The 288358-nt window shown below is 42.5% G+C and overlaps 2 protein-coding genes across 6 annotated transcripts; one reads left to right on the forward strand and one right to left on the reverse strand.

Moving 5' to 3' along the window:
- Nucleotides 1-1733: 1733 nt before the first annotated feature.
- On the forward strand, nucleotides 1734-88607 carry CFTR (CF transmembrane conductance regulator). Its single transcript, XM_033162377.1, has 27 exons — nucleotides 1734-2097; nucleotides 17712-17822; nucleotides 20561-20669; nucleotides 24457-24672; nucleotides 28203-28292; nucleotides 29764-29927; nucleotides 31780-31905; nucleotides 35193-35439; nucleotides 39513-39605; nucleotides 41318-41500; nucleotides 43800-43991; nucleotides 50066-50160; nucleotides 52624-52710; nucleotides 53567-54287; nucleotides 55635-55763; nucleotides 57001-57038; nucleotides 58117-58385; nucleotides 59932-60011; nucleotides 63041-63191; nucleotides 64533-64760; nucleotides 66477-66577; nucleotides 69427-69669; nucleotides 70959-71114; nucleotides 79949-80038; nucleotides 83845-84017; nucleotides 85436-85541; nucleotides 88382-88607. Exons 1-27 carry the CDS (start codon nucleotides 2045-2047, stop codon nucleotides 88586-88588), a joined length of 4458 nt encoding a protein of 1485 aa, XP_033018268.1. The 5' UTR covers nucleotides 1734-2044; the 3' UTR covers nucleotides 88589-88607.
- Nucleotides 88608-97282: 8675 nt separating this feature from the next.
- Nucleotides 97283-206923, reverse strand: CTTNBP2 (cortactin binding protein 2). 5 transcript variants are annotated; one of them, XM_033163394.1, is made up of 23 exons: nucleotides 206783-206923; nucleotides 191939-192046; nucleotides 167889-168113; nucleotides 161514-161922; nucleotides 147770-147973; nucleotides 144440-144539; nucleotides 138638-138788; nucleotides 133578-133832; nucleotides 131357-131474; nucleotides 126272-126547; nucleotides 123618-123713; nucleotides 122163-122242; nucleotides 120002-120088; nucleotides 119798-119897; nucleotides 117708-117860; nucleotides 117002-117189; nucleotides 110292-110470; nucleotides 108450-108655; nucleotides 107223-107408; nucleotides 106832-106892; nucleotides 104822-104954; nucleotides 102438-102542; nucleotides 97283-97793 (listed from the first exon to the last, which is right to left on the reverse strand). In XM_033163394.1, the coding sequence occupies exons 1-23, from the start codon at nucleotides 206843-206845 to the stop codon at nucleotides 97500-97502; spliced, it is 3777 nt and encodes a 1258-aa protein (XP_033019285.1). In that variant the 5' UTR covers nucleotides 206846-206923; the 3' UTR covers nucleotides 97283-97499. The 5 variants fall into 5 exon arrangements, with proteins under 5 accessions (XP_033019285.1, XP_033019282.1, XP_033019283.1 ...); XM_033163391.1 differs by having other exon boundaries at nucleotides 160278-161922; XM_033163392.1 differs by lacking the exon at nucleotides 147770-147973 and having other exon boundaries at nucleotides 160278-161922.
- Between the last annotated feature and the right edge of the window lie 81435 nt (nucleotides 206924-288358).

Here is a 288358-nt window from a genome sequence, read left to right on the forward strand (position 1 = left end):
CTCAGTTTGCAACATTATCCCAGACAAAACAAAGAAATGCAAACTCCCTGCACTCAGAAAACTAACATAGCAGGAAGAAGTGTTTTCCCTAATGTGCTACATGGAAGAGCATTGAAATCTAGGATCCCTGAAGTGATACCATCCCCCTTACCACTTCAGGATGCTATCAGGCCCAGGAGCGGGAGGAAAGATAGATGATCCCTCCATTTTTTGATACATACAGGCTAAAGTTAACTTCAGAAATTAATGTATTGGGGGGCTCAGGTATATGGTTCTATTAGTTAAATTAGCAGTTACCTGGCCAAAGGTATTTTTCTGCCCTAAGCAAGAACAAAATGATGCTGTCCTTGTCCCCCAGTCAAGATAGAGAAGGCAGCCTTGATGGCAGTATCTGGTAATTTGGCACCAATGTGTGCATGCCTATAGTTAAAGGAACACTTAGGCACATTTAATAAAGGTAAATGTAAAGGGACCCCTGACCATTAGGTCCAGTCGTGTCCGACTCTGGGGTTGTGGCGCTCATCTCGTGTTACTGGCAGAGGGAGCCAGCGTACATGTGGCCAGCATGACAAGCCGCTTCTGGTGAACCAGAGCAGTACATGGAAACGCCGTTTACCTTCCCGCCGGAGCAGTACCTATTTATCTACTTGCACTTTGGCGTGCTTTTGAACTGCTAGGTGGGCAAGGAGCTGGGACCGAGCAACGGGAGCTCACCCGGTTGTAGGGATTCGAACCGCTGACCTTCTGATCAGCAAGCCCTAGGCTCTGTGGTCTAACCCTAGGCACATTTAGGAGACAATTAATAAAACCTAGGTATAAGCTCGTGTTTTCCAATGTGGGCGGCAATTTGATTATTAAGGGGGGCAATTTAGAAGCTTGTTTAGACCAAGTTAATGGCCTTTTAGGCTTCCTCCATGTAAATAGGAGTTCACTTTTTGAATAATAAGAATTATATGTCATGGAGGGGGGCATCAGGATTTTAGAGATGCTTAGGGGGGCATGGCCAAAAAAAAGGTTGGGAACCACTGGTATAAGCCATGTTTAGTGGTGAAAGTTCCTTGATGCAGATAGCAGGTCTAAAGCCTTGATTCTTTCATATCACTTTCCTCACAGGGCATGGGGGGCAGCTGCCCCTCTAAATAAAGTCAATAAATAAAAAATACTTAACGTAAAATAGAAATATTTTGAAAGACTTTTCTGAGCACTTGAGGGTCAAAAGAAAGTAATTTAACTGTCGCTGAGACATTCCTTTCTGAATCTGCTAAACAGAGGATGGTGGCATGGGCGTCCTACCCCCCCCCAAAAAAAAACCCACCCCCATAAATAATGGCTACGCTCATGTCCGAGCTGCGACCTCTTTTTAATTGCTGGTTCTCGGGTTCAGCCCACACATTCAGATGGGAGCCGTAGGGCGCTGCCGCTTAATGGGAAGGAGCTGTGAGGAAGGAGCTCTTTGAAGGCGGCGGGAAGCCATAATCATTAGCAAGGCTCAGTCAGGGAGGCGAGGTTGTTATTTCAGGACCGTGGCGACCGCTAACCAGGTTGGCTCGGCAAAGGGAGCGAGGCTGGGCGGCGGAGGGGTGTGTGTGGCGGGAGCGACGACTTGCCTCAGAGGCTTCTTCCCCGGGACGCACGCTCGCTCTGCCCGGAGAGGCACCTGGCGCGGAGCGCTTCTTTTGGAGCACGCCAGTTTTTGTTAAAGAGCGATTCCTTTGGGAGGATGTTGCTCCGCGTGAGGTGGAGTACGGGGCGGGAAGGCGAGGGCAGGCTTATGAAGCCGAACGGGCGCGCAGAGGCGGGGAGAGGGGCAGGAGAAAGAGGGAGGCGGTGACCTGAGGGAGGATAAGGTGGGAGAGCGCAGGGCCAACAGCGAGGACGACTTCGCTTCTCTTTCCCCCTCCCCCTTTCCCAATTCGGAGGCAAGAGTATAAACGGCGCGGTTCCCCGAGAGGCGAACTCTCTCCCCCTCCCCTCACCGGCCCCGCCGCGCCCACCCTCTTCCTTTGGTGTCCGCTGCGCACAGCAGCCTGGACGGTGAAAGACCATGCAGAGGTCGCCTCTGGAGAAGGCGAACGTCTTCTCCAAACTTTTCTTCAGGTGAGTGGCCGCCGCTTGAGCGGGCACGTGCTGCTGGCGGGGTGGGCGAGAGCGAGGAAGGAAGGAGCTCGCTGGAGAAGCTGAGGGGACCAGATGGAGAGGCAGATTAGCGTTCGCGCGGGAAACCGGGGGGGGGGGGGGGCGCTCGCTGTATAGGGTCGCGCGCGCCCACCGGGTTGGGGGGGGGGTGAGGCGCGCTCGCGCTCGGGGGGGGGTGAAGTTTCCCCTTTCTAACCCGACCCTTTCCACACAACGACGAAACCTCGGGGACGACGGCGCGCTTCAGGGCAGCTGCTCGGTTTCCACACGGGGACAATTTACTGTTTGTCATTGCTCGCCTTCGTCCTGTCAAAGCCTGAAATGGTTAATGGCTGGCATGCCGAGCTATCTCTTATCTCCCCCGGCTTCAGCAGGCAGGGGAGCACAGCGAGCCTTTCGACTTGGCAAATACCATCGCGCTGCCTGAGATGCCAGTAATGAGTCTTGAAAACAGTTGGCAAAGGGAGAGGGAAATAAGGATTTGTTCCAGGAGGAGGAGGAGGACCCCCTTTCTCCGCCTTCGTCCTTTGTGCGCTGAGCTTTTCCTTTTGCCGAGTGAAGCGCCGGCAATCGCATCGCTTCCTAACAGCTCAGGCGCAAATGCTCCTAACTTTTGACCTGAAGAAGCCAGATATAGAACGGATCATCACCAGAGTAACTTTGGGCAGTTCGATGGCTTTTTGCTCGCCTGAGGGATCTGCTGGTTGCGCGTTCTGGGACTGGCCGACGTAATTCTGAGGACGAATCGGCCCGCAAGCAGGGATTTGCCTGGCAACAGGGGCCGGGCTGTCCTACCTATTGGGTGCTGCAAAGTGTTCCCAGCTCTCAGGTGCGAGGCTCCTAAAGGTGGACCTGAAATCCATACAGGCTGATGCTGTGCGTGCTCATTCAGAAACGGCTGGCGCCGAACTTACCCCGAAAAGTGACTGAACTTGCAGTCTGATCTCCAAACCATTACATTGTACAGTAATAATTAAGAGCACAATCCTAAACTAAATGTGTTATTTGTTTCATAGGAGCCAACTCGAGTCCTAAGGGCCAAGGTCCTTTCGCCCCCCCCAAATTTTTTTAGGGCCCCCCCCCAAAAAAAATTGATTGCCATTTCTCTCCCATCAGATGTCAAGGAAATAAACAACTAACTTGACTTTCAGAAGACATCTGGAAGGCAGCCCTGTACAGGGAAGTTTTTAATGTTTGGTGTCTTACTGTATTGTGTTTTAATTTGTTGGAAGCTGCCCAGAGTGGCTGGGGTATAGGTCAGGTGCGTGGCATATAAATAATAAATTATTATTATGATTAGTGTGTACACTATGACATGTGACCGATTATGTGGGGCAGGGCTTAAACTGGCCCACCAATATTTTATTCAAGTTGGCACCCCATATCTGTTGACACCCCATCAATCTTTTTCTCAATGAGATCATGACTCACATACATGAGGTTCCTGCCTGATCTGCCATCCCAGCACTGACCAGATCAAAATTTGCTTCAGCAAGATGGCTTCATCCTGTGCCTTCAGTTGGAGGATGAGTCTATCAATGGCTACTAAAGAGGCATTATTCTTCTGAATACCAGTTACCAGAAAGTGCAGGAGGACAAAGTGCTCCTGTGCTTAAGGTGCTGCTTGTGGGTTTTCTCGAGACATCTGCTTGGCCACTGTGAGAGCAGGATGCTGGACCAGGTGGGCCATTGGCCTGATCCAGCAGGACTCTTCATATGTTCAGATCATGGTCACAAATCTTATGTGATCCTTAGGGTGAGTTCCCTGATTCCATCCTACATATTTTTTTTGTTTGCTTTAAAGCCAAGACACACTGGGCAGACCACATCTGATGGTGAGGAGAAGCTACTTGACTCTTTTCCTTGCATTGTGTGAAAAATGAGATAAATACTAAGACTGTGGCCATCAAAGGAAATTGATTTACACTTGGTACAGAGCAGACAAAAGAGAGTAGGACTGTATGCAATTAATTTATGGAATTTGCTGCCGCAAGATTTGGTATTATATCACTCAATAGTAGTTCCTGGATAGCAACAGTGAATGGGGGGTTGTTTCTTCTGTGGAAAGCAGAATATTGGACTAGAATGGACTTATTGTTTGAAACAGCTGGATCTTTCTTGTGTTCTTACATTCCCCACTTGTTTTCCAGCTCAAAATCACCCTGCCCGGGCAGGTTTCCTTCCTCCCACTTGTGTGTTCATGGAGAGGAGATGGGGAAGAGAAGGAACATGGTCATTTGATTCATTTGAATCTGATGACATATTGAATGGTTGGTCTTTCTATATGATATGCCTGGTTAAAAGGTGGTGACCTTGGGTAGGAATCATGCCAAGGTACAGGATGTGACTTAAGGGCACATTTATATGATAACAATCCTTTATTAACTCAAAACAGCTATCATCCCCAGTTCTGTCCTTACACAATTAGAGATCAGAATATTCCCTACTCATAAACATGCATTGGAAGAAAGGGGGAAATGTCTACTGGTTTACCTCTGTTTAATGAATCACCATGATTTTGTGGACATGGGAGTGGCTACTGGAGTAATTGATATGTTTTATGAGAAGGGTAGGTAATGTAATGTCCTCCAGACATTGTTCCACTACAATTCCCATGGGCCTCAACCAACATACCCAATGGTCAGGGATGATAGCAGAGCACCACATTGGCTGGAGCTGAACTAGAAAGCATCATGTTGGCTACCCCCACTTTAGGATGTATTTCAAGACTGAATACTCTCTAACACTTCCCCATTCTTCCTGACATCATGAAAAGGCAGAAGGAGAGCAGCAGTGGTCCAGACTATGTAAGCCATGGATTCACAGTGACCAAGGGTAGAAATGTGATCATTTTATATAGGGCCGATGGTGCATTTTAATCTATGCATGTTAGGTGTTGTGTATGCATGAAAGGAATAATATGGAGAATCTGTATCTCCTACTGAAAGGTTCTCCCCGCCACCATCATAAAGGCAAACTCTACAAAGTTTCTGCTCCTTTGCTATGTCAAAAGATTTTATGCAAGGACTGCATTTGTTAGATTATGGACCTTTGGGGGCCAGTCGGTACAACTGGGATTTAAGAAAGTGCCGTGGGTACCAGTCACAAAATGGCTGCCGTGGGGTATGTGTGCGGCGTAACACAAAACGTCTCTCATATCTAAAACAGCAGAAAAAGAAACAGGATCACAAAATTGTGTGGGGATCCCCCTCATCAGCCTCCTCCATTGATGAAATAAGAATGTCCCTAGATCAGCCTCTGTGCTGTACTTGCTCACAGGGAGAAGTTATCCGAATCTCTTCTTAGTTTGGAACAGATGTAAGCGTGGGTGTTCAATCTCGGCATCCAGTAAAATGTGGACATGTTTAAGGTAATGGAGTGGTTCGATGTAGGAGAGGTCAAGCCAGTCTGTACAGGAACCGAGTAGAACAGTCTCTCATGCATTGTGGATTCTTGAGGGGATCTGTACTGGGACCTTTTACAGGTACCATAGGAGGTTCTGGTGGATTCACAGACACTTGTGGGAATGTGTTGATCCAAACCATTATTTTCCCCATATGCAACTGTATACAGATTCAGTGATTGATTGATTGACTGATTGCTTGATTGACAAAACTAATGATTTCCTGTCACTTGACAACTCTAGCTCATACATTACCATACCTGTCTTTAGAATTATAAGTTTAAGCACGTAATGCTATGGCATTTACATCTACGTAAACCACAGGGACAAATGCGCCTTGTTTTGATTATATATACCCACAGAAGTGGGCTTTCATCCCTTCATTTTCAAAAGCTGTAAGACAAACTATCAAATGTTATTTCCTTTTTTAAAAACAGCAACAGCAGTACCCTAACATGCAAGCCTTATTGTTGAAAGTCGGTTATCCAATATATGACGTAGATTAATTTTCTATTTTTATAGGCAGGCTGTACCTCCTCTTTTCTTGACTTTTTATTTTTAGCATGCCTACCAATGAACAGTAACATGCAAACATTAAAACAATACAAACAACGAATTTACATAACAAACATTACACTGTAAGGCATCAAAACTGCACTTGTGTGTGGCTAGATTGTTTTCATATATACACCTCTCCTTTTTCCATTCCAAAAATAGCAAAATGATGTAAAACATACTAAATGTTTTTGTTTTTAAAAAAGTCCCATCTCTTTAATTGTCCTTTGCCATTTCGATGATAGCATTGGCCGCAAGTACTATTTGAAGGCAAGTTTTCCACCTGGTTTCTTTGATTCAGAACTTGAGCATGTGAAGATTGGGTGAAAAAGTACTCTACCCAGACTTCCCAATCTCTCTTCAACCTTTTTTGTCTACATGAAACAAGTGGGTTTTTTTGTTTTTTTTGCCCATCACTGATGAGTTGTGAGTTTAGACTGGATACAACTAATCTGATGTATGAGGGGCCAAGTCTGTGTAAAGCTCTGGCTGTATAAGAGAGAACAGAGCTTTTTAATTAGAGTGTGTCCTTCTATACAGTTGTTGTTGTTCAGTCGTTCAGTCGTGTCCGACTCTTCGTGACCCCATGGACCAGAGCATGCCAGGTACTCCTATCTTTCACTGCCTCCCGCAGTTTGGCCAAACTCATGCTAGTCGCTTCGAGAACACTGTCCAACCATCAAAAATTATTTCCAGTAGCACCTTAGAGACCAACTGAGTTTGTTCTTGGTATGAGCTTTCGTGTGCATGCACACTTCTTCAGATACCCGGCTACCCACCTGTAACTGGAACTGTCCAACCATCTCATCCTCTATACAGTACTGTATTCCAAATCCCTGTATTGGGAATAGCTATATTTGTAACGGCAAAATAGCAGGTGAGCCCTTTGACTCCAAATTGCTATTTGCAGGAGCTTTCCCGAACTTCTTGTATAATTTGTACTCAAATTAAAAGTTAAAGAAAACAACTCATTTCAAAATGTATTAAGAGTCACTATTAGTAATTCACAGATTGGTAAGCATTCATTGTAAATTAATTTGCTCTTGTATTCAAAGCATCACATAGCATTGTAACATTACTAGTTCCACCTTTTCACTGCTTTTGATGCTCATACCCCAGCCCTGCCCTACTCTCATCAGTATTTTACTGATACCAAGACCTTTGACTGATACCAAGAAGTTTTTACTGGGGGGGGGGAATCTACTCTTTAATCAAATCCAGTGGGCTTCGTTTCTGGGAGAGTAATATTACAGTCATCTTAAATAAAACATGGATGATTAGTTTCCTGATATTCACAATTATTTAAATTACTGCAGTAGAACCCTAAGCTGGAATAAACATCCCAAGGTTTGGTATGCTGGATCAAAAGTATTAGTGAAAAGATAGTTTCTGCAATTAACATTACTATTAGGAACTTGGCAGTTTCGGAGGAACAGCAAACGAGGAAACTACAAAAAAATAAAAATACAACTCTTGCTCAAGATAGTTACCACATCCTAACACACCCTGAACTGGCTTTAGTCAGATAAAACAACAAAGGGGGATGAGACTGATGTTTTGCTTGGTGACAGTTACGTGCATTTGCCTGATGACTGGTAACACATATGTGAAACTTCAGGCTTCAATTGCAGTGGCTCGCCTTTTGAATAAAGTAGTGTGAAAGAAAATTCTATTAAAAAAAAAAAGCAATTACAGCAGTTCCTGCTCAGATGTTCCTCCTGTCCTATGACCATTGCAGACTTGTTTTAATTGTGAATAATTAGATTTGCAGAGTGCCAATCTCAATACAGTAAAACGTGATGAAGCTCATTGAGGGACTGCTTGAAATAATTGTGCCAAAATTTCTATGTAAGTTGCAAAGCTAAATATCTCTAGTAAGCAAGCAAGCAAGCAAGCAAGCAAGAAAGAAAGAAAGAAAGAAAGAAAGAAAGAAAGAATCCAGTGATAAACATATTCATCATTATTATGCTTTTCAGCTAGCTAATGGCAGTAAAATTCTTTGCTTACAGATCTGAAGACAGAATTCTTTGCTTATAAAGTACACAAGCATAAACATAGTTTTCACAAAAGCCAAATGAGTCCTCTGATGTTCAACCACAAACTCTATTGTCTATGACTATTTGCCATTATTGCTGAGTTTGATGGGGTTATAGTCCAACCACATCTGGACTAAGCCAATATAATATAGGCAGCAGCTCACCAAAGCCTCTGCTATCTGAAACCCTCTAACGGGAAATACCGGAGATTTTGAACCAGGACCAAAATACAGAGGCGGAGCTAGCTGCTCTGGCACCCGGAGCAGCGCACATACTATGCACCCGGGGTGGGGCTAGCGACCCGGGGGGGGGGCGTCCCAGGGGGTGCCACCCACAGCAGGCATCCCAGGGGAGTGGCACGGCAATGTGACCCACCCTCAGGGATGACACCCGGGGTGGGCCGCACCTACCAAACCCTCCTTCCTTCGCCAGTGCCAATATACTCGCAAAACATGTGTCCCAACACAGTTACAGATCCTCATTTTTGTAACCAACAATCAATATGAATTTTTAAATATACCTGCTTGAAAATGATCGAGGATGCAAGCAAAAGAAACAAAGCTACTTTTAAAGCTACTTTAGCTCTGAAATGTAGCTATGGATGTTAGAAATGTTTTATGTAGGTAGTTAGATAAGCAGAGGTGTGGCATTCTACCAGAAGTGTTGTGCCTTTCCTACAATGCTTTAAATAATGACAACTACTTGATGGTAAAAGTAGTTAAGTGCTGTGGAACTTTCATGTGTATGCCAGTTCTAATAAAGTTTATGGGCTGCCATTCCTCTATCTTGTTTAGCATATTTTATGCAACGAGATCAAGTAAATATTACAATATTTTGAAATATCCATTTCATTTACCAGTAGCTTATGAAATCAGGGGTTCTTTCACGTTGGGTTCCTCATTACTACTGAGAAATAAGCATTTGTCTAAAGAGACTGAAATGCTTACATAGCAATACATTTAGATTCTCTAGACACTAACCAAAATAAAAAGAACTATAAATCATGTCTAGTCTTTTCTGTTGAATGACTCTTATTAAGGTTAGGGTCCTTGTGTTTCAAAGTGAACACACTGAATATTGCTCCATGAAAACTCATAGTTATTTTTATTATTATAGCTAAAGATTTTCATTTTCAAATAACACTTGAGAGCTGGCACAACTTTGGAGAGAGAAAACACAGAGATAACAAATTATGCATATTTGCATTCATTCTAGCACCTTTTCACTGGTCTATTACTCAAAGGTTTTGCCTTACGAGCATTTTTGGCATTAAATTTAATTACCACTATAAAACACAACGTTGGTTTTGAGAATCTGAATGAAACTAGTGCTCATGAAAGAGTGAGGGTGCTGGCAGTCAGGATGCAGAGTAACAGCTTCTCTTCTCCTAAACAGAAACAGTTTTCTCGTGTATCCATTTCATAGAATCTTACAGCTGGAATCAACCAAAATGCCATCTAGTTCAATCCATCGCTGGCCATCCACCCACTATCCTCTCCCGGAACATCCTGTTCCAATCCGGCCCATAATGTGTCACAAGCAGAGCTTTCAGGAAGCACTCACAGACCATAGTCTGTGGGTGACTTATATAAATGAACAGCATTTTCCTTCATCCCTTGTCTGTGGCAGAGAAATATGGGATAACCACAATACGGTTTGTGAATAAGAAGCAGATTTCAACAAAACACAAGAAAGGCAACATTCCAATAGTAAGAGCTGTTCAGCAGTTGAACAAGCCACCTCAGGAGCTAGTGGCCTCTCCTTTTTCTGGAAGTTTAAGTAGAGGTTGGATGACCACCTTTCAGGGATACTGTTTGCAGTGAACTGGATGATTTTCATGACTGTCAAGGTCGCTGCCTAAAGTTATATGGTGGTATTCAACTAAATGCTTGTGCTAGTGCAATGATTAACACAAACACAACAGTATTTTACCCCATCTCCTCCCCCCACACCATCACTTCTCGCAGTGAGGGAGCCACCAGAAGGCCCTTGCAGCAGGACCTCTGTGTCCAGGCTGAACAATGGGGGCTCCTTCAGGTATACAGAGCCAAGGTCAGCACCAAAACTTTATACTGTGCTCGGAAATGTTCAGGGAGCAAGTGAAGATATTTTAGGACCGGTGTTATACGGTCCTGGGTTCACTCCCAGTCACCAGTCTAGATGCTGTATTCTGGATTGATTGTAGTTTCCGAGTCACCTTCAAAGGTAGCCCCATGTAGAGTGCACTGCAGTAGTCCAAGCAGGAGATAACCAGAGCATGTACCACTCTGGCGAGACAGTGTGCAGGCTCTGTGTGAGGTGTTTGTTGGCTCTCCTTACCTTGATAGGCAGGGAAGCATCCCCACAGTAGCTTGAGGAAGGGCCAGAACTAGTGCTGACTAGTTTCCTTGCAGACAGATGTTTAAAAAGGTAAGAAGGACAGAAAATGCTGTGCAAGGAAGTAGAAAACCTTTCTCTTTCTCCCTCCCCCACTTCCAGTTTAGAGCACAGATTGTAGTTTCCTCAAAAAGTCCAAAGGTTGTTGCAATTACTCAGCATATCTCTGAAATTACCAGTGACACTGCCTAGGAACACCTTGCAGCATTTGCCAAGGATCAAGTTCCATAATCAAGATGGGCCACAATAATGTTCTTGCCATGCCAATTTCTATAGCAGGCACCGTCATCTAACTGAAGAAGAGGGAAGCCGGAAGGCTGGCTATACTACCTGTTGGATGACTCATTATTCGTATGCTGGAATGGTTCTCTGGCAGCTATTTATGTCAAGTATGTGAAGTTTCTTAGTATTGATTACTGGAACACTGGGCATTTAAATGTGTGGAGAGGGATTGTCCCTGCTGTGATGGGAGACTTGCAAAAGCTGTGATTAAACCCTATAAGAGCAGGAAAGATCTGCACGTGAAATAAGTTTCCCTTTGCTCATGTAGAAGAATAATGCAGGAGGCTGAACAGACTTAAAACCAACAACTCCAAAGACAGTGGCAAAGAGAGGAAATGCTTTTAAAGGGAGAGAAAAAAAACACCCTTGTAGCTATTAAACAAATCAAAGTTAAGTTAAGACAATATCCCATGTACGTGAGAGCCTTGTATCATTCTTGTGAGGTGTATTTTGTTACCAGGCATTGAAAAGAAGAGGTGGAACTTGTTTTCCTTCTTTTACCTATATAACACCCTTGTTCCCTGCTGAGCTCTCTTGAGTATGTGCCTGTAATAACATCCGCCGTGACTGGCAAGACTATGACAGCTCTAAAGGCTCCTCCAGGAAAGGATTCCTTTAAATGTCAGTAACATAGAAGTATGTGCTAATTTAGTGCATTTTTTTTACTTGTTTAACAATTTGATTTTCCCATGGCACAGGAGCAGAGAGCATCTTGATATTTTATTTATTTATTGCATTTATATCCTCTCCATTCTTTACAAGGAGCCAAGGACTATCAAGTTATAAAAAAATTATAAAATGATATTGAGCTGGTTTTGATCTATCCCACCAGGGCTCATCATCAAATCTCCTCATTTAATTATGCTGCAAACTAGGTTTATAACTGACTTATACCATCACATTACAAAATGCTCAAGGATGCTGAACATCTGGATCACTGTGCCTGAGCCTGTCAGGAACCACTAGAGAAACTCCCATACCACCAAGCTCTAAAGGTCCAGAGCCAAGGTCCTCACCGGCATCTTCTCCTGAGGATCCAAATTCCTCTCACAGTATCTCACTGGTCACCAGGCAGCAGGCTATGGAATGGAGGAGTGCCCATCTTTCTTCAGGCAAGAGGGTTGGTCCTTTAAAAACCTCAAGTTCTTCAGAAGGGGGTGGATCCTACAAGAGGAAGTCTGAAGGAGTCTATAAGAGGTAGCCTGGAGACAGATATTGGAAAGGCCTCCTTCTGCTCTGAAAACTCTGTTGGAACAAGGTCTCATGGAGCTATCCATGGTCCTGCAACCCCTGACCTGCCTTGCTGCTGGGCTTTGTCACCAGACCAGCATACAACAAACTGAAAGGGGAGCAAAGTGTTACAACTTGCTTGTAATGCTTAATGTTTATATTGGGTGGTTAACCTATGGCCCTTCAAATGTTGTTGGATTCCAACTTCCATCAGTCTTGGACAGCTTGGCTGGTGGTCAGGGATGATGACCAGCAACATCTGCCATGGCACAGGCTGTCCACACCTGATTTATATGGTGTTTTTCTGCATGCTTGGAAGCACTTCATATTTGTTGTAGTATATCCCCAACCTCTGGAGAAGGAACGGATTAGTATGCCCAGGGTACTCGGAGGACAACCTTTTGCTTTGCTATCTTTCGTGAAATATCCCTTTGCTATGATGTGTATAGAGTGTCGCAGGCTCAACACCAGGACCTGGCCAGTAGATTGGAATCTATTGGTACATCTCTGGATGATTTGCAGTAGAACAGGCTTCCTCAAACTCAGCCCTCCAAATGTTTTAAGACTACAGTTCCCATCATCCCTGACCACTGGTCCTGCTAGCTAGGGATAATGGGAGTTGTAGGCCAAAAACATCTGAAGGGCCAAGTTTGAGGAAGCCTGCAGTAGATTAATAAGGGTTTCTGACTTCCAATTATGTAACATTAGTAACAATGAAATGACTCACCTGTTAAATTAGACTGCTGAAATTAAGAAAGCTTGAGGTAATCAGGAAAAGATGTGTGTGTTCAGCTCAATACTAGTTCTAAAAATATATATCCTGGTATTCAGCTGGTACTAGGGGCACCATGTTCTATAGTGGATGCCCTTTGCCGTTAGTGTCCTAAAAATTTAATAGATCCTATAAACTTAAAGTCTGCTCTCCTTTGCTATACAGTAAGTTGTTAGGGACTCAAGCTGACCAATTTCTTCCCACCAGATTTGGCTGGCAGCTTGAATATTCTGTGGTTCGATGGTCCTCATTCATAGACTTATTTGCTAGGCTCGTATTCCCCACCCCCCAGTGAAAGTTAGTGAATAGTGAGAAAATCCAAAGACCTGCAAAATGGCACCTGACCTGGACCAGAAGTATAGAATTGGAAACATCTGTGAAAGTAGCATTAACATCTAAAAGCTCAGCAGTGTTAGAAACTCAGATATATAAACTTGGTGCCAAATGGCTCCTTAAACTAGGGTTAGAGTCGCTAAAACAGAATGCCTAGCTGCCATTTTGGGGCCAGTCGTATTTTTCAAAATGACTTGTCGGTTCCTGAAATTCATTCTGATTGTGCAGATAAAATATAATGGATAGAATTTTACAGAATGTGTTGCTAGTCTGTGAAAACAGTTAAGATCCAGGGATCTCCAGGCATGCACCTCCAGATGGTGGAGATGTCAGGTGCCATCCTGGTGCCTGGGCATCTTCACTTGGTCACAAGTGACCGATAGCCAGGTGCAAATGTGCCTGGTGAATTTCGGATGCTGAAGCCCAGATAGAATCTGTAACCAAACTACAAGCTACCAAACAACATAAGCTTCAGGTGGCCCCTCAAAAGTCACTTCCATTGTGGAAGAAGGCATTTAGCCACAATTTGCAAGCATAAAATGTCATAAATATTCAGAAGTGGGAGACTGCTATCAGAAAACATAAGGCAGGTTCCTAAAAATGGGAAAACACAAGGTGATGAAAACACACACTATGCTGGGGAAAATAAGGAAGCTATGCTGATGATGAAGAAGAGGCAGAGAAGGCTATCTAAAAGGTGAATTATGAAATGGAAAAAGTGAACTCTTATGAGGAAACTGTACAGTTAAATTATCAACTTGTATACATAGAGATAATGGATTTGTGGGAAGTCAGTGGAGATTATCTGTACAGGGACTGTATACAGAAGCATTCCAAGTTGTTCAAATCCTCAGTTCCTGGCCCATTTTGATCCCAAGGTGGAAGAAGAATGAATCTTTTCCTGTATGGAACAGGAGTGGCTCAGTTTTTGTCCAATGTTATTTCAGCAACAAACGGCTTATTTTGCTAGCATGCAAATAACACAATTATGAGTTTTATATAGTAGCATGTTGCTGTACAAAAATAAAAATGGAAACCTGCTTCACTTTAATCAAAAAGAATTTGGTACAGAACACCACCAGCTAATCCTGCCCAAACCAGTTGGGCTATCTTAATGGGACAGTGCAGCGTGGGTGGATATTTTAATGCAAAGCCTGCAGGTTAGCTTGGCTTGCAGTTCTTCATCAGTCTGCATGTGCAAATGCAGCCTTGGGTGAAAGGGCCCTTTTGGGTTTAACACAGCACTTTCCCATCCTAGATTGAAGCAAGAGCCGCTCAGCACATCAGTCATTCTAATTTCTTCTTCAAACTGGCACAATGCCTAGTTACATTCTAATGAAAAGGAAAACAAAAGTACAGGCAGCAACAACTCGCCAGAGACTGTTTCCCCAAAATATACACAGTACAAAATAGGCAAACATGATTTATGACATTTCCAGCATGCTGTTGAAAGTTTATATGATTTTCAGTCACCAAACAATCAGGATCATGGAGGTCCATGTCTTTAATTCAAAAATGAAATATTTCTGCATATTGCACTATTTGCAGAAACCTTTAATGCTTTCTTTTTAATTTAGCCGTTTTGTAAATGCCAAATGCTGTGAATGTGGTTTTTGATGTGAAACAGGAAATTGTTTCCATTTATGGAGAAGGGTCACACCCACACCGCAATACTGTACATAATAAAATGTCAAACATCAATTTGCTTTAAAGATTAAAAAAATCCTTCCAGTAGCACCTTAGAGACCAACTACGTTTGTTCTTGTTATGAGCTTTCGTGTGCATGCACACTTGTTCAGATACACTGAAATAGAAGTCACCAGACCCTTATATATAGTGAGAGAGTGAGGAGGGGTATTATTCAGAAGGGTGGTGGGAATGGGTGATTGGCTGATGGGTGTGGAAAACCTGTTGATGAGGAACAAACTTACCAGTAGTTGGTCTCTAAGGTGCTACTGGAAGGATTTTTTATTTTATTTTTTATTTTGTTTTGACTATGGCAGACCAACACGGCTACCTACCTGTAACTGCTTTAAAGATGTTTGTTCTCATTAATTTATTCATTTATAACATTTCATACCTGTGGTGCATGGAATTGTAGTTCTGCGAGGGGTAAACTAAACTTCCTGGGATTCTTTTTTGGGGGGGAGTAAGGTGATTTATGGTGTGTACATTGAAAGCATACTTCTAGAAAAATAGATATAGGACTGTAGCCCGTATAACTGTAGCCTGACTCTAACCATTAACATATACATTTAAAAGAATAGAAAATGCACAGCAAACTTAAACTTAAACACAGAGAGAATATATAAGGGTCTGGTAAATTCTGTTTCAGTGTATCTGAAGAAGTGTGCATGCACACGAAAGCTCATACCAAGAACAAACTTAGTTGGTCTCTAAGGTGCTACTGGAAGGAATTTTTTTATTTTTTATTTTGTTTTGAGTATGGCAGACCAAGACTGCTACCTACCTGTAACTGAAACAGAGAGAATATGTGCATTGTGTAAGTACTGAAAGCTTTTTTCATAGAGGTGTTTAAGATGACTATTTGGTGTCAGGTACTCAAATACTGTATGAATGCGGGACACACACATGAATGAGCTGAAACTTACTTCATGTATTTCTTCTGGATTATTTTTGTTCAAAGATCTGTTAAAATTACTTATATTTACGGCGTGCTTTTGGATCAATCTAAAATGTGTTCAGTAGCTCTTGGGTGACCGTTTGAAAAGAGTGGTTAGTAAAATGGCATAAGTGGTGACATTGTACAAACTGCACTAATTCCCAGACTAAACATTTAAAACGCACCTGGCTTCCCCCAAACAATCCTTCGAACTGTAGTTTCCCCCTTAGGGTTGGCATCCATCTGTCTCAGGAGACAATGGAGGATTATGTCTTTTGGGGGGTGAAGTCAAACTTCTCTTTCTGTGTTGCCCTCTGAATTAAAACTGCCTTTTATCTAGAAAGCCACTAGTATAGAAAGTTTGTAGGCTGAGGTTTGGAAAAAAAAGACCATCGGGAAGAGACTTAAGTTTGCCAGGACAACTTGAAAAAGCTGCTTGAATTTGGTCAGAAAGAAATTTCTTAGATTCTTTGAAGCAGAGTATTTTTGCACCATCCACTTTGTTGCTTTTAATGCTGATGCAACTTTGAAGCTTGCAGTACCTGCAAGTGAGATGAACTTCAGCTCTCTCCTTCCTCAGTTGGGAGCTGGATGGGGTGAAGAGATCACCATTTTCCTCAGTTGGGTAGCACTTCAAAGGGACACCGCACTGCTTAGCTCCAGGCTCAGAAGGCTTGGGGCTGATCTACCAGTACATTATGTTGGATTTTGGGTTAATACCTGCAGCTCTTTACATTTTTGTTACTCTCTTAAAAAGTGAGGCTTCTTATCCTTGTCGTTCCATCCATGCATAAAATGTAGCAATGTCTGATCGTTACTGTCAGGAAACCCCCCTCCCCATGACATGTAGCATCCCAGGAGCGCTTGCAGTACAGGGAACCACCCCCTTTGTTCACCAGTTCATCATCCCCCTCCTCAGCAGGAAGCAACCATTCCTCCAGTGGGGAGGGGGAGTTAGAGGCAGGAAGTTGGCGCAGGGGCTGTGAGGAGATCGCAGAGCCTGAGCACCAAGGGGGAAGTGGGGAACAGGGGCAGTTTCCCGTGCCCCGAGTTTGCAGACAGGAAAGACGTGGAAGGGGGAGGCGGGGGTTCAGGATCCCGCGCCTCTTTTGCTGGACAAAGAACCGGAAGGGTTCATTCCTGGACTCTGTGGAGGGATGAGATGGACGTTCGTACTTTTGCTCCACTGTAAATATCTGCACAATAAAGAACTTAGTTTTTAGAAGTTCTGCGTTCGGCTGATTTCTCATGAGCAACCACTGAACATCCTTACAGTTACGATTAAAATCTGTCCCTTTACAGTCTGCATTAACGTAGATAAGTTTTAAAAGCTTTAGTTTTTAATTCTTACGAAAAAGAGTATGCCAGGTTAAGAAGACAACATAGTGTAGAACTTCTCTGGGTGTGCGAATGTACTTTGTGCCTTGTTTAATGGGAAATGGGCATAAACCCAAAGAACCATGCAACCATTTTGACTACGGGAGAAGCAAGAACTCTTGAGGTGTTAATGCTGCGAACCCCTCCATCATAGGTTCACGTTTTATATGTGTGTAAATAACCGCATATCATAGAGACACCACAGTCTCCACTGTCCCTCATTCCAAGGAAACAAAAACCTGAGTAAGCGCCTGGAACTTCTGGAATCTTTGGGGTGGCATGTAGCACTATCATATTATACATTATGCTTTATAATAAATTATGGTTTTTGAGCGGCCACAGCTTGTGCTTGGCTGTATCCAGTTAAACTTTTACTTTTCATTGGTTGAAGAATAAACCCCACCATACCATGTCAAATTCTGTTTTTGAATATCTCGGTTTCAAAAGTGGTTTGTCAAATGGCTTGAGAAAGCCTAAGGTCCCTTGGACACTTGGAACTAGGTGTTTGTGTGTGTGTGCTTTTTATTCCAGGTGTATGTGTTTTATATACCTCAATATTAATCTGAGAAAAACATTATTATTTATTAGGTGGACAAAACCGATTTTGAGAAAGGGTTACAGACAACGCCTGGAATTATCAGACATTTATCAAATCCCTGCCACAGATTCTGCAGATAACCTTTCTGAAAAATTGGAAAGGTATGTATTAACATTATTCTAATTTTTTATAAGGCAAACAATAGAATTTCATGTTTTATTCTTATGTTCTGATAAGTGAATGTTAAAAGTACTTTAGCAGAAGATGTGTAGTAATCTTCTTTATTTAGCTTCCTTTATCTAGGCTTTAGATTGTCAGTCTGTCTAGTAATCTATACTAATTATATTAGTCCTTACTAATCCAGATATTAGTTTATCATCCTATATATCATTGTGAAAAATTGCCTCATTGTTCTGTGCTAATTTCTCATGTTGTAGTAGAGTTCTTAAATGTTTAAGTGTTCAGTGTCTAGCTTGAAGATATTCATATCATGGAAGTGATTTCTATGCAATTTCTCAAAATGATCTTCACACAAGAAAAAAAAATTATTGTGTTGCACAAGATCTCGAAATCTAAACACAATAAGAACATATGAAGCTTCCTTATACTAAATCAGGCCTGACTGGCATGCAACCAATATATTAAAAAAAATTCAAAAGAAAAGTTACATCTGAAAGCTCTTTAATAACTTGTGCCAGTGGTGTTTTATCAAGAGTCCATCCATTCTAGTATTTATTCGCAGAAATTCATACCTGTTTGGGTATTAACTTTGGGCTCATTTGTTGTATCAACCCAAAGTAAAGCTTTGCAAGGTATTGGAAATAAAGCTTGTTCCAATTAAAAACAAAGAGCAACTTTCCTGAGAGGCTCACACTTTAAGCCAATAGATTTATGCGGCTTCATAATGCTATAATGAAGTATTACTGCACTATAGATAAAGTACAGTAATAGTATATGCAAGCCCCTCTTCAAAAAGGAGTTTCTGTGTAGCTGATAATTTCACACTATGGTGCTTTCCAGCCAGAGTAACTCAAATATTTTCTTCCACCACCACCCCCCCAATTCGTCCTAGCAGCTGCTCTGGGCTGGTGTTACAACAAACACATTATTGAATCCATAATCTAAAATCTCTCCCTACATTAAATGTTTCCAACACTCTAAATATAGTCATGGAAGATCATTCTGCCCAACTGAAAACTCTCACCGTCTCAAAATAATAGGACTTCTTTTGAAGTCTTCATAATCTTAGAATGATCTATAATATCATTTGCTTTTTGCATATTTCTTATTAGATTCCTACCCTTGATAGATTCAAATAGAACTGTTTATAATGTCTTTCAACAAAGATATGGAATGATAAGACTCAATTTCAGCATAATTAAAATGACCCTGGCTTCACTTGGAGATTTTGTTTTGTTTCCCACACGGTAATTAAACAATCTGGTACCAAAGAATGGTCCCAGGTCTTCATATATTTCAGCTATCTGACACTGGTACTTTTTTTTTCTTTTTAGGGATTTAATAGGATTTACTACATCCTGAGGAAAAATAGTCATTCTTCATTTAAACCTGTCTTCTAATGAAAGCTTAGGAACTTGTAAATTATTTAAATGATGTAATCATTTAAATAATGTAAATTAAATTATTTAAGAAAGGGGAAAGCTCTTAGATTGAAGATATACAACCTGAGCATAGGGTGGAAGGGCTGATACCACGAATACACCTACAGACCTTGTTTCCCATTTAGGTTTTTAGGAGAAGTTGGAGTCAAGTCTCTCTGTTCAGCTTCCATAATCAACAACAACAAAAAGCTCATACACAGAGATACTTGGCTTTTGTTCTCCATCCTAGGAGGAGTCAATGACAGCAGAAAGATGGCTGAGGGTAGTGACCAGTGGTGTCATGATAGAATAAAGGAAGGAAGTATGGTTTCATAGGCCCAAGCATGTCTGTGCAGGGTTTGCCTGAGGCCCAGTGTGGGAGTCTTGCTAGAGTAAAGTTATAAACTCAAACAAACAAACAAACAAACAAACAACAGCTGGTCCCTGGCAGGTCCCTCCTACCAGCTTAACCCCCTGAGGCCTAGGATGCAGCTGCCCTACCCTCTGCACAGGCCCGGGTCCAGGGTTGTCCATAGTAGTGGGGAGAAAGGGGAATTACTTGGATGGAGTTATGGGTACAGATCCAGCAAGTATGGGAATACTGGCACCTCAGGGCAGAGATAGATAGTTGAGTTGCAGCTGAGTTTTTGCATGATGATTGAAGTGGGAAATGGGTTGTTGGATCTCAAATGGATCCTTATACTGGACAAAACCTGGTACAGTTGTCCCATCCAAGGTTATTTATTTCAGTGAGATGATCTTCACTGTGCTCAAGTTTGCGGCCAAAGCTAAATCTTTTGGGGGCATTTCCTCTGACTACTGGATAGTTAAATTATACTATCAAAAAGTCTGTTCAGCAGTAACTGACATGCTTTATATTCAGCACATTGAAAAAGTCACAAAATAGAATACTTTAGAATAGTTTGTCTTTGTTTTTTTTACTTCTGGAGACTGGAGGGGATTCAGAGCCTTTATTTGCCTATTATTCGTGTATCGGTCTCGAGGAGCACAACAGGTTTCTTTAAAACATACAACGTGACCTTTTTAATGAATTAACTCCCTGCAGAATGATGTATAGCTAGGTATTTAGATCTGCCAAATATGTGGCTGAACTACACTTGAACTTTTATTGAGCTATCAAGTAATTGAGGATCAGATCTTTGGAGTCTTTGCAAAGCCTTCATTTCATCAGTCACCTAGCTAAATCTCCTTGGATATACTTGAGTGAGCTGAACTATGCTAGAGTCACAGTGCTGTGTATTTGGTCACACAACTTAATGTTGTTTTCTCCCCACCAGAGAATGGGACAGAGAGCTGGCTTCAAAGAAAAAACCCAGACTCATCAATGCTCTTAGAAGATGTTTTTTCTGGAAATTTATGTTCTATGGAATAATACTATATTTAGGGGTAAGAATTTACCTTATTCCAGTTTGCTTGTTGGGTTGCAATCCTACGTCATTTTATCCTGTGCCTTGGATGTTCTAAAGAGCAAGGAAATAATGCCTTCAGTTTCGTTTTTTAAAATCCTACAGGAATAATGGTTGATTGAATTGGAGCCAATTTAAATAAAACACTGGAACCTATATATTACCCTATTAAAACATATCGGTGCATGCATTTCCTAAGTAACACACATTCTAAATAACACAAAAACAGCAGGAATGGGAAACGACATTAATAATAAATTTATTTATTTCACTAAAGAGGCCAAATCAGAAAGTTCTTTTAAAAAAAATATGTAAGAAATATAAAGCCACATTTAACATTCCTAATCTAGTCAGATAATTTTTTTTAAAGTAAATAATGGTAATTAAGAGAGCTTTATAGCCACTTCAACTTTATCAACACCCAAGATTAGCACAATTGCACACCATGGCAAATGGGTGAGATCTAGAGATTCATCATTTTCACTGGTGTGTCCAGTTATGCTCCCGGTCTTTACTCAAGGAAGAATTATGCCATTCTCACCCCCAATGGAATGGAATATTAACACTAGTGCTGGATTATCCAAAAGCTGAGTAATGTTTTTTTTGGGGGGGAAAGACATTTGATATTTCAAAAAACATTGAAGTAGTCAGCATGGTAAAAATCTGAACTTTCCTAGACTTCCTTATGGACTCTTCTACTATTTTCCTGTTCCCTTTTTATTACTTATTCTCACCTAGACCAGGTAGCATTCTTCTAACATAAAATAATGTGAGGAAATCAGTTCTTGTCATGTGTTGCAATCAAATCTATGATTAATTACTGATGTATCCTTCTGAGCTATATGCACATATACACACAATAGTTTTGTCTCATTTTTAAAAAATGAAATTTTATTTTATGAGTTAGCATCATTTTTATTTTGAATTACATACGCGGGGCCTCTAAAGGTCTTAATACCCTACCCTGATCAACACTATCCCAGAACACGAATTACATTGTGCAATTACTTCTTATTGAAAACAGTGGGGTGCTATTCAATAGAATAGTTCTGCCAGTGCAAGAAGCTCTGGCTGCAGAATGGAGCTTTCCATACTGCTCCTCTCGCTAAGGACCCCACTAAATATTTTCTGGGGGTTCCCCAGTCCAAGGAACAGATTTGGGGAGGGGGCAGAGGACACATTTGGAATAGGAGAGGGACGGGAAGTTCCATTGCATAAGCAAAAATTATTGTACTAGTGGAAGTACTTTGTTGGATTTTAAATAGGAGTTATTGTCTTTGGTTTGCACCTGTTATTTGACTATAAAAACCATTTGTTTCAATGAAATTTTAGATAATAGTCTGTTTGGGGTCCTAAACGATCAGAATCAATACACCTTGTAGGAGGAGACAGAAGACATGATCTTTCTCCCCCATCACATATAGGGAGAAGGTAGAGATCTAGGGCTTTGTTTCTGGACTGATAAAGAAACAGAGGAACTAGATTTCACTTTATTTATGCTTATTTTCTGGAGTTACCTCTAGAGTAACAGCTTCTCTAATACTCCAGAGGCCTTTGAAACAGAGATTTGGAAAGGTTCCATATTTGAGAACATCACAGTTGTCAGTAGTTGCGTACGAAGATTTCATGTGTAAAATACTCTGCTATGAAATGTGATTTTAAATGGGGGAAAAAATCCTATGTTGGGGCCATAAAAAGGTGATTGCAGTCATTATGTGTTTACTTGCGACACTGCTATTTGCTTAAGAAATCATGGTATATCAAATAAAACAAGGTGCGTGAATCAGCGTTATGCAACATGATACTCCAATACTCTGCTGTGCTCATGACAAGCGTAAAAGAGGAAACCTAGTGCTGGAAACCACCAGTGTTTAATCCACCCCACACCCCTGTTTTGCTCTGCTGAAATATGTGGAAGTTCCCTGTCATTCACTTCAGAAAGCGCAGGAAAGAAATATTTGGCCTCCCCGCTCCTTTTAAAATGTTCTTGCACCCTTTCTTTGGTCTGTTCATTCTTGCTGTTTTCCCTATGCCTTCCTTGTAATTTTTCATGCTGCATGCAACAGCTTGGGTAAAACATTTTTCCTAATTTGCTGTGGTTTCATTTCATCAGTTTTCTTGTAAGGACATAACACATCAATGCCACTGTCTTCTGAATAGCACAATCTATTGCACCAATAATGGGGCTATGTTTAAATGAGAAATGGGGAATCTTTTTCAGCCTGGGGGGGGGGTCACATTCCCTTCTGGACCATCGGCCAAGGATCAGATGGCATTGGTGGGTGGAGCCAAAGGCAAAAGTGGGCTATAAAGACCTTTTCCATCTATGCAAGCAAAAAGCTGTATTGGATTTCAAGGACACATTCCAGCCGGGCTGGTGAGGGATATGGTTTAAATGAATGAAGAATACCAAGTATAACGGGTTTCAAAGGAGTGTGTGAAAACAGGCAATATACATTTTATGTACAGACTCTGTACCTTCACAAAGAACACCTAAATACACTGGGTTAGAAACTTGTAGCATCGTCCTCTAACTTGCCTGCCTGCTCACATTCCCACACTATGGAGATTCTTCTTGCCAAAATATAAGTTGAACAAGGAAGTTGTTGTACCCGTGATTCTATACTGAATCATTTCCATGACACCCACCCACCCTTTAGGGTCAGCAAGCAAAGTTATATATTACCAGTAGTCATTCCTTGTATATTCCCGTAAGTGCTATAAATCACTTTGGGACAATAATCTAAAAACGTATTTGCTATCTCTATATGGTATACTGTATACACAACAAACATTAGCAAATAGTAGCATTCCCACTGCTGCACAAATGGTCTGATTTGTAAATACCAGACCACGACAGAAGTTTCTTGGCTCTCAAGATATATGAAATACCACTGTGATATTCTTGCCCTTGAATCTTACATACACACATATAAAAACAGCTGTCATCATTATTTCTGGTGCTTGATCCTAGAATTATATGGACTCAAACACACCTGCCCAAGCCTCTTTTTAATTGTTCTTTTATAAATATTACTCTTTGTATACTAAAAACACTGCTGTGTTGGTCCAACACAAGTCTGTTGTGTATCTTTTTTTGTAAAATTATATGTGATCATGTAAAAGGATGTGAGTACTTAAAACATGAGCTATATAATTCAATGTGTAAGTTTTAGACCATTTCTATGAATAGCAGCTCTGCCAATTGATCTGTTTGGAGGTGATTACACAAAATAATGAGAAATCAATGCATACCACTGGCCTCAGGTCATTTAAAGGACAGAATACAAAAGGACACTTAAGATCTGATAGGTCTCAAGGAAACTCCAAGGTCTCAAGGCAAACTCTTAGCTTTAAGTTCAGAAGCCCTTCAGCCCTCCCTCCCAGCACCCACTACTTGAGGCAAGTCTATCCCAGAACCACCCACCCACCCACATAGGCAGCAAAGAAAGATGAACGAGAAAGAACCTCAAACCACAAGAAGATGAAAACCAACAACCGTATAACTGTGGTAGAATTAACTGACAAATTGTTGCCTTTGTTAAAAGATTTGGCAGGGTGCGATTTGGGGGCAAGGATTCATTTGCCAACCAGAAGCAAGGCTTTGCATACAGTGTTGAAACAAGATGTAATCCCAATGTACCAAGTACAAGCTATATTGGATGAGAACCTTAGTTTAATTATACAAATATTAACATTAAGACTGCCAGCGGGTTTTCAAGTTTTATTGACATTGACGTTTCGCTTCCCCCCACCCCTTTCCACAGGAAGTAACGAAATCTGTGCAGCCTCTTTTGCTGGGGAGAATTATTGCTTCCTATGATCCGTCCAATTCACACGAACGATCAATAGCTTACTATTTAGCCATAGGACTCTGCCTTCTTTTCGTTGCCCGGATGTTGCTGCTTCACCCAGCTATATTTGGCCTCCACCACATTGGGATGCAAATAAGGATAGCAATGTTTAGCTTAATCTACAAAAAGGTAGGACTTGTCTTTTATTTACATGAGCTGTAAGTACAATTAAATCCATGGAAGACTTGGATCCTAATAGTTGGCCTGCATTGCAATTGTGGAAACAGTCCAGTGGTACAAAGAAGCTCCTTTTCAGATGCTGTTTATAACATTTCTGGCTGCTGTGCAATGTGGATATAGTGTTTTTTATTATTTAATTTTTGTTTTTAATATGCTTCCTTGTTGTTTGTTTCTTGGTGTTATTTTTTTGTTTGTTATTTATTGCGCAGCAGTTTGTGGATGGACCTTGATTGGAAAAGAGATACACATGTTTAACTAACTAAATAAATGATACACTGAGTTCATACTAGATGTGATTATTTGATCTGGAAACCAACCCTATGTTAACAGAACATTCTTTTTTTTTGAATCTATTATACCAGATTTTAGTTTCAGACTAGTTTCCTATTTTATTGCATCTGTGATGAATTTCAGTGCGTTATAACCAGCAAAATTCTGCTGAATAGTTCACGCCACACTAGCAATGGTCTGGTCATCCATAGGTACACACATTCCCTGCTCTCCTTGGATGCGCCAATTTCCTCCTGGGCCAATTTCCCTTCCTTCAGCCAGGAGCCTTGCATAATACCTGGTGTTGGGGGAGGGATGGCTACTTCTGATGTTGCTTCCCAAATGCTACCTTTGATATGAGTGTTCTCTAGTTGCACTTTGACAGGGCTGGGAAGGGATTTTATCTGCAACCCTCCTTGGCTATTTGGATGATGAGAATTCTAGACAAACACTGGTTCCAACAAGGCCTAAGGTGAGAGGCAACCAAAGGAGCAGCCCGAGGTCCAGGTCAGCAGATGTTCAGGCAGGGGCTCAGGCAAAAGGCTGGTCAAGGGGCAGGCCAAATTTCAGGTCCAGGTATAAGACATTGTTTCAGCAGCATTCCAGCCTCCCATTGAGACTTTTTAGCCACCAGAACTCCACCCTGGACTCAGCCACTGTTGAATGAAGAGTAACGAAAATGCAGCTAGGAAGCTCAAATCATACATATGACTGACACCCTTTTTTGGAAATTAAACCAATGTGCAGACTTTAATATTAAAAAAACTTTAACACTGCAGAAACTTATTGACGAATTTATTGACATGATATTTACAGTCACACGTTTCTCCAAGCATGGGCTCACAGTCTCTTTTTCCAAACAACTATATTTTCCTCTCTTTCCAGAGCTCAGCACTTAGCCTTCTGTATCTCAATTAGGCTGTGCCTTGCAGCTGCTATGAGAGTCTTCCACTTCTACCTTCTTCTGCAGCTTTGCTCCAACACTCTATTGAACTTAGCAGTGTTCACAGTGGATTCTAAGTCATCTTGCTTCACATAAAATGGAGTCTCTCCTTCAGTATATACCTCAAATGTGACCAATGTCAGCCAATTACATGAAAACTACTTCTCTAGAATTCAGTTACCAACCAATCAAATATAAAAACATAGTAATGCATACAACCATTTACAATCTTGGTGACTTAAGTTACTATACTTAACAGCCACAACCACTTCTTAGTTGCAGGGATTCTTTGCTGGAGCTTCCCGCATGTAGGTCTAAGCCACCTACACACGGGATTCCAGTTGCCGGGGATCTGCGGCCAGCGTCCCATGTGCGTCCTTGCACGGGCGGCGGCCAGGCCTGCGAACGGAACGGCCAATAATTCCGGAGCTTAAACTCACACCGAGCCGTTGTCCGCCAGGCTAAATCTGAAGGTGCGTGAGTAGTTCGGATGAAAAATGCCTCGTGAAAGTACCTACAAACACTTGCGACCTCCTAAGTTATTAACTAAAGTTACATACCCAAGCAAATGATGGCCAAAGTTACGACCAAGCATAAAGGCTAAATAGACCCCCCAAAATTAAATTAAGACGAAATAAAGACAGACGACATTAGTTCTTTGAATGGCTTTGGCTGACCCGCATAGGCTTCTACGTTTCCTTATACCTATCACTAATCTAAGCTTTCCTAAGCTAACAGACCCTGCACCACCAAATCTTCTGCAATGCTAAGGCTAACTAAATCTTTACCGCCAAATCTTCCGCAATCTAAGCCTATGCTAACACTAAAGCTAGCTAAACCTTTACCGCCAAATCTTCCGCAAGCTAGACCTATCTACCTCCTGCACCCGCTTCCAACCCAACCAACCCAATCCCCAAAAACCCCGCTAACTAAACGACTGATGAATCCTGACTATCTGAACAACTGTTTGATCCTGTCTATCTGCCTAAAACGGGGAGCCGCAGCCTTTTATTGACAACCAAGTGCAACGTCATGATCGATATATTTACCAATAGGAACGCTGTTGCTGCCCCCAAAAAAGGCGGGAAGCAGAATAACCGATCATTAACAAATTCAAACCTCTGGAACTAAAAGTCTAGGTGGAGGGATCTCAGTGGCAAGATGCCTACTGAGCCCTGCTTTCGCTTTCGCTTTTGCATGGAAGAATACATAAAATAGTGCATACATAACATTAACTTAAACAAATAATCACGGGTTCAAAGGAACCCACGAAGTGTATTCCCACACTTAGTTTTTGCAGAGAGTACTCTTGATGAGAAGGGACTTACTCTTGAATGCCCTTAACTCACAAGGAGTCCTCTTCAGAATCTAAACATTCCTCCTGGCTGTGAGGATGTCCACCTGTCTTGAAGCACTGTTGCCTCCTGGGGGCTCGGGAGTAATTTTGCCTGTAATTCAAAAGCCAAGCTCCCTTTCTGCGTGGAGGGACCCGTGCCAGTCCTGGCTTCTCCTTGACTGTTGTTCTGAGCTGTTCCTGAGTGGCTCTAGATAATCTTCCACCAGATCCTCAGAAGTGGATTTATATTGTGGGGGCATAACAACCACTGAATTACAGCCCCTCCACAAATATACTTCCCAGTGGTTAAGCCAGAGGTACCAAGGCAGCAGGTGAGCTGCTATAGTGTTTGATTCCTTGTCACCAAATGTTTTTATCACATTGGAAACAGCAATGTAATTGCATGCCTTCCAAACCAGCATTGGAAACAATGGTTTGAAGTGGGTTTCCAATTTTGGGTGGAAAATGCTTAAGTGCCTAAGGCTCAGACCTGACAGCCGAAACAGGGTCTGGCTGTTGCACCTGAATCAGCTCAGTATGAGTGAATAATACAGTATCTTGCCTTATGTAAATGCAATTAGAAATAGCAGTAGATGCATTGGGGAAAAGGTCAGTAGTTGCATGGTGATCGTATCAGAATATATTAGAGTGTGATAGATAAAATAAGCTTAGACTGAAGTCATAAAACACTTAACAGTGCAGGAAACCACATTTCAATACTGTGTGACTTAGTTTTGAGTAAACAAGCCTAGGTTCACACATTAATGCTTTCCTGTGTAGGAAGTAATATTCCATTGGCATTTACTAACATCTAGTTGATAATAGCTGTGTAATATGGTATTTGTGCTGATTCATCTGAGTATTTGATGGTTGTTGTTGTTGTTGTTGTTGTTGTGTGTTTTTAAATCCTTTTTTGTTTTTCTTTTGCAGACCTTAAAATTATCAAGCAGAGTCCTTGACAATATAAGCACAGGACAACTTGTTAGCCTCCTTTCAAACAATCTGAACAAATTTGATGAAGTATGTTGGTGCTAATATAATCATGTTTACTGTATTGCATTTCTCTGCAAGAGGATGGGTATTTCTAGATTCCAGGCCATTCTAAAGTGCTTTGAATCACTGGAGCTGAAGTTAACAGGGTGTGGTGAATAGTTCTAGTGAATTGTGTGGCTTGAGCTAATTACAAAAAGAAGAAGAAGATAAATGCCCTCACATTAGGTATGCTAGCACAGAGATATTACTCACACACTGCTTGGTTTGCGTCTCAGCTCTTCTAGATCTTGGTGGTTCATTTATTTGTTTAAAATACTTATATTCCACCTCTCAACCCCTGCTATCTGATGTGTCTTATAAAACAAAATACAGAGAAATATATGTGATAGCCAATTCCCAGCCAGTTATCTTCTTTGGCATACTCTGTCATCAACATTCCTTCACACTCCAGTCTGACTAAGGGTGTGCCTGTCAGTGTACCGCTGATTTACTGCTCGAACAACCACTATATGTGCTTGCTTCACTGTAAATTTCGTACTTGACTAGGGGTGGATAATTACCGCTCAAGGCCATAACAGTTCTTCACTGCTATTCCCCTCAGGATGTTTGACAGACACAGTAAAAACTACTCAGGAGTGCAGTGTACCTAATTCTGCCCCCATGGGCAGAAATAATTGGATACAGGTCTAGCCCTATCATTAGACAAAGTGAGGTAAACTGCCTCGGGCAGCAAAACTATGTATGCTACACGGCACGTCCTGATCCAACTAAACGAGGCTGCTGCTTCAGGTGTGATGGAGAGCACTATTGCTGTATCAGTGTTTTATTAAGGTTTTATCGCCTGTCCAGCTGGTTTCTGTATATGGAACCAGGAGGTGCACACCATCTTATTTGCCTCAGGCAGCAAAATGCCTTAGGCCAGCCCTGACAGAATATGAGTTTGAATGGCAGAAGCCACCATTGTGCCTGGCTTATTGCACTGGGTTATGGGATGACTGCTGTTCTTTTCCATGCTAAGGGAAAACAGCAACAGCATGTTACTGTGGGTGGAGCGGCACTGTGTTTGCAAGGATAGGGTGGAGCATGGCAGTAGCGGGGTCAGGGCAACTCCAGCCAGAGCTCCCTAGAACACAAAATGTAATATGTGAATGAAATTGTGAATGTATTTGTTCGGAGAGAGCCAGGCCAAGATAGTGTGACTTGGGAATTGCGTGGGAAGGACTCCTTACCTCCTTCTCAAAGACTGGATATGTTCAGTACAGGGGAATAGAGAGTAGGCCCAGATTTGGAAAAAAATAAGCCTGGTCCAACCTCTTGTCCTGCCTCAGGGAATCAGCTCAGTGATGGACATGAGGTTGGAGAATGGGGATGAAGACTCAAGAGAATGTGGGGAGCAACTAGGAAAAAGCCTAGAACTCTCCACCCCTCTTGGCTATTTTCTTTCATGTGGCTGTCTTTGCATACTACCAGTGAGCAATGCTGTGATTTTCCTCCCCAGGGTTTAGCTTTAGCTCATTTTGTGTGGATTGCACCTTTACAAGTCTTGCTGCTGATGGGACTTCTCTGCGAGATGCTGGAGGCCTCGGCGTTTTGTGGACTTGGTTTCCTAATTCTTGTTGCCCTTTTCCAAGCCTGGCTAGGGCGAATGATGATGAAATACAGGTGACAAAGCAATTGCGGGTATTTCTTTCAAATATTAAGGGTTTTAAAAGCTTGCTAATGACAGATTCTGAATAAATCCTGCCAACAATTTGCTATTAGCAGGGCTCTCATATTGTACATGTTTATACCATATGTTGGATCTTACATTTCCATATATTGGATCTTACATTTGGAGGGAATATCTTTAATACTTGTAAACTGGGGAATAATCCAAAGCTAGGCATGAACATACGTCCAGTTCTTAGAGGAACCAAAGTTTTCATATGCATTAATGATTGTTAATTCACTCGGCTATTGATTTACACGTTTTCATATGATCCTTCTGTCAACGAAACCAATGTTGGTTTACAACATACAGTGATGTCTTAAGATATTTATTTGTTAGGTTTCTATATTGCCCTTAATCCAAAGGTCACAGGGCAGTTTACAATATAAAGACACAAAAATATTTGGCATAATAACAAATACAAATAACACCCCAATTTAAAGGGCCACAGATTTTTTTAATTAGGCAAAGGCCTGGAATTAGAGGAATGTCTGGGCTATGCTGTTGAAGTCATTCAAGTAGTATGCTGTTGAGTCATTAAGCTTGATCTGTTGAAACAAGCTTGAACACCAGTGTCTCTTCCCACAGTCTCCTGATAACTCCAGCAAGTTCTGCTGCCATAAAGCCTTCATCTGTTGATCCAGCTAGAACAAAGAGTTGTTAAGCATCATCAGCTCTGCCAAAATCCTCAAAATCTATCAAAAACAGCTCTCACTGAGGGCTGGATCACAGTACTGTATCAGGAATGGAGGGCAGATTTTGCACAAACCACAACTTTACCCATGATTATATTGCCTTACTTTTCTCCATAATGGCAATAATATCCTACTTATATATGGGGGAGAGGAACTACAGAGGTGCATAGATGGAATGTTGGGGGTTGCCTTTTATATGTACAGGACACACACACACACACACACACACACACACACACGACCAATAGCTACTACGAGCAGAAACAGGTGTGAATTATGATTTTCCAAAGAACAGATGTACTCTCAGTTCTTGCTGCGAATCAACCCAGGTCCTTGATCTGTGAGGTTGGGTTTATCTATATGCCAGAGAGAGTTTACTGACACAGGTAGCTATTCTAGGAAAAAAAGGAACAGGGAGAGAAGAGGAAAAGATGCAAATTCAAGGGCTATTATATAATGTTACATAATGAACTTGCACAATGACCAGGTGAAATGGCCATTGCAGAATGAGACATATGGGAGGTTGGTCCTGGTGAGGGAGGGGGTGCTATGAACCTCCCCCCCCCATGCAGTCAAACTATTGCTGATGGAGACAGTTATGGAGTGGAGAAGTCAAATGACCATCTGAGCTATAGAAGCTTAGAACACCTTTTGATTCAACCTGGTGGACTTTGAAAAGAAAGGAAATAGCATTGAATGTGAATCTGTTGAAGAATAAAAAATTGCTCTAAAGTTTGGAGAGGGCCTCCTTGTTCCTATGAAGCAATTCTAAGTTTTTTTGGATTTATCTCATTTCTAGAGGAAGCAAATGTGCCAAGTCTATCTTTTTACCTTAACTTGGAAGATTGTTATAATCTAGGTTTATTATTATGCACAAATTATAAAATCTGCAGGCCAGTAGCCATTTAATTGCCTGGTTAGTTCAAACTGGTGATGAATTGGGTCCTGTTGGCAATTATACCCCGCCAACTGATGTATTTTCTGAAAATAGCTTCTGAAAACAGAAAACTCAGAAAATAGCTTCATTTCCCCCCAGACTATGTCATGTTTCCAATGGTATCAAGAATATACAGATAGGTACTAAACACAACTGGGTTAATCTGTTTTACAGAGATCAGAGAGCAGGAAAGATCAATGAGAGACTTGTACTCACTGCAGAAATGATTGAGAATATACAATCAGTCAAAGCTTACTGTTGGGAGAATGCAATGGAAAACATGATTGAAAGTGTGCGCCAGTAAGTATCTGCCCCTCCAATATTGTCCGTGTAATCTTTATTCCTGTGGGTTTATTTGGCAGTGTCATTGAAAAGGACATTTTTGCTCTTCCCTAAAGTTTTAATCCCTTGCAAACGAGATAAATCATTTTAGCCCTATCCATCCTATAATGAAATGTACTGGGCCATTTTGAGTTACGCATTTAAGCTGCCGGTCCAGCTATTGTGTTGCGCATTTTACAAATTTAAATAGGAGAAATATGATTCTTTTGGATGGCTGTGTAGCAAAGGCTTTACCTCTAGAAGTTAGAGCTGAGTTTATAAGGTAAACGGGGGGGGGGGGGGATTAAAACAGCCATGATCTCAACCCCTATTTTTCTGCGGCTGTCAGGCTGTTTTGGAGGATTGAAACTAAAGCTCTAGAAAATATGTGATGGCCAAGGTTAATCTTTAAAATAAAAGTTTGCATTTTGGTATGCTTATCAGGGGTGGGCTAACTTGTAGCCCTCCAGATATTGTTGGACTCCAGCATCCATCCACTCCAGCCAGCATGGCCAAAGGTCAGGGATGAAAGGAGTTGGAGGACCACAGTTTTAGCCATCTCTGGCCTACATTATCTGACAGAACAGGAAAAATATTTCAAATTCCAAGAGGCTAGTCCTCCGCAGAAATGAATAATGCAGATTATTCAGCATTCTAGTTTCACATTCCAACCCCGCACAAAGCTAAAAAAAAAACCTATCAGTCCTCGATGCCAACATCAAATGTTTAAATACTGGATAATCAGGTAACTGCATTGTTTTGTAGCTCTTTCACCTTGGTCTATTGCATACGGAACTTAAGCAATTTGTTTCCTTAAATATTATATGGTTACTATGTGTTTTCCTTAAACCCCCCCCCCCACCCTTGTTTGATATACAGAACTGATTGTGGTACTGGGTGTGTCCCTTCTCTGTTTTAGGAAAAAAACAACCCCAGCCTGTAGGCTAAATGCCTGGCACGCTGTGTACGAGTGTTAAATATGAGTAGCAGCAGTATTCAGCATTGCAGCATTTCAGTTAGAATTAGCAGGGGCTCCAGATGTTTAGAAACCAGAAAGAATTGTACTATGTTAGAGCCAACTCAAAGAAAGAGGGTGAATAAAGTTCAGTGCAAGCCCAGGTGTTCCTTGAAATTAACATTTTCAGGTACAGAATGCAAGAATATGGTAGGAAAGGAGTAAGAAGAAACGGCACATTTGCTTTCATTCATCAATCAATCAATCAATCAATCATCAGTGTAACAATCCGTATTGGATGCTTACCTTCAAAAGATGTAATGAAAAAAAAAAGAGTAGCTGATTGATCTTCATCAATTTCAGATTTTGCTATAGATTTGGGACACCTTGCTTGTGAAAGTGTATCTTTTACCATTTAAAAATTATTTTCTGTTAATTCTCTGGCCTATTTCATTTTGTATTTTGAGAAACTGTTTGACTTTCCTTTTTTTTTCCTTCTCAAAATTATTCATCAACATATACTTCTGCTGTTTCACCCGCTAGTAGTTTCTTTCTGAGATTTCCACCTCAGCTTTCAGCATGCCTAGATGGAAGCACACCCCACTGATTTCAGGTGCTCCCAGACATGTGTGCCATTTCTGACTGGGAACTGTTCATTCTGACTCTAACCATTAACATATATATAGGCTGTAATCTGCATAGCATCTCCTCCTATTGAAATCCTATCAAAGTCATGATTTGAGCTGTAAACTGGAGGCAAAGAGTTGTCTCAAAGAGTTGAGAGCCAGTTTGGTGTAGTGGTTAAGAGCAGTAGGCTCATAATCTGGTGAACCAGGTTTGTTTCTCCACTCCTCCACATGCAGCTGCTGGGTGACATTGGGCTAGTCACACTTCTTTGAAGTCTCTCAGGTCCACTCATCTCACAGAGTGTTTGTTGTGGGGGAGGAAGGGAAAGGAGAATGTTAGCCGCTTTGAGACTCCTTCGGGTAGTGATAAAGCGGGATATCAAATCCAAACTCTTCTTCTTCTTCTTCTTTCCCCACCCCAGTATGCATTAGGTTCCAGCTGCCAAGACTCAGTTTGGTTTGCTATCTTATTGGCCATGCAATGAATTCTACATTTCACCAGTCTGGTTTAGTGTTGGATATATCTTCCATTCCCATGCCAAGCAATGTACAGGCCAGGGGCTCTCTGGGAACTGAATCCCAATGCAGCCCATATGATGTATGTGTTCACTGAATGATTAACCTCTTATTGCTACAGTGCTGCATTGGGGTAAAGGGTGCTCCAAAGCTCAACCCAAGGCTGTCATTTTATTGCACTATTGTACAATACAGAGATTTCTGTGAGTCTGGAGTATAATAAGCTGATAAAGAGCTTCATAATTTCCCAAAGTGCTGCAGATTTTGATGAAGCAGTTTATCCAGGCTGTTCCTTTTCCTTATTAACATCTGCACCGGGACTTTTTTTTTGCTTTTAAAAATTTCATTGTGAATGCAGTTTTCTCCTTTCCCCCACACTTTTATTCCAAATTGCATGATATTTGTGCTTCTTTGCTGACCTACCCTATAGAAGCAAACCAAGAAGATAGCTAATAAAAATGCTCAGCTTATTTGGACAATAGTTAGTCTGTCGTCTCTAGGTCTAGAATCTCTTCAAAACTGCATGGTTTTGCAGATGCAGTATAATCACTTGCAAGAAAAAGAAACAGAAGAACAGGGATATGAAGCCACTTTCATCCTAGTCACATTGTGTAAAGACATACCCGGATTTTTTTGCAGAAAACGCCACACTTGCCCTATCCACAAACTCTTTGGGCTATGATATTTTCTGAGATCCCTAGCAATTTGTTGGCAGGACACATGCAAATAACATTGCTGTCATAGTTTGCTATCACCCAGATGGTTGCTACTAGAAGCCCACTAGTTTTAGGGATTCCCCTTGTCTCCGAATGTGCAGCTCTGATTTAGCACACCTTTTCGTTGAAGTGTTGACCTGTGCAAAATGTGGTGTGAATGTTAAGAGTTTTGGATATAGGTTCAAATTCCTATCCAAATTCTTGGATGTAGGTTCAAATTCCTAAGCTCACTAGGCAATCTTGGGCCAGTCACTGTTTCACAGCTCAACCTACACCACGGGGGTACCTTATACCGAAGATTTGGTTGTTGCACTTTCGTGCCACCCTCATTCACATTCTGAGCTAAAGCTGTTTTCCGAGCATTTATTTGCAGCCCCAGCTGCTTCTGCTTTTAGGGTGGCGTACCTTTCCCCAGGTATAATGACTTCCACATTTTGCTTTTCTCTTTGACAGACCTGAACTGAAGCTGACCCAAAAAGCTGCTTATGTGAGATATTTCAATAGCTCAGCATTCTTCTTCTCTGGATTTTTTGTGGTGTTCTTGGCTGTGCTTCCGTACGCACTGATCTACGGAATTATCCTCAGGAAAATATTTACCACCATCTCATTTTGCATTGTTCTTCGAATGGCAGTCACTAGGCAGTTTCCTTGGGCTGTGCAGACATGGTATGATTCTCTTGGAGCAATAAACAAGATACAGGTACAATACATAAACCCAGTTCCCTACAGGAATAGAAGCTAATCCTTTGTAGTATATTATCTTGGTAATTTATCACTGAAAGTACATTGCAATATTTTATTGCACTTCATTAAATGCTATTCGTAGAAGCCGTTTTGATGTATTTCTCCACTGTTGTTATGAGGAAGATGTCAATTGACTGAGGTCATTGCTGACTTCAGCTGCAGTTCTCCAAATGTTTGCTCAGGCAGCCTGTTGAGAGTCAATGGGATTTACTTTTTTCCCACGTTTATAGAATATTGCAGCCTGTATCTGATGCATGTAAAGCACATTGAGTTCAATGAGGCTTACTTCCAGGTAAGTATGTATAGGACTGCAGCATGAGCCAGTTTGTTTGGGGGCAAGTCCTCATTATACAGTGCTACTCTGTAGGGAAAATCCCTTTCATCAAAGTGGAAAAACAGTCTACAGTGGTTTCAATCGGAAAGTCAAGTTAACTGCTAGACCTCTTTAGTCCTGTAGCCCCATCTCTTTAGATCAGAGGTTTTCAACCTTTCTGAGTCCACAGCTCCCTTGACCCACTACATTCTTTCCATGGCACCCCTGTGGGGCTCAGGAGCCCAGTTATGTCACCCCTTGTCTGCAGAGCTGGCAGCCTCTCACCCTTTTTTGAACATCTTCCTTTGTGGAGTGTTCCCTCAGCCTCCTCTCCCCCCTCCTTGGCAGTCTTGCTGCCGACCCTGCCCCAAAGAGAGGTGCCTCCCAGTGGCACTGTTCACCTGCAGAGCTTATAGCCAGGGCTTCTGCAATAAACAGCTGTTCAAGGCTTTGGGAGGCAGAGACACAAGAGAGCATCAGAGGAGGGAGAGAAGGAAAGAGAGACAGAGGCCAGTGTTGCCCACGGTACCCCTGACCATCATTCAAGGCACCCCCAGGGTGCTATGGCACTGTTTTAGGGGGTCAGGTGTATTACCGGTACTTTCATAGAGAAGCGAAATACACAATGGATGTTTCTAAGCCCTCATCCACTTAATTCTATTTGTGGCTACATTCCTACATCCACACAAGCTACCTCAACTCTTGACGTAGAAGCAGTATCTGTTAAAGGCTCTTCAATCGCTACCTCACAAGCAGTCTTAACTCCTGACCTTATAGTTACAGGGTCTTACAGGAAAGCATAGCTATATTGTACATAGCAGAAACCTGGTGAAGTGGAGAGTGCCATTGGGATGCTGTCATCTCTATAAGAAGGACAGGCAAGGTTGTATTGGAGATGGTGTCACTCTGTATGTCAAAAAGAGTCCAACAAGCTAGAAATCCCCAAAGGGTCAGACTCCTCAACAGAATAACTGAGTGGTGACACCAGATTTCCCATGGACATCTTACCAGCCACTGTGATAACCAGATGCTGAACTCGATGATCCAGCAGGGCTTTACTTATGTAAAGTAGGGACATGGGAGGCGCTGTGGTCCAAACCACTGAGCCTCTTGGGCTTCCAATTGGAAGATCAGTGGTTCGAATCCCCACAACGGAGTGAGCTCCCATTGCTCTGTACTAGCTCCTGCCAACCTAGCAATTCGAAAGCACGCCGGTGCAAGTAGATAAACAGGTACCGCTGCAACGGGAAGGTAAACGGCATTTCCATCACGGTGTCCCGTTGCACCAGAAGTGGTTTAGTCATGCTGGCCACATGACCCAGAAAGCTGTCTGTGGACAAATGCCAGCTCCCTTGGCTTGAAAGCGAGATGAGCGCCACATCCCCATAGTTGGCCTTTGACTGGACGCAACCATCCAGGGGTCCTTTACCTTACCTTTTACCTTTTACTTATGTTGACTATCTAGCCTCCAAGAACTTTCTTTTGCTTTTAAATATTCTCATCATGATATCTGACTAATTTCCTTTTTTGCAACTATGCATTATGACGTTTATGAAAGCACCTGTGGAATAAGTAAAATGTACCAAGCTGGGAAGGATAGCTCCATTTTTCTTCACTTCGACCAGCATCAAGCCTCTTTATCTCCCCTCCAGTAACCATTGTCTCCTGAGTACAGTGACAGCCTGTGTATGACTGAAACCTTTTCTCATCCCACCCCACCACATCCATCGACAGAAATATATGGCGTAACTGGTTCCTGTGCATATTTACACAGAAATAAATCCTACTGTGTTCAACAGATCTTATTCCAAAGTGTGTGCACATAAGATTATAACAAAAAAAAAACCTCCTAGCTCTCATAGACAAAAAAAAAAAAAGGAGGTGACAGATTAGAGAGAAACAAAAACACAGAAAGTCTGGGAGGTGAGCATGGGCCCATTCTACCCATTCATAGCATAAAGGCAGAGGGTGGGTTTGCTGCTGCCCTCCGGATGTTAGAACAAAAAATCCCAAGCAAACCAAAAAACAGTTTGCCAACCCTAATAAAATAAAAATAAATGAATGCTTGGAGTACATGCAATTTTGCATTTTAAACTCACTTAAGGCAATATGGTGCATTATGATGGTATTGCAAGCAGTGACACAAATGTTTAGAACCATTGGGCGGTGAGTTGTGTCCCCAATGAGGCTAATGGTGCCACTTGTTTAACTTTGGGCTGGCCTGTGTCCACAGTAAACTTTCCTGTCCTACGTAACCTTGGCTTGCCCTGTAACCCCTGGAAGTGACCATTTTCTTTGTGGTGTGTGACTTGCAGAATGAGAAGCCGCTGACTCATTTAACAATTATATGCTCCATCTCTGTTTTGGAAATGGTGCTTCAAAGCTAAAGTGTTTTTATTTCATTAAAGGAAAACATAATTGTCAAGATCGTTTTTCTTTAAATAGCCGTGCCCAAGGGCATCTGAGGACAGGCATGTGACAACCAGATATTAGAAGGTGGTGTCTAGATCCAGATTCAACATTTATTTCAGGATTAAACGAAGATAAAATGATGGGGAGAGTGTGGAATGTGGAATGGCGCCATCTCTGTGCACACGCTACATTCTAAGCAGTTACAGGCTGAAACACCTAGTTTGAAGATTTGGCTGTAAGACTTTAATACTGCAAATAAGTGTTGAATAGTTAATACCCAACTGCTGTTAACTGTGCTACACATATGCTCAAATATGCTGTCAAGAGGATACAAACATGAACCTTAAGGCTGATTACAAGCGTGCAGGGAGCCATGTGGGTACACCTTCATAGGTTTCAGAGTATATGTAAAGTGATTGCTTGTTTTATTTGATGTCAGCAAATAAACTGAAGCCTAATCCAAATAAGATTGAGACACTGTTAGGCTGGATGGATGGGCGGTTGCTTGCTGTCGATAGGGTTGCACTCCCTCTGAAGGTGTGGGTACTCAGCTTGGGAGAACTTCTGGATCCACTGCTGTTGCTCGAGGCTCAGGTAGCCTTGGTAACCTCTAGGTTAGATTACTGCAACTTGCTATACATGGGGCTGTCTCTGATGATGGTTTAGAAACTTCAGCTGGTGTAGAATTCAGTGGCCAGGTTGCTCACTGGGCCAAGACAGTTTGAGCATTGAACACCAATTAGTTTCTGGTCCCAATTCAACGTGCTTTTGTATTGCCTTTGTGTTGACCCTTTGCATGAGTAATACATGACTGGGCCTCTTTCTACATGCAGGACTCAGCAGAAAATTTTAAAGCGCGATTTTCCATAGAGATTTTTTTCTTTTGTTAAACGATCTAATTTCTGACTTATTTATAGTGGATTTTTCCTGTGTTTAGGTCTACCTGCAGTTATACTCAAGTGCAAAAGCTTAAGGTTAAATTCTTATTGGTGGCCTTTAAGTTGATAGGTGGAGAGTGGGAGATAACATTAAGGAACCAAAAACAAAGGGTGACATAGCTGGTTCATATGTGCAGTTATGATGATCTTGCCATCTCACTTGCATGTAATGTTGGGAGTCTCCATCTGAAGATGAATATTCACTGGCGTGGATGGACTTTGCCCATTAACAACCACCTTCTTTTTAATTAAAAGTAATTTGTGCCAGAACAAGAGAATTTTTTTTAAAGACATGTTCTATGGTCAGAATTTAGCATGCTGCAATATATGTATCTATGCTTGAAAAACTTTAAATTAAATTTACAGGATTTCTTGCAAAAAGAAGAATACAAAACTCTGGAATATAATTTAACAACCACAGGGCTTGAGCTGGATAAAGTAACAGCCTTCTGGGATGAGGTAAATCTGAAATTTTGATCAGTTCTTAGAGTTTCTTTTAAAAGGATTGCCCCTTATTAGATTAACTATTTAATGTGCCTTTAATAACTACAAGTCAAGCTGATGTTCAGCAGGTGAAGACTGCGCTGTTATTCCATCTCCATGCTGCGTAAAGATTCACCTGATGAATTTTTGCATCAGATACAGTTTTAGAAGGGACAAGCGCCCAGCCACAAACAACCATGGCAAACCCAATGCATTAATTAGTTCAATGTGAATGCATGAAAGCTTACTGAGGGGCGGGGGGAGGTTGCAAGAATTCCAGGATATAAGTTAGCTTGTGGTGTTCTGTGCAAAAACAACAACAACAAAAAATCCTTAAGATAATTTGGTGTCTTATTTAATTTTTGTCCCACCATTCTGCCAAGAAGCTCAAGGTGGCATATATGGTTCTCTCCCCCTTGAGATGCCATCCTTTATCCTCACAACAATCTTGGCAAGGAGGTTAGGTTGAGATATAGCTACTGGCCCAACTAAGACCACCCAGGGAGCTGAATTGCCATGTAAGGAACACTCTTAACACTACACCATACAACTGACATGGTATATAAATATTGACTGGTGTTGCAATATAGCTGCATCTTCTAATATATGCCATTGTTTCATTACATAGGCAGATGGTGGGGGGAAAGGGAAGAGTGGTTGCCTCCTCATCTCTCCCTTTATCCAAGCTTTCCAAGAAAAACGCCCATTTTTCCAGACTGCACCCTGATAACCCCAATAATGGACTAATAATGGTCTCCACCCCCATCGTTCTGCCCAGACACTGAGGTCCAGTGCCGAGGACCTTCTGGTGGTTCCCTCGCTACGAGAAGCCAAGTTACAGGGAACTAGGCAGAGGGCCTTCTCAGTAGTGGCACCCAACCTGTGAAACGCCCTCCCACCAGATGTCAAAGAGAAAAACAACTACCAGACTTTTAGAAGACATCTGAAGGCAGCCCTGTTTAGGGAAGCTTTTAATGTTTAATAGATTATTGTATTTTAATATAATGTTGGAAGCCGCCCAGAGTGGCTGGGGAAGCCCAGCCAGATGGGTAGGGTATAAATAAATAAATAAATAAATAAATAAATAAATACATTTTTTTAAAAAAAAGTTTGATTCACTTTTGCAGACCAATTTGAGAGATTGGGGCAGGTTTTGATATAGAGTATGAAATCACTTGATTAATATCAGAACATAAATCCGTCTAACTGTGGATTCAACACAGCTACACCAAGGTTAGCTGTTAACATCAAGTTAAGCCAGATTTTCTTCTAACTCAGAATCCATTTCCAGTTATGATTTCCAGATGATATGGGAAATCTGGTAAACCTTAACCATAGTTGGCAACCATGCTGCGATATTGCTTAAATGCAGGTGATGTGACAGGGTAAGAATTCAATGCAAAGAAGAAGAGGAGTCTTGGGGTGGCTGGCTGTGTTTGTACGAGGAGCACAAAGAAGCGGCTTGATGAATATACAACAAATATACTACAGTTTTTAAATTAGGGTCCATCTCCAAAATGCCAGCATTCAAAATAGCAAACATCAGAACATATGGAATTATTTTCAAGAAATAATAACGCAGACACATAATATGAACAGCGTTTTCTTTACAGACCTCATTTATGCATGCACAGAGACCTCATTGTTGCTGCGCTATAATTTTGAGCGTTCGCTTTTCCTCTTTGCAGGGATCTGGGGAGTTCTTTGCAAAAGCACAGCAGGAAAATGGCAACAGGAAAATATCCACTGCTAGTGATGGTCTCTTCTTCAGCAACTTCCAACTTCATTTTACTCCTGTCCTTAAGGACATCAACTTCAGAATTGAAAAGGGAGAGATGCTGGCTGTTGCGGGGTCTACTGGAGCAGGAAAGGTACTGATGGCAGACTGCTGAAATATTTGCGTGTCAAGGCCCCCAAGCCACCCACCAGGAGAATAAAGACACAAGGACACAGATTTTAGGTTAATGTTAATGGGCGAACTTTAGGCCACAACTTTATTGGTTACAGAATGTGAGCACTGGCAACAACAGACTATATCTGACTCCTGCCTGCCTTGCAGGAAGTCTGGTAAGGGTAAACCACCAGTAGGGGGAGCCCAGCCGATGTGGATCAATTTGAGCACCCTTGGGTTCCCGCTGGGGTTGCAGCATGGCCCTAGCCCTTCCCCAGGAGATCCACATCCCCGGATTCCTTTAATGGAATACACTTACCGTATTTTTCGCTCCATAGAACGCACCGGACCATAGGGCGCACCTCATTTTTAGAGGAGGAAACAAGGGGAAAAAATATTTTTCTGATTTTCCTCCTCTAAAAGCCCGTGTGTGTGTGTGTGTGTGTGTGTGTGTGTTTGAGGATCAGCTAAAAGTTTTGCAGCTTTTTTTGCAAAGGGAAAAGCCCTGGCTTTTTTGAGGATCAGCTAAAAGTTTTGCAGCTGTTTTTGCAAAGGCAAAAGGCTTTTTTTAGGATCAGCTAAAAGTTTTGCAGCTTTTTTTGCAAAGGGAAAAGCCCTGGGTTTTTTTTTTCGAGGATCAGCTAAAGGTTTTGCAGCTTTTTTTGCAAAGGGGGAAAAGCAAAGCTCCTTTTGCAAAGGGGGAAAAGCAAAGAGGGAAAGCCCCATTTTTATGAGGTTTAACTCACATTTCTGAAAAATCTTAAGGAAAGGGAGCCATTTCTACAGTTTCCAGACAGATAATCTAATCAGCCAGTCACATGTCCTGGGGAAACAAACAACCTCCCTCTGCAGCACATTCAACAATGGAGGGCGGGGCTGAAAGGGAGCCGGGACTCTTATCTCTCTCCCCATCTCTTGCTGATCAGCTGCTGAGCGGGGTCCTTTCAACACTCCCTTTTCCTTTGTAAAATAAAAAGCATGATCCTCTTTTGGCCCCTGGGCAATTCAGCTCCAGGGACCACCATTCGCTCCATAAGACGCACAGGCATTTCCCCTTACTTTTCAGGAGGAAAAAAGTGTGTCTTATGGAGCAAAAAATACGGTAATCATGGAGGGGCAGGTGATGGCTGCACCTCCCCTCCCCCACACATCGCGTCACCTGAAAAAAGGGTGGGAGGGCGGGTGATCCACGGTGTGAGGCTGAATGGGATGCCTCAGAGTCGCGCTGCAGCTTAAATCGGCCCCGGCCATGCCCCCAAGCGACCTGATTGGCTGCCTGGTAACCTGACATGGCTGGGGTCTCCCCCAGTGTGACAGGGGACACTGTCCTGCCCCTACGCTGAGGCGGGAGTCTAGGTGACCTGGAAGTGGAGCCAATTTTTTTTTTAAAAAAACAAAACACTGTAATTCAGCAAAACGTTGGTAAATTCTGAGATATTAAATGATGTGTTCTTTTTAGATAGGCTGGAAGTAGACACGATGGCACACACATGCTTGCTTCTGATTGCATCACACATGTCTCCTTCCTCTCCCTTTGTTGCTGTCTAGCATTACAAAACTCACGGCTTAACATCCAAGCATAGAGGCTAATTTCTGAAAGCGGCTTGCATTTAGAGTACCTTTGATAACAAGTACATTATATTTCCTCATATTTCTCACCACTTTGATGTTCACTAAGTGCCACAAGGTTACTATTAGCTACTAATTAACTCAGAAACCATGGCAAGTGTATTCTGAAGTTGCAATCAATAGCTTCCTGAAGGGCTTTCAAGCTAGAATGAATCACTAGCTGTGCTCTTGTCCTGTTTTACAGAGAAGTATTGCAGGAAATGTCACACACCAAGCCAAATCATGAATAGGCTCAATTAAAAAGTTACACGAATTAATTATGCTTTTTCAAGGTTGTGCAAATAGCCATATCTCTGGGTTTATGATTAATTTACCCCTAATGCCTTGCCTGGCTCATCAGAGATTCACAGGGGCACTGAGGTTTACCCTGTAAATGTGAAAGATGTCTATGATCGACAGGCTATTTTGTGAGCTGAATTTAGTTATTCAGCTTGCAAGGATGATTTTCACACTTTTCATCCTTTCACATTTTGAATTGTATTGGAATGGAATCTGTCAAACCATGCACACAATACCCCATCCTTTTATATTTATTGATATAAACATATTGTACGAAGTTGCAAACATAGAATAGTCATGGCTGCTAGATCTTGTTGTTCACACCTCTTTATTAAGGAATGAATGTTAATTATTATAAATCTCAATAACAGACTTCTCTCCTGATGATGATCATGGGAGAGCTGGAGCCTTTGGAAGGTAAAATTAAGCACAGTGGAAGGATTTCCTTTTGCCCTCAAGTATCATGGATCATGCCTGGAACAATTAAAGAAAACATAATCTTCGGGGTTTCCTATGATGAATTCCGATACAAGAGTGTCATCAAAGCCTGTCAGTTAGAACAGGTCAGTTTTTAATATTTTCTTCTTGGTTGTAGTAAATGATTGTGGTTAAAAGCTGCAGGGGTACATAAAGCTAATGGCAGCACTGTATAAGAAGTGCTGAATAAGATTTTTAAAATTCAAAGAAGCACTTACAATTTATTAGTATTCAGTATTTTCCTCATTCAGCACAAGGTTATACAAACCCTTCTGATTAGAAGATTTATTTCCCCTCTTCAAGGTACAGTCCTCTGCTGCTTAGATCTCATTGCACGGCCTGGTCTGGTGCTTGATTTAAAATGTGTCTGAACCACAAACCAACCTGTACAGCCATACCTAGGAAGTGGAACGCCTTGTGAGACGAACATTTTGGCTCCCAAACGCTGCAAACCCAGAAGTGATCGTTCCGGTTTGCAAATGTTCTTTGGAACCCAAATGTCCATTGCGGCTTCCGATTGGCTGCAGGAGCTTCCTTATTATCTATATTTATCAGATTGCTTTATTTTATTTTTTTTAAAGAAAATAGTTGTTGACACATCTAGTCAAAGCATGATAAAATAAATGAGAAATGGATAGCGAGACAATAATTTCCTGAGATGTGTTATACTTTTGTGGAACCAGTCATCAGCTGCAAGATTGATTTCAATTACATTGTAGAGAACCCTCTGAATTTTTTAAGTATAATAAGGTATAGCTGTCCCATAACTAGGATAGTAAATCTAAGAATCAAATACTGTATTATGCATTCTGTTAAGAGGAAGCAGCCATAATAATGTTATAGTGAAATTTATACTAGTGTATATGCAGGGCTGTTATCTCTTTGGCCGAATCTTGAAATTTTGAAATGGCTGTTGGAATTGTAGAAATCCAATTCTTGCTTGAGGTTGCTGTACTTCCAAAGTCTGTCTGTTCATTAAAGTCAGGATTTGCCAACAAAATAATTAAAGCAGAAATTTCCTGAAATTATGTTTTCGTGATGGATAGGTTGTGTTGCATAACCTGCAAATGGCTCAGCCAGGTCAGCTATATATCTTTTGCAGGTCTGAAAAGAAGGAAAAGAATAGGGATGAGACAGAAGATGTAGAGCTGGTGACAGTGCTTAAAATGGTTCCCCCCCCCCAGCAGTGTCTATTTGCTAGCATTTGCAAAACTGCATGCATCACATTACTATACTAAGCAAGTAATATGGAATGCTGAACAGCTTGCTCATCTTATAAGTCACAATTTACAGGTGAAACTCGAAAAATTAGAATATCGTAGAAAAGTCCATTTATGTAAGCAATTGTTTTCATTAGCTAAAGGTAAAAGTAAAGGGACCCCTGACCATTAGGTCCAGTCGTGTCCGACTCTGGGGTTGCGGCACTCATCTTGCGTTACTGGCTGAGGAAGCCGGCGTACAGCTTCCGGGTCATGTGGCCAGCATGACAAGCCGCTTCTGGCGAACCAGAACAGTGCACAGAAACGCCATTTACCTTCCTGCTGGAGTGGTTCCTATTTATCTACTTGCACTTTGACATGCTTTCGAACTGCTAGGTGGGCAGGAGCTGGGACCGAGCAACGGGAGCTCACCCTGTTGCAGGGATTCGAACTGCCGACCTTCTGATCAGCAAGCCCTAGGCTCTGTGGTTTAACACACAGCGCCACCTGGGTCCTTCTTTTCTTTAGCTACTGGAGTTTAATATATGAGATAGACTCATGACATGCAAAGCGAGATATGCCAGGCCTTTGCTTGTTATAATTGTGATGATTGAAATTGTTAATTTGGGGTTCTCATCAGCTGTACACCATAATCATCACAATTATAACAAATAAAGGCTTGACATATCTCATTTTGCATGTCATGAGTCTATCTCATATATTAGTTTCACCTTTTAAGTTGAATTACTGAAAGAAATGAACCTTTCCACGATATTCTAATTTTTCGAGTTTCACCTGTATATATTACCTTTCTCATGCATGTATATTTGAAGCAGCAAACTACCTGGTGCGGGTAAAGTGAAAGGTTCTGACTATCACTCCCTCATTCATGCCTCACTTAGTTTTCATGTCAAGACACCCAGTCATTAATAACCTCTATCTCCTTTGTGCAATCCATTCCAAAGAATGTACCATCAAATTTCACTTGAGGGATTGAAGGAGATGTGCGAGGTATCTTTATCAAACACAATTATGCATAGATGGAAGAGAAAGCAAATAGCTTGCATAACTTTCTGGGTTTTGAGATAGGAGGGGGGGGGAATCCTTTTAGGATACATTGAAGCACATTCTGCAGGGTGGAACATTTGCTGTATTCTGATTTAGTGTTTGCAGTGTTGAAAGACCTCATTAGTAGTACTTTTCTATCCAAAAATATTTGAGAGGGAACCAGAAATCCATCAAGGTTTGTGGCGTTGCCCTCAGAAAAGGATCTATATTTCTATTTTTTTAGAACAAATGCAGGATTTTACCAGGGGCGCTGAACACATTATGTCTGGCACGGAGTATAGTATTTAAGAACAGTCCTTGACGATCTTAAAAATGTACTCAAGGCTGGTGGGAAGGGAGCAACTAAAACCTTAAAGAAGCATGATTGGCTTCAGCTCCTAGGGAGAAGTAGACTCCAATGCAGTTTTCTCCCTCAGAACTATACAGTGGAGGTTGAGAAGGCCTCTATGAACTTTGATAAAGGTCTCAGAAAACCTGTTACAGATAAATCTGTAACCTGGCAAATACCTGGCAAATTATGATACTCTCAGACAAGTTAGGAAATATCTCAAGAAAATTGGTTCACAATTTTACTTCCCCCCTTAAGAACATAGGAAGAGAACAAGGTCTAAGGCCCATTTAGTTCGGTGATCTATTCTCAGAGTGGCCTGCCGGTCTCCTGCTTGCCTGCCAATCTAAACTTCCCCCTCATTTTTGTATGTTCCTTAATTAGCCTTAGACTGCATATAGATAAAGGTAAACGACCCCTGGATCATTAAGTCCAATCAAAGACTATGGGGTTGCGGCGCTCATCTCACTTTTAGGCTGAGGAAGCCTGCGTTTGTCCACAGACAGCTTTCTGGGTCATGCGGCCAGCATGACTATACCACTTCTGGCACAACGGGACACCATGACAGAAACCAGAACAGTGCACAGAAACACTGTTTACCTTCCCGCCACAGCAGTACCCAGGGGCGTCGCTAGGGGGGTGCGGTGGGGGCGGGACGCCCCCGGGCGACAGGGGCCACAAGCGGCGGGTGGGGGCGACAAGCGGCGGGTGGGGGCGACAAGCGGCGCCCCTCCCGCCACTCCCCAGGCAACGCCGGTCACCCCGGGAGCAGCAGCGCTGCACGGATGGGGTGCTCCCTCGGCCGTGCGCTGTTGCTCCCGGGGCGACCGGAGCGAGCGGCGGCGCATGGGGGTGACAAGCGGCAGCCCCTCCCGCCATTCCCAAGCGCTGCCGCTCCCTCCATCACCCCAGGAGCAACAGCGCACGGCCGAGGGAGCACCCCGTCCGTGCAGCGCTGCTGCTCCCGGGGTGACCGGCAGCGTGGGGAGTGGCAGGAGGGGCCGGCGCTTGTCAGCCCCACGCGCTGCCGCTGGCTCCGTCCCCCCGGGAGCAGCAGCGCACGGTGTGTGCGGTGCTGCTGCTCCTGGGGCAACGGAGCGAACGGCGGCACGTGGGGGTGGCAGGAGGCAGCCCCTCCCACCATTCCCACGCGCTGCCGCTCCCTCCGTCACCCTGGGAGCGGCAGCGCACGGCCCGACGACGGAGTGCGCCTGCACGCGCAGGCGCACTCTGTCATCGGATCGCCGCTTCCACAGCCTCCTTTTGAGCCGGAGAGCTTAAAAGCGAGCTCTTCGGCTTAAAAGAGGGCTGCAGAAGCGGCGCCGGCACCCCCGGAAACGCCCTGGGGGCGGAGCGTCATGACGTCACAATGTGATGTCACGACGCCCCGCCCCCGGGGCGTTTCCTTTGCCGCCCCGGGTACCGCGGAGCCTTACTCCGCCACTGGCAGTACCTATTTATCTACCTGCACTGGCATGCTTTTGAACTGCTAGGTTGGTAGGAGCTGGGACAGAGCAATGGGACCTCATCCTGTTGCGTGGATTGGAACCGCCAAACTTCTGATTGGCAAACCCAAGAGGCTCAGTGGTTTAGACCACAGAACCACCACATCCTTGTTAGACTGCATATATCCTGTCCCACCCAGTGAACATAAGAAGGCCGCCTTTCTTCTGACTGGGATTGGGATTCTGATTTGGATTCTCCTTTTGTATATGACTCTCACTGAGGACTTGCTTTTGTTCCTATGGGTATTTTATAGTTAAGTTTGTCAGATATGCAGGTCATCTTCAAAAGAGTCCTAGCAGCTTACAAAACAGACTAGACTACTGTCTCCAGCTTAAGTATCCACGGTCAAATTAATGCTGAAACTGTGGAGGGAAAAAACATTCAGAAAATAACCAAAGCAATGGTTTTCAGAAGCAGGAAAGAGAAAAGCTGAAAGAAGCCCAGGATTATTTTGTTTATTTACAAAGCAAACCAGAGTTTAAATTGCTGGTAGCATATTTGTCTTAGTAGCTGACCACCTAATGAAATCCAGAAGAGCATAATGAGCCCAAAGACTGAAAGATGAAGCTAAAACAAATGTAGGGCAGGAAAAGGGGATAAACGTCTTACAGAACAATTAGCCTTTAGAATGATCATGGGTAGGCAAACTAAGGCCCGGGGGCCGGATCCGGCCCAATCGCCTTCTAAATCTGGCCCGTAGACAGTCCGGGAATCAGTGTGTTTTTACATGAGTAGAATGTGTGCTTTTATTTAAAATGCATCTCTGGGTTATTTGTGGGGCATAGGAATTTGATCACCCCCCAAAAAAAATATAGTCCAGCCCCCCCCCAAGGTCTGAGGGACAGTGGACCAGCCCCCTGCTGAAAAAAGTTTGCTGACCCCTGCTTTAGATAATTCACTCAAAAGTGCAATGGATTTTTCCTACAGCAGAGGGAATTCTTAAAGGTACAAGGGTTGTCTCATGGTCTAGACCTGGTAAGAGTTGTAGAATTCTGCATGTGGTCTTCTCTGCCCTACTGCGGAGCTGCAGCCTCCCCCCCCAAAAAAATATAGTCCAGCCCCCCACAAGGTCTGAGGGACATGTTCCCAAAGCAACATGTGCTGTTATCTACCCCAGAGGAAACACAATATGGGTAGTGCTCGTTTGTCTGCTATTAGTCTGTGCATGATGATCTCTTATTACTCTGGTGCGAACATCACAGCCTATTTTACCCAAAAGTGGTGGTGAGTATTTAGGGAAGCTTTTAATGTTTGGTGAATTATTTTATTTTAATATTTTGTTGGAAGCCACCCAGAGTGGCTGGGGAAGCCCAGCCAGATGGGCAGGGTATAAATATATTATTATTATTATTATTATTATTATTATTATTATTATTATTATTATTATTAATTTTGGAAGTCTTATCCCAAATGAAGTACAGATCCTCACCCAAGAATATACATTAAAAATAATACCAGTCAAATAGAGATGGCAATAATTTTTTTCTAGGGCTTAATTAAAAGCAACCAGCCACCAAGATGGAAGCTGGTGAGTTCTTAAAGACCACCATGTGTGCTTGCTAAGAAACTCTGTCCCATGCCACTAAATGAATGATTGGGAAATTATTATTTTTGCATTAACTAAGCATAATGGGAGAAGAGTAATGCTCATCTAATGGATTAGTTGCTTGCCAAACAACAAGAAAGCATAGGCTAGAAACAATCAAGCAGTTATTGCAGTGAAGGGAGACTGGAGCCAATTGGCATCTGTATAAGTTATGGGTAGCTGGGGTGAGCTATAAAGTGGCCAAATTCTGTGTATGATTAGATTCGTCAGGATTATGAATAGCCCAATGGGTTGCAAACAGCTCTAAAGAGAGATCGTTCCCAACCAGATCTGGTTAAAATGCCCAATGTGGGTCAACTCAAGCATAAAGCGATGTGCATTGTAGCATACAAACAAGTTGTGTGAATTGCCCTCAGTTGCTCATTTTTATGATTTAGAATTGCTCCATATGATATAGATTGAGAAGCTGTGGTGTAATCTGGAAAAAAAACCTTTTATAAAATGTTTCAACAGGACATTTCGAAGTTTCCAGAAAAAGATGACACCGTTTTGGGAGAAGGTGGGATCACTCTCAGTGGTGGCCAGCGAGCTAGGATCTCTCTCGCCAGGTGAATTGAAATAATTGTATGATGTTTTTAATAAATACAGCCCATACTTGTTTTATTATCAGCATGCAATTTCTCATGATTAATGGAAGTCTCACATCCATATGCAAGGTAAGGATTTGGTTTTATAAATTCAGAACCTCGTTGCTTTCTTACAACTACGGTGATTGAAAAACTGTTGGTGCCTAAAATTGCTGCTAAATTTTTAATGTTTTCAAATACAGCTTTCTAGTTCATGGTATGAAATTTCAGCCTTTTCCAAAGTTCTGGCATTTAAACGGAAGCATCAGAAATAATCCTACACTCCACTTTCCTTTCCTGTTGTAACTAGCTGTTGCCACTCTGCAAGAACTAATGCATTCAGGTTCCCATTGTTATAATGTTTGAAATCATCCCTGCCTCTGAAAACGGGTGCAATGTCCGCCCAATTTTTTCAGCATTCCATTATTCACTAGTGCAACTGCTCCCATTGCAAGCTCAGTCAGGCATTTCCTCAGCACTTATGGGAAGCACACGGGAGGTAGTGGTTTTAGTACAGAGTTGTTGCTAGCAACACAGTCCTTATTTAAACTAGAATTGTTGGTGATGCTCCCATTTCAACTGAAGTAATACACTACAGGAATAGATGGCAGCTTTCAGATGAGGGTTATATGACTTAAACTAAGAGAACTGGAATAGAATACAGTGGTACCTCTGGTTGCCAATGGGATCCGTTCCGGAGGCCCGTTCGCAACATGAAAAGAACACAACCTGAAGCGCCGAATCTGCGCATGTGTGTGGCGTGATTTGGCGCACACACACGCAGATACGGCACTTCAGGTTGTGCTCTTTTCATGTTGCGAACGGGCCTCCAGAACGGATCCCGTTCGCAACCAGAGGTACCACTGTGATAGAATTGTAGAGTTGGAATAGTCAGATCCTTCCCCTGTATAACATGTAGATACCATTTATGATGAGACCTCTTTAATCACATAGATAGAAAATATGTCCACAGCACCTTCATGGGCTAATTTACTTCTTGTTTACAGTTTGAGCTTATTCTGGAGAAACATGATTGCCACCATGTCCATCAACAATGGCAAAATTCCGATTTAATCACTGAGGATTTAAGATCCAAGCAAAGCACCATGCTTTTGCGTGGACAGGCGGAGTCCCCCAAACCCTAGGTGACCCCCGAGCAGAATAATGACACAAGACAACGTGCTATGGGATTAAAATTGGCCACAACTTTATTAAGATTCAGATGTAGGAAGACCTTGGCTCAGGCATTGGGATTTTTCCTTCCCAGCCCCCAGCCGGGGATCTGGGAAACGTCAGGGTTATCCAGAATGTGTGGGGATTGGGCTAGCTCTGGAGAACATATGTTCAAGCAGAGATCCCGCCCCCTGTTTTGCCGCCACTAGTGGGGGAGAGCAATGACAACCTCTCGGTGTATGGAGAATGCCTCCCCCCAATACCCCTTTAACGGGGAACCCTGTTATCGCCACCACACTGGGGGCGTGAAGTCACCGCCCCATGCCCCCCCCCATTTAGGAAGATGACTAAAGGATTCCACCCAAGGCCTGAAACCACGAGAGTTGTGACGAATTGCTACGGGAAAGGCGAAACCTGCCAAGTGCAAGGAAATTCCTTTCCGGCCCTTCAACAGCGGCCTTGGCATAGCAGCGCCTGCGTGCCTGTGTGCCTGTGGAAAAAAAGTTAACCTGCAAAGTAAGCATTAATTGAGGGAGTGGAGGGTGGGAGCAGCTCTGGAGCCGGCTGCTGCTTCACACTCTATTGTGTGGGCTGGGTAGTCCCTCCCCTTACCTGGCCAATCCCTTGGCAACGCCTCCCCCAGACGGGATTGGACAGTTAACTGGGGTAGGTGGAGACCTCAAGTATCCCTTCTGGGGGAGGGCGCAGCCAGCCGAACTACCAGGTGTCGCCCAGGAATTCAGGGGGCTGCGCGTGACCACGCAAACGTCGCCCCCCCATTTTTTGTGGGGAGCGGTCATTATGTGGCCTATCAATGGATAAGTGCTTGGTATTGATTGTTGCTGGCATATGTCTGTCTTGGGAGACAACGGGAGAATGTGCCATTGGGGGTGAAATCAAATTGTTGGAAGGTTACAGTGCCTGCTGTGGCTGTAGAAACCAATATGGGAGAAACATATTTTGTTATCACCGGGGCAGATGAAGGCAGGTCCAGTGGTTCTTCAGCAGAGGCACCACGGCGTTCAAACATTCAGGCTTTTGTTTTGTTTTGTTCAGGCGTTCAAACATTCAGGCTGTAATTGTTTCCTGAAATTAAATGTTAATATGGCGGATTATAAAGCCTACATGATCACAATACTGGATTCCCTGGGTGGTGTTTATATTGCATATAATAATAGAAAAATATTCTGTTCAAAGATTCCAAATATAAATTAAATGTTAGCATTTACTTTTAATGGAAGCTAATTTCATTTTTTTATGTCCTTTATTTAGAGCAGTATATAAAGATGCTGATTTATATCTCTTGGATTCCCCTTTCGGTTATCTAGACATGTTAACAGAGAAGGAAATATTTGAAAGGTATAGTATATTTTGACATATTTGCTTATTTAATAAATAAATTTTATTAAATAATAATTTAATAAATAAATTTAATAAATACAATTTGCTTATTTAATAAATAAATACACAGGGTATTATGCCAACGTAATGCAAAAGAATTTGTGCAAACCCAAGAAACAGATTTTCTAATGTATAATTTGATCTTGTCCAAATGCTTAATGCTTTTAGGAGTAGGTTTAGGTAGGTTCAGAACATCATGAAATGCACATTATTCTATGGCTATTGCAACTAATTGGATTGCAATAAACCCTCATGATCATTCCAAACTTCTTAGTCTGAATTTCAGTAGTTCTGTAGATCATCCCAGGATGTGCTATTACCCTTTGTGTTGGTTTGCTGACCTCACCTTAGCTGTTACCAGCCATTTCATGACATTTAAAATAACACACTTCTCATCTATGTTTGTGTGTAAATAATAGTTGAACTGAGCCTTTACAAAAACAGGCAGGGGCTGGGGCACATGGAGGGTGCCTGGCAGTGGTAGAGGATGTTGGCCCCCTCAATATTGGGGGTGGGTGGGCCCCCTGATTCAAAATATTGAGGGGGCTAGAGCTCCCTGTGCCCCATATACCCAGTGCTGGTGGCTATGATATTCAGATACCTAGCTAGAGTCCTCAGTGCACAATTACTTGAGTGGCATACTTTCTGTTGCTCTTCAAATTGTATCTTGGCTAAATGAATCTGGGTTATTGCTTTTAAGTTGGAAAGTACTCAAAGAAGATCAGCAAAATTGGACAGAAAATGAGGTACAGAAAATGAGCAATGATTACCCTCCTTGAAATCTCTAATTGTTTCCCCCTCTCTTTTTGCGAAGCTGTGTTTGCAAACTTATTGTCAATAAAACTAGAATACTTGTTACATCGAAGCTGGAGCATTTGAAAATAGCAGACAAGATACTAATTTTACATGAAGGAAGCTGTTATTTCTATGGGACATTTTCTGAACTTCAGGGTCAGAGACCCAACTTTAGCTCTGAGCTGATGGGATTTGATGGTTTTGATCAGTTCAGCACAGATCGAAGGAACTCCATTCTGAGCGAAACGCTGAGGAGACTTTCTATTGGTAGCGACGGCATGGGCACACAAAATGAAATAAAGAGGACATCTTTTAAACAGACCTCAAACTTTGTGGAAAAAAGGAAGAACTCGGTCATGAATGCGCTGAATTCTAGCAGGAAGTTCTCTTTTATGCAAAAAACTCCACTGCAGGTCAATGGTATAGAAGAAGGCCTTGGGAAACCCGTAGAAAGGAGGTTTTCATTGGTACCGGACTCTGAACAAGGAGAGGCAATTCTGCCACGCAGCAATGTGATCAACGCGGGACCCACGTTTAGAGAACATAGAAGACAGTCTGTGCTTAACTTGATGACCCGAACATCAGTTCACCAACGTCAGAGTTTTTACAAAAAGGGCAACGTATCCATACGTAAAATGTCAGTAGCCCACCCATCTTGCGAGACAGATATCTATGCCAGGCGATTGTCTATGGACAGTGTGGCAGAAATAAGCGAGGAGCTTAATGAAGAGGATTTAAAGGTAAGTGGTTCAAATTAGTGTTGGTAGATGTGCATTTATATACCACCCACCTCATAAAATGTACTCCATGAAAGCTCATCCCATAATAACCCGCCTACTCTTTTACATTGCTGAAATACTTTTTTTTTTTGTCAGCAAACATACTAACATGGCTGCTCTTCTGGAAGATTGTTGTCAGATATGCTTCAGTTCCCAGTATCTACATAACATGGTCCTCTATGACTGAACACCCAGTAGAGCATTCTTGTATCACGTACCCCTTTGATTTCACATTTGAAAATGTAATTAATGATTCTCAGGGAGATTCTTCTCACGGTAATAGTCCTACTCAGGTGTTGGATTTACTCACATTCAAAGAATGCATGAAGGGGTGCAGTTCTATGTGTACTGCCCCCAACAACCCTGCCCCCTGGAAAAAAACCAGAATGGTGTGTGAAAGGTCATAGGAGCTGGGATGGTATGTGTGGCTCCACTCCCCACAACCATGCATTGTTTGAACGTGAGTAGACCCAACACTTGAGTAGTACTATTATTGAATCAAAGCACAAAGATTACATTTAGGCTGTGCTTCAGGGAGCACAGCAGTGCCTTGTTTATTGTGTACTATGCAATTACCGGCATAAACGATTACAACAAAGTATCCAGGTGGTGAACACAACACATCCATTAAACAGTATAAAAATACTTATCCAACATCTGTACCAGTGGTTGCCAGATATTGTCAAAATCTTCTCCTTCATTGCAGCTCCTAAATGGTGTTTGGTTTTTTTTAAAGGTAGAAGTATGAATGCAAAGTATGAAATAGACTGGGCAAATATTCTCAAGCATCTTATTGTATGAGCACCATATTGTAGGGTTGCCATATTTCAGAAAAGTTAAATTCCTGGCACACGCATAATTGTTGAGCTTTTTAGAAATTGTTCACCTTTGTGGGGGGGGGACCTTTGGAGCTGCTTTTTCCAGCACGTTGCCATACATCCAGGGTTTCCCTGAAAAAAAATCCCCCAGACGCCATTTTCACATCCAAAAACAATGAGATGGCAGGAATTTTCAAGTATATCATATTGTTTAGAAGACAGCTAGAAAATTAAAAAGTTTTATACACATCTCAACGATATAGACAGCTATCATTCCTTTGAATAAGGTGCCAGCGAAAGATACTGTTATTCAGATAGTTCTAATCAGTGCTTTTTTCAGGGGGTACCCAAGGGTACGGAGTCACGGCACTTCTTTTTGTTGTTAAAAAGTGTGGCGCTTACTGCAACAACTTCATGGTGAGTACAGGTACCTATTTTTCTAGAAAGAAAGCACTGGTTCTAATTGTGTTCTTGTCTATTATTTTTCCAGGAATATTTTTGTGAGGATTCAGAGACCATTAATGCTGTTACTACGTGGAATACATACTTCAGATATATTACTGTCCACAAAAAATTGATTATTGTGTTAATTATATGTGTAGTTATTTTTCTACTTGAGGTAAGAATATTAACTCTGTTTTAACTTTACTGTCTGCTTAAGCTATTATAAACCATAGCAGTGTTTGCTTAACTCTTTTCATAGTGATAGCAGCAGAAGGCAGCCACTGGCACTCCTAACTCACAGGGACACTGCACTCTTGGCTGACATTGATCAGTTACATTACCATGTCATTTCTAAGCATTTCCATCATATCAAGTACCTGCAAGAGGAGCAGGGAGCAGCGATGGCCACTAACTTGGATGGCTTTAGAAAAGGATTAGGCAAATTCATGCAGGAGGAGAGGACCACTGATGGCTTCTGGCCAGGTTGGCTCTGCTCTGCCTCCAGTTAGGGGCAGCAATGCTTAATCTGAGCACCTGTTGCCGAGAAACATTAGTCTATTTTATCTTCATATATATATATATATATATATATATATATATATATATATATATATATGTCTGTCTGTCTGTCTGTCTGTCTGTTTGTTATTAGGTATTTATATTCCACCTTTTTCTCCAAGGAGCTCCCTGGTCCTAGTCCTCATTTAATCCCCACAACAGTCCTGTGAGGCAGGCAGGCAGGCAGGCAGGCAGGCAGGGCTGAGAAAGGCAGGGACCCAAGGAGTCCCCGGACTCCAACTCTCCTTCCCGGAAATAAGGGAAATTTAAGGGATATCAACAATAAGGGATAGCAGCGGGAAACGGCTTGGAATAAGGGAGTTTCCCGCAAAAAAGGGAGACTTGACAGCTACGAGCATGGCTCATTAGAAAACAAAATAACCCACTTCAACCATTTAGGGGAAGATACCAATTAATTCTAAAATTTAAGGTGGAGGAGGGAAACCTTTTATATTCTAGATTAAATATGTTCTAGTCTGACCCATAGTTTATTTAAAAAAAAACCCAACCTGTTGGCGTGTGTGAAATTAACAGTGTGATCATACTAACAATTACCTTTCTGCATGCTCCATTTAACACAGTGTTTCTTCTAAGTAGACATTGGTAGCATTGCACTGTAAACTAAGGAAGAAAAGAGAGGGTAAAAATAAGATTGATAAAATATAAACTGGTAAACTTTAAAAGGGAAAAGAAAATTAACACATACACAAAGGAATTAGATAAAAATAGGAAGCTGCTTTCAACATGTGCTACCATTTTATTTAGATTCCTTTCATACCCAGTGTTTCCCAAAATTCCCTAGACAGATGGTTGTCCACTATATATACAATTATCTATGTGTTTCTTATTTGCAGGTGGCTGCTTCTCTTGCTGGAGTATTGATTATTAATACGTGAGTGTTTATTATATTATGTTATTTTAAGTTATTAGTTGGCTCGACAATCTGGGAAGGTAGCCCAACTAGGAGAAGGAAAACTCTGGTCCTAAACCTCTGCTGCCTTGCAGCTCTACTCATTTGTGAGAAAGGCTTTGGGAATAAACCCAGAGGGAAAAAACCAATTTGCCTGCCTTTCGGGACATCCTTGGAAGAAGGAGTAAACCCTACACTCTGGAGTGGAGCCCCTAAGACAGTCGGATAGTGTCTTGCACGCTTCCTTCTAGCAACTCCTGCAGCCAAGCTGGTGCCAAACATATCTCTCGGCTTTCCTTTGGACCTCAACTGCAAGGCCAAAAGGGCCTTGTGGTCTGGGCAGCCCAGGACCTCCATATATACTGCCCAGGCTTGCACACCAGAGAGGTTACTTCAGTGCTGCTAACACAGCAAAAACAATACGGGAGGCAGCAGTTACAAGTTACTGGCCTCTGCAGCCACAGCAATTGCTATGATTCTCCAGCAGCTTAATTTCACCCCCAGAGGTGCACTCCATTGTCTCTTGAGACAAATGGATGCCAACAACTATTTACTATAATTCTAACATTGATCAGCATTTTTTTATGTACTTGAATTTTTAGCAAATGCTTATCAATAAGCTAGTTTTCTGAAGCAGCAGTCATTTTCAATGCACACTTGACTTGTATGAAATTCATTATCATTCCCAATCTTTTTTTTTCCTGTGAAGATTTGTTGACCCATGGGAGTCACAGCAAATGACTGACAGAGCCAAAGGTGGGTGGGGCTTGCAACACTGCATACCTTTTTATTGATGCCCAATCCCTTCTCTGCCTTTCACACACAGAGACAAGTGAGAATGGATATACTTTGCCATAGCAAAAACTTAAAATACTTTCCTTTGAAATCGACATTCTCCTCACCACTATTGCAAATTACAGTTTTACCGAATGTTCGTTTTCCATTTTCTGTAGATCAGAAGTTACGATTTCTGCCCCCAACTTGACTTCTTTTTATTAGGACAAAGAATTAACTCAGACCTGTATTGATCATAGCCTATGCTTCATTTTGTTTTTAATAGGTTGACTGTTTCAGATAGCCCAAATTCAACACAGGCAAGAAATGCTTCCTCTCACGACGTGGACAGCTATGCAGTCATCATTACGGAGAGTAGCGGCTATTACATCTTCTACATTTATGTGGGAGTGGCTGATACCTTACTTGCCTTGGGCCTCTTTCGAGGCCTACCCCTGGTGCATACTCTCATCTCAGTTTCTAAAACCCTTCACCGCAAGATGCTGCATGCCATCCTTCAGGCACCCATGTCTTCCTTCAACACATTGAAAGCAGGTAGAGACCAGCTCACTCCCTTTGTGGCACATGCCACCTCACCCATCAGCTTCCTCTCAGTTACTCTAGAACAGGGGTCAGCAAACTTTTTCAGTAGGGGACCGGTCCATTGTCCCTCAGACCTTGTGGGGGACCGGACTATATTTTGGGGAAAAAATAATGAACAAATTCCTATGCCCCACAAATAATCCAAAGATGCATTTTAAATAAAAGCGCACATTCTACTCATGTAAAAACACACGGATTCCCGGAACATCTGCGGGATGGATTTAGAAGATGATTGGGTCAGATCCGGCCCCTGGGCCTTAGTTTGCCTATGCATGCTCTAGAACAGTGTTTCCCAACCTTGGGTTTCTAGCTGTTTTTGGACTACAACTCCCATCATCCCTTGTTAGCAAGACCAATGGTCAGGGATGGTGGGAATTGTAGTCCAACAACAGCTGGAGACCCAAGGTTGGGAAACACTGCTCTAGAATACAGTACTTGGGTTGAATGATATTTAGGTCAGCGTACATCTGAGAGGAAGCCTCGTTGAATGAAGTGTAACTTCTGACAGTTGTCCTAAACACACTGGAGTTTGAATTTAACTGTTGCTTGAGTCAAAAGAGATGACCTCTGTTTAGGATAGGCAGGGTACAACTCCAGAAAAAAAAACTAATTTAGGGGAGCAAAGGAGGGTCCATTGTTAGGGCAGCAACTTTTGAATTAGGGCAGCCAGGTAAAAAAAGAGGATAAGACTTTTAACACATGTACTGGGCAGAAGGACATCGCCACCTCATCCGAGCCCCCTCTAGCGTGGCAGACCTGGAATTTGGATTGTGCCTTACCAAACCAGTCACTTTTCTCTCCAGTTACTCCTTTTATACCGGGGTGGGGGAAACTATGGCCCATTCCCAAGTGCACAATAAGTACTGTGGTGCCTCAGGTTACAGACGCTTCAGGTTACAGACTCCACTAACCCAGAAATAGTACCTCGGGTTAAGAACTTTGCCTCAGGATGAGAACAGAAATCGGGCTGCAGCGGCTCAGTGGTACCTCAGGTTAAGAATAGTTTCAGGTTAAGAACGGACCTCTGGAACGAATTAAGTTCTTAACCAGAGGTACCACTGTACCATATTTTTCCGGGTATAAGACTAGGTTTTTTAACCAAAAAATTAGGTTTGGAATTGGGGCTCATCTTCTACACGGGCAGTGCTGAGGGATGTTTTCTTAATTTGGAGTCCCACAAGATACATGCCTCTTTACCAACATGTATATGATATAATGTGACATAGGCAGTCCTTTGTAAAAATTTATGTATAGATCATTCAGACCAGTCTCCTTGTGCCAAAGTTCTGCTGTCTATATGAAAACAAATGTCTTTTTATGGTAGGCATCAGTTCAGTGCTAAATTTTCTCCAAAACTTCACACAATTTTTTGTTAAGTACTCAGAAATTATTACTACTAAGAAAGGTTATATGTACAGTTAATAGATTAATAAACTTTGTTCATATTAGGAATAATAATCTCCTCCTCCTATATCATTTCATTTTCTTCAACCTGTAGGTGGGATACTTAACAGATTCTCAAAGGATATAGCGATATTGGATGACCTACTGCCACTTACAATATTTGACTTCATCCAGGTTTGTAAAAATAAATATACATTTTGCGGAGTGGCTGACCGTGCTTTGTTTTCTGGTTTTCTGGCCATCACTTATGAAGGTCAGAAAATAAAAAAGAGCCTAATAAATAATAAGAAGCAACAAGAATAAATTAGTGCTCATAATGTTTGTGTACATAAAGCTTATTTTCAGTGTTTTGCCACCCAATCTGTGCCTTTATGACTCTTCTTTTCTCCCATTTGTGTTTCTATGCTCTTTCCTTCTTGTGCATGAGGCTGTTAGCTCAGCTGCTTACTCCATCAGTCCTCCTGGCTTCCTTGCTGGCATCTCAAGAGACAATGGAGCGTGTCTCTGGGGGTGAAGTCAAACTGCAAAACCATTGTGACCTTCCTGGGGTGCAAGCCTGGGCAGTGGGTATGGAAGTATTGGACTGCCCAGATGACAATACTCCCCTCTTGGCCTCGCTGATGGGGTCTGAAGCAGAGCAGTACGTCTGCCTCCAGCTTGGCTGCAGGGGTTGCCAGAAGAAGGTGTACAAGGCCTTCTGATGATGCCAAGGTTGCAGGTCCGATCCCCGTATGGGACAGCTGATTATTCCTGGATTGCAGGGGGTTGGACTAGATGATCCTCAGGGTACCTTCCAAATGTATAACCCTACAATTCTGTGATATGAGTGTGCGCACACACACAGAGAGACTTGGGTTGAAAAATCCAATTAAATTGAGTGGTGGCAGATTCAGGATAGACCAAATAAAATCCTTATTTACATAATACGTAATCAGTGTGCAGGGATTATCTGACACGAGATGTGGCAATAACCAGTATATCAATCAGATGGCCTTAAAAGGGGAATTCTGTGATAGTTGTGATAGCTATATGCAATCTATGCCACTGAACAGCAGTTGTTGGGGCAACAGGAAGGGAGGACCTCACTGCACTTGTAGTGGGCTTTCTAGAAGCATCTGTTTGTACTCAGGATGGTAGAATAGATTGTTTGATTCAGTAGGGTTCTTCCCATGTTCATCAAGATGTGTATTTTAGCTGAATCAGACATTCCTTTCTTAAATTCTTAGTTAAAACTGTGATGACCATTCAACCCTGCATTATGATTTCCATACTCTTTCTCCTCCTTCTCCACTGCCTAGCCTAACACAGTGTGCAAAATAATAACCAGCCAGGAACACTTCACATGGCAATAATGGATATTGAGCTATCCAACATATGGATAGGGCATATATATTTTTTCCAGATTTTTGTTCCACAATGGCTTTCTTTTCATAAACTGAATGGGCCACCAGCCATCTAGAAAAAAACTGTTGTTAAACAAACAAAAAATGTATCTAATGAGCATTCATCTTGGATGAAATAAATTCATCTATTAATTTGGCATTTGCAAAAGTGATGCTAAGCCCTATGACTTTTGACAGGTGAGTCCATTTCCTTCCAAGGCATAAATTGCAAGTTCTATTTCCATGGCTTATCAAGCTTTTGGCCTCCAAATTGTGGCATTTCAGGAGATGCAAACGCATGGTCAAGGCTAATCCATTTCATAATGGAAGAGCTTTCAGTCACCCAAAGTTGGTGACCATGTTAAGATCTCCTAGTAAACCAACTTGGTGATATATAGTAGCGGATGGTGTGTTGGGTCTGAATCTGACCTCTGGCTGGCTAAGTCACTGCAGCTTACCAGGGCAGAGGGGTCCGGTGGTAGTGGTGAGGTTGGCATGGCGCAAACACAATGGCAGAGCCATTCTGGCATTCCTGCCGTCATGTTTGCACTACACCACACTGTCACGACATTCCTTCTTCTCTCTATCCTGCGGTGCTGCAGCGGCTGAACTGGATCGAGGTCAGGTGAGCAGTGCAGGCTGTTGGTGATAAAACTTGAAACTTTCAAGTAATCATTGAATTACTCACTGTGATGGATCCACAGTAAGTATCAACTCCTTACTTGGAGGCTTTTAAGTACAGGTTTGATAGCCATGTGTGATGGATGCTTTCGCTGGGATTCCTGCCAATTCAGGGGGTTGGACAATGACCCTTGGGGTCCCTTCCAATTCTACAGTCCTATGATTCCATGTTAGCTTTAGCTTTATTATAATCTTTCCTGCCTTTTCTGACCAAGTTGTAATAAGATATCAAGTCCTTGTTGATGAGCCTCGAGGCAGTTTTTCCCCTCTTTTCAATTATTACTATTATTATTATTAACAATGATTAATTTTCTATACTGCCCTTCATCTGAGGGTCACAGGACGATTTACAATATAAAAACACAGAAATACATACCATAGTAACAAACAATTGTTTAATTCGACAAAGGCCTAGGAGAAGAGGAGTGTTTTTGCCTGAAGATATGTAATGGCAGCGCCAGGCAAGTCTCCCTAATGAGAGTATTCTACAAGTGGGGAGCTATCTCAGAAAAGGCCTGTTCTCGTGTTGCCGCTCTCTGGACCTCTCATGGAGGAGGCACACAAAGAAGGGCCTCAGATGATTGTCTGTGATTACCCTGAGTAATGTTCTGATGCTATGTGTTCCTGCTAAAGACAAATATCCATGGGGTGACGCAGAATAAATAGTTCCACCAGAAAGCAAAATCCATGATTCATAAAGGACAAACAATCTAGAGCCTTGTTCATGATTATACTCTGCAAAAAGAGATGCGCATTTTGCATCGCCATAGAAGAATTTTCATATTTATATCCATGAATTGACAGTGTTCCATGAAAATTGTATGAAATTATCTGCATCTTATTTTGATAATTGTACAGGTGTGCATTTGAAAAACAATGTGATGTCTTCCAGACCACTGTTAAATGAGTACTTGATTTAGCAAAATCATGAAACCACTTATTAATTTCCAAGACCTTTAGCTCCAAATACTATCAGTTTCTTTTTGTTCTCAGATGCAAACCTTTGTTGGGAAGACACTGCTGGGATGTTTGAAATATATATGCTAATACCTCCTCTGGGGAAATTAAATCACCAATTTGGAATTTGTAAAGTAGGGGGGACGTTTACTGTGTCAATAGCATTTTTCTTTCATCCTGCAGTTAATGCTCATTGTGATTGGTGCTATAGCAGTAGTATCAGTCATACAACCCTACATCTTCCTGGCATCTGTGCCTGTGATAGGAGCCTTTGTTATGTTAAGAGCATACTTCCTGCACACTTCTCAGCAGCTGAAACAACTGGAATCTGAAGGTATGGCTGGCAAAAATTGGTAGATTCCTACAAAAAATAAACTGAATAGAGATTTACCATTTCACTTTTCCTCCAGCTCCCTCTAATTTCCCAATGCAAGATTCCAAAGTCTGAGAACAGAATGCACCCCTATAAAGACATTCAGCGAAAGCTCAGGAGCAGACAATAAAGTGTGCTCTGCTTTGCAGAGGGGGAAATGTTATGAGCATAACTGCAGCACAACATAGTGTTACGAGATTTGGCATATGGAGTGGATATTTATCGAGAGACAACTTGCTTTTTATTAGGGAGGCAAGCTGGTTAGGAAGATTCAACAGCCTTACCATTTTAGCAAATCCAAAATTCCTTAAATTTGTCCATTTAGTAGCTTTTGGATTTATTCATAATTTGTGCATTCATAATTTGTGCATTGTTACTGGTAGGGTTTTAGCTGCTCTTTACTATTGTGACCTAAGTCCAGTGCCTTTGAGACGTCCTATGCATCTCAAAAAACAGTGTGTAGTATCGAGATGGGAAGCTGTTGCTCTGCAGATGTTTCTGAGCTACCATTTCATAATCTTTTAAGTCTAACAACTTCTAGAGAACCATAGGTACCCCATTCTTGCCCTAGTAGGACAGATGTGCCTAGAGAGGCAGATTCTGAAGGGCAGAGGTTTTTCTTCAAGCCAGGGGGGCATATCCTGTGTATAAGAGGTTGTCCTGAGAAGGAGGCCTGCAGGAAAAAGAAGAGCCTGGCATTGTGTTGAGCAGTTGACAAATAAGGCACCTGTTGTTTCATAAAGGGGGTCACTTTATTTTATGGTAAATAAACTGTTGGAGAGGTTAACACTATCTTACTATTTTTTTTTCATAGAAGCAAACTTTAAATGACCTTGGAGATTCAAATGGATCAGTTGAGCTCCTTGAATTTGGTTTCAAGAAACTCACTTTTACTCACGGCAGCCAAAATCACATTTAAGCCCATTGATCCAAGCGAGCCTTTAAAGGTCACAGGGCTAGGTGAAAGATGGCAGATGGCATCAAGATACTAGGAACCCTCGAAGAATAAGCAAATTAGATGTGCAGATTTTTCTTTTGTTCGACATGCAACCACACAACTTGTCGCAGTTGCAGATATATACAGACTGATATCAAAGAATGGAGAGTAGATATTCGCAATCTGTGAAATGCTGTTCTGAATGTTCTTTGACATGATGTAGTGCTATAAAAGAAGGCAAGAATATGCCTAGTGGAAAAACGTATTTGTTATCTTTGTTGTTGTTGATTTTTTCATAGAAAAGATCCAGTTTGTTTCTGGAAAGTACTAAAGCTCTTATTGTTTTCAATTTGCATTGTTTATAGCAAGAAGTCCAATTTTCACACATCTTGTTACAAGCTTAAAGGGGCTTTGGACACTCAGAGCTTTCGGACGGCAACCTTATTTTGAGACGTTATTTCATAAAGCCCTGAACTTGCACACAGCAAACTGGTTCCTTTATCTGTCTACGTTACGTTGGTTCCAGATGAGGATAGAAATGATTTTTGTTGTCTTCTTCACCATTGTGACCTTCGTTTCTATTTTAACGACAGGTACGTAGCTTTGCTTTCTATACTAAAATGAGGTTTAAAAATATATATATAAGTTTCGCTGCATATTCAAACCTTAACTAGGTTGCATCCAGTACTTCTTCCAATCTCCATAATATTGCCCGCAAGTCCTAAAGGCCTTTTAACATCTGATGTGCCGGGGTCAAGAGACAGAAGTGGGCTTGACCAATGGATGCGATTTTCACCTTTGTACAGCAGGCCACATTCCAGCAGTGCGAAATTATTTTTCTACACCTCTCCATCTCCACCCATGCAAGCAGGAGGCGTTATCGCAGTTCAGGGTCACATTCGCAAAAGAATTAGAAAGTGGTGTGGAGAAGAACCAGTGAGTTGTGTGCCTTGGGAAGAGACAAAGCTTGGAAAGAGCCCTGAAGTCCAGACTGAACCTTAGGCTCCTGGGTCTGAGTTTCTACAGCCTTGGTCCAGTGCATTTCCCACAGGCAGCTTAAGCAGGTCGGCATCTGTGCTAGGGATGCTCAAGGAAACTGGGATGGTCTTCATTCCAAAGCGAACTCGCCAAATCTGTCATCCACCAATTAATGTGCAGGTCGGACGAGATTTACTTCGGGATTCAAACTCCATCTAAATTCCATAAGGTCATTCAAGGGCTGCCTTTTCTTTCATTTCCTTATACAGTGGTACCTTGGTAGTCGAACGGCTTGGCTCCCGAACACCGCAAAGCTGGAAATGTTTTTTTTGGAAGCCGAACATCCAATGCGGCTTCCGATTTAGTGCAGTAAGCTCCTGCAGCCAATTGTAAGCCGCACCTTGGTTTTCATCCCCCCCCCATTTTTATTGCACAATTTTATTTTACAAGAAAATTCAAATTAACAAACAACAAAAGCGTAACTTTGTTCCCCCATAAATTTCAAATCAACAACGTAGCAGATACATATCACCTGTACATGTATATCTTATTCATTGATCTACCAAACCAGCTCCTACTAATACAAAATTTTAATAAAATTAGATACAATACTTAATGCTTGTTTGTGTCATCTTTTCATCCTTCTGTACCTATTACCTTTTGCCACATCCTTTTATAATGGGGGGGGGGGACAAAAAAAGGTGAAAAAGAAAGAAAAAAAGAGTTTTCAAACCGTTTCGGGAGTTGAACGGACTCCAGGAATGGAGTAAGTTCGACAAGCAAGGTACCACTTTAAATTCCAACAGCTTGGAACTGCTGGAAAGCCAGATGCCCTGCAGACAGGCCTGTAACCCCCCCCCCCCAGAAGGTCTGGATGTGATGCTGCATAATACCCCCTGGCTTTATTTAAGGGAGGGGGGTGAAGGAAGCTTTCCGTATAAATTCCAAAGGAGGGACAGCATGCCATCATGTCATATCCTCCCAGGAGTTTTGCAGCTAATTTGTAATGCATGCCCCTTTCCAGAAGTCTTTCTTTTTTAAAAAAGTGCATACTTAAAAAAAAAAATGTCCTGAGATCTGGAACAGACTATCTATCTACTGGTCACATGTGCAGTTGTTGTGAACCAAATTTAGACTGGTTCATCCATCCCTTATCAGTGCCTCATACTGTACTATAGTGCATTTTGACTCAGCTTGTTCCTCCTTACAGTACTAATTTCTGTGCATTTTGGAAATTCCTTTTGGAATTTGGGCATGGATCTATTATTGCATCACTTATGTAATCCCCCCCTCTACATATAGGTTTTTAAAATGTGTCTTTGTAATTGCAGGCAACGGGGAAGGAACAGTTGGCATTATTCTTACACTAGCCATGAATATTATGGGAACCTTGCAGTGGGCCGTGAACTCAAGTATAGATGTAGACAGTCTGGTAAGAACCATGAGAATTAATTGAAAATGAAATTTCATTTTCATTTTCACATGCTCATAAAATGTATTACTTTGGCTGTAGAGTGTACCGTTATAAATATGCTTGCACTTGTAAATATTTGCTAATAATTCACCCATAATCCATTTATCATTGGGTATAGTTCTTCTAGAGGCCCAGTCTTGGGCTGTCAAGATCTTTCAATGGCTCTCCATTATTTTCTCTCTCTTTTTCTTATGGCAAACATTTACTTAACCCTTCTTTTTTATCAGTTTAGTACACACTTTCTATTGTTCAGCCCTTATAATTTTGGCTTCAGCCGACATTCTTGCTGTTTATTTATTTTATGTTTCCACTTATCTCCTTCAGAAATCTTTAGAACATTTCAGCTGTGTATTTTGCAGATCTGTATTGCATAATGATATGTTCTATTTCATAGCTTTGCCCCAATAATTCTGATGACAACATTTTTTCCCCACCATTACTCTCCTCCCTACCCACCACCCCTCTCCAAGCATCTGTTACATTAGCATTTTCTTCCTTTTCGTGTTTTTTCAAATTTGCCCCCCTAGCATTGCAATTGCTACTTGCTTCCGGCACTCCTAGATTGCATGCCAGCAGGGAGACTTCTCAAATTGCAGACTCGAATGGTGTTCAGAAAGAGGACTATCACATTGGCTAAAGGGTACTGAATATTAATATGGAACACTAAATATTAATTTCAGGAAAATTCTCCTAGAAGTGCATAATATGCTACAGCCTTTGTCGTCAAATTATCCCACTGTTTCTGTCTATCTCATTTAATGGTGTTGGCCATTCACAGATCTACATAGCTTCTGGGGAGGAAAAAAAGGAATTATTTTCCCCATGAACATTCTCATTTGGATTTTTGCTTTCAAATTCCATGAGCTCATGAGGAAGTATCTAAATGCCCTATAAAATCTTATGCATGACTTTTTTCCATAGGACATCCTCTGGGCCTCTGCAGTTGATTGCTCAAATGATATTTTCAGGTGTGATGATTAGTCCTTACAAAGAATTTGTTAAAAGTGCTGCATAATTTCAAGCAAGAATAAAGAAAGAATTGCATAAAATGTGGGCTATATTGGATTCCTCATCAATTACAAAATGTTATGCTGATGAACTGGAAATACAGCGTTGTAGTGAAAAACTGTTGATGAAAAACTTGTTGCAAATGATTTGGAGCTAGGCAGATGTTTCTATGCCACAGAGATATACATATGTTGTGTATATTGTATTTGTACTTTTAATGTTATAATTATTCCCTCAATTTTAAAAAAAACACCACTCATTCAGAGTTGCTACCCATTCCTCTTGCTTGGTCTCAGCTGAACTCTGCTAAATCATTGGCCTTTCTCCATCAGTTTTTAAGAGCAGTTTTGGTGTGCATACTTTTGCTTTGGGACATTGCTTTCCCCCTCTGCATCATCACAAGGAGTTGCAGATGCAGAGCACTAAACACTACTTCAGAGTATAGCACAAGAAATACAACACAGATGAGAAACTCCTGTCCCCCAAGGTACATATTGTTGTTGTTGTTGTCTTCTAGTCATTTAGTTGTGTCCAACTCTTTGTGACCCCATGGACCAGAGCATGCCAGGCACTCCTGTCTTCCACTGCCTCCCGCAGTTTGGTCAAACTCCTATTAGTAGCTTCGAGGACACTGTCTAACCATCTCGTCCTCTTTCGTCCCCTTCTCCTTGTGCTCTCAATGTTTCCCAGCATCAGGGTATTTTCCAGGGAGTCTTCTCTTCTCATGAGGTGGGCAAAGTATTGGCGCCTCAGTTTTAGGATCTGTCCTTCCAGTGAGCACTCAGGGCTGATTTCCTTCGGAATGGATAAGTTTGATCTTCTTGCAGTCCATGGGACTCTCAAGAGTCTCCTCCAGCACCATAATTCAAAAGCATCAATTCTTTGGCAATCAGCCTTCTTTATGGTCCAGCTCTCACTTCCATACATCACTACTGGGAAAACCATTGCTTTAACTATATGGACCTTTGTCGGCAAGGTGGTGTGTCTGCTTTTTAAGATGCTGTCTAGATTTGTCATCGCTTTTCTCCCAAGGTACATATACAAACTGGATTATCATTTCCCTTATAATTCTGTAAATGAGATAACTGACAGAAGCAAGCCATTCACAGCTCATTTATTTGAATGAGGTTTTTCTCTTTATCTTTTTGCTTGCAACAACTCAGTAGTAGTATGAGCAATCTATGGATAACTGGGTGGCCTTTCTTTGAACTTTCTGACCAAAGTAAACGAATCAAAAGTGCCAATCAGGACTTAGGAACAGTGTTTTCCAAAGTCTGACGGCATGACAGCCACACAAGCAGAAAAACAACCAGTTAACCACAAAGACTTGCAGTACTTTCCCACCATTAACGCACAAAGATTCTTTATCATGAAGTTTGCTTTCCCATGGCGAACAAGTCCCATTGTTGTCCTAAGAGCTGAAAGGTCAAGATAAACTAATAACTGTCTTTCAGAAACTCTTTTTAAGAATAGCCCTGCTAAAGAATTAACTGTGGCAGAAGCAGGCTACCTCTGCTCATCTTAACACTATCACATACAATTAATACACAATTAATAGGGGATATATATATATACACCATATATATATATATACACCATATATGTGTGTGTGTGTGTGTGTGTGTGTCAGAGAACCAAGTACTTTGTCCTCACAATTTATACACTACAAAGTAAAGATTGATTTGTTGACATCAAACTCAGTAGGGTGAAGTTTGTCTGCTTCTGTGCCAAGCTACGCGTTGGGGAAAAAAAAAGATGTTTTAAAAAATGACTTCAGTGGTTCTTGGTCTGGTTTTCAGATGCGGTCAGTGAGCCGAGTATTTAAGTTTATTGATATGCCAACAGAAGAATCCAAAACTGCACCGTCTTTGAAAAATGAAGAGCTTTCTCGCACCCTCATAATTGAGAATAGGCATGCAAAGGAAAAGACTGTCTGGCCATCTGGTGGGCAAATGACAGTGAAGAATCTCACGGCCAAGTACATAGACGGAGGACTGGCCGTACTCGAAAATATTTCCTTTTCAATAAGTCCAGGGCAAAGGGTAAGAATATTTTCAATTAAACTCATTTTAGTTAATCCGCTGTCAAGCAAGTGCCACCACTATTCCTAAAAGAAAAGCAATACTTGATTACTAACCTGAAGCATTTCACAATAAATATTCAAGTTATTTTAATATGCAGTAAATTATGTAGGAACATTTCACAATAATTATTCACATTGTTTTAATATGCAGTGAGTTGTGCAGGAACAGAAGGAAAGCCCATTTGCTCGGTATTTGGAAAAGGAAGCCACAATTTCCAGAAATGCTGGGCATAGATAGAGCACAGAGTTAATGAGAATTTGCCATAAAAGCATGGAGGATGGATGAAATATCCAGAAAAATAATTTTTATTTCCTATTTCTGTACATTTACCTGCTTTCGCTGTCTCTTTCTTTCGCTGCTTGTCTGGTGGGAAGCCTTGCCAATGAATATAGGTTTGTACGTGGAAAAGAAAAGAAAAATATAGGGTACTGTGCTAGTAACACAATATCAAATTTAAATTGAAAACATTGTGAGTGAGTGAGATACAACATCACACCTGCAGATGCAATGGGGTTATCTTGCCTGCCCTCCCTGCTGCTGTCCCTCAACCATCTGTGGCAGATTTGGGGGCAAACTGGGGACTGAAGGAGGAAGAAGAGACAGGGAAAGTCCTGTTTGTCTAAGCAGAAGGCTGAGTGGGACACCCCAACTGAATATTCTCCTATGACACTACGAATGATTTTATTGGAAATCAATAACTTATATAGAAACATTGTTTAGATAGATAAAGCTCCTGGCTGGCACTTTGGTGCAAGAATAACATACAATATTTGCAGAAATGAGTTTCCATTTTTGGTTGGAAGTGGGGGTCCCCCCCCAGCTGGAACTCACCAGAACTCAGTTCTGGCACCTCTCAGGTGGGCACCATTGCCATTATAAGAGAACAAGGGAGGTGTTCATGGTGAGTTCTGGCACTTCTTTCTCTAGAAAAATAGCACTGGTCTGAACTATGAACTATGAATGAACTGTGGTCCATATGACCGGACATTTGCCCAATTTTGATGCCAAGGGAAAAGTAGCAAAACGGGGGCAAATATATGTTCCTGTTAGAATGACAGATTCTACCATATCAACAAAATCTGTCTTTAGCTGTGCACATTCCTGCTGTTATATCAATATTTATGGTTTCAAGCCCATCTCAACACAAAACATTCTTCTCTGAACTGCTCTTCTGTTAATTTCTAGCACGCAAATGATTAATTTATGAGAGCGGTTTCTTCATTAATTTATGTTTATAAATATTGCAGGTTGGTCTTTTAGGAAGAACTGGCTCAGGGAAAAGTACGCTGCTCTTTGCGTTTTTAAGACTCTTGACTACAGAAGGAGATATTCAGATTGATGATGTCTCCTGGAACACCGTCTCTGTGCAGCAGTGGAGAAAAGCATTTGGAGTAATACCTCAGGTAAATTTACACTGGCCTGTAAAATAAGTTTTTACATAAATCAATCTGCCCAACATTGTACTTTGTTGATGCACAAAACTTCAAATCGATTCAAAGTTAGAAAAGTGGAAAAGAAATAAAACAAGACCAGATAGATATAAGACTTAAGAGTAGGACAGAACGTGTGTGCGTTCTTGTCATCCCTGTTTGCGGGGCCTTCTCTGTAGTGGCACCCTAGTGATTGAATTCCCTCCCCCTGGACACAAGGATAACCTTCACAATATTGGGCTTCTGTCATGAAGTAAAAATGTATCTGTTTACCCAAGACATCGGTGGAGTTATGTTAGAAGGTTAGCAATTTCATAGCTGAGTTTTGTAAGAGTGGATGCTATCTGGACCCAGCAATATGTTAGTTTTTAGCTTGTCAGGCAGGCCTACACCTTAATTTCCTATCACCGCTATTTACCTCAGTTCCTCATACGCCTTTCCTAAGAAAGTTAATCAGGTTCAAAGATCAACCCTACACCTTCTGCAATGAAGTTGTAATAAAGGATTAATTCAGCAATCACCTTTTCCCTCTTTAGCACATCTCCCTTGTCGTTCCAAGGTCTGTCTGCCTCCATGCCCTGTTTCCTGCTTCAAATGTATTTAAATAATGTTTAATTATTGTTCTTAATGCTTTTAGAAATTTTTTTGCATCCCTTATTGTCTGCTTGCATTCCTTTTGCCCAAGTTTGTGTTTCTTTGTGCTGTCCTTATATGGGCAGGTATTCCATTTTCTGAAGGAAGTCTTCTTGCTTCTGTTAGCTTCTTAATAGCTGGTACAGTATCTTCTTGACCTGGGTGGTACCTTTCCTGGTCTGCATTTCAGTGAAGCTGCTATTATTGTGTTTTTGAATGTTGTTATTGTTGTTGTTCAGTTGTGTCCGACTCTTCATGACCCCATGGACCAGAGCACGCCAGAGCATGGGTGTTTTTGAATACCCGCCCCCAAATCATTCAGGGGAGATTTCACCATCTTGACTTTCCTATTCAACTTCCTTTTTTTTTTAACCAATCCCTTCCTCTCCTTTTTTTTTTTTTTTTTACTCCTCTTTGGAAGCCAAGTGTGACTAATTGTCCACTTACTACTTACATATCTCTTGAATTTACTAGTGCTGAGGTCATTGTTTGTAAATGGTTCAAGAACACCACAGGTCTCAGGGGCCACTTAAGTCCAGAGTCTGGTCATTTCCATGACAAACTTTTTGTGTGGAACACTGCGTTTGAACCCACTCTTCGATAAAAATACTGGAGTGTTTGCTCTGTGCTCAGGCTAACATACCTGTTCATTTCTTACTAATGGTAACTGGCTTAAGATAGTCACATTCAACACTTGCCAAGAAATTTAAAGTAATTCCTCCAAGGTTCTCAATTACTGATAAATTGGTGTGTCTACTACCTCCCTTGCTGCACTTTCAAAAGTAAGCAACAGAACAAAGAAAGCCTTTTGTGTTGCAGCTTCCAACCAGATTTTAATATTTGTTTGCTCTTTCCCCGTTCCACGGAAGAGATGCAAATTTATTTTTTAAAACTCTGGAGGTTACGTTCAAATGTAACATCCTGTCCCCCAGTTCATTATTTCATTTTTTGAAATAATCGGTTTTTCCTTGCTTACCCTCAGTGGTTTCTTTCCTTCAAGGAACTTTCTTACCCTGGATCATGAAGGTGGTTGAATTCGTTAGGTGACCTGCCTCTAACTCCCGCTGTGAATTGCAGCGGTCAACCATTCAGGAAGGTTTTCAAGAAACCTCACTAGGCTCTCCCAGGAAATTACTTGCACATAACAGAAGTTTTTTTCCCTCAGTGGCAGGCATTAGTTCTCCAACACTTCAAGGCATTAGAGTTCAGTCAGTGTGTCTAAAAAAGAATTGGGAACTGACAATGTTGTGTGCCTCAGAATTATTCTGACTTTCCTGGAACCGCAGTCTACTCATATCACTTAATTGAACTTCATACCTGTCTACTTATAGACACCGCCATTCACTTTCGATACGTTAAAAAATGGAGTACAGTCGCAATTTAGTGGCCCTCTTGTGCTACTGCCTGCCATGTCGCTGTAAAAGACACAAAATCTTTGTCAGGAAGGGGAAAAAAGGAGTCTCATGGCAACACTAAGCATTGTTCTGTTCTCCCACTTCTGGTGGTCAATTTCCCTCCTATTAGTAAAAAATGTGAAATGGGGCAAGGGGAAGTAGCAAGACAATGCTTGCTCCATTTGGATACAATGCTAAGCAACAAAGAATACGGTTTAGGGTATGTGTGGCTTTCTAGCATTAGCAAGAAGTTGCACTCGCAGTACCTTCTGCTCTGCATTACTAAACCTGTTTTTAAAATGGGTTACTCAAGTTAATTTTTTATATTCCAGTTTTGCTAGCTGAGCAATCAGCCCATGTCCTTTTCCTTTTCCCTTTCCTTTTCATCATCATCATCATCATCATCATCATCATTATTTTATTTATTAAAAATTATACCGCCCTTCACCTGTAGATCTTAGGGCAGTTTACAGCAAAAAAACAAAACAAAACAAAACAAAATGAGAACATCAAAACAATAATTCCCCTTTCACATTTAAAAGGGTATAGGACGTTAATCAGCCAAAGGCCTGGCTGAAGAGGAAAACTTCTGCCTGGCACCTAAAGGAGTATAATGAAGTTGTCAGTTGAACCTCCCCAGGGAAGGCATTCCACAAATGAGGAGTCACTGCAGAAAAGGCCCATTCTCATGTTGTCAGATTATGACCGTAGTGTCTGGATTAGTTCATATGGAGTGAGGCGGTCCTTGAAGTATTGGGGTCCTGGGCCGTTTAAGGCTTTATAGGTTCAAACCAGCACTTTGATTTGGGTCCAGAAACAAATTGACATCCAGCGCAGTCGAGCCAAGATTGGTATTGTATGTGAGCAACCTGGCCATCTTGCCTATGACACTTGGGGTACCTGCTGCCTCTTCTTACTCTTCTCCCTCTCATTAGGTTGTAAAATTATGTATGCTAACATGGGGACTTAATGAGACCTACTTCTGCGTAAACATATGTAGGTTCAGGCCACATTCATGTCCAGTGGATGCTCGGGTCGCGAATGCGATCCGTGCGGGAGGCGCATTCACAACCCGCAGCGTTCACAACCTGCGCGACACAATTCGGCGCTTCTGCGCATGCGCAAAGCACGGTTTAGTGTTTCTGCGCATGCGTGAGCACTGAAACCTGGAAGTAACCCATTCTGGTGTGGTGTAGTGGTTAAGAGTGGTAGACTCGTTATCTGGGGAACCGGGTTTGTGTCTCCGCTCCTCCACATGCAGCTGCTGGGTGACCTTGGGCTAGTCACACTTCTTTGAAGTCTCTCAGCCCCACTCACCTCACAGAGTGTTTGTTGTGGGGGAGGAAGGGAAAGGAGAATGTTAGCCGCTTTGAGACTCCTTCGGGTAGTGAAAAGCGGGATATCAAATCCAAACTCTTCTTCTTCTTCTTCTTCTGGTACTTCCGTGTTCAGCACGTTCGTATTCCACAGCGAGCTTAACCCGCAGCGAATGCATCCTGAGGTATGACTGTATTAGTTTACAGAGGTCATAAGTAATGTTGAAATGAAGTAATGTATACTTTTAAATTTTTTTATTAAACAGGGTGGTTCACAAAGTAAAAACGCAAGATAAAAAACACAAAATACATAATAAAAACAAGAACAAAACCCGCCCGCAAACCAAGAGCCCCCTCCCTATAGACAGTTGCTGCTTTGAATTACAGTTGCATAGTATTCATATATCCTGTGACAAGAGCAGTTGCAATGTAGGAAATCCAGCAGGAAACAAGACAGCAGCAACAAAAAGTCAGCATTACAATGAGCTGAACCATCTGCTGACCTATACCTGTGAGCAGAACTCCTAGGGAGATCAATAACAACTCTAAATGTTGGGCAAGGGACCAGTATTTAGATTGCTTCCTGTAAGGCATCAATCCTGCAATATACTTCTTGGCTTATGCTTTCATCGATGCCCATAGGAGTCAGTGTGTCCAAGGGATGTTTGGTCTATGTTGAGAGCAAATCCCAAAAGACCCTCCGGGGACCTGTAAATTTCCAGTTATGTAGTGTTCCTGTTCTCTGTTCTCCATATTTGACAGCTAAATGACAGTGTCTGCTGATGACTCTGTGAAGCCAATGTATGTTGCATTCAGGAGGCTGCAACAACAACACTGAAAAGGGATGAGAGAAGTCATTTAGACTGCCAGATTCATCTAGAGATCTTTAAAAGCTCTGACCACAGGAAAAGCAGTAAACAAAGCACATTTGAGAGAGATTTAGCATCTCCCCCCCCCCCAATGCTACATAATTCCATGCAGAGAGCTTTTACCGGTACTTGTTTTATGCCTTTGCATGTGTGTGTACACCTATGCACACAGAGATTTGATTTCCACTCAAATGCTAGTATATTAAAATCAAATACCCTGTTCCCACAATGAATGTATACAATGGATGTTATGATAGGGGAGAGTTGCTCATGGTGTCTGAATAGGATGGAAGTGACAGCAGCTATATTAACCCGGCAGGAGTTGTATCCTGTTCCATATTTGCGGTTTCCTTATGCAATATATAGGGGGGGGAATAGGGAGATTTTGGGATTTCACAAGCTTTTGTCTGTTTGCATGTAAAGTTTTCAGTTTCCTCATTTCCCCCTTCCTTGTATCTCATTAATGGATTTATTATTATTATTATTAAAGATTTCCTTGATTTACAAAAGTGTGTGCAATGTCTATCTCGTATTTTTCCCAAGTAACATTTTTTACAAATCAGTTTTGGTTTCGTTGAGACATTAGGGAGAGAAGGGGGAAAGAGGTGGGTGGGATGGGAGGGGATGGGTGAGGTGGGGTGACGAAAATTACTTTACAAAGATAAGCAGCATTCCTAGGAAAGTCAGCTGAATTGGCATTTGAAAACCAGCATTCCTAGGAAAGTCAGCTGAATTGGCATTTGAATCACAGGTAATACTTCTAAACAAAATGTGGGCTGCATTTTGTTTAGAAGTATTACCTGTGACATGAAGGTACCTTTCTCTTCTGAAAACTGGTCTGTTCACTTCTGTTTTCTTTGCCACCACAGGAGTTCAAAATATTTAAATTCCTTATTTTAATATGCAGCAAACCAAGTGTAAACAGAGGTATGCCAGACATAGCTTCCTCTCTTGTCTTTGTGCCACCACACCCAGTAATCTTAAAGAAGCTAATCCCAAGTCAGATAGCACCTCCATCTTTAAGAAACCACTGCCCCACATAAGAAAACAAAAGCCGAAATGTACATTCCCTGCCTTAGGGAAGTTATTTTTCTCATCCCAGGGAAAAATATACCTGCTGAAAGACAGAGAAATAACCTGATATAGTTATTGCTAACTAAACAACACACAGTACCTTCTGTAGTTTCCAGATTTCTAAGCATGTTCTCCAGAATAGTTCTGGTGGAGTAAACTGGGACTTACTCCCAGGTAACTCCTGAATTGACAGCAGTTCTGGAACATTAGTATAAGGCTGCAATCCCATGCAGGCTTACTGGAGAATAAGGCCTTTCGAACTCTGTAAACATGCTTAGGGTTGAGTGATAAGTGTGTTACTGCAGACAGGCCCATATGTACTCGATATGTTTGATAATGACCATGAGACATGCCAAAAATGACACGTTTGGGTGTGGCAAGTACAGTTGTGAATCTGCCCTTAGTCAGATTCACAATTTAATTTTTTATATTTATGTATATGTTTATTTATACAGTGGTACCTCTGGTTACGGACTTAATTTGTTCTGGAGGTCCGTTCTTAAGCTGAAACCGTTCTAATCCTGAGGCGTGCTTTCGCTGATGAGGCCTCCCGTTGCACGTGTGCCTCTGGCGCGTAATTTCTGTTCGCATCCTGGGGCAAAGTTCGCAACCAGGAGCAGCTACATCCAGGTTAGCGGAGCTCGTAACCTGAAGCGTTCTTAACCAGAAGCATTCATAAACAGAGGTACCACTTTATGCTGCTTCTTGGGCCTAGAAAGGGCCCACAAAGCAACTTACAATAAAAAACAATACAAATACAATACAAATAGTTTAAATACAATAAAACAGTGATATTGAATAAAATCAAGAAAAGAGTATAACAGCTGCAGCTTAATCAACGGGGGAGAAAAAAGACTTCAAATAAAAATAAAAGCTAGATTGGAAAATATAGTGCTCTCAAACTCCATAAAGTTGAGAGATAGCGGAAACCAACTACCGTAAATCTATTTAGGGATGGAGTTTCACAACCTAGTGTCACAGAACAGAAGGCCCTGCCATGCTTCCCATCCACCAAGCCATGAAGGGTTATGGGATGCTAAGAATGCCTCATATATTTAGTCCAGTAGGTGGAAAGGATTATATCAAAGGACCTTTGGATATCCCAGTCCCAAACTATTGGTTTTCACAGGTACAAACAGAGCCAAGAATGTCATCGTAATGATCCCTGCACGAATTATCCGAAGGAGTCAGCTGTGCCGTCATTCACATGACCTAACTTCTTCCATTTCTACTCACATAGCCAAACTAATTGGATCATCATTTGGATTGTATGGAAATACAAAGCATAAGCAAGCTTTTACATTGCAGATAAGAAGTCACTCACTTTTTGGGGGGCTGTCAGCACATTTGCAAAGTGGAGAAACTTTTGTGGGCTCCACAAAACCCCACAACCCAGAACACTCTGCAGCCTCCTCTGTTGGTTACAATAAAATGCTGCTTCCAAGCCTAATTTCAGGTGGGATCCCGTGGGTGTCAAGGAATGCCTTTGTGGGCACATGTGTGTTTGAAGGCACCAGGTTGGTGACCCCTGTTCTAGGTGGTTGTAGCTGTTATGTCCAGGCCAGTTCCTATACGAACTGAAATAGTCTTTGTTACTTGATTTTTGTTTTGTTAGTAATGTAAAAGGGATGAGGAAGAAGGGAAATGATCACCTTTCAGGCTTTCCAATAGGCAGTGTTTATCCAGCGGGCACAATGGAGGGGAAGTCGCAGCGAAAGCCACTTTCTCTGAGAGAAAAATCTGCCAAGGGCCTTCTGTGACGCAGAAAGTGTCACATTTGCCTCACCTTCTCAGAGCAGTTGTGAAAGAGTTACTGTCATCTGAAGCGGAATAAATCATTCCTGTCAAGAGTGATACAAAGTCTCTCACACTGTTTGAATGCTTAAAGAGATTAAGCAAATATTGAATTTGGACTGTGTCGTTCTCCGCCCCCCCAAGACACAGTTTCCTGTGTGTGACTAAGAGGTGTCCATTTCTCACCATGGGAGAAGCGGGGGGGCTGGCTTCAGTAGGAATTAGGAGCAGGATGTGAGAAGATCAAGCATAAAATTAGAATATAAAAATGCATCTCCTCTACTTCCTTACCTACTGTGACAGGAAACAGAAAGGAGCAAACAGACAAAATGCACACCATAACTTCAGTTGTGCCAAGCACCTGCACTAATGGATTATTGTTACCACTTTCCTCACAGAAAGCCTATTACGTTCTTGCTATTATATAGGTGCTGAATAAGTGTTTTGTTTCACTTATTTCACTTATTTCAGGGACAGGGACTCGTCACCTTTCAGATGTTGCCAAACTCCAGGTCCCATCATTACTGACCGTTGGCCTTCCTGGCTGGGACTGATGGGAGCTGAATTCCGACAATATCTGGAGCCACAGTTTCTGCTCCCTGTATTATGGAACAAGATAGTTTGGGGCAATTGTTGGCTGTGCTTGCTGTTTGGATGGGGTCCTGGCAAAGGCAAAAATATCGGGGAAAGTAAATAGAGCCAAGGATACGATTTGGTGTGATGAAGTGGATCCCTCATTGCGAGAAGTGAGGTTACAGGGAACCAGGCAGAGGGCCTTTTTGGTAGTGGCGCCTGTCCTGTGGAACGCCCTCCCAGCAGATGTCAAACAGATAAACAGGTGTCTGAATTTTAAAAGACAGCTGAAGGCAGCCCTCTTCAGGGAAGCTTTTAGTGTTTGATGTGTTTTTTACTATATTTTACTATATTTTGTTGGGAGCTACCCAACAACCCAGTCAGATGAGTGGTATAATAGGGACACGGGCGGCACTGTTGTCCAAACCACTGAGCTTCTTGGGTTTGCCGATCGGAAGGTTGGTGGTTCGAATCCCCATGACAGAGTGAGCTCCCATTGCTCTGTCCCAGTTCCTACCAACCTAGCAGTTTAAAAGCATGCCAGTGCAAGTAGATAAATAGGTACCGCTGTGGTGGGAAGGTAAATGGCATTTCTGTGTGCTCTGGCTTCCATCACGGTGTTCTGTTGTGCCAGAAGCAGTTTAGTCATGCTGGCCACATGATCCAGAAAGCTGTCTGTGGACAAACACTGGCTTCCTCGGCCTGAAAGTGAGAGGAGCGCAATGACCCCATAGTCACCTTCGACTGGACTCAGCCATCCAGGGGTCCTTAAAATAATAATGATGATTATGATGATTATGATGATGATTATGATGTCAAGCAGTGTAAGTAGAGCTCCTGACGAAAAAGAAAATGTTGTTTATTTATGTTTGCTTGTTTATTAAATTTGGATGCCACCCTTCATCTGTAGATCTCAGGGCAGCTCACAACATAAAAATACAAGATTAAAAAAGTACATATCAAAAACAAAGCAAACCAATACCCATCCCACACTTGATCCCACAAACACATTTAAAAGGGAATAGGATGTTAATCAGCAACAGTCATGTTTGAAGAGTTACAGAAAATGGCTGTTTTATCAGCCATTGCCTTAGCTCTTCCACATAAATTCTGCTAACAGTTTTTTTTTAATTTGTTTTGTTCTACTTCCACAGAAAGTGTTCATATTTTCTGGATCTTTTCGAAAGAACTTGGATCCTTATGGACAGTGGACTGATGAAGAACTATGGAAAGTTGCTGAGGAGGTAGGAATGCCCATCTTTGTTAGTTATGTTTTCAGGGAGAGCAATATAATTCCCAAGTGGTCAAGGCATGACAAGGGACTCAGCTACATTGGCAAAGAAGAAGCGCTTTATATGTGTTGTATATGCATTATAACACTGTGACACCAGATGGCGCTGTGGAGTTCCATTTTTGCCAACCCGATTTCTCATACAAAGTTTACAACGCATTTAACTAAAACACTTCTTTGATGTGTCTAGATCCAGCCAAGATGGTCCAATAACTTTGTTACTCCCCTCTGATAAGATGTTGCGGATCAGACTTTTTCCTTCTCCTAGATAAATTGCAGTTTCATTAAGGAAAGTGTGGTGTGGACAACTCCAAATATTTGTTGCTCCTTTTCATTTAGTATGTCTGCCTTGTGCATTTAAAAAACTACTTAAAACTTTGTAATCATATGTAATTGCATTCATTTGCTGATTGGGTAATGAATCAGAAATATATGTATTTACTTACTTACTTACTTACTTACTTACTTACTTACATACATACTTACTATATTTATATAGCTACCCCATAACAGAAGTTGTCTGGCCAACTCACAAGACAATGAAATAAAATAGCACAACATTAAAATACAATCATAAAAAACCATCATAAAAACAGTAAAAATTTGTTTTTTTTAAAAAACTGAAACAGTATAAAACTCAGTTTAAAACTAACATAAATTATGAAACAAAATAATGGGTGAATAAGAATTGTATTCAACTGGTACTGAAAAGATCATAAAAATGGAGCCAAGTAAACCTTTCCAATAAGTCTATTCCATAACCAGGGTGCCGCTCCCCCAAATGCCTAGTGGCTATCCAATTTATTTCATTCGGCTGGGTCCTAGTATGTCAGTAGGTTGTAATTACAAACAGGACTGAGACTTAGATTAGAGAATGGCCAGTGATCCTCCCATTCATCCCAAAATGGGTCTAGCATCTGCTTGAAAGCAGGTTCAAGGCTGTGCCTTCCTCAGTTCTGTCCAAACGTTTTTTCCAAGGCCACTTGCATTTGCCACTCCTACCTAGTGGGAGCTTGCTTGGAGTTGCCTCCACGGGGAGCTGACCAGGGTCCTGATTTTCTGTACCAGGCCACTTCCTTGCAAAGTCTCACTAACACTCCTATGGGATCCTACCGCATACAGGGTAAGCAGCAGGAGGAGATTGCGGAGTAGATTTTCCCAACTGGGACACAGAATATGCCCCAGAATCCCTTTGACATAAGGCCATTTCTCTCTCAGTAGAAGGGAAATAGAGAATGCCAACTACAGGGTTGGCATACTCTTCTCTGTGGTTTGGAGATGCGTTGGCAAACTGGGAAGGCTATGGATCATCTGGATCCATTCCTTCCCCTAGTCTGGCACTTGGCTCAATCCTTTTCAGCGCTCAGATATTGGGAAAGCAAATTCTCTGGGAGTTTCCAGGATGGCGGTTGGACCTTTCACTCTGTCTTTAGAGAGGGAGACCCAATGCTTCATTGAACCACCTCTCAGGGATCACAGATCGCAGAGCCCATTGTTTAAAGAGGATGATTGAACTATTTAAAAAAATAAGTTATTTCACAATAAATTTTGATTTGAGTTAGATCGGGTCATGTCTTCCAACATTGTTTTGCCCCCTCTTATATTTTTGTGTGTGTTTTACTTCCATAACTGTTCATATCACAACTTCTTAGTATTACTTCATAGCCTTCATTTCACAACATTTTTTCTTTGCCTTTTCAAGCTCATTCAACATTTGCAAAAACACTTCTTTTTTGCCAAAGCATCTAGTTGGATGCCTGCTGTTAAGATGTTGTAGCACGGCACTGCTTTTAAATATGTTTTAATATATGATTGAAAATGTGGGTCACCACTCATAAATAAAGTGAGGCAAACATCAAAAGAAGAAAGAAAATCTATTTATTGAAGCACTTCTGAAGATATGCTACACACACACACACACACAAACACACACACACACACACACACACACACGGAGAGAGAGGGAGAGAAGCAGCTGAATTCTTTCCCTCAGAAATATATAAATCAGATAGTGAATCATTGTATTTAAAATATTAACATTCTTTTTAATTAAAAAAACATAATTCCTATCATCTTAAGGAGTGCAAAGGAATATACAGGGTGAGTCTTTTAAAAGATGCCCCCTGGAACATGTGTACTCTGTATCCATGGGGCCTCTTTTAAAAGACTCACCCTGTACAATAAATCTAACCTACAAACCGTTAAGGATTTGTCTTGATTGGTTGGTTTATTTTTGAAATTTGGGCTTCTTTTCTGTCAACCATTTACAGGGGTGTCCTGGGCAGGGGAAGTTTTGGTGGAGGAGGAGAGTAATTTAGTAACACAGAGATCAGGTATACCTACTGGAAGAGAAGAGCGTAGCACTATTTATTTAGAGTGCAGCGCTATTAATAAATGGCACTATCCCAATCTTTGTACCTGTTTTGAAAATAGATTACAAGCATGGAGGAATAATCCCTGTAAGTATAGCTGCCACTGAGACAGAGCGCATGATGTAGTGCAAATACTACAAGCTAAGTATCTTAGGAAGAGCAGCGGATAACATGAAAAATTGTCAGTGTGGACACCTTAGATTAAATCCAATTAAAAGGCCCCTATTATCCAACTTTGAATTTGGCTGTCAGATATGCTAATAGGTGCAATCTACTCAAGGTGTCTGTTTCTACTAATTTTATTTATAAAATGCTTAGTAAAATAAATCTCCCCTTTGTGTACCTGAAATAATTATCCATAATTCACAGATAACATCAGAAAATATTAAAAGCAACTATACATAGCTAAATTATGTGTCTGGATAGACTTGCCGAAACAAAGATTTTAGCAGGTGCCAGAAACAGTATAAGCGAGAGTGCTGCTGAATGTTAATGTTGGGTCTTTTTTTAAAAAAAAAGAAGCTTGGCTATTAATTGAAGCTCATAAAATTTGTGTCCCCATAGTACGTCAAAAGATACTTTTTACTAACCTATAAATTTGTGGTGCTCTCTGTTACGTGGTGTAACTCCCTTTGTGTCTAATTGAAATTCTGGTAAGGCCCACTGACCACAGTAGACATTTAAAAATGGCGACCATTTGTTGCAGATGACCAGTTATGGTAAATGGATGACACACACATTTAGAGGTTTTATCTAGTGCAAGTGTGGTTAATTGGCTGAATCAAATGCCGTGCTATGCCCACCTCGACAGTTAAAGCAGGTTTCAAATTATAGTCAGTGTTTCCTATTAAGAAGGAACAATCGTTGTGATGGTATAAATTATGTGATGGTGTAAATATCATTACTATTACTCACAGATTAAATAGATTTCAACATAAGCTCACCGCTTCTGATGGATCTCTAGGCCTTAAGTATATATTGCTGTTTATTCTGAACTGAACCTATTAAACTATCAAAGGGAAGAGTGCGGGGTACTCCTTTGTTTTCTGAGCATTCCTGAGATGGCATCTCTGTGTTCTATTTCTGTGGCTATAATCTGTAGCATTTGTAACCTAGAAGTCATTGTTTAGGAGATGTCCCTAAGCCATACAACCTGGCTAACACACCAGACTTTTAAAAGTCCATTTCCAAGATCATCTTATCGTATGACGCGGGAGGATGTTATTTGAGAATGAAATTGTCTGCACCTTTCATCATGTGGGTCTAGATACCTAGTGCTGTGGATTAAGGCCAAATGGTCATAACTTTTGCAAGAAAGAAAACCAATTTGTGTGAAACAGAATGCTTATCTCTCCCCGCCTCCCAACCCTATTCTTATCTCCTTCAGGTTGGACTGAAATCTGTAATAGAGCAATTTCCAGGCAAGCTAGATTTTGTCCTTTTGGATGGTGGCTGTGTCCTCAGCCATGGACATAAACAATTAATGTGTCTTGCCAGATCAATTCTCAGCAAAGCTAAAATTCTTCTTCTGGATGAACCAAGTGCTCATCTTGATGCTAAGTAAGTACGAGACAAATATTTTGTCCAGTTGTTTTCATACTCGAATAGAAGAATACATTATCCTGTTAATAATAATAATAATTCTCCTTGCTTTATATTTGCCATCTGACCTCTGCTGAAATACTTCCAGTGAAAGTGAACTCAGCACCTTCTGAGGCAGTCTGACCCAGGTGGCGCTGTGGTATAAACCACAGAGTGTAGGGCTTGCTGATCAGAAGGTCAGCGGTTCGAATCCCTGCGATGGGATGAGCTCCTGTTGCTCGGTCCCAGCTCCTGCCCACGTAGCAGTTTGAAAGCACGTCAAAGTGCAAGTAGATAAATATAGGTACTGCTCTGGCGGGAAGGTAAACGGTGTTTCCGTGCACTGCTCTGGTTTGCCAGAAGCGGCTTTGTCATGCTAGCCACATGACCCGGAAGCTGTCTGCGGACAAACGCTGGCTCTCTCGGACTATAGAGCGAGATGAGCGCCGCAATCCCAGAGTCGGACACGACTGGACCTAATGATCAGGGGTCCCTTTACCTTTACCTTTACCTTTATTCCACTTTTAAATGACCTGTTCCATTGGGTAGATTCTCCTAACATTTAGCCGAAATCTGTTTCCCAGGCATTTACACCTATTGGTTCTAGTCCTGCCCTTTAGACCAACAGAGAAAGCTCCACTCCTATTTTTTGTGTTAATAATAATAATAATAATAATAATAATAATAATAATAATAATATTTATAGCCTGCTCATCTGACTGGCTTATCACAGCCACTCTGGAAGCTTCCAACAAATATAAAAGCATAATAGCACACCAACTATTTAAACAATTTCCCTATACAGGGCTGCCTTCAGATGTCTTCTACAAGTTGTATCGTTATTTATCTCCTTGGCATTTGATGGGAGGGCATTCCACAGGGCAGGTGCCACTACCAAGAAGGCCCTCTGCCTGGTTCCCTGTCATTTCACTTATTGCAGTGAGGAAAGTGTTGCAGTTCTCTGAAGACAGCAATCATGTTTCTTCTCCAGAATAAACACCCCTACCTCTTTTAACCAACCCTCACCATCCAACACTGGTCATTCTTGGGGTTGCCTTGGGAGAGGAAATCACTATCAAGGTGGTTTAACTCAGCATACCCCTTCTGGTTTCCTACAGCAGATATAGACCTTTTCCCAACCTTGTCTGGTCAAGGCAAGAAGCGAATGAAAACAGTTACTTCAGAACAAAATACTGAGCAACTACTTCATTAGTCACATTGCAAGAGTAGTCACTGTAACAACAGGTTGTAGTTGTCATGCTGACATTTCATCTGAATTGAAACTTCCCTATTGCAGTGCTGTAAAAAGCCTAGCAAATACTGTAAAAGTGTCAACTGCATGTAACCAAAAGTTTATATTGCATTCTTCTGCATATTAAAACTCGTTTACCTTTCAGGACGTTCCAAGTCATTAAAAAGACTCTCAAGCAGGCTTTTGCAAACTGTACAGTAATACTCTCAGAACACAGGCTAGAAGCACTACTGGAATGCCAGCGATATTTGGTGAGTGCTTTTCAAGAATTAGGCACTATGTCCGAGGTAGATCCAAATAGCTACTTTTAGGCATGAGTAAGGGCTTGGAGCATGTCCAGTGGTGTTCTGGACTTCTTTCATTTGAACAGCAGGCCCTGCAATATCACAAGCTATGTTTGGATGTTCCGGCCCAAAGACATAACGGACATGTGCGATCTATGTATCCCGGCCAACATGATGTTCTAACAGGTGTAAATTATATGTGCTTAATTAATTATTATTTTTTGCATGAAATGGCTGTTTATAAAGCATATGCTAGTCACACTGCTAGTCACACCTCCTAACTTTGGAGGCACAAGTCTAGTTTTTGAGCTTAATCCAGAAATACACATTTTTCATTTGATGGCACAATGTTTGCATTCTGTGCTATCCCATAACACTTACTTATGGAAATGCACAATGTACTGTAGGTATCCCCCCCCCCAACCAAATAATCAATACAATCACACCAAAGGGCGAATAGTTAAAGAGTATTTCAAACAAGGTGCTTATTGATACTTGAGTTGCTGTTACTAGTTTTGTTGCTCGTAATTGTTTTATTGCCTGTTTTAAATTGTGTTTTGGGATTTTCATTTATATTGTTTTGATTGCTTTATGTAAACTGCTTTAGGTCATCTTGTGGCAGGAGGTGGCATATAAAAGCATTAAATAAATATAGACAATAGCTGGAGAGCAAAGTACGCTATGCTAAGTAAAGCGGCCAGTAAAGCGAGATGAGCGCCGCAACCCCAGAGTCGTCCGTGACTGGACCTAACAGTCGGGGGTCCCTTTTGTTGCTGTTCAGCCGTTCAGTTGTGTCTGACTCTTCGTGACCCCATGGACCAGAGCACGCCAGGCACGCCTATCCTCCACATGAGAGCCAGTTTGGTGTAGTGGCACATGAGAGCCAGTTTGGTGTAGTGGTTAAGAGCGGCAGACTCGTTATCTGGGGAACCGGGTTCGCGTCTCCACTCCTCCACATGCAGCTGCTGGGTGACCTTGGGCTAGTCACACTTCTCTGAAGTCTCTCAGCCCCACTCACCTCACAGAGTGTTTGTTGTGGGGGAGGAAGGGAAAGGAGAATGTTAGCCGCTTTGAGACTCCTTCGGGTAGTGAAAAGCGGGATATCAAATCCAAACTCTTCTTCTTCTTCTTCTCCACTGCCTCCCGCAGTCTGGCCAAACTCATGCCAGTCGCTTCGAGAACACTGTCCAACCATCTCATCCTCTGTCGTTCCCTTCTCCTTGTGCCCTCCATCTTTCCCAACATCAGGGTCTTTTCTAGGGAGTCTTCTCTTCTCATGAGGTGGCCAAAGTACTGGAGCAGAGGATAATTTTTAAAGAACCTAGCAAGTTATGTTAGGAACTGTGATTCTGGAGTCTCAGAAGGAAACTGATCACCACTTTGAATGCCGATAGTAATGCTCATCTTCCAAATTCTTTCACTTCTACAAAAGGGAGATATGAAGAAGGAAATGCCAAGTTCTGTATCAAAGTACTAACTGTCCTAGACACAACTGTCTAATACATAATTTACAGTTATACTTCTCGATTCTGATAGCGAGAACACATAAGTCAACAACAGTACAGACTGTTTCATGCAACATTTTTTCACAGCAGCATTTTATTTCTCTTACTCATGCACATAAAAGAGCTTCCCAGGTAGACATATTTTTAAAATGGTAAACGTTTTCCAAGTTCCAATGTTATTTCCCCATATTTCTTGCGCACACATACGTGAACTTTTTGGGGGAGGGAGGAAGGAAGGAAGGGTGCAAAAATTACTCTTTTCATATTATAATATGAGCAGTGCACAAGGCAGTCTACCTAGTGAAATGCAAATAAATGAAATGCCTTATATATCATGCAATGGATCTGTTAATGAACAGAGCTGAACAATATAAATACTGGGCGTTATCCAACGCATTGCTTGTGCATTGGAATTCTCCCTCCCCGCATGTGCTCTGTGCCCATCCCAAATGTGCTCTGGAGGAATGTGGAAACTCCTGGAACAGAGAGGGACAGGGGAGAGGAGAGGAGGAGGACATTTTATCGTGCTTACCCCTTCCACTGGGTGGGTGGTTGCTGCGGATCTGTGCTCTCGGTCACCATCCCCAGGCATTGAGGGAATTCCCCTTGGCCGCCTGGGTAGCTGGCTCAAGTTCCTGCCAGCTGCTGCAATTCAAATTGGCTGAAAAGGCATTGGCTGCACGTATATATGGGCAGCCAGCGAGGTATAATAGCTGGCAGCGTCTTAAGAGGTGGTGCAACTCACCATGAACTGCTTGTTCTCTTAGAATGGCAATGGTGCCCACCTGAGAAGTGCCGGAACTGAGTTCCTATGAGGTCTCCCTGAAAAAAACAACAACCCCTGACTATGACTGTATCTACTCTCACCTATTAAAAATATTGTTCTTAAACATCAAGACAGAAAAAGTCCCATTTGGTTTCTTCTCTTCCTTTCCACAAGGTCTACCTTGTGTCTGGAAGGGGGTTGCTCTGCAACACCCTCTGGTGACACATTTTAATGACGCATTATTAACGTTGAAAAAAGAACATATGGCAATACGGTTATCAGAACCATTCCCTTTTAGCGTTAAAATCCATGAGTGTTGATCTGTCCTATATCTGAAGTTAAGATGATTTGGCTCTGGGCAATGTCTAAATGCAAGATTTCTTGGGAACACAAAGGGTGGAATGTAAATGGAGTAGATAATTCAATTACTAACCATAATTCAGTCCTGTAATTATGTTATTGGATTCAAAATAACCATTCACAAGCCAAGCGTTGCTCTTTTGTAACTGTATTGTACCCATCCTCTTCTTAACCAGGTGATAGAAGAGAATAAAGTCACACAATACGAATCCATCCAGAAGCTGCTCAGCGAAAAGAATTCTTTCCGTCAAGCCATCAGCCATTCAGATCGTGTCAGACTCTTCCCGGTGCATCCCAGGAACTCAAGCAAACGGATGTCCAGGCCTAAAATAAGTGCCTTGCAAGAAGAAACCGAAGAAGAAGTGCAAGAAACCCGGTTGTGAAAATTTATCGAGGTGCAATCTCATTAACAGGAAGCATTCTGGGAAAATGTCAAAACAGGGCATTGTTGCCACTAAAAGAAGTGCAAAAGCAAGCACAGATTAAGAATTTAAGATACTCTATGAATATGTATATATCTGTGCAAAAAAACTTCATTCCAAGGGTCAATTTGGTGATGAAGGATTGGTTCATTAGGCAGTATCTCTCCCCCCCCAGATGCTGCCCCCATCTCTTCTGCTTCTTGTACACATAGGAAGATCTTTTATCAAGATGGATAATCAAAATATCCAAACATTTCAGCCGCATTGGCTGCCTCTTTAAAAATAATGTGAATGTCATAACAAGCACATCAAAGTCTACACTCATCTTTTAAAACTGAATCCATAGCTCACTACGAAACACGGTGAAAAAGCCTGCTTTTTCTGTGTTAAAAACAACAACAATCCAGGGTTTTAAAAAATGCATTCTGAGGTGGTTTGAGGTCAAGAGTTACAAATTCAGGTCATGGATTATATTTATTATTACACAAATTATAAATATTTAGGCTGTCAACTAAACAGCAGAGACATTTATTTTCCGTGTCAGGAAGAACACAGCAATTACCATGCCTTTGTTCTTGAAAGTGCTGGGCGTTTCAAGTCAGTGACGGTGGGTGTGCAAAACTGCTATACTTGTGGGAGAATGAGGGCACCAAACAGGAAGAATTTCACAGTTTCATCCTAAACTCTGTAGTGGAAAAGACATGGAAACATGGCCAGATGTTTGGGTTCATTCTTTTACACAGTGCAGAGGTTCTATTTAGTTGCAAACAAGTTACTTCTTATAAAACATCCATGCTTGTTCAGAACATACATGAATTAGAAAGTTGAATCAAAATCAGTTACTTAAGTTGTATTGATTTGAATCAAGCCACTCTGGTGAAAATCAGTGGGGATTTTTGTCAGTTGCATTAAACAGAATTATAATATTGCCCTAGACTATGGGCAAACGTAGACACCTTTAGACCAAGTATATTTCAGTAGATTTTCAAGCATTTATGAACCTGGCATTGCATGTAGGTAGGTGAGGGGATTATGCGTTTTTTAAAAGGAAAAAAAAGAATCTCATTTATATTAGACTCACTATATGCAATAAGCAGTTGACTCCTTTAGACCTGAAGTCAACGGAAGCGAAGCACATGAACTGTAGGTTCAAGTGTAGACAATGGTCTGCCCTTATGCTGAGCACTTTCTGAAATACAAAGTCAAGGAAAAGCAATATTCTACAGAATTGTTGCATTTCGGTGAGTGAGAAAAGGGGAAAGCCGCAGTTTAGAATATGCAGATCATGATGAACACAATGTCTAGGTAAAGATGACAATGGGAATTTTTACACTTTAAATGAAATCTTCCAAACTTATTCTAGCAATCTTATTGAGGTTGGTGGGGGGGGAGACATTTTTTCAACTAGTATTTTTTTAAAATGAAAAGAGCTTTTCTTCTGCAAGGATGAAAGAGAAATTGACTTTTGTGATGATCTTCTTTTATACAGTTCCATTTTGCAGTTGACTGGACCTTCCTTGGAATATTTATTTAATATGTTTATTCAGATATGGGAGAGATTCTCTTATTAAGAAAAGCATTTTAAGAGGAATTGTGTACCACGAAGACTATATTTGTATACAAATAATTGTTATATATTTGAACAACAAAAAAAATATTTTTTAGCTTGAATTTACTATGTGTTTTAGAAAACAAAACAAAACTGGAGTATGGGCAGTATCCCCACAAATGTATCAAATGCTGCTTTGCTTTCTTGTTGTTCTCTTAATTTTAATATACAATGTGAACATTGTATTGAAGAGAATGTGAAGGTCTAACCTTGTCAGAGCTTTTTTCTCCTATGGTCGGTTTAGACCCAGTCCCGATGCAGTAGGTGGAACATTGGGCATATGTAATGAAGGAGATGTGGAGCTTTTCTTTCATAGCAGATCAGACCTAGTTCCAGGTCTTGAGGGACCCTGGATAAGCCACTCTCACCGAGTCCTGAAAGAAGCAGGCGGACCTAGGTGCCAACCTGCATATGCCAGCTGCTGGCATTGCCCCTCTTGTACGGCGAAAACCCTGCTTGTTTCAAAACCAAGTAGATTTGAACTGTGTTGCTACAGAAGGCTAACGTGTTCTGTTTAATTAAAATAGTTTTTTTAAAGAATTAGTAACATGATCCTTACATGGCAGGGCTTAGGCAGGGGAATAGTTTTGCATTACTCTTTATTTTGTTGTATCTTCTCTTGACGTTGACACTAGTCAATGGGCATTTCCAGTTGCTGTACATACATCTTTCTTATAGGAGGAGAAATCCATTTCCCAGGTATAGCTTGAATGCAGATCGAAGACATACTATAGTGCGATAGGAAAAAAAAGTGTGTGCATGCCAGGGAACGATGGTGCTATTTTACACTGCCAACCGTACAGAAATTATGTCCATGCACGGCTTCAGTTGTGTGGAAGCCCTATGGAAGGCAATGCATTATCCATTTTAGTTCCATTTATTTCAGTGGTACTTAGAGCAAATCTGCACGTCAGGGCTGTATGCGTGAACTAGGTGTGTCCCCCTACACAGAAAGCGCGACATAGATGCAAGTGTGAATTGTGAGACTAAAGGAAGTACTTCTTTACGCAATGCAATTAATCTGTGGAACTCACCGATGCAAGGCATGGTGGCTTTCCAAGGGGATGGGACAAATTCACAGAGGAGGCTATGGGATTATATTAGTCATTATAGCTATATGGAACCTCTAGGTCCATTGCCAGTCTGCTATTGAATGCCAGTGGACAATCAGTAGTGGAAGAGGGTAATTTCCTTCATGTCTTGCTTATGGACTTCACAAAGCCCAGTGTTGGAAACAGGACATTGGACTCATATCATACTTTACATTCTGTGTGCTATGCATTTGTGTGTGTGTGTGGACACAGGTACAAGTGACTCACTTGCCAAACTCAAGTGTGGGTAAATCATATATACAGGGGCCTGTGTGCAAAGCAGTCCATAGCTGTGATTAGCATTTGATGGATTGTTGCCATTGTATGTATTTGTATAACTAGAAAACTTAACCCACACTTTGTATGTAACAAACTACAACACCTGCCATTCAGGTTGCCATCAGGTAATACAAAAAGGTACTAAGCAGCCAGGTCTGGAAAAATTAAATAGAAAGTGAATTTAATTGCAAGCAAGTTTCATGATGCTATTGTGTGCAATATGTCAATAAAACAACTATGTTGTGTACTGTCTCTCTGGCATATGATAACACAAATTATATCCAAGGATATTTGGGTGAACAAGCCAAATGCATATTCTGTTGGACCATTGAAGCAAACAGAATTGATCCTGTCTCTGTTCGGCACACAAATATCCAATATATCAACAGCTCTGAATCCCCGTGTATTCTGAAGAAATATTCTTCACAAAGTGTTTGCTTAGAACTTTTTTTGCTTTCTTGTCACTAGATGGTGCTGCAGAATGGATACACTTTTCTCCTGCTGTGTTGCCTCCAGAGGGAGAAACACAGAATCAATACAGCTGCAAAAATGCAATGCCTTTTTATTGGATCAATTTTTGTAGGCAAATATAGATGCAGGTTATTTTAGGCTGCACAAAATTCAGTTTCATTCAGTAGCCTCACTAAAAATAAGCTACTTTCCCACTTGGCAAAGCAGATAAGTCTGTGCAACTCAGATTGCTTACATACATTCGCTAAACACCTGGTGCAATGAAGAGTGTCACTTTAAACATCCTGGAATAAATTGCAACGATATATGTCTATTTGCAAAGTTTCCAAGAACAGAAAACAGGAAAGAAGACACCTGAAGCAATTTTTTATTTTTGCGCATTTTGAAAGGGGAAAGAAAGCATTCACAGGGTCAGTCGGCTGATGACACAATGGAGTTACCAAAAAGTGCTGCTATTGAGTCTGATCAGGGCCGTTTTAAGCATATCCAGCGCCGTGGTGCAAAGATCCCTCTGGTGCCCACCCCCCAAATTCCCAGAATTGTCAACCTTTTTTAGGCGGGGGGGGGACCCCCAAAGTTGTTGACCATTTTTAGGAAAGGTTCCCCACGGGGGTGCATAGCGTGCAACATGCATGTCCAAATGGCAAGAAGGGGTGTGGGGGGGGGGGAGAAGAAGAACAAAAAGAAGAGTTTCAATTTGATATCCCGCTTTATCACTACCCGAAGGAGTCTCAAAGCGGCTAACATTCTCCTTTCCCCTCCTCCCCCACAACAAACACTCTGTGAGGTGAGTGGGGCTGAGAGACTTCAAAGAAGTGTGACTAGCCCAAGGTCACCCAGCAGCTGCATGTGGAGGAGCGGAGACGCGAACCCGGTTCACCAGATTACAAGTCTACTGCTCTTAACCACTACACAGGAATACTTCTGGAGCCGTTCCTCTCCTGGCCTCCCCACAACTCTCTCGCAGAACCCTCCAAGCTCCTCCCCGCCTCGCCTGTTGCTTCGCAGTTGTGGTGGCGGTCACGCAAAGGCGGAGCGGGGAGATGGATTCCCCCCCCCTCCCCTGGTTGCTGGCCAAAGGCTCAGCCTGACTGCCCGGCCACAGTGCCTGGCTGGGGGAGGGCAAGGAGGGAGGGAGGCTGCCAAGGCAGCCAGCGACGGAGGCGCTACTATCGCTCGCTCTCTGCAGCCAGCCAACCAGTTGAGCCCATTGCGCAAGTGCAAGGGAGGCACAGCAGAGCATGCAATTGGGATCCCAGAAGGTTATGGATTTCCCGGGTCCTGCACCTCCTCATATGCATAGCCAAGATCCTGGTTGCACACTTTGCTGCACCTCGTGTTTGCGCGCCGGGTTTGGCTGGCTGGCTGCATGGGGGCGTGGCGTGCGTCCCAGGAGGACGCAGGGCACGCTGGGGAGGGGGCAGCTGCAATGGCACGCTTTCCCAAAAGGAGGCTCCTGGCGCAGTGTGGCATGGCAGAGGCAGAAGAGGGTGGCGAGCCGATGCTGGGGAGGCACACCCTCCAGAACGTGGCACTGTGGTTCCCCGCACCACTAGCCTCTATGGCCAAGACAGCCCTGATTCTGATGGTGTCTGACGACTCCAAAATTCTGAGATTTTTTTTCCCCCCAGAAGGGAGAAGGAAATTAGCGCCCTCATTTCAGTAAACAACTTCCTACAATACAACCACTGGATCATCAACAGCTGAGTTGGGTATGTGCAGCTGTGCTTGGATGAATCCCACATGAAAACTTGGCAAAGTTTTCCCTAGAAACTGATTTTTACTCCAAACATTTCCCATGCAACCCCTAGCTACTGAGCAAGTTGTGTAACCTAGAAGCGAGAGAAGGCAGGGAAGTCAAAGCAAAGTCAGGATCATATTTAAAGGAGGGAACATTTTAATGAATCAAACGTAAGATTAGACAAATTGCACCCGAAAGGGGATGGGCAGGAATCAATAACACAGCTGACTTAATAGCGTGAAGCTCCTCATGAAGGCATTTGGTAAAAATTTGCCTTGTTGTGACTCGTATTTGAAACAAACAAAATATATGTGTGTATTTTTTTAGAAAACAAGGATATCATTTGGTACAGAACTATCAGGAAGGGAAAATATGTGAATAAGTGTCTAATAATTACATTATGCTGCTTTCAGGTGTTTGGATTTCTAAAGTTTGGGGGTCTCCCTACAAGTGTGTGTTTCAGGACTTGAAGCATCTACAGATTCTGCTCTCAGTTAGTTCCTTTAAATGTATTGTTTGGAACAACCCTTGGCTGCTGGCTATCACAACCAAACCACATGGGTACCAGAGCTTATTGGAATTAAAATATGCATTCAAAACCTGGCAATGCACATAGGGTCAGTCTACACTACAGACTGGAGACCATGTCAGTGTCGTGTTTAGTTGCTGATGAATAGAGTACTGTGGAGCAATTCTTAGCTGGAAAGTACTGCTAACCTACAGGAATTTAATGGGCACTTGCTCTTCCGTCAATAGCACTGCTGAGGACAAGATAAGAACATGCGAAAACTTCCATTATTCTATCCAATAACTGAAACAAATAGAATTGCAGAGTTGGAAGGGACCCTGACGTGCTTCTCTTAAAACACTGCTGGTTAGCATTCAGCCTTGCACACACACAAAAGCAGCTCATTTACTCCAGAGTCTGAAGTTTGTGTATGTTGAATTTTTATTGGGATGAGGATGTAAGGTTGAGACTTTTGCTTTTGGCTGAATGACACCAAGGAGTTTCAACAAACACGGCGATTTCATTAGATTTAATTTAGGTATCAATTAAATTTAGCTGTATTTACATCTTGTTTTCCTGTTTTTACACTTTGTTTTCCTGTTGTAATTATGCATTACTCTGTTACTGAACTGCTCAAACACAAGTTGCACCCAGTCATTCTGGTCCTTAATTTGATATCATTATCGGTTCATTCATATATGCTCAAGCAAAATGTGACTTCTTTCAAAATGTCATATTCTATCCAGAGACGAAATAGCTGTGTTTCGAAATAGCCACAGATAAATTTCTACTTTCCTCATTGAAGGAAGGTAAAGGTAAAGGGACCCCTGACAGGTCCAGTCGCGGACGACTCTGGGGTTGCGGCGCTCATCTCACTTTACAGGCTGAGGGAACCAGCGTAACGCTTCTGGGTCATGTGGTCGGCATGACTAAGCCGCTTCTGGCGAACCAGAGCAGCGCACGGAAACGCCGTTTACCTTCCCGTTGGAGCGGTACCTATTTATCTATGGGGAGGCAATGGGAACATAGATATAGTCTGCGGGAAATAGAATGGGAATTCCATTGGGAATGTTGGCTAAGACCTGGGTCCTGGTTATCTTAAAGATGTGATGTAAAACATGGAAGAAGAAGAGTTTGGATTTGATATCCCGCTTTTCACTACCCAAAGGAGTCTCAAAGTGGCTAACATCATTCTCCTTTCCCTTTCTCCTCCACAACAAACACTCTGTGAGGTGAGTGGGGCTGAGAGACTTCAGAGAAGTGTGACTAGCCCAAGGTCACCCAGCAGCTGCATGTGGAGGAGCGGAGACACGAACCCAGTTCACCAGATTACGAGTCTACCGCTCTTAACCACTACACCAGGTAGGAAACGAAGTTTCAGGTTCCAGTTTTTGCAGCACATGCACACAGATAATACACATAAAACTACACACACACACACACACACACACACACACGTAAGACAGAAACAAACATATTTGCAGAAACTGCAGTACAAAAGGGTTTTATTGGCATGACAGATGAAATTCCAGGAGAACATTTAACGTAACTGCTGACTTTACTTTTACAAACTCTCTTGCAGAGATATGTTGGATTGCACATCTTCGCAGCACTGTCAAAGCAAGTGCCTAGCAATTCACCAGCTGGCTATGTAGCCTTTTTTCTTAAGTAATCTGTACCGATTCATTTACTGAAAGTGTCATGTCAAGACCAGGGTCTTGGAACTGTGCCCAGTGTGAATACTGAAAGGGTACAGTCTTCTGTGAGTGAAAAGGATGTAGGATGGAAGAATACCAGTTAAAACATTATTTTAAGACAAGGATACACAAATGGGTCACGTCGCCCAATTTATTGCTGTTCCTTTTTCTCCTGATGACTACTGCGTGCTAATCAGTTGCTGTCCTTTTAAGAAAAAATGATCTTTGAATGCCCTAACATTTTTAGCATGTGTCAAAAATGAGAAAAGTGGTGGTGGTGGGAGTTTTTATAGCATAGCATATATATAATAATAATTTACGTAATTAAATGTTTTCTTTTTTTAGTGATAAAAAGCAGCATGAGACAAATGACAACAGATTGCTTATTATGATGGCTTTGGAGTTCTTGTTTTGAACAGAAAAAACGAAGTCTGCATGAATCATCAGTCATACAGGAGCTGGAATGCAAAATAGAAGCAACAAAGGAGTTTGAAACAAGAAATAAACCAAACTACCCAATAATATGGGAAATTGAAATATTTAATGCAGTTTATAACTGAAAGTAACTGGGGAGTATTCCCAATTCTTCCCATTATTGCCACATTCCATTCACTTTTCAGAAAGTGAACATTATTTTTTTTTTGCCTTGAAAACACATGTATATTATTAGCTTTAAGCCAGTACTGTACAGAATTGTGCAACCCAATGTATGAAATATAACACAGGAAACTTCAGTATATATAACTATATATAAAGGTTATCATCCATAGCCAATGATCCTGTTCTACAGGCAGTAGGGATTTACACACAGAATAGCATTTTAAGGTAACACCCTGTAGGATCCCGGTATACACAGGAAACAAAAGCAGATCCACTGCTTAGTTTTTCACATAGGATCCTGTCGCATGGGAATCCCACTGCATACTAGCAGAGTGGACCTCCAGGAGAGTCTCTGATTGCAAGTGATTAGTAGATAGCAAATGCCACACTGACTGCTGTACAGATAGCCAGTCCTTCTAAATTGGCTACCTGCATATTAATGCAATGGAGAACACATCTCTCCACCAAAACATCACATGTGGTACTAGCTCTTTTGTACACAGATATCTCTGGTTCGTGTGTGTGTGTGTGTATTTTGTGTGTGTGTGTGTGTGTGTGTGTGTCTATGCATGTATTATTTACACTCTCTGTAGTGATACCCCTGAATATAATTAAACAATAAAACATTTTCAGATTAGAAAATCATCTGTGAAGCTCTCTCACTTTCTAAAGTTCAATTTAATATAATCTAATATTTTTTTTCATTATAAACAGCTTATTTACACAGAAATTAAACTGTGGTCCCATAGATAACAACCGAGAAAACATATTTAAAAATTATTTACACCGTAAATAAATTTGTTCTCCAAAGGTAACTAAGATTACGCAAAGGCCGAAGGGGGTGGGGTGGGGGGAATGAATGGCAGACTGGTATATTTATTCGCATTTCTCAAGTTGTATTTTTTTGTGCATGTTCCAAATTTCTTCTTTTGAGTCACTGACTGCCTCTATTTGCCTTGTATTGCTGCTGCTGCTGCTGCTGCTGCTGCTGCTGCTGCTACTGCTGCTTCGTGTAGCGTTCTGAGAAGAATGGCTGACTTTATTTCTGGGCACAGGAAGAAAAGACTTCACTCTGGAAACACCAGTCTTGGAAGATTCGGTTTTTGATTTCGTGTTGCTGCATTGCACAGTTTGACCGCTGCTGAGAGGACACATCCCAGAATTCCCATCCTGCCGACAGAACAGCATTATATATCATGAATGATTTCACTCCTGACCGAAGCAGAAAGAAGAAAACTTGTGGTATGCAATCCATGTGTTTGCATTCCAGCACTGGCCTTCCTCTGTTATTGTGCAGGGCGACCCTAGGCCTTTTTACTTCGAAGCGAGGCCCTGTGTGTTCCATGGGGCTGGCTTCCTGACAAGCACAGTCGTACCTTGGAAGTCAAACGGGATCCGTTCCGGAAGTCCGTTCGACTTCCAAAACGGTTCGGAAACGAAGGCACGGCTTTCGATTGGTTGCAGGAAGCTCCTGCAGCCAATCGGGAGCTGCGGCGGACGTTCAGGTTCCAAAGAACGTTCACAAACCGGAACAATCACTTCCGGGTTTGCGCCGTTCGGCACCCAAAACGTTCGACTCGCAAGTCGTTCGAGAGCCAAGGTACGGCTGTATGTTCAGAATTTAAGAGGAGTCCTCCTGATCGGTCCATTTAGTCCACCATATTGTTTTCCCATAAACCTCTCCTGTTGCTGCTCCATAGCAGCGGCATACTGGCTCTGAACCAGAGGTTTCACCTAGCCATCAGAGAGAGAAAGGAGGGCCGTTCTCAGTTTAACCTGCCCGGGTTACATCGCTATGAGGCTAGTGTGACATGCTTGACATGGGCCTGGCATAAGAAACAGTTTGGAAACATCAGCTGCTGTGTAACACCTATACTTTACCAGTTGTGTTGTTACCAATTTGTTCCCGGGCTTAATTCGAAGTGCTAGTCTTGATCTAAATGGTTTGGAACCACAGCATTTCAAGGACAGGGTCAGTCCAAGACATTCTGGCACCTGAGATGAACCACAGAATGCTCCCCTCCCCTCCCTGCTGCTGTGATGCGAAACGGGGAGGTACAGGGAAGCTTCAAGGCATGAGACAAGTTGGGCTGCCTATGATGCGCTGAGTTACAGCTCGCCGAGTCAGAAATGGTACCACTTTTACAGCGTTACTTGAGTTTATTTAGCTAGTCGGAATAATCATTTGCTCCGGCGCTAATTTTGCACAACCAAAAGTGTGTCGGAACTGCATGAAATCGTGCTCGATTTGTAAATAAAATTGACAATGAAATATTTCTCCTTCACGATGAATCACTACGTACACAAAACTCGATCCACCTCCTTTGTGTCCCCACTTTCCCTTCTCAAAAAAATGTACCAGCTCCTACCACTTTATGTATGAAAACACCCCAGAAATTTCCACCGTCCAACTGTTGAGAAAGCAAACGTTTTGCATATTAAATAGTTTCCTGTGTAGAGGCTTATACTAGATTATTTTCCTCAGGCCTCAAAACGGTATGGCTGGTGGCATTTGCAGTGTATTTTTGGATGAAAAGAAGAGAGCCTGTGATTACAGAATGCAGCTGCCTACATGCCTTTTAAGACTAAATAGATTCTATTTCCACAACCATATCTGGACGTTTTTCTATTTCTACAATATCCCTGTTTCTATTTTTAAATGCATGTCTTGTCTTCTCCTATTTTCTGCTTCCCCCCCCCCTGCTTGCCCCCACCGCATCTTACGATTCCAGAAACTACACCGAGCAGCAAGAAGGAAGAGCCTTAGGCATATCTGGATACAGCCACCTGCTAACTGCAAGCCTGATGGGTTCTAATCTGGATAACATAAAACACACTGATAAATGCATGACCTCTGCAGAGGAGACTGAAACCCTCTAAATACTGCAGAGATTTCAATGCACACTTCTGGACAAAGTAAAATCTATCTTCCATTTCCCCCCCCCCCCCAAATGGGGAAAAACAATGCCAAGTGTATGGATACAGGGAAGGCAGGGCACAACATCTCACCCCATTTCATACAATTGTAGAGTTGGAAGGGAACCTAAGGATCATCTAGTCCAACCCCCTGCAATGCAGGAATATGTAGCTGTCCCATACAGGGATCGAACCTGCAACCTTGGCATGATCATCAACACGCTCTGACCAACTGTTCTTTTCACTTCAGTACTATCTTTTATCTAAATCAGTAAAAATCTCTACTGCAGTAGTTGTATATTTGTCACAAACCATATTATAATGAGACTATTTAACAAATGTAAGTTGGAAGGCTGTTCTGTACACACAACACCACACCCTGTTTGTTCCCCACTACACTGTTGTTTCTCATAACCAGCATCTGCTGGCAACTATACCACAAAGATGGGACCGATCAAGCCACACTGCATTCATTTGATGCCGTTTTTCACTCATGAATTCATCAAAATATACTTGCCACTGGAAATAAGCCCCCCTCCCTCAAATTGAGTTTCATAGGAAAGAAATAAAAAATGTTGTCTTTTTCTGACTTAATCAAGGTCTATATATATATAGCAAGCTTCAACTTTCCAAGCACCTAAATGTTCGTTTGTTTTTTATATTCCCCATCAGTGACTGACTGAATCAGTAGGGTCCAATAAAACTCACGTTGATCTAAAGGCACATATATGCACAGACCTGTGTATTATTATTATTATTATTATTATTATTATTATTATTTTTAAACTGAATTGCAAACACTGTTTTGAACACACATATAGAGCTAGTTGGAAGGGCCTTTGGAGACCATCCACCCCACGCTCTTGCTCAGTGCAGGATCTGCAGTGCAGATGCAGCTACAGCTTTGTGGACAGATCATAATGTTGGAAGGGGCTGCGAGGGTCATCTAGTCCACCCCCAATGCAGGAATCTTTCGCCCAATGTGGGGTGGGAAGCCATGACCCTGAGGTGTAGAGTCTCATGCTCTACTGCCATTCGGTCTGCTTAAATATCTACCCCCCCCTTCCAGGTAGCTGCTACTTTCCTGCTGGGAGAAAGCATACAGGCTGCTATACAAACTCATCACAAGTGATGCTCCCACACAGGCCTCCATGTGATTATCTTTGTATGCATTCTGAGATGCTTTGCAGACCTTCTTCCCTCTTTCCTATTTCACATGCTAAGAAGGCAACGGCTTCTTACAACTCAGAGGAAAGGGGGGGGGGAATCCTTTTAACCAACTGAACATTTCTAATTGTCACTTCCAAGCAACTCTCCCCCCCGGGTACCATTTTAGTCAGCCACTACCTCTGTGTTTTTGAGTTTCCATAGTAACGGCAACCATCTGGAGGGTTCGTGGTCTCTGGACCTGCTCATGAATGGCTGAAGCCACATGCTCTCTCATCATAGTGCTGGCTAGTCTGAGTTTCTCAATTATTTTTCCCCTCGAGACTCGTGTGAAATAATATTCATAAATTAGGAAAATAAAACAACTAAATATGCTCTTTCAATGCCCCCAACCTGGTTGCCAGACGTTTAAGGAACTTTGCCCCTCACCCATGGTACTGAGCATCAACGGCCTGTGAAGCCACAAAGATTTTCAAATTGTGTAGCAGGGGAGTAAGCAACAATATTTTGGGGTTTTTCCACTGTGTGTCTTTGACAGCTTACATCTTCTGTTTGTGCACTGTAGGAGAACAACAGTATGAACCTGTACACAGACGAAAGCCCAATTGACTTCAACGGTTCTTACTTCTAAATAAGCACACATGGGATTGCAACCTAAAATGCTTAATTGGAGACGGCACGTCCCACTGGGGCAAGGATCTATTCTCACTGGGTCCTTTGGGCGACACATCCCATTTGCAGGTCTCAATTTATAATTTTTCTCCTTACTTCGTAGGATGTTTATATGAATAAAGCAAGAGAATTTGAAATTCTGTGCACACTGGAAGTTCTTCATAAGTGATAAATAGCCACAGCAAAAGGTTGTATAATTCTATCAAGCTGCACAGCAGACAGAGAGAGAGAGAGAGAGAGAGAGAGAGAGGGAGGGAGGGAGGTGAAGCAAGGCTGTTGCCTCTGTTGAGATGCCAGCTGCCTTTGGTTCTCCCTACCAGCAGCCATTTCATTAGGCTTCTGGAACTATTTTCATCCCACACAGTCATTATAATAACTGTCTGAGCTTGCCATTCTCCTCCTCCTCCCTCCCCATCCTCTTTTCCTTTTGTGTGGTGTTTTTAGATTATCATCCTGAAGGCAAGGGATATCTTCTCTCTGATCTTATAAGCTGCTCTGGGAGCCTTTTTGGCTAAAGAACAGGTTAAAAATGCTTTAAATAAATGCATAAACATGTATTCACTATTTCTGTAAAAAAATAACTAGGTAGCTCAGCAAAAACAAAACTCTGATGCAAAAGCAAAATAAAATTTCTGCACAATAGAGTTGTCAAACACAACACATCTTCTGATTTTTGTTCTTAAAAATCTAAAATATTTTAACATATTTCCATGGCAACCAGTGGTCCATAGCATAACATCTAGCCTGCATATCTGCTTCTGCTTCTGCTTCTGCTTCTGCTTCTCTCTCTCTCTCTCTCTCTCTCTCTCTCTCTCTCTCTCTCCACCTTTGTGCTCATATTTCATGCACATCAGTCTCTCCTGCCCATCTTGTGCCTGTCTCTGTCATTCTCTGCCTTCTCTCATGGTGAACTTCCACAAGGACAACACAATATAGAGAGTCTTGGCAATCATGCAGTGATTGTGCTCAGTATGCCCTGAATCTAACAAACAACTCTAGGCTTAGGTTATGGACATGCAAAGACACCCTTATGCCACGTTACCACAACTTGTCACAAACCTGCTGTGATGCTGAAGTTTTGGCCTTAATGATGTTTGCTGAAAATACAGGATCCTTCTGAGAAGTATTAATCATCATCACCAGCTCATCCTTTGAATCTACTATCTGTATAAGGTTTGGTGAGGAAGGAGGGATGGAAAAAGCCAAGTGTTAGAATCCAAAACAGGGATATGCCTATACCCCTTGTTAAGTCTACAAAGCATATTACACTAGCTTCCCATGATCAATAGACTGATAGTGACAACAGAGATAAGATTATCAAGTCAGAGGGAAATCTCACTTGCACTGAGGTCCAGTGCCGAGCGCCTTCTGGTGGTTCCCTTGCTGCAAGAAGTGAGGTTACAGGGAACCAGGCAGAGGGCCTTCTCGGTAGTGGCACCTGCCCTGTGGAACACCCTCCCAGCAGATGTCAAGGCAATAAGCAACTATTTTACTTTAAATACAGCTGAAGGCGGCCCTGTTTAGGGAAATTTTAAATGTTTGATGCTGTATTGCTTTTAATATTCTGTTGGGTGCCACCCAGAGTGGCTGGGGAAACGCAGCCAGATGGGCGGGGCATAAACAAATAAATAAATAAATATTATATATTTTTATTAAAGATTTTCTTGATTTACAAAGGTATGTGTAATGTCTCTCTCATATTTTTTCCATGTAACATTTTTACAAATCAGTTACGTTTGTTGAAACATTAGGAAGAAAAGGGGGGAGAGTACAAAAAACCACCCTCTGTGAATTTCCTAATGGATGATGCAACTAAAAAACTGATTGTTATTTTTAAAGTAATGCTCCATGTATCATTGCTAATCTGCTTTGGTAAACCTCTTAAACCTTGATTTTCAGAGTTGAAAAGAGTGTTGCCAAGCTGCAGTCTATATACTATGTCTTCTGTGATTAAATATAACTTTCGCAGCACCATGGTACATCCAATAATGTCTACAGGACACCAACTGTACATTATTGGAGGCTTCAAGGGAATTTTCCATATGATGATGGAACTTCTACATAGTGAGTTACTCCACTATGAAATAGCGGTCTATAAATATTTGTATAAATAAACAAGGGCATGCACCAAAGACTTCATGGAAAACGTGAGTTTCAATGAGATTGTTAATGGAAGAGAAAGAACATGTAGGCACTTTCGAAAACAAGTTTCAGACATAAGGGACAGTGCGAGAAAGGGAAAGTGCAGGAGATGTTCAGACAGATAATGGAATTGAACACCAGCAGGAATATTAGGATGTAAAGGATGCCAGGATAAGAAGATGCAAAGCCACAGGGAACTTTGAAAGAGCCGGTGAGGATTTTGTGATGGATCCCAGGCTGAAAGACGGTGCAGGAATTAAGGACAGCTGTCAGGTGGACTGAGCAATAAAACAGATGACCTGTTTGGTGGCAAAGCATTGCTATAGGGTGGGTTGTAGGAAGAGGAGAGAGAAGGTTGCAGCTTTCAGAATGGGAGACGACAAGACCACAAATCAGAATATTTGCTGACAAAGCAGAAAAGAAAGGCTGTATTTTTACGTTAAAACAGGTGAAAACGAAGTGACTTGGTGGCAGTGTGGAACCAGTCTATCCAATGAGGTACGTGGTTATATTCTCAATGGATACAGAGATGCCAAACTATAATACAGAGTATATGAAGAAAGGAAACATAGGAATGAGTTTGAGAAGGTGATGGAACATATAAGCAGCAATGTCAGAGAAGTACTTTAAGAACTGGGCAATGCATGGAGGGGGATCTTGGTCTGGGACAGGGAGACAAAATTGGGTACCAGCATATACAGTAGGCAATATGAAAACAATGGGATCTGATGAAATAACCTAGGACTGGGAACAACAATATATCACTGAGACAGATTCTAATGGAAACAGGGAACAGAGAAATGAGATTGGCCAGGTAGGAAGAGATCCAATTGAGACAGAAACTAGGGCAAGAAGGGAATCTGGCAAGATGAGGATAGAGACCTTTGAATTTGGCCGTAAGGAAATCATCTGCTGAGGGCACTTTAAATAGAGAGCAGGAGAGGAGATAGAGGAGAAAGAAGTGAAAGAAGTGAGAATAAGGCATTTTGCAGAAATTTTGAAATTGTAATTCTGCAGGTGTTCTATTTAAATCCACTTATTTTTTCATTTATGTAATTATAAGCATTTTAAAATTTTGAAATGGAATAGATAAATGAAAAGTGGAAGTAAGCAGTCAATTGAAGGAGTTTGGAGACAACACCAGGTAGAAACAGAAAAGGGAGGCACTTAGAGAGATGGGTGAGTCACGAATGTTTTCCTGAGAATGGGAGAAAACTGTGATGTGTTGGAATGAAGCATGGATGGAACCAGAGGAAATGGACAGGCCGATTAAATTGTGAAGAGATGTAGACTGCAGTTACCTTGCTTATGTCAGATTCTGATTTGCTTAAACATATGCTCTGAAGCTCCTGCACAAGGTCTACTTCATCATCAGAACCAACTGATAGCCTCTGCTCCAGGTTTAACACACTTAGTGGGTCATCTTCTAGATGTCTAGGGAAACAAAACAAAAGCCAATTTAATTTATTCTACAAGTTCATTAAAAAAATCATTCTTGACACTGTTGCCTAGGAAAGGTGAGATTTTAAAATTGAGAGTTTTAAAATCTGGGTTGAATATTAATTCTATGAGTGGTTTAATTAACCTTTCCTGCTACACGGGCATTTCCTTACTAATCTACAAGGTAGAAATGGTCTTTTCTAGTATAATGTGCGACCGAGTTCACACATGCAACATTAAACGATGGCAACCATTAAACACTGCAGACAGACCTTTCATATCATCAAACATAAATGCAAGCACAATATTTTTTTTAACAGAGGCATTTCAAACATTTACGTAGGAGTGAGTCACAATCTGTTGAAACAACAGATAATGTATACATGTAAAGTGTTCTCCCAAAGCTGCAAATCCTCTGGAGAAGTAAAACTAAACTTGACTTGAGTCTCATTCAGTTAATCTGTGCCTTTGACCATTTGCTCAACAGTATATACAGGTGAAACTCAAAAAATTAGAATATTGTGGAAAAGTCCATTTACTGTATATTGTGGCATATAAAACTACTTTTTAATCCAGGAAAATCTTCTCAAAAGTCAGGGGTCGTCATATACGCCGGGTGGAGAATCTGCGGTTGAGTGTATCTCAAACTCTATATTTTAACTGGAAAAGCTGGGGGTTGTCTTATATGCCCAGTTGTCTTATACGCCGGAAAATACAGTATGTAAGCAATTGTTTTCATTAGCTACTGGAGTTTAAAATATGAGATAGACTCATGACATGCAAAGCGAGATATGTCAAGCCTTTGTTTGTTATAATTGTAATGATTATGGTGTACAGCTGATGAAAACCCCAAAGTTGAAATTGTTAATTTGGGGTTCTCATCAGCTGTACGCGATAATCATCACAGTTATAACAAATAAAGGCTTGACATATCTCGCTTTGCATGTCATGAGTCTATCTCATATATTAGTTTCACCTTTTAAGTTGAATTACTGAAAGAAATGAACCTCTCCACAATATTCTAATTTTTCGAGTTTCACCTGTAGAACAGACAACAGAATTTTTAGAAACTATCACGCTGGCTTAAGGACTGCCATTCTGCAAACTAAAACAGATGGGAATTCATTCCTGTGAACTATTCAAAAGGAAGTGGGTAGGCTGTTCTGTTTCGTATAAGCCAGGAAAAGTTATAGAATGTTCCTGAAGACCAGGCACGTGTCCAATAGCACTCACACGCACATTGCCAGGACCAGCTCAATACATTTTGACACCTGAGGCACCTCCCTCCCATTCAGGAAAAATGGGGTGATGGATGATCGGGAACATCAGGAATGAGGAGCGGGAGGGAGAAAGATCGACATTGGGATCTGCTGCCCTGGTGGATCTTTGCCACCTGAAGCGGTTGCCTCACCTTGCTTCATGAGTGCACCAACCCTGCACATTGCTCTCAACCACTTTTATCTTTTTAACAAAACATGTTGAGGCTATGGCAACTGGCAGCAAAGAACCCACAGTTATTCAGCACTTGTGCTTTCCAACCTTTGTGGCATTTTGGCAGGTTGTGAATTGACAGCTTTGTGTTTGCAAGCTGCACGTGGTTTGATATTTTGGCTACGGCATCCAGCCAGAGTAATTTAAGGTGAATATTATTGTCTACCTATTTTCCCATTTCCTATGTAGTTGGGGGAGGGGAGGGCAATGATGCTCACCTCATCACACGACCCCAGGCTTACTGACCCCAGGGCAAACAATTATCGAAAATTTCATAGAAAACGGACCGGGACAAAGAATGCACAGATTATTACAGAATTCGGTCATTTAATTTTATCATTGCCTAATAATTTTCCAATCCCCCTCCGCAAGCAACTTACTTTTTTGTTAGAGAAGCCATCTTGTTCCCATTTTCCTGCAATATGTTCTTTGACTTGACACCTACACAAGATGAAGGATGAGAAGCATTGACACACACATACAGTCGGTGGGAGTAATCCATGAAGCACCAATGGTGCCAATCCTGTATCTGTTTTAGCAGGGTTAAAGAGAAGTTGCACTTCAGCAGTGGTGAGTGGATTATGCATATCGTTGGTAAACAACAACAACAACAACAACAACAACAACAACAACAACAACTCAGAAATGAAAGAGCCTTGACTGAACGGTTAAAGGACAGAACATTCACATTAAACAGAATTTCCTGGCCCATCTCTGCAGTCCCTATGAGGTCTATTATCTCCAGGGCCTTTCATTCCCATTAGCCATTACCTTCTGCATTCTCCTCCTTCCTACTCCAGGACTGGGCTGACAAGTGGCCTGATTTCTTACGAGGACTGGTGCTCACTTTTCTCCAAGCAATGTTCTCCCCTCTTTTCTTGGGGCAATTCTTGTAGTTTGACACCATAGAGAGGGGGAAGTTTCCTCCTTTGAAATCAGCAATGTACTGATCCAGCTCTGAAACGTTGAGAACAAAATAAGCCGTGGAGATAATTCAAGACCTGAAATATTATAATGTGATGCCAAATGCTTTTGCCTAAAAAATAAAATAAAAAATCAACTGAGCTTTTTTTTTTTAAAAAAAAAAAAAACCCACCATGGTTTTATGGAACTGGAAGATTTGCTGTGGTTGCAAGGATAAATAAAGAGATTGAACAATGAATTATTATAGGTTTTTGAGACTTAATTGATTGGCTTTGTGGGCTCAGCAGTAAGCACTAGATCTGTTACAATCGTGGGCTACCTAATTGCTCAACCAGAAATAAATCATGGGCCCCAATGTAAAAATGAACTACCTTTGGTTTCACAAAGAAACACACAAGCAAATGACATAGGAAGCACCAGGGACAGAATGAGAGAGAAAGAGAAGAGATGAATACAAAAATAGAGATTCAGGCCTTCGTAGCCAGAAAGGAGATTGCTGCAGTTCCTGGACCAATAAAGAGAGCTATGAGCAATATACTCAAACACTTGGCCACAACAAAAATAAGAAAAAATAGAGAATTTATCTACATCTGTGAACATGTCAGACTCCTTGCAAAATAAAAAATATCTAGTGCTCAAACTCCATGAGAAAGACCCATGCAATTGACCACACCTATGTGGTTGTAGCACATAACAACAACAACAACAACAACAACAACAACAACAACACTCTTCATCTGTAGATCTCAGGACAGTTCACAACATAACAGTGCCGAGAGATGAACTCATGGAGAAATGTCTCCCTCAATTCTAGTTTAACATTACGTGATAAGTGATCTTCATAGTTTTGTGGTCAAGAATGAATTTCTCCCAGATCAGACAGGCAAACAACACCAGTTTGTTTCTGACTTGCTTAAGATATTCTGATCTCTCCAAAACACGTTTCTTGAAACCATGCCTGAGATGCGGTAGTTAGTGAGTGATATCAATGTCTTCTAGGGTTGCTGGGTTATAGCCTTCAGCTTCCTTCCTTGACTTCTGAGTCCAGCAATCAAATCATTTACTATTTCCCACCTGCTCTGGGAAGAGGACATCCATGCAGAACAGCTTTATTTAAGAGGATGCTGAGCGCAGCTTTCACCACAGCCTGTTGCCCTTGGCTCGGACTTTTCTTGACTGCCATCTGTCCCAGTGTGGACGGTCTTTTCAGAGAAGCTCTGGAGAGAATTGCTTCTTGAACTCGGGGAGCAATGACAGAATTCCATAACTTGGACATCCACCTTTGAGCACAGAGGGAAAAGAAATAGCACTAAGGCATGAACATTGTAGCTACAGATTTTTTTTCATCCGTGCATGAGAAGCTGTTGAAATTCCCTCTTCTGGTATGGGGCAAAAGCTTAGAGGCAGAGTGCATGCTTTGAGTTCAGAAGATCCTATATTCAGACCCTTGCATGTTGGTAAAAAAATAATAATCAGGTGATATAAAATATCTCTCCCTGAGACCACAGAGAGCTTCTACAAATCCTGAGAAAGACACCTGGACAGCAAACCATTGCTGTCTTGTACAGTTGTACATTGGTTGTCAAACTTAATCTGTTCTGGGAGTCCGTTCGACTCCCAAAATGGTTCGAAAACCAAGGCGCAGCTTCCAATTGGCTGCAGGAACTTCCTGCACTCAATTGGAAGCCACATATGGGACATAACATAATGTTGGAAGATTGGGTGAGGTTGTGGAGGGAAGGTATCAAGTTTACTGCATGCAATGTATTAAGAGAAAATATTATGAAAATGATATATAGATGGTATTTAACACCAGTGAAATTAGCTAAGATGTATCATGGTTTGAGTAATGAATGTTGGAAATGTAAACAAGTAGAAGGTACCTTCTATCACATGTGGTGGACGTGCCCAAAGGTAAAGGTCTTCTGGGGAAAAATTTATAATGAACTTTAAAAAGTGCTGAAAAGCACTTTTACCAAGAAACCAGAGGCCTTTCTCCTGGGCATGACCAATCATGAGATTCCCAACAAAGATAGAACTTTTTTCATGTATGCCACAATTGGAAGCCACATAAGCTGCGTCGAATGTCTGGCTTCTGAAAAACATTTGCAAACTGGAACACTCACTTCTGGGTTTGCGGCATTCAGGAGCCAAAACGTCCGAGTGCCAAAGCGTTTGAGAACCAAGGTACAATTGTACAGCTTGAACCTCCCTTTCTATGCGCCAGGTGTGTCATGTAATCATAATCAAAGACATAAAGTGTAATTTTAGCCCCTGGATTTAATAGTCTAATGGAGGCCCAGTGTGTATTACTGCAGTTGTGAAGCACACAATTACTTTCCCCCACAAGTGCCATTGCTTGCTTTGCAACTCCTTATACATCCCTGATACGTTAGATCGAAAAACTAACTAACCAAAGAGTTTGCCAGCTCTAATAAAAACAGAGAAAATACGCCTGAGCATTTTAGAAATTCACTTAAATCCTAGCATCATCATGATTGTCGGAATGAAATAAAAAGTAAAAGGATAATAAATTCAGCATCTGTAACCAAGTAAAATGTCTACACAGTGGTGCTGCAACTAATTTTTTTTTTTTAAAGAAAAAAGTTATGCTGCTGTGTGTTGTACATGATTGTAATTAAGCAGTATATCAGGGCTTGCCAACCTTTTTGAAGCAGCAGGTACATTTTGAATTTTGAGAAAGAGCTGTGGGTGCCAGTCGCAAAATGGCTGCCAAGAAGGCACAGTGTAACTCAAAATTAGAGAGAATACAGCCATGGGAGAAAGATTGGGAAACTCTATAAATCTGAATTAGTGGTGCTAGAATAGATTACAGAGATGTACTGGAGAAGTAAGTATTTTAAGGATGTCACTGCTGCACTGTATCATTAATGAAGATTAAACGACAAGACTTACTTCACTGTTGTGTGGCTGTGACCAGGCACCACCGGACACGACAGGAAATGCTTCGGTCCAACAAGTGCTTCAGGTGCGCCAAGCCGCGATAAACACGAATTGAGTTGGTACCAGACTGCGAGAATCCACTCAATGATCTTGCACACTGGATCACACGGAGGAGGCATGTTTCCTTTGAACTGGAGAGAGAACAGATGATTGGTTTCGGACCTCTTCGAAGAAGGAAAGCAACTTCACAGTGCAACACACTGTACAGAAGCAGTAAGGTAAAGGAACCCCTGACCATTAGGCCATCTCGCTTTACTGGCCAAGGGAGCCGGCGTACAGCTTCCTGGTCATGTGGTCAGCATGACTAAGCCACTTCTGGGGAACCAGAGCAGCACACGGAAACGTTGTTTACCTTCCCGGCAGAGCAGTACCTATTTATCTACTTGCACTTTGATGTGCTTTTGAACTGCTAGGTTGGCAGAAGCAGGGACCGAGCAACGGGAGCTCACCCCACCGCAGGGATTCGAACCACTGACCTTCTGATCGGCAAGCCCTAGGCTCTGTGGTTTAACCCACAGTGCCACCCGCGTCCCTTGGTGCAGTAGGTTTCACTAAAATGAACACCTGCATGCTCATTCCTTGATAACCGCAGCATCAAGCAGTCACCGCTCATGTGAAAAACCCACCATGGATCAAATATCACCAAGACACCTGTCCTTCTCATCACCATAAACACAAGTGCTTTTCAGTAGAGCTTTCGTGGCTGAAAGTCACTGTGCTGAGTGACCAAGCAATAAGATTACAAATGGTGAATTATTTCCAAACACAGAAATATGAGTTCTTTTGAAGCAACACAAGCAGTGGCATGAAACTCCAAAGCACACCTAAATTTAAACAATTCTAAGAAGGTGCAAAGTCAGTCGCATGCTCCAGCTTCTAATACGAACCAAAATTTTAATATTTGAAACTATGGAGGGTTTTATTTTGCCCTTCCAGTGGTAGTAACATCAACTGATTTCTTGAACAAGCCCTATAATAATGGACAAGGGTTGTACTCTTGTACATTTAACGGGGCTTTAAAAAAAAAGAAAACATCCCAATAGATGAATAAAGCCTAATTCTATACGAAGCATTCACACTTAAGTCCAGGTAGAAGCGTTACAGAGATATTTGCTATGCAGTCTGCCTTCAACTGGTATATCACCACCACCACTTCAAGAGGGAACAAGGTATAACATTACATATACAGTAGCAAGAAACAACAGTGTCACCAGCAGTGTGCAGGTGCTCTTGCTTAAGCCATCTTGCCAGGACAAGCTTGGGGAATATGACTGCTGCACAACTAATGTTACAAAGGAACAAATGAAGCCTTGGGGACTGTAACTTTCCTCCCAATTAACATTTAATGCTACCAGGGCACAAGTTCCGACCATCATATTGGTGGTGAAAAGTCTCGATCTGGGAAGGCGAAAATGCAACAGTCCTGTCAGCAATGCTTTAAATCTATTCATCATTTCAATTTCCCACAATGCCATAGTGGTCGCATTGCTAAGGAGCCCTAGATGCAGACAGTGGGTACTACTTAACCCCCCCCCCAAAAGCCCACTAGGGTCTACTGATGGAGAACTCACTCACTGGATCATCACCTTGTCATGGTGAGTGGGCTTGCACGTTCCTATGACCCTTGTGAGCAAAGCCGTCAGGAGTGTCGTACTCCCAGCAGGGTCATCCAAGGCGGTAAGGTCTAAAGGGAGGAGCTAGACAAAGGATGATCCCAAAAGTCCTCAGCGGCAGAACAGGCGGACGATAAGCGGTATGTTACAACGGCTGTGAAGGCGGATGAAGGCTGCAGCAGATAAGAATCTACCGGTCGTTGTGATACTCATGCCATCGGAATAGAGCCTTACTGGGAAGACTGTGCGTTGGTCAGCGTGCACTGATCTACACACGTAAAACCGATTCACGCAAAGGCGTCTTCCAAAACCACTGTTAAAGCCGTGTTTATGGAAGACAATCTTACTCGGCTACAAGTGATCGCCAAAGAAGACAGATGGAGAAGTATCCACTTTCATCCCTGAGCCAACTCCTGCCAACTACTTGCATGATTAGTGTCAAGTGTCTGAAAAGAAGGCATTCAGCAGTGCCAACACCAGTCCTACTAATCAATGCTAATCAATGCAGGTTACCAGTAGAAGAAGAAGAGGAAGAGTTTGGATTTGATATCCCGCTTTTTACTACCCGAAGGAGTCTCAAAGCGGCTAACATTCTCCTTTCCCTTCCTCCCCCACAACAAACACTCTGTGAGGTGAGTGGGGCTGAGAGACTTCAGAGAAGTGTGACTAGCCCAAGGTCACCCAGCAGCTGCATGTGGAGGAGTGGAGACGCAAACCCGGTTCACCAGATTACGAGTCTGCCGCTCTTAACCACTACACCAAACTGGCTCTACCAATGGAGAGTCAAGCTTTGGTACCATGTCCCTTCTGCAGACAGACAAGATAATGATTGGTCATTAAGAGGAAACCCCAGTCCATGATTCAATTAACTTGCACCCAAAGTTTTGTTTCGCTTCAGTGTAAATAATCTTGCACCTCTCACAAAAAAGAGGGCTCTCTTTTTTTAGAACAACTGTAAAAAGAAAGGGCTAAATACTAAGGCTCTCCTGCACAGTAGAGGCCTGCTGCTATTAATGACTTCACATTTCAAATTATTCCTTCAGTTCTCATTGTGCTGGTTTGCTCATTTGCTGAAGCTATTTCGGCGCATTTATGCCCTTGCTTCCATTTTGCTCGTTTTCAATTAAAAAACACTTGTAGACAACGGAGAGCACTCCAGGCATTTAATGTAGATAGAGGCAGAGATCGGGAAATGACAGAAGAACCATACACAAGTATTCAGTTAAGGGGTAATGCCTTGCTTTGAGGCAAGAGCTAAAAAGGAAATCCTTTCATAAGAAATAACTCATGTTCTTCCTAATCTCATTAGAAGCAGGGCTTTCTGGCGTGCAGTCAGACCAGCTGTGGAAAGATACTGTTGTGTGTTTGTGTGGTTTTTTTTTTTTTTTTTAACAGCGCTGCTTTCATAGTCCTGTTGTGGACATTTAACTGAAATTAATTTTAAAAGGGAGTATCACGATGAGGGTTGTGTATATATTAACATAAAATGCATAAACCTCTGCACCAATGTAACCCATTTTCACCACCCTGTATGCATTATTGGCTCATTTTGCATAATGTAGACTGCAATCCTATGCAAACTTATCCGGGAATCCCATCAAACTCAATGAGACTTGCTTCTTCGTAGACATATAGGATTCCACTATACTTTGCTGTTTCAGTTCATATGTGGAGCGGCAGCTATTACTGGTGATGAGTGCTCTCTGGAAGTTCATCACGGAAAGCACTCCTTTCATGAGCTTTCTCCAAAATCCCCAAGATAAAACTTGGCTCCTATATGAACCTTTTCTAGGAATGCACTAAAAGCCCCAGAACTCCCCCTCCCTCCCTCCCTGTTTAGTTTAGTTTTTTTTTAACATGGTTGCTGCTGCTTCATAAGCACCAAGTGAGGGGGAGGAATTTCATAGCGTTTTGTTGTTGTTCAGTCGTTCAGTCGTGTCCGACTCTTCGTGACCCCATGGACCAGAGCACGCCAGGCACGCCTATCCTTCACTGCCTCTCGCAATTTGGCCAAACTCATGTTAGTAGCTTCAAGAACACTGTCCAACCATCTCATCCTCTGTCGTCCCCTTCTCCTTGTGCCCTCCATCTTTCCCAACATCAGGGTCTTTTCCAGGGAGTCTTCTCTTCTCATGAGGTGGCCAAAGTACTGAAGCCTCAATTTCAGGATCTGTCCTTCTAGTGAGCACTCAGGGCTGATTTCTTTAAGGATGGATAGGTTTGATCTTCTTGCAGTCCATGGGACTTTCAAGAGTCTCCTCCAGCACCATAATTCAAAAGCATCAATTCTTCGGCGATCAGCCTTCATAGCGTTTACCTGGTACCTTATGAATTATTCCAGCTGTCTCCCGCTGGAACAGCAGGAGCAGGTAGTTCAGTGGGGAGGAAGGAAAGGGAAGAGGAGGCTGGAAGAGCACTGGGTTGATGTGTGGGGTGGAAGAAGCTGAGATTTTTTTTTTAGCTCAAATAAAAATCCAAGCCCAAGAAGAATTATAACACTGCAACGTTCATCTTGTATTGAGTCCTGGGTGCTTGTATAGTCGTACCTTGGATCCCGAATGCCCTGAAACTCAGGACGTTTTGGCTCCCGAAGGCCGCAAACCTGGAAGTGACTTTTCTGGTTTGCGAACGTTCTTTGGGAACCTGAACGTTCGACGGGGCTTCCGATTGGCTGCAGGAGCTTCCTGCAGCCAATCAGAAGCTGCGATTTGGTTTTTGAACGTTTTGGAAGTTGAACGGATTTCCGGAATGGATTCCGTTCAACTTCCAAGGTACGGCTGTATTTTTGAGAGTGGAAATACAAAATTTCAGTGACATCACTAACTACTGTGCAACTATAGCTCTATAGACTATACTATACCTTACACAAACTTTTTAATGATTGTGATGGTGTATGTGGTGTGCCTTGAACGTGGAAAGAACACAACAAACCCAACATATCTAAATATCAAAGCAGCAATGTATAGCTAGCTTTCATTTACAATGGGCTCACATCCTTGAGGTTTCAATCTCTGAATCCATGTTGGCTTCAGGGTTGCCTAATCATTGTGCGGCAAAGAACTGTCTCTCAGGTGCTGCTTGCGGAAGAAGTCACACCTGCTAAATTTCTCTCTGCCACACATTCTTGAGATCATCTCTCTGTCACCGCAGGCTCAAGAAAATCACTTAAAGCTAGTTCCTGACAAACACTCCAGTTCCACTAAGCAGCAATGATTTATGACTTCATTTCAAAGGGAGTAGGATGATAAACCATCCATTGCTAACTAGATTCTAGGATTTGAAGCTCTCCATGCTGCCAGGAGACCTATAATTAGCAAAATTTTTTTTTAAAAAAATCATCCAGTGGTTGCATACATGAAAAGGGGACTCAGATTTTTCTTTATTTCAGTGGGCATTATTCCTAACACGAAGGCTTCAGGTTTTTTGGGAATGAAAATTTAAGAATCTTCTTAATTTCATTATATATGATATCCCAAAATTCTCTTATTCTTTTACACTCCAACCACAGTGGTTAGGATTCTAATAGCTAAGAATTGGAAAAGTGACAACACCCTCACCAAAACGGACTGGCAAGTGAAAATGATTGAATATCTACAACTCGCAAAAATGAAAGGAAGACTAAGAAGAAACTCAATACAAAAAGTTAATAAAGATTGGATAATTTTTAAATAATGTATTAGAAATTACTGTGATAATGCTAACCTCCGGGCAGACATAGAATGAATCATGAAATATAAAGAAAGCATATAATAAAACCAATTGGAAGAAATGGGAATTAAAATAATAATAATGAAATGTGTATAGATTAACAAATGTTGTTGTTGTTCAGTCGTTCAGTTGTGTCCAACTCTTCATGACCCCATGGACCAGAGCATGCCAGGCAACCCTATCCTCCACTGCCTCCCGCAGTTTGGCCAAACTTTGTCCATGGAGTTTTCTTGGCAGGGATACTGGAGTGGCTTGCCAGTTCCTTCTCCAGGTGGATCACATTTAGTCTAAACTCTCCGCTATGACCTGTCCATCTTGGGTGGCCCTGCATGGCATAGCTCATAGCTTCCCTGAGTTATTAAAGCCCGTTTGCCACGACAAGGCAGTAATCCATGAAGGAACAAATGTAAAATAGCACAATGAAAAGAATGGGAAGTTAGTGTCAAGGGTGTGTTTGGTGTGTTTATGTTGTAATATGTGTAGTGTGTACAGGAGTCACTGCTTTTATAAAACGACCTGAAGTGGTTTCCATCCCTTATGTGTCTGTGACAAACCTGAAGTATGAGAGCTTATCACCAGGCAACAACTCAACATTGCTGCAGTGGATTTCTCTTTTTCTTTTATCTTTTTAAATAAACTTTATTATACATCAATTAAGATCAGTTTACATATTACTAATAACATTTAACTTAGACAGTACATGCAACAAATCCAATACACACTACACCTCTATTGAAGTCTTAAACGGTAGCAGTTACAGCAGACAGAAATTGCCTCCTTAACACGTATTGGTGATGTAATGGACTACCAATAAGCCAAGACCGCTCAAAAGCAATTCTGCAATTTGATTTAAGAAAGGCTGCTGCATGGGAGTTACTGGTTTGTTGCTGGTATGTGGGAATGATGATGAAGTTCCATCCATGTATTTAAAAATATATACAGTCGAATGGCTCCGTTTTCGAACGTTTCAGCTCCCAAACGCCGAAAACCTGGAAGTAAACGCTCCAGTTTTTGAACGTTTTTCGTAAGCCGAACGTCCAATGCAGCTTCTGCTTGAGTGCAGGAAACTCTTGCAACCAAATGGAAGCTGCGTCTTGGTTGTCGAACGTTTTGGAAGCTGAACGGACTTCCGGAATGGATTACATTTGACAACCGAGGTTTAACTGTATCTCAGTTCATAAACTAAATCACAGAAGCTTATTGAGCTGTATACAATGACTCACGTCTTTGTCCTGCACAGTGGAAGAGCTTTAGTTCTCTTATTAATTTATTTGGTTCTAGTAACACCGAACACCTTTTGTAGCGAACAGTGACCTGAAACTCAAGCAGGCATGCTCCTACCTTGCTTAAAACCTTCCTTCTTAAGAACCTTTGCAGGAGGCCATGGATCGGTTCTCCGTCCCATCTTAGCTGAACCCAGAGGAAATGTTGCTGAACCATCAGGTCAGAGCCTTGAAGCCGAGATTTTGCAATGGTCCCCATAAGAAAACAATTCTCGTGGAAATAATAAGCTTCAGATGCACCGTTGGCTAAACAAAAAGCAAAAACAAAAGAGAAGAAAAACTCAGAAAACAACAACAACAAAACACCCAGATGACAGAGCTAATAAAGAACCAGGATCAAAATGCAAGCTCATTTAAATGGATTACATCTCACTGTGGCCAAGTTCGTATGCCAAACCAAGGGCACTGAGCTCCTCCCCTGTCATTCTGTACTGAGCTAAGCCATGGCTTGGCTGAGTGTGCCATCAACAATGTTTAGCTCTCCCCGAACCATAGGATGAACCTTGCTTATAGCTTGTGGTTTGTCTGGAGAGAGCTAATCCATGAACCTGGGTTCAAGTGCCCTGCTAAGGCTATGGCTTAACTCAGTGCAATGCTGCTGCAGAGAGACCAGGGAGGAGACAGGTCCAGGCTAGCATGTTTGTGTGTTTGTGCTAAGCCTGTGTCAAGGGCAACTTCCAAACTTCCAAAGGAAACTTTGCTCTTTTAAAAGTGTGTTTTCCATAACAGCGAACCCCAGAGAAACAAAACAAACATTTCTGTACCTTTCTTTATAGTGTAGGGGTTCTCAGAGCCACGACTTTCAAGAGGCTGAAGAAACTCGCCCAGTAATTCCAATAATGTTGCTTTTTCCAAATTCTCTAAAATTACAATGGTTCTGTTGTTTACAGAAGGCTGTTTCACAGGGATCAGGCAACCTGCGAATACAAAGAGCTTATTGCGGCTGGCAGAGGGCGATCTCCCTCTTTCTATTTGCGACATGCATTTTTCATAATAAGAATGTATCTAGAGCATGTAGGAACTTTGATGGTGCTTTTGTCCACCCCCCCTTTGCCCCCCAAATATCTCATAGCAGGGGTGACTAACTTTCCTTGGCTCAAGGGCCACATTCACTCTTGGTTATCCCTCCAAGGGCCACATGCTAGCAGTGTGTGTGGGGGTCTAACCAAAAGTGAGAATAGCGCCCCCTCTCTCACACACACAGAAGCACACAGCCCCTCCCTCCGCAGATCAGCAGAGGGATGGTTATTGGTTTTTCTCTGCTTACCAAATGATTGTTCGGTTGACCGAGAAGGGGGCAACATGCATCTCCCATCAGGATACTGGGTTCTGCCCACCTCTGTTTCAGCAGAGGCAACAGGGCAATGGGAACTGATGCCTCTGTTAGACTCCTCTCAACTCTCTTAACTAAACAAATACATTTTCTGTCTCCAGCCTTTGTGTCCGCAGAAACAGATGCACACTTTTGACAACTTTGTTTATTGTCAGGGACTGTGCTGAGGAGGGCTACAATGAGGAGGCATGGTGGGTGCCACCTCCCCACCCCACCCTGAATCTCCCTGGGAGCAGGAGGACAGTATAGGTTTAGAACAGTGGTTTGCAGAGGGGCATAGTTCAGAAGGGAAAAGCTGGGAAATACTGGATGAAGAGCAGCTAGGAGGAGAAACACACTGGAAGAGAGAGGGTTAACAGATTCACATTCATTGGACAGCATCCCCCCCCCTGCCTCCGTTCTAAGAGAGCTGAGATAGTTGCCGAACAGAAAGCACAGTGACTTCAAGCTCAGGGTACCAGATGTGGGGGTGATGTGGACTGAGGGGGATAGGTGTAGCCTTAATTGGAAGCACCGCCATTCTTAAAGGGAGACATTCGTTATCCCTCGCTGTGATTATTAAAGTATTCTAACTGGTAAGAAGACTCCGTTCACTTTGTTCTGTTTATCTACTGCCAAGGGGGGTGGGGAGGAAGCCGATTCCTTGAAGCCTGACACTTATAAACCTAACTTTTAAACTGAAATGGCTAACTTAGTCATAATTACTTTGAAAAAGTTTCACTTGTTTGTTAAAGACAAGTTAGACCGTTAGACCAGCCCAATCAAAATAGTCAGGTATGAACTTGGTGGGGGGTCACATCATCATCATTTTTTCTTTATTTCATTTTGCTAGACCAGGCATAGGCAAACTCAGCCCTCCAGATGTTTTGGGACTACAACTCCCATCATCCCCAGCTAACAGGACCAGTGGTCAGGGATGATGGGAATTGTATTCTCAAAACATCTGGAGGGCCGAGTTTGCCTATGCCTGTGCTAGACAGACGTATAAGGTGCCTGTAAATCTCTTGGGAGTCTTATTCCTCCAATCATTGGTGAAGAATGATTTAGAGGTGGAAACACTCTGGGTGAATCCTGAGGGATGTAGACACACAAGGTTCAGTATGGGAATAAAATATCGAGAGAATTCTGCCTATCCCTTATAATACCCATAAGACAACTTTAATTTACCTTCATTTCATTTCATGCTATTCATATGAATTAAATCTTTCTAAATCATGTATAATAATTGTATTTTTTTTAAGGAAAAAAAAGCATTTTTAAATTCCAGACCTATCGTCACATCTGTCAGGAGAGATATAAAAGAAAACTACTCAAAGCTTGATATTAAATTTTGTCTTTAGTTCAGGCTCTGTCTCCTTTTCACACCATCAATTTTTGTCTCTGGAGTTTCTGAAAAGTTAGATTAAAAATATGTCATAGGGTGCACAAAGTGCTTTGGCGTATTTCCTTTGTAAACATCATTAAAAGTAAGCTGCCTTCTTTTTAATCCCAGCCTCCGCTGATTTATTAAAATCATCTTACCGCTGTTGATGAATAATTCTGCAAGTTGCTCCTTGGAGAAATCAGAATCTATCTTCACTTTGACAATTTCACAGCTGAATCCTGCAGCCAGTTGCTTGTGCTGTGTTACAAAGTTCACAAATTCAGCAAAGGTGAATAATAGGCTCTTTCTACCGCCCCCCTCCATGCCCCCTGCCAAAATGTTGTATAGTTTTATCTTCTTACCTTCATACAGAGGGCTATTTGGTATGCCACATAATCTTGCAAGCTTCCTTCCGGACCATGGAAGATAATATTGCGGTACTGTTCCACCTGTAGACAAACACAGTAATATTTATATGTACTTTCACGGGCCTGTTTTAAAATGAATGAAAAGAGGTGTTTATTGTTCTTTAGACATTGCTTATAGTGCAGCCACATAGATGTCCACTCAAAAGCAAGTCCCACTGAATTAAAAGGGACTTTACTCCCAAGAACCTACCATGTAGGACTGCAGCCTTACAGATTTTTAAAAATATAATTAGAACATGGGTGGCCACCTGATACCAATTTCAATGTGGGGGGAAAATGCTCACAGCCAGCAGCTTATAAAATGATAACAGTTAATTGATCTGTTTCTATTCAGGGTTCATAAAAGCATTAAGGACAATTCTACCATCCCTACATCACAAGTCTGGGCGTCCCTTTTGATTCTTAGAACTGTATAACTAGAGTGAATGTTAACAAAGACACCAGTCAGTTATTTCCCCTGAAACACAAAATCGAAATGCCATTTTATATCAAATGCCAGGATATAAAGTGCTACTTTGGGTGCACCCAAGGACTATGTCATTCCCAGTAGGGTTGTTGCATTGTACCCCCTTTAACCAGTAGATCCCTGTGACATTTCACCAAGTGTTAAAAGCAATGGGGCGCAGTCCTGCTATTTGAGAATCCCCTTGGCTGAGCAGAATGAACTGTGCAATTCTTTGGACTGTGAGCATGATTTGATTATTTTTTTAAAATATAAAATAAAATCAATGTATCTGGATAGAATAACTACTGAGGAGGGCTTTTCAAGTATTCAGCGTTTCCTGTGCTGCTATTCCCAGAACGAAATCTAACGCTCGTGTCTCAGTTTCCTAGCAACGTAACTACCTGTAAAGGGTTCTGAAGATAAGTTTACAAATTGAATTCCAAGAGGACTAAATTAGCTCTCTACCACTGTAATAGCCATGTCCTTTGAAGGCTAACTTGCCACTCCTGAGAATTGTGCTTCCTTGCTTTTAAGTGAAAACGGATAGTAAAAGGAACTTTATAGTAAGTGAACTCGGTGTACGAAACTTTAGTGAAGCTTTATAGCAGGGAAGGGTTAGCTGTTTGCAGGCTGAGGTCTGCATTCCCTCATGGACAACCTGTCAGCGGTAGGTGGGGAATTTGAGGTGAAAGTGGAGAGAGAGCGAGAGAGAGAGAGAGCGCAACAAATGCAACTCACAATGTTATAATGTTATAATGTGACTCGTTCCAGCCTGGCAAAAGCATGTGAAGGCAATAGCACGGTGCAGTCCAGGGGGCCAGACACTTAGCCCTGGGGTCTGAGAATTGGTTCCCCATCTTGCTCTTATATGACAGTTCTGTTGCCCTAATAGTTAAATGCAGCACCCATGTTCAGAGGCAGTGCTCCTCTGAATCACATTTGCTGGTATGGGAGGGCTGGTTGCCATCACCGCTCGTTTGTGGACTTTGCACCCGGGCAACTTTTTGGGAACAGGGTGCCGGATCAAAGTGGACCTTGGAACTGATCCAGCAAGGCTCTCTTTATAGCCTTAAGAAAGCAATAGCATTCTGGCACAGGTAGAGAAAACCAGCAAGATAATAAGAGTTAAGACTTGCATTCTTCAAAGACCGGGAGAAAATATTCTGTGCCAACACTGTTCTGTGCCTTCTTGAGTGGCTGCTTCCCTAATTCATTTTTTCAGAGCAGCAGAATGGAACCACTTGTCATAGTGGGGACATACCCATAAAATATTCCAGTTGCTCAAAAGCAACCAGGATCCAGTTAGCTTAAAGGATTTCAAGAGGAGGACTGAGGGTGCAGTCACACAAATATTTTACTCCCACTTCAACATGGGTTTTTTCCCTCCTCATGGCAAGATCCATGAGAAACTCGGTTATCTGAATCAGTCCATAAAATATTTGGCTCTTGACAGAGAAGACAAATGAGGAAAAAAATCTGTATGTTGCAGAGGCTAGAGCACTGGCTCCCTTCTAGAGAGTAGTAGAGTAGTGTAGCTCAGGAGACTGTCCCCCAAACAGTTAGAAAACACAAGAGGATTGTTAATTTTTACAAAATGATTGCGGTGGAGAGAGATTAACATTGCTAAGGCAGAACTAAGCCGATCCTTACCAGCCTGAGGTAATTCTGCAGCGTCTGAAGATGGATCATAGACGTATAAGTCACACTGTGCAGACAGCCTTCTTGAGGACCTTTAAAGGAAAGGATACAAATGAACACAACCCTAAGCTCTGTGGGGGTTTAAGCTGCGTGGAGCCAGAGCTGTGATAAATGAGCAAGTTGTTTGGACACCAGACTATAGGGATCCCTGCAGTCCTAAAGAGGTTCTGCTTCCCCCAGCTTGCCGTACTTTCATTCCCTGCTTCTGTCTCATTTCCTTGCCCTTGGAATCTCTGCAATTTGCCCTTTCTTTCTTTCATCCTACCAACCATGAAGAATCTTTCCTGTGGTTCTACTCCCCAGATCAGGTACTCCCTACAAGCTATTTTCTGCAAATACTGCCACACAATAAATGCAAGAGGGACGTTAAAAGTGAGTACTCCCAGCCTGGCCAGATGCAGATTGTGCAGACTTTACAAAGAGGCACAGACATTTAATTTTGCTGTGGTTTTTGCACATGTCTGCTCAGAAGTAAATATATTTGTGCTTAATGGAGCCTAGTCCCAGGTTAAGCGGCACACGACGCCAGCGGGAGCAATAAGGAAACAAAATGACTTTGTGCTATTTTCTTAACCCGTAAAGGTAAAAATGGTGAAATGCAAAGGCAAAACAAAAGGAACACCATTTTAAAAATGAAAGCCAATCACTCTGCTTTCCACAGTGGTTAGAGGCCTAAATTAGCTCCTTTTCGGAATTAATCCACTGCGCACACTAACCTGGGATTATTAAGCTCAATTGGGCAACTAAAATATGAAATATTCAGGCCACATTAAGAGTGGTTGAAGACTTGAAGCTATGCTAAATTGCATATTGGGGTGGGGAGGGGAAGGCACGGCCCCTTATAATACAAAGATGAATCAGTCTGGTTGAAAAACCCAAAATTTAATGCCTATGATACAAGTTTTAAGTCTCCTTTTGCAGCCATTTTATGCCTCTTTCTGTATCTTCACAGCAGCAAGAGTAACCAAAGTCAGGAAGTCAGCAAAAACAATGTGAAACTGCACATGCTCAGAGTATTTGCTTTTTGTTTATCCAGGCTGGCTAATAATAATAATAATAATAATAATAATAATAATAATAATAATAATAAATGTGTGCGTGTTTTGCTGAAAGCTGTGAAATTGCATATTGTGAAGGGCATTTTTAAAAATACGGATCACAAATACTATTCTAATATTTTCACTAGACCATACTAGTTTGTGGCTATAAACTTCCCTGCTTTCCTTGTTGTTCAGGTTTTCCCTTTTGAACGTATTGAAGGGAAGCTTCTTTATTCGCTGGACTTCAAAGCTTAAGAATGTAACATGTAATTACTCAAGAGGACAACTGTCAGCAAACCACTGGCTATCCATCACAATAAACATTTACGCAAATATGTGAAGCCAAAGCAGGAACAGACATACTTACCAAGCAAAAATATGATTATATGTTCCACCTGATTCCTTTTCAAAAATTCCCAAGGTGGTTGAGGAAATGCCTGACCTATTGACCACGAAACATTGCCTGTTAAGAAGAACATGAAACCGGTCATGCTTATATACACAAACACACAACAGTTCTATATTTGAAGACACTTTTACTATGACAGAGTATACAGGTGAAACTCAAAAAATTAGAATATTGTGGAAAAGTTCATTTCTTTCAGTAATTCAACATAAAAGGTGAAACTAATATATGAGGTAGGCTCATGACATGCAAAGCGGGATATGTCAAACCTTTATTTGTTATAATTGTGATGATTATAGCGTACAGCTGATGAGAACCCCAAATTAACAATTTCAACTTTGGGGTTTTCATCAGCTGTACGCCAAAATCATCACAATTATAACAAGCAAAGGCTTGACATATCTCGCTTTGCATGTCATGAGTCCATCTCATATATTAAACTCCAGTAGCTAATGAAAACAATTGCTTACATAAACGGACTCTTCCACAATATTCTAATTTTTCGAGTTTCACCTGTATATGCCATGTCACACGAATTTAAAGTTGGTTAGTTTTAACAAATATTTAATGGAAATATAAACCGTTAATGTTTTAAAAAGCTTTACATAGTGCCCCAGAGTGCTTTGGGCAACACAGTCAGATGGACGGGGTACAAAAATAATAAAGTTATCATCACTATTATTAAACAATAATGTAATGTATACTTTTCTCTTCTTCTAAAAAAAGGAATTTGCAATTGAAATGACATATCTCAAACTAAGGACCTGAGTTCCACCCCATTTCTGACTTTACCTGCCAAGGATGCATAATATGGCACCTTTCTTATTCTGTAATGTTTAAAAGCTACCATGACATAGGGGACTAAGAAAAATAAACTTATACTTAAAGTCTAGAGTTGTGTCAGGGATTTGCCTTCTCCTTGCGAGGAGAGCCCGGGTGGAGGTCCTACTCGTGAGGAGAGCCAGGGCAGGAGTACTCCTCATGAGGAGAGAGGGGAAAGAGATCCTCCGAGGGGGGAGGATCGGGACAGGGAACTTCCTCGAGAGAAGGTCTTGCTTAGGTACAGGGATCTCCAGCCACTGCTGTCATCTGACTCATCTCAAAGCCCATCTCCAGAGCTCTCTCCCACGGAAGAGGAGGAGGAGCAGATGGTCAGGGATGCAAGGGAGAGACCCAGCACCGCCAGCCAGAGGCAATCGGAGGGACAGTTGCCGCTTCCGGCACAGGCACAGCGTCGGGGGGCTAGGAGACCCAGAAGACATCGTTTCAGGGTGCCGAGGCTTTGGTGCTGGGCGGGAAACCGGAGAGGAGCACTTCCGGATTCTGCAAGTGACTGAGCAGTCATGTTTTTAGCTAGCTCTGCACTGTAAATAAGTATGCACAATAAAGTTGTCTTTAGAGTAAGAGGACTCTGTTGTTACTTGTGAGCAACCCCCTGGGGTATCCTGACAAGTTGGCTCCAGAGTGTGGCCAATTTGCCAGGGATGAACATCAACAGAAGGTCCCCTGCCCTTTTCTAAGTTGCGCAGAGTATCCAAATAGATCAGATGCACCCTAAAGGAATTCTCGGTTTACATGCCCCTCTTGTTTCTTTATTTAAAGCATTTATACTCTGTCATCACGGGGGTGATGAGGAATTGTGCTGGATGCAGAAGGGAATGGGATGGGATTACGGCCATCGTGTGGTCTGTATGACAGGAGAGGTACACTATGTTGGCAGTGGGAGTTTGGACTGAGGTGCAAACCCAGCCAAAGAGAGGTATTTTATACAATGAAGTTTTACAGAAGGCAACAAAGAAGGCTTCCAGAATTGTCAGCTACCCTCATACCATTCCAAAAGATTTATTAAACACTTCCCTACTCACTCAGTCCCCAGCACACCACATAAAAAGGTATGCTAAGTGCTGTAACTGAAATTGTGAGTCACCCTGGGAGCACTTTGTCCTGAAAAGTGGCATACTAATATTTATAATGAAACATCTGGAGGGCACAAAGTTAATGTATTGGCATTTACTTGTTTAATCACGGTTCGATTCTGGCCTTTGGGTAAGTATATATACAGAAGAAATGTGCTTCTTCATATTCCATCAGTCAGTTGCATAAGGTAAAAAAAAGGTAAAGGATCCCTGGACGGTTAAGTCCAGTCAAAGGCAACTATGGAGTGCGGCGCTCAACTTGCTTTCAGGCCAAGGGAGCCAGTGTTTGTCCACAGACAGCTGTCTGGGTCATGTGACCAGCATGACTAAACCACTCCTGGCACAACGGAAATACCATGGTGGAAACTAGAGTGCACAGAAATGCTGTTTAACTTCCCGCCACAGTGGTACCTATTTATCTACTTGCACTGGTGTGCTTTCAAACTGCTAGGTAGGCAGGAGCTGGGACAGAGCAAGGGGAGCTCACCCTGTCGAGGGGATTCGAACCACCAACCTTCTGATCGGCAAGCTGAAGAGAATCAGTGGTTTAGACCACAGCGCCACCCACATCCCCTCAATTGCACCAGGAGTTCAGTACAATGCTCTTAGCCAAGATACTTGTCGCATACCATGTAACCCAAAACATAGAGGAAACTTTTCTCTTTCTTTTTTTACCAAGCTAAGAGTGCTAATAGATACCAAGTTTGATGGATAATATACTGCTTGCAGTGAGGCCGATGGTGGATTCTGTGGTGTTATTAAGTGTCAAGTCTTCTAGGCTCTTCCATCCATCAGAAGTGATTGCTTGGAAATGGTTTGCCACTGCCTGGCTCACTGCTTTTGAAAAATCATCCCATGCTGTCTGCTTGCGGATGTTTAACACGCATATGGTGTTTTCCATTTCAAGATCATCTGTAGCACAATGGGCTGGCTCTACCTGGCTAAGTGCAATCCATAAAGGTATCTTCAGAGCATCTGTTTAAATAGAATGGGAGAACTTGAATGTAGCAAAATCTAGAGGCAATGACACAGTTACAATAAATAAAAGAAGAAGATGAGTATTCATCCATACATCTCAAAAGCAACATGCAAACCCTGGGTACAGCTGGTAGCTCCACCAGAGAGAAGAGAATATAAATCCAAGTTTGTTTCCTGTATAGTCAATTTTTTTTAAATCACTTGATCTAGCTGTAGGAAAAACTCCAAAAATGTCCGAGAGCCACTTCAAATGTGATAGAATCAATACATCACACACAGAAAAGGCTTCGATGTACAAAAGTTTGCGGCTTGCATAATGACCATCATGTGTAACAACAGAACAATTGTGCCCACCTTTTGATTTCCATGAGGTCTGAACTACTCCAAAGTACTCATAGGGGAGTATTTTAGCCTTTCCCACAGCACTTCAGAATGCCTGTTATTGAGTGTATTTCACGCTGCTCTCATTTTAAATTTGATTGATGGTGCTGGTTGATTTAGATTTACGTTTGATATGGTGTTATGACTGCCAATGAATGGACCTGCGTTTGAACTGCTGGTAACAGGCTCCCTTCCTGCACACATGGTTTTTCCAATTCAGAAAGATGATGCAGTCCACAACGTTGCTGTTAGCATGGTTGTCATGGAGACAGGTGGCATTTAAATAACTATTTCTGCACCACCTGTGGAAATGCCAACCACTTATAAAGGGACCATCTGGGCATGACTGCTCTAACTGCCAGTTCAAACACATCATACCCCAATACCTAAATAATTCTGAACAACATTCGGGAAGAGAAATGCCTCAGTTAAAAAAAAAACTTGAATGATTCCACAATCACTTATTCAACGGCTGAAACTGCTAGGACTGTTTTGCTAACATTTAATTAAAAAAACTGTCTGCTGAATTCCACTCGTTCTTGGCCTTGCTTCCGTATGTGGGAAGAAAGATCCCCACTTCTGACACCCTGTTACGCATTTTAAGAGCCGTTAACATGTCCAGCCCTGCTTCCATGTTTTGCCAGTTCGTTACCAATTCTTTCTACCTTCCTTCATATTCTCTGTATCCTGGGCATTCATCATCTTTGCAACAGGGAAAGCAAGGAGGCAGTCTCTCCTCTGTGCTGTGCTTTAGCCCACACGCAACTAGAGCTGAGCTGAAATTTCTCATAAGTCATTGCTGGAGGAAAATGCTAAGATTTTTCTTTTTCTCACCCTTCTACAAAAAAAAAAAACCATTTTGAAAAATGTTCTTGGAAGGTTTTCTACCATTTTACACACACACACACACACACACACACACACACACACACACAAAATCACCATCAAAACTGGATGCTTTCATTTGCCTCACCTGCAATAAAATGTACAGTATCTCTCCCATAGTGGCCTCTACAGCCACAGCAGGTGCTGTAACCCTCCAACAGTTTGACTTTACCCCTCTTCCATCGCCTTACAAGATGCGGAAAATAAGAAATATATAAGGAAAAGCTGTGCTAACGAGCCCCAAACCTCAATAAACTGTTTGGATGTTTCTCCCTCTCTCTGGAGAGATTTGCTGAAAAGCTCTTCTCAGTTTCTTTGCCCACAAATAGGGTGGACAATTTTGAGAAGCCATTTGCGGGTGGCTCTAGCTTATAATTATGTCATACTCTGGCCAAATCGCAGGTTCAACATTCTGAATGGCTTGATTATAATGCCAAATTTGCCTAAGTACTAGTTATACACGAAGTAAGGTAGAAATATGATGTGTCCCTTTGTTCTGTTCTGATCGCAGTGCTATAGTTATTATGAAGTATAAAAAGGCATCCGGTATACACAACAAAATAGTATTAAAATATACTGCTGGTTCGCATTTTATCTTCTGTGATTCCAAGAGTAGGGTTTTGCACGCTACTGAACTTTGTGTTCTCCAAACACTGCTGAAATCTCTTTTCCATACTGAAATCTGAAGGGTCTCCTGTGAACTGTACTCAAGAAATCGAAGTGCAGATGTTTAAAAAAATGTCTTGTTTTCAGTTTGGGACCACACAGGAAGAAGTACGTTTTCATGGTTGCTACAGAATAACTAATGGTATACTATAAGTTGCATAACAATAGCAAAAGTTATTTTACATGGAACCAGAAGGCAAACTTTAAACTTTGTTGCCTTCATTTCAGAGTTATTATGTCAAATAAAATAATGGCCTTTTTTTGGTTACTTCTTACTAAGCTGGCCAGGAAACTATAACTAATCCAGAATGCGGCAGCTAGACTGGTGACTGGGAGTGGCTGCCGAGACCGCATAACACCGGTCTTGAAAGACCTACATTGGCTCCAAGTACGTTTCCGAGCACAATTCAAAGTGTTGGTGCTGACCTTTAAAGCCCTAAACAGCCTCGGCCCAGTATACCTGAAAGAGCGTCTCCACCCCCATCATTCAACTGAGGTCCAGCGCTGAGGGCCTTCTGGTGGTTCCCTCACTGTGAGAAGCGAAGTTACAGGGAACCAGGCAGAGGGCCTTCTCGGTAGTGGCGCCCGCCCTGTGGAACGCCCTCCCATCAGATGTCAAGGAAATAAACAACAATCTGGCTTTTAGAAGATATCTGAAGGCAGCCCTGTTTAGGGAAGTCTTTAATGATTTATGTTTTAATGTATTTTTAACCTTTTGTTGGAAGCCGCCCAGAGTGGGTGGGGAAACCCAGCCACAAATGGGTGAGGTATAAATTAATAATAATAATAATAATAATAATAATAATAATAATAATAATGGCAAAAGCCAATACAAAAGTGGCAGAAACAAAAACAAAGGAACAAAAGGGGAAATTGATTCCCACCTCTAATGGCAATACAGTATTGGCATTTTGTTTTCCAAATTTTGCTGTGCTATGAAGTGGGATGGGATTCCAAATGCCTACGGTTTGGGGCAGGAAGATGGAAAGCATATCAGAGAGAAAGCTCTCTTAAGCGGTCTTCTCCAGCACAGACCCCTGTGTTGCAAAATCCACTCTTCCTGCTTCAATGGCGGAAAACAATCTACTTCCAAGCTCCTCAATTGATGTTAAACAACTCTATTAACACTTCCATTTAAAGTTCCATGTGTGATCCAGCCCTGGGGACACATCCATGTAGGTGCTAATTTAGGGCTCCAGATAAGCTGCCTCAGCATATCCAATCTCCATGGCAGAAATTCTCTCTGGTGCACTGCCAAACCACACAGCTGACAGGGAGCAAAGCAGGACTACGATATACATAATGGGCTTTCACTTTCAACATAAGGGAGCCCCCTGGTGGAGGGAGAAGTGCCTGCCTTTTCCAGAGAGATGTCACTTTAAGTGCTAGCATGAAAAAAAAAATGAATGAAAAAAAAGAGAGAACATTCTTACATGCTACAACAGCAGCAAGAATATAAATTGCCAGAAATTGGAAAGGAGAATTAGTACCAACGAAAGAGGAATGTCAGGATAAATTATCCGAATTTCTCGAACTGGCAAAAATGACAGAGACAATTAGGAGACAGCCACACCAAAAGTTCAAAAAGGAGTGGGAAATTTATAAAGAATCTTTAAAAACAAACAAACAAACAAACAAACAAACCAGTGCCCTCAAGTTAAAACCTGAAAATGCTTTGATCAATTTTCGCAAACCACAATATGGATTATAAGTATAGTATTCAGATAACAGAAGAAATGGTGAAATGATTAAAGAAGCAGTTTATAAAACAGATAATAAGACTTTGAGGAAGATGGAAGTCTAATGGGGAAGATAAGGAATTGGGAATTAAGAACATGATGGCATAGGTTCTTTTGTAAGAACTTATGGATTTATGGGTGTATGTATGGTTTTTTGTTACTGTTTTATCATTTTTGTTGATTTCTTGTGTGTGTTTGCTAAGTAAGAAAACTAATAAAAAGCGTATTTTAAAAAGGGTTAAGTGTTAGCATTACACACTGAATGGAAGACACCAGGCAGAATTGCCCTAGCAATCCAGTTCAGTGGATAACACTGGAAAAGTTTACTTTGGATTCCAGCTTCAGTGTGATCTCAGTGGGAGGCCTTGGGCAAAGGACTATGAGCTGCTGTTAACTCTGTGCTGCAGAATCCCATTGGGTCATTTTAGCAATGAAATAAGGCATGGCAGGTGGCTTGGCTCTGTCGGCGCATTCCACCAAACCAACATCCCTACCACCTTTGCACTTCCCCCAAAGGTGGTGTAGTCAGTGGTTCAGTTCCCCCTGGTGAGCTGTTCTGGATGAAATAAAAAGGGTGTTTTATGCGACCACACACTCTCAAGCCAATGGGATTTAATGGTGACACAAGATTTAATGGACATAACAGCGGCATGCTGTACCAAATGTAGAGAATGGTACCAAATGTAGAGAATGCAATAACAGCAACAATAAAAAATGTCCTTAAAAAATGTCCTAAAAATGTCCTAAAAGTGATGCAAAGGTAATGCTGTCAAACTTTGACAAGGCAGATTCCTTCTGGATGATGCGGGACCCAATCGAAAGAGCCGTGTGGTGATTGGCAAAACATGCAGCAGGGAATTTTAGCTCCCATTTACAAAAGCAGACTGCATTTTGCCTGCCTGTTTAGGAGCAGTCTCCAATTCAGATGTAGTCTCCATGGCAGTAAAATGATATTCTGCCAAGGTTACATCTCTCTGTCACACACATACCTCAGTATACCCGAGAATCAGCAACATACAACTACACAACAACATGCAATTCACAGCAATGGGCTTTTTGGCAATGCTTGGCCGCGGCACAGAATCTGTCGCTTTCCCAGAAATTTCCGCGTATTCATGAGTTAGCTGTTACTCACTCAGATTCTCTAGAAGCTGCTTGCAGTCATCGGTGGCAACATCGTGCAGGGTTTGGTTGCATTTATCTTCCCTCTCAGCCTCTAGTTCCCCGTGGCTACACAAAAGTTCTAGGCAACTCTGGGAAGATAAGAGCAGGAGGGTTTCAAGGAATTAGCTTGAGCTGAAACTAAGTTATTACCTGGATCCACCTTTTATAGTGTCCTCATTTCAGCCCTTAAAATACATGCTTCCAAACACTGAGAAATTATCTATTAAGAGGTTCGGTTTTCTGACAGGGAAAACTTTGACCACAAGATCCCCTCATTTAATGTTTTCCTAGTCTGAATATGTAAATCTGTATTGGGAGTGGCTGCGCAAACTCTGGACCAGTGGTGGGCTGGATGAGCGCCGATAAACTGAGTTTAAACGCTGACAGGACAGAGCTCTGTGGTTTAACCTACAGCGCCACCCGCGTCCCTGATGCTAGCTGTAGTGGACAGCTAAAAACAATGCTAAATCAGCTAAATCATATCCAAAGGTCAAGATAATCTAGAGTTTTGTTTCCAACAGCGTTCACCTAAGAACGTTCTCCTGATAGGCCTGTGAAGTTAAGCAGCAAGGCATGGCGGTGGTAATAATCCCATTATTTAATCCCAGCATCTGAGACCCAGGCATACACTAGTTCTGTGTGTTTGCGTGTGTCACATTTTTACTTCTTACGGTTAAGAGCTATCAATAGCCATTGATATACCTTCCATAAAGTTGTTGTTATCTTCCTTGGCTTTGTGTAAACCTTTCCAAAATCACCCAAGGTCCAATCCATATGTTACCTTCACAGTGTAGGTTTCACAATCTGTGATGGCCACTGCCCACACCACTGCCACCGGGGCCTCTTTTTTTAGTGGGAACTCACTGGGACTCAGTTCCGGCACCTCTCAGGTAGGCACCATGATCATTCTAAGATAATGAGGGAGGCGCTCATGGTGAGTTCCGGCACGTCTTGTCTAGAAAAATAGCACTGACTGCCATCAACCCTAATGGAGGAGACATCTTGACATGAAGGTTCTCACATGATGTAGACTATCTGTACCGATCAGTGCCGGATTACCAAATAAACAGAGGAGGCACTGGTATATGGACCCCACAGATTTTAGGGGGTCCGATGTCAGGGGCTAGACTGAGGAGGAATGGTGGAGACTGCCCTCCTTCTTCTGAACCTTCCCAAGAACAGGAGGACAGTATAGATTTAGAACAGTGGTTTGCAGAAGGGCATAGTTCAGAGACTGCAGAGAGCAGAAGCTGGGAAATACTGGAAGAGGAACAGCAAGAAGAAGCACCAGGGGAGAGACAGACTCAGCATTCCTGACCCCTGCTTCCCAAGACCAGGTGTGCACTGAGGGTATTAGAACAGAAAGCTCAGATTAGCTGACGCAGGGGTGACGTAGAATAGGGGAGACGTAGGGGGAGGTGGGACTTTACTTGGAGCAACACCATTATCTAGGGAAGGCTGCATTCCTTGTCACTCTCTGTGAATTATTGAATAAATTGCTTGGTAAGAACTTTGATCATTTCTCTGATTCTTGGCTGCCACCATGGGAGGGATCAGATTCCCCCAAAGCCTGACACCCTGCAGCAACGGATCTAAATAATATTGATCTGATCTTGAAAGAAATTTACAAAAACATATTGGAGGTAATTTGCCACCCCCACCCCCCAAGATTTCAACTGCCTAGGGGCCTCCACAGGGTTTAATCTGGCACTGGTACCAATGCATCAAACGGAGCCAACCATGACAGTGTAGTTTTACAACGGCAATACAATGGCCTCAATGAGAACATCTGGTCTGGGTCAATTCTAGTGGGCCATAACCATCTCCTGTGACAATCACTTTCATATGTTAATGATGTACTGTAAGAAAAAAAGAACCTCTATGTGCTTGTCCTGAAACTTTTGGCAAGCAATCTAATGGAATGATCTCAACTGCTTTCAGTTTATTGTCTTTTAATATTTCCAGTGCTCGTATTCTAGGAACATCTATCTTATCTTCCTCACCTGCTATGCAGTCTATTAAAAAAAGAAGAAGACTTAATCAGCCTTTTCCTCATTGTTTTATAAACTCCTTGACGAATGTGAAAAACACAGTCTTGACTGTATCAGTCGCACACACACACAGCCAGTGGAACAGTGACTTAATCATGATACCACGTCGTACTTAACAATCTATTAGGCAGACTGACTGACCTTAAAGCCTTTCGACGCTGCTATGTGGGCTGCAGTCCAGCCGTCTTTGTCAGCGTGGTTGATGAGATCTGCAGAAACAATGGGCTTTGCTTTACGGTTACAGCTGTCAACCCCACACTCCAAGTCAAAGAGGCATGAATTAACATCTGCTCCGTTCACAAAGTTTCCGTCTTCCATCTTTCCGTAGTACATAAGAAATCTTAGGCAGTCAACATTATCAGCATCGACAGCAGCATGAAAGGGTGTCCAGCCATCCTGCAAAATAAAAAAAGGGGGGGGGAGGGGGAGCTCAGAAACAACTTCAGCCTGCCGAATGGATATTTACGAAATTTATGTGTTTTGTAAAACCTGCTGTCTGCTAACTATCTGAAGCAGTCAATAGTGTCTGGCTGTAAATGTTTTGACAAAGGCAGCCCATCTGTTATATCCTCAGACAACTGTGTGTACTGGTACATAATGAAAAAGGGGGTGTAAAAGTACTTCAGTTCTTCCTCTGAACAGTGCTGGAGGATGTTACTGCTTCTAGACCGAGAGGGTTCACAAATGGGGGGGGGGGGTGAGCGAAATGAGTGGGGTCAATCCTTTCCAAAAGATGCTTTTAGCAGTATGATGCCAAAACATAAAAAAGACCCTGGCACAGAAGGCTGATGTAACTGTTACTGGAGTTTTCTCAGACGTCTTACCCCTTTCTTAGCAAATCTGTACAGTTTTATATAAGCACACCTCTTCAGCTCTGTGCGGTATTAAGTCTTTCCTGCATTAGCATAACAAAGCGAGCACAGCTGCTCCGCAAAAGCATTTTCAGGCCTTAATTTCTTTTGATGTATTTATTTGGAATCACCAACATCCAAACTTGTATCTTTTTCTTATTATTATTTCCCCCTCTAAATTATCATTACATTTGAGCCCACTATACACTGCCCCTCTCCCCAGCTTCATTTAACTGCAAAACAAATTATAAGCATGTGCCTTACTTCCAATATTCCTTATTTTGAAAGAAAACATATATAGTACTAGTTCTTTCCCCAGCCCCTACTTAGGTCAATGAGAATATTATTTTGCTAATGCATTTCCTTTGCTTTTGGGGAACCCAATTCTAAACACAGAAGAAAGTAGTAAAAAATAATAATCATATCTATATCTATACCTATACCCTTTCAGACCAACTCCTTCTGGCCTTGTGGGTCTTGGTTTCAAACAAAAGTAAGTAGTAATTGTTTATCATAATGGGTTCAATTATTCACTGCCCCATTTGACCAAACTTTAATGAAAGGAAAACACATCACTCTCATTCCTCTCTGCCATCCTTTACAACAAGGCTAGCCCAAGAAATTTTACAGGGGACCAAATGATGCAGACACACTGTTCGAAACTGAGATATGAAAGCTAGGAGCTAAATGGCATCTTAAACCTAGGTTATGAGCGCAACAACAGGAATATCTAGTGCGCTTTTTAAAAATAAAAAATAATACAAAGCTGAAAATGAATGAGCTGCAGCTAAAATATTGTGTACATTTTCCACATGGCCTAGTCCTTCCCCTGCCTACTCCCCTAATATTCTTCAGACTGTCTCTTCTCCGGTCTTCAGAGGGTGGCTGGAAGTGGGGAGGCAGAAAAAGGTCCCCCTTTCCTTCCACTCTGCAGCACTGCACCCAGAGCTCAGAAACTGCTCGCACTAATGAAATTCCCTGTTACAAAATGCACCTAGAACAATGAGGGTTTCAAACACTGTGCAGACACCTCACTCCCCACCAAACCATGGTGCATAGTACTTAAGGCTTGTCAATGTATTTTGGCATCTGTGGGAGAGAACTCTGCAATATAGGCTACAGCATAACAAAGTTAAGTGAAGAGAGGATAAAAGAAGTGGAGATGTGGAATTTGATGTTTTATTTGATAAGAATAAGATTTAGGATTTAAGATATGTGGATTATAATTGTAAGATTAAGATTAGATATAAGGAAGTAGATTTTACAATGTTACAAAGTTGCTAAAGAAGATTAGAAATGAACGCAAAAGAGAGGATGTGAGGAAGTCCCAAGTTTAGGATTATAAAGAGGATAAGGATGAGTAATTAAGTGTTTTGTTTGTGTGCATTTTATGTGGTTTTTGTAGTTTTGTGTATTTGTGTTATTAAAATCCAATAAATTCTTTGGGGGGGGGGAGAGAACTCTGCAAAAGCCTCTCCCACCCTCTGGCAATAAAAAAAAAACAATAATAATAAATTAAATAACGAGCAGTATGCTGTCCTTACATGACAGCCAGAATCAACTGCCTGAGGCGGAAGCTTCCCTCTTTCTAATGGCAGGAGTGGCCCTGGCATATGGCCATGAAATCCTGCCTGTGGAAATTGGTCTGCATTCTTGCAAGACGTATATTTTGTGTAAATAAGTGTTGCATCACAGGCGATTTCACATAAAGCAAAGCAAGGATCTGACAGGGGGTTGTGAGCAGGGGCCACGCACCAGTTAAGAAATCAGCAGTCTGCAAGAGAAGAGTGGAACAGGACTATTTAGAGAGAGGGCAGTAGCAAAACCTTTTACGGATTCAGCTGGGTTGTTATCAAATGCATTTCACCTGCTTGGATCAGAGATTTCTGAGAGGTCTTTCTGAGGCATTGCTTCTAAATAGCTCGCCTTCCAAGGCCTGCAGCTTAGAACTTATTGATCAATGGTTCAAGAAATGAACTACCAACCCACCATCAATTTAACTTGGACACAGATTGAAATTATGACATTAATTTAACATGGATGAATTAACCCCTGTAACATACGCGTCAATCTAATTCCCTAGACAGCAAACTCAAGAGTATAATCCCGCGCATGCTTACTCAGAAGTATTCCTACCAGTTGTTCAACTGAAACAAACACGAACAGGGAAAAAAGGCACAGGACTGCAGTGTCAGAGTGCTGCAAAGATCCTCATGCGTATAAAATGAAACATAATTCTTCAGGCTTAGTAGAACCCCTCTATAATATTAGTTACAGATAGGTAGCCGTGTTGGTCTGCCATAGACAAAACAAAATTTAAAAATTCCTTCCAGTAGCACCTTAGAGACCAACTAAGTTTGTTATTGGTATGAGCTTTTGTTATTTGCAAATAACCAATAACATACCAATAACAAACTCAGTTGGCCTCTGAGGTGCTACTGGAAGGAATTTTTTATTTTATTTTGTTCCCTCTATAATATTTTCAACACCCAGTTTTATCCCAGCTCTCCAGAACACAGCACTGCTGCTTACCCAGTGCATAAAAAGACCAACTTTTGTAGCTCACCTAGGATTGCACAGATGTAGGAATGGACATAGAGGACATCAGAGATTATTGCATTAGTTTTCCTGGTTATAATGCTAGCGCATCTCTCCCAGTATCTAATGTTCCTTTTGCACTGTATTACCTGCTGTGCTATGGAACTGGGCCTTTCTGATAGATCTACTACCAGGTTGAGCTAAAATTTATTGACACCAGAGGACACCATTGGATTTGTCACCCTGAAACCACAACCCCCGCCACCTTATGCACATGTGCACTTCTCTTCCCCATGAAAACAACAGGAAAGAACTATGCTGGGGTACTGCCCCAAATTTCATCATGTGAGCCGCAGTGGTGAGATCCATGAATACTGTGGAAATGCAAAACTTCTGTGATTTTCTAGATTACTGGGATTGCAAACAGATTTTTCTCTGGAAGCAATTAACATAGAAATGAGAGCTAAACGTCCGCGAGATTCCACTAGTTTTCCAGAAGTGGCTGTTACGACATGTGAAAGATCACATAAAGCCTAAAAATATCAGGTGAGGAAACAGAATAACGTGCTCTCTGAAGGCAGGCATGTATAAACATCTTTGAACCACCTGTTCCACAGATCATTTCCAAACCAACCAAATCTATCTTGTTAAGCAAGGCATGTCTAGGGACCTTTGCTTATGAAATGGCACAATGAGTGATAGATACATTTCTGAACCATTTCGTTCACAAAATTAACTGGTGTAAGGACTCTGGTAAAAGCTGCATTTACAAACTGGAGATCTTCAGCATTATGCAAATGAATCAGAAGCCACGATGGCTTTAATACAGAACCTGCTCTACTTCTGTTCCATTTCTCATTTCTATTTCTCTCTCTTATTTCTGCTGTGATCTTCTACCACGTCTTTGAGTGAAAACAAATGCTTCACTCAATATATGAAGATACTTATAGTAACAGAGCGACAATCCATCTGACCTAACACTGGACAGTTCAGTCAGTACTGAGAGACACATTGGAAATATTAGCCCAAATTTTACGTATAATATGAATATAGTATGTTCCATTGAATGTAATGGGCATTAATAATAACAATAACAATAATAATCAATCAATCAATCAATCAATCAATTTATTTATTGCATTAGCCCTATGGCCATAGCACATAGTAAAAGACCAGGCAGTGGCCTGACACGATTATGCAGTTTCTTTATATTCATTTGTTGTATGTTAATTTCAAAGACAGAATAAGAATCTTTCTTATTTATTCTGATCTATTACTCTCTCAGAAGTTCCTTTTTTAAAAAACCCAAAAGAATCCTCAATCTTTTTACCATCCCTTTGTAGACTGTTTCCTCTGCAGGAAGAACAAAAGCAATCTTCTACTAAGCAAGGTGTCCAAGCTTTTGAATCAGAGACAAGAAAAGTCTCTATTGAAGTTGACATCATGGAAAACAAGAGCTTATAGGAGCAGGATGTGAGTAACAACTGCTTCAAATCTCAAGTCTGTGAGGCAGGATGACAGGAAAGATAATTATTTCAGAAATCATATGGGGAAATAAATAATTGAATGCAGTTGGAAGGCATTTTACAATGGCACACAACCATATAAATGTGAAATCTTCCATTAATTCCAAAGGATTTAATGCACTACAGCAGTTAAGATTATGAACAAATGCCTCAACAGAAGCCATTTTGACACAGCAACGCAGCCGTTAGGGTTATTAATATATGCCTCGACCGAAACCATTCTGAAGCAGCTCACTCCCGCTCTTCTTGAAACGTTGACTTTGAAAAATGAGCTTTTAAGACTTACGCAGGTTTTTGCACTTCTGTCTGCTCCAGCTTCCAACAGGAGTTTGACACATTCATTATTTCCATTTCTACAGGCCAAGTAGAGAGGTGTCTCTCCCTTTTCAGCAGCGTGATTAATGTCAGCATGATACATGATTAATAATTCTGCACATCTAGGGACACAGAAGCATTAGACATGTTAGAAGAATACCTGACCTGGAAAAGACATGACCTTTAAAATGCCATTCAGCTACAATATCTTCTCCAAACATATATTCAATTATACTGCATCAACAAAGGTAATTGGCTTAAAAGCATTATGACCAGGGACACATGTTAAATCCAAAATTGGTGCCTGGATACTGAAAATAGGCAAATTCTCTCATCCAGTTACTTGTGGAGACATAAGCTAATGAAGTTTGAGGAATATGTTGCAGAGTATTTGAATTATAACAAACAAACTGGTCAATTTGTGTTCGCACATGTCTCCTTAGCTTATTGATATGGCATCATTTATTTGTTTTATTTATTTAAATAGATTTCACAAATTCCTGCCATTCTAGGGTGTTCACTCTTCCAAGCAATTAGCACGTGTTATGATTACAAGCAATGAAAACAATGAAAACAGGAAACAACAACATTAAATTGGCAGCAGTAGAATGGACCACAGTGCTGTAAAACCAGGCTGCATTTTTTGTTAATAAAAAATAAGATAAGGTCTCTTCTAAAAGCCAACAGAGAGGAATCTATGCATATTTCTCTGCGAAGGGAATTCCACAGATACCAGTAAGTGACCACTATACCTGACACTAGTATTCATTCATCTAATAGCTCTCTGAGTAGATCAGGGAGCAAGCCACTGGATGCCAATTGTAAATCTTGGGCAGCTGCATATGGGCAAGGCAGTCACTCGTACCAATGCAAGGAAAATTCAAGGGCAGGAACCAGGGGTGCCAATAAAATATTGTGGGGGAGCAGGTAAGCTCCGCCCCGCATAATCAATCATATGATGCAGTGCGCACACACCATTTGAATGGGAATGCACATAACTTTGTGGGGGCCTGGCCCCTTCAAATATTTTATTGAGGAGGGGAGAAGCCCCTAAGGCCCCTACGAGTTGTCTCCTATGACGGGAAGCATGCTCCTAGTCCCAGCAAGTACATAGCTGTCAACCCTTCCTGCTGTTTCCCAATGCTATAATATTTTTATTAAAGATTTTCAAAGGTAGTACAATGTCTCTCAAGCTTTTCCATATAACATTTTTATAAGTCAGTGTTGGTGAGACATTAGAAAAGAAAGGGGGGAAGGGGGGAAGAAGTGGGTGGGACAGGGGAGGTAGGTGGGGTGGGGTGACTGTGTTTCTTTTTTACTTGATATGAGTAGGGTTTGGTGTCAGCATTGTTTATGTAGGTTCTCTGTTGTTTGCTTGTGCTCGTTTGGCGGTGAGAGAGGTCGGAGTTGGCTTGGGATGTGGTTGTTCGTTTGTGGTTGGCTGTGGTGATCTTTGGTTTCCTGTGTGAGTGGGGTTGGTGGGTATTTTGGGTCAGGTTAGCCATATTGATTTGTCTACTGTCGGTAGATTTTTGTCATTGTCTTGTTGGGCTGTGTATGCGATGAAGGGGAACCATACCGGGGTGAAGGTGTCTTCTTCAGTTTGTCCCCGTGTCAGTTTCAGTTTACTGGTTAGTTTTTCTAGTAGGGCTGTTTCCCATACTGCTTGGTACCATTGGTCCATGTTTACTCCTGACAGGTCCTTCCAGTGTCTTTCCCAATGCTATAATAAGGGAATTTCCCTCCAAAAAAGGGAAAGGTTGACAGCTATGAGCAAGTAACCGAAGCACAAACTCCAGATATCAAATTGAGAACTGGATTTCCAAAGAGATGCAACGAGGCCTCCTAAACAGGAAGGCCTTTGAGATAGTGGCCATGTGTGTTCAAGAGTCTGTGAAGTATGCAAGTCCGCGTGTGACAGGGTTCAACATGGCAGCTTCTTCCATGAACACTGTATAGTCGGGATGTGCGGAATGTTAAAAGCTTTTGGTGCAAGCATCTGATGATCAAAGCAATAAAGGCACGGGTTACAGGGTCAGAATCATGTTTTCCCAATGGAAATTCCACTCACACTAGCCAACACCTGGTTTTGGTTGCAACAACTGCCTCATCTTCTGACCCTGAACTGGTCACAACCGGATAGAATTCAGATTGCCTATATAATAAATGCATCCATTCCTGCCTTTGCTCCTTCTGGATTCTAGGAAAAGATTTTACTGAATTTTATACTTCAGGTAATTAGATACCTTTGTTTAAGAACAGCATATTTAGCACTATTCATTCTGGTAACCAGCGATCTCCTTAAATCTAAACGGCTTCACTGCAATATAATAGACAGTACAGGTAATTCACAGGCGTTATGTTCTGGAGACTGCATGCAATCTGAAGCTGGTGTGCGAGCAGGACTTGGCTTCACAAAGCAGAGAGCTTAAGCACTCTTTCTGCAGCAGGAAAACCTGGTGCAGAAAGAGCTTTTAGGCTCCCCGCCTTGTGTGTGTTTAGTTTGTGTGATTTCAGCTGGCTAGTAGGTAAAGCACTTAAAGCTGAAATTGCGTGTTAAAAGTACATATGTTGTGAGTTACCTGTATATGTAGAATGCATCTTTTAAGACCTCATTTTTTGATAGAGACTGAGAGCAGGGGGAAGAACTAGGCGTTTGCAAAACTGGGGTGTCAGGACAAGCAGAACAGATATGCAACAAGAGAGGTATGGTAAGAAAAGATTTAGGCAAGGAGAGGAGGAAAACAAGAGGCAAAGTGTTAGAAAAATTAAGAGGGACTGATTAATAGGAGGAAAAATGAGAAGCATAAAAACATGTAAAGAACAGAAGCAAAAGAATCCTTCAGACTGTGGGAGGGAAAGCAGGAGGAAATAAGGACAGGGCTGTCCGAGATTAAAAGGAAATGAAGATAAAAGCAAAAGCTGCAGAAAGAATTAAAATGTATGTATTGAGCAGGGGTTATAGGTACAAGTTATGGTCACAAGAGAGCACATTGCTCTCCAAATGGCAGGAAGTTGAGATCGATCCAAGTCTCCTCTCAACTGAGTGCTGAACTCTGGGGCAAAATCTGACAAGCCACCAGACGAGATGGCAGAAGTGACACTTTCCACTGAAAGGATGTTATCTGTAACTGGAATAACAGGGTTGCCTCAGGTCAGGAATCAGTCTGATTGACAGCCCCACAGGAAAACCTGCACCACACCTGTCTGAACTATGTGGAGTTCTAACCAATATAAATAGCTCCTCAGTCATTTAAATGCCAGATTTATAGAGCGGCAACAGTATCGGCTAGGGTGGCAAGGAAAAATAGGGCTGCCATATGTCTGAATCTGAAAGGTGGAACTGACGTCCAGGGGGAATTTACGAAATGCGGCACTTTGTCCTAGATCTTAGGCAAGCCAATCGCAAAATTGTGTTTTTGTAAAACAAAAGCTCGACAACTTTCGGGGTACCCAGGTTTTTACTTTTTGGCAACCCTAGGAAAACGGAACAGCAAAATTTGCTGGAGATACCATCCATAAGGATGAATACACTCATAGACACAATCAAATCATCAGTAAAATATGGATCACTGCAGTACTATTAGAATTAATCCTATTCAAGTCCCGAGAAGATGGATGGGTACAAGATTACGTGAAAAGAGCTGATATCAGCTCTGTTTTTCTACAATCTTTCATAGAGTAGTGAAAGAGTTTCATTTAGCAAGAAATGTAAAGTATTCAGCAGCTATGAAAGGCGTATCTTGAAAGTCACATGCTGCTCTCACAACAACATGAATACTTGTCCCATTATAGGTAAAGGTAAAGGTACCCCTGACCGTTAGGTCCGGTCGCGGATGACTCTGGGGTTGCGTGCTCATCTCGCTCTATAGGCCAAGGGAGCCGGCATTTGTCCACAGACAGCTTCCGGGTCATGTGGCCAGCATGACTAAGCCACTTCTGGCGAACCAGAGCAGCGCAGGGAAACGCCGTTTATCTTCCCGCCGGAGCAGTAACTATTTATCTACTTGCACTCTAATGTGCTTTCGAACTGCTAGGTTGGCAGGAGTAGGGACCAAACAACGGGAGCTCACCCCGTTGTGGGGATTTGAACCGCCGACCTTCTGATCAACAAGCCCTAGGCTCTGTGGTCTAGACCACAGCGCCACCCGCGTCCCCTTGTCCCATTATACCATCCCACATTCTTACTGCTCAGAGCCTTCAAAATGAAAAGGGATATATACATAAAACAATTGAATTATCGCTGCAAAGGCTCCGGTAAAACAAACGGAACAAATACAAATTAGTATCAGCTTATTTGTATTTGTTGTTTAGTTGTGTCCGACTCTTCGTGAACCCATGGACCAGAGCACGCCAGGTCCATGCTTATTCGCATGCGACGATGCAATCAACAAACCACAAGCCTCCTCAACATTCTCTTATCACAAAAATTGTAATGTGGGAAGGATACTCATGCCGAGACATGCCCAATAATGACTACAGGATTTGGCATCCACATTATCTTTCTTGTAGGCCAAAGTAACCCACCCAATGCACACAAACTATGTTTTTATATAGAGGGGGGTCTTGAATGTAAGCTCTCAGCATAGGAAACCCAGAATAAAATTTTAGCATGTTTTCTTAGAGCTAACTAATGAGACTTACTTTCAAGTAAGAGTAGTACGGCTCTAAATTTTATTTTTTATTTTTTGGGTGAGGGGAGGATTTGCAAAGAAGAAGAAGCATGAATTCAGCAAATCTCTTTAAGCAGACTATTAGAGGAAGTTCTGTTACACCTTTTTCAATTATAAGCGTGAAAGCTCTGAGATAGGCTCACATTAGAGAATCTAGCTCACAATACTCATACCTCTCCTCTCTGGGGCTATTTAAATAGTTTCTCACACCTTGATAACAGTGAGGAATTGACAATTTTTAAATCTGATTTGCGGATAACTTCGGCTTCCTCACCTTACCAGCCAATCCCAACCACCACCACCCCCCTCATATCCTACCATGGTTAAATATAGAACACAAATATTTCTCACAAGAAAGCAGTCAGCTTTTCAAAATTGTAATGTATTGCTTCAGTCAGTTACCATCAAAGTCCTACAAAAGTGTGCCTTTATTCCGTTTCCTCAGGCACTGCGTTAAACGAAACATCCTTGCTCTTTGACATATTATACCCCAACTGAGGGGGCTTTTTCTGTAGGCACACCACTTTTTGAAGGATCAAAGGCAAAATATCAATGGATGTAATTTCCCCATCAGCTGCCAGCACATGCTTTTCATTTAATTTTTGCGCTCAAGGAAATGGCTGATAAGGCTTTCAGTGGAAGCTTGACCATAAATCCGCCCAGAGCTCCGGTTAAGAGATGTGTTTTTAGAAGGAAAGACCCATTTTTCCCATTTGAAAGAACACTATTATTTATTAAATTTATAGACTGCCCTTCATCTGAAGACCACAGGAAGCTTTACAACATTAAAATACAAATATATAACTTAAAATGCTTGCAGCATGTGCTTGCACACAAGCATGAAAGCGAAATCTTTTTTGGAGCATGGCTTTATTGTAATAAAATCACAGAAACTCGAGAGCTTTTTTTTAAAAAAAAAATCCCCAAACATCTCTACTTCTAACAGAAAATCTCATAATAATATTACAACTGAGGATTATAGGCAGGAATAAGTCTTTAATTGAGCACGTTTTTTTCTCTCGCAGCTTGCGCACCCCAATACTTAAAAGATTACAAGGAGTTCTGTGTCTGGAGAAACACATAATTGCCACGTTACTTACTTGCAATGTCCCTGAGCAACTGCTGAACACAAGGGTGTAAAGCCATTTTTATCAACAGGATCAACTTGAGCTTCTGAAGTCAGCAGCAATCTTACACAATCTAGGAGTTGGAAAACACAAAGGCATATTGATATATAAGAGGGAGAGATAAGGGTCTGAAAACCAGAGAGCATTCCTCAGAAACCGTGCATCTACAGTATGTAACCATAAAAGTTCCTTTGGATATCTGGTTGTCCACTGTTGAAACAGAGTGCTGGAGTAGATGGGTCTTTGGCCTGATCCAGCAGGCTCTTTGTATGTTCTTGTCTACCGAAGGCAATATTCTGTACTGTGATGCCAGCTTACTAGGACACCTGGGCAAGGCAAACTTACCTCTCATATATATATATAGAGAGAGAGCAAATTAACAACGTCTTCCCATTCACCAAGTTCTTTTTTATTTTTATTTTATTTATTAGATTTATATAACACCCTTCCTCATAAGATCTCAGGGCGGTTCACAGAATAAAATACAGGATAAAAGCAAGTAGAAAAATTAAAACCAAACAGCAAAACAATAACCCCCCTCTTCCCACAGACACATTTAAAAGGCCACAGAATATTATTCAGCCCAAGGCTTGGTTGAAAAGAAATGTTTTCACCTAAAAATACTGTATTTTCCGGCGTATAAGACGACTGGGTGTATAAAACGACCCCCAACTTTTCCAGTTAAAATATAGAGTTTGAGATATACTCGGCCGCAGATTCTCCACCCGGCGTATAAGACGACCCCCAACTTTTGAGAAGATTTTCCTGGATTAAAAAGTAGTCTTATACGCCAGAATATACAGTACATAATGAAGGCACCAGGTGAACTTCCCTGGGGAGAACACTCCACAAACAGGGAGCCAATACAGAAAGAAAAACATTTCTGAGCCTTTTAATGCTTTAGAATACACTGGAAATTTTCCAGCTTTGGATTTTGCTGTCACAAGATTTGGTGATGGCTGCTAGCTTAAGATGACTTAGTAAATTGATAAGAAAAACCCACGGAGATGTCTATTGCTACAAGTCATGATGGCTACATTCACGCACTGGCGGAGGAAGAGGAGTGCCTGCAGGGGCATGGCACCCAGCGCGATCCCGGTGGGGTGCCATCGCGGCCGCCCCCCGCCTGCGCTGGGTGCCACGCCCCTGCAGGCAGGGTGCCACACTCCCAGGATACACGCCAGCCCCACCCCCACCTGCTCTCCGCTCCCGGAGCATGAAGCTCCGTCACTGCATTCACGCTCCCCATTCGGAGGCAGAATGTCGTTTGCCAAGAAGAAATGATGGGACAGGTCTACTACCTTCATGTGTAGCTTGTGGGAGAATTGTGATTGGCCACACCGGGAAGCTGGCAACTGAAATGTTGGTCTAATCCAAAAGGATTCTTCTTATGTTCCTCCAAGTTTCCCTTGCAACCACTGCCACCCCAACGGCTTTCTATGCTACCTCTGCTCAAATCTGATGAAGTGCGTATAGGATTCTGAGGCAGCAAGTGTCACTTCCTGACCCAAATGTAGACACAGCTTTGTCTACAGGGGAAGCAGACCATTGTAGAAGGGCTGCAATCAGACCCAAGAGCTTATATTAATGTCTCACACCAGCAGCTATTCTGAAAGCTGAAAGATCAAGTTGTTCAGGATCTGCACTGGTTCATGGTTTGACCCTGCCATTCCTCTCTGGAATACAGAGCAACAATTCAGCTTTCCCATAACTTTGCCAAGCAGAGAGACAACAGCTTGCCCAAGGTCACTCAGTGAACTTTAATGCCCAACCACAGAGAAGAACCTGGATTTCTCTGCAACCACTCCTCTCCGCTGTCATAAATAAAATATTGAACTTGGTACTGATATATTTCCTCATTCTGAAAACAAATCCAAATCGTTATCGTCGTGACAGCCCACTGAAAACCCCAAGCTTTTCTACCTCATTGTGTGTTTCTCCCTGTGATTGCTTTTATTATTTGTTAGGCAGAAGAAACACAGCTATCAAGTTTCCATCCAAATTGTACCTGTTTCTCAGTAGACTGTTGCCTTCCTTCCAACATATACAAGTCTTGAATATTTACCAGGAGTGATAAAAAAAAAATTTGACCAGAAAAGCTTTCCATTTGCTTAAACTGTTTTGAAATGTCTCAGCAATACTTTGATGTTAATACCATTTTCTCTATATAATTTCAGAATGGAAGATCAAGGGCATACCGCCAGGTGCCACATTAATAACAGTGCAATTCCAAATTCTCCAAGTGTCCCTATTTTCCAGGGACAGTCCTGGATCCACAGAAGCTGTCCTGGTTTCTGATTTGATCACAGAATGATCCTTACGACGGCCCTATTTTCAGTGGAGAAATGTTGGGAGGATGTGGAATTATGTGACCCCCCCCCAAGCCAAGGAGATACGTAACTATACAACATTTAAAAGACATCTAAAGGCAGCCCTGTATAGGGATTTTTTTTAATGTTATTGTGTTTTTATACATGTTGGAAGCTGCCCAGAGTTGCCGGGGTAACCTAGTCAGATGCTTGGGGTATAAATAATAAAATTATTATTATTTATTGTTATGGAAACGGATGTCCCTATTTTCATCAATGTTGGAGGGTATGGAATCCTATACATGTCTACTAAAAAGCCCGGCTCCCCGCAACAGTCCAGTGAGACAAACCCCTAGGTAAGTGTGCATAGGATGGGTGGGAAACTTTTGCCTTGCAATCCAAATTTGACCCTGTCTCCAGTTGGCCATTTCCCCCAAAGCAAATCCACCTGCTACACACCTGACATTATATGTGTGTGATACTGCTTTGAAACCCTGACAATCATCACCTGATGTCACGGTGGCATCAGGCAATTAACTGCCCACCTGTCCAAAATTTGGCCAAGAGGTAGGCCCACTGACCTGACCGGTTTCCTCACCCCTGGTGTCTAGTGCTGCAACCTTAGGCAACCCTGCCCTTGTTTGCATGGGAATAAACCCCACTGAAATCAATGGGACTTGCTTCTGCATAGCCATGTATATGATTTCACTGTTAAGTACATAGGGTGGGATTCAATTAATGTGTCCGATCTATGAGGACTTCTGGTTGTGCAATGGGGGCTTCCCCTTATCTTCCCACACTCCCAAAAATGGGCTCAGGGGGTTGTTAGGAGAAGCCTAGAGAAAGGAGAGTGGGGATTGTTCTCTCTGGGAAGCCAAAATGTTTGCCCTGGTGGAACAATCACCTTAGTGCACTGCGGAATTCCTCCCCTGCACTACAAAAACACATATAAACACAACAGATAGTAAAGTCAGGGCACGGACAAAATCCATACCTGTATGTCCATTCATAGCAGCAGAATACAAGGCAGAATAGCCATCTTCACAGGAGTCATTAATGTCCAGACCTTCTTCATTAAGCAGCATTGACAATAAAGTTACATTTCCCTGGGCAGCAGCTTGGTGAAGAAGGGTGGGCCTGCCACCCAGGGGGACAGGACCACCACTCATTAATAAAGGGGTTAGGGAGGGAGACCAGCCTGCGAGTTAAAAGCAACATCAATTAGAGAGAACACACATGAAGAAGTTAAAGCTGCACACTTTGAAAGCTATTTCAAAAGTTCTACAAACGAAAACAGATTCTGCCGTTTCAGCACATATAAAAAAATTAGCACAACTTTTAAAAAAAAAAATCCTGGATCCAAAGATAGCTTCAAATCACACACATGCTAACTGAAACAATTTATTATTTAGATAAGCTCAAGGAAACACTCCATCCACTTTTGGTACAGTGCCATTGCCTAGATTTCGTTTTTTGTTTTGTTTTGGGTTTTTTTTTTTTTTAAAAAAGATTATGTTTTAGTTGAAAAGCTAGCTCAAGTTATTTTGGTTTAAATTTAGCAAAAAAAATATTAAAAAGAGGATTGAGATAAAATTTGCATAGGTTTAAAGTTACATATGATTCTAAAGAGTCATTTTTATCAGTATTCTCTTAAGAAAATCTGCTTAAATCTGTGCAAAATATGACAGGCATTTTAGTTGAAAGTACATTTAAATCTCACACCGGTGCCTACTGTCTAAGCCTACTTGTTACTCAGCTGGCCTAAACACTGCATAAAATGATAAAGGTACAGAGTCATCTAAAATGTGGTAGCAGCACCGCAACTTCCTTTGTGTTTTACAGTAAGGACTAAAGAGCAGCAATTAATTAATTACATCAAAATGACTGGCAAAAGCTTCCACATTGTCCAGTAAGAAACGCAAGCGACAGAACAGAATTTTAGGACATTATAGGAGTTATCTTGGATAGACATTCCAGGTATCAGACGTTAGCAGCTTTAGAGGAGAGTTTATTAAGAGCATGAAGTCTGCTGTATAAGGTGCGGAAGACTTTGTGAACTCTTCCTTGATCAAAAGGCTGCAAAAGGAAATAGAAAAGGGGATTGAAAATAGATATTGCTTCTTGCAACTGTGGATTGACGATCGACAAAGGAGAAATTCCAAAGGGATTTCCAGCCTTTATTGAGGTTCGGGTTATAATCAGGTTGTAACAACTGTCCACACTATAAGCCAGGCATGAGGAATTTGGGGCTCTCCAAATATTGTTGAGAAAGAATTGTGGGCTGCCCCAGTGGGAGGGCGGCTTGTTTTGTTTGCTCCCCTTGGTGAGAGAAAGAGGAGTATGGAAAATGTAATCATGTATTGTAATTTGGTTTTAATTGGAAAATCTTATTAAATATTATTATTATTTTTAAAAAGATATCTGGAAGGTCACAGGTCCCCCATCCTTGCTATAAGTTGGAAGGATCATGAATTTAAAACACCAAGCTTGGTAATATTTGCGTTGTAAAATATAATATCTATGGCCTCCTTGATGTTGAAAGTATTGCTCGTGTTTTTCTCAACTTAACAGCCATTCATTAAGTTATCTATTTCCAACTATTGTAGGGCTTGGTTGTCTCCAAAGTTTTAAAAAGCTGCCATGTCTTTAGTGAAGTATAAGCAAACCCACTCATAAACGTTACACGTCTCAAGATGGTGTTTAAAGAGCAGAGCTTTTTCTCACAACAGAAAACAATCATTTTTTTATGCCATGGAAAGTAATCATAAATGTATTAACTGAACTTAAAAGAAAAATACAGAAAATGGGCCACAGTAGAATTGCAATGGGTCTCGTTGGTCTTGGACACTATATTAAGTGGGCAGCTACTGGGAAGGAACCAATGAGAGGGTTAATGGAAGGCACTGGGGGACAAAGCTAACTAATGGCAGAAGATGATGGACCAAAGGAAGGGAATCAGAGGATTGGATGAGCCCAAAGGATAAGTGCAGGCAATAGACAACAGAATAACAGCTCTGCTTATCTCCTTGGAGGTACTTACCTTGGTGTTATTCTGTTGCCACTAATAACAACATCAGTTTCCTCCCTCCTTGACCAATACCACTTTGCCGCTAAACAGTTCAGGGTGGACATCATGGAAGTAGGGAGAAAACTGCTCTCTAGGAAACTCCAATAGAGTTTCAAGGTGAGCCTCTCTTATTAGAGATGTCCCCACTATCACCTTGAGCCCAGCAGGCAAAAGGAGCCAAGCTTGGAATTCTTGGTAGCCCAGGGCAGTTGCTTAGTTGCTTGGAGTACCAATGATCAACTACAATGGATCCTTAACAGAAAGGTTGGCTTTGATTAAACATAAACACATTGTGTTGTTATATATTGTTGTTGCTTAGTCGTTCAGTTGTGTCCGACTCTTCATGACCTCATGGACCAGAGCACGGCATGTTATATATATGTTATATATGTTATATATAGAAAGGTGGGGGGGGGAGGACTCCATTTCATATTAGTTCCAACAAAATTTCATCAGGTTCATGCATGGCCGGCTTATTATAGGAAGTTGTGAATGTTCAATAAAGGAAAGGAAGAAATAGAAAAAAGAGAAGACTGAGAAAAAAGAAAAGAGTTTTTTTTATACAGTTTTAATGATTTCCTTTCTATTTAAAGAACTACAAGTCATCACAAAAAGTTGGGAATATCATCTAAACTTTGCCAAAGAAAGAAAGAAAGAAAGAAAGAAAGAAAGAAAGAAAGAAGGAAAGAAAGACCTAACAGAAAAAAATGGATAAAATCTAGATGAAAGAAACCTTTATATTTTAAGCTAGATTGCTTCCACATTTTCTGTTAGGTCTTCCTTTAGCATTGCTGTGGCTTTGCTTTCCCCCAATTAGCTGGAAGAATAAAAATGGGCATTCTAGACAAGCAAAAACAGCATAGGTTTCCAGCAATTTTAATTAAGTTTCTTCACTGGAGGCCAATCCATTGTATTCTTCCTTGATGGGCATGGGTGCAGGAATGGTGGTGAACAACCTCTTAATTGCCCCTTGAATTTCTCACAGCACAATCCTATGCATGTCTACTCAGAAGTAAAGTCCACTGAGTTCAAGGGGACTTGTTCTCAGCTAAACATGTATAGAACTGCAGCCTTAATGCCTTTTTCGGTTGCCATGGATGGGAGGAGGGTTAATTACTGCTTTTCTCTCAAACCAGAAAATAGTGTGTTCTCGCTATATAAAATATGAAAAGAAAAATAATTAGCATAAACCAGTAATTCTTTTTTTCTGGCCCATTTGCAAGATTAGAATGGATACTGGGACAATTAAAAAGAGGCTATTCATTGTGCATTTAAGAGGTTATTCACCACTAACTTAAAAGCCTCAATAGTGTTTTGCTTATTCACACTGGACATGCGCTGCTCTGGTTTCACCAGAAGCAGCTTTGTCATGCTGGCCACATGACCCGGAAGCTGTCTGCGGACAAATGTCGGCTCCCTCGGCCAGTAAAGCGAGATGAGCGCCGCAACCCTAGAATCGTTTGTGACTGGACTTAATTGTCAGGGGTCCTTTTCCTTTACCTTTATAATGTTAATCTAATGAGGTCTTGGGAGCTCTTGAGAGTCCCATGAACTGCAAGAAGATCAAACCTATCCATTCTTAAGGAAATCAGCCCTGAGTGCTCACCGGAAGGACAGATCCTGAAGCTGACACTCCAATACTTTGGCCACCTCATGAGAAGAGAAGACTCCCTGGAAAAGACCCTGGTGTTGGGAAAGATGGAGGGCACAAGGAGAAGGGGACGAAAGAGGACAAGATGGTTGGACAGTGGCCTCAAAGCTACTAACATGAGTTTGACCAAACTGCGGGAGGCAGTAGAAGACAGGAGTGCCTGGTGCGCTCTGGTCCATGGGGTCACGAAGAGTCGGACACGACTAAACGACTAAACAACAACAACAATCAGGTCCAGCAGCACTGGCAGGAAGTTGCACCCTGTCGCAGGCCTAATTCAAGGAGCCCTTTTACTGAATCTGTTAGACAATCATGGTTATCTGGTTTATTTTCCTTTGGGTGTCAGGCTGGTAGAGAGAGAGAGTGGAGGAACAAAATGGAGCTTCCAGCAATAAGTACTTGATTTAGCACTTATTTAGGAATGGTAGCAATCAAATGTTGGGATGCCATTTGTAACTGTTGTTCAGATGTGGGTAGAGAGGGAAGGTTAAAGAGATTTTTGGCCATGGCTACAAACAGAGACAAAAGCCATTAAAAAGCTTTTGAATTCCATCTTCGCTTTTTAAAAGAGTGCAATATCTTTTCAGTCTTATAGATATTAGACAAAGTAGGTTTACTGTGCACTATAGCAGATCTGGATATTATTAATATTGCATTCACCTTCCCAGGAGAGCTTAAATTTTATCTTCTTGGTGAACTGCTTTACAAATTAACAGGGTCCCAGCATAGAAAGCAATTCCAGGCAAGAGCCTGAAACAGACATGAAGATTACTGCATGCAGCAATCACACACACACACACACACACACACACACACTCCACTGCATGTATGAGTATTGGAAGAGGAGGTCCATGTAGGATTAACATATGAAGCAGGAGCATGAGAAAGCCTTCCAAAACATAGCATATACAAACTAAGCAATAATAACTGCATTGCATATTTCATATGCAAATCCCACTGTTAACGTAACATTGAATTGGCACCGATTTTTAAGAGTTCGCAAGGAAGAAGAACCACAGGTTTGTATTCATTCAGGAAAATGCATAACAAAATTAGGAGACATGAGTAAGCTTTGTGGTTTCATATGCAAGAAGTTAGCAAATATGAAGCATCTGGGAAAGCGTGCTGGACATGCAGTGATGGGAGAATGAAAGGAACAGGGGGGGGGAAAACAGCTTCTGGCATCAGCTTCAGATTGTGGAGATGATTAATTTCAGAGTCTATTACCAACCTCTCCTGCACCCCATTCACTTTATGAGCAAACCACATCACAAAAAGATGAATCAGATTTAATGAACCAAATAAAAACAATGCTGATTGAAAAGTGATTTAAAATAAATAAATAAATAAGAGCAAATCTAAAAAGAATGGATAATCCCAAGGGCATGGGAAATTCAATTGCTTAGAGCCATTTAAATATTTATGGTCACCCCCCCCCCCTTAGTCTAAATTGTAAGCTCAATTGATATTCATTGGCTGAATCATGAAGGCTATTCATTGGCATTAAGAGAGCTGAATCATGAAGACTACTTACAGAGGTTTTTCAAGTAAGAAAGTGGCCCACAGCTAATAGGGACTCAGTTGACATTTCATACTTGACAAAAGTATGAAGATGCACAAGAGACCTGCACTGACATACCGTATATGAATTTGGTAATGATAAGGTGGCCAGGCAGCAGATAAAACCAGTCTTGTTTAATGCCATGTATACTTTTTATGATATCTCTATGGTGGGAATCATGCTAAATGCAGCCAGTCATGTTCATAAGGCACAATGAGCAAGGGCAGCAACAGCCAGCTTGGTAGAGACCCTCAGTTCTGGTAGGCAACATCTGCTGCCATCTTGAATAGGATTGCACAGCCTCACTTAAAACACCTATGGAACAAGCTCGATTGTACGCAAGTGACAATTGGCAGGCTCCCTGAATGATCACAACTTGGGGGAGCTCATGGCTAGTATGTGGGGTGGATTGGATCTAGGAATCTTCAACATGGGACTCCAGACATTAGAAAAATCTTTGGATTGATTGCACAGCACTTTTCACGATGAATACACCTAAAACTCAGACCTGGCTGTACTGCACAAATCTGCTGCGTGACAGCGCCATGTTAAAACTTCCGTTTGAATTGCATGGTAAAAACACTCAGGCCTGTTTACACATGTGCAGTGTCGTAGCGTGGGGACAGGGCGCAAAATTGTTAGCAGCACAAAATTTCAATACCCAGTGCTACCTCAATATAGCTGTGTACTTCTGTCGCTGGGGTCCATTGAAAACATCTCCATGTGAAACCAGGAAGTAAAATTTCTAGACAATGGAACAACTCTTCTTTTCTTATCTCTGTGGCTATGCTCTCCTGGGTGACACAGGTGCCGTTAGGCAGCTGAATGCGCATGCATTCTCCATCCGTTTGCCTCCCACCCACCCCACCTGGGCGCTGGCAACCCAGGCTATGCCACTGCACATGTGCCAATGTTTTTGTATTCTTTCCTGATTACTGTCCTTGAGCTTGGTCCTGTCTATCTGTGACCATGTACAATTCTCACGTTAGCCAGAATTACATGAATACACAGCAATTGTGCTGATGTTGGCACATTTGTATCTTTTGGTAAGTCACAGGCTGCAACCCTCACTGTAATCCTTATTCACTGTAGCTCTGTCTTATCCCATAGCCATATATACTTGTGCTTCTACTTCACACAAGAGTATGGAAGGTGCCGTAGCTCAATTATAGACGGCCTCATGTTCAATCCCTGGCATATCGCGCTAAAATTATCCAGTAGCAGGTAACTTGGTAGACAGCTTCCAGAGTCCCAGCCAGGTGGTCAGAGCAGATGATATTTGGCTAGATGGACAAAAGGTATGACATGTTTTAAGGTAGCTTCCCATGGTCTTTGCTCATACCACAAGCACATGGGGAAAGGGATCATATGAAGGGGATTCTGTGTTGATGCTACTGCAAGGATGACATGCTTCTTAGAGGCAGCCAAGATGCAAGCTATGTTACTTTAATGTAGGTTGCCTACAGAAAAGTATCGTAGGGATTTATTGCCAACTGAATTACAGAAGCAACAGTAACATGTCTCCTAGAATGAAGAGAATAAAGGCTAAGAGTAATTTAAAAGCAAATGTGTTGCCAAGTTGATCCAATAGGATGTATGATAGGTGCTCCTTAAGCATTTTAATATATTTTTATTGCCATTATAATAATTAGTCTTTTGTGGAATGAGAATACATAATTACAGGAAAAGGTGGGATGTTACTAGGGCAATAAAACAATGCTACATCACAATACCAGATCCCTAGTTAATGGGTGAACCATTTTATTATTGATTGACAAAGAGGAACTGTTAGGTTACAGTCTCCGAGCTATATCGAACCAAAGCAAACTTAAAGCTGCCTTGAGTTAGATTGTATCATCGGAAAGCGGGAAGTAAATTCCCAAATAAATACCTTTTACATTCACTGTCTTGTTATGAAATCTGAAAAACCTACTGCAACCGGAATCCAAATCAATTTTTAAATGGCTTTCTAATACACCCGGTGGTTCTTTTCAACATGATTAACAAATGTATATTCAATCGACCAGCACTTGGCATTTAATTAAACGTTAAGAACTCCATGCTGAGTTCCAATGAACAATTTGGAATTGAATTGTCAAGTCTTGCCATTTCAGACTGAAATACTAATTGCACTTTGCTGAAGGTAAGCCTGCTATTATTTCTAATAACTGGCCCACTGGCCAGAATTTTTCAAACACCTGAATACTGTGACAGGTAGGTAGCCGTGTTGGTCTGCCATAGTTGGTCTCTAAGGTGCTACTGGAAGGAATTTTTTATTTTATTTTGTTCTGAATACTGTGGTGAGCAGTGCTTCCCCAGAATATAGTACACTTAACAAAAAGAGAGAGGAAGGAACAGGTATACAGTGAGCAAGGTGTTTAACTACATCCATTAGAACACTTCCCTGTGTACCCTAACTTCTGTTATAATAGCTTGTAAACCATAAATATCATTTTGATTTGGATTTTTTTTGGGTGAATATTGTCACTCAGGGACTCTTCATGCCACCTATCTCAATACCCAAAGGGCCAGGCAGTTCTAATAAGGCATGACATTACAGTGGTGCCTCGCAAGACGAAATTAATTCGTTCCACAAGTCTTTTCGTCTTGCGGAAATTTCGTCTTGCGAAGCACGGTTTCCCATAGGAATGCATTGAAACTTAATTAATGCGTTCCTATGGGAAAAAACCAGTCGGGGCCGGGTGTGGGGAAAGCGAGCGGGGAGAGCGGTTACTTACAGTACTGTAGTGAGCGGCGGTGGCGGGAGGAAGCCGGGTGTGGGGAGGGCGATGGGGAGCGCGGGGAAGGCGAGCAGGAGGATCCAGGCGTGGGGAGGGCGATGGGGAGCGCGGGGAAGGCGAGCAGGAGGAAGCCAGGTGTCGGGACTGCGATGGGGCAGCGCGTGGAGGGCGAGCAGGAGGATCCAGGCGTGGGGAGGGCGATGGGGAGCGCGGGGAAGGCGAGCAGGAGGAAGCCAGGTGTCGGGACTGCGATGGGGCAGCGCGTGGAGGGCGAGCAGGAGGATCCAGGCGTGGGGAGGGCGATGGGGAGCGCGGGGAAGGCGAGCAGGAGGAAGCCAGGTGTCGGGACTGCGATGGGGCAGCGCGTGGAGGGCGAGCAGGAGGAAGCCAGGTGTCGGGACTGCGATGGGGCAGCGCGCGGAGGGCGAGCAGGAGGAAGCCAGGTGTCGGGACTGCGATGGGGCAGCGCGTGGAGGGCGAGCAGGAGGATCCAGGCGTGGGGAGGGCGATGGGGAGCGCGGGGAAGGCGAGCAGGAGGAAGCCAGGTGTCGGGACTGCGATGGGGCAGCGCGCGGAGGGCGAGCAGGAGGAAGCCGCGTGTAGGGAGTTCGATCGGGGAGCGCGGGGAGGGCGATCGTTAGTGAGCGGCAAGCAGGGAGGGCCAGCGCAAGCGGGAGGGTTCTTCTTACAGTGGTACCGCGCAAGACGAATGCCTCGTCTTGCGAAGCACGACCATAGAGAAATTCGTCTTGCGGGTCAACCAAAAAATCGCAAAACCCTTTCGTCTTGCGAGTTTTTCGTTGTGCGAGGCATTCGTCTTGCGGGGTACCACTGTATTTATAGCCTGTTTCCTCCTTAAAGGAAATATATAAACAATACATAGGAAGTTGTCTTATGCTAAGTCAAGACCATTGGTTCATCTAGTTAAGCACTGTTTAACTAGTCTGGCAATAGCTCCCCAGGGTTTCAGACAGGAGTCTCCTCCAGTCCTACTTAGAGAAATTCAGGGATTGAATCTGGGATCTTCTACATGCAAGGCATGTGTTTGACTATTAGTCCTACAAAAATATAAAATATAAAAATAAACATATAAAATATTTTTTTAAAATCCCATGAATTTTGTTTAAAAAAACAAGCAAAACTGCTTACCAAATGCTGAAAAATAAAATCCTTCAACAGCTCGAATCCAATTTCCAAAATCCAGTCCACATAGAAATGTCTTACAATACTTCTAAAACGGTGGCAAGGTTTAATTACATGTGCTCCTGTGTGATTTTAGAGATTACAAGGCACCCTGGGTAGCTCAGTCAGTTTAAGTCAGACTCTTAATCTCAGGGTTGTGGGTTTGAGCCCCGTGTTGGGTGAAAGATCCCTGCATTGCGGGGGAGGGGGGTTGGACTAGATGATCCTCGTGGTCCCTTCTAACTCTATGTTTCTATGGACAAAGGCTTATCTTCTAAGCAGTGGTGGCACATGTGGTGTTATGAAGCTACGGAGTCAAGCTGGCAACCAAGTTGCTCCTGGATGGGGCTGGTGAGATTGAAGCACATGGGTGCACTGTCTGGACCACTGGATCAGCTGGTGGTTGCCCTGTTGCCACCCTACCCAGGCATGAAGCAGAAATACCAGTGTTGGGAGGGCCAGGGGCGTCGCTGGGGAGGGGCGGTAGGGGCGGTACGCCCCCAGTGACAGGGTGAGCAGCGGCGGGTGGGGGTGTCAAGCGGCGGCCCCTCCCGTCACTCCCACGCGCCGCCGCTCCCTCCGTCACCCCGGGAGCAGCAGCGAGCACCCCGTCCGTGCAGCGCTGCTCCTCCCGGGGTGACCGGTGGTGCGTGGGGAGTGGTGGGAGGGGCCGCCGCTTGACACCCCCACCCGCCGCTGCTCACCCTGCTCACCGCCGCTCGCTCCGTCGCCGTGGGAGCAGCAGCGCACAGTGTGTGCGGTGCTGCTGCTCCTGGGGCGACGGAACGAACGGCGGCAAAAGGGAAAGGGGGGAGCAAACGGGCACTTTTCTCCCCTTTTGGCTGCTTAAACGCGCCAGCTTTGCTTCTCCCCCCCCTTTCGGCCGCCCCTTTCAGCGCTGGCTGGGCTGCGGAGCCGAAAGGGGCGGCCGAAAGGGGGGGAGAAGCAAACAGGCGCGTTTAAGCAGCCGAAAGGGGAGAAAAGCGCCCGTTTGCTTCCCCCCCCCTTTTCATTTTCGGACGCTTCTTTCGGCGCTGGCTGGGCTGCGGCTCTGCAGCCCAGCCGGCACCGAAAGAAGCGACCGAAAGGGGAGAAAAGCGCCCGTTTGCTTTCCCCCCTTTTCATTTTCGGACGAAAGTGAAAAGGGGGGGAAAGCAAACGGGCGCTTTTCTCCCCTTTCGGACGCTTCTTTCAATGCTGGCTGGGCTGCAGAGCCGCAGCCCAGCCAGCACCGAAAGAAGCGTCCGAAAATGAAAAGGGGGGGGGAAGCAAACGGGCGCTTTTCTCCCCTTTCGGTCGCTTCTTTCGGTGCCGGCTGGGCTGCAGAGGCGCAGCCCAGCCAGCGCTGAAAGAAGCGTCCAAAAGGGAAAGGGGGGGAGCAAACGGCCGCTTAAACGCGCCTGTTTGCTTCTCCCCCCCCCTTTCGGCCGCCCCTTTGGGCGCCAAAAGGGAGAGAAAAGGAAGCAAAGCTGGCGCGTTCAAGCGCCCGCTTTGCTTTCCTTTTTTTCCCCTGCGGGGGCATCCCCAGGGGCGTGGCATCGCGCTGTGCACGTGCGTCATGACATCATGATGCATGCACATGCCGCAATGCCCCGCCCCAGGGGTGCCTCTTGGCTTGCCGCCCCTGGCAGCCAGGGGGCTAGAAACGCCCCTGGGGAGGGCAACTCCACAGTTCTGCCCCACAACACCCACCTCTATTGCCTTTAAGCATGTCTGAGACTCCAGGCACTCTTCCCCATATCCTTCATGGACCACTGTTCTCCCCAACCCCTAGAATCTTATCCTCAGACCTCAAAATCTCCTTGCTATTCTTAAGCGGAGAAAGTACATTTTGGATCCCTGAATGCTTATTGCTTTGGTACCCTAAATATCAGAAGATGCATGTGCAGTAAGTGAGGATAAACCTTGGAAGCTTTTTGTATATGATGCAATCCACTTGAACTAATATTTTCCCAATGCATCACCACACTATTGACATATATAAGAAAGGCCTACTTCCTTGATGTTTTAGGGCAAGTTGTTTTTCTGGGAACGTGCTGTCCTTTTCAGGATGAAGACCTACATTCACAGCTAAGATGGGCACAGTCAGCATTAAGAGAGACCCAAACCCAACTCTCTGTTCAAAGAGAAGGCAGGCTTTCTGGCATGGCCACTATCATTAAATAGGGAGGCACAGACTTCCATTAAGGCCTTGCCCAAAGTGTGAAGCAGAATTCAATGTAAAGCCCATTGGAAGGAAATTAAGACTTCAGGTGTCCTCAGTGTCTTTCAGGAATGCTTCAGGGCAGTAAGGACAACTGGGCTGAACATGAACTAAACCTTGGCACTTCTAGCGCAAAACCTTGTTGTTGACCTATACCCAACTGGGCCGTGGAGCACAAAAAACAAATCCAGTGGTGCTAGAGGGGCGGGGAGAAAACCTTCCACAAATAAAGCCAATAAAATATATCCACTCATATAAAAACTGGGCCAATCGTTTGTTTGTTTGTTTGTTTTTAATCAGCTCTAGTCCTTTGGTTTCACAAGAGAGGCATTGGGAAGTCACTCCTGGAGCGCTCTCTAAAGCTGAGTGGCCAAAACCCCCAAAGGAATGTAACACAGAAGCAGTTCTTAAATAGTTCACTGAGGTTTTCAAGGTAATTGAATATCCGCGTTCCTAGATGAGCTTGAGGCTGCAGCCTTTCACCCGTGGCTGTGCATGCAAAACTACACATCATGTCTAGTTCCAGAAGTCTTTTTCTCTGAAGGCTCTTTTATTATCAGGTAAAGCCTCTGATAAAAGATGGAACACTGGAACATGGGACTGGTGAGGGGAAGGGGCTGTTTAACTCTTTCTTTCCCAGACATTGATTTAAAAAGTACAGAGCCCTGTGCCTTTTATATCTTTGGGGAGAAAAGCAGTTTGGGGGAGAGCAACTTTGAGTGAACAAGCAGCTGGGAAGTAAATGGTTAAACAGACATGAACAGCCATTTTCTGCTTTACCTGATTTAAAAAAAGAGACGTAAGGGAAGGGAGAGGAGTCATGAAACTACATACAACATAAAGTTCACCCTTAAAATTTATTCTATACTTTAGGGTTTCCATCTTGCAAGGAAATACACAAATTCCTTGTGTGGGGAAAACTATGCTGTGGCCCCAAGAAATGGATTTCCCATACCCCTGAAATTTAAAAAGAAAATGCACAGCTTTAAAGAAGAAGCAAAAAAAGGGAAAGAACAGGCTTAGCGAAAAGGAAAGCTATGGGAAAAAAATATGGCAAAGTAGCAACAAGTTTAGGAGTATATTGACAATCCCTTTACCTGATGCTGTTACCAGTAGGCTGTCTGAATCACATGGTCTACAGGATGAAGCACTAACAGGGTTTATGGAGGAGCTACAGGCAATGGTGGTGGGAATGACAAAGGAACTTTCTGAACATGCAGGTTGGTTCAGTCCAGGGGATTGGGGAGGCCAGGCACCCACCTGAGACGTGGCCATGGCTGGTATGGCACAGCCTGCAGTTGCCACAGATATATCTAGTGTTGGTTTTGGTGGCAGCTGAGGTGAGGACTTAGAAATGACCTCCTCATTTATTACCCTGATTCCTTGAGGTGAACTGGAAGGAGGTGAGACTAGGGTTTTGCTGTCAGTTTTGGCACCTATATTAGGGGAGCGACCGCTATCCATAAGGACTTTAAGCTGTGGGTGCGGTGGAGATGGAGTCTGTGAAAGGCCTGGCTTTTTGGGAGGAATGGGCGGAGGGTTTCCTCTGTCAATCCTTGACACACTGGGAGTCTTTAAACCCATTCTACCGACTGGGGGAGGATACGTGCCAACGTCTATCGAATGTGACATTCCCGGTCGTCCAGGTGGAGCGCCCTGAGGACTTGTGAATCTTGACAGGACCTGGGTGACGGTATTCCGAGCTAGCTGCTTGGCAACTAGGTTGTCTCGACTGGTGGGCGACACATCTCTTGACGGAGGGCTTTGGGTAGTGTTTCCGTTTTGGTCTTGGTCGTTAGCATTGGTTTGAAATCTAAACCTAGCTGCCTGGACGCGTGGATTCAGGCCTTGATGCCCGGTACTCGCGGCGGATGGAGAATGCAGAGAGTGAATAGACGACGCTTGCAGGTAGCTCTGAGGTGCTATACTGGGTGCTGGAGAGGGTGCAATGTTATTTGGAAAGGGGGAAGGTAGATTGGTTAAGTCAGGCGTTGCATTTGGTCCGTTCTCCTCAATTCTGCTTTGGCCTTGAGTCAGAATGGGAGTTGAGGGGGACAGGAGCAGGTCATTACAAGAGGAATGCCTGTCCATGACTGGCTTCACAAAGGCTGCATTGGAGCATACATTCATCTTTGTGTGGCCAGAGAGCAAAGGGTTGACAGCTGAAGGCTTTACAGTTAAAGGCAACTTCCTAACACTTTCGGCTCCACCATCTAGTAACGCCGCGTCTGTCTGGCAGGCAAGCGTTCTCAAAGCCGGTCCCTCTGTTCCGACAGATACAGAAACGGAACCTCTATCTTTGTTCTTACGCGGGAGGGAAAGGCGCAACTTACTGTCGTTCTCCCTTTTCAGCTGCTCAATCATTTTTCTCATCCTCTCCCTCTCTTCTCGGAGGTCGCAGGTGTGCGCTTCCTCTCTGCCAAGCCTGGCATGCAATTGCTCCCTTTCTGTGTCGAAGTCAGAAAGCTGCTTTTCCATTTGGGCTTCCATCTGCGCACTCCGCCGCTTCTCAGTGGCAAGAGATTCCTCCAATTCGCCGGCTTTCTTCTTTTCTTCCTCGAATTTTGCCATGACATCTTCCAGCTTCTGGGCCTCTTCGACTATTCGGCTGGAGAGCTGTTTACATTCTTTCACTAGCATCAATACAACTTGTTTATTCTTGCCACGCTCCTCCTCAAGACGAGCACAGAGTTTCTTGTGTTCCATTTCGAGCTCCTGTAACTGCGATTTCTCCATTTCCAGCTACAAAGGAATGCAGAACAATATTCTCATTACCATAAGGGTTGGGGTTTCCTTTTTTTTTAGTCTCAAGCAATAGAAATCAGTTGTATTTTATGTTATTAAAATGATAAAAAATCCTATCTTTAATGGGACCTGAATTAGACATTTTCTGGGCTAAGTTATTTGAGCCCAAATGTTGCTATGTCTCTGTTTTCCACACAGGTTAAATGAAAACTACACTCACATTTTGTAGTCTTGATTTTACAGGAAAATACAAACTGCTCACTCTTTTTGTTTATTGTTAATGGGAACTACTTTGTTTCAGCAGATATCAAAACTATGCTTTACGCAACTGACACAGTGTCAATGGACTCAACTGCAGTATATACATCCAAAGCAGTACAGTGGTACCTGGGGTTAAGAACTTAATTCATTTTGGAGGTCCATTCTTAACCTGAAACTGTTCTTAACCTGAGGTACCACTTTAGCTAATGGGGCCTTCTGCTGCTGCCGCTGTACGATTTCTGTTCTCCTCCTGAAGCAAAGTTCTTAACCCGAGGTGCTATTTCTGGGTTAGTGGAGTCTGTAACCTGAAGCATCTGTAACCCAAGGTACCACTGTATTATGTAACTTCAAACAGTCATGGCTTCCCTCGAAGAATACTGAAAAGTCTAGTCTGTGCAGTAGTAATGGAGCTGATCCTATTTCCCCTCACAAAGCTACTATTCCCAGAGTTCCCTGGGAAAAGGGATTGACTATTAAACCTATATGTGTGGTTGGGGGGGGTTGCCAGTCATCAGGGTGTTGTTCATTTGAGTATTTTATTAAAGGGTACCATTATTTCAACAAAATCGTCTGTATAAGACATCCCACAAAAGAGGCATCAAATTAAAACTATTTTATGGTAATCAAGAACTTTCCCTATTTGCAATAATCAAAAGCATCAAGCACAGGTGGCTCAATGGGTTTGTGCATCTGGCTGTTAACCAAAAGGTTGGTGGTTCGATCCCACCTCAGGGACAGGATACCTGCATTGCAAGGGGTTGGATTACATGATGCTTGGGGTGCCGTCCAACTCAATAATTCTATGAGAAGTCATCTGTGAACAAAAAAATGAGGGCCAGTGTACAGTATGTGTATGGGGAGACGGCCAAGCCGAAAGGAATGAGTGGGACTAAAGAATGCTAGCTAATGTCTCATCAAGATGGCTATAGGGTGCCAAATAAAACATCACCAGCATGCTGAACACGGATCAGCAACTACGGTGTACCAGGAACTCTGATGCTCAGATACACTGATCAGCAAGCTTGGAATTCTGAAATAGGTAGGACATAATGTTCCTTATATTTCCATGCTCGTAGGGCCAAGATTTATTCCCTCTTAGAAGGAGAAAAATACCTATTTCCTGCCCGGTAGCTATTTCAGAACTGGATGTCCATGAAACTGAAAAGGCTCAAACTTTTGACTCTTGACTGAGGATCATTATACAATTCAAGAACATGTAAGGGGAAGGGCTTAGTTGCATGTAATGATCAGTGTAATGAAATGTGATCTTCATTCTGACCACAGGCATCCCCTCTCCCCCAACCCACCCCCCTTATAAAATAATTGCACACAGGGTTAGTCAGTAAGCTGATAAGAGAAAGCAGATAAAATGGTTGCAGTCCAGCATTTGTGATTACTACGGAGGCGGGGAGGGTTTTACATTCCTCTAGATGCTAAAATCATACTAATTTCAGAGTTGTAAGAAGATACTGTATGGTGAGTATATTTCATGTACGCTGTAATCTGGGGAACCAGATGGCCCAGAGGATTGGTAACAGGAGATGGAGCATTTCATCTCTAGGTCAGTGGTTCAATTTTGGCTTCGGTTGCTAGCGAAAGGAAAGTCATTACAAACTGGTGACTTCTGAGTGGCCTGCTGTTCACCAATAGGATTCTGTGTCCTCCCATCCAACACGAAGGAAAACTGATAGTCTGTTGGACAGCTCCTCCAAAGAATTTTGTTGTTATTTGCGTACACTCCCTTTTTCTAATAAGACAGCTTCTGCTTTGTTTCTTCGAAAACTTTATAAACAAGGAATTAACAGCAGCTTTGCTGTCCTCCCCACCCACTCTGAATAATAAGTCTTTTATGCTTAGCATAAGTAAAACAGGAACCACTCTGAAAGTGAAGCAGCAAGGGAATAATATTGCATATCGGGGGGAAAGCTAACTCTACAGACTGCCTGCTCCTTGGATGTGCTTGAAAAACGAGAAAATATTTGCTAAAATCCCAGGGCTTTATACTTTCAAGTCAATAAAAGCTAGCTATCATGGTGGTAATGTTGGATCTGCAATCTTAAAACTCTTCATTTAATTTCTAAGACTTGGGAGGAGAATGGTATGGCAGGATGAATATTGGAAGAGGGTACGGTATTTCTGCATTATATCCAGCAACACACATCCCTCAGAGTCACTGAATTACAGCATCGACCACTAAATTGTCTTGAATTAGCGACTGGAAATAGCTAATAGCAAAATACTTTGGATAACGAAGGACAAGCGAGCATGTGAAGAACCATCGTGGTGGTTATCTCAAGCATACGTTCTTGACTAGGCCTCAAAATATGAGCCAAGTAATTGATTCAGATGTGACATAATATAATAAGAAATGAGATGTGGTTCAACCCATGTGGATTATCTGCCTTAACAAACAAGGGGTGCTTTTCAGGAAAAGAACTCTGAATAGCTGGAACTGCTCCGCACATCCATGACAGTGGCCAAGTACCAGTCCAAGGTTATGCGTTCATTTGTTGTATTTCTACTCCCACATTCCTCAGGGTGGTTTCCCAAAACGAACAATTCTAATTGCAATCCAAATCACAGCAGCAGCAGCAGCAGCAACAACAATGAACTCCTCCATGCAAATTGGAAAGCATTCTCACTGTCAGGGTATCTTCCAGAACTGTAGAAGAACCCAGCCTTCTTTTAAACATTAATTAAGTATAATGCTGGGTGATGGAAAAAAACACTTGCCCCTTCTCCATGAGTGGCAAAAATAAAATAAAAAATGTTTCTAATCCATGTTAAGCATATACAATTTTCACGTTATAATTCCTTCCACAGATTGTCAAGTTGACAAAGTAGTGACTGGGAAGGAAGCAGGGATTATAAAAATAGAGCAGGTAGCCTTTTTATTTTTAGTGTTATTTTGATTTGTTTACAAAATAAAGTTAAGATAGGTAAAAGTGGCAGAGAGGCCTTTGCAGTGGTGGGCTAGATAGACAGCATGATTTTATCTTGTCTATATCTTTAACTGACTTTTTCAGCTGCCTTTTTATTGTATTGTTACTTAAGATTTTATTTTATTTTATTTTATTTTTTTAAAAATATGGATTGGTGGCATTTTTATACTGGTTTTGTCAGTTCCCCTAAGGATAAGCTCTTCTTTTTTATTGGAGAGGGAAAGTAGGCTAAATGTTTGAAAGATAAATAAAACAGATAATGTACGTGGAACTGTTTGGTTTTATGATGCATTTCTTTCCCTTTATTGTCCCGTTTTCTGTGCACTGCTTATATGCACACCACTCAGAAATCCAAATAATTAAATAAATAAAACTAGCTAAATGGTTCGTTATTTCCCTTCAAATCCTCCCTACTGTGAATATATTCAAATTCAAAATGATTCCTGATGTGCACATCTCAGATTATGCCATCCGCCCCTTATAGCAGGTTCTGCTAAAGGAAGCAGGATGGGCCGTTCCCTCACGTTGCATATGTGCTTTATAAGGCGTTTGTTTTCTAGATGAATCAACCTGACTAAGCTACCTGCCTTTCCACTTCTTTGCCCCCAATACTCTTACGGAACCTGCTCCCAATTTGTTCCTTCGTGTCCCAGATTTTCATGTCCATCTAGGCCGCTAGATCCCGTCTTGCCTACACATACTTTCTGATTTTCTTGTAGTGCCTATTCATGCTTCCTGTCAACACTGAATCCTATCCCAACATCAAACCCAGCCTTAGTTGTCTTAAGCTAGCCTCTCATGGTCAACTGAGCTGCCCTCAGCTCCTGCAAAACTAGACAAAAACTATATGAGTATCCTCTCTCTGATCAGAAGAAACTCATCAGAGCATGGGTACCCAGCATAATATCCTCTGGATGTTGTTGGACTACAGCTCCCATCATCTGCTAACCATTAACCATGCTTGCTGGGTCTTAATAGGAGTGCAAAAACATCCAAACGGCACCATGTTTGGCTACCCCTGTATCAGAGGGTTAAAAAAGAAGTCAAGCCACTTGACCTCCTAGTAATACCGTAATACATCTGTCTCCAAGAGTATGAATCACTGTACGAAGCATGTTTATCTTTAATTACTTGGCAAAATGTATGTAAATAAAGTCCAAAGGAGGGTTTGGTTTCAGGTGTCATGCAGTTGATCCAATTACGTCGAGTTGTCAGCCAGCAGCAGCTATATTGGAGATATTGAGCTATTGTTAGTTCTTAGCTTATAGTAAAGGTATACTCTCAGCCACGTTTGGGGGAACTAGCAACTTTGCCCCACATTCAGATCTTGTTCTGTTGGGTTGCCATCTGATCAAAGAAATTGGAACTGAGTAATCTTTTGAGTGTTTAGTCAGTTCATCTATCTGTTGGGCAAAAATATTATTTCTGCAGTAAAAATAAAAGCTTTATTTGGTTTAGATTTAGACATGCACACATACGTCAAAATCAGACATAATCTTAACACAGTCACTCCCTACTGGGTGAAAGTGGAGGGAGAACGTCTCTTTTAATGATGGCACTTGCCCTTTGCCCTTTGATTTAAAGAAACGTTTTTAACACCTGCTACCCAATTAACTGGGCGCACCATTTGAGTTGATTAAATATACCTAATTGCCAAGCGGCCTGCAAGCAACTCCCACGGCCGGTTGCCAGGAACGTACAAAGACAAGGAAAAGTTTCTTACCATCCACTTTTTATTCAATATTTAAGGAGAGAGGCTTTGGAACACAGCCTCTTGGATAATGACATCCCACTTCTCCACCCCCCCCCTTCTCTCCCACTTCCTTATTTGTCATCTTCATCACCTCCTGTACAGGTGACGCTAAGTGCCCTCTGTCTTTGAGCTCTTTGCTCTCCTATTTTTAAGGTTTGCTGGGTTCTGGGAGATGGTGGGTCTGGAATGCTTTCTAGTGACAACGTGTCAGCCAGCTGCTGCTCCGGCTCTGCCTCTTGCCCCTCTCCCATTATTTCCCAACTTTCCCCCTCATCTGCCTCTGAGCTGTGACCTCCCTCAAACCCCTGTTGTAATTCTGAACTGCCTTCCTCTTCTCTGGATGGGTCAGGCTGGGGAGCCGGTCTCTACCATTCCTCCTCTGCCCAGTCTCTGACACTAATCAATTGAACTAAAACAGGGGTACCTTACATGGTGCCCTCCAAATATTTGTTGGATTACAGCTCCCCTTCTTCCTGATCATTGGCCATGTAGGCTAGGGTTGATGTGAGCTGTAGTCCACCCAACATCGGGAGGGCACCACATCTGCTACCCATGATCTAACCAATGAATCAATTAAATGTTGCAGCCCTAGCTGAAGGTTTGATTTTCTTCAGAATGGCCATTCTTTAGCCTCAGGACTGTATCCAGTTGTCATGCTTGGCACCTGGGTGATGAGGACCTGGTTCTCCTGATATCCAAAGACACAGGTAAGCTGACAGAGCCCATGACATCCCTGGTGTTCTGGGAAGGACGTTCCAAAACATACAAGGGATGCTCTTATTATTATGTAAGGAGGAATATATAATTGAAAACTATCAACCAAAAATGTGACACTAATGATAAAATACAAATAATACAGCCACTCTAGAATCACAAAAAAGGAAATTTGATTATTTTTTAAGTCATAAAAATGAGAGGGAATACATTATCTTGGAGATGTGGTGAGCATTTTTTTTTTTAAAGGAAAGAGCAAGTCAAAAGGGGGGGGGAGAGAGTTGATGTGGTACCTTCTTTTGTCTGTTTTCAGCAGCGACCAACTGAGCTGCCATTCTCTCTTGCATTTTTCTGCAGTGAGCCATAACAGCTTCTAAGATGGAGAGTGGGTTGGTACAAATGGACTTCTTGTCTTTATCACCAGCACCTGACTCATAGTCTCGCTGCAGAGCCAGAAATGGGTCACTAAGATTAAATCTCCCATACCGCTCCTGGATAAAGACCTCCTTCCTCCGTGCCTAAACAGGGAGATAAAACAAAATGAATCACTAGAGAATGGTTAAATGAAACACACAACAGCGCTATACGTAGAACATCTGGGAAATAAAACAGCCACACGTTCAGCAGATTACTTCAGTATTTTTAACAATACGTAAGCCAATGCATTTTGAGAATAGCCATGTTTTATGCCAGCAATCTAAATTAAATCTTATTTCCAAGTAACACCGCAAAATAAACAAATTATATATATATATATGACCTTTATATATGCCTGAGAGAAATAAATTATTTAACATTTAGGTTTATTAAGTGCAGTTAATAAGATGTGGCCATTTTAGCTTTCTTCCCATCTCCCAGAGCTCTCTCTTTGCTGCTACACACAACTATAAAGGTTTCGTAGATGTTTTGTTGCTTGTTACCAATCCTATCATCAGAAACATGGGAAAAGGACATCATTTGAGAAAGTCAACACGAACAGTTATAATAAGACTGTTACGTTCAAAAATAAACTGGAAGAAAACCTTGCTAGGGAACTTAAGGAAATATTTGAGGAACAAAATATAGTGACTATGCAACTCCAAGAAGATGGAAAATCCTGTTGGTGTGAGAGACCCAGGGTTGAAAGACAATTTATATCTGATTTCTGGGGTGAGAGCCTAGAAATGAAGGGAAAACGACTTTTGAAATTTCAATTTGAAGATGACTGGAACTTTGGAATGGAGATGCTGGAAGGTGATGCTTTGTGTTCCCTGGAGTTCTCTGCAAGGATGTTTATGGACTGCAGTCTGACTTTTGGCTATAAAGAAGAAGAGGACATTCTGGACAATGATGTTGGAGGGAGGTGGAGAGATGTCTGGTGGGTGATCCCGAGATGGCGAAGGAAAATGGTTAGAAGGGGGATAGGGTGAAAATACTTAAAATAGAATTAGGACGGCTCATCATGGTACCCTGAAGTCAGTGTGTTAAGAATTTATGATTTTGAACTAGTGAAGAGATATGTGAATTGATTTATTAGCAGCAGTCTAAGTAAAATAAGATGTAGGATTTGATTTAAGAAGTAATATGTTGTATTATGAAGTAAAAATAAATATTAAGAAGTTATATCTGGATATTTTGATGGTGATAGATTTAAATTTCAGAGATGAGAAGTTATTAAAGTAAATTAGAATTGGAAGCAAAGGAGAGAAAACGGGGGAAGTCCCCCAAGTAGATTCGAAACAAGATTTTTTTATTAGTAAAAGGAATGTTGGTATTCCAGTCTAGGTTTGTATCTTTGTTTATTTTTGTTTTAGCTGTTGTATTTGTTAATGTTGTATTTGTTTTACTGTTTTGTTTTTTGTCTTTGTGGAAAACCAATAAAATCTTTGTAAAAAATAAAAATAAAAATAAAGGATGCTGTGTTTTGTTCTTTTACTCCCCTTCCATTTGAGTAGTTGCAAACCCCCTCAAAGTGCTGCAAGTTATGCTTGTAAAAAGCCTGATTGCTTTGGAGGGAAATGGTCACCTGCCACTATGTACACATCATTTAGGGCTGGGACAAGATATTGCACTGCTGAAACCCCCTTTTTGCATCTCCCTTGCCTCTGTTGTGCTTCTTCTCTTCATTGTGGTGGTGCTTTAGCAACAGCAGTAGGAGCGAAGCCCCGCCTCCACCTCCCTGTCTTACTCTAGAAAGGACCTGGGGAGGGGTCCTTCTCGAGTGAGGCACTCTGGGTGGGGAAGTCATGGAAGCACCAGTAGTTTCCTGCGGCAGCTAATAATCCCCAATATTGGGGGCAGGTGAACGTTACAGTAACTTTAAAACCCTCCCCCTAGAGTTGGGCGGCATCTAACCAAAGAATGAATCATGGCTCAAAAATAGAAATGCAACTTTAAAAAGAAGCCAAATGCTATCATAAATAGCCTCACAATCTGAAGGTAAGAGTGATGATTAAGCGTGAAATCCAAAAGATATTATGGGAAGCGGAAAACAGCCTTAATTATTTTTGTCTTCTCTCAAGATACCAAGGCCTGAAAAGCAGGTGGATTCAAAAACAGGCCAAATGATGAGAAGGCACTCATTGTTTTAGAAATATCAGCATGAAGGAAAGGCAGTGCTAAGCGGAAGCAGGCCATTCCATAGTTAATTGAGTTCTATTCAGGCATTATCCGACATCAACAACAAGGGTTCCAACAGTGGCTTCCAACCATTGTCCCCATCCCTACCATCATGCCTCTGTCAAACATCTGTAGAACACATCTATAGAGAGAAGCAAAATCTACGGTTGTAGGTTCCTCTGCTATTTTGAACCCCGTTGGAGCTATGAGACTCCACACCAGAGCTCCACTTCTTCAAATTTCTTGTAACTTCTCTTGAGAGACGCAGCTCTGGTAAAGATCCATTGATCTACTTCAGGATATCAGAACTCAAAGTGAAATTCCATGCACACTTGCATGGAAATAAATCCAATGGAAGACCATGGGACTCTTTTGCGATAATTATATTTTATATCCTTTATTGGAAAATAAAAAATTACAAGTGCACAAAAGAAACATAAACCGATGGAAGGCACTATATTGGGGACACAAAAAAGAAGAAACAAGAAGTAGCAACCATGTAGCGAGGGGGGGAGGAGATGTTGTGTACATTACAAAAAAGGTACTGGTATTAACTGCTGAGTAAATATGCATAGGATTATGTTTGGGACTTTGTAAGATAAATTCTTGCTAGCCCTGAGAATTATCCCAGAGCTTGTGGTATCCAGTATTCACTAGGACTTACTAGCATCCAAGACCTACAGTCTTTTGCTAGTCATCCTATTCTACAGACTGCTTCCCACCAGATCTTACCTAGAACCCTACAGGCTATTATTAGCAGGACAGGATCACATGGGTGACAAGAAAAAATGGGGGTTGTACACCCTATAGCAACTTTTGGAGTAACCTGGGCAAAAAAGATATGCATCTTTCCTGAAAAGCATCTCACATTCACAGCTGGGTACTACAGAGATAAACCAGAAGCGCAGGAAGTTCTCAATGACCTTAAAGAGAAAATAAAGCACTGCTGGCATCTGCGTATAGAAACGAAACCAACACGTTTTTTACAGTACTCTGCAGATTTCATCACTTAACATATGGTAAAGAGTGTAACATTTCCTTGATTCTTTTTTAAAGTCACAAGCAGAAAGAACGTTACATTTTTTTAAAAAAAAAAATATTAACAGAGCTTTTGCATGGAGAGAGAAAAGTGCATTCTCCTTTTATAACGACTCAAACATTCCTCTCTTTTTTTTGACGCCAAGATCCAGACACAGTATTTCCCTTTGAGGCCAACGGACAAGTTTAGAAGTCAGTGGAAGTTTCCTTAAACGTCACCACTACAAATAGCCAAAGGAACATTTTCTAGTGAAAACATGTTGATTTTGTCTTTTTATAGCAATGATACCTTTGGCTGGGCTCTAGAGAAAGCCAGTTTTATATGACTCACAGACACCTGGCGTTTTTAAAATCCAAAACTTTCCTCACCACCCAAGCATGCCAATCCGATCCCCAACATACTTGCCAAGGGTACTGTATGGGAGTGTGACCAGCAGCAGTACAGTATGTCAAAAGGTCATGACATTTATAAATGCACATGTGCATATTTAGTCTGTATGGACAAACACACACGACACTGGGCAATTGAGAAGTATTTCAGTCATGGGCTAAAATACGTATGATTTGGCAACATAAAAGAGAAACATAGATCAGCCAAACATAGCACATTTCTCTTGATTATGTTCCTTGACTCAAGGTGTAAACTTGTCACTTCACTCATAATCATAACTGTTTCCTGACCAAGAAGGACTGGCCTAAGGCATATTGCTCCCTGAGATGGAGGACAAGTGGAACCGCCTAGTCCACAAGCAGACTGGAGACTGAACACACTCAGCGGTGTGTGGTCAGTGGATTTGTGGAACTAGGCTAGTGCCCTAAATGTTCCCCTGGCACCTCCTTCCCAAAGTCCAGGAAGCTTCTGCCCAGCTTACGGATAGAGTTGCGATGCTCACACGTGCAACATTGGAACGTCCCCTTCTCCCACTCCCCCTTGCCTCTTGCCCTAACTGTTCCCTTATGAAAAATTTCACCATGTGCCACTGGACACACTGGTCATGGGACAGTATTCTCTACTGGACCTGGGGGCAGCAGAACAGCTTAGAGAGAATGGGGAATGTTGCCAGCCCCCTGACTCAAGGCATTTGCTACATGATGCAGCTGCCTTTCTCTGCCTGATATGGGGCAAGCCCTTCAGACTATGGCAAGGAGTAAGGTAAGATGTCTTAATTCCCTCAGAAGCTGTCTGTTTAATTGCAGACTTCCCCAATATAGTGCCTTCCATCGGTTTGGGACAATTCCCACCTTCCACATACAGCACCACCAATGAACAGGGTTGATAGGAATTATAGTGTGGCAACTTCTGGTGGGTACCAGGTTCAGGAGTTGGGCATGTCTCCTCTTCCCTCAGTCCAACACATTCAAAGTGCTCAGCTCTGAAGATCAGAAATGCCTCTGTTGCTGGTTTTTTGTTTGTTTTTAACTAAGTTCCCTCCTCACTCCCACATCTTAAAGTCTGCTCGTATAAATAAAAGTTATATGAGTTGAGCAGAGTCTTTGCATATTAAACTGATAATGCAGACATCCATCTGAAAAACATTATGTCAGAATAGAACATCGCTTTTGCCATAAGGATTTACAAGCTGGAGATGGGAATCCTTCCTGTTCACAGATCTTTCCAATAAAATTTGTGCAGATTTTGCATTCCTATCCGGAGTTTTGATTCATAGAAGTTGAAACGTTCCCCAAATACATTGGCCAAAAAGATCTCAATACAGGAAAGCGCATCCAGAGCCCAGGGTTTTAGGGAATCTGGAAGAAGCTGTGGCAAGCTTCAAGCTCTCGTATTTCATCTCTCCTCACCCAATTCTTTTGTGCATGAGGAGAGTAAATTTTTCTTATTTCACTTTAAAACAAAAGAGAGCTCCACTTTATGTCCAAAGCTAGAGAACGGTGGCTTGCTTCAATTAAATTTAGTTGAAGCCAATAAGGAACAATAAGGGAGAGTGCATGAGCAACTTGCCCACAATTTCTCCTTAATCACCTAAATCCATAGTTTAGTTTTAAGTCGAAATAAAAAAAATTAAAAAATTGTACTGCATGCACACGAAAGAAGTGTATCTGAAGAAGTGTGCATGCACCCAGAAGCTTATACCCAGAACAAACTTGGTTGGTCTCTAAGATGCTACTGGACAATTTTTTAATTTATTTGAACTAGGCCTTGTACTGTTATATCAAAACATTTGCTCCAGATGAGGCTAAGTCAACAAACTATTACAGATGAAGCAGTGGGATGAAGCTGGCTTTTTTGTTGTTGAAGAAAATATATCTCTAAGATAGCCAACCAAAGATTTCAATTAGGTTGCAATTGAAACACTGACTCAATTGATTAATATATTTTATTTTAAAATGTATGTTTCTTCAGGGAATAACTTTTTCTTCTTCAAATTTTCAAGATGAAAATATTGAAAACTTTAAGTTCCTCTATCAGGATACACAAATGAATGCTTTAACAAACTGATTTCCATAGCAACAAGCTGTTGCTACAAACAGGCGATTACGACAACTGGCGAATTAGTTATAATTGAGGTTGCCAAAGAAAAACATTCTGTTACAACATTTGTTGTTGTTGTTGTTGTTGTTGTTTAAGTAGAAGAATTAATAATAATAATCAGACATTTGCTTTTGTTTTGTTTTTCTGTAAGATCTTTTGTAACATAATAATTATTAAGTTATTATCATTAAGTAATGTAATACTTTTGCCTTCTGTGGTAGGCTTAAACTCACTGGTCCAATGACCTCATAGGCTCACGGCATGTTAGACTTCAGTCACCATCCAAAATCCTGCCAGGTCCTGACAAATTGTAGATTGCAGCTGTGGAGTTCTGGGTAAACAGGAGCTGCCTCATTGATTCCAACAACAGATTGCTCTGTGTGCATAATCTGAATGCAACACTCTCTAATACTGAAATGAGAGAAGAACCCAAACTCTGCATGTGCAGTGGAGCATCTCAACTAGCCAAAGTCCCATATTCTAGGTAAGTATTAATATAACCCGGCATAGATACAAAGACTGAAAAATATGTTTGTTGTTGTTGTTTAGTCGTTTAGTCGTGTCTGACTCTTCGTGACCCCATGGACCAGAGCATGCCAGGCACTCCTGTCTTCTACTGCCTCCCGCAGTTTGGTCAAACTCATGTTAGTAGCTTCGAGAACACTGTCCAACCATCTCGTCCTCTGTCGTCCCCTTCTCCTTGTGCCCTCAATCTTTCCCAACATCAGGGTCTTTTCCAGGGAGTCTTCTCTTCTCATGAAGTGGCCAAAGTATCGGAGCCTCAGCTTCAGGATCGGTCCTTCCAGTGAGCACTCAGGGCTGATTTCCTTCAGAATGGATAGGTTTGATCTTCTTGCAGTCCATGGGACTCTCAAGAGTCTCCTCCAGCACCACAATTCAAAAGCATCAATTCTTTGGCGATCAGCCTTCTTTATGGTCCAGCTCTCACTTCCATACATCACTACTGGGAAAACCATAGCTTTAACTATACAGGCCTTTGTCGGCAAGGTGGTGTCTCTGCTTTTCTAAAAGATGTTAAACTCTTTCTAACAAAGAGTCGCAAACCGAAAGCATTCTAAAGCACCACACACACACACACACACACTCCAGTTTGGTTGGCCACAGGCAAGCAGCATTATTTAAATTACATATGGGAGATTGTATGCAAATAGCTCCCTAGTCCTTCAGGGTAAAGATGCAACATAGATCAGTCTGAGCTGTGCTGAGGGAAGCATTGAGGGAAGACACTGGAGTATGATGTAATAAATAAGAATTTTTTTAAAAAAATCACAGGTATAAGTTATTTAGTGGGATTCCAGATGGTGAGCAAGAACACAGGGGAGTGAAAAACTGATTTTCTCAACCACTAATTACTAAACAGAAGGTAGTCCTTCCATTGAGAGTCATGAAGAGCTAATTCAGTGAATAATGCCACATAAAAAGATTACACTGTCACATTCTAATGAATCCATAATGATCGCTACTTCCTTGGTTTAAATTGACAATTGCTAATGCAAGGCTCAGATCATCAGCTTCTTATAGCAAAATTCCAGCTTAAACTGAAGAAAGTAGGAAAAACCACTGGGCCAGTAAGATACAATCTAAATCAAATTCCTTATGAATACACAGTTGAAGTGATGAACAGGTTTAAGGATTTAGATTTGGTGGATAGAGTGCCTGAAGAACTGTGGATGGAGGCTCGTAACATTATACAGGAGACAGCAACAAAAACCATCCCAATGAAAAAGAAATGCAAGAAAGCACAGTGGCTGTCCAAGGAGGCCTTACAAATAGCGGGGGAGAGAAGGCAAGCAAAATGTGAGGGAGATCGTGAAAGATACAGGAAATTGAATGCAGATTTCCAAAGAATAGCAAGGAGAGACAAGAGGGCCTTTCTAAACGAGCAATGCAAAGAAATAGAGGAAAATAACAGAATGGGAAAAACCAGAGATTTGTTCAAGAAAATTGGAGATATGAAAGGAACATTTCGTACAAAGATTACCACAATTAAGGACAAAAGTGGAAAGGACCTAACAGAAGCAGAAGACATCAAGAAGAGGTGGCAAGAATACACAGAAGAATTATACCAGAAAGATATGGAGGTCTCATACACCCCAGGTAATGTGGTTGCTGACCTTGAGCCAGACATCCTGGAGAGTGAAGTCAAATGGGCCTTAGAAAGCCTCGCTAACAACAAGGCCAGTGGAAGTGATGATATTCCAGCTGAACTATTTAAAATTTTAAAAGATGATGCTGTTAAGGTGCTACACTCAATATGCCAGCAAGTTTGGAAAACTCAGCAGTGGCCAGAGGATTGGAGAAGATCAGTCTACATCCCAATCCCAAAGAAGGGCAGTGCCAAAGAATGCTCCAACTACCGCACAATTGCACTCATTTCACACGCTAGCAAGGTTATGCTTAAAATTCTACAAGGCAGGCTTAAGCAGTATGTGGACCGAGAACTCCCAGAAGTGCAAGCTGGATTTCGAAGGGGCAGAGGAACCAGAGACCAAATTGCAAACATGCGCTGGATTATGGAGAAAGCCAGAGAGTTCCAGAAAAACGTCTACTTCTGCTTCATTGACTATGCAAAAGCATTTGACTGTGTCGACCACAGCAAACTATGGCAAGTTCTTAAAGAAATGGGAGTGCCGGATCACCTCATTTGTCTCCTGAGAAATCTCTATGTGGGACAAGAAGCTACAGTTAGAACTGGATATGGAACAACTGATTGGTTCAAAATTGGGAAAGGAGTACGACAAGGCTGTATATTGTCCCCCTGCTTATTTAACTTATATGCAGAATTCATCATGCGAAAGGCTGGACTGGATGAATCCCCAACTGGAATTAAGATTGCCGGAAAAAATATCAACAACCTCAGATATGCTGATGATACTACCTTGATGGCAGAAAGTGAGGAAGAATTAAAGAACCTTTTAATGAGGGTGAAAGAAGAGAGCGCAAAATATGGTCTGAAGCTCAACATCAAAAAAACTAAGATCATGGCCACTGGTTCCATCACCTCCTGGCAAATAGAAGGGGAAGAAATGGAGGCAGTGAGAGATTTCACTTTCTTGGGTTCCACGATCACTGCAGATGGTGACAGCAGTCACGAAATTAGAAGACGCCTGCTTCTTGGGAGAAAAGCAATGACAAACCTAGACAGCATCTTAAAAAGCAAAGACATCACCTTGCCGACAAAGGTCCGTATAGTTAAAGCTATGGTCTTCCCAGTAGTAATGTACGGAAGTGAGAGCTGGACCATCAAGAAGGCTGATCGCCGAAGAATTGATGCTTTTGAATTATGGTGCTGGAGGAGACTCTTGAGAGTCCCATGGACTGCAAGAAGATCAAACCTATCCATTCTCAAAGAAATCAGCCCTGAATGCTCACTAGAAGGACAGATCCTGAAGTTGAGGCTCCAGTACTTTGGCCACCTCATGAGAAGAGAAGACTCCATAGAAAAGACCCTGATGTTGGGAAAGATGGAGGGCACAAGGAGAAGGGGACGACAGAGGATGAGATGGTTGGACAGTGTTCTCGAAGCTACTAACATGAGTTTGGCCAAACTGCAAGAGGCCGTGAAGGATAGGCGTGCCTGGCGTGCTCTGGTCCATGGGGTCACGAAGAGTCGGACACGACTGAACGACTGAACAACAAAATGCAAGTTTAAAACCAGCTAATCACCTGGTCATCTAAGGTATGAATGGCTTCCTGGGTGAACAGAGATTAATTTTTTTGCAGAAGTTGGGTGTCTTCTTTATTTTAGGCAGTGTTGGTGAATATGGGTAAGCGAGCTAACAAATATCATGGGAAATATTTGCAAGGCTGTGCATCTCCAACAGAAAGAAATGACCTCCCGCTGTCTTTAATAGCAAAATCGGGAGATGAGTGCCAAGAGAAATGAAGGCAAAATGAGGCCATGGAGAAGGAAATGAAAGCACCAGCATACTCAGGGGAACACCAAGATTTGCAGAAATACAAAGAAAATCTGGAAAAGGCAAACCATTGATGAAAATAAAAACGGAAAAGGGGGTAGTGATTTGGGTATGGAATGGCTTGCTGAAGGAGGGCGTGGATGGCTGGAACCCTGAACAAGAATACTCCAATATAAGGAGGTGGAAATAATACATCACAACATTTTGTTGCAGGTCTCATTTGCCTTTACTTATCAGCAGGATCTCGACCATGATGCAGGCATTCATTATGGCAAGGATTTTATGGATTGGAAGTTGATGCTAATTTGAAAAAGCTAATGTATAATAAGTGACTATGGTCATGGCCCCACTGTTCAAGTCAAAACAGGGGCTTGACTTTGCGGTTTTAGGCAATCCATCTTTGTTCAGATAAAAGAAATGCCAAGAGAATGAAGCCATTATAAAGAGGCAACTTCATTTGGTTCATTTGCTTGGATTACAAAAAAAAAACTCTCTTTAAAAAAGACAAACTTTATTGCATTGCTCTGTACATTAAAAGGTTTTTGCAAAGTGATTTGAAACAGGGAAATAAAAATATGCCCTTGATTTTTGTTGTAACCCTAATTTCCGCCCCCCCCTTCTCCTCGTTCTCCTAAAGCGGGGGTCAGCAACCTGCGGCTCCGGAGCCGCATGCGGCTCTTTTACACGGCTGCCGCGGCTCCGAGGCGGATACGCCCGCCCACTTCTCCAGCTGGCAGCGACCGCCCTCCAGCTGGCCGGCGGCCCGCCCTCCGGAGGCTGAGGGCGCTGCTCAGGGGCGTACCCAGGATCACCTGGCTTTGAACAGCGGGGCAGCGGGGCTCGGAGGCGGTGGGGATGCAGTAGAGGTGGCGCAGCTCAGCTGAGGGCTTTGGCGGGGAGCGCGCCTGAGGCGCGCACGCTCCTTAGAGAAGAGATGGAGCTGGGCGAGCGGGAGGGGGAACTTTGAAGACCCCCTCCGCCTCCGAAGCAGGCGCCCATGGGAGAGGCCGCCCCCCAAGCCTGCCTGGCGGGACCAACCCTGCCCAGCTCCGGGAGTCTTCCTAGCGTGGGAGGCGGCCTTGGGGCGGACAGGGGAGCTCCAGGGTCGGCGGGTATGTGGGACCCCGCGGCATCCAGAGGCAGCTGGGAGGCGGGACGGGATGGGGGCAGGAAGGGGGCCTTCAGACGCGTCCCCGCACGGGCACTGGAGGCCAGGACTTCTCGGCTGGGTCGTGGGACCGCGGGGGAGGGCTGGCAGCGGTTCCTCTCGGAAGGCTGCTGGCTGCTGAGTCGAGGCGACGACGAGGTAGGCAGCTGCGGGCTGGGCCAGGGGCCGCGGGCGAGGGGGGAAGCCCTCTTTTTTAAAATGCCGCTGCCTCCTTCACTCCTGGTTCCGCTCGCAGCCTCAGACCGCGCTCTCGCGGGCGCGTGTCTCTCTCCGCCCCGGAGCAAGGCCGGGACGTTTTGCAGTTTTTCCTCTGTCCTGAGTGTGTGTTAGGGGAGCCTTGACAAAGCACCTGTTGGCGTGGAAGAGAGGAGTCCTAACTTGGATCTGTGTTCATGTGCAAAATCTATCGCCATTGTCATTAAGGGGGCAGGGAACTCCCCTAAAAAGGTTTGAACACTACGAACTACTACAGCCACCTGTATGCAAGTCAGCACAAACATCACAGGCTTCTGTGGTGCAATTCTGTGCTTTATTTAGCAAGAGAGGAGGTTGGAAGAGGTGAACATAGCCTCTGGTCTGGAATATTAAGGGTAAAAGACACTAAGATTATTGTAAAAGCCAGCAGTCTTCAATAAGACATGGGACAAACATTTAACACAAGTGTGCAGTTGAGGACTCATTTTTTTAAAAAAAAACAACAACAAATCAAATATTTGTATGCTGTTGCAACCCACCTTGGATCAGGCTGTGACCTGGTAGTGGTCCCCAGGGTGGATAAAAATGAATGATTTTTTTAAAAAAAAAATATGGATTTTTTTTATTTAAATCGGATTTTTAAAAATAAAATGCAGTGTTATATTTGTTTTAAATGTCGCAATGTTTTTGCGGCTCCCAGTTTTTTTTTCCCCTTCGGAAACGGGTCCAAGTGGCTCTTTTGGTCTTAAAGGTTGCAGACCCCTGTCCTAAAGGGATGGAATGATCAACAGTTGAAACAGGGACTGGAATAAGTGGAAGGAGAAATACGCACTGGCAAGAGAGCCTTGTTAACCACACGACTTGGCAAGGACTTGCAAAGGCTTGGCAGCAGAGCCTACTGCAACCCCTGAAGGTCAATTAAAAGTGAACCTACTTATTGTCTGCAACCTGAATAGAATTTAAAGCCATCAAGTCTTGCCCCGGGGGAGCCAAGTACTTGTGACCGCCGCTATACTCAACTCTACTGTTATAACAGAGACTGCAGGCAGTAGAGCAAGAAGTTTAACTAAGGTGATATTATGAGGCCACCTGCTACCTAAATAGTTACTGTGAAAAGCTATGTCCACGGAGAACGGCGTGAGCTTCTACCGTATCTCCCCCCCCCCTTTGCAGGGTAAGTTATTGCAGTAGGGAATCTGCTTCTGACATTATGTTTCCTCGCCTTGTTTGCATTACAAGAACGCAGCTGGCAAACCAGCCTGAAAATGGCTGCAGACACTCATGTTTCCTGATCTGCCCCGAGACTCCCAAAAGCAAATATCTGGAGGCATATTGTTCTCTTACCCTCTGAATAAAGCATGACTTAAGACTGAAGCGGCTGCCATGGAGTTACTGACACCGGTCTCCAAACAGCAAATCTCCTTTATTTATTTATTTAAAAAATGATGCATGAAGATGATAAGCTAACAGCCAACTCTTGACAACCAAGCTATGCCTGCTTGGGCTTTGCTCTTTTGCAACTGGGGGGGGGGGGGCTGCACCTCCTGGAAGTCTGTATTTTGCTCTGAACACCTTCCCCTTTACCAGTTTTTCTACTCGCTTGCTCTGCCTATCCTGACATCCTAAACCTGATTCTCCAAAGACAGTCCAACACTTCTCAGCAGACTGCTGTATATCCTAATCTTAAATTATCTCCACATTATCTCTGCTATGTAAGGAAGACTTGGCAAAGGTGATCCAATGAGCTTCACAAATATTGTCCAGATTAACTCTAAGCCAAGCATAGGCAAACTCGGCCCTCCAGATGTTTTGGGACTACAATTCCCATCATCCCTGACCACTGGTCCTGTTACCTAAGGATCATGGGAGTTGTAGGCCAAAAACATATGGAGGGCCGAGTTTGCCTATGCCTGCTCTAGGCAATTCCAACCTTAGCTACTAGGGTTGCAACCCCTCTCCCCAACCAATAGGCCTTCTGTTTCCCCATCACTGCTTCTCCATGCCAGGAAAAGCTGCACCTGCTGAATATCTACTTGACAAAATGGTACTAAGAGCACGAGTAAGAAAACTAAAGCAGTGGTGATCTGCTATTCACCACACCACATTAGCTACCTAGCTTAAAATCTCAGCAGTTCCATTTTTATTGTTATTTAGAGCACTTATGAGTCTGGCACTCAACAGTGAGGTGCATTCAGACCCTGAAATTACATTGTTCTTCCTGAGATAGCAAACCTTAAAGCAATACTTTGAGTTGCTCTCCTGATATCATGTTTTCTTGGGAAGCAATTTCGACCTGCACTGCAGAGAGCTCTGAAGATAAACACTGACTAATTTATGTGTATTCATCTGAAGTGAAAAGGTTTACATGTGTGCCTGACATTTCAGGAGAATTGCCAACGTTCTCTCAACCCACTGTCTCTGCATCAATAAAGTGTACATATAAAACCTCATGACACCAAACTGAGCATATGTTACTTACTGCCTTAGGTTGGTTGCTGTGGCAAACTACACAGTCTGCTTGATATCCAGAGGGGGGAGATACAACAGGAAAGACATAAAACACCAATCCTGGTACAACTGTACTGGCTGCTGATTAGTTTCCAGACCCACTTCAAAGTGCTGGTGTTGGCCTAGACAGCTTCACGTGGCTCAGGACCTCAATACCTTAAGGATCGCCTCTCCTCAAACGAAATGCCCCAGACCCGGCTCTTGTCATTTGAGGCCCTTCTCTATGTTCCCCATCCCAGAGAGGTTCAGAGGCTGGAAACAAGAGAGCAGGCTCCCCGACTGTGGAATGCTCTCCTCAGAGAGGCTCGCCTGGCACCATCATTGCATGTCTTTAGGCTCCAGACAAAAACATTCCTCTTTACCCAGGCCTACGGTTATTAAATAATAACCTGTGAAAGTGTGGGAGAGAGGACTGTTATTATGATGACTATTTTATTATTAGGCTGCCTGTCAGTATGTTTTTTTATTATGTTTTTATCATTGATATGTTTTTGATGTTGCACACCAGCCTGGGATCTTTCGATAAAGGATAGTATATAAATTGTAATAATAATAATAATGATGATAATAATGATAATAATAATGCAATAGTTCAGTATTCTTTTAATGGTGAGAGAGTTATCATTCCCACAAGCAGATGTTGAAAAGCAGTAGTACCTACTCTTTGTCCCAGACACATTGGGAAGGCTGCAATTGTCCAGCTGGAACACATTGGGAGTTCATATAAGACAGGGGTAAGAAACACAGCATACTCCAGATGTTGTTGGATTCTACCACTCATCATGTGCAGTCAACATGGCCAACCATCAGAATTTATGGGAGCTGGAGTCCAATAACATCAGGAGGGACCACATTGGTTACCTATGACTTAGTCCAACAACCGGGTCAGCCAGAGGCTTCTGAGAAGCAGAGCATGAAGGCAACAGTGCTCCCTTGCTAACTGACCACCCAGAAACTGGAATTCATAAGTCTACTGTCTCTGAACCTGCAAGTTCCACCCAGCTGTCATGGCTAGAAGCCAGCGGTAGACCTGAGCTCCACAATTCCACCCCCTCTCCAGCAGCTAAGTCACTATCAACACATCTTGTTGCAGAAAATTCCACCAATCAAACGTGCTTTGTGTAAGGAAGTGCATAAAAAGTACAAACCTTTGAACTTCTACCGATCAATTTTAGTGGACGACCCTAAGTTCTGGCATTGTAACAGAAAAATGTCTATTTACATCATGCCGTTTTATAAACCTAAATTATATTCCCATACTTTTATTCGAAGTTAAATAGCCACAGATATTTTCACTCAGAGAAAAGACATTCGTGTCCATTTTGGTTTCTCTTCCCTGCACCTTTCCAAGGTCTACAAATTCCAAGGTCTACAAATTTGGCAGCAGCCAAAACTATATACTATATAGCCCCACTTAGTTCCGTGGTACATACTCCCATGTATAGGATTGCAACCTGTTTTCGCTTAGCCATCATGGCCTGAAGGTCTCTTCCCCAGTAAGTCGCCACCAGTTTAGGGATAATGCTACAAACTATAGGTTGGATCTAGACTTACAGCACAAGCCTAACCATATCTATTCAGAAATACATCCTATTGAATTCGATAGGAATTACTCCCAGCTAAGTGTGCATGCACACAAAAGCTCATACCAAGAACAAACTTAGTTGGTCTCTAAGGTGCTACTGGAAGGAATGTATTTATTTATTTGTTTTTTTTTTGTTTCTGCTATAGAAAGTATGGCTTTATAGAATATGTACTTGGGACATAGCATGTAGACGGTTTTCATGAAAGCTTTGTAAGACATACGGGCACATTTCCTTGCCTAAAAAACCGCTCAGATTAGTTAAATGAAACTATGCCACTATAAATGGCAAGTGTGGAAAGACTTGAAATCCTCCCACCATTCTTTGTTCCAGGAAAAAAAAAACCTTGCTCCTGTAAGACTTTCATCCAAGGAAATAAAGTTGAGCCTTTTTAGACTCACCAGTTTTAAGTGCTTCTCCATGCAAACAAGGTTAAACATCCACATCTGAGACATGAACATAAATGCGTAGCAGAGGGCATCCTCTGGGTGCATAAGGCCTAGGTTCAACCTCCTGTGTCTCTAGACAGGGCTGCAAAAGACTGTCAGTACAGACCAGAGGTGGGGAACCTGTGGCCTTTCCTGTCGTTGTTTGCCTCCAACTCCCATCAATCTCTGCCAACATGGGCTATGGTAAGAGATTATACTTCAGCAACATCTGAATGGCTCTTACTTAACTGCCTTAGGTAGACAACAGTGGCTGAGACAGCTTTTAAAGTCGGTGATGCTGAGCCAGGAAATGACGCTTCCTTTCTCTGACAGCTGTCTCAGTCTCTCCACAACAGACTGGCCAAGACAAAGGGGAAAAAACCTGTTCGAAAATCTAGGTGACCTTGAGATGTTCTTCTGTGCTTGAGGAGTTTTTTCATAAAAGCAATTACCGTACCAACTGCAGTGAAAGTAGTTGCTTTCATATATTCATGGAGCCTGCAGCTATCCTATCAGAGAAGTTACCGGTACAAATGCCCACCGCACGAGTTCCTAGGAAAGGGAGAAAGTTTCCAAGATACAATGGTCCACACAATAATATCTATTGATTGATTGATTGTTACATTTACAACCCTCCTTTCCTCCCAGAACCTCAAGGTGGGGTACATAGTTATCCCCCACATAATTTTATCCTCACAACAACCCTGTGTGTCTGGCAGATGGTGACTGGTTTAAAGTTCCCGAATAAGCTTAATGGCTGAGTGGAGAAATGAACTCTAGTATCCCACATCCTAGTCCAACAATCTAACCACTACATCATACTGACTCTCCTTTGAGAGCTCCTATAGCTCGCAGAGGCAATGACTTGCTTGGTGCCATTCTACAGAACTACATTAGAATTCATGCACAGGTTTTCTTTGCAAATCTCTCTGTTTTCAAACAAGCCTATCTGCATGGGGAGCCATCAGATGTTCTCTTTATTGCTGGTTCGATTTCTAGCTACTAAATAAGCTGAACCAAGGTCAATGTACTCAAATGCACAGGCAACAGGACGCTTCTCAGGTGAGAGCTTTCAATTTTAGAAATCGAACAAAAAAATTGCCAAGTAATTTCCCTTGGTGGTTGCTGTAACCTTTTTAGAACTCAATTCTACCTTTGAGCTGTTTCCTGAGAGATTGCTTTTCAGTTTGAGTTTTGGCAGAAATCTGTTCTGTGCACACGCCATGCATTTTAACAACTTCGGCCTCGTTCAAAAAACAACCGAAGCAGGCATAATTGCAATTAACAACAAATTCACCTACTGTGGGAAAACGTAAATATAAATGCAATGAAAAAGTTCTTTCCAGCTAAGGGGAGACTTGTTTCTGTGACTGCATTCTGATTCACAAACTATGGTTTGTAGGAAACCTGCATTATCAGTACTGGATAAACTTCTGGATATAATTATGGTGTTAAAAATTAAAATGTATGTCTTTACCCTTCCAATGAAGAATCTGTAGGACTGTATCTGTGGATCATTTTCATGCATGCACCCTAAACTGCAATGATGTGGTCAATATCATTTCAGGACTACCCAGAGATTCTGCAGCAGTGCTAACCTAGAAGCTTCTTAGTTCTGATAAAGCGTTATCTCTGTTTATGATATTAGATTCTGCATTGTTATGCAAGGCAAACCCTGTGGATGAACCTAGATACCAATATTATGGACAGAAGGCATATGATGAAGAACTAACCTAAACAAAGATAACATGAAAACTTAATTCAATATTCCCATTATTTGTACCACTACAGACATAAAACGTTTTTTTTTTTTCTTGCCGAATCTCTTTCTACCAGTTCTATCAACAATTTTCTAGTTCATATGGCACTTAAGACTAAACATAATGCAAGCTAGTTGTAAAACACAGAGCATACCATATACAGAGAGAGCATATTGTATACACACAATGTCTTATGTATACAGTCTGTTTTTCACTTACAGATCCCTAGTTCGCTCTGAAAGTTATACACATGTCACATCGGAGAAACATAGCCAAATATGGAGCACACTGCATTTGTTTAAGACCATCTTTATACATCTGTACAAAGCTGAATCAGCACTGTAACAGTCCAGATTAATTTTTAACAGTTGCTTGTCTTTTTAAAGGCTATATTCGCAGGAAGAGATCCTCCTGCCGACTTTTATAGCCTCTAAACCTGCAATTCTGATTGGGATCCTTAAACAGTCAAAAGGCTTGGTTTTAATATCTGCTCAGTTACTTCAGATCTGATCTTCAGAAGTCTTTATTTCCCAGTATCGAAATAAAATACCGGTAGAAAATTCTTTCCAGTAGCACCTTAGAGACCAACTGAGTTTGTTCTTGGTATGAGCTTTCGTGTGCATGCACACGAAATCTCATACCAAGAACAAACTCAGTTGGTCTCTAAGGTGCTACTGGAAAGAATTTTCTGTTTTGTTTCGAATATGGCAGACCAACACGGCTACCCACCTGTTTCCCAGTATCTTAACCCATAGCTTCCTTTCATTTTTTTTCTTAAAGTATTATCATTCACGTCCAGTTATGTTGAATAGTTTCCAGTCTGTTCTAATTCAAGACAGTAAATGTTATTAGAGAATCTAGTGTAAGTCGGTTGGGGAAATCCAGGGTCCAAAAAAGGAGATTCTTGACACACACACACACGATGCCATAATTCAGATGGCAAGCTGGAAGCACAACTGTGAATAGAACATGGATTAAGCTGTGGATTTGCGTACAAATCTACAAATGCATTTGAATCCTCACTTGGGCTCCACTAGATTGGCTGGATACACTTTTTGATGCAAATATGAAAGTACAACCCCATCGGGAACCACAAGCTATTGAGCGTGACTAACACTGAATTGGAGCCATGAAGATTTAAGCTTCTTTGTCTTTCTTGTTTATGAACAGCGTTATTATTTTTCTCCTCAGCGCTATTACCTTCTAAAAATCAGTTTCTCGTTTCCAAAAGGCAATAGACACCGAAGTCTGCTTTTAAACACTCCCCTGGTGTTAACTTTGCAATAAATATCAAATCAGGTGACTTCCTAGAACTTGAAATGAATTATTCTAAGCTCAAGTGCTTCCATATATTAAAAAGGTATCCAGAGCAATCTTTCTCCTCTATTTCTAATTATCTGCATGGCAGAGCATGAGGTGAAATCTAAATTTATTTTTGTAGGCAAATACTCGTTTACCACCTGCAGTGTTTTAAAAAGGGGAAAGAGAAATTGGAAATGAAACAGCAACAACCTAAACAAACAGTCCGAGCTAAAATGGATATTAAAAACTTGAGCAGCCAATGACTTAGATAAATATCAAAACAAAGGGCTTGATCTAGTCCAGGGGTAGGCAACCTAAGGCCCGTGGGCCGGATGTGGCCCAATTGCATAGCTGTCAACTTTTCCCTTTTTTTAAGGGAAATTCCCTTATTCCGAATATGATTCCTCGTAAGAAAAGGGAAAAGTTGACAGCTATGCCCAATTGCCTTCTCAATCCAGCCCACGGGCGGTCCAGGAATCAACATGTTTTTACATGAGTAGAATGTGTGCTTTTATTTAAAATGCATCTCTTGGTTATTTGTGGGGCATAGAAATTCGTTCATTTTTTCCCCCTTCAAAATATAGTCCCGTCCACCACATGGTCTGAGGGATGGTGGACCAGCCCACGGCTGAAAAAGGTTGCTGACCCCTGATCTAGTCCCACAAGCAAATAGCACTTGTATGCGGAGGGATCCCATAGAGGACAGCAGAGTCCAGGATATACAAATCATGCTCACATGCAGTCATGAGCACTCATGGGTATGCATGCCTTCCCTCCAGCTCTACTAACTGTACTAAGTAATGGAATGAAAGGAATATAGCAGGCACGTCCAACAGGTAGATCGTGATCTACCAGTAGATCACTGGACATCTGTGGTAGATCACTGGTACATCAATGGCTTCCCCCAAAGAAGCTCAACAACCTTGCCCCCCTAAAAAAGCTCAACATTGTTGCCCTGCACCCCCCAAAAATGGGGGTTTCCTCCTCTTAACAACTTTGACCTGAACCCCAAAAAACAGGGCTTTCTTTCTTAAAAAAAAATTAACAACTTTGACCGGAACCCCCCAAAAGGGGGTAGATCACTGCCAGTTTTTAACTCTGTGAGTAGATCACAGTCTCTTGGGAGTTGGCCACACCTGGAATATAGGAAGGAGCCTTATACTTAGATGGGCAGTTGCTTTGGGTGGAGATATGGAAGGCACAAACACCAGTCTGGCGTGCTGAGTGGCCATTTAAGCTAGGGCTGCCATACATTTTGGGGTCTTCCTAAAAATCTAGGTGGCTTCCCAGCCTATTGATACTCAGTACCATGGGAGGGTGGGATTGGGTTCTGTAATACACTACTGCAGGGGTGTGCCCCCAGATATTGTTGGGACTACAACCCCCATTATCCCTCTGGATTTACCATGATGGCTGGAGCTTGTAGGAGTCGCAGGCCAACATCTGGACTGCCTATCTCTACAGGGATTATCCTGTGAACAACTGCTGAGCCCACAGTGAACTTGATCAAGCTCTCAAAATGTTACTGCATATGAACATCTACCAGTATGAAAGATGTATGTTTAAATCTTCACATAGACAGAACGTGGAAGCTAATGAATTAAATGTGAGGGCAACAAGTTCTCCAAACATCTCTGAATCTTTGGACTGATGGAGGACTGTGCAGGGACTGATGGACCACTCTGTAATGTTAATACCCAACCCAGGACTTGGCATTGTTAGAAACGGGTCCTGAACTAATCACAGCTGGTTAATAATATAGTTGAACGTTTAAGAACATCTAAATTGCAACATTGTTTATAAGCGTTTGAATAAACAACAATGCATTCGTTCGTATTGCTATAAAAGGTGGGATAAAAGAATTAATCACAATAAAATATGTAACAAGTATACTGTGCACTACTGCTGCCAATAAAAACCACATTTAGCATGTTTTCAAATGTGATTCAGAAAAATGTCTTATTGGTGTGCGCATCTTTCCCCACCGAAATAAACTCCACACAGTAGTTCCTACAAAATTTGATGCTTGTACTTTTTGAATTATTTTTTTAAAAAAACTTTAGATTTAAAGTTCACAGAATACAGGAGAGGGCTCCTGATATGTACAGGCGTTTGTTAGGAGTTGTACAAGCAGCTTTCTTCCCCCATTACACTCACAGTGGATATGATCCATGTAAGAGGGAGAGAGAGAGAGAGAGAGAGAGAGAGAGAGAGAGAGAGAGAGAGAGAAAAGAGAGAGAGAGAAAAGAGAACAATACACAACACAATGGGCAAAAAGGAATTGAAGGGCTGGGAAAATCTAGCGTACTGTATTATTTTTACTACCTAATTCTGTTTTCATCTCACCTTTCCTCACAGGCACTTAAGGTTGCATCCATGGCTCTTCTCCCACCCATTTGATCCTCAAAACACCTGGTGAGGTAGATTAAGCTGAGCTATACAGGTATCTGGCCCATGGTGATCTAGCAAACTTTATGGGCTGAGTGGGGATTTGAATTTGGGATCTGGTTTGACAATCTACCCTTGATAGCATATCACACTGGCTTCTGGTCGAGCTTTGCTTGACATAACCATGCTAGTAAATCCTCAAAGCTCATCAGTGTGCAAAAATATTTACTAGCCCAGCTGATCTAAACATACCTGCCTTAGTCACTTGTGGAACAATATTGATCCAAGGAAAAATAACAACCGCCCATCCCACAGTCCATTTCACCTGGTCGCATTTAGGCAACGTTTTACTTGTCATCTGCTACCATCAGAGAATTGCTACCATGAATAACAAACTGCGATGGATCAATATTTTAACGCTACTCAATTTGTACAAACTGCCAGGCTCAGTAGCTTTGGCTGGGTTGGTGCACTTAATTTTGAGTAAAAACAACTACAAGTCTTGTGGCGTCTTAAAAGACTAACAAATTTAGAATGACATTGCTGTCTGTCTTTGGAGTTCTTTAGCTCTAGGAGGGCCATTTTAAAGTAATTTGCAGTGTGTCCTAGATGGTTCTCACACTGGCTTTGGAATATTGCCATTTCTGATGTCAGATTGGTGTCTATTTATTCTTCTGCACAGAGACTAGCCTGCTTGTGCTATGTAGATATGCAGAAGGGCACTGCTGGCAGATGATGGCATATATCACATGGGAAGATGAATGAACTCCTGATACCATGAATGGCATTATTAGGTCTTCTAATATTTGTTGCCAGTGTACATATGTGGACAGAGCTGGCACCTAGATCTATCACAGGAGCTGCCCCTGTGTCCATAACTTTGTTATATGCCCTGCTGTTACTGGTGAGTAGTTGTTTAAGGTGTGAGATCTGTCGGTAAGGTAGTACAAGGCCTACTATTCAAGGCCTGTGACATGGAAATGCCATTGTTCAAAATGGACTATACAGCATAGATGATAAATTTGAGTAGTTTCCGCTGGGAACTGTAAGTGACAAGTGGTATCCTGTCATTTTATTCTTCTAGGTGTGTCCTGCAGCAGATTATTACAGTGGTACCTCTAGATGCGAATGGGATCCGTTCTGGAGCCCCATTTGCATCCGGAGCAGTCCGCAACACCAGCGTCGCTTCTGCGCACGCATGGGTCGCGATTTGGCGCATCTGCGCATGTGCGTGACATCACTGCGTGCGTCTGTGCATGCGCGACCCGCCGAACCCGGAAATAAGCCATTCCGTTACTTCCGGGTTCGGCGCATTCGCAACCCGCAGCGAACGCAACGCGAGGTATGACTGTACTGAGTACTAGTCTGACCTGGTCGATTTGTTTTTGTATCTGGCATGTAGACTATAGTGCACAAAAGTTTATGCAATAAAAATCTGTAAGTCTTTACGAGTGCCACTACCCTCTGTTATTTTTGCTGCAAAAGTCTAATATGGCTGGACTTTGGGGGAGTAATTCTGAGTAATTCCTTTCTTAGAATCAAAGCTTAGGGACACTGGATTTTTCATGCTTAGATGCTCTTTATCCACAGCATTCAGTACTACAAAAATCTGCCTAGTCTGCTTATGGCAAGTGTAACATTATATAGCTTGTAAAGGAGGATAGGCAAATCCCAGTGATGTACAGAAGAGAGAGAAAATGACTACGTGTCATATTGGGTAGTTTCCCCCTCCATTAAATTAACATGAAGTGTGTGGGAGGGAACTCTAACGGGATTTGCAACCTCTCAGACTTTCAAACCAGTAACAATGCAAAACATATAGGGACTTAAGGCCAAACATTTTACAGCCACAAAGTGCAATATTCCCCTAGAAAGTGACGTATTAGAAACACATCTCTTCTGGTATCTAAGAATTGATATTCTCTTTGAGAACATCCTTTTGTGAAAGAAAGTTCATGTGGCTTCATTGTGTGACTCCTCACATAAGTTTATTAAGCAAGAGCTGCTTGCAAATACCTTTATATCACTCCAGTTACAGAAAACTAACGGTAGTTTAAATATAGACCAGCCTAGTTGTGAAGTTGCAGCAATAAGCATGTTATCCAACTCCAGTTATCTACTACGATTATCTTAGTATTGGGTGAACTTCTTCACATTACTGTTTTTTCCACTATGTATGACTTTTAAAAGTTGGTACTAGCATGCTACTGATTTGTTTTATTTAAAAATGCATACCTTGTGTGTGTGTGTGTGTGTGTGTGTGTGTGTGTGAGAGAGAGAGAGAGAGAGAGAGAGAGAGAGAGAGAGAGAGAGAGAGAGAGAGAGAGAGAGAGAGAGATTTTCCTTCTGCCTTTTTGGAGAATCTCCTTTGAATGTTGCAAAAATAGCATATACAGTAGTACCTTGGAAGTCAAACTGAATCTTTTCCATAAGTCCATCCAACTTCCAAAACATTTGAAAACCAAAATATGGCTTCTGATTGGCTTCAGGAAGTTCCTGCAGCCAATCGGAAGCCACGGAAGCCCCATTGGACGTTCGGCTTCCAAAAATAGTTCACAAACCAGAACAGTCACTTCTGGGTTTGTGGTGTTCGGGAGCCAAAACGTTCGAGAACTAAGCTGTTTGGAAACCAAGGTATGACTGCAGTAACAAAACAAACACAATTTGGAATTGTCTCCCCAGGTGGCTTTGTTACATCTTTAGGCACCAGGCAAAAACATTCCTTTTTTCTCAGACCTTTGGCTAATTAAACCATTTATGGCCTTTAAACTGTGGGGTTTGTTTGTTACTATATTACGTATCCCTGGATGAAGAGCAGTATAGAAATAATAATAATACTGTAATAATAATAATAATAATAATAATAATAATAATAATAATAATAATAATAAATTTATTTTTCTTTATGAATGTAAAATTTCTCTATATTTAACAACAGGAACATACCCTTAAAGCTTCAATCACAAGATCTCGTGCTTCCAACTCCCCTTCTAGAACACTCAAGAGCATCCGCAGTTCTGATTTGCTGAGATTGTCCACATCGAACTCTCTTTTCTGCAAAATGAAGGAAAACCAATGATTAAAGCAATGTACACAAAGTCAGAAAGTCACCTAATGCAGCAGGATAGTAAAAAAAAAAAAAAATAAGTACCCGTAGTTCTTTAATTTTAGTTTAAAGGCTTGATGCTTCCCATGAGAATAGGAACAAATGTGTTTGCATCATGGCCAATAAACATCAACACCAGCAATCATGTGTTTGCCAGCATGGTGTGTGTTAGGGCTGGGTGATATATCATCCCAAACTGGTATGAAGTTCACATCGTGGTATCAGTTTCATAGCTTTTGACCTGGCAATATATCGCAAATCATTGATGTGTGTTTGTGTGCTATGCAAAAATCGCAGTGTGATGAAAACCATGAAGCCAGCCAATGCCTCTATATAATACATACCTCCATCCTTATTCCAGACATTATGATATCAGTATATTGCAATGTTAGCTGGTGCTATATCGCGATGTTGAAAACCAGAAAATGCAGTCGTACCTGGGAAGTCGAACATGTTGCGACTTGTTACAGGTAGGTAGCCGTGTTAGTCTGCCATAGTCAAAACAAAATTTTAAAAAATCCCTTCCAGTAGCACCTTAGAGACCAACTAATCTTGTTCTTGGTATGAGCTTACATGTGCATGCACACTTCTTCAGATACCTGAGGAAAGGTGCATGCACATGAAAGCTCATAACAAGAACAAGCTTAGTTGGTCTCTAAGGTGCTACTGGAAGGGATTTATTTTTTATTTTGTTTTGACATTGCGTCTTGAACGTCTTTGCTCCCAAACGCCGCAAACCCAGAAGTGAGTGTTCCAGTTTGCGAACGTTCTTTGGAACCTGAACATCTGACGTGGGTTCCGCGGCTTCTGATTGGCTGCAGGAATGTTTTGGAAGTCGAACGGACTTCCAGAACGGATTCCGTTCGACTTCCGAGGTACAACTGTATTGAAAACCCAGCCCTACCTGACAGTAAAAGCAAGCTTAATTAGCCGACAGTAACTTGCTTCAAACACATGGAAGGAAAATTGACAGACTAGTAAGTTAAGAGTGTTTTTAACGACTTTATTTGTGAAACATAAAAAATTCAGCAACATTTCAAATTTAACAATCAATCAATCCACCTACAACTTCCCCTCCCTCAATCTTTTTTTGATCTCTAATTTCTAAAAGTCAAACTTGCCATTTCTACATATTCTATCAATTTCAGCTGCCAATTTTCTTTGGTAGGCACTGTCTCACCATGCCATTTTTGTGCATATAATATTCATGTGGCTGTAAAGAAATAGATTTATCTGTGGGGGGGGGGGGGTTGGGGGGGAATATCTGCTCATTATCCCCAGTAAAAAGGCTTCCAGTCTTTTGGGAGAGCAACCTTAAATCTCTTTTTTATCTCATTGTAAATCATCTCCCAAAAGTCCTTAGCCACTCTGCATGTCCACCACATACGGTAAAAGAAGCCTTCTACTTCTTTACATTTCCAACACAAAATTGACGTCGATTTATACATCTTTGCTAATTGTAAGTTGAGAGGTTTTTAAACTGGGGTCGGGAAAGGGGGGGGGGAAACAAATCAGAGCAAATGAATGGCAAACAGAGCCTTTCACAAAAAGTTATTTGACTAAATAAATTATAGCTGCACAAGTGCCACTGATAGTCATTTTGCCTGAATAAATTAAGAGTTATCCTGTTTTAACAGCAAGGGGGAAATGCTCTCTGTAACCAACCCCCTTGGCAATTAGAACAATAGAACAAAATACTAAGACCCAGAAGAAAAACATATCTTTCTCTGCCTGCCATCATGTTGCTTACTAGTAACTCCCCCTCAGTCTGATGGGCAATAACAGACAGGTAAAGTATTTCTAGTTCAGCACCAAGCGTAGTACAGCTATTCCATTCTGCTGGGTTTTATGACCTACACACAAGGAAATGTTGCTCTAGGGTGACATTGGGCATGCAAAACTTAAACATGGGATATTTTATTCAAACTTTAAAGAGCCTGCTTTGTTGTTGCATGAGGGTAGACAGCAAAAGAATTCAAAATACAATTTCTCAGTTGACTTTTGTTCCTGCAGCTATCAAATTCGTGAGCTCGGTATAATTTAATACCCAGTTGCACATAAGTGGCAGTTGCTGTGTGTCATTGGAAAGTAAGGAAGCAGGAAATATTATTGCATTGAAACATCCTTGTTACTTGATTCAAAGAACCATGCACAAAAAATGCCATCTTAAAAATGTCTAGGACTCCTGCTACTGGAGAGAAGCCTGAAATCTTGTTTCAAAGTATCACGGTCTTCTTGTGCTAACAGTACTGTACAGAAATAGGAATTAGTATTGTTGTGCCAATTCCACCCTATAGTTTTCCCTGTATGGCGACGACACATCTCTTCACCCTGGCCTTCAACATCAAAATGTATATTTTTAGGAATCGTCCTGTTCTTCTGCTTGCAATTTGTTTTAAACCGTTTGAATGTGTTTTGAATTGTTGTGACCTCCCTTGGGATCTTAAAGTGAAGGGTGGCCAATAAATTAAAATACCAACAGTGACAACACTAACAGTCGCCCAGACAATAATGTTTCACTAACAATTTCACTAGCAACTGCCCAGACAGCAGTGCTTATTTGAGGAATGATGGTAACAAATTCGCCAAAAAAACTGAAGTCTGGGATGAATGTGATCAGAACTAGGGAATCTCTCACCAAAATGTTGGAGAAGATGCACCTCCACAGGGACATACCTCCACATGTGGCGGGAATGCCCTAAAATCCAACCCTTCTGGACAGCAGTCCTACAAGGGATATGCAAAATAACTAAACAGGTATTGGAACTCAGCCCAGCACTGGCCCTACTGAACATCTTCCAAGATCATAATGACCACTCACATTATACAGAGCTTGTAACCCACCCACTCTCAGCAGCCAGAAGCCTCATACCCAGACACTGGAGAGACCTGCCAGGAGTAAACATGGACCAATGGTATAAAATTGTTTGGGAAACAGCCTTACTAGAAAAGCTAACCAATAAACTGAAACTGACATGGGGACAAATAGAAGAGGACGCCCTCACCCTGGTATGGCTCCCCTTTATCACACACACAGCCCAACAAGACAACAACAAATATCCACCAACAGCATACGAATCAGTCTGGCTTACCTGATCCAACAAGCCCTTCCCCCCATCACAAATGCAAACAAACCCCACTGCAGACAACCACAGACAACCAACCACACACTGCCCCCCAATACCTCTCACTACCAAGGAAATGTAATAAACAAATAGAAAGATAACCTACGCAGCTGACGCTGACACAAAACCCCATACGTATGCTATACAAAAGAATATAAGCCTCATCACCCCACTCCTCCTCTCCCCACTCTTCTTCCCCAACCTTATACTGTACTCAGTGCTAATGTCTCACAACAGATGTAACTGATTTGTAAAAAAGACTATACAACCTGAAAAAAGAGAGAAGGCATGTACTTTTTTAAACCAGGGAAATATTTAATAAAAATTTTTTTTTTTTTTTTAAATATCTCTTTATTGTTTAAAATCATAACAAAACAACCATCATCAAACATTAACCAACATAGTTACATACACTCATAACATAATAGCATACATACATTACATTACATTCATACCTTCAACCATCATACTTATACACATTTATTCTTACCTATCTTGCCATACTTCATATCATGCAGTCTCTAAACTTCCAATTATCCTTTTTGTATTTTTTGTGCTTAATTTCTTTGACATATCATAACATACAGTTGTAATTCTCTTTCTTTACTCTTACAGTCTTCTCATGTTCTCCCATTGATTTCTTAAGGTTCAATCTAGATCTGCTTTTAGGATTTCGGTTAAACCACTCTCTATTAGATATTCTTTAAATACCCTCCATTCTCTCCAGACTTCTTGGTTCGTCTGTCCTCTTATTTTGCCCGTTGTTTTGGCTAACTGTAAGTATTCAATCATTAGGTTTTGCCAATCGGCTATAGATGGTATGACCTTACTTTTCCAATTTCTAGCCACTAGCATTCTCGCTGCTGTGGTGCCATACATACATAATATTCTTTTCTCTTTTTTAATCTCATCTGGCAAAATACTTATTAGGAACATTTCTGGTCTTTTTTTGAAATTGATTTTTGTCATTTTTTTAAGTTCTTCATAAATCTGATTCCAGTAATTGTTTATTGCTGTACATGACCACCACATGTGTTTATAAGACCCATTTTCATTTCCACACCTCCAACACAATGGGGATCCATTCCTATACATTTTAACTATTTTTTCTGGGGTGAGGTGCCACCTATACATCATTTTCAGTGTGTGTTCTTTTAGGTTGTAACAGGCGGTAAACTTTAAGTCCACCCGCCACAATCTTTCCCACTGTTCCATTAATATATTATACCCAAAGTCCTGCGCCCACCTCACCATCACAGATTTTACTTCCTCCTCTTTTAAATCCCATTCTAACAGTATGTTGTAAATCAGTGAGATATGTTTCCCCTTGCTTTGGAGTACCTCCTTCTCGAATCTAGATTTTTCTTTAGCCAGACCATTTTTTTTATCTATTATAAACCTTTGATAGATTTGGAAGTACTGCAACCAATCGTTTAAATGTTCCTTAATTTCTTCGTATTTTTTCAAATATAATTCATTCTCTTTTTCCTCTAATAACGTTCGATAGGTGGCTCTTCCTCCCTCCATATTCGTTTTTTTTATTGTTATAACCTCTATAGGTGATGTCCAAAGTGGAATTTTTGGTTCTAGAATTCCTTTGTATTTTGTCCAAATTAAATATAATGATTTCCGAATCAGATGATTCAGGAAGCCTTTGTGGACTTTCACCTTTTCGTATATCAGGTAGGAGTGCCAACCATATCTGTTTTCTACACCCTCCAAATCTAATAGTTCATAATCTTTTAAATTTATCCAATCCTTTATCCAATTTAATGCCGCAGCCGCATGGTATAGTTCTAAATTTGGCATGGCAAATCCTCCCCTTTCTTTCCTGTCGGTCAATAGCTCGAACTTAATCCTTGGTCTTTTTCCGTTCCAAATGAATCTCGCTAAATCCTTCTTCCATTCTTTAAAAACTCTCATACCCCCTAATATCGGTATTGCTTGGAATAGAAATAACATTTTTGGGAGGATGTTCATTTTGACCACCGATATTCTTCCCCATAGTGAAAGGTTTAGTTTGTTCCATACCTCCATGTTCATTTTTATTTCTCTCCATGCTTTTTTGTAATTGTCCTCAAAGAGATTGATACATTTAGGTGTTATATTTATTCCTAAATATTTGGCCTTGTTTTTGATTTCCAATCCCGTTAATTGGTGCAGTTCTTCTTTTTCCTTTTTATCCAAATTTTTAGTCATTAGGGTAGTTTTTTGGTAATTTATTTTTAGTCCCGCCACCTTGCCATATTCTTTAATAATATCTAATGCTATCGGTATATTCTCTTTTGGGTCTTGTGTCGTTATTATCAGATCATCGGCGAATGCCCTTACCTTATAGGTGTTCTTCCCCACTACAATTCCTTTTAGTTTTCTTTCCTTTCTGATATTATTCAGTAGAACCTCCAGAACCAATACGAAAAGCAAGGGTGAAAGAGGACACCCTTGCCTAGTTCCTTTTGTTATTTGGAAGCTATCTGTTACGTTCCCGTTTATTATTAGCCTCGCACTCTGTTGATTGTAAATTGCCTCTATAGCCCTCCTCATATTCTCTTTTAATCCAATTTTTTCTAATTGTCTTTTCATAAATTCCCAGGAGACATTGTCAAATGCCTTTTCGGCATCCAACAGCAGCAGCGCTGCCTTTTTGTCTATTTTGAACTCTAAATATTCCAACAAATCTATTATATTCCTTGTATTGTTTGAAATTTGTCTACCTGGTATGAATCCTGCTTGATTTGGGTGTATTATATCTTTAATCACATTTCTTAATCTATTTGCGATCACCCCTGCAAACAATTTATAATCACTGTTTAGAAGGGAGATCGGTCTATAGTTTTTCATTAAATCGAGGTCCGCATCTTGTTTGGGTAGGAGCGTAACATATGCCTCTTTCCAGGAGCCTGGTAGGCTTCCATTAATTAATATTTGATTCATTAGGTCCTTTAATGGGCTGATCACAATTTCTTCCAATCTTTTATAATATTCTGTTGGTAATCCGTCGGGCCCTGGTGATTTCCCGGGTTTACATTTTTTCATTACATTTCTTATCTCTTGTACTGTGATTGGGGTATCTATTTCTTTTGCTTTTTCCTCTATACTAATCTCTAATTTATGTTTCTCTAAGTAGTTATTTATTTCATTACTTATTTCATTTAAAAATTTGGAAACGAAATAAATTCGAATTTGCAAATAAACCAAGCAAATTTCTCGCCTGGCAATTGAAAAAAAGAAAAAATGAAAAAATGATAAATAGAATAAGGATTGGTGATAAATATATAAATAAACCACAGATGATAGTAGAAAATTTTTTGAAGTATTATGAAGAGCTATATAGGAAAAAGGAGGAAGACAGTAATGAAATAATAAAAATATTTTTTTAAAAAAAGAACTAGGGAATCTCCTGAACCCATTCTCTCCTCCACCCACTTCAACTGCAAACTCATCAAATTTCTACCCACTCCCCTCATGGACAGTTTCTGCTGTCTTCAACTTCCCTCTCCCATGTATCTTAATACTCCAAGCTTTTGCTCCCCACCCTCATCTAAACCGAAAGAGTTTGGGGTAGGGATGAGCAAATCAGTCTATTTATGGTCTATGCCACTTTTGCAGGTATGCACCCCTAAGTCCATTCAGGACCATAGCCATAGTCATCTGCGGCTATCAAAAGAATTTCCGCATGAAAAAGTTGCATTTAAACATGTCTTATAGAACACACTTCACACTTCTAAATGTGTTTTGCTAAGTTTTTTTTTTTAGTTGTACGGGAACATTTGTGTGACGCAAAAGCCATTGGATAACTAACTTCTAATCTGCACATTAGCCCAGGAGGTACAGATCAGAACAGAATTTGCAGAGATTGAATTTTGCAAGCAACTCTAGTTCCAGGGAGGCTTAAGTCAATATACTAGTTAAATCAGGCCTCCCCAGCCTCCAGATGTTTTGGACTACAATTCCCATCAACCCTGACCACTGGTCCTGTTAGCTAGGGATCATGGGAGTTGTAGGCCAAAACATCTGGAGGGCCGCAGGTTGGGGATGCCTGAGTTAAATGAAGAACTACATCAAACTTGTGTAACTGAATGTAATTTCATCAGCAAGCATCCTCGTGCCATGCTCTCTAAAGATGCCATAGCTAAATCCTACGAGGCGTAACAGGCTGTACTCTTGCATAAATAAAGTACTGTATATTCTGGCGTATAAGACTACTTTTTAATCCAGGAAAATCTTCTCAAAAGTTGGGGGTCGTCTTATACGCCGGGTGGAGAATCTACAGTCGAGTATATCTCAAACTCTATATTTTAACTGGAAAAGTTGGGAGTCGTCTTATACACCCAGTCGTCTTATACGCCGGAAAATACGGTATACTATTCACTGTATCATATTATAGATTGCAGCTACTACTATGCCATAAGATCCACTATCTTGTTACATCACATATGAACTTGTACAACTGATGAAGCCCAGGACGGCGAAACAAGGTCAGTATTCCAGAAATCCTTGTCTTAAACTCTGTGAAAGGATTCTATGGAACTGTAACAACCCTTCATGTGGATTGTTTGGACTTTATGAACAGACACAGGTGGAATAGACACTTGTACATGTATGGACCTTATGCATGAACTGATTAGAGAACGAACTGATCTACTGGGTCTTCTGCTTTTTCCGTTGAACTTTATGAGTTATTGCCATTGAAATCTATAATATGATACAGTGAATAGTATACTATTCCATGGGTTTGATGTTGTTTTGCAATAGCTAAATCCTACAGCACACACACAGCCACACACAAGCTGTTTCTTTTTAATACAACACACACACACACACACACACACACACACACACACCAATGTGGCAGTTAGGCTGGTCCATGCTCTGCAATTAATATGTCACTCAGAGTTGGAGAGGCAATAATTAACCCAATATATTCTGATAAGCTTTGAAAGTTGTCCAACAGTGCAGTTCTGTGCATCTTTACTCAGAAACAAATTCTATTGCATTCAGTCAACTTTACCTCAATGTAAGTGTGTGCAGCGGGCAGGTGGGGGGGTACTTGGTCCTCTAGAACATTGCTTCCCAAACTTGGGTCTCTAGCTGTTTTTGGACTAAAGTTCCCATCATCCCTGACCACTGGTCCTGCTTAGCTAGGGATGATGGGAGCCAGTGTGGTGTAGTGGTTAAGAGTGGTAGACTCGTAATCTGGGGAACCAGGTTCGCGTCTCCGCTCCTCCACATGCAGCTGCTGGGTGACCTTGGGCTAGTCACACTTCCTTGAAGTCTCTCAGCCCCACTCACCTCACAGAGTGTTTGTTGTGAGGGAGGAAGGGAAAGGAGAATGTTAGCCGCTTTGAGACTCCTTAGGGTAGTGATAAAGTGGGATATCAAATCCAAACTCTTCTTCTTCTCTTCTTTGTAGTCCAAAAACAGCTGGAGACCCAAGTTTGACGAATACTGCTCTAGAGGATGCTGGACTACAACTCCAATCATCGCTAGCTGGGTCTGATAGGAGTGGGAGTCCTGCAACATCTGGCTGGCCACGGGTTCCCCATTACCGGTGGGCAGGATTGCATTTCTCAACTTGTTCAAGCTTCCCCACCCCAAAAATGGATGTACCAATTACACATTGCAAGCACGGCTCATCCATTAATTAATTAATCCATTAATGAAACCATTAATAAATTACAAATTCAACCAAACTACAGTGACTTAAAATGTGCACTTTTGTGACAGCTGCAAATGCATATTTTTGTGGGAAACCTGCACATTTTTGTAAAAAACCTCTGGATCCTCCAGATGTTGCTGGACTCCAACTCCCATTATCCATAACCATTGGGCTTGCTGGTTGGGGCTGATGAGAGCTGGAGTCCAACAACAGCTGGAGGGACATGGACTTCCTATCTTTTAAAATCTCCAATGTAGGCTATATGTTGTCTACATAATTGCCAGAGTAGAACAGCAGGTATGTTCAGAAAAATCACATAGGACCCCATCAGGAAAATGAAAAGCAAAGCTAAGCAACCCCTTCTGGTTTCTAATTAGATATTTTTCACAGTTCTCAGAACTGTACAGTATCCTTCTAACCAAACATCTTGCATCAAGTGTCTTTGGCATTTTTTTCCTGGACAAACTATGAGGTTTCAAGGGGAGTGGGGTGGGGAGCTGCTTGCATGGTGCCAAAAATATGCATTAGCAAAAGTACTTGAAAAGGAAAGTAGATACATTTATAACAACTCTTAATTCCTATGGGAGTGTCTGTTCTCTGCTCTTGAATTGGCCCATTAAAAAGCTTGCTCTCTGATATTTCTTTTATACTTGATTTTTTTAAAATAAAAAATATATATGCTTGCAGCAAGTACTGGGAAGATATAACATAAGGACAACATCTGAGCCAGTAAGTAAGGCTGGCTAGCGAGACATGTTAAAATTCCTTTAGTAGAAGACCTAAGGAAGAAATCTGAGAACCATATATTCAGAGCAGGTAAGCCTCAGACAAAAAAGAAAACCAGATTGAAAGGTCCATTAAGAAATCTTTGTCTTTCAGCTAGTTCTACTTAACGCCATAAAAACAAAAGTCCTATCAGTAAGAATGCTGTTGAGATGGACACACAAGATCACTTAACACTAAGGTTTGGCCATTAACAAATCATTGCTACCCTGCTGTATTCACAATGAAGTGAGAAAAGAGGGCTTTCCCCATCTTTTAGAAATCTAGGCAACAGCATGCTGAGTCAACCAACAGATTAGTAGCACTTTTCTAGGACTTCAGATATGGGACATTTCCACCCCTACTGGAAGATGCTGGGGACTGAACCTGGGATCTTTTTTCATGCAATACCATTGCCCTACGACTGAGCAACAACAGTTCCCAAATGCATTTCAAGGCATGCTTACTGTGTATGGTGGATTCTAATCTGCTCTAATTACAACCAATTAATTAGGAAACAAGTTTTCACTGGTTTGATGTGGCATGTATGGATACAGTATAAGGATAAATATTGAATAAGTTTTATAAGAACACATTTGAGCAATGGTATAGTAGCACAAATGTCTTTCAACGAGCAACAAAATCAAATCACAGCACAATGCAATGTGTGCCTACTCAAATTAAATCAGGATGAGTTCAGTGGAACTTAATCCCAGATAAATTGTGTATAGATTAGTAGCCTGAACCTAGGATTTCAGGTACAGAATACATCGTTTTAAATGTTGTTGTTGTTGTTGTTGTTGTTGTTGTTGTTGTTGTTGTTGTTAATTACTTGTACCCTGCCCATCTGACTGGGTTGCCCCAGCCACTCTGGGATTCCACAGATGCTGTTTCTTTGTAAGTTTAGAAACCAAGTGTAAAAGTTCCTCTCCCTTCATTGGTTAAAGGAGATAGCAGAATCTACCTTCCGTAATGCAAAATGTTAACAGATACCAAGTCTGCTTCAGGCGGCTTTTGCATGAAATGTCTTTAAATAATTATTTTGTGTTATGCTGCCCATCTGTCAAGTCCACCTTTTGCAAAACTAAGACATGCGTCTTCAGCATATATCATGTAAAAATCCAAGTATATTTTGCCATTCAACACCATTCCATAACCAGTCCATTGGCACTGATGCAGGACTCAAAAACAAGATCACCACCCATTTCTTAATTGAAAAACACAAAAAACAAACAAGTTACTTTTCTTCTAAGTTCTTGATGCTCTTAACCCAGCTCAAGGTTGTCATCTGAACTAGGTACTGTAGTCAGTCCATCGTTTGAAAAATAAGACTTTGGAGCCATCTTGTCCCAAAATGGCGACTAGACCTTCCGTTTTGGCAACTGTTACCTTGGTTTAAGGAGCTATTTGGCGCCCAACTGATATATCTGACTTTCTAAACACTGGTGGGGAGCGAGCCCCAAATGTGATGCCCGCTCCTCCCAGCCTGCCTTCGTGCTGCCTTCCCAAAGCTGGCTAAGCAAGGCACTGGGCTTGGGGAAGGAGGCACTAGGTTGTGGCGGGCCCTAGATCCTGCCCAAAGCTGGAAAAGAGCAACCAGGCTTTGCGAAGGAGGAGGGATGGCTTGGATCACCCTGGTCTATACCGACTAGCTGCAGTCGCTTCCCAGAGTTTCAGACAGACATTCTCTCCCAGCCCTGTCTGGAGACGTCAGGGATCGAACCTGTGACTTTCTGCATGCTTGGCAGCTGCTCTGAGCCAGGCCTTTCTGCACCATGAAGGACGCCTTTCACACAGACTTCGGCTGGCTACGTGTTCTTCAGCTTCATGTAGGTGTGAGGGGTGAATCACACCAACTGCCTCCAAGTTTTCCCTCATCCCTATTACCATGGCAACAAAGCAGATACTCAGGTTTGCATCCCCCACATACCAACTGCTACGCTTAGTTCAGGAAAGCTGAGAATGGGAAGAATCTTGGCTTCCTTCCCAAATATGGCCATTAAAGAAGTCTCTTCTTTTTTCAGTCATAAATTTCTTGCTGACATTAAAAGGCAGGCTTATTTCCCCCCCCCCCATAGTATTCTGCACATTTTTTCTTCTTCCTGCAGAAGCCTGCCAGTATTAATGCTAAAAGTTACTGGGTCCCCCCCCCCACACTCCCCGCCTCCACTTTCATAAGATGTCCTGGAAACAGCAGCTAGCATGAAATACCTCAAGGCAGTTGTGCTTAAAATGGCAGCCTTATGCTGAAAGTTAAGTAACATTAGAACTCCGCTCTATAACCATTGTCGTTCCTTTTAAATTGTTTATTGGGCTATCTATACTTTGAGGGCTGGGAAAAACTAAGCTGCATGGCTTACATTCAACTGAAAGCACTCTGCTGGAAATCTTGCCGAACTTCCAAGTTACAAATTAATCTGGGCAAAAATCCAAAATCTATCTGTTAGTGAAGATACTAGCTTTATACAGACGAAAAACCAATAACGTTGTTTTAGTAGCCTAGTTACTTCAACACCATGTTCTCCTTGGCCTCAGTGGAATTTACTCCCTGGTAAGTGTACCCCACACTGCAACTCTAATGTAACCTTTTTCTAAAATGTCCTGACTTTTTGGAAAAAATAATCCCATCTCATTCCCTCTTTTAAGTTAAGTTAGGGAATAAATTCAGTATTTATGGGAGGGAAAACTAGGCAGCTTGAAAAGTCTGTCGTATCAACCTCAAAGTAACAACTTTTTAATAGGGTAGCTGCTTATAAATAGCCTTCTGACTCCCTATATAGAAATAAGTGACCTGATTTTCAAAAATACTAAGCATAAAACCAGTCACATAAGGCTTCCTGCATGTATGAATGACAGGTTCAATATCTCTTTGAGTTGTATTATCAATGGCTATAGCGATAAAATTTTAATTTACTCTTCAATTATTTGCGCGTTTACTTTAGGAATCTCTCATACCTAAACAATAAAAACCAACTGATTCAGCTGCTTGCCTTTTCAAGATCTTTAAGCAGATTAGTTCCAACCAGTCTTAATGGGAGTTTAATAAAGTGTTTGTACTATACAACTGAAAAAATCCATTAAGTTGCATAAAACGCTTAAATTCAGGACTCTAAATTGAGTAGCTCCAGGTATTGTTAAACATCAGGGCCATGGATGCTGATGTTTAACAACACGTGTATACATATTTATTACATTATGAGCTTGCTATAGGAAACACTGGCATAACCGTCACAATGTGTGGTGCTGCCTTAAGAACCAATCTGGACCCATTTCACAGAATTTCCTTTAGAACAGATTTCCTTCTGATATGCTAGGTTGTTGCCAGGAAGTGGTGTCCCTCCCCAAAGATCAAATTTTATGGCAGTTTCCTAAAAATTTGTTGTTGTTGTTGTTACTGAAAAAGGAAGTGTTTGGAACATACAAAAAAATGATGACACCACAGATCAGTCTGCATGGACTACAGCAGAGAGACAGGAAAATGTCTTATAGAATCAGACCATTGGTCAATCCAGCTCAATATTGGCAGTAGCTCTCCAGGGTTCCAGACAAGAGTCTTTCAGCTGAAAGTAGGACTTTCTGCATGTGCTCTGCTAAATAGGTTAGGGTCCTTCCCCTGGCCTCATTTTGGGCTAGCCCCCTCCCCAAAATACTTAGCAGGCAAAGCAGAGGAGGGGTGACATCTTGATCTTATGTGCAGACAACTGCATGCTGCTCAAGTGACAAGAGAATTTTGATTGGCAACTTTGGGGGCGGAGGGAATAATCAAAGCATGGATTTTTCCATGCCTTTCCACTTGCCACCCAATTAAATCAAAAAAGCGAGTGGCCTAGAAATTGACCTATGAATCAGAAAACAAAAGGGCACATCCGTGACAACTGTGGTTGGGCGGGAGGGGAGCCTAGCTAGGAAAGGCTGTCAAACAGCCTGTCAGGAGAAGTGGCAAACCCTAAAATTGGTCTGTACTTGGGGAAAATTTAAACAGCTCTTGTACTCGCGTGAGAGAAAGCCTCCAGCAACGATAGCAAAAAAAAACAGAGAACAAGATAGATCTTTCCTGCTCCACCACTTGGATGCAGAAGAGGGGGAAAGAACAACAGAGGATTAAAATAGGCTTATTGTTCTCAAAGGGGGGGACACCACCTGATCTCCAACGCCCACCCGCATCCCTAATATTTCCCAGTTTAAGTGACCCAGCTATGTTTCTAATATAAAGTCTTCAGCAGAGGTAGGAATCCAAACGCGACCATCAGCACCCTTCCCAAACCCCCGATAATGCTTCTGGCAATATCCCACGCTTGTTATTCGGGGGCTTGGCGGGTTGGGGGAGGCAGCGCATATGGAACGGGAGGGAATTAATTCCAGGGCGATGACCCCCCCCCCCCGCGCCTTGGAAATGGTTGCGGGTGATCTGTGGCTGTCAATGCTCTGTGACGCGCCGCCAGCCCACCAGGGCTGTTGTGGGGACCCTTGTGTTTCACCCGTCCCGCAAGCGAGGAGAAAAGCCCGCGTTCCTACAGCCCAATACATACACACACACGAAAACAAAAGGGAGCCGCCTCCTGGAAAAAGAAGGGGATCTTCTCCTCCCTCTACAAAGACCTCCTCGAAAGATCCCCCACTCCACGGATAGATCGAGGGGAGGGGCGTCGGAGGGGCTGCCAATGTCCACCCATCCCCGCCAAGGGCGCACGATCAGAGCGGCGGGGCCTCCCATGGTCGCCTCTCCACTCGTCTCCAGGGTCCGTCCGGCTTCCCCTCCCCGATATCTCTCTCCGTCAGGCTGCGATCGAGGCAGGAGAGACCCCTGGGGATTGCAGGTCTGCCTGTGCCCGAGCTCCGAGCCCTCCAGCCCCCATTTCTCCGGAGGCGCAGACACCAAGACACCCTCCTTCCTCTGCTTAAAGACCCATACCAAATGCGCGCTTTCCCCCCAACAACGCACGCCGGGCCCGCGCTCGCTCGCCCCGCTCCCTCGGCGCGCTCCGCTCTCCCAGCCTCGAGAGGTGCGCCTTCTCTCGCCTGGCGCAAAGCACCAGCCCGAGAGCTAGCGAGCGCGGAACTCAGCCCGGCGGCGGCGGCGAATAAAGGAGCCGCCTCCAGCCCCACGCAGCGCGCCGCAAGCCCCGCGCTTCGCCTACCGCTGCCTCCGGATCTCCTCGGTTTCCAGAGCCGGGCTCCCCGCTCGCTCCTTCCGTCGCCATCTTCCCACTGGCAGAGCGATCCCCGACTCTCAGCAGAACAGAGCCGAGCCGAGGCGAGCCGAGCGGCGGCCTCCGCACAACCCAGCTGCTTAACCCCCTCGGCGCTGGCAAGGATGGCCCTCCGAGCGACAGCTTCGCCCGCCCGCCCGCCTGCCCGCCTCCCTCCTTCCCAGAGCGGGGCGGGCGCGGCAACGCAGGCGGGGAGGTGGAGCCAGGGAACCTCAAGAGCCGCGCGCCTGCCATTCCGTTTGCCTGCAGTCGGCGCTTCCACGGGGAAGGCGATGTGGCCGGGTCTCCAAGAGCGAGGGATGCTCTGGTCTCGGCCCATGCGGCCATATGTTTTTTTTTAAATCTTCTTCTCCTCGGACAAGGGACTCTAGTTGCGCTCCCCAGATTTTTCTGGACCAGGTCTCCTCTGAAGCATCCTAGGATTCCTCTTTTACGCATCATGTGCGCGCATGCCAGAAGGGCCCAGAACAGAGCAGCTGGCATTAAACAATAATATATTCCCCTTTCCCTCCATTCACAGAATTGTAGAGTTGGAGGGACACTGAGGACCATCAATGCAGGAATATGCAGCTGTCCCTCATGGGGATCGAACCTGCAACCTTGGCATTATCAGCAACATGCTCCTTGGGTTTAAACTCTACAAACATGGTTTGACAGAGCACAAAACCACACTTTCCCACCTCAGAGCCACTATGACACCAGCAGAAAATACAGTAACTTATCCATGTTGCTCCTCTATGGACAGGAAAATCCGTATTTTATGTGCCGACAGTATCACCCATCCTTCCGTTTGGATATCTGAACTTATACTTTGTCCAGTCAGTTTCAATTTCACTTAACATGAAACAAAACCACAGTCACTTTATTGAAGAGCTGAGCTTTCCAAGCAAAACACTCTGCTACCACTCAGGCCTTTTACTAAGGGACAAGCTAGACATGGAGTTGAAGATACCTTGCATTTAAACATGCACACTTTTTGAAAAAGGAAATACAGTGGTACCTTGGGTTAAGAACTTAATTCGTTACAGAGGTCCTTTCTTAACCTGAAATGGTTCTTAACCTGAGGCGTGCTTTCGCTAATGGGGCCTCCTGCTGGCGTCGTGCTGCTGGCAAACGATTTCCGTTCTTATCCTGGGGCAAAGTTGTAGCATTTATGGGAGGTGATTGTTATAAGGCTTGCAGCAGATGGAGATAAGGAAAATAACCCTCTTTTTGCTCTGGACCTGAGAAAAATATCCCCTCTGATGCTTTGTCCGAAATCACCTATTAGCACAATGAAGATAGAACTGGCAGCAAATTCCCAAGCAGAGCGCAACCATTCTTCTCTCTCAACTGATATGACAGGTGTCCATACAGGCGAAATAAATGATGACTCATGCTGTCACAGTCTTGTCAATGTTCCCTTGCTTCAAGTGTGCTGTCCACTCTTAATACTTTAAAAGTGCCACATGAGCACTCCCTTTTCATTCATTCATTCATTTTCCACTTGATTGTTATTATTTTAGCTGGATCTTTCATATTTTAAAGAACATTGCTATTGTCATTGTAATCTGCTTATATGCGTATTAATTGCTCAGTTACCTGCATGATCCCAGGAATAATTGCTCTGTTGTGCCTCTCTTACAGTATTACAGTTCCTGCTCACCAAATAAATCAGGGGTCAGCAACCCTTTTCAGCCATGGCCTGGTCCACCGTCCCTCAGACCATGTGGTGGGCCGGACTATGTTTTTTTTGGGGGGGGGAGGGATGAACGAATTCCTATGCCCCACAAATAACCCAGAGATGCATTTAAAATAAAAGCACATATTCTACTCATGTAAAAACACCAGGCAGGCCCCACAAATAACCCAGAGACACATTCTACTCATGTAAAAACATGCTGATTCCCAGACCGTCCGCGGGCTGGATTGAGAAGGCGATTGGGCCGCAACCGGCCTATGGGCCTTAGGTTGCCTACCCATGAAATAAATTGTAGTTCAGAGAATGATATGGTAAGTCTTACTACGGCACCATCCTATATACCTACTTAGAAAGCCCATTGAATACAATGGTGCTTACTCCCCAGGTATGTGGGTAGTAATGTACGGAAGTGAGAGCTGGACCATAAAGAAGGCTGATCGCCGTAGAATTGATGCTTTTGAATTATGGTGCTGGAGGAGACTCTTGAGAGTCCCGTGGACTGCAAGAAGATCAAACCTATCCATTCTCAAAGAAATCAGCCCTGAGTACTCACTAGAAGGACAGATCCTGAAGTTGAGGCTCCAGTACTTTGGCCACCTCATGAGAAGAGAAGAATCCCTAGAAAAGACCCTGATGTTGGGAAAGATGGAGGGCACAAGGAGAAGGGGACGACAGAGGATGAGATGGTTGGACAGTGTTCTTGAAGCTACTAACATGAGTTTGGCCAAACTGCGAGAGGCAGTGAAGGATAGGCGTGCCTGGCGTACTCTGGTCCATGGGGTCACGAAGAGTCGGACACGACTGAACGACTGAACAACAACAACATGTGGGTATAGGATTGCACTCACAATTATGATTTACTGCATGACAATATCATAATCCAGAATGAATGTTGGATTAGCCTCCCTACTTACCAGTCAGCTTCTAAATATTCATTCCCTCTTCCAACCAAAAGGCAGATTTAGAAAGAATTTCTGTTAGGGAGGGAGGCACCTTTTTCAAATCTCCACTAAAATGGTATTAAAGAACTAGAAAAACCAGCAGGACTTTAGCTTCCCAGGGAACTTGCTTCTAATGCATCATTGAAATGCTGGAAGTAGTTTGTTATGTTGTTGTGACAGATATAATCAAAGGTGCTTTCATTCAGAAGTGGAGAAGATCAGCATTTTCATGCCAATACATTCGCTAGTATAGCTTTTCCTACTTTTTAATGGCGATCCTTCCTTAAAATCCTCTAGAGCAAGCTCCTCTGCCAGTCCACTTAGAAACAAGCCCCAAGAAGTTCAGTTAGCCTGCATAGGACTGTGGCTCCATCCACGAAAAAGGTCCAGGAAGGATGCTGAGGCAGTGATACAGTTTGCAAATTTTAGGCTCTGAAATTAATGGTCATATGAGCAGGACCCCTCTCTTTATATGGCAACGTGTAGCTTTTCACTTAACTTTAGAATATGTTAAGACAAACCTGCTGCATTTGGGGGCGGGGGTGTCCTCCTGCTCATTGTGTTGAATGGGGTTCTGGTCTTCTGCCCCAAAATTCCACTCTTGGCAGCACCACTGAGCAGAATAATGGAGCCAGGAAACCCCAAACTACAGGTGCTTTAGTTTGATTACATATTAACTTGGCAAATATATTTATCCATTTCTGATCTTCAGGCCATGAGTACCACACGATGTCAGAAAGGCACGCAAGGTATCAACAAGCTAGAGGAAAACCCAGGGTTTGCTGAAGCACAAATAATAACCATGGAAAAAAATCCTTACGTCAACCCACCCCCCACCCCCCGAAAAAAGCCTGATAAGCACCGAGCATGTGCTGTATTGGGAGGGTCGGAAACTATTGAGTAGGGGGAATGGAATGTCCTCACAGAATGCTAAGCTGGCATGTATGTGCTCAGTTATGGCAGGATACTAGATTAATGTAACTTACAGTTTATGGCATTTAGCTCTGTGTTAGAACAGCCAATTTCAGGGTATGGAGCGGCAGGGAGGAGGAAAACTCTATTGCACAAGCAATGTTTGTTCAGTGCATCCCACTCCTAGAATTGCCCATTTTTTTCCGACTTCACAGGGAACAGCCTGCTGTTTGATGGTCTGTCCAGTCCAAGTCTGCTTTAAAGATTTTTTTTAAAAAAAGAGAGAACAAGTTGCTCATCAACAGCATCTTGACATGATGAGATATGTTGTCGTTCAGTTTAAACTAAAGTAACTATTTCTAAATTTACATCTATACATATAAATCAGCGTACATAGATTTTATGCAAATCTGTGCCCTCTTTCGTCATCTCTATATTGGCGATGTGTAAGTGGCGACCCTATCTTCATTGTTACATTTCTTACTACAAAATTGAATAACTGACCTGCCCACCTACTAGCTTGAAACCATGGCATTAGTGAGTCAATATCCTTGCTGCCTAAGACAGCAAAGAACTGCCACCCATTTTTTCCTCAAGGCCCCCCCCCTTTTTTTTTTTTAAAAAAAGGATACTTTAAGGCAGGAAGTGAACCAATCACTGAAGTAATCAGAGAACCATTTTGTCATGCAATGGAGATGCATCTTCCTTATACAAAACTGTATTGCAGGGAAGTTAATTCCATTACCAAGAAAAATAACACATCCAGGGGAGTTAATCTATTTAACTGTCAAGAGAGCTCTTTAACAGTGAAGAGTTAACTCCCTCAGGTCCAGGTTTAAACCTCCCTGCTAGGGAGCTGGTGATGAAACACTATATAGAAATGCTTCACCAGGGAGAGGTTTACTTCCTAATGAAACTATTTTGCTAGGTTGTTAACTCCATCACAGAACCATGAGACAAGGGAATGGTCTTTTTCCCCCAGCACAGCATAGAATGGAAAGCAAAAGCCATCATGGATCAATTCAATTTTTGACATGAAGCACTGTACTGAATCTCTGAATGGTATGACCAGGTCCCAGCAAACATGAAACACAATTGCTTCTCTGTTGATGACAATATGCAACATATTTCCCTGCCTAGAGGGAAGCGTTTGTTTGTTTTGTTTTGTTATATTAATATCATGGCTTTGTTTCTCTAAATGAACATTTAAAATTTGTTTTATTTATTGCTTATATTCCAGTTTTCCTAACCAAAGGAAGCCCAATGTGGCTAACAGTAAAACAGAAAACATTTGACTCAATTAACACAAAGTATCAGAACGAAAGTCAATGTAACACAACATGGTAACAGATCAAAATATAAAACAAGTGAGAACGAAATGTGTGTGAAAACAGTTTCAGTGGTAGCCCTCCTAGGTTGTGGAATGCTGTCTTCTCCAAGAAGCCCTTTGTGCCAACATTGTACAACAACCTTTGCCAGCCTGGTGCCTCCCAGATGTTTTGAGCTAAATGGGATCATTGGGAGTCATAGTCCAAAACATCTGGTGGGTACTAGATAGATAAAGGCTGTTGTTTAGCTTTCAACAACAGGTCTGCTGTAATTTGTACTGTGATTTCAACTATTGCATTTTGTAGTTTTATCTTTTGATGTAACCTGCCCTGGAGTCTTTAGGTGAAGGGTAGGTAATAAATTTAATCAGTCAATGAACAATGCAATCTATCTATCTATCTATCTATCTATCTATCTATCTATCTATCTATCTATCTATCTATCTGTCGGATCTATAATAATTAATTCAACAACAAAGGTCCTCCTTCCTATTCCATGAGCTTATACTTGGCCTCTTTTGTACAATGGTGGTGTGATCTTACGAACCAAGAACAGCAAAGCACCAAACACCAAATAAAACGCAACTATATAACCATTACAGCCTTCATACCATGTGGTGTGGTAAAATGAGGTGTAGAGGCCATACTGGAATTCAATAGCAAGATAGCCTGCCATATTTCATTACCAAATTTCTGAGGCAATGACACAAATGGGTCATCCTAAATGGGTAATTGCTTGTTCTGACCTTCATGGCCTAATCAAATCATGATCAGAGCATTAACAAGGATCTTTTGCACCTAAGTATGTTAAAATTGTGTCAGAAGAGGAGGAGGAGGAGGAGGAGGAGGAGATATCTCGCCTTTTCACTCCCCTTAAGGAGTCTCAAAGCGGCTAACAATCTCCTTTCCCTTCATCCCCCACAACAAACACTCTGTGAGGTGAGGCTGAGAGACTTCAGAGAAGTGTGACTAGCCCAAGGTCACCCAGCAGCTGCATGTGGAGGAGCGGGGAAGCGAACCCGGTTCTCCAGATTACGAGTCCACCACTCTTAACCACTGCACCATGCTGGCTCTCTTTAATCTTTTGCATCTAACACTTTGAGCTCAGTACCTTTGAACATGTGAAGAAGGTCTCCCTTTCTACATTTCTATAGGTTTCAGGCTGACTACACACCACTGGCTTAGATTCTCTGTATATCTCTCTCCCTCTCCTTTTCTCTTGCCCACCCACCTCTACCTATAGATTTATTGTACAAAGAGAAGGAGTTGAAGACTGAAACAGCGACTTAAGGAAGGCTTAAAATTTTGCCTGGGGAAACAAAAACCCTGGTTCAGTCCTCCTCTTGACCATGATTTAGGGTCTGGCAATGTAAACCAGAGCATACGATATCCCAGTCCAGGGGCAGAAAGGACTGTAGGTCAGTGAGCCAGGAAGTCTGCCCATATAGTTGTTTTCTTGATCAAGTTCCAGAGCTCCATGGCTCTGGCACCAATAACTTTTTAAATAAACCTTTAAAATAAAATTGCATGTTCGTTTGTACCCAAATGATGAAACTGCAGTATCTCAATTGTTAGATTGTACAACAGAGCCCCGGAACAAGATTTTGAGTCAAGCAACATTTGAATGTTTATGGAGAAGTCAATCACACTGTGTGCATAAGAAGGCATACAGCCACAAAGAAGAAGAAGAAGAAGAAGAAGAAGAAGAAGAAGAAGAAGAAGAAGAAGAAGAAGAAGAAGAAGAATAGTAGTTTGGATTTGATATCTCACTTTATCACTACCCAAAGGAGTCTCAAAGTGGCTAACATTATCCTTTCCCTTCCTCCCCCACAACAAACACTCTGTGAGGTGAGTGGGGCTGAGAGACTTCAAAGAAACACAAGAAACAGTGGCTACAACCTAGGATCTATTTACTACAGAAGAATAGTAGAAACATAGAATTGTAGAGTTGGAAGGGACCCTATGTTTCAAAATAAATTAGTCTGATAATTTTGGTTTGTGCATTGGAACCTAACATACATCTCAGGGCCACAGAAATCAGAGGCAGGAATATGAACTCAGAAGGAGGTCTACATCACCAATCCATCATAAAGGTAAATGGACCCCTGACTGTTAGGTCCAGTCATGAATTACTATGGAGTTGTGGTGCTCATCTTGCTTTACTGGCCGAGGGAGCCGGAGTACAGCTTCTGGGTCATGTGGCCAGCATGACTAAGCCGCTTCTGGTGAACCAGAGCAGCGCACAGAAATGGCGTTTACCTTCCCGCTGGAGCGGTACCTATTTATCTACTTGCACTTTGTGCTTTCGAACTGCTATCATAGCAGCTTTAAAAACAGAAAATACATTCTATTATGTATGTGCATGGATATCTATACATCAGTTATATGTCCAGTATGCATCTAAACGTTTGTGAACCTCATTCACTCAGAAATAATAATTATTGGGGAACTCTTATCTGACTTATAATGCTGGACTTGCATATACACACACAAGGTGTGTTCAGGCATTCACCTGAACATGGAAATGGGGGGTGGGGGTGGGACATGCACACATCCTTGCACAGATCATATGCCTTTTTCATCAAACTTCTACCACTGGGTGGGACAGATCTGCTGGGGGCTTCTACTAGGGTTCTCTTGAATGAACACTTTGCACAATTTGGGGCTCTGCTTTATCGGGGTCCCCAGTCAACACAATGATGGTTGGGAACTGAACAGGCAGCGTGGCATTCATGGGATATTGGAGGCAGAGCTTGCATGAGTGCCACTGCTTCCAACTGCGTTGTTCACATGTCCAGATAAGAGCCTGAACTCACCTACAGTCGGAGAAAGAAAAATAAAGAGTATGAAGAACAAAATGGTTTTATGAGCTTGAAAAGGCCACATTTCGGGAATAATTGTACCCTTTCACATCCTCTGCCTTGCTTATTGCCATTAAACCACAACAAAAGAAATCAAGACACTTTTTATCACTTAAGTCCATGATCTCAACTCATGAGTTAAGATCAGTTCCAGCCTAGGGCAGAGAACCTCAATCCTATTTTAAAAAGGAAGGAAGCCTTAAAAAAAGAGAGAGAGACTGCAGTATTACAATAAGGTAACTACACTATCACTGGTGGATTTCTGGCCAAAGCTACATTTTGTAGAAGAAGAAGAAGATAGCCTTTTTGTTTAATTCAATTATAGGTTTTCAGGTTTCCCCACACTGTTTAATTTTCTTTTTCCATGCCACAAACCAGTGCTAGGGCTCCAGAGGGACCTCATATAGGGAAAAAGTTAGAAAACAAAAGGGGGAAGCTAGTTTGAGGGGCAGAGGGGAATGGTGCCTCACTCTTTCCTTTCTTTTATTAGTGCCTCTTTCTTTTATTGCACACTGGCAGGCCTGTGATGTGTCAGTTGCTATGCAACGACAGAAGCAGCAGCATTTAAACACCATTAGGTATTAATTATCATCATGGGTCCTTTTTTCTGTTGCAACTTCTGAAAATGCTGCCATTGAAGTCAGTCACCTTCTAAGATACAGCTTTAAGCACTTTGTTGAATCTTACGAATTGCCGCACATAGCAGCAGGGATGCTTCTGAAACCTCTATTTGTCTAGCATAATCTTGATATTTTTTATTATTTTCATTTGTTCGTTTCCGACAACCGGCTAGGAAAACCATTATGAATATATCAAAGTGTTTACAGAATTCAGGAGCAATGAAACATATTGTGCATATCAGCTATCTGATAAGAAGCTCAATGGGCTTTTTAAAGGAGATGCCCTGGGCTCTACTGATTCAGTGTAGCATATATTCTTACAGATAAAAAGCCTATGAGACATGGTTTTACGTTGTCTTCACGAGGGAAGAAACTATTTATCATTACTTGAGGTGGAAGGGCAGGCCTTTAGAGTTAGGAATGGATATAATTTTGGTCCTGTGATTAAATACCTCCGTTTCAATGAAACATAAGGTAAAACTATATGATTAGGACTCAGACCTCTGTGACGGTTACCAAGTGTGCAAGTAGGAATGGTAATAGAAGCCTTGGTTACAGTTGCTAAGGAAGGAAACGCCTTTTGAAGCTCACGGTACTGAAAGTGAATGTCTTGGATATTTATACTCTGTAGGAACATCTAACATACCTTCCAACATTTCTCCGATGAAAATAGGGACATCCTATTCAACAACAACAACAACATCCCTGCCCATCTGACTGGGTTGCTCCAGCCACTCTGGGCAGCTTCTAACATATATAAGAAACATCATTAAGTATTCAAAAACTTCCCTATAAAGGGTTGCCTTCAGATATCTTCTAAAGGTTGTATAGTTACTTATCTCCTTGGTTTGGGGGTCGCATAACTCCCTCCAACATTTCTCCGATGAAAATAGGGACATCCTAAGGAAGAACAGGACATTCCAGGATCAAATCAGAAACTGGGATGGCTTCTGTAAATCTGGGACTGTCTCTGGAAAATAGGGACACTTGGAAGGTCTGAGCCAATTGGCATTCCGAGGTTCAGTATAAAATAACTGGCAGGGATGCGGGTGGCGCTGTGGTCTAAATTACTGAGCCTCTTGGGCTTGCTGATTGGAAGGTCGGCGGTTCAAATCCCTGTGACGGAGTGAGCTCCCGTTGCTCTGTCCCAGCTCCTGTCAACCTACCGGTAGCAGTTCAAAAGCACACCAGTGCAAGTAGATAAATAGGTACCGCTGCAGCAGGAAGGTAAACGGCATATCCGTGTGCTCTGGCTTCCATTGCACCAGAAGCAGTTTAGTCATGCTGGCCACATGACCCGGAAAGCTGTCTGTAGACAAACGCCGGCTCCCTTGGCCTGAAAACAAGATGAGTGTCACAACCCCATAGTTGCCTTTGAATCGACTTAACCATCCAGAGGTCCTTTACATTTACCTATAGAATAACTCCAATGGGCCATTAGATAAGGATCGATAAAAGTACATCCTGGGAAGTGGCCACATTTTATTACCTGAAGCCATGGCTAATTAAAAAAAATTAAAGAATAGATCAAACAGTGGAGGGTTGGAATTAAGAGCTGAAAGGCATAGAAGTGCATGAGAAAGGTAGACAGAAAATTGAAGAAGAGGTAGAGCTGAAAGAGTTGAGGAGGAGTCCAAAAGGTGGCTGAGCCTCAGCAGAAGACTTGTGGCCTGAAGAAAGAAGGGAAAGGGGCACAAGATAACAGCAAGTGATCAGAGGATTCCAGAGGTGTTGTGCTTAGGAAAGCAGAGATGCTCCAGCAAGCGGACAACTGGGAACCTGAAGCCATAGTATTTAGGATGGTGGTCCTGACTAAAGCCCAAACTTCTTCAGAAAGACATTGTGGGGCCAAACACCCAACAGGCCAATGTGAAGCACTAGTGGCTGCGCCAGAGAAAACTTCATTCTAGAAACCATACCTGTTCTGTGGGTGCTGAGTGGGTTCAAAGAAGACAGAATAATTAGTTCCTACATTTAAACAGAGGGGTTATTAAGCAAATGACTGCCATATTCCTTAACGATACCAAGTTTATATAAGGCATAACATCTAAAGTTGTAGCATTTTATATTATGCCAATACATTATCCTGCAATCTCCCAATTAATAACATTTGTGCGTTTATGGATCCCTAAAATAAACATTATTTTTGTTCCTGTTTAAGTTTATTTCAGTTATGGGTCAATCTCACAGCTATACGATCTTAACTAGGCAACTATTTAAAAGTGTGAATTTAAGGAAGTGTTTATTTAAAATGCTTATTGTGGTAGTGGGAGTTAATTAGCAGACTTAAGTTTGTTTGTTTGTTTATTTATTTATTTAATTCACAGGCTATTAGTAAGTTACTGTAAGCTACAAGTTAGACTTGAACTTGGAGGTTCAAGTACATGTGAGGCAGATGGGCAGGCAGAACAGGGGCTTATTTTTGAGACTTCATCCCCCTCCACTGTAAAGTAAGCAAGCTACTGTTCACCTTTACATCTTGTACTATTTGAAAGATGAGCTCATTAATGCACAGATTCAGAAGCCGACAGAAATATTGAATTCCAGATCAGCTGCAAAGAGAGATATACATTCTGATGTTACAAAACGTACACTTTTCCAACATGGAAATTGGCCTCCTCATTAGGGAAAGAAATCTATGACGCTGCCATGATTTGATAGAGCTCTTGCTCTTCTTTTACAAGCTGTAGCACAAGTTAGCCAGTGGAAACAAAAAAGGACTATTTGATGCTGTAGGAAACAAGAGCCAAATCACTGCAGCAAATTTGCAATGGTAATACTGAATGCTAATAAACATTGAACCCAGAAAATTTCTCTCCTACTGCTTGAATTGAATTACAAGGAAATGATAGACAGCCTGTAGCGCTATGCCACTGAGAGCTAGTACATATCATAAAAGACCCCACTGATTTCTTGCCAATGCATATGGAATAATAGGAGTACAAACTGAAAGACTAACAGCACAATCCTATACATTGAACTGAATGAAACATCCACCCAGCTGAGTGAGTTCACACTGAAATTCTAAAGCCTAAGATCTTAGTAGGATATCTGATTAAACATACGCAGAGTTGCATTACAAGGCATTACTGGGAAAAGACTATTGGGTGATTGCTTTTCTACTTCTTCAATATATGTTGCATGGATACAATCCAAGCATGCTTAGCGGGGAGTAAGCCCCACTGAACTCAGTGGGACTTCTTCAGAGTAGGCATGCATAAGATTGGCTTTATGATTGCCTTGTAGTGCAGTCTTAGTATTTGACTATTGGATGACTGAAGGTAAGAAATGTCTCTCGATTGCTTGCTTTTGATTACACATATTGACTTACAAAATCTTTGCACTTACAGTATTTAAAACTGCAAAAACTAGCAACTTTAGAGTTACACATTACTAAATCAAAATGAGAGTTGTTTAATTCATTTCGCATATACAGTGGTACCTTGGGTTACATACGCTTCAGGTTACATACGCTTCAGGTTACAGACTCCGCTAACCCAGAAATAACGCTTCAGGTTAAGAACTTAGCTTCAGGGTAAGAACAGAAATTGTGCTCTGGTGGCGCAGCAGCAGTGGGAGGCCCCTTTAGCTAAAGTGGTGCTTCAGGTTAAGAACAGTTTCAGGTTAAGAACGGACCTCCGGAACGAATTAAGTACTTAACCAGAGGTACCACTGTACATATCAATATTAACAATCTCAGATATGCTGATGATACTACCTTGATGGCAGAAAGTGAGGAGGAATTAAAGAACCTTTTAATGAGGGTGAAAGAGGAGAGCGCAAAATATGGTCTGAAGCTCAACATCAAAAAAACTAAGATCATGGCCACTGGTCCCATCACCTCCTGGCAAATAGAAGGGGAAGAAATGGAGGCAGTGAGAGATTTCACTTTCTTGGGCTCCATGATCACTGCAGATGGTGACAGCAGTCACGAAATTAGAAGACGCCTGCTTCTTGGGAGAAAAGCAATGACAAACCTAGACAGCATCTTAAAAAGCAAAGACATCACCTTGCCGACAAAGGTCCGTATAGTTAAAGCTATGGTTTTCCCAGTAGTAATGTACGGAAGTGAGAGCTGGACCATCAAGAAGGCTGATCGCCGAAGAATTGATGCTTTTGAATTATGGTGCTGGAGGAGACTCTTGAGAGTCCCATGGACTGCAAGAAGATGAAACCTATCCATTCTTAAGGAAATCAGCCCTGAGTGTTCACTGGAAGGACAGATCCTGAAGTTGAGGCTCCAGTACTTTGGCCACCTCATGAGAAGAGAAGACTCCCTAGAAAAGACCCTGGTGTTGGGAAAGATGGAGGGCACAAGGAGAAGGGGACGACAGAGGATGAGATGGTTGGACAGTGTTCTCGAAGCTACTAACATGAGTTTGGCCAAACTGCGAGAGGCAGTGGAGGATAGGCGTGCCTGGCGTGCTCTGGTCCATGGGGTCACGAAGAGTCGGACACGACTGAACGACTGAACAACAACAACAACAACCACTGTACATAGACAGAAAATACATGAGAAGATTCATCAAATGTATTCTCCTCCTCCATACAAACCTTCCCCATAACCTGTATATGATGAAACCATAGAAGACTTCCACAGACTGGATTAGTTGATGCATTGCAGAAAATGTCTCCCCCTCTCTGTCAACTCTGCAATATCTTTCTGCCCGAGCAGCTTCAATGTTATTTGGCAGTGACAGCTGCTGAAAGTTAAGGGCAGTGAAAGGAACAATTCACACATTTCCTACAGCATAAAAGAAGTGGCAGCTCCTCTTGTCCATATACTTACAATTGCATGCAGAAAATGCGAAGCAGGCTGCACATGACAAGTAATTCCAATTGTTGTGGCAGCTTTGTGCTGCCACAAAAGCAGAAATTATTTCCAGCTGCATCTGTGCCCACACAGATTTACATTACCCATGTGATTACAGCAGCCTTCCCCATCTTGATGCTCTTTAGATGTTTTGGACTACAACTCCCATCAGTCTCGCTCAACGTGGCTGTGATGGCAGAGGCTGATGGGAGTTGTGGTCCAATACAGCAGGAGCACCAGACTTGGAGGAGGATGGATTACAGGAATGTGTGGGGCTGATATGACTGCCTGTAGGGGTAGGGGAGAGAAACATGCGACCCTTCAGAGTCGTTGGACTACATCACTACAACTTGAATTATCCCTGACTACTGAATATGCTGACTGGGACAAGAAAATCTGGAAAGCCACAGTTTCCCTCACTCCTGCTGTAGGGGAAACTTTGGGTGTTCTTTTTGCAAATTAAAAACAAAAACAAAAAACTTGTTAACCCTAAATCTACTACCTAAACAGGAAATGCTATGAAGCTAGAATCTAGATGTCTATTTCACTGGACTTTCTTGCAGTACAACACAAATTGTAGCTTGTTTTCTAATAATTGCACACCTCACACCTTTCCTCCTAAGAAATGCACATGCTAAAATGTGCCATTTCTACTGCAGATGAGTGAGAATGGAGCTGTTAATGAGCTATTTGTGTATGTGAGAAAGTTAAGTGAAAAAGATGGCTCATTTGGCCATATTTGGCAGTGCAGAATACGATTCCTCAGCTGACAAGATCACCTGGAAATGCTTGACTGTCTTATTAACACTTGAACTTTATAAAGAAGATAGATGGGACAATCCCCTTTGTTATTTGCAGAATCAACACACAAAGGCAGAACAAGCGATTCTTCCCATAACAAGTCAATGAAAAATTGAACAATTCTACTTTTACCATAACTCTGCACTGCAACACAAGGTAACAAAAGAATAGTCTGCGAAACACAAGAGCGTGTCAAACAACCATATAAAATATGGATGACTGAAAAGAAATATACCTACCATAACCGTGTCAAAATCCATGCAACTCATTTGTCCAGGACTTTGAAAAGGTATATGGCTTTATGTATACATTTGTGGACCTTGTTAAATATGATGCCACAAAATTCATACATGTTTTCAAGAACTTAATTCTGCACTTAACGTTTGCATTGAATGGTGCATTCAGTTAAATGATTCTTAGAGGACTCTATTGCTTTGCTTTTATTCTTGAACAAATGATAAAATTGTAATGAACCACAAGGGTTATCTACTCCAACCTCCTGCAAAGCAAGACTCTTTTTTCCCAACATGGGACTCGAACCCCCAACCTTGAGATTAAGAGTCTCATGCTCTACCAACTCTTCACTTACATTAATCCTCAATCAAGATTATAATCATTCTTACCAGCTCTTAAAAGGTGCAAAGCCTTCTGAGGCATCTGTTTCCAGCAAGTAATCCAAGTGTTACAAACTTCCATCCTTGTAATTCTGTAATTCATCAAGGAAATATGGTTAAAACATGCTAGGGGTTACTAATTATGTACCTGCATCACTGTCACACCTCTTTGGTGCAGTTAGTTGTTGCAATATCTCACATGTGATTTCTTGGACTTCTGTTCACAGATTCATTCCAGATTTGTATTGTTCTCTGTAGCTAGGCAACTTGTACTTTTGGTTTCCTGTTTCACAGAGGTGTTTCTCTAAGCCTGCTTTTTACACATGTAGCTGAAGAGGCTGTGTATGCAGGTGTGAAATTGCAACATAACACCCAGTGTTTGAGGGGCAGCCATTCACATGTGACACCTGGAAGAATATTGTTCTGCGCCCTTGAAGAACTGTCAGCAAAAAGTGTGTTACACAAATAACCATATAACACTTCATGCTGTACCACTCTGCCTACAAAGAAATGCTGGTCAATAGACTGAAAGTGGAGTGCTTATTCACATTTTATGGGACTAGGCGCAATATCACTTTGGAAATAGGTTACAATGTGAATCATTTACACTTACTTTTGCAGCTGGAAATGTAAAAAATCGCTAGCTTATTTTAGGTGTTGTTTTTCTCATATTAAGCATGTGAGAGTTTATAGCTAATGCATTGTCCTCTGCCTCTTTGCAAAGACTCTAGAGTTAACTCATTACTTACCAACTAAATACATACCAGCCTTTTGCTGAAAGTTAATTACAGAAAGCTAAACGTGTGTGCTAATCCTCCTTGGGGAGGAAGGGAGGGATATGAATTTAATAAATGAATAACATATTTCAAAATAATTTTTTTCCTGGCAGTGCTATCACACACATGTTTACGTTGAATTCCTATTGAGTTTAGTGGTGCTTACTCCCAGGTAAACATGAACAGGATTTCCAGCCTTAATCACTTTTGTTCTGAGATGGCAGTTGGCCAATGAGCAAAATTTCACTTGCCCAAAGACACCGTCTACTCTGGCAGCACTATTGCAGGACCTAATAATATTATCTACAACATCAAGGGTTCGTTTAATTGCTCATCTTCCAAAGAAGGTATCTGTCATCATCTGACAGTAATGCAGTTTGCATTCTACCTAGGACAAACAGGTCAACCTCTACGCAGAAAAATAAATCAACACAGATCTAAAATCAGAAATGGCAATATGAAACGTGGGGTGGGATGGGGTCTTGTAGGGGGAACTGTGGAGGAACATTTCAACCTTCCACTCTGTACCCGATCTTAAAGTGGCCTTTCTTGAACAAAGAAAGATACTACAATGTGAAGCAGTGGAATTACAAATTGCCAAGAGGTTCAGCTATACTACCTGCAGCTTGAATTGGGATGAAGGTCCTTTTTGATCCCATTACATTTGTTAAGTAGTGTATCAACGCCAGGGTGTCTATGTTATCACTGGCAACTGTTTTGTGTCAATGGCAACTGTAAATAACATAATGATCGGTGTTTGCAACAGTTTTGCATTTCATTTCCCTCCGACTTCACTGCTAACAATTCTTCCCACCAATGTTTATATAACTGCCATTGAGAATGATACTCCATGCACATGAATAACCAAAGTGCATACCCTCCAACGTTCCTCAGATGAAAATAGGGACATTTCTCACTCCCCTCAATCTGATCCTCCTCAAACCCCCCCATTTTGTCCTCACCCCCAAGCATTTCCTATCAAAAGAAGGGCAGGTTGGCACCACCGCACCAACGGGACACAGGACACACACACCAGCCACCATCCTGAGAAAACCCCTTAATCCTGATTTTATTATATGTTATCGCAGTGTTTTTCAACCTTTTTTGGGCAAAGGCACACTTGTTTCATGAAAAAAATCACGAGGCACACCACCATTAGAAAATGTTTAAAAAAAATAACTCTGTGCCTATATTGACTATATATAAAGTAATTCTCTTGAATTTTTCAATTTTTCCCACGGCACACCAGGCAACATCTCGCAGCACACTAGTGTGCCGCGGAACAGTGGTTGAAAAACACTGTGTTATCGTATTCTTTGGTAGATTGCCAAAACAAAAAGCACTGCTGGGGTTGCCATATTTTGGACAGCAGAAAAGAAGACACATTTGCCAACTCATATTTTTAACAATGGATCACTAAGATGACATGAAAAAGAGGACGTGTCCTGGAAAAAGAGGACATATGGCAACCCTATTATAGCAGGTCATATCTAGGTGCTCCAGCACTGAGCTATGATCCTTTTTCTGGAATTGATAATGGAATAACATCAGATGTTACATCTGGGCTCTGGGCATGCAGCTCAGCTGAGCCTTCCATAGCACTTTCCATAAAAGTATCAGTCCAAACCACATATATTATTATCCAGATTGAACACATGACACCATCCTTTTCTCAGTTCTTAGGGTGTAATTACCTCTACCATTCTGCTGTTTCTTGTGAGGTGCTTTCATTGTCTGCATTTAAGAGGCATCCTGATGCTTCTTAAATTCTACTTCGGCAAATCAGAATGTTCCCAGGTTGGAAATGTATTGTGTTAAGTAGCAGTATCAAGAAAGAAAGCAACTTCAGCAAAGCTGCAACAGCAAATGATATATTTTAGCATCAGTACTGAGAATCTTATAGTTTCTCTTGCTCTGCCACCATCCTTGCCTTGCCCCCAAACTCAGCTGCTTTTCAATTGTTGTAAAGCAGTGTAGACACCAGTAATCAAAATGACCACAAGACTCCAAAGTTTCAAATATTGCAAAATCTGTGAAGACGCCTCGCATTTGTGAATAATAGTAATAGCTACAGCTGAGCAAGAGTTCTTTTGATCTTTTCAAAAGTATTACCGGTACTCGCTTGTGGTAGGATTTTACCCAAAGTCTTGCTTCACGTAACATGCCAAACCACACAAGAGATTTTTTCACTATTGTGATATATAACGCAGCTGCAGTGTTTGTGTGTATGTGTGTGTGTGTGAATACCAAAGCCCCATAAATTATGCCTGTCAGTACAATACTCTCTCTCCACTCATGTGACTGGATTTGCAAAACTCTCTTTCACACATACACAGATGTGTGACATACCATTACAAAGAATTACGGTATATTATTAAGTGACTCAGTAGAATCTTAGAATTACAGAACTGTAGAGTGGCAAGGGAGCTTGAGGATCATCAAAGTCCAACCCCCTGTAATGCAGGAATATGCAGCAGTCTCGTATGGGGGATCGAACCTGTAACCTTGGCGTTATCAGCACTACACTCTAACCAACTGAGCTATTTGTATGTTAAGGGCCCCTAAGAGCCAAACTACATGAAAATAAGTGTTTTAAATATCAGTTTAAAACATATCTGTTCCTTCTGGATTTTTGGGACCAGGTGACAAATTCTGCTAATTTTTTTTTTTACTGTGCTTATTAATGGTTTTAATGCCGATGTTTTGCTATGTTGCATTTTATTGTGACATTTCACCCAGGGAAACTTTTGGCTGAAAGGCAGTTTTAAAATGTGAATAATAATAATATTAATAATGGCTATCATAAACAATGACAGCAACTATTTATTCATTTTTTTTGTGAAGGATAAGCAGCTTCAGGAAGGTGTGGTTTGTTTTTTTTAACAGAGAAGCAGTGAGGAACCTTTCCCTTTTTTTGCAGGAAATTCCCTTATTACAGCATTGGGAACAGCAGGGAGGGTTGACAGCTATGGAGCAGTGCTTAACCCCCTTTCCACACCCACTTTTCTGCTGCATTTCCCCCCCACCTCCCACCTGCTTTTCTCATTACAAGGCTTCAGACACATGCCTGCAAATGTAAGCATGCATTTGGAACACCGTAGGAGGAATGGAATACTGTAGCTGAGGGGGAAATGGCGTTACAGCAGAAAAACAGAAAGCAGGAAAAGGGTTAAGCACCTCCCCACTGTCCATCCGTCACCCACAGAGCCACTTTGCTGAAAACTGTCGCATCCACAAGCTCTTGGGATTAAATATACACATTTGCATATAAGGTTGTAATTAGGCCTCTGAAATATACTCGGAGTCCAGTGTGAATTTCATGCTCCTTATTCAGCTCATAGTAGTGAGGAATGCAGTTTCCCCAAAACGTTTGCTTTATATACACTATTTACACAATGGGCCCCACGTGATTGGCTAATTCCGGGATACTCCTGTAAGCCAATCAGAGTGCGGATTCACTTCCACCTGGAGCTGGATTGGGTGGCTCCTGCTGACCAATCAGACTGCTGCAATCTCAATGCTATTGTTCTGGGACCAATCAGACTGCTGCAATCTCAATCCTATTGTTCTGGGACCAGTCAGACTGCTGCAATCTCAATCCTATTGTTCTAGGACCAATCAGACTGCTGCAGTTTGGATCCTATTCAACTCAGTACATAACAGCCTCAAAACTCCCATGTCAGAATGAGAGAGAGAAAAATGTAACAATCGCAATTGACTCAGAAGAAGTGTTTATTTTTACTTCAACTGCACTTTGCACTTTCTAGCTGCTGGATTTGGGTGGGAAGGGGATGTGGTGCAAAATTCTAGACCTTACTACATAGCAAGTTTCTCCCACTTCATGCTATATACTTCTTCTACCCAGTTATTTGGAAAGAGGCGTTAATAGGAAATGCCCCTGGTCTGCTCTTGCAGCAGGTTCTCCAATAGTTACAGTATGAATTGCCCTTATTTGGATAAGCAGGGTTAAGCTCTGTGCTTGTAGAAGGAGCGTTATGATAATCCCATTTTGCATGATTTTCATATATGCATATGTGACTGATTTATAATAGCATAAATAGAATAGACAGTTTGCAAAGCCTTTTAATCTTAAATGGAAATACTTGATTTGGCGTCATAAATTATTCTCCTCAAAGTTTTTTTCTTCTTTTTTAAATAAATCTTTTAGTGTGTGTGTGTTTTCATTTTCCATTGTTCCCCCTCATTGCTTCCTATCAGTACTCACTTTTATAAAATACAAAAGGATGTCAGGAACTGTGCTACTGAATTTCAGTCCTTTGCTCTTACAGAATTTTCTCAGAAGCACCAATGTCCCTAACATGTCGCTTCTTAACTTGCTCATTCCTGTCCATCTTCAGGCAGCTCTGCATGTTGTAACTTGCTTACAAAACGTGTGCTGACCTTTGTCACTGAAGGCCAACATTTTCACACAACTGGCTGAGCACACCTATGCACAGTAGCAAGTTGGGCGTGGTTTGCAAAAAAATCACAAAGAAGGAGGCGGAGATTGCGAATAAATCTTGAAGTGCTGCCAAAATAAAGCAGATGTGTTTACACTTCAAATTAAGGAAAAGAGCAAATTATAGCACTCGCTCCCAGAGGAGGCAGCGATGATCACCAACCTAGATGGCTTTGAAAGAAGGCTAGCAAAATTCACAGAGGATAAGGCTATCAGTGTCCAAGATGTCTATGCTCTGCATACCATTTGATGGAAACCTCAGGCAAGGAAAGTGCTCTTGTGCCCAGGTTCTGCTTTCAGGTTTTGCACAGACATCTAGCTGACCACCGTGAGAACAGGATGCTGGACCTGATCCAACAGGTCTCTTCTTATGTTCTTGTGATTGACCTGTGTGGCCCTGTAGCTGAGTCTGCCACCCTGAAGTGCAGTAGAGGATGGTGTTTCATTTCCAGAGTAAAAGTAAAATCCAGCTGTCAATCTCGTGAGCTTCTATGCATGGAATGGAGCAATACCATCTCGTCCTTTGCCTCAAGGAGCAGAACGTCTTGGGGGCAGACCTGATGAAAAACCGTGACACCCTGTACTTTTGCCATCCAAGTTATTATGACTGGTGAAAAGGTCCGGACTCAGTATTCTGCTACGTAGAGTAGCAGGAACTAAAAGTATGTGCAAGCAGCTAACTCCAGGACTTTATCCCAATCTAGGGTGTCTTGCATAGCGCAGGATAGGGAAGAGGTTTGCTGAGCTCTCCACCAGCACTTCCAAGGAAAACATATTTAGGACGTGAGAATGAATACAACATTTGCAGTGAAACAGACGGATGTGAATTACACAATAGCTAGAAATGCAAAATAGACCCAAAGAGAATTAACTGCTACTGTGAAGGAAATTAAAGATTTTCTTCCTCTTGAGGAAGTAAGAAACAATTCTGCTTAGAATGGCGGGTGGGAGGGGGGGGGAATCCATCGCATTAGAACAAGGCACTTAAAGGATAAAAAGATACAAAGCCTCCACAACAGCATTAATTTTAGAAGTGCAGATGCGATTACTAATTTAATTCTAAAAGCAGGATATCCGGTTTGGAGGCAATTGCTTCATTACTTAAATGTTTAGAAATAGGCATATATGAATGATAGGCAGAGCAATTCTGTACTCACACGACCACAGACACCCTCTGATATGCTACTGAAAGTCAATGCACAGGAAAATATTGTTCTAGATCTGTGGCTGCTGTGGCCCTGCACTGTCAACAAGGGCATGACTATAACTGAAGGGAGATGGGTATGGTGTATGTGCTCCTTTCCTTTCCTGTCATGCCCATGCTTCTCCATCATTTCAGTCACCCCACTGGTGTATCTTAATGGCAGAACGGCTTCAGAGTGTCCGGGATGTTCTGGCATGTCTATCATGGTGGTTTATGTGGGATAACCAGCGTCATATAACCAACATGCTTAAGTCTAATTAATGCATGGAGGGGTTAAGACCATAGAGTAAGTTGTCCTGTCAGGCTAAGCTCACCTTGAAAACGACTAGGTAATCAGGCCTATTGTTCACTTCCAGTCTATCTGAGAAGCTCAATTTGTGAGGAGGTCTGACCTGGTTGCTCCAAGCTAAGACCGCATGGCTCTTGACTTCTTGTGCCACTAATTTAGGAACTTTAACCACTCTGGAACAAAACTAAGTTTTACTGCCTGTGCAACCTTTCTGACTGATGTATGAAAAAGCACATGAACCTGACTTTTTGAGGGTTTGTAAGTAAACCATTTAAAGTTACTAAACATGTGGTATTTTCCTATGCTGGGGGAAGAGGGAACTATTTTGAAACTTACTTGGAAATACATATTTTAAAAGTCTAACAGCCTATATTTCCATGCTTTACTTTGCTGCATATTTTGTGATTTCAGATCTCTGCTGGGATTCTTTCACCAAAAAGTACTTGCCCCGAAACTTGGATTTGAGATCTTTAAGACCTCTTGGATGGATACCCTCCATCTCTTGTCAAAGAAATTTCTCAGGCTCCCGTCCTGAGAAAGTTTGTTTTACATCTTCTATAGTGAAATCAGACACAAATAATTTATTCATCTTTTCTGCAATCTCTTCATCCTTATTTGGCACACATTTCACTCCCTTGTTATCCCTACTCAGTTTTCCTACTTCTGATATATTTGAAGATTTTTTAAAATGGTTTGTTAATGAAGATTTTTTAAAATGGTTTGTTAATGAAGATTTTTTTAAATGGTTTGTTAATGAAGATTTTTTTAAATGGTTTGTTAATGTCTTAAGATTTTTTGTGTTATGTGTTCTTTTTTTGCATCCTTTATTGTTCACTTTCTTTTCTTTTATACAGGTTTGCAATCCTCTTTGTTATTGCATCAAAAGACTTCCATTTTCTGTAGGAAGCCAGTATTTAAATAGACAAGGAAATGAACAAATGTATGATGCTCCAAATACATGTTTTTCATTTTGTGATAGGCAACAGAATGGCAGAGTATTGTTGATTGGGGGAAAATAAATAGCCACCTGCACACAGAGGTCACAATTTAGTTTGCTTAAGCCAAAAAAATGCCCAAAGTCACAACAGGCATTGAAGAAAAGAACATTTAATCCTTATCTCCAGCCGATATCCAGCAATTTGACTTCAAGTGTATCCTTCAATTAGAGCTAAGTGGCAATATAATGCTTGGAATGTAAGTAATTTGCTATAATTATAACAATAGCTACCCCCTGACTCCTACCCCCACACAAAGGTGAAGATCTCTGATCAAAATAAGTCTATTCTGTCTGACTTGCACATATTTTTCAAAACAGGTTATATCCTTCTCTTTTAATAACTACTCCAAGCAGCACTTTTGCTCGGTGCAACTTCTTTGTTACCATCTATCTGGGTTGCATCAGTCTTTGTTTGGCACTAGGTCTATTAAAGGAAGGTTTCTGACACTGAAACATGCTATGCTATTCCACAGTGGCCTCTCTCTTCATTATTTCAGCCAGTTCATCCTCCCAAAGTCATGGAGGGGTTGGTGGGTAGGTGGGTGGGTTTGCTAGCAGATGTTCCTGGTGTACAGAAACCATTGCTGTAAAAGAATGATTTTCTAATGGACTTCATTCCAGTTGGCTGCCTTCGACACATCTTCACATTTCAGCAACTAACTATTGATGAACACTAAGTGAGAAACTATACGCAAAAGACTGGCTAATGTGGTGCAGGCAGTTTCCCCGTACAGGGTGCCGAGCCGAGCGGGTGCAAAATTTAGAAGGTCCATTGGGGGACACCAAATTTTGGCATTGCATAGAGCACCATATTACGAAAGGGTTCCCAGGTTTACCTCTGTTACCACTGGGTCACGCAGAGTCAAAAGCAAAGGAGGAAGGAGAAGCATTTTGTTGTTGTTGAAAAAACAGAACACCCCCCCCCCCCAAAGCAAGTAACTTAAAAATATTCAAATAGAACTTTAGAATTTTAGTCAAAACATTTATTCGCACCAAACATACAAGTCTGACGTATCCGTTTCTAAGAGCACAATGAGCACAGTGACCTACACACAGATGAATGGCATAAACATTGACGCAATGAGAAGCTAAGTTGATATTGTGTGTAATTAAGAATAATGAGGTATAATTAAGGGGAATTCAGTCGGATCACCATGAAATTAGATCTATTACAGTATGCAGTACACCGTTTCATTTAGAGAAAACCAATTATTGACATAAATGATATTCCCTCCCCTCCCCCCAACCATATGTAATTTCTGTGATCCCTGGGATGCTGGATATAGTAAAAGGAAAAATGAAAAGGAGTTTTTACTTTCGAATATAATTTAAGTCAATTGATCATTATTTTGTATCTTACTTTTAAATCAACTTGATCGTTTGCCATTGCGACATTCTATTCTCTCCAGTAACCATCTGAATGGTTCTCATCCTTGCTGTCAACTGCAGGTTTAATTTAGGTTTAAAACCGTAATTGGACCCGTAATCAGGATCACTGAATTGGGAGAGGTCCAATTTTGGGGGTGTCTTGCAGATCCCTTTCATATAGGGCCCGTCCTACCATTAGATAGAATGAGGAAGGGTCTCTTGGGCAGCTGGTTTTGGGTGTCATGGAACAGCAACAAACAGTTAGCTCTTGGGTATAATTTTATTTGTTTTTGTTTTTACTACCAGGGATGGGAGAGAGGGACATATAAGATTTTCTGCCTCAGGTTTCAATATAACTTAGTTAGTTAGTTATCATAGAGTTGGAAGGGACCCTGAGGATCATCTAGTCCAATCCCCTACAATGCAGAAATATGCAGCTGTCTCATATGGAGATCGAACCTGCAACCTTGCCATTATCAGCACCATGCTCCACCCAACCGAGCTTGTGCCACTTGTTGCTTTGCCTCGGGCAATAAAACCTATTGAGCCAGATTTCTTAACACATCTGCCACAGACAGTATGAATGTTGCAGGCTTTGTTCCAAAAGAGGTTTCATTTGACTTCTGCTGTGCTCCATGATGCCTTTTTAAGGTACTATCATGGAGCCTGTGATTAACGGAAGCTGTTCCGCTGAACAGGGAATTGCTATTTTCCTCACAGTCATTTCCGTTCTTGTAACGCAGGAGTCATTTTATCGGTATATATGATTAAACTCCTCATGTATAGTTTTGTGTCTTGCCATCTAGCTGTTCAGTAATAAGACTGACTTATCATCCAAGTGATGGTAACTGAGTCACATATTCTTAGTACCTGCAGTGTGCAAGCAATGTATAGGAATTGATTTCAGAAAAAGAACAGCAACGTCCTATGGGTTCCCTTTCCCAAGCTTGTGATTAGGGCTTGAATAGAAAGGTGGAAGAAGGGACTCCATTAGGATATTCTTATAAACAAACTTCTCTTTCCAATTCCCCCCTGTGGTTTCCTTTTTGACCTAACCTCTAAGCAGTTTAATGCATATCAAGTGGTAAAGGTCTTCTAGCACAGGTTAGTGAGAGCAGAGAAGTCGCATTGGACTCTTCGTAACAGGTGAACAAAGATCTTGGATCATCAACAATGGTTCCCTTAATGGGCTTCCTCTGGTGTCTCTGATGCCTCTCAAACTGGGTCCCCTCACTGCCACCTTTGTCATGAGGTTGTGCAGGGAGTTACCTTTCCGCACTTTGAAAATTGTTGTTGTTTAGTTGTTCAGTCGTGTCCGACTCTTCGTGACCCCATGGACCAGAGCACGCCAGGAACGCCTATCTTTCACTGCCTCCCTCAGTTTGGCCAAACTCATGTTAGTAGCTTTGAGAACACTTTGAAAATTACATAGAGCTAAAAGAGGAAAACAGAAGAGTGACACTTTCTCTTCCAGCGCTGTGCACTTTTCAAGGCTCAGATCAACACCTGAACTGCAAATGGAGTGACTGGAAAGGGTAGGAGGGAAAAGGGAGACTGGGAAGAGGGACAACAACAGAGTAGCCAAGGAAGAGGAGGTGTATTGCCAAAGACAGAGCAAAGGGAATAGCGCCTGTGCGCATGCGCACACACATATACATATCAGTCCAGTAAATGGATCATCTTGAAACTGTATCATTATTTCATAGGTTTTCATCCCACAAACCATGAAATCACTCCACTGAATTCCAAATCTCTCCATTGATTGAACTGCAAAACAACAACAACAAACCACACAAAAATCAAGTGCTTTCCAGTGTTGCCATGGAGCAAAAACATGTATCAAAGATCCTTATAATTGTTAACCTCTGGTTTCACAAATGTATTCTGTGATTGGTTGTGCTTTTTGTTGTCATCCCGTGTAAAAAAAAACCTTTATGGTCCAGGAGGAGTTGTGCATTGGATAAATCCTTTTGTGGTGCTGGCAAGCTATGGGTCTGTGGTTTTAACTGTGCAGTCTGTCATTGTAGGCTTTAATTTTGAGAAACATGCAAATTCAGGAGGAACTCTTTTAATTCTACTGGATCTGACTTTTACCTAGACTCCTTTTTAAAGCAAAGTGGGTGTGCATCTTTCTTGGGGATCCACAGCCCTCCTCCCCTTTTTTATCCCCTACCCATTCTCCTGCGCAAGTCAATTTGAGAGGTATCTCTCTTTCAGGGAGAATAGGCTGCATCCCACAAAATCTGTGATGCCTATTACACCAAGGGTCATTGTTTGCTGGAGAGTGGCATCTCCCCCATCCCATTCTTTTCTGAGCATTCCTGCTCTTTTCTCCATCACCACAATCCTGCACCTCTATACATGCCCTCAATTGGTAACATTTTCCCTTGCTGGAGAATCACTGCAGCTATCCTTATGAAATCTGTCAGGCTTCAACCCCTCAGGAGGGGTGACCTTACCTGGCAGAAAATAAAAAGAGACTTATTTTTTTAAATATAAACACAGGGGCGTAGCAAGGGGGGCGTAGGGGGCAGTTTGCCCCATGTTACATAATGGAGGGGGTGACAAATTATCAAGGAACAATTACTGTCCTACTAGGGCGGTTCATAAAAAACTTTTTTTAAAAATGGCTGCTCCAAAGGTCTTATCTTACTATACTAGGGATTATATAGCTATATATGAAATTTCATGCATATTGGTTAATATCTTGACCCTCCTCCACCAAAATAGCTGTTTACTTGGCTGTTTTCCTATGTCGTGAAGGGTGAAATTTCAGTTCAGTGGAGCACTTACTGTTCCCAACCCTAACCCTGTGGAAAGCCATATAATTAGACTTTAATTTGATTTTGAGATGTTTTTAGGAGGTAATTTAATTATTGTTTGATTTTTATACCAATGTTATGTATCTGATGTTAGCCACCCTGAGCCCGACTTCAGCCGGGGAGGGCGGGATATAAATAAAAGTTTATTATTATTATTACTTGTTATTATTCCTTTGTAAGAAAATATGAAATAACGTAAAACCATTTTTGCAACGGGGAATCAATGGGGGGGTGACAAGAAATTTTCCACACCGGGTACCACCTGACCTTCCTAGACCTCGGGGGGGGGGGAGTGACAATTTTTTTTTTGCCCCCGGGTACCAATTTACCTTGCTACGCCCCTGTATAAACACAAAACCCTGCACAACACCCCCGTATATAACAACCTACAATTTGACATACTTTACCCACTCTGGAGCAGCTCCCATGGCTACAAACTTCATCTGCTTCTATGAACAGGAAAAAGAAGTTGTAGTTATTTTTTGATCCCCCATTATAATGAAGGGGTGAGGGGGGACGACGACAACTGAACTTCATTTTTAATAGATCAAATTTTGCAAAGACAGAGATTGACTCCTAAACAGATTGGGTACTACAGGTACAGACTTATAGCTATAAGAATAAAAGCTATAGGTACAGACAGATACAAGTAAAATATTGTGGCTGGTGCACGCTCCCAGTATATAGCATGGTTTTAGCAAAACCTTAACAGAGATTTCGCACTGAGCTGGTTGTCAGCTCAGGATCATCCTTTTAAAAAGTGCATTTCCTGAAATTAAAACAGACAACAACAATCACCAGTTTGTCACAGTGTATAAAACAGGTCTGCAGAATTTATGAAACATTTGCACCAGAGCCCACTAGAAGCCCACCAGAGACTTGATAAATCTCCCATTTATGCTTCTTGCTTGGGACTGTACAAACATAGGGGCTGTCAAGCATCAAACATGCTTCCATATGCAGACAGGCTACTTTCAGCTTGGTGGGTCACGAGTTGTGCCATCTGGTGTAAAGCGACAAAGCACTATTTGTTCCATTGAAAATAAGCTAAGCTGCTACTTTTAATCTTCATGTGCGCGCACACAATGATGGCTCTTGTTGTTTTCCTTTCTCCTTACGCAGGATCTTCCAACTGTGAAAATGTTCTCTCCTCCTATCAGCGTCTGAGTGTCACACATCCTGCCTGGCACTGTGCTCGGCCAGAACGTTGAGATGTCATCAGTGACAGCGTGCCTAAAGAGCTGTACAGGAAAGACTTTGCACATGTGGGAGCTTTGTGCATGTGCCAGAAATCCCTGGATCGGGCTCGTTGTAATTGTGCTGGTAGTTGCTAACCAGAGCACAGATATGAGAGTGAAACATTTGTGGTTCTTGGGGAAATGACCCTGAGTGTGAGACTGAGTATCTCCTTGCATGGTTCAGTTGGTTTGGATGTATAGTTTCTGTTCTCCTAAGTACTCAGGAAGCTTTTTCCATGGAAGATTATGGCATTACCACATTATGCCACATGGGTCAAAGCTTCTGGAAATTTCCTGAAGATGTGCCATTCACTTTGGATGGGATAGTGCTATTGGGTGAGGTGGGTGGATGGGGGAAACCACAGAACTGGCCCTCCCAACATGCAAGCCTAATGTTTATTATCTCTCCTTCCCTTTCCACCCATCTCTCTCTCTCACAGAAATGGCATAGGACTGTTGGAAAGCAGCTGCTGTGCATGAGAGAGGAATAACTAACTATGCCTCATCTAGACTGTTGTTAGATTTGGTGTCTACCCCACTGCTTCTAGACAGAATTAGGGAAAACACTGAGTCTTAAAATGGAAGGAATTAATAAAGAATCTGGACATTTTGGCATATTACCTACTTCCAGTTGTAGGTACCAGAAAGAGCCTCATACCCTTCCACAGTAAAATTTGTAAACTTCAGAATAGGTAACAATTGAGGTAAGGAGGCCACACGACCCAGTCACTTGAATTCAGGAGCATCCTGGCTTTGCCTGGTCAGTCCTAAAAGGGGCTGGGGAGAAAGTTTTTGAATGACTATAGACAGTGCTTTTTTTCTGAGGGTACGCAGGGGTACGCATACCCTTAAACGTTTTGTGAATCTAAAAGGAGAAGAAACTAATATTTTTAATTTTTAGTTTCTTCTCTAGCACAGTAAATCGTCAGTTCCGTTGCTACCCCCAAAGGTGGCCTCATTTCCTGTCATGATGTTTCCTGAGTCTCAGACAGAAGCGAGCGTTTAATGTGTGAAGCAGTGTGGTGTTTTACTGATGAAAGTTTGGCCTTGTTGAGGGGCAGTATTTCAATATGAGTAATGCATCTTCTTTGTACTTTTGTCCTTTTACTGTATTTATATTTCCTGATTTGAACTATAAAATGGTGATTTTCTTGAGTCAAAATGAGAGTACCCCTAAACATTTTTTTAAAGAAAAAAAGCACTGACTATAGAGCAGGGTGGGGGACGCGGGTGGTGCTGTGGTCTAAACCACTGAGCCTAGGGCTTGCCAATCAGAAGGTTGGCAGTTTGAATCCCCGTGACGGGGTGAGCTCCCGTTGCTCGGTCCCTGCTCCTGCCAACCTAGCAGTTCAAAAGCACGTCAAAGTGCAAGTAGATAAATAGGTACCACTCCGGCGGGAAGGGAAACACCATTTCCATGCGCTGCTCTGGTTTCACCAGAAGTGGCTTAGTCATGCTGGCCACATGACCTGGAAAAACTCTGCGGACAAACATCGGCTCCCTCAGCCAGTAAAGCGAGATGAGCGCCGCGACCCCAGAGTCATTTGCGACTGGTCTTAACTGTCAGGGGTCCTTTACCTTTACCTTTTTATAGAGCAGGGTAGCCAGTGTGGTGTCCTCCAGAGGTTTTTGAATTCATCTCCTATCAATTTCAGCCAGCATGGCCAATGCTCAGGGAGTGATGGGAGCTTTAGTCCGACACCATCTGGAATTCATCATGTTGGCTACCTGATACAGAGCATAGATTGGTGTGTTTTTCTCCTTCCATTCAGTGTCCCGTTTCCTGAGGAGGGAGCTTCAGTTGGTTAAATTTGCCTGTTGGATTATTTTATTTGTTTGTTTGTTTCACAACATATATATATATAGAGCTTGATTGTAATAAAACCTCTAAGTAGTTTAATTCTTTAAACAATTAAGTATTGTTTGTTACATAAACTTGAGCTCTGCCTGAGCTTTGTTGTTGTTTAGTCGTTCAGTCATGTCCGACTCTTCGTGACCCCATGGACCAGACCATGTCAGGCACTCCTGTCTTCCACTGCCTCCAGCAGTTTGTTCAGACTCATGTTGGTAGCTTTGAGGACATTGTCCAACCATCTCGGCCTCTGTCGTCCCCTTCTCCTTGTGCCCTCAATCTTTCCCAACATCAGGGTCTTTTCCAGGGAGTCTTCTCTTCTCATGAGGTGTCCAAAGTATTGGAGCCTCAGCTTCAGGATCTGTCCTTCCAGTGAACCCTCAGGGCTAATTTCCTTCAGAATGGATAGGTTTGATCTTCTTGAGCTTAGGTTCCATTAAAGAGGACTTAAGTCTGAAACCAACTAACTTTTGTTGGATTGTTCACACTTAAAGATTTTTTAAAACAACAACAACAACAACACACAAACACACCCTTGTAAATGATTACCAACAGTTTCTGTGGGGGAAGGATATAAAATGCCACAGGGATTCATTTTAGCAGCTAATGATGGGCAGTTGTCTTTAGATGAAAGGCTCACCACTTGCTGCTACAAGAACATTTCCTAGAGTTTTACATTGTAGAGGCTACAATTACATCTGCAGATTCAGTTGCCCACAGAGACTATAGTCATCACACAGAGATAAGTATTCAGGATATGTAAATTTGCAGCCATGACATTTTTATGTGTGTATTATATATGTCATGCAGAAACAAATAAGGAGAAGCATTACTGTAAACCAATATTAAACATAAAAGCGAAGGACTTACTCAAAGGGCTTACTCAAAGTTGTTTAATGCTATTATCTATTATCTTTGTGATCACTTCTAAGTTCCATCCGAAAAGTATAATTTCACTAGATTTTTACAGTCCCGCTCTCACCACACACCAAACATTCAAGTGATATGCTTAATAGAAACACAGCAGGGCGTACTGTTGTTTGGGTACTCTCTCATGCCTGCATTAACTTTCCAAAGTGTTGTGACAAAACATCAATAATGTAATGTAATAACTAATCAGGCAATGCTCAGTCACCCAGACAGTCTGATGAAATGAAACTGCCAATATCATTTTCAAGACAACATGCTAAATTAAGAAATGTCCTTTCACTGACTCCAAGCTTCTGTGCACTCAGAATGCAGGATAAAATTGGACAAGCAATGGATAATTGTTTAAAGAGACTTTAAAAACATGAAGAATTGATGGCTTGGTTCACTGCTAAAGCTGCAACGGGCACAATCCTAGAAGTGCTCAAATGGAGGCGTTCATCCAACACATGGATGGAGAAGCAGGACTCCCACCAACCCCACTCCCATTGCATGCCCCACGGAGCTGCCTTCAAACAGTGTATATTCAGGATGACATCTGAAAGGAGATACAGCTGTATGTGCACCCTTTTGAGAGAACACCATTCATACAGAGATTCCCCTTCAAATGTCACACTGAATGCACAGACATGGGAGGCAGGGCCAGTGGGGTGCACAACACCAGGGGCAAGACATGCATCAGATGTACACATAGAAAGGAGCACTTGAACACCTCTGTCTACAGGGGATACGACAGTCAGAAGGCTACCAAGCCCCCCTCGTTATGTATGGGCTGAGATCTCTTGATTTTTTGAAGCTATAATAATATATTTATAATAATATATTTATTATAATAATTTATTATTATTAATAATAATAAATTTATACCCCGCCCATCTGGCTGGGTTTCCCCAGCCACTCTAAGCGGCTCCCAACAGAATATTGAAAACACGATAAAACATCAAACCTTAAAAACTTCCCTAAACAGGGCTGCTTTCAGATATCTTCTAAAAGTCAGGTGGTTGTTTATTTCCTACCGCCATTACTGAGAAGGCCCTCTGCCTGATTCCCTTTAACCTCACTCCTCACAGTGAGGGAACCACCAGAAGGCCCTTGGAGCTGAACGATGGGGGTGGAGATGCTCCTTCAGGTGTACTGGGCCGAGGCCGTTTAGGGCTTTAAAGGTCAGCACCAACACTTTGAATTGTGTGTTGGTTGCTGATATCACTGATCCCATCATCCTTCAGTTGTCGGTCAGCAGGTTGCCCCTCCTTCCGATCAGCTGTCGTGCAATTTGAATTGCATTAGCGGAAACACCTGGCTAGGACTTTTATCTGGTTCCTTTTCCCATTTTATTTTTTTTTCTACTACCCTTCCTCCACAATCATTATAACTTAAAAAAAAGCTCAAAGATCAAAATGATTTTGAAGCATGTGTGAAATATGGCTCAGAGTTTATTTTTAATTAAAGGATATCTATTAGCTACATTGCTTTCTTCAATCTAATCTCCCTTTTGTTTACCACATACATCCTTGTCACATTAACTAATTATAAATAGTATAAATGACCGGTCTTCAATTAGGAGAGGCGGAGGAAAATCAGTCAGGCATGAACTGTAAGTTAATGTAGAACAGGGTGTAAATCACTCAGGCCAGCATTCAGCAGATTGCATTCTTTTCCTCGGGCCTTGCTATGGAAAGACATAATAAAAACAAACCAGCATATCATGCATGTATATTTATATTTAATTAACAAAAAAAACAATTGGGGGAAATCCACTAAATAAATCAGTGAAGTGCTGAAGCAAGTCGATCCAATGCGGTAGGAACACATAAATGGCCTACAGCAGAATGTATTAGGTCTACTAAGTACCAGGTTCCATTGAGTTTAGGTTGGCTTACTCCCAGTTCGGTGGGGCTAGAACAACAGCCCCAATCCTAGAACTTTCCTCAACCCTTCTCCACAATTTGGGAAACAGAACAATGCCTGCAGCTCACGAGACTCTTAATCTCAGGGTTGTGGGTTTGAGCCCAACATTGGGCAAAAAGATTCCTGCATTGCAGGGGGTTGGATAAGACGACAACAACAACAACAACAACAACAACAACAACAACAACAACAACAACAACAACAACATGTTATTTACACCCTGCCCATGTGGCTGGGTTTCCCCAGCCAGTCTGAGCGGCTCCCAACAGAATATAAAAAATAGAATCAAACATTTAAAACTTCCCTAAACAGGGATGCCTTCAGATATTTTCTAAAAGTCAGGTGGTTGTTAATTTCCTTGACATCTGATGGGAGGGTGTTTCACAGGGTGGGCACCACTACCGAGAAGGCCTTCTGCCTGGTTCCCTGTAACCTCACTTCTCGCAGTGGTCCCTTCCAAATCTACAATTTGATGACTTTATGATTCTGTGACATATATTTACATACAGGCGACAACCATTTTGTGCATGTTCAAAGCAGCCATGAAATATACCACCTACGTATTATGGGTTTGTACGGCTCTTTTTACAGCAATTTTGTGTTAGGGAACCTAGATTCTATATGTGATCTGAATCTTAAACACATTTCAATATGTGCTGTCAACAATGGCAATGACCCAAGATCCAGGCAAACACATAAAAGAAAACTGCTGTTGTTATTGGTTTTGTGATTTGAAAATATATTTGTAGACCTTTCCAACTGGAAATATGGTTCTGAGTTAAGTCCAATCTATGCCATTCATATATACACAAATAAACACACACAATCCACTGTGAGTGTACTCACTGTTGCCATTCATTTCAGTGGCGATTGTGCCAAAGTAATATAAAACTGGTGCTCTCCATGGTGCTGCTGTTTTTCTAACAGTCAATTGGGCTTATTTGAATGACAGGGCCAGGTCAACCTACAGTAGTTTTTGCTGTGTTATTTGGCAAAACAGCAGTGCTAATCACCCTTGAAATTCAACACCTTATCTTTACTGTGATAACTGGGAACTTATATTTTAGTAAGAAGAGTTCTTTCTGAATTCATCATCATCGTTGTTGTTGTTGTTGTTCAGTCGTTCAGTCGTGTCCGATTCTTCGTGACCCCATGGACCAGAGCATGCCAGGCACTCCTGTCTTCCACTGCTTCCCGCAGTTTGGTCAAACTCATGTTAGTAGCTTCGAGAACACTGTCCAACCATCTTGTCCTCTGTTGTCCCCTTCTCCTTGTGCCCTCAATCCTTCCCAACACCAGGGTCTTTTCCAGGGAGTCTTCTCTTCTCATGAGGTGGCCAAAGTATTGGAACCTCGGCTTCAGGATCTGTCCTCCCAGTGAGCACTCAGGGCTAATTTCCTTCAGAATGGATAGGTTTGATCTTCTTGCAGTCCATGGGACTCTCAAGAGTCTCCTCCAGCACCATAATTCAAAAGAATCAATTCTTCGGCGATCAGCCTTCTTTATACTGTACATCAAAATCTGGATCCATTTATCTAAATCTACCGTATATCCTCCAGGAAGTCCTCAATGATCCAAAGGACCTTGAATATCTGTTACTAAGTTCCATCAATTGTCATGGTTTGATTGATAACGAAGAATTTGAAATATGGATAGTGCCATATCTATGGTTCTAGAATGCTGATCTGGGACTGTACATGCCTTAGCCAGCACTAATCAACAACGGAGGTGCAGGGAGAAATTGTGTAGACTCCTTTCTCTTAAACAGATGCCTGGTGTTGTCAAGAGCTAATCATGCCATCCAGTGCTGTGTTTGTGTATCTGCAGACTGGGGTTCTCTTACTCTTTTAGAGTATGGAGGCAAAAGACAGGGGAAGTGGAAGGGAATCACTGCAATTGATTCTGTGGGTTGTTGTCATGAGACAAGCTGACAAGCCTTCCATTTGTTTCAATCAAGGGTATTTGGCCACAAGCAAGTTATGTCTTGTTCTCAGCATGTTTGTTGGGAATAAACATCCACCTTCGCTTGTTGTTTTTCCAGCTGTAAATGCAAAAACCATTTCACATGGATGTATTCTAACTCATAAATTAACACTGCGTTTTTCTATCGCGCGGAATTCGCAAGAAAAACCACAACCAACCAAGAATCTCTAAATCTCATATCATGATTAGTTCTGCACTCAAGAGAGGACATCCTGCTGATATAGATAAAAGGGAACAGCGAACTCCACACAGGGAATGGTAAAGCAAGAGATCACAAGACTACTAATGAACAGCTGCCTCTGTATTCAAGGGCATCATTTCCAACAAGTGCTTGAAGCAATTAACATTAGACTCATACAATGGATCTTTGACAGTTCAAGAAAACTTGTTATCGTCACATCTTCATGGCTTATTTTTAGATTGGTTTGAATTCGATCTGGATCAGAGTTAATATCATTTTGCTGCTGCATTTCTGCCTCTGTACCACAACCTGTAGTTTAAACAACAAACATCTAATTTACAGGCAGTGCAGATGTTACTTGCTTCCACTTTGCCCAGGTAAATAGATATCCTTACATCACAGATGAGGAGCCACAATGTTCCTCAGATCCCATTATCTTATGCTACCCTGCTCACATGAGCAGACTCCTCACAGAAGCAGATCCATGCATAGGAAGCGTGCCCTGGTTCCAATAACTTCTCTACTGGCTTTCAGTTTGAAGCATGGCTAGGCCCAGAGCTGGATCTGGCACGCAGCAAACTGATGATGGCAGGAATTGGTATATGAATGGTGCAGCTGGCCCTAGAAAGTGGGAGTGGGAGAAAACACCATTTGGGTTCCATTTTAAGCAGCAAAATGTCTAGTGCCAGTACTGGAAGTGTATATGTTTGGTACACTACGATCCCAAACTGAAATGTAGCATAGCTTGAGTAAGAGCTGGCTAAAGTTGTACTGGCAGAAGTTCATCCATCTGGGTACCAGGATCAGATTTCTTGTTCTTTTGAATTTCACATTGAAAGGCTGAGCTCAGCCTCCCCACCACCCTAAAACAATGTGGTGATTTTTTTAGTATAGAATAAAGAGATTCACATAATCTCTTGCTGTTGGTGCTAAGTAAATGCTAACACAAACAAACAGCAACAACAATGACATAATTTTGTAGCCATCTCATGTTGGAATATTCTAGAAGAAACTGGCAAATGGCCTTGAACGAGTTGCTAGGCAATGGAGAATTTCCCCAGCAACAGGTGTCCTTATCAGGGCGTACGATCAGCTAAGTCTGGGTCAGTGTAAATGAGTATGTGAATGAGCCAGCATTAGGTCTCTGGCTGGGTGGCTAAATAGAGAAAAAGTTTATGTTGCTTTATTTGTTTTGTTTCCTTTTTCAATAGCCAGTGTAAAGTTTTTGTAAATATTAAAGACTCTGAGAAACAGAAGCAAATGGTGTTTATTCCTGTTATGAGAATTTCACTAAGAGATAGCTGGAATGCTGCTGCTGTAAAGAAGTAAAATATGCAGGAAAACTCTGTAAAAGGAACTCTGCTGCAGAAAAAAATGAAAACCCAAGAGGAGATGCTCACACACCAACATCTCAGTGTGATTCAGTGAAGTCAAAATGGATTGAAACCCAGGGTCTTATTTTGTTTTAAATTGCTTGGATTTTCATTAGAAAATCCAATAATGTCAGCAGTGATTGGAACCCCAAGGAGATAATAGTGTTGCTTATACAAAGGAAGGCAAACACTGAATAGAACAGAGGGATTATACAAGCTGTTGATAGGTTAACATCTAAGTAAACAAAATGGAAAGGGGGGCAAAAACCCACAATAGTGCAAGTGAAAGGTTTTAATTAAAGGATCCCGGAGTATTTCTACTCAGATAAATGAGTAAAAGATTATCAGTCACCACCAACGTCAGTTCCCCATGAAAATGAAGTTGGTGGTAATTACTATTGTTTAAAGTTATCCCCCATAGCTTCTCCTCCTTACACACTGGAATGTTTCCGTTAAGGCTTTTCTCTTGCACTATATTGGATTTTTCCTTTGTACTGCCAGTCTGACTCCACCAGAATATCCTGCAGAGGCTCCTATTTGTACTCAACACAGAGATAATCTATTAAGTAACAGTACAGGCTCAACAGCAGGCATAGCAATGGTAGTCAAGAGTTCAAGAGGTGGGTAAGAAGTTCTAAACTGAGTGGAAGCAACAAGGATGCCCCCCCCCAAAAAAATTCCATACCCCTCTCACCAAGCTTTTGAAGATGAGGCATGGTAAGCTCACTCAAGAGACTTCTACCTGGTGTGAATCCTGATTTTCTAAACATGCGCTTAGTCTGGGCAGGTGATTCTGTTCTTATCTTTGGAGATGGCTGTACCTCCTCCTTCTGCATCTGCTGCCAACCTCAGCTACCAAGGAAGTTCTCCACTCCACAGGAGGAACAGAAGGGGGAGAACCTCCATCCTCCACCCCCAGCTCCCACAATTCACTCTCCCTTCTGATTCCTCCTCATCTTTAATAGCCTGAGCCTGACAATCCATGCCTACTCCAGATGGGGCCATGGGGCTCATGACAGTAATGGACTTAACTCCATGACAACTTTGGAGAAGCTTTCAGAAAACCTTTGGATCGTGGAAGTTACAGATGGCAGTGGTGGAACCCAGTTTCTTCCCACTACCACGACTCAAATCTCCAAAGCTGAGAATGATCTTAGAAAGGTTGTTAGGAAATAACATGTCTCCTATGCCCTAAGCCAGTGATCAGGAAATTCTTCATCTTGTAGTTGAGCTTTGAAACCCCAACCCTGGCTTGCAGATGATGCTTTCAAAGGGTAGCTTAACCTGCTCCCTTCCCAATTGCGGAGGAGAGCAAAAAAGTTACCATTTGCCACACTTCTCTTTTGCACCGGGCTCTCAGATATTCCACATACAAACTAATTAGTATTTTGGCACAGGAATCCCTGCTATGGGTAATCCTGTGGTTGGGGAAAAAATGTCCCATTAGAATGATTTAAATCTAGATGTTTCTTTAAGCTCCTTTAACTTGCAGAATTAACCAGTGTTTCTTACAGGACTGCTGTGATCTATCAGAGCCACAGACAGTTCTTTCAGATCAGAAAGAACCTTGACATCCAAATGAGAGGGTTCCCCCCCCCCCCAAATGCTAATATTTAACTTGAGCTTTTAGGTCACATTGAGCTTGAGCAAGATTATACTGTAATGTGCAGTAGCCTGTGTCATTAAACTTTCCCTTATTCACATGAAACTAATAAATCTTCCCAATCCCTTCTGGTCTGAGTCAAATGATTGTCACGTCAAAGTCGGGACACAGGAACTCAAGGGAGAACAGCCACCCTTAAATATCCAAACCAGATTACAGCTCTGAGAGCATTAAAAAAAACAACAACCAAAAACCAAAACAAAAAACACATAACCACCTGTACTCTTAAAGTGGGGAAACTTGTCAACCTCTGAATAGGAACACAAAACATGTTGGCAAAGCTACTTAGGCAGTGAGTTTGCAAAGTTCAAGGCATAATGGTGAGATACTAAGTGAGAAGAAGACAATCTACAGCCATGTTCATCATGCAGCTCAGGAACAAAAATGCCACTTCGGATCTTAACCTCCAAGACTTGCATAGTGGTTAGCTGGTCCCTCAACTCAAGATGGTGGGAAAGGGACAGTGGCAAGGGACATCCCCAGCCCTGGGTGGAGAAGTCAAGGACTTGACTTGGGAACTTCTGCAAGCAAAGCAGATGTTCCACCACTGAGTAAATTCTAACACAGACAACCCTCCTCCCATCCCATAACCCAGCCTTCCTCAAGCTGCTATCCTCTCTGACCATTGGCTGTGCTGATGGGGGTTGTCATGGAGTTTCTCTTCACCTATGCTCAACCTACATATCTGCAAATAATGCCAATTTTTACAAACCACCTCAAGTCTCCAGTGATCCTTCCATTCAAAGAAAAATGACTCTACCCACCTTAGCTGCCCACTTTTTCATTGCTTGGGGAAAGTGGGCACATGCAATGATATAATTCCCAGGAACAATCTCATTGTTGCAGTTTAGCAGGCCAGATCTCACAAACGTCAGCAATAGAATTCAGATCTCTTGCTGTGAGCTTAGTTAGAGGAATGTGGGTTTTTTTGTGGGGGTGGTATCTCTCTTCCCCCATGTCTCACAAGATGGAACATAGGAGACATATGACTGCATATGTCCCAATGTAGTCTTCAGATTTGACTAGTCTTAGGCTTGAAGGATTGTTTAGAAAGTAACATTCATGAATGGGAATGGCCTGATTTAGGATTCTGCAATCTGAAACCTAAATACACCAGGCAGATTATTATTTTACTTGCAGGTCTCCACCACTGCATAGGTTGTCCTGTGCAATTTCATTTCACATTCCTGCTGCACCCATGGGGCAAGAATCTATATCATTAGCTTCTAGTCTGTTGTCCATAACTGGGAGATAATAACAGTTCCATTCCCCAAGGTGTATACAACTACCATTCACCAGCTTGATACTGTTTTCCGTGTGGATTTTCTTCCAGGCAAAGTACAAGTAAATGGCATGGGCCTGGCTTACAAAACTGCCTGAGGCATGAAGCCACTCAGAGAATAAGGCACACTCGAACTATACACTGTGCAAGGATCAGCATAAATTGGAGCTAACACGTGGTCACCCTTCTGTGTGCAAAGGAGGATTTTCTCTCAAAGTAATTAGGCTTCCACCACCCTCCTCCAATAGTTCTTTTTTCATGCTTGCACACAGAATGCTGAGCACCTGTTAATCTCCGTAAAATCTTATTTAACCTGAATTGCCTCGATGTACTGTAGGTTGTCCTCTCACAGCTTTTAGAGGAAAGTAAGTTTAGTAAGGGCCTTCTCTGTAGTGGCACCCGCCCTGTGGAACAACCTCCCACCAGATGTCAAAGAGAAAAACAACTACCAAACTTTTAGAAGACATCTGAAAGCAGCCCTGTTTAGGGAAGCTTTTAATGTTTAATAGATTATTGTATTTTAACATTCTGTTGGAAGCAGCCCAGAGTGGCTGGGGAAACCCAGCCAGATGGGCGGGGTATAAATAATATGTTGTTGTTGTTGTTGTTTTCTCCAAAAGTCACTGCGTTCTTGCTTAAATATTCTTATGGTGGCACCTTCTGCTTTCCTGAACCTTGTGAGACAGTCGCTGAGAAAATAGCCTGCTTATTAATCTACCTGATTACAGTCTCCTATCTCCGGTTATCTCTAATAAAATAAATTGTTAAAAGAGGCAATCAAAGGATGTGCATATTTATTTTCAACTTAAACTTGATTCGCCATCTCATGATTTCTTAGTCTTTTCCTTTTCACCTTGTTGTTAGTTCAGAGTTTCAGGGTCATAAGATTGCAACTTTTACCTACAGGCGTTTGTGGCATATTCTAAACTTTAGGAATATGGCATGGAATGCACGTAAAGAGTTCAGAAGACTAGCTGATTAGCTAGTAAAGTATTTAGTGTTTATGACTAATGAATGAAAATATATGACGGAACTGTCTTGATCTTCGCAAATGCCTTCATGGCAGATGTCCTGAAAGGCAGATGCATCAGTATTTGACATCCTGTAACCTTTTTCTGTGTTCACATCTGGCTTTTAAGCTTTGCATTGTTAACTTGAGGGTGTAAACAAAGCTGAAATTTCCACCTAAGCTCATGTACAATGTAATGTTCCCAGATTGTTGTGTTCTTGATTGTGAGCTATTCAGAACAGAACTGCTGGATTCTTTTGGAATGGAGGAAGGTGCTTATATCATCCTGATCATTAAGGATTTTTGTTTTACCGGCTCTGAGTGCTTCGCCTGGCTGGTGGCACAGTGAGATAAATATTTCATAATCTCATGTGTCATCTAGGCAGGACTTAAACAAATTGCAGTCTTCTCATTTACTTTCCTCCTAGTTTTAAGACCATTTGAAAACAAATTCCATGTCTCAGACTACAAAAAAAATCTATTTTGTAGGATAGGATAGGATTTCGGTCAGTATCTGCTATATTTCACTGTGTCCTTGTTTCTATACAACTAGGCTGACTAAAACTTTTCACTTGCTAGCAGATTGGTGCCATTAGCATGTGATGAAAAATGATTACTTCCAGGTAATTATTGGGTGTCAAGGAACTAGTTTATGGTCCTTATTATTCCCCAAGAAATGGCTATAAGCTATTTGCTCCATAAAGTAATTGTATTGCCTGAATTGAAGCAAGCCTTTTGCATAAGCAGAAGAATATATGTGCCAATAGCTTGATCAGAATTATACTCCTTTTGCGGTTTCCAAGGCAAGGTGTTACACAAAAGAACAAAGAATGTATAGTCTTTGCCTGAAGTCTTTAGCAGACGTGGGTGTTGTACAAAAACTCCTTGGTGAAAGCTGGATTTAGTACAAAAATCCCCTTGGGTTAAGAGAAGAAAGACAACTAATTCACGAGAACGCTCCTGTTGTGTAGCTTGTTGCAGCATCACACGGCAAATGGTGATGGTCTGATGAAGTCACGACTGCCCTCTCTTCTTTTGGAGAATTAAGGTCCCTTGGGGCGACAGAATTCAGCTCTCTCCTCTTGCTCTGCTCCAAATGCATGCTTATCTCATGTGCACATGCTTAACTCTGAAACAAAAGAAAGCTGGACAGACACGAATCCGTTTGCCACCACAAGCAGCTGCAGCGTGTGATTTGACTTGTGAGATCTTCAGCATTCCCAAAAGAGTGTTACCACTGCTAGATGAGCTCCTCCTCAGTTTGTTTTGAAAGTGGTTTACTACTTCTGAACTTTCTCAGGCACATGGGAAAGGACTGTGTTTTCTATGAGTACTTTCCTGAGTCATCGTGCTGATGCATGGATGCTGATGGTGCCACACACATGCGCATTATCGCATTACTATTTGGGAATTGTAACTTTCCCAACTGCACCCACCTCTGAGCACCAGCCACATGAAGGTTCAACTTTCTCCTTCATCATACAAACCTGGGAATGAATGGAGATTTCATATCTAGGCTGCAGATAAACATCACATAAAATATTGGGAAGAAACAAATCAAGAAAATGGACGTATATCCACTTCTAGCTAGCATTGAATAACAAAGCAATTGTCCTTGGGGTCCTGGTTTGCTGAATGCAGATGATGCATGAGCATGAGCTCATTTTACATTTTGAGCCAGAGTAACTTCTCTGGGGAATGGTTGCGACACAACCAAGAAGTAGAAGTTGGAGAGATGTGTGAACTATGGAACCGGGTAATTAGGAAGGTCAGCATTATTGCTATAGAAAATCCTCTGGGATCAAGAGCACCAAGTTTCCAGAGGTACTATGTGAGTCCAGAGGTGCTGTAGGAAAGGAGTGGCTAACTTTTTTGGGGTGCAAGGATTGCATTCACCTTTGGCCAACATTCCAGGTGGCCAAAAGTGAGCATGAACAAAAAATGCAAAAAAAAGGTGAGCATCTAAAATGAACCCCAAACAAAGGAGATTTACAGCTGCAAATAAAATGTTTTAAGTGTGTTTTAAGTGCAATATACAATGTGACACTAGATGGCAATGGTGAGCCTTATGGAAAATTCAATATATATTTTTTTAATGCTTAAAAGAACGGTTTTTATATGCATGTAGATTCTACAGATATCTCAAGATGCTGACAAAAGGAGTTTGGTTGTTTTTCAAAACAGCCCCATTATGAAAATAAACATGTCTTCAGCCATGAAGTTCACTGGAATGGGCAATAAGCAGTTTTTCAGCTAAACCCATCTCTCATAGTTGTTTTTGCAAAGATAAAATGCAAGGGGTGGGGGAACCATATTGTGCTGGCCCCAAGGGTTTGTCCATGAAGCGAGGTCCAAGTCCAGTCCTGGGTCTAGGGGTCCAAAGGAGGTCAGTCCGGCAGGGAGCGAGGCAGGGAGCAGGTCAAGGTCCAAGGCAGGTTCAGGCACAAGGTTGCAGGTTGAGCACACGCTTGCAACTATGTTGCTCACACAACTTGGGCTGGGTCTGGCTGGCTTTTATCTGGCCCTATGCTTAGGGCCGCCCCGATCCTCTGGAGACTCGCCTCTCCTCCGGGCCTGGAGGCGAGCACTCCTCCTGCAGACACTTAACTCCCTTCGCCTCTCTGCCCTGAGCCTCTGTAGCTCAGGAGAGGCTGGTGGGTTACTGGACCCAGGGGATGCCTCAGCTTCCTCTGAAGAGGCTGGGAGTGGAGCACCTGCAGGCAATGGGTCCTCCCTCCCATCAGGAGCCAGAGCAGACTCTGCTGATGCCTGCACCTGGGGATCCAGCACAGGTGGGGATCCTTCAGGCTCAAGCCCTGGCCCCGGCTCAGCTGGTTCTGGAGGCGGGGAATCCTGTGCAGGCTGGGATCCCTCAGGTTCAGCATCAGAGTCTGACTCCCAGGCCATCACACCATCCCCCCTCCCAGGCCTCCCCCTCAACTGAGGGGCCGGACCAGGCTTGCTGGGGTAAGCTGCATGGAAATCACGGAGGCAGGCAGGTGCGTGGACGTTTTCCACTGGTTCCCATGAACGATCCTCAGGCCCATACCCCTTCCAGTCGATGAGGTATTGGAGCTTCCCCCTGCGGTATCGTGAGTCGAGAATGCGCTCCACCTCGTACTCAGGCTCCCCCTCAACCAAAACTGGCTGCGGTCGTGGATTGTCTGGGTGGAACTCGTCGGGCGGGGCGACTGGACTAAGTAGGGACCGGTGGAATACTGGGTGAACCTTGAGTGATGGAGGTAACTGGAGGCGAAACGCCACCGGTGACACCTGCGCAGTGATGGTGAATGGGCCGGCAAACCGTGCATCCAGCTTTCGTGAGGGCCGAGAAGGATGCAGGTGACGGGTAGAGAGCCACACCCGATCGCCAACATGGAGTTCTGGCCCCTCCTGACGATGTCGGTCAGCTTGGGCCTTGTATGCGTCCTTGGCCTGGCGCAGTTGCTCCATCAATAATTGTTGCTGGGACTGAAGCTCCTGAAGCCAGTCTGTCACTGCGGGGACCGCGGAAGCTGGCAGCACGTCCGGGAACAAACGTGGATGGTAGCCGTAGGAGGCCTGGAACGGGGTCTGCTGGGTGGAGGCGTTCACTGCATTGTTGTAGGCGAACTCCGCCAATGGCAAGTGATCGACCCAGTCATCCTGCTGGAAGCTGCAGTAACACCGGAGGTACTGCTCCAGCACCGCATTTGCCCGTTCCGTCTGGCCATCGGTCTGCGGGTGGTGGGCCGAAGATAGACAGACCTCCGTCCCAAGGGTCTGGTGCAGGGCTCGCCAGAAGTGGGATGTGAACTGGACGCCGCGGTCAGAAACCACACGCTCAGGAAGGCCATGCAGGCGGAAGATGTGCTGCATGTACAGTTGAGCCGTCTCCTTAGCTGTGGGTATGGACGGGCAGGGGGCACAGTGCACCATCTTAGTGAAATGGTCCGTGAAAACCAGGAGGCAGGTACAGTGACGAGATGGGGGCAAGTCTACCACAAAGTCCAGTGAGACCGTGTGCCAGGGACGTGGTGGGACTGGTAATGGCTGGAGCAGACCGGGGGGTCGCCCAGTAGGACCCTTGGCCCGCCGGCAGACATCGCAACCAGCAACATAGCGTGCCACATCAGCCTTCAGGCGGGGCCACCAGAACTCCCGGCTTACCAGATGAGTGGTCCGGTACCGCCCAAAGTGTCCTGCTGCTGGGGCATCGTGGGACATCTGGAGAACCTCAGCCCGCAATGGTCCTGGTGGGATGTATAGACGACCCTGGTGCAGCAGTAGGCCCTGGTGCAGGGCCAGCCCTGGATATCGAGGGCATGACCCGTCAGACAGTTCCCGGAGCCGTTCCTGAGCCCAAGCGTCGACCCGTTGCTGTTCTCGCACCCGAGCCTGCAGTGGCTTGGCCTCCTGAGTGGCCAGGAATGTGGCTGGTGGTAAGATAGTCGTCGGTACTGCCTGCTGTACAGTGTCTGCGACGTCCTCGGGTTTCCGGGACAGGGCATCCGCTTTCCGGTTTTGGGAGCTAGGGATGTAGCGGATCCGGAACTGGAACCGGGAGAAAAACAGCGCCCACCGGATCTGCCTTTGGTTCAACTTGCGGGTGGTCTGGAGGTACTCCAGATTCCGGTGGTCCGTTCTCACTTCCACCGGGTGTCGTGCCCCCTCAAGATGATGGCGCCAGACCTCAAAGGCCACCTTGATGGCCAGTAGTTCCCGCTCCCACACGGTATAGTTACGCTCCGCCGGAAGGAGCTGCCGGGAGTAGTAGGCGCAGGGTAACAGCGGCGCATCGGGTCCGTGTTGCTGAGACAGGATGGCACCGAGAGCCGTACTGGAGGCATCAGTCTCCACCACGAAGGGACGAGAGGGATCAGGATGCTGTAAAATCGGCGCCCTCTGGAAACAGGCTTTCAACCCCTGAAATGCCACTTCAGCCTCCTCATCCCAGGAGAAGGGTGTCTTGGGGCGCAGCAGTCGGGTTAATGGGGTGGTGCGATGAGCATAATCTGCAATGAAGGTCCGGTAATAGTTGGCGAACCCTAGGAACCGCTGTAAGTCCTTGCGGTTCCGGGGCGCTGCCCACTCTCGAACCGCAGCCACCTTCCCAGGGTCCATCTGCACCCCGTCAGGGGAGAGTCGGTGTCCAAGGAAGTCCACTGACCGCTGGTGGAACTCGCACTTGCTGAGCTTGGCATACAGGCGGTGCTCCCGCAAGCGCTGCAACACGGACCGAACATGACTCTCGTGACGGGCTGGGTCACGGGAATAAATCAGAATATCATCTAGGTACACCACCACGTATTTGTCTAGCAAGTCCTGGAACACGTGGTTGATGTACCGTTGAAACACGGCGGGTGCGTTGCATAATCCGAACGGCATAACCAGGTATTCAAACTGCCCATACCGGGTCCCGAATGCCGTCTTCCACTCGTCCCCGGCACGGATCCGAATCAAGTTGTAGGCCCCTCGGAGGTCCAGTTTGGTGAACATCTGCGCCCCCTGCACCCGCTCCAGCAATTCTGCAATAAGGGGCAAGGGGTACCGGTCTGGGATGGTGATCTTGTTCAGGGCCCGGTAGTCATGGCAGAGGCGAAGCTCCCCACACTTCTTCTTAACGAAGAGTACAGGAGCAGCAGTGGGTGAGGTAGAGGGCCTAATGAACCCGCGTTCCAGGTTCTTGCGAAGGAAGTCCTGCAAGGCTTCACGCTCTGGCTCCGAAAGAGAATATAGGCGGCTTACAGGCAGGGGCGCCCCAGGCTGGAGGTCTATGCCGCAGTCGAAGGACCGATGAGGTGGCAGCTGGTCTGCTCCCTGTTCCTCGAACACGTCTAAATAGTCCTGGTACACGGCAGGGAGCGTTGACACAGCCTGCCCCATGGGGGCAGCTGCTACTAACTCGGACTGAGCATGGGAACCCGGGTCTGGGAAGCGTACAGTCCGATTGACCCAGTCGATCTGAACATTGTGCGACTCCAGCCAGTCCATCCCAAGCACCAGGGGAAACCGGGGCATGGTGGCAATGTCCAGGGTTCGCACCTCCCGGTGCTGCTGGTAGCACAGGACCAAGGGCTGGGTCTCCCGAGTAACCGCGCCCGAGCGTAGGAGCCGTCCGTCAATTGCCTCCACCTGTACTGGTTCCGGCTTGTTCTGAAGCGGCACCTGATGCTGAGTGGCGAAGGCAGAGTCCATATAGGAGCGGGTTGCCCCCGAATCCACCAGAGCGTGGGTGAGAATCCAGGGCCCACCGGGGGGGTATAGACGCACCGGTATCATGAGGTGTTGCAGTTCCACTGGTGAGGGCCCATCATGCGATGCTTGGGGCCCCAGGTAGCCTGGGCCATCGGCTACTGGGGTTGGCCGTTTCACCTGCGGCTGGCGTTTCTCAGGGCAGGTTCGGGCGTAGTGTCCACTCCCACCGCAGTAGAGACACAGGTTCCCCTCCCGACGCCGAGTCTTTTCCGAGGGGGAGAGGCGAGGCCGCCTGGTCCTTCAGCAAGCTGATCAGGAAGTGCACCTTGGTGCGGTCGTCGGGGAAATCCCGAGCTCGCCCCTGAATATACAGCTTGGCCTGGGCGAGAAACATGGGAAAGCTGGCTGGGGACCCATCAAATTTCTCTGGCAGGGCCACGGGGTACTTGCCAGGAGCTGGGGCGGCGGCCCCAGGAGCCGGTAAGGCATCCAAACGCTGCTGAAGCGCCGTAACCACATTGCTTAGCTGCTGCACGGTGTGGGTCAAGGCCTGGTTCTCCTGGGCCAATGCCACCAGCGCAGCCGCCTGGTCAGCCATGGCTATTAGTTCCTCCCGAACGCACCCCAGCGAAGGGGGAGTGCGGGTGTGGCGTGAGCAAACTGTGCTGGCCCCAAGGGTTTGTCCATGAAGCGAGGTCCAAGTCCAGTCCTGGGTCTAGGGGTCCAAAGGAGGTCAGTCCGGCAGGGAGCGAGGCAGGGAGCAGGTCAAGGTCCAAGGCAGGTTCAGGCACAAGGTTGCAGGTTGAGCACACGCTTGCAACTATGTTGCTCACACAACTTGGGCTGGGTCTGGCTGGCTTTTATCTGGCCCTATGCTTAGGGCCGCCCCGATCCTCTGGAGACTCGCCTCTCCTCCGGGCCTGGAGGCGAGCACTCCTCCTGCAGACACTTAACTCCCTTCGCCTCTCTGCCCTGAGCCTCTGTAGCTCAGGAGAGGCTGGTGGGTTACTGGACCCAGGGGATGCCTCAGCTTCCTCTGAAGAGGCTGGGAGTGGAGCACCTGCAGGCAATGGGTCCTCCCTCCCATCAGGAGCCAGAGCAGACTCTGCTGATGCCTGCACCTGGGGATCCAGCACAGGTGGGGATCCTTCAGGCTCAAGCCCTGGCCCCGGCTCAGCTGGTTCTGGAGGCGGGGAATCCTGTGCAGGCTGGGATCCCTCAGGTTCAGCATCAGAGTCTGACTCCCAGGCCATCACACATATAGGCAACCATGAACTCCTTGGTGGAAGGGCAGGCAAAAAAATCAATGCACACAAAGTTAAAACGGTCAGTGTGGCAGTCTGTTGGACTTGAGCTGGGGAGGTTTGGTTTTATGCTCAGTCATGAAAATCATTAGTTGACTTTGGACCTCACCTATCTCATGGTTTTGTTGCAAAAGTACAGCTGGGCAAAACCTGACACACACTTACTTCCCTGAGCTGTGTAGGAAACGGAATAATACATATGTGATAAGTCAGCACTATTATAATGCTAAGCATTGCTTCCCAAGTGTTGTTATTTTAAAAATACCAGTTTGTGTTATACTTGCTTGAATCAAGCCCTACTACAGAGAGAAAGGTGGGGGGGGGTTAAACCCTTCATTTCCATGGAAACTGATCTTGTAAAAGGAATGTAATATTCAGTGTTTAGTGTTCCTTTAGAGTTTATGCCTTGTTTCTAGGCAATGACATCTTAATACCACGCTACAAATATGCAGTGAACATCCTGGGAAAGGTGTTGGCATCTGTCTGTCTCAAGAGACAACAGGAGTGTGTATCATTGGGGGTAAAGTTGAACTGTTTGAGAGTTACAGCACCTGCTGTGGTTTTAGAGACCAATACCAGAGAGACATGGTTTATTGCAGCTGGGGCTGCAAAGGTGCATCTTGTAAAGATGGTGTGATAGCTGCTGACAGGCCATCATTTGTAAAGTGGATTGCTTACTAATAAAGATGCTTGGGTGAAATTCTTTCAATGGGAGCCAATGGACAGGATATAGTTTATTGAATGGTAGTTTATTTGCACAGTTGGGGTGTGAAACCAGCGCTCTGCAGGGGAGCAGAGTGTATCTTTGCATGCAAGATGGCAAGTCTGAAAAGCAAATAGGATTTATACAACTTGTATTAATATGCCTCCTGCATCTGTTCCCCCCCCCCACCCCACAGGAAAAATACTATATCCAGAAGGGAGATCATGTTGGCATGTTGGAGAGTTTTGTGGCACCTTAAAGACTAACCCATTTATTGTGGCATAAGCTTTCACGGACTACAGTTCACTTCAGATGTTTAAAGCGTTTTTTTCTGAGTTACACACTCAGAATACTCGGAGACACAAGGCTTGGGAAAAGGGGGATATTGCGAACAGTGAGAACAGAGGGAAATGAAATCTCAAAAGTACAGGTAATTATGTTATCAACAGTGGTCATTTGCAAAACAGTTGTTTTGTGGAACATAAACCTGTTCCTCAGAATATCAAGAGGTTTCTTGTGCTCCCCAAGATCTCGCCGGATCTCATCAGAAAGTGGCACTGCTTCTCTGAGGCGGTGGCGCATGTGGGGCACCCACCCAAGTGCGGCTTCATCTTGCCTCATGGGAGGGCCAGGCCTGTGTCTGAACCTCTTCATGAATCACAATTCTGTGGCTTCCACACTGCAGCCTCCTTTTGAAGTTTCTTGGTTCAAGAAGATCGGTTACAGAGTGTCCCAGGAAGATCAGATATTCCCCCACTGGATTTTGAATATTGTGATTTCTGGTGTTATAATTATGCCCTTTCTTTTTCCTTTTTACACAGACACTGACGTTTTTGCTCCATGTAGAATGCGTATGTCACATTCGAAGATGAGCCGGTGAATGGGCAGCTGATGTTTCATATTTTATCTCCTGATACAGGCAAGTGCTTCTAGCGTGTCTCTCTGCAAACTCCCAAATGATACCATTTCCTACACATTGCAACACAACCCTGGTCTGGTTCTACAATGATGTACTCTGAAAATGCTGAATTGGCTGTAATGATAAAGAAGAGCCTTTCTTGCTGTTTAGCCTTCCCAAGGGGGGGGGGGGAATCATTATATGCTAAGCAAGGCAAAGATTCATTTCAACAGGTTATTATAATAAATATACTCTCAGCAAACTTCACCCTCAGCAATTCATTTTCTACTTGTCAGTGATGTCCAGTTAATATGCTTGTAGATTCTTTAGTAAATGCACAGGCCTTTTATTGAATATTAAGAGCCATATTTTCATACTTGTGCTCCTCCAGCATCTTCTCGACTGAGCATAAAAACCCTGAGTGATTGCTATTGATCTTCAAAGTTTTTCCCTCCTTTTTAATCTATTTTTATCTCAGATACCTCTGCCACAAATTTCTTTAAATTAAGTTCTGCAGATAGTGGTTTGCATTGCCAAGTTCAATATTTCCATTTCCATCATAACTCCACATACAAAACTAAAAAAAAAATGTCCAATTGTTATTCCTTCTATTCTTTTGTTTCTTAATCATATCCCTGCAAAGGTAATACACTTGCAGCCTGATTCTTCAGCTGCAATCATAAGTCTCGTGGGATTTATTTAGAGGTAAACATGTTCAGAGACAGACCATTCATTTATTTTAAAAAACAGTAAAATTAATTAATCAAGGCATCATAAAGGAGTTGCCAGAAGAGCTTTCAGAACTGCAATGACCGTTCCCCACATCAAATGGGGTGCACATTTTGCGTGGTCGCGCGCAGCCCCCTTGGATCCCAGGGCAGCACCTGGCAGTTCGGACTGGCACCACCTTCCCGGGCAGGATACCTGTGGTCTCCGCCTACCCCAATCCCGCCTGGGGAGGTGCTGCCGGGGGATTGGCCAGGTAGGAGGAGGGACCACACAGCACACACAACAGAGGGTGTATCTTACCTGGGAAACAGCAGTCGGCTCCAGAGCTTCTCCCACCCTCCACTCCCTCAATTAATGCTTACTTTGCAGGTTAACCTCTTTTCCACAGGCACACAAGCACACAGGCGCTGCTATGACAAGGCCGCCGTTGAAGGGCCGGAAAGGAATTTCCCTGCACTGGCAGGTTTCGCCTTTCCCATAGCAATTCGTCACAACTTTGGCGGTTTCAGGCCTTGGGCGGAATCCTTTAGTCATCTTCCTAAATGGGGGGGGGCGTGGGGCGGTGACCTCACATCCCCATTGCAGCGTCGATACCAGGGTTCCCGTTAAAGGGGTATTGGGGGGAGGCATTGGCCATACGCCCAGTGGTTATCATTGCCCTCCCCCTCCAGCGGCGGCGAACAGGGGGGCGGGCTATCTGCTTGAACATATGTTCTCCAGAGCTAGCCCAATCCCCTCACATGCTGGATAACCCTGAAGTTACCCAGATCCCCAGCTGGGGGCTGGGAAGGATAAACGCCCAGTGCCTGAGCCAAGGTCTCCCTACATCTGAATCTTAATAAAGTTGTGGCCAATTGTAATCCCATAGCACGTTGTCTTGTGTCATTATTCCACTCGGGGGCTGCCTGGGGTTTGGGGGACTCCATCTGACAACGCAAAATCACATAGCACAGCACTGAAGCGGACACAATGGAGAGAAAGCATTACTTTTTGCTTGTTAAGATGCTTAGGAAAATATACCAATCCAATATCCATTCTTCTGTTATACTTTTTTGCAGCCCTCCCAAACTCTGTAAAGCAAGGAATAGTTACTTCCATTTTACAACTGGCAAAGTGAAAGGCAGAGATGAGCAAACGATGTGCTGACTTTCTTATACCTGATCTATCTATCTATCTATCTATCTATCTATCTATCATCTGTCTATCTACCTATCTTATTGCTTATTTGTCTATTGGACTTGTCTTGTTATTGTTCCACTTCATCTGCACACCAAATAAGGCAAATCATCAGTTGCTTCTTCAAGGCCACCCTGTGAAGCAGTGGCTGGAACAGTATTATGACAGGCCCAAGATCGTAACAGGAAGCATAAAATATTTCTGGACATTACAGCTGTGAAGTGAATGAGATCCTGTATTGTCTGAGTTGGGAAGATCTTGGTTGCCTAAGTTAGGTGTGTATGTTATGATGCACAAAGCTGGACCTGTTTTCCTGCTAGGCAGTCCGTCCTGTGCTAGCGAGCATGGTTGTGGTAGCTAATGCACTCCATGAAACCTTGATAATGCTGGTCATGGGTTTGGACTGCCCCCTCAAATCTTCTTTCTTGAAAAATAATGCACAGGTGAGAAAAGTTCCCTTGGTGGTATCAAAATTAAACTGCAGCAGATTCACTGAAATGTTAACTTGAGCTATGCACTTACCTGTTACAGTTGTAAACCTCAGTGAACTTATTCTGGTGGAGTAGTTTCTCAGAAAGGGCATCAAAACAAGTTCACTTGGGAGTCCTAACTTCTTGAAGTACTTATTTGGAACTCAAAATAATTTGGTGACAAGCACATTCAACTAGCAGGTGGCGCTGTGAGACGTGGGTGGCGCTGTGGGTTAAACCACAGAGCCTAAGGCTTGCCGATCAGAAGGTCGGCGGTTCAAATCCCTGTGACGGGGTGAGTTCCCGTTGTTCGGTCCCAGCTCCTGCGAACCTAGCAGTTCGAAAGCACGTCAAAGTGCAAGTAGATAAATAGGTACCACTCTGGTGGGAAGGTAAACGGCATTTCTGTGCACTGCTCTGGTTCGCCAGAAGCGGCTTAGTCATGCTGGCCATATGACCCGGAAGCTGTACGCCGGCTCCCTCGGCCAATAAAACAAGATGAGTGCCACAACTCCAGAGTTGTCCGCGACTGAACCTAATGTTCAGGGGTCCCTTTACCTTTACATTCAACTAGTTCGGCATTAAGAAGTCTCATCACATTCTTTGTCTATGTCAACCCTCCTCTTTGCAAGTTGGAGGATCTCAGAGGACAGGGTTATAAAGAAATAAATCTCTGCCTAAGACTTAGGAGTCTGTGTAGTAGCCAGTGCTTTTTTAGATGAGTCATTTGTTTTACTCAGCATAAGGTAGCTCCTTTTGTCTTTATATTTAGGAGTTTGGGAGTTATGCGAGCAATAAAAACATCTATAACTAGCCATTACATACCACCATTCCCCCCTCGTGGGCATAAGGTGTTGAGCCATAAAACCAGGGCAGCAATTTAGTAGCATTATGTCTCAGTTTGAAACAGCAATAATTCAATCAGCTGTGTTAAAGAAACAGGCTGTATTGGACTTTCCTGCTATTTCCCTTTCAGGTCCTTTCATACAGTGCTCAAATTACCCCGGTGGTGTGATAGACAGAAGAGCCTTTCCAGGTCTCTTACCTTTTGTGACGTTTGAACCTGAAATTACACAGATTCATGCAGCAATCTTATTTATGTACTTTAATGTCAGGCATTAGAAATGATTGCAGGTTGGAGCCTTACGGTGGGCTGCAAAGAACTGCACATAGATTTCAGCATGCCCAAGGAACTTGTATTTTGCAAGTGGTTGCCCCCACCATCTTGCACAGCAAACCATTTTTGAAGTAAGTTGATTATCAAAAGGTGTGGTGTGGTGTGGTGTGTGTGTCTACCATTCAAATAAAAATAAAAAACCCTACCAGGCATGCTCAAATTAGTCCTCGGCATCTCAGCTGTTAGTCCCCAACTAGTCTGCCTTTAAAATAAGTACATTGATTCAATGTACCTCTAAAAACCTATCTTGCCCTAGGAGGAACATAGTATGCTCCAATAAGCCATTTCTAAAAGTTATTGCAATTTTGAAAACCCTAGCAGGGTACTCAATTTTAATTTTCCTTAATGAGAAACAGACTGGACAGATAGCTGGAAAAAGAAGCGGATAGAGTCCACAAGACTTTTCAAAGGGATTGATGCCATTTATGGATGTCAGTTATCAGGCTCAAAATACTCTTCTGTTGCCATGGTGTTCAGATCTATTGATTCTTTTTTCTTTGGTAAAAGTTGCTGAAAATGCTATTTATTTCACAGTTCTCTCTCAGCTATCCTATCTAATTTAGCAAAACGAGCTCTCCATGTAAATCACAGTTGCAAAAATGGTTTTAAGGCCATTTGAATGTATTTCTGAGATTCTGATCGCAGATATTTTATCTGAGATATCTGAAACAGTGCAAAAGGCTCAGTGGGGTTTAAAGATCTGGATGCAGGAATTACCAGGCAAAGAAGAAAAGGAAAGGAGGAAGGCAGCTTATCCTGTCACTTCTTATATGTGGCCCTCAGGAAATACCAGTACCTCATACATCTGCATGGCTAAATCCTGACCCCCCCAAAAGAACACCTATACACCTGCTTTGTTTGCCTGCATGCCCTAAAGATTCATAAAATTAATCTTAATATTCATTTTGACTCTAACACACCCGCAGAGCACACAACTTTGTTATTTTTGAAAGGCCTGGATATAGCCAACCATTCTGGCCACTGAGACACTTGAGTGTTGCTTAAAAAATAATAATACAGTACAGCATTTTGTAAGGAGAACATATGCAGTTAATTAAGAGATCCAGAGTTCATCTCAGGGTTTTGAAGTGATGGTTATATATTACACAAGCTCATATCCCTCCAAGTGTCCTGACTTTTCAGGGACAGCCCAGCCCCGGGATCATGAAAGCCATCCTAGCTTCTGATTCGATCCCAGAATGTCCTTATTTTCCAAGCTAGTGCTGTCAGCGCCAAGCTGGGGGTTGTCCTGAGCAACACCGACAATAGTGGCGGCTGCAAGGGAGCATCTTCTTGTCTCCCCAGAGTCGCTGCTGCCAGCCACCTGCCTTGGACAGCTCATAGCAGCTGCTGGAAAGCAGGCGAGGAGTAGGAGGGGCTCCCGCTGCTGTGTGACCCACCAGCTCAGATGGGTAGGCAAAGGACATTGCCACTCTGGGCGGGAAGAAAGGGGGAGCGGAGCAAAGCACAAGGAGTATTGATATTATTATTATTATTATTATATCTAATATTTCCCCTTTCTAGAATTGGGATTAAGGGGTTTCCTCAGGACGGTGGAGGGTGGTGTGTGTACTGCATCCTGTTGGTGTGTTGGCAGTTCCCCTTCTTCTGACTGGAAATGCTTTATGGGGGGGGAATGGGTCAGTTGTGGCCCTATTTTCATCTGAGGAATTGTTGGAGGGTGTGCAAGCTGCTATGCCAAGCACAATTCAAAATGATGGTGCTGACCTTTAAAGCCCTAAATGGCCTCGGCCCAGTATACCTGAAGGAGCATCTCTACCCCCATTGTTCAGCCCAAACACTGAGGTCCAGCTCCAAGAGCGTTCTGGTGGTTCCCTCACTGTGAGAAGTGAGGTTAAAAGGAACCAGGCTGAGGGCTTTTACGGTAGTGGCGCCCGCCCTGTGGAATGCCCTCCCACCAGATGTCCAGGAAATAAACAACTATCTGACTTTTAGAAGACATCTGAAGGCAACCCTGTTTAGGGAAGTTTTTAAGGTTTGATGTTTTATTGTGTTTTTAATATCCTGCTGGGAGCTGTCCAGAGTGGCTTGGGAAACTCAGCCAGAAGGGCGGGGTAGAAATAATAAATTGTTGTTGTTGTTGTTGTTGTTGTTGTTGTTGTTGTTGTTGTTGTTGTTGTTGTGCTTCTGGTTTAAGTGTTAGTTCAGTCCCAATGGCCACTAAACATGCTAAGAATCTCATTTTGTGCCTATAACCCAAGAACATTTTCAGTCAGTTTCATCCAGTGAACTTCAGAAGCAACATAAAGGTTGTTGTTGTTGTTGTTGTTGTTCAGTCGTTCAGTCGTGTCCGACTCTTCGTGACCCCATGGACCAGAGCACGCCAGGCACGCCTATCCTTCACTGCCTCTCGTAGTTTGGCCAAACTCATGTTAGTAGCTTCGAGAACACTGTCCAACCATCTCATCCTCTGTCGTCCCCTTCTCCTTGTGCCCTCCATCTTTCCCAACATCAGGGTCTTTTCCAGGGAGTCTTCTCTTCTCATGAGGTGGCCAAAGTACTGGAGCCTCAACTTCAGGATCTGTCCTTCTAGTGAGCACTCAGGGCTGATTTCTTTGAGAATGGATAGGTTTGATCTTCTTGCAGTCCATGGGACTCTCAAGAGTCTCCTCCAGCACCATAATTCAAAAGCATCAATTCTTTGGCGATCAGCCTTCTTTATGGTCCAGCTCTCACTTCCATACATCACTACTGGGAAAACCATAGCTTTAACTATACGGACCTTTGTCGGCAAGGTGATGTCATTGCTTTTCTCCCAAGAAGCAGGCATTCAGTTATCTGGGTGAGGACTTTCCACACATCTCCCCAGTGCTCTGCTTGCTTGCCTCACCCTGCCTGCCTGGTTCTGATGCTTCCCTCACCCCTGGGGCATGTGCGCAGTCCCTCGCCAGTGTGACAATGGGCCAGTATAAATATAAGAGAGAGAGAAAGATGTGTTATGCAGTCTTGGAAAGTACAAAAACTTGGAGTGAGCCCACTTCACGATTTAGGAGCTCTTGAAATAAAAACGAAAAGGAGGTAGTTCAAGTCATTTGTTTCAACACAACCGAAGTTGCTGTTAAGCTAAAAATAGGTCTTCCCAAATGTCTGGGGAAGCACTAAGGCTGCGCTTCGATGCACACTTACTTGGGAAAAAGTTCAGTTGAACACAGTGGGACTCCTAAGTAATCATAGCCAGTGAAACAGGCAATCATTATATATCTATTGCCGATCAATACTTCCACTCATAATAGTGGCTGCTTCCCATTTACTAAAACACCAACGCTACAACAAAGTCAAATAAGACGAGGCTATATAAACCCTTCTGAAAACAGAGGTTATACCTCAGACATAAAAGAGAGATGGCTTGAATTTCCAGTGTGCTTTAAACCTATCAGGAACAAAGTGTCTAGAATTATTAAGTGCCCAACAGGCTGTCAAGTAATTGCAAACCTTGTTGTTTTCCATGATGGACAGGTGACTGCAATTCTTCCAGAAGTGCTGTGGTATTCAAGGAGCACAGGAAAAAGACCTTTCCATTAATGTTTGAATTATTCGTGCTTTGGAGACTAAACATGAACGTAACATCACAGAGGGGTGTGATTTGAATACCAAGTAGGTTGTCTGCACTAACGTGCTTGCATGTCAAAGAGCGTTGTATTTAGTCACCCACTAGGAGCATGGGTTAGATTTATAAATATATTGAAATCAAGCAAACATTCAGTTTATGCTGGCATAAAACTAAAGTTGTTATGATTTGCATCTGTGGAAATCCTTAACAAGTAAAAGACATAGGTAGCATAGAAAAACAACCAGACAAACTGGAACACAAAAAAACCTGCACAATCTGCTACTTTCTACCTTCTCATTGACAAAATTTAGATTGTGGGGCTTCTCAGACTAGAATCCTCCTTCTTATGATACTCGGCATTAAAGGGAAGAAAGATTGTTTTGAAATAAACTTTGGAAACAATTTTTCTAACAATCCTGTTCACAATTACCGGTACTAGTAATGTTAGTTTTGCTTGTTCATATTTTATTGCACACAATTTACTGCTGATTAGAGGGGAATGTTACCTGTGAAATGATTTTAGTAGAATCACAGTAGTCACATTTCTTAATGCACATATACACAAGGTGCAAGAATCCTGATTGTTGATATTCCCCATGTGAACTGACTTGGACCCTACAATCGCCATTTGAGCTTTTTTATGGTCTGGATGGTGGCAGTATTTTTAAAGGGCCTTTTCAGTGGTGGCTCTGCAGATCCTACCTTCAAAATACAGTGGTACCTCTGGTTATGAACTTAATTCGTTCTGGAGGTCCGTTCTTAACCTGAAACCATTCTTAACCTGAGATACCGGTTTATAGCTAATGGGGCCTCCTGCTGCCACCGCACGATTTCTGTCCTCATCCTGAGGTAAAGTTCTTAACCCAAGGTACTACTTCCGGGTTAGTGGAGTCTGTAACCCGAAGTGTTTGTAACCCAAGGTGTTTGTAACCTGAGGTACCACTGTACATGGAAAGCAGTGAAGCCAGAAACCAGGACATGATGGAAGGAGCAGACCCAAAGAACTTGCTCCTGCTGTCTCCTTCAATCCTGTGAAGCTTGAGCACATAAGAGGGCTAGGGGTGCTGTTGAACATGAGAGTGCTCCCAGAGGGTGATTTTTTAAAAATGTATTGGGCCATGAAATCTTTATTCTTATTCACCTTTGAGATTCTCTCCCCCCCCCCCCGTAGCTCAGCCTTTGCCTCTTTCATGAGACCATGCATGTAGGGATGGTTGGGGCGGAGGATTTTGCAGTTTTAACTAGGCCAGAATTCTTGCAATGAGCAGGTATCTCTGAACATTAATTTCTCAGGCATGTGTTCTGTTAGCTTCTAACCATTCTGATTAAAAAAGAGCAATGTACAGCTCAATAATCACGAGGAAACAAAATTAGCCAATTGGGAAGAGGAGGCAAAGATTGAAAAGCCAGTGAAAATTTGAATGTTGGACTTTAAGCCTTAGAGGGGAGAAAGTCAGGACTACAGGGATCTAGGTCAGGTTTCAGAGCCATAAAATTCAGATTATGGATGACCAACTTCTGTTGGGAGTATACTTAGATCCAGAAAGGATGTGTGTAATGGCAGGAGCTAAGTAATGGCAGATAATCATTCTAAATTCCAGCCAAATTTCAAATCCTTCATTCAGCTTCCTCAGGCTAAATTATCCCAAGATCCAGAATGATCTTTCTTAATGTGTTGCTTTTAATGTAATTGATGCTCTGAATACCAACCGATAAAATGCTGGTAGCTACAATACATTCCTTTGTAATTGTAGCTTGTTCTCCTTATAAATGAATACATACTTTCTTTTCATTAGAGTTGTTTTATATAAAAGATGACAGTAAGGGAAATTAATCATAAGAAAATAGCTAATGTCAAAAAGGCAGTGTTTCATCATTAGTCATTCCACTAACTTTGGGACATTTCTTCTTATTGCCTGAGAGAAATAAGAGAGTTGACATGGCTAAGATTAATTCTGTGATGCCCCTGTAAGTTCTTAAATTTGCTTTCAAAAACAGCCAAATCAAGCAGATGGACAGTGTTACATATCCCCAGAGTCCTTCAGAGAGTCCTTACCCCTCTCCTTAATCTGACACCACCAAGGGCCACTAGATAAGCCAACATAAATGGGTTTTGGGTTGCCCCAGCTTTATCCTGGGACAAAACCTACCTAATATCCCTGAAAATGATTAGCTATCACCACATACTCAATATATACAACTATAAGACTATCAAATATCAGGAAGTGAGGAGAGGGGATTTGAAAATTCTGAGAATCATCACTTTGTCAGTTCCCAACCTATGTCCCACCAACAACTCAAAGAGTTAACATGTACACAATCAGTAGCTTGGCTTAAAAGCTCTCAAGGAAACAACACAGGAATTGATCTTAACCAGATCAGAACACATTAGATTACTTTAACCTAAAAAGTAGTTTTATTAACATTGCAATATAAATATTGCAGTCAATTAAATCAACAAATAAAATGTTCGTTCTAGCTTCTAAGGTCTATAACTTCGCAAGCATGTTCTGCTTATAGGAAATTAACAGCATGGCAAGACCTAAATCAGGATATTAGGTGGGCTGAAACAAAGGCCAGCATTTATTTTTGCCTCCCAAAGGAAGGAAAAAGGGAACACTGGAGTCTGGATATAACAAAAATGGCAGATGCACAAATGTGTGTGTGTGTGTGTGTGTGTGTGTGTGTGTGTGTAATTCAGGGATGTAGAACTTGTAGCCCTCCAAATGTTGCTGGATTGCAACTCCCATCATCCCTGACCATTGGCCATGCTGGCTAGGGTTGATGGGTGTTGGAGTCCGAGAACATTTGCAGAGCTACAGGTTCCACATCCCTGAGTTGGCTCCTCTTTTCCTAACCCTTATGCTAGATACTGAAGTGCCATTCAAAGGCCAGAACAGAGTGGGGATCTGGTGAGCCAATTGGCACAGGACTACAATTTTGAGGGGGGCTACTCCAAGCCCTCCTGAAAGAGGCAAAGGGGGACCCTTTGGTATACATTATTGAGATGGGGCCTACCCTTCCCACCTGGCCTAGACTTATTACCAGCTTTGCACACCCCTAGCCATTCAGGCAGAGTTCTTGGAGGAGGGTTAGACCAGTGTTTTCAGTTACATCCACTGTGCAGGATCCCAAAACAGTAAGGTGAAGTGTTAGAGAAGTGCTGTACTCCAGTGTTTAATAGGTTCTGTAAACATTGCACATGAAAGCAGCTGACGCATAGCAGTGTGTTTGATATGCCAATCATGCCCTGCTCAAAATGAAAGGTAGATTCACCCAGGTCTAACCAACCACTGTCATAGATATGTTGCTATGGAAGTAGGGGTGGGGAGAGAAATCTTTCTGATTTAGCAGATTGTTAGCAGAACTCTTTCAGTCTTGTTCTACTGCTGTTGCCACAAGAGTGACCTGGAAAAACTTCACTTGCAGAGAACTCAGGGCTCCAAGGAGGATACTGAAAGCTGGAACGTGTCCAGAAGAGGGCAACCAAAATGGTCAAAGGCCTGGAAACGATGCCTTATGAGGAACGGCTTAGGGAGCTGGGTATGTTTAGCATGGAGAAGAGAAGGTTAAGGGGTGATATGATAGCCATGTTCAAATATATAAAAGGATGTCATATAGAGGAGGGTGAAAGGTTGTTTTCTGCTGCTCCAGAGAAGTGGACACGGAGCAATGGATTCAAACTACAAGAAAGAAGATTCCACCTAAACATTAGGAAGAACTTCCTGACAGTGAGAGCTGTTTGGCAGTGGAATTTGCTACCAAGGAGTGTGGTGGAGTCTCCTTCTTTGGAGGTCTTTAAGCAGAGGCTTGACAGCCATCTGTCAGGAATGCTTTGATGGTGTTTCCTGCTTGGCAGGGGGTTGGACTGGATGGCCCTTGTGGTCTCTTCCAACTCTATGATTCTATGATTCTATGACTACACCCGACTGCTAAAATATTTGGCAAAGTGTGCTTTAGTAGCTCTCGGCTGGATTCAGTCTTTGCAAGAGATGTCCCAGGTATGCTAGGTCATCATCATGTTGGATTAAGGAAGGCTTCTACTGAGACAATCCATTGTGTCTTGATTTATAGCCTTCCCATTTTCATGGAATCATAGTATTGTAGAGTTGGGAGGGACCCTGAGGACCATCTAGTCCAAACTCCTGGGATGCAGGAATATGCAGCTGTTCCATATGGGGATCAAACCTGCAACCTTGGCATTACCACCACCATAATCTAACCAGCTGAGCTATCCAGTTGGTTATTTTGATGAATTGCTGTATTTCCCTTTTCTCTGCAAATGGCTATGGTTTCCAGGCTATCATAATGGGACTTCTCATCTGGTGAAATTTGCTACATTGGCAGTTATAGTGATGTTTTCCTACTAGATAATGGTCAGGTCTGGGGACAGAGGAAATTCGGTATAAGCCTAGTTTGCTTTTTTAGCTCCTCTACTGAAAAGTCTTCCAATGAAAAAGGGCAGGGCCAGCAGGCTTCTTAGATTACTCTGACCCATATCCAGAAGAATCAGCTTCTAATCCTTATCAAGACCTGAAACTAAAACCAAGATACAAATATGTATAATAAATCTCTACTTCTCCTTATGTTGCTGTTAGCTTCGGAAGGACTATTTTATGATTAAGCAAGGCTTTGCCTTGTAAATTTAGTAGCCTTCACGTAAAGACTGCGTGGATTCCCCCACCCCACTTTTTTCCTCCAGTTTCTCCCCAAACACGACTTGAAGGTGTTTTCTCATTTTCATCAGTGCACAGTCTTCACTTGGAAATTCTAACAGCTGCAAAACATTGGATGGCCTCATCTTGTGCTTGCTGCACACAATACACTGGATTACTCTAATCCAATCTAATTTCGTAGGGTATAGAGTCCAGTCTCTTAAGACATATGTCTGACCTAGAAGTGCAAGTATATTATTGCAAAGCCCTTTTACAGCTAGATGCGCACACACAAAAAGATTGCAAAGATATAACAATGGATAGTGTATGATTATTCATTTCATCATCCTCTTACAGTGGAGAAAACTAGTTTTAATTAATATACAACCCACATTAGCAGACAAACAACACTCTTTTAGGTCCAATTTTTCTGTGTGTGCTTTTGTGCATGTTCATTCATACACGAGAGCTTTCCATTAAACCTGTCCACACCAGTAGGCATTGCCTGATGGGCTGTATTTGCATTGAGTTTTGTTGCCCCTTCCCTTCAATCAGTACTTCCACACCCTCCCTGAGTTCTGGGAACCTGAGGTCCTTGGTGGACATGAGTACAGGTACTTGTTTACCTGTGTGCATGGCCATTACATACATACACACACACACACACACACACACACACACACTTTCCAATATATCAGACTAGCATAAAATGGCAGGTTTAAAGAAAAGTGTGTATGTGTGTTGTGGCTAACCCACTCTCTCCACCACAACAAAAGCCTTATTCTTATATTACTACTATATTGTTCTTATAGATACCTACCATACTTCAGCTAGGGAAGGAATCTACAGGAGAGATGTTGAATACAATACTTGGGTGTGGAGAAACACAAAGGGAAAGGAGGTCTACATTTAGAGTTTTAAAAGCGAGAAAAACCAACCCCTTAGCTTAGGCCTGGAAATGAATGGGTGGCGAGGGGTGAAAAGCAGTCTAAGGATTCTTCTAACCTAAACTTTTCCTGGTGGCTCATTGATGATAAAACCATGTTACAAGTGGCCTGATTAGCTTGTTGATGTTCCAGTGTGGGTGTATCGCCTTTCCCGGAAGCAGCAATTTTGCAACAGACTGCTGTTCCAGAACTCTTCAGATTTGGCACAAAAATCTTCTTACTTGAACAGGTTTTCTTTTCAGGTTGCTGGCAATTGCAAGAGTGTGGGCGTCTGACTCTCCAGAACCTCTTGCTTAGATTTCATTGTGTTCTTTCTCTCTTTTATTCCATATTTACAGTGGATTCTCAATTTACAGAAGGATGTTTAGCTTTGCTTTTCTCAATATTTCCCCCTTCAGTTGATCTCTCAGTGCGTGTTTGATTTAACCCCTGCTATTATGGGCTTATAGGCACACGTATGCATATTTTTGAAAACCCTTGTACACTAGCAATTCAAAAGCCACAGTATGGTAATAACTCTACTAGAAATGTCACAATATTCTAATAATTGTTACGGTTCTTCAGGCATGACGATACAATGGCCCCAAGTGTGCTTTAAAAGCATTTGTTATGGTTACTTCTTAACTCTTACAATGGTGCAGGGTTCTGTAATTTTAGACTTTGAAAAGGTCTTATGGGGAATCCACCTTTAGAAAATAACGTAAATTAATTCAAAATGTAGGAAGACAACCCTCAGACCCTCCCCAAGTGTCCCCATTTTCCAAGGACAGTCACGGATTTACAGAAGCCGTCCCAGTTTTTTATTTGATCCCTGAATGCCCTGCTTTTCCTTAAAGGTAAACGGACCCTGACCATTAGGTCCAGTCGTATCCAACTCTGGGGTTGCGGTGCTCATCTCACATTACTGGCCGAGGGAGCCAGCGTACAGCTTCCGGGTCATATGGCCAGCATGACTAAACCGCTTCTGGTGAACCAGAGCAGTGCACGGAAACGCCGTTTACCTTCCCACCGGAGAGGTACCTATTTATCTACTTGCACTTTGACGTGCTTTCGAACTGCTAGGTGGGCAGGAGCTGGGACCAAGCAACGGGAGCTCACCTCGTCACGGGGATTTGAACCACCGAGTTTCTGATCAGCAAGCCCTTCGCTCTGTGGTTTAACCCACAGCACCACCTGCTTTTCCTTAGGACGTCCCTATTTTCAACGCAGAAATGTTGGCAGGCATGCAGTTATGTGACTCCCCCAAACCAAGGAGATAAGTATACGGCCTTTAGAAGACATCAGAATAGGGAAGGTTTTTTTTAATGTTTAATGGGTGGCATTTAAATAATAATAAATATTATTATTATTACTGTTATTATGGAATAGGATGTCCCTGTTTTCATCAGAGAGATGTTGGAGGATAGAAACCCTGCTGCATTTGGGAAGGCTGCTGCTTATTCTGCTGAGTGAGGTCCTAGACTTCTACCCCAAAGTCTCACCGTGATTGCACCACTGCATACAGTGGTTCAAATCAATTAAGTAAAGACAGTCTTTTATAAGCAGCTTTTCTTTCCCATTTGTTGTTGTTGTTGCTGCTGGATCCAGCCATTCAAAGCAGAGTACCTGGAACAAGCAGCATGGAAGGATGAAGCGAGGGAAGGAAGGAATGAGACATCTGTCTCAAAAGGTCACAATGAAAAGAGCCCCTTAAGTTAAGGTTACCAGACGTCCCCGTTTCCTGGGGACAGTCCCCGGATTTACAAATCAGTCCCCTTACAAAATCAATTGAAGTTGAAAAGTGTCCCCGGATTCATTGAAAAAAAAAATCTGGTAACCTTACCTTAAGTGCACTTTTAAAAAACTGCTCTTTAGATGAAATTAGCCGAAGCAGATTAGCTTCTTTCTCCTATAATGTCACAAATTACGTAATCACTAAGACATTCCATCACAAAATTAAAGATTATGATTTCTGAAATCTAGTTTGAAGAAAATCTACACTAGGAAATAAAGCTCTCCTTCATATATTAATTAACAGCAAGGGAAATTAGATGAACATTGGTTCTCTCTATTAATACCTTCTTTCAGATTAGTCCCAGTAGGAAACTGAATAATTTCCTCAGGAGAATTAAAGCCCTTCTATTTGTACTAATGACGGGGTGATTTATAGGATATTATTAAATTATGTGGAGCAGCAAAGAGGCAAGCAAAGCTAATGAGGAAAAACAGGTAGCAGTTATGAAATATATGGTGACGTCGTAAGCATTGTTCAGTTTCTTCATGTTAAGACTTAGAGGCCTGCTGCATCTTGAACTATACTTATGTAAGGTCTATATATCTGGCATGACCAAACTTTCCAATCATGCATACAACTGTAGCATCCATTACTCACCTTTGGCCAAGTGAGTTGAGAATTGTTAGGTGAATGGATGAATGGAATAACTGCTGGATTATTTCTAAAGATGCTACCAAGAAGGTGGACTCTAACTTTAGCAGGTCAGTAATAACATTTATGACATTTATTGATTGCATGTGCAAGGTGGAAACACTAATGGCAAAGTTACTACAAAGGATTCAAATACAATACAAGCATAGATATAGCAACATTTCAGTGTCACTAATCAACTAGCTATTTATTTATTTATTTATTTATTTATTTATTTATTTATTAAATTGCATTCAGCCCTTCATCCCTAGATCTCAAGATGGTTCACAAGGTATAAAACATATAATAAATAATAAAAACAAGAACAAATACAAAGCAATACAATAATCCCCTTGTACCTTTTGACACGCACAGTTACTCCCCTTTGTTGCTACCCTATTTTATACCATTAGCTATGCATTAAGTGCTTAATCTCTTTGAGGCTTCTACAAAATGAATTGTTGCATTTTCCATCTCCCAATGTCTCCAAATTGTTTTCTTATCCATAACACAGCAGCTTGCTTATCCCTTTCGGTCACTTCAAATATGACATTGTTTTCTTTTCATCGAGCAATCTTTCTTCAAAGACAACTTAACCAAACGATTTAACTGTTTTGGTCCCTACAAAAGGCACGCCTTGCCCTGGGTGCTATTTATTCTAGATCTTATTTGTGGCATTAGGGGTAGTTGACCAACTTAATTGAAAACAGGCATGTAATAGCTGAAACTTAAATGAAATACACCTTGCTTTGATGATGATGATGATGATGATCATAATCATAATAAATGACCTCCACACACTCTGCAAGTGCTAGTTATCTGGAAAGGCCTTTCATTCTTGCAACAAGCAGCAAGAAATTTCATACTCTCAAACGTTTCAGTCGCTGGCTCTGAGTTGATTTATGATTGGATTTATTGCACTTCCCTACAACTTTCCATTCAAGTGAATTCCAAAGTGGCTTTCAAACAATATATTTAATCAAAAGCATTAAAAAAAAAAATCACAGTTAAAGCACAAAACATCACAATTACAATGCCCGAGCCATTAAAAAGCTGAGTAGTCCAAGTCATATAATAACATTAAGAAATCAAGAGTAAAACAATTACAGTATAAGTTTATACATTCTGCAGAATGACATGGTTGTTGACATGTAGAATTCAGCAAGGAGGAGGATGGGGACAAAACCAGAATTAGTTGGATCTGCCTGTCATGGGCTCTGGCTTCACCTACCATTGACCTCCCTGCCTCCCAATCCCAGTGGGCACCAACCACCTGCAGACCAGAAGCCTGTTTGTAACTAGCTAGCTAGACCAGCATAGGTATACTGTTGTGCAGCAGTTGTGCACAGGAAGGTATAAGCAGGCTCTCCTAGACTTCCCCACCTCTTATGTTGACAACAACTTCAATACAACACCATTAACTAGATGAATACATCAAAAAGCATAAGAGAAAACAGCTTGTGTGGAAGCAAGCTAAGCTGAATTATGTGCAACAACCTTTCCTTCCCATGGCACCTTTGTTTCCATCTCCTGTTTTGGATGGAATGTCTTATTACATTCCAGTGATGATTAACCTATACGTTTTAATTAGTATTGATAGGGTATTATTATTGTTAATGCCAGCATGCAATGTTTTTATTTTATATTATTTCCTTTTGTTATATTTTCAATTAATATTTTTTTACAACAATTTAAAAACAGCGTGTGGGCTGAGTTACGCTTCTTGCCCTAAATTACCCAAGCACATTTCGCTGCTCTGAGTATTCCAGAGAACATTCTTGCAGTGCAAAGTTAAGGGCCAAAGCCTGTGTTGACAGATATAAGCCTCTAGCTTTTTAGCTCAATTGAACTTTGGACTTAACTCTTGGATCACTTACAGCAATCTAAGAGGTTGCTGGCTTGAAGCCTGATTCTACACATCTTTGCTTAGAAGTAAGTGCTGTCGTGCTCCAAGAGATCCTAGGCAACCATGTATCAGATTGTACCGTTAAGTAATTGTGCAAACTGGCCACCAGAGTTCAACTTGTGAGAACTTGGGAGAGGGGATATCACAATTTCAGTAGTTAGAGAAATAATACCTAAGAGATCTAAAATGTTGAGCTTTGTAATACAGTTTGACTCTTGCATAACATGCTGCAAATGACCATCTTGAGCGCCACAATTAATCACAAGGACAGATCAAACCATTTTAATGGAGTACTCACCAAAAAGAATTTGATGTATGATGAGACATCGGGACACTAGATGTGTAACAACAACTCAGAAGTCGCATCTGTAGAAAACAGGATGTGTATTGATGTGATCCTGTAGAAAACAGGATGTGTACTGTAAATCTCTAAAGACATCACCCTGGATTTATAGGGCCCAGGTGAACTATAAATCCATGGAATCCATTTACTTTCCAATCTGATTTTTTGGATAACCGTATGTAATAATGGGTAATGTTACCTCCACTGTCAGAGGCATTGTGCCTCTGAATACCAGTTGCTGGAATCACTAGTGGACAGAGTACTGTTGCTCTCATATCCTGCTTGCAGGTTTCCCCCAAGCATACGATTGGCCACTGTGAGACTAGCTGGATCACGTTGGACCAAAAGGACCACTGGCCTGATCCAGCAGGCTTGTCTCATGTTCTTACATTCTTAATGGAAGTACATAACTAGAATAATAGAATCTTAGAGTTGGAAGGGACCCAAGGGCCATCTAGTCCAACCCCAAGCAAGACAAGAATCTCAGCTAAAGCATACATGACAGAGAGCCATCCAACCTCTGTTAAAAAAAACTCCAAGGAAGGAGAGTCCACCTTGCATGGGAATCTGTTCCACTGCCGAACAGCTCTGTCAGAAAGTTTTTTCGAATGTTTAGTCAGAATCTTCTTTCTTGTAACTTGAAGCCATTGATTCGAGTCATACCCTCCAGGGCAGGAGAAAACAAGCATGCTCCCTCATTCTCATCTTTTCCAGGCTAAACATACAGGCTAAACATTCAACTGTTCCTCAAAGGGCTTGGTTTCCAGACCCTTGATCATCTTGGTTGCCCACCACTGCACATGTTCCAGCTTGTCAACATCCTTCTTAAATTGTGGTGCCCAGAACTGGACACTGTATTCCAGGTGTGGTCTGACCAAGGCAGAATAGAGTGGTACTATTACTTCCCTTGTTCTGGATACTATACTTCTGTTGATGCAGCCTAGAATAGCATTAGCTTTTTTTGCTGCTGCACCACACTGTTGACTCATGTTAAGCTTGCGGTCCACCAAGACCCCTAGATCCTTTTCACATGTACAGCTAGTAAGCCAGATGTCCCCCATCCTATATTTGTGCTTCTTGTTCTTCCTGCCTAAGTGCAGAACCTTACATTTGTCTCTATTGAAATTCATTTTGTTAGCTAGTTCCCTTTACCCTTAGGAAATAAATTCTAAGCAGGGAATGTACTCACTAGAAAAATTGACATCAAATAACTTCTGAAATTAAAGTCTGAACCATATAATTGTCAAAGTTATCTACCACCAAGCCTACAAAACCAAGACAATCAATTTCAGGAGAAAAAAGGTTTTTCAAAGCCAGTAACATGACGGAGGAAACACTAGCCCCGCAGGGACAGGGAACCTGTTTCTCTCCAGATGTTGTGCAGACCACTCCGGCTAGTAGAAGTTATGTGTCCAACAACATCTGAAGGGCCACAGGTTAATTATTTCTAGTTCGAAAGCATGTCAATGTGCAAGTAGATAAATAGGTACTGCTCCGGCGGGAAAGTAAACGGCATTTCCGTGTGCTGCTCTGGTTCGCCAGAAGCAGTTTAGTCATGCTGGCCACATGACCCGGAAGCTGTCTGTGGTCAAATGCCGGCTCCCTTGGCCTATAGAGCAAGATGAGCGCCGCAACCCCAGAATCGTTTGCAACTGGACTTACAGTAACTGTCAAGGGTCCTTTACCTTTACCTTTATACCTTTACAAGGCCCAAGAACAAGTTGAGGTGGAGCCTTATTTGCCCCTACGGGTTCCCATTGTTGCGCCCGGTGAGAAAACATGGAAGCAAAAAACAACAACCTGAGGCTTCTGGCTTCAGAGAGAGAAAGATTTAATTTCTGCATGCAGAGGTACTTCGGTGTTTAGATAGCCAAGCAAGTACAAAACTAGTCAAATTTCAGACAGTTCTTATAGACAGTTCTCTGGCTCTCTTCCCACCCCAGAAAACTTCCTCTTGTCCATATAAGGAACATTTCCTGTTGTACATTTCCTGTTATACATATAAGGCAAAAGGACATATAAGGCAAAAGAACATTTAGCCAGAGTTGGTTCATGCGCACTCCAGCAAGGCCACCCTATCTCTTGACCTAGGCAACAGTTCCTCTCTGCAAGGACAGCTACAGTACTCTCTGTGTAAGGTCTACTGTTCTTATCTCCAGACACTTAGTAAGGCAAAGCTTGCCAGAGAGAAGTACAATGCAGATCAAAGTTCACAGCTTTACAGAGCAGTTTCATACAGAAAAGCTTAACAGGGGCACTTTTATACTTAATACATTCACTGGACTAACAATACATTCAGGTAAATATATAGGTTAGCTAATTAACCCCTTCCATTCCCTCCTGTTCTCTTGGACCGCTGGAATTCTTTCTCCAGCGCGTCCGTGGGAAATGACTGATATTCTCTAGCAAGGGCAATGAGCTAAAGAATCCATGACACAACTTTATATACATGCATTGCATTAAACAGAAAATACAAAGGCAAAATAACAATGGGGGACACAATATCAACAGATACAACAAATACAACTAAGGATCTTTTACTTCAAATATTCCTAACACTAATTACAGAAACTGTTCAGCTGGTCACATTATCTGGTAACTGGTCAACACAAATTAAGGCAATATGATCATTCAGTCCTCCCATTCAGTGTTCTTTTCCTTCCCTTTCTTCTATAGGCGTGCACAGGGCCAATGGCCCCTCCCCTGTGCATTGGCAGCAGGTTTGTTGCTTCTTGGCCTTTGTTGCTTCCCTGGATCTTCAGCTTCAAGGGATGTTTCAGCACACTGCGGCAGGTCCTGTCTCTACACCACTGGCAGTGTTGTCATAAAGACTGTGTAGGATCTTTGCCACTTAGGTTTCAGAGTCTCTGCATAGGGATAAAACTAGCATAGCAAAGCTACATGGCATTAGGGCACCTGCTAAAAGAATAGGAGATAATTACAGAGATTATATCTGCCCTTGGAGGGTGGTGTCTTGGGCCCCTCCAGCCTTTCTTTTGCCTCACAGATTAACCTCACAGGTATCGATATTGATCACACCTCAGTCCTCCTACCTGTTGGAGGTAAGCTAGAATAACCCAATCAAATAAGGACAGCCTCCCATACACTCACAAGATATTACTGACCATGCCGAATCACTATCTCCTCGAAATACAATATTCTTCCGCAATAATTATCCCATAGCTCTTTGGTCTACTTCTTTGGCCCAGAATAATAATTTAGTTCATTTTTCCAATCCATGCAAACACTCTAAACTTAGAATACACACAAATATAAACAAATACACAATACAATCATACACACTATCATCATTAGCATCACCACAATTTCAGACCAATTTAACATAAAACTCTGCTAATGTCAGGGAACAGAAAGATACAATTTTTCCCAAATAAGATCCATTTCTTCAACATCACCTTCCAGACACACTACTAGAGCCATTGCAATTCTCACTATCTTGACATCCTTCAGAACATTCTCCTTTAAAAAACCTTTACATAGCAACTAATCTTCTCCAATATAACATTGTACAAGTGATCTAGGGTATTTGGGTATAGCTATTTTCTCCTTACTGTCTTCTCTTTCCTAATATTCCATTTCTCCATCCCAATTATATTACCAGTTCCAACAGCCATATCAGAGACTAACTTTCCCTCCTCTTCTGTTTCCTGCATCCAAGCACCAGCCATTGATCCTCAGTACCTAATTTTCTACTTACCACCTCACCAAGCCTATCAGGACCTTGTGTCCAAGAATTACCTTACAACCACCAACCTATTTTTTTGACCCTCAGGAGGACTTAAGGTGGGAACAGGGCAGTAGGGAACAAATTCTGACAGAGTTGGGTTGTCAGACAGAATAGAACTTGGCCTATTTATCTCACTTCAGAGCCATCGTTAGGTCACTCTCATCATCTCACACGTGGCGGCCAGCTTAGCAAAATTGCTAACTCCTCACAACGGTGTTTCATTTGGACAATGGAGTTGAACCCTTGATGTGCTCATTCAAATAGTGACAATTTTCAGGTTTCTTTTAGGTAATAACAAATTATGGGCAATAGGGAAAGCTCCTGTCTTTTTAAAACAATCTTTGAAGGGCTTACTATATATACCACCTCTTGAATCAGAGCCATCTTCAGGCCTCTCTCATTGTCTCATGCTTCCATGGCAACAACCTGGTGGTCCTCTCCATGGTTTGGACAATGGATTCACCCCCCTAGATGTGCTCTGCAACCTTGGCATGAAGGGTGGTGTATTGCCTTCAATATTGTTTCCTGCTGGGCAGGGGGTTGGACTAGATGACCCTTGGGGGTCCCTTCCAACTCTCTATGATTCTATGATTCTGTGATATGTATACCTTCACTTTATCATCAATTTTTCTTCCAATCATTCCAAAATTTCTTCCCCTTTTCCTCCTGAGGTTCAAACTTACTCCAAATCCTAACTTACACTGTCAGGGCTACACTGTCAGTTGCTAACCTTGAGCCCCTTCCCATTCTACTTCAACATTCCCTTCTCCTTCATTCTACATCCCACAAACCTACATCTACATTCCCAAAAACATTCTGCTAAGAAGCCATTTCTTCTATTTCAAAACCTTCCCTGAAAAACTTAAAACCTGGGATATAAAATAAAACTTTCCCCTCTAATCAACTTCTGTTGGAAACAATCAAACTGCTCAGAAGACATAATCTTCTCTTTTCTAAAGACATAATCACCTTTCCCCCCCTTTGTGGGAGGCAAATTTCCTTCCTTTGCAAGATTCACTGCTGCAAAGAGAAAAATCCTTGCTGTTTAAACTAAGGCTTCTCTCTGTTTCTGTCCATCTCCCCACTCTCATTGCTTTACCAAAGGTCAATTAAGAAACAAAATAAGACTGTACCAACTTTAAAAACAAACTAACAAACATTCCTGATTGCAAGAGCAGCCCTCCTTTCAATGCTTCAGACACACTTTTACATTCACCTTAACATTGCAGAGAAATACTTTTACAGCCCATTCTATTGAAGGCACATACCTTGGCACACAAACAATTTCCAAAACACACTCACCAAACCCTGGGGTTCAAACAGATTCCTTGGAGGGACAACAAAACAAAACAACAAATACAAATTGTGCAGCCACATATACAAGGGTAAAAACAGACTTCCCAGACTTCATTGGCAATGCAGCAAGAAATGAAACAATTTTGGGAACACAGAGTTTGGGAACACACAGATTAGGGCTGCTTTCTGCCCCACCTTTCCAAAATGAATGCAAGCCTCAAACAGGGACCAACACACACACAGGCACTACAGACACAGACAAACTCACAAAAATCACACTGCACAATCACTGCAAACACAGAACTCATACAACACACACACACACTGAAGGAAAAATATTCAACAGGTTCATAAAATTATTACAAGTCATAAATTTTTACACAGCAACAAAAATTCCAATTCCCCATCTCAGCAAGCTCAGGTTCAACCTGGGACACCCCTTCCACCTAACCAGACTTTTTCTCATGCACACACTCTCCGCTTCGCTAGGGACACTGAGTTCCTGCGTCTCATTCACCCAATACATCCACTGGAGCGTCCCCACACCATTCCCATACACAGAGTAAAATCACAGAAAAATTCTTAACCCCCTTCTCTCTCCTCAGAGAGGGCACCCCCCTTCTTTTTCCCCACAGCCAACGGCACTCTTTTGCTCTCTGCTGGCTCCTTCCTGGCGGCCCTCTATGGCTCACGGCCAGGCTCCGGTGGCAACTCTACTTGCACACTACCGGATTTTAGCGGCGGCCCTCTACGGCACACGGCCGCTGCAGGATCGATCGCATCCTGCGCTTCCCCTTCCCTGGGAAGCTGCTCCCCCTGTGGAGCTTACCTGTCCTCTGCAGATCTTACTTCCCTTCCCCCCTTCGGCCGCTTTCTCTTTCTCCCGTCGCCACGGTGCAGTTTGGCTCTCCCCCTGGGGTGAGCAGGTCCCTTCCCACAAACAGGCAGGAAGCGCGCTTGGGGCCAGCAAACGCCAGACCAGGAGAGCCTTTTCGCTGTGCGGCGACGCCTCGGACTCCCTGTTTTCTCAATCCCGGGGAACAGCGAAGGGTTCCCGGCCAACGCACCACGTTATGGAGCCTTATTTGCCCCTACGGGTTCCCATTGTTGCGCCCGGTGAGAAAACATGGAAGCAAAAAAAAAACACCTGAGGCTTCTGGCTTCAGAGAGAGAAAGATTTAATTTCTGCATGCAGAGGTACTTCGGTGTTTAGATAGCCAAGCAAGTACAAAACTAGTCAAATTTCAGACAGTTCTTATAGACAGTTCTCTGGCTCTCTTCCCACCCCAGAAAACTTCCTCTTGTCCATATAAGGAACATTTCCTGTTGTACATTTCCTGTTATACATATAAGGCAAAAGGACATATAAGGCAAAAGAACATTTAGCCAGAGTTGGTTCATGCGCACTCCAGCAAGGCCACCCTATCTCTTGACCTAGGCAACAGTTCCTCTCTGCAAGGACAGCTACAGTACTCTCTGTGTAAGGTCTACTGTTCTTATCTCCAGACACTTAGTAAGGCAAAGCTTGCCAGAGAGAAGTACAATGCAGATCAAAGTTCACAGCTTTACAGAGCAGTTTCATACAGAAAAGCTTAACAGGGGCACTTTTATACTTAATACATTCACTGGACTAACAATACATTCAGGTAAATATATAGGTTAGCTAATTAACCCCTTCCAGAGGGAAAGACAAAGGTCTGATATAAAGCAAATCAAGCGCCTGACATTTTTTTCTTAAAGAAAGGAGAGGGTTCCTACTTTGACATCATCTTGTTTTATTAGTATCGCCAAGGCCAGGCATAGGCAACCTTCGGCTCTCCAGATGTTTCGGACTACAATTCCCATCATCCCTGACCTCTGGTCCTGTTAGCTAGGGATCATGGGAGTTGTAGGCCAAAACATCTGGAGAGCCGAAGGTTGCCTATGCCTGGCCAAGGCAGACACAAGAATTAATTTCCCAAGAAACCACAAAGCGTGAAGTTAAACCAAGAATCTTAGATTGCATACATTTAATTTTTAACAATATTTCAAATGTGACATTTCTTTTGTTTATTGTTGTGCTGGTTAAGTTACTGCAATGTATCTTTTACACATTATTATCTTTCTCAGTCTTGCCTTTGCCCATTTGCTAACAACTGTTCTTGAAGGCCAGTTAGTAGGCCTAACCTTTCCCAAGAAACCTCAAGAGAAGGCATAGACAAACTCGGCCCTCCAGATGTTTTGGAACTACAACTCCCATCACCCCTAGCTAACAGGACCAGTGGTCAGGGAAGATGGGAATTGGAGGGCCAAGTTTGCCTATGCCTGCTCAAGAGACTAAGCTGCCTGTTTCCACAAGGAAAGGACAAATAGACTAGAGGTGATGCACATGAGTTACGTGGGACAGGTTCAAGCCCCCAGTTAGAAAGAAAGGCATTAGGTAGTATGCCTAAGACTTCTGCCTGGAGAGCAGCTGCAAGTCAGTGTAGACAATATTGGGTTGGGTGGACTCATATGAAGTTGCTTTTATCATCATTGATCAGGCTTGAGCACCTTTATTCTTGACTATTTGTAGCCCACTAGAGCATCACCTTGCCGACAAAGGTCCGTATAGTTAAAGCTATGGTTTTCCCAGTAGTAATGTACGGAAGTGAGAGCTGGACCATCAAGAAGGCTGATCGCCGAAGAATTGATGCTTTTGAATTGTGGTGCTGGAGGAGACTCTTGAGAGTCCCATGGACTGCAAGAAGATCAAACCTATCCATTCTCAAGGAAATCGGCCCTGAGTGCTCACTAGAAGGACAGATCCTGAAGTTGAGGCTCCAGTACTTTGGCCACCTCATGAGAAGAGAAGACTCCCTGGAAAAGACCCTGATGTTGGGAAAGATGGAGGGCACAAGGAGAAGGGGACGACAGAGGATGAGATGGTTGGACAGTGTTCTCGAAGCTACTAACATGAGTTTGGTCAAACTGCGAGAGGCAGTGAAGGATAGGCGTGCCTGGCGTGCTCTGGTCCATGGGGTCACGAAGAGTCGGACACGAATGAATGACTGAACAACAACAAAGAGCACAATTTTGCAGCCTCTCTAATCACTGAGACATGCCAGGGCTGCCTTGAAAAATGCAATGCTGTATTTGATGTTAAAGCAGCTAGGCTTTCCATTATTTCAATGGATTTAAAAACGGGGGGGGGGGAGAGAACAATGGTCCCAACGTGGAAAAAGAATGCTGTTTTGACAAACATGAAACATTTGCTTTTGACTTCTATACCCCTGTCTGTACAAGAAATGCTGCATGGATATTTATTACAAATGCCAGAAAAAAATGGATGATCCTAAAGCAGAGGGGGGGGGGGATATTTAAACTTAGCAGTATACATAATTGCGGAGATTGACAAAATCATGAATCACATTCAGTTATGCCCTGTGTTGAACTAGAGTTGGGAAATTGGTACTATTGGTTTCAGTATGCTGAGCATGAATGTAGAAAAAGGTACTTCGTGCTGAATTACAAGTTTTGAGCCAGCGGTTTTGATGTATGCAATATGGTCTTGCTTGAGCATACAGTGGTGCCTCGCAAGACGAAATTAATTCGTTCCGCGAGTCGTTTCGTATTGCGAAAAATTCGTCTTGCGAAGCACAACCATAGGAATGCATAGGAATTTAATTCCCAATAGGAATGCATTGAAATTTTCGTCTTGCGAAGCATGACCATGGAAAAATTCGTCTTGCGAGTCACCTAAAAATCGCAAAACCCTTTCGTCTAGCGAGTTTTTCGTTGTGCGAGGCATTCGTCTTGCGAGGTACCACTGTATAGCCATTCTAAGACAGCTGGGGCATGTACAAAGCTATGTTCGGCATGAGACCAAGGAAACCATATACTGTACATGTCAGAGGTCCCTTGCACTTTGCACCACGGCTTAAGGATCTGGCTTTGGCCCCATCTGCACTACACATTTAAAACAGTACAATACCACTTTTAAACAGTTGTAGCTTCCCCCAAAAGACAGCATAAGCAAGTTATCTACCGGTACTAACCATATGCCTCCAAAAGCAGATCAGTTGGAAAACACCCCCCCCCCATTTCATGGTTTATTTCCAAAGCAAGGTGCTGTCATTACCAGCAAATATTTAATACCGTTCTCAAGCATTCTTATGGCCTGAAGGGATTCATCGTAATGTATCTTCACAGGGTCATACCATGGATTCCTATTTCCCTATAATACTCTGTAATCCTTTATAATATCGCCCCTGACATCAGTGTCCCTCAACCTTACAGGAGTCGCAAGAAGGGCCGCTTACTGTATTTCCAGCTTATTTATAGATCACTTGAGAAGTGTTTCTTTTTAATGGTAACAAGAAAAACATGCCTTCTCACATAATTGTTATTTAAGCTGCCTGCTGAATCTATCCCGACCAAATTAGAGGCTTTTCTGAATCTGATAGCTGGTGAGTCATCATGAAATAGGCCCAAACTGCACAAATCCCTTTTTGAGCCAGGCCTTCACTCACTAGGTGACATTTTAATGAGAACATTCCCCCTCACAGAAACTCGGTGAATACATGCAAAGGGAACCCACTCAAAATAGCGCTGCGTGAGGAAAACACCTATAGAAGAAACGTGGTGTGGGAGCAAGAACTCAATGCTCCTCTGCTATTGTCATAACAACCTGAACCCTTTCCCTTGCCAAACAGCATACTGGAATAAATGCCTTATAGCCGAGTGCTCATATTGCTACACACAAATGAAGCGGGATGGGGGGTAGGGAATCAAATTAATTTCCATTACCACCTCCACCCATCCCTGCTGGTCTTTGCAGAGGTATATATTGCCGTTTAAGAAACCAATACGGTGTTTAAAAGTGCCCGCAAATATATTGTTATTTCACGACAGCTGCAGCGGCGGAGGTTGTCTTTGTGGTTATTGAATATTCTGCAAAGATAAAATATGCTCGGTATGATGTGTCACTGGCTGATAAGCACTCTGACATTTCTATATCCCCCACGCAACCTGTCCTTAAAATCATTTGTGTTTGAAAGGCCTGAGCGGTTTCAGCACTGAGAGGGTTTAGCCCAGAGATGCGGACACAGATTCACATGTCAGTTCGGCATATAAGGCTTCGGGTTTCTTTTCCCCTTGTTCTTTCCTCGGTACATGCTGTCCTGGCTACATGTCCCCAAGGCCTTTCACAATTATTAGTTAAAATGAAATGGGGTGGGGAGAGAGAGAGAGAGAGAGAGAGCAGTTTCTGTTCTACATTCCTTCAACCCAGTTAGCAACCATCTTCTGGGGATTACTCATGAAAACTAGCTTAAGAATCAATTTAGCGCATAAAATCTCGTTTTGGCCTTCTGTGTTATTTTTAATCCAATTAACATCTGAACTTGCAAAAACAAAGGCCACCTTGCGACAGAGTAGGAGGAGAAGCAGACTTACCACAAATCATACTGGAGAGCAGAATTTGCATCCTGAGCCTTGTTCCATTTTTTTAAAAAAAATTATTTCTCTGCGCACGCTTGTCAGAAAGCTCAAGATAAGATGGGGAGAAGTAGTGTCCTAAAACCGTTGCTCCTCCTTTTCTTCTTTTCATTTGTTTTGATGATCCCAGAGTATCGGTCCAGCTGCTGCAATGCTTTACAATATGTCGCAGGCACAGGTTCTCTGGTACCTGCTCTCAAGGTAAATGATTGACCTTATCTTGCCCTTTGAGACAATTTGAGGGAAGACTGTTGATACATATTTCAATGTGCACATGTCTGAATTAGATTCGCCACAAGTCGACGCCTGGGAGCGGGGAATGGAAGCTCAAAGCTTCCTGTACTTGCCCCTGCCTCTCCCGCTGCTGCTTAAGAAGGTAAAATGGCTGCCAGGCATTCATGCACAACTGTGAGCCAAACCTAGACCCACAGGGCCCTTCAGAACTCAACTCCAGGCTTGTACAGTTAAGATATTCAAAACAAAAGCATTTGGGGAGTAAGGGAGGGAGAGATGCAAGTCGGAGAGTTGTCTCTCGCTCTCACAGCTAGGAGGTTGTTAATATAGCTTCCCCATCACCCCCATCTCTCATAGGTTGGTCACAGATTCCAGAACAAGATCTACAGTGCAATGCTATGCATATTTATTCAGAATTTCATTCAGTTACTTTGATAAAAGCTTACACTGAAATAAGCAGGCGTTGGAACCGATACACAGGAGCCCCGTGGGACACGTTTGTTATTGAGCGATACTGTTTCTGGGTACAGGTAAGGATGGAGTCGAATGTTTGAATGCTTACCTATCTATATACAGTGATGTTAGGGAATGCCCCAGAGGAGCATTCCCAACTGCTGTAGGCCACAGGTCTCCTGCCCCCTCACCTTTACAAAATGTGTGTGCCTTTACAAGCTTAAAAAAAAGAAAGGTAAAGGACCCCAGATAGTTAAGTCCAGTCAAAGGTGACTATGGGGTTGCAGTGCTCATCTCACTTTTCAGGCCAAGGGAGCCGGCGTTCGTCCAGAGACAGCTTTCCGGGTCATGTGGCCAACAGAACTAAACCACTTCTGGCGCAACAGAACACCGTGACGGAAACCAGAGCGCATGGAAACACCGTTTACCTTCCCTATTTATCTACTTGCACTGGTGTGCTTTCGAACTGCTAGGTTGGCAGGAGCTGGGACACAGGAAAGGGAGCTCACCCCGTTGCGGGGATTCGAACCACCAACCTTCTGATTAGCAAGCCCAAGTGGCTCAGTGGTTTAGACCACAATGCCACCCGCATCCCTACAAAAAGAGACAGAGCAATGGAAAGAGAGCAGCTTGATTTCAAGCTCTGCGACACAATATGGCATGACACCCTGAACACCAGGTTGGAATTCTAAAAGTGGCATCTGGGTTGAAGAGCCTTCTATATCATCTTCCTGACGTTGTAGCCTGCTGTTTCTTCTGAATGCTTTTGCAAGTTTTCTGTCTTTTAAACAGACTCTGCCTATTATTCATATTAGGTAGGCCTTCACATCTTGGTTGTGAAGCCTTTCTTTGTGTTTGGCACACAATGTGCTCCCAACATGCACTGTACTGAGTACTTCAGGTACAAATGAAATGCTAATGTATTATCAAGGTTCATCATGGGGAGCGGGGGGGGGGCAAGACCTTGTCTTCACTTTGGTAAATACAGCTATTTTTAAAACAGCGCTGTAAGCAGCAGGCTTACCTCGTTCCTGTTGCTTCCTGATTTCTAATTGCTACTCATGCTGTGCATGCTACTTCTCACTATGTCCAATCCAACCCACCCAGACAGGCAAGGAAGCTGTTCTGCAACTCACAAAAAGCTACCCCACAGAGCTGTTGGACCAGTCTTTAGAGAGAGCCTACTGAACTGACTTCTTCCTGGAACTGCTGAAGGCCAAGATACAGACAGATGTGTCTGCATAAATAATTGTGGAGGGATGGGCAACGTCTATGACTTGCTGCTACAGGTTGTTGACTATTTGCAGTCTTCGTTTGACTGAATCCCACTTGCCATTACATGGTTCTGAAGCGAAGCAGTGAGAACCAATGGTGAGCTGTGCCTATTGGTGATATACTATATTGTATGGGATTTTACATTTCAGATTTAATTGATAACAAATCTCTTCACTTGTCCATTTAACAGTAACAGAATAAGACACTTTGAAATACAGCTTCAGTTTGTCCACTGAATACTATAGGCCTCTATAGTATACTCTATAGTACAGTGGTGCCCCACTAGACGAATGCCTCGCTAGACGAAGGCATTCGTCTAGCGGAAGGCTGCCCCGCAATATGAATTCATCAATGGGGCTGCCTCGCAAGACGAAATAAAACTTTTTTTTGTCTAGCGAAAACCGCGATTTACATTGGTGCTTCGCTAGACGAAAAAATCGCTAGATGAAAATACTCGCACCACTGTATACAATACTATAGGCCTCTAAACCAAATGTGGAAATGGATAAAAGCCCACCATCCTAACAATGACTATCACCAGTCAAGGTAAAAAAAAGAATTTAATTTTTATCAGCTACAATACTGTCTTATTTATTTTATTTTATAGTACAGTACATTGTTTATTGCTTTCATTTTATGGATCAATGGCCTTGTTAGATAGTAAAATTCATGTTAAATTGCTGTTTTAGGGGTTGTTTTTAAAAGTCTGGAACAGATTACTCCGTTTTGCATTAGCGCGCCTTGGTTTTGGAATGCTTTGGTTTTGGAACGGACTTCCGGAACGGATTAAGTTTGAGAACCAAGGTACCACTTTATAAGAATTATAGTATGGTACTTAAGCTATTTCAGGAATGAAAAGTTTTAAGAGCTCCCTAAGGTTAAATACAGCATCTTGTGTGCAAGCTGAGTTGCTATGGAGACATCGCTTAGCACTTGCCTCACTAAATACTATATTATGGTACTATTTCCTCCTTCCACCCGCTTAAATCTGTTGCACTTTGTGAAATTGTTGCAGACAAATGGCAATGAGACCCAAAGATGTTCGGTATCCTCCTAGAAATATTTCCCAGGGACAAAGATCAAGAGTGAATGTGCAAGTCTGACACAAACTTGGTGAAATGAAAGCTTCTGTTGTTTTAGGACTACTCTTAGAACAGTGCACAGTTCAATGAACTAGTACTGTAACGTATATGCACCAGTGTGGGCCCTTCCAGACATCTTTTTTTTATTGTGCATGCAAGATGATTTGTGCTCATGTTGCGTTCAGGGTAGTCATACACAATCCTGTTTTCAATCCTATTCATGCCTGCAAAAAAATAATTAAAAAAGGGGCGGGCATACAGCTTCACTTCCAATCAGCGCATATCCTGTAACCTTCTGCTTTCATACCCCAAATGTTTGGGGGTGGGGTTTTGTGTATGCGCCACACATTTATTGTGCTAGCAGTAATGTGGTAGCATTGGGGAAGCATTGCAGAATGATTAATCAAGCGGGGGGGGGGATCCACCAGTAAGGCACTATAATTTGTTTCTCTGTATAGAGCTGTATATTTGGTGTGGCTATACAATACCTTTAAAACCCATTCGAAACAAATACCCGCTCCCTGCCCAAGAATCCGGAGCACTGCAGGTTGTAAAGAGTGCTGGGAATTTTAAGTCTTTGAGGGATAAACTACAATGCCCAGAATTCTTTGGGGGGGATGAGCTTTGAATGTGCTTCAAATGTGTGTGTTTGACATGTTTGCAAGTGGTTCTCTGATGATACGCAACATGGCCACCCAGTCATTAGATCCAGGAATATGTAGTGTGACATTTGGCTGCAATGTACTCTTTTGCTCCCAAAATGAAATTTTCACCATTTGAGAATCTCAGGAGCTAAGGCTGAAGGCTGCAGCAGACCCTCCAAGTGTCCTCATTTTTCAGGGATGTCTCTGATTTAGAGAAGCCATCCCGGTTTCTGATTTGATCCCAACATGTCCCGCTTTTCCTTAGGATGCCACTATTTCCATTGGAGAAATGTAGGAGAAATGTTGCTTACTGGGAGGGAGAGAGGCAAGGCGGCAAGGAACTTGATACGGTGCAAATGCACAGGCAGAGTCAATCCAGCCAATATTCTCTCAAGGCAAATCTAAAAATAAATAAATATGTAGTATAAACACAGGCAACTGGGAAACACTGGCCTGCGAGCGCTCCAATGGGAGAACAGCCTTTACCAAAGGTGCCATGGGTTTTGAAGACCATCGAACTCAGGATGAAAGAGAGAAATGAGCTAAGAGGAAGGCATGCTTGGCAAACCCTCACCATGATCAACTCCTGCCCGGAAACCTATGACCCTACTGTGGAAGGATGTGTGGATCTAGAATTGGCCTCCACAGTCACTTATGGACCCACTGTTAAAACTCTGTTTATGGAAGACAATCTTAACTCAGCTACGAGTGATTGCCAAAGAAGAAGAAAGAAGCATTTGCACTGCACTGAGCTCCCTGTCACCTTTCCTTTCCCTAGAAGCAATTGTGATCCACCTGCTGGGAAGGTCTACCCACCTGGCGAGCTGAGATCACCACCAGAGCTTGGAAAAATGTGTCAACCCTACAGCTGTGGTGGAGGAGGCAGATATAAGTAGGGGTGCCACTAAAGCTGGGTCATGGGGACCCTGGGGAATCCTAAACAGCAGCCTGAA

This window comes from Lacerta agilis, chromosome 10 (genome assembly GCF_009819535.1).
Source record: "Lacerta agilis isolate rLacAgi1 chromosome 10, rLacAgi1.pri, whole genome shotgun sequence".
NCBI lineage: Eukaryota > Metazoa > Chordata > Lepidosauria > Squamata > Lacertidae > Lacerta > Lacerta agilis.

Excerpts from the sequence above, each read along its gene's own strand:
- CFTR (XM_033162377.1), top strand. The coding sequence starts at position 2,045 with ATGCAGAGGTCGCCTCTGGAGAAGGCGAACGTCTTCTCCAAACTTTTC. Across the intron at positions 20,670-24,456 it reads GAATAATACTATATTTAGGG|GAAGTAACGAAATCTGTGCA; the intron begins GTAAGAATTTAC and ends CCCTTTCCACAG. Across the intron at positions 71,115-79,948 it reads CATTTGGAGTAATACCTCAG|AAAGTGTTCATATTTTCTGG; the intron begins GTAAATTTACAC and ends CTACTTCCACAG.
- CTTNBP2 (XM_033163391.1), bottom strand. The coding sequence starts at position 206,845 with ATGGCGACGGAAGGAGCGAGCGGGGAGCCCGGCTCTGGAAACCGAGGA. Across the intron at positions 131,475-133,577 it reads CAGCGTCGAAAGGCTTTAAG|AGTTGCCTAGAACTTTTGTG; the intron begins GTCAGTCAGTCT and ends TTATCTTCCCAG. Across the intron at positions 117,190-117,707 it reads CCCCTACACTATAAAGAAAG|CCAACGGTGCATCTGAAGCT; the intron begins GTACAGAAATGT and ends CTTTTTGTTTAG.